Source organism: Epinephelus fuscoguttatus, linkage group LG17, assembly GCF_011397635.1.
Source record: "Epinephelus fuscoguttatus linkage group LG17, E.fuscoguttatus.final_Chr_v1".
Lineage (NCBI taxonomy): Eukaryota > Metazoa > Chordata > Actinopteri > Perciformes > Serranidae > Epinephelus > Epinephelus fuscoguttatus.
Genome location: NC_064768.1, coordinates 19,563,405 through 19,850,499, shown reverse-complemented (window position 1 = coordinate 19,850,499; position 287,095 = coordinate 19,563,405). Strand labels below are relative to the sequence as shown.

Below are 287,095 nucleotides of genomic sequence, written 5' to 3'. Positions count from 1 at the left end.
GAGCGAAGGTGGATTTCACTTCTATGTTTATATTAGAAATGAACACCATAAAATAAAATGTAAGATTTACACATGGTGGGAAAAAAGTAATAGAAAATCTGTAGGCAAAAACAACTTCAGGTCAAGAAATCACTTTGCAAACACAGCAGATGTTGCTCAACCAGCACTCAAGCAAGGGTGGTGCACCTCAGTGACAGATAAGAGCTCAGGAGGAAAACTCAACAGTTTGAACACATTCGACATTGGACTGAATAACTGGAACAACTTCACAGTGTTATGCAACACCCTTGCAACAAACAGGGTAAAATAATATTTTGAAGCTGGAAATGTTCAGGTTTCATTTATGTGTCAGAGAGTTGCTTAATGGTCAGTTTTTAGGCTGTTTTTCATGGTGTTTTTGGTGTTCATGTGTTTGTTTCTCCTGTAGCAGAGTATTTATATGTTGCATGACCAATTAACATGCTTATTTAACATGCAAGTTAGTAACATTAAAAATATATCATATAAATAAATGATAAGCAATTTCCTGTTTATAACTTACTTGCACATAATAAAGGCAACGACATACTGGTGTTAATATCTACAGCTATTCTCAAAGCATGTTCTGCTAACCTTTGTACAGCAACTACATGACCCTACCCTGGTACACGATTAAAAGTATCCACCTTATTCCTAGCCCCCATGATACCTTGCGTGAATTATGTCTGCCGTTGAACCGAAACTGGCAATTTCCAATAGTGATCCAATAGTAACATTTTGTTTACAGTACTCTATTCTTCTTTCCAAGAGCAATTGGGAAATAAAACGTGGACCACCCCACCTGTTATAGCTCAAACAGGGTTATGTGATCATACCTCTGCCATCTCTGACAGCCATCTCAAAGCATTGTTTTTTTTTCTTTTCAACCTAGCATGCTAGCAATTAGCTTGCCTTGTTCCGTTAAAATATTGTTAACTTCAACATGGCCCGAGCTAGCTTAAGGTAAACATCTGCTCCTTCTAAAGATGATTTCTGATATATGATGAAAGCTTAGACTGGTTGTTGGTCGTTACAGTGCAACAGGTACCAGAGCTTCTCAAAGACATTTTAGAAAATGCTAAGTTAACATTTGTTAAATATTTGCTAGAAAATAAATCAGTATTTGCTAAACTGAAGGCAAATTACTTTCAAAAAGAGCCAGCGTTGGCGGTTAGCCACCAAGAGTAGCCACTGGGACTAACCACAGACAGTCTATGGGACTAACTAGCTTACTGCTACTTCCGCTATCTCACTGGAAATAGCACACATAATCATTTCTACAGTAGTGCCCTGAGGAATAAGGTGGATAGGATAGTGCAGAATGGGACTGGTTGTCACATGGGTCGGGTGTCACTTTCATTAGATCTCGTTCCCACAGGGTGCTGTTAAAACAATGTTGATCATGAAATCAGAATTATCAGAACATCTATCAGAACTGGGGTCAGAGGTCACCTAGAGGGTCAATTCAGGAGCAAGACACTTGACACTGAGGTGAGAGGACTTAAGTGTTTTTCTTGTCAAAATCTAAATGTCCAGCCCTTCTTGTTTCTCCTCCAGGCTTTTACAAAGTGGATTTGTGATGACAGTTATTGCCATTAACTTTTTAATGGCTTTTCAAGACAGGAGCGCTATAGTTTAGATTATTTTTAATAGGCTACAACATGTAGTTGTTAGTTTAGTGGTGCTGTGTTGTTTGTACTGTTATATAAGTATGACAAATGTACCTATAGGAACAATTTCTCCTGTTTATGTTCTCTCAGTGTAGGACATGTGTTTGCTTGATGCATTTAAATGAAACATTTCAGTGACATAGGGACAACCAACCCCTTATAGTGTGTGGACAACCGACCCCGTGACAGGGGTTGACACCAGTGCACAATTTGACAGTGCATGTTTTTCAGAGAGTAAGTTCACTCCATTCCTACCTGACATTTTAGGCTCCCGTCTCACATTGAAAGCGAATTTATTAAGTCTTTGAGTGGTTCAGTTGGAAGTAAAAAGTGTGACGACCAACCCCATTCTCCCCTACTATTTAGAATTGTAGGTGCGTAATAAAATCTGCAACCTAGACATTTTTAATCCATGAAAATCACCACTAAGTGTGATACGTTACACTCAACAACTACCTGTGGATGTGCTCTTGCATGATTCTGATGTAGACATATGTTTAAATGTTTTGTTTAGCCCTGTTAAACATACTGTTCCTGCTGGAGTTGGGATAATGTGTACAACTACAGTGCATAAAACTCGCGTCTCTCGGACAGCCCTCTGATTGGCTCCCATCCGGCACAGAAGGCGGGGCTTGCAGCTGTGGGCGTTTCACAAAACCAGCCACCACGCAGCTCGAGCTTTCATTCACTACGGATTTGTCGAGTAAACCTGACCTCCCTACGGTTTTTATTCCTTCTGTGAATCTGTTTGCTTTTTTTTCCCCTTCACGAGCCACTTCATGCGTGAAGTGTTTTGTTGAGCGAGTGGTCTAACAGGTGCGCGGACGAGCTCTTCTAGGTGAACTTTTTTTTTTTTTTAATTTACTTTGCACAACCTACCTGAGTTGTGTTTCCTCTCTGCATGCCTCCATTCCTCTCCACCATGGATTTGGTTTGGATTGTGGGCTGCGTTGTGAGCGTGTGCGCCTGGTTTGCTTCAGCGGAGCGACACAGCGTCTACTGGAACAGCACCAACCCAAAGTAAATATCTCTCTTTATTTGTGTTTTCCCGTGTTTATCCACTGCTCTTGAACCCAACGCTTTTCTAATTATCAATGCAAAAACAACACTGTGTGGCAGCGTAAATACAAAACAACTTTTAACTTCATTATCAGCGCAGATTGGATCATTATGAGCCATACTCGGGTGCATTAGAATAGTTGCGACTCATGCATATTCAGCGAGCTCGTTGTGATGAATTTAGGATGGGAGCAACTGACTGCTGTTGTCATGATAATGCAGGACAGTTGGGAGTCTCTCTCCCTCCCCCCTCCCTCCCTCTCTGGGCTCCAACCTGTTATTATGGGGCTGTTTACCTGCAATACTTTGTCTAACCTGTTCAGATTTAATCCGTTTCACAATCTGTGTACCTATGCTGTGGGATTAGTTACACCAGGTTGTGTCACCTATTTATCTGTGTGAACCGACAGTGAGCTAACAGCTCAGACTTTTGAGGGCAGAATCTGGGCAGAGAAATGCAATTATATTATTTTGTGGCGCTCAGTTTTTCATTTCAGGACACAGCCCCCCCCCCCCCCCTCAATATTTAGCCATATTAAGAACATGTGTTTTCTCCCCTCCAATAAAAAACACAAAAGCATTTATATTAACAATTAATGCAGAAAAGGCAGAAAAAGATTCACAATAATGAAGCAAATGATGATCAAAATGTTCTGGCAAAGGGCCCCCAGCCACCCACCTCATTTCAAGACATAATTAAAGAAGATCTATGAATACTACAGGAAATAAATCATGTTTCTTTCATTTCTGCATCTTCTGAGTGTATTCATTGTAGGCATGCAGCAATAATTTAGCAGTGTAGCACTCAGTTTAATCCCACTGTTAAAAGTCAGGGCATCTGTGTGCTTTTTGTGTTGCTGTTTATTCAGTGAGCTGAAATCCTATAGGGGAGTTTTTTTCCCTAGCAAGGGTTATATTTTTTGTGTTGGTTTTACAGGTCTGACTCACAGCACAACGTGTTGAAATATCTCTCGCAATATCCTCCCCATCTGACAGAGAGCCCTAACCTCTGCGTGCAGTGGGAGGTTGCTGTGTCTCCTAAATCAAGAGATATCACATGGGGTTTACGTGGCTGTCGGGGAGACATAGGGGTGTTCATATTTCAGGTGGTAAGACGAGTAATAATGGTGTATGACAGAGACAGAGGAGGTAACTTGAGGCCTGCCCAGTAGGTCACGCTGTGGGAGAGAGATGGATTGCTCAGGGAGGAGAAATTGGAGCTCAAATTGTCGGGGTTAGGGGCCGTTCGGAATAAGTGGGGGTCAATTAGAATTATGTTTGATGGCGGCTGGGGTGAAATGGCCCAGGGAACAGGGAGGTTTACACACCACAATCGAACTTCTATGTGCACCCACACACAAACACACACACACACACACACACACACACACACTCAGACGGGCAAGCATAAACAGGGACTCCTGGCAGACAATCACTCAATCACAAACTAGGACACTCAATCACACCAACTGACGCCATCTAAATCAATCAGTGTTGTGCTCACTCTCTCTCATGTGCAAACACAGGCCTTGTCTTGGTTGCAAACACCCAGATATTCTAATATCCCCCCCCTCACAAGCTTACACTCAACCACTGTATCCCCTCCTGCGGTTACAATTACAGCATGTTCTGTTGTCAGAGGTCACAATTATAGGGACAAAGCTCTGAAAAATCAGAGCGAAGTCCCAGATGGTTTTTGTTGTTTCCCCACTGTGGAGTGACTGTGATCACTCCTGTATATATACTGGTAATCCGTCCTCTTGCACTTGCTAGTTTTTTCCGGATGACTGTGCTAAATCTCTCCCTTTGGCTACTCTTAATCCTGTATTCGCGGAAAAAGCACAGAGTCTCTGAGATGTTTTCATTTGGTACTTTTCATCATTCCCAGCAATCTGCTCTCCCCTTTGACCCAAGACTTGATACGGCGTGTTGACGTCCATCTTTTCTCTCGTCATGAGTTTTTCCCTTTTGGTTATTTGGCCTCGGTTTATTGTTCCATCCTGTCGGTCAGAAAGCTGTTGTTAATCAAACTGATCTGGAGATTGATTGCTTAAGTCCGTGTAGTGTGGGCTCATTTCCCTTTTCTTTGTGTGTTTGTTGAGGGATTTGGCAATGCATACACTCAGGCATACACATGCACAGTTATCCTGCTCCACACTTTGGCTAAGTGATATGAAAAAAATAATTAAATATCAGGGTATTCTTGACCAAATACCTTGATGTCGATATTGCAACAATATTGTAGGATTGATTACAATCTGCAGTAATGTGGACATTATAACTAAGTGGGTAAAAGTAAATAATAGAAGAGCTACAATAGTCTGATAAGGTTTTTACCGAACAGGGTTGTCAAGCACAGTCCCAGGGGCAGAAAGTGTAAGGGCCCCTTGGCTCTCACTTGCAAAATGTCACTTAATTTAACATGTACTGACCAAGATTCAAAATAACCCCAAAGAGGAACTGCAAAGAGACACACAATGGCTACAAAAAGGGGTAAAACAACCACCAAAAGACACAAAACTACGTGCCCACAGGGGGCCTTTGCCTGTCTGTGCCCAGGGGCCCATTGTCTGAAAATCTGCCCCTGAAAATTACATCACTTTTCTGTAATGCAGCCTAAAACCATAAAAAGATGACACTTGTGATATGAGCACATCAAAAATCTAAGATTTATCTAGTCTGATGTCATGATATCCATATAATGTTGATATATCACCCAGCCCCACTCTACACTGATGTGTGTGTATATGTGTGAGCGCACTTTTAGCCCTGCTGACTTCCAAGGTCGTATCAACCCGTACTTTCACGACTACTTTGTTTCAGCATGAGTGAATCTATTCCCGACAGTCTGAGCACTTTGTGACCTTTTCCTTGTTGGTATATTTGTAACCTTTTGTGTCTGATTCGCAACAGCTTAATCACCAGCACCGGCTGATTCCCAGAAAGAGGCTCACCAGTATGCCCAGTCAGTTCGAGCCCCTGCATGCCAGTGTGCGTGCGTGTCCTTTGTGAAGGGAGTGTCTGGGCAGAAGCGCGTGTATGCGTGTGTTAGTGCTCACAACATCACCAGATCACAGTGACTCACACACTCTCATACACATTAACCCCAGTCACACACACACACACACACACACACACACACATGTGCCATGATTGATGTTAACATCGTCCCAGGAGCCCTCTGGACTCTACAGCCTCCAATGTGAGGCAATAATCTGCTCATTCAATGCTTCTTCCTCCCTTTCCCCCTTTCCCCTGCTGACAGAGCATGAGTAGACCACCACCACCTCCTCCTCCTCCTCCTCCACCTCCTTCTCCTCTGCTTTGTACCTGTCTCTCCCTCTCTCCGGCACCTCCCTCCCCCTCTTCTTGGCCAGGTTCCCTTTTCAACTTGGTTCTGTGGTCTCCACTTCTGCAAGTCTGTTAACTGTTTCATGCCTCTCATGCGCACATGGTTGATCCACTGTTTATTTTAACATCATCACCTTTTCTGCTGCTCTGCCTCTGAAGTCTTGGTCTTACCATGCATTTCTAATGAGCTTTTTGATTTTGTTAAAACCGCAAATTCCAGATTGTTTTTGCTTACATTGCTGGCGCAGTGGTTTAATCCATTTAATTGAATATGCCTTTGTGCTGTGTTGGCTCAAACGAGGGAGTTATTTAAGGTATGTTTCACCCACATGAAGGATTTTTTTGGTATTTATCACAGTCAATATGGGTGTTTTTGTGATGCTTCCCATACAAATTGGGGGAATGGTCTTCACGGTGAGCCACAGAAAGAGAAAAGTAACTGGTGTGACCGATTGGGGGGTCAGAGTTCGCTATGTGATGAAGTGGCACAGCCTCTATCAATCTGTCAGTCATTCTGTCACGGCGGTGGTCCCTGAATACTGGCTGCCACTCAGGCCAGCCCCTCTTCACACGACCGTGGCTCTGCCTCTGGGAAACTCTCATTCTTCCCCCTCCTGTCTTTTCGGTCCCCTTCGCTCCTTCACCAGCTTTTATCTCAACTTTACAAGCTGTCCCTTTTCAGTCTATTATTTCCTCACCTCCAACTCTGGCTCTCAGAGAAGGGGGGAAGGAGGGAAGCATGCTAAGAGGTGTGGAATTTTTTTATCGTTCTTGGCACCCATGGCGATCCGTCACAAGGCACTTTGCCCTTTCCTTCACGCTTTTTTCCCCCCTCTCTTTCTTAAAGCTTCCTTCTTCTACGTCCCTATGAAAAGCTGCTCTAGTCTTCCCAGCAAACCTTTTTTCTTTTTTTTCTCCTATTTCTTCACTTGTCTGACCATGTATGTGTGCTTCTCCCCTCTTGAGTGTCTTGCTGAAGTTGTGCCAGTCTGAGAGCTCAAACTATGAAAGGACTGGATTTTAATGGAGAAAAAACAAAGGTATAGGCGTAGCAGTTGGTTAAACGTGTCTGTTTGCCTACTGTGCATGTGAGCGTGTACACATTTAACAGATGAAAGACAAGACTGAGTTGTCAGCAGCTGTGATTAGGTGGACGTAATAGATGTGGGATTTCTGTGACTTCCAAGTAATCTGAACCGAAGCTACTTTCCTCGAAAAACATCCAGGTTTCCCACTTCACTTCCTAATCCGGCCTTCGCTCTAAACCCTCCACCACCTCCCCTTCTCCTCAGTAAATTCCTAAGTCTCTCTCCATCTTTTTCTCGCATTGTCTGTCCCCTCCCACCACCCTTAATCTGGGTTAGTAATCTGTCTGGTGAATTCAATCTGGGGAAAATGCTCGAAGAGATTGTCAAACTGATGGTAATCACCTCTTATAGGCTCAAGTGTGTTGATGCTGCCTATCTTTACAGTCCGTAATCATCTGTAAGAAGACTTTAGCTCGGTGACCATATTGACAAGAATTTTTCTTTTTTTTCCAAAAGTTGATTTTCTTCCTGTTCGATATTCCCACTTGTTGTTGCCAGTGTCAGTGGCAGGAGGGCTTGTTTTATTGACTGTACTAGATAGAGAATCAGGCCAAAGGTTTTAACTTCCCGCAGGCGTGTTGTGTCGGTGTTACCAAAGTCTGCACACTGTCTGCTGTGTGTTTCCCTATGAAGTGCTGCACTTCCTGGCTATGTCTTTTCCCGGGAAAACAGCGTATCCTGTCTGCACAATAAACAATACAGTTCTCACACTAACACACGCAACTGACTTTAAAAGTCTGGACTCGGGAGTTGATTGAATTTCCCAGGCTTGTTTGAGGAGTGAATGTTTTAACTCCAAGAATAAGTAGATTAGCAGTGATTTGTAGTGATTCATTGTTTTTATGAGGGATGTGTTCAACTGTCATGCCTTCAGGATGATTTGGGATCCGCCTCCCCGCCTGCGCTGCTGTCAAATCTCTGTGTGTCTCTATTTGGGATTCTCCTCTGATCAGTGTCACCCAAGCCAAACCTGTCAGCGTCCTGCTGCCCCCTGCACATCCTCATGCCTCTTCCTTATCTCCTCAGCAGACTTCCCCTGCTCCTTCCCACTCTGCTCCTCCTCTCTGTGCTACTTTATCACACTCCAACCCCACACAAAAATCACGGAGGAAGAAACACTTCATTAGTACACAGATTTATGATTTCTTTCTTTCTCATGGTGTGTGTGTGTGTGTGAGGCAGAGATAGAGACTGTGTGTCCTCCAGACTTGTTTGTCAAGTCTTCAACAGTGAATATGTGTTTGGATGAGAAAGAATTAGCCAGCAAGAGTCAGATATTATCTCTGAAAATGAACCATTGTGTTTGTTTTGTTGTGTAAATAAGGTTCATTGTGTAACTTTTGTTTTTCTCTAGCCTTTTTTCTCCTGTTTGTTAGATGTCTGGGTTCAGTGTGTAAACATGCCCACACAGCAAATACTGCCACCCCCTAGAGGTCAGTTGCATTATTACCATCATTACTACTAGGAATCTGTAAGCAAGAACTACTACAACTACATTTTTAAAAATCCATTCAGTAACTATGGCCTGCTCTCACATATTGTTTCCCCATGGAATTCATTAAGCCACAAGCTTAGATTGTGTTTGCAGAGAAAAAAAGACATGAGCATGGAAGTTTTTGCCGTGTGAAAATCAATCCAGCAAAATCGATTTTCTTGTACAGATATTTGCCTCCTGAGAAATGTGATGTCAGTCCTGACCTTTGTGTTCTGGCCCTTATAAGATACAAATGGCTCAGGGGACAGCGTGAGACAGTTGGAAAGAGCATATGTATTCATCTAAGCCTCCTTAGTGCGGTGGAATCAGCCAATTATTCCTCTGCTGGACTTAAAGCTTTGTCGCTTTGCTGGGTGGCAAAAGGAGCTCGGCGAGTTCAGCCAGGAACGCCGGCAGAATGACCAATGACTTGCACAGACAAAAGTTGAATGACGGACGGGAGAAAGCTGATTGAGACAGATGACAAAAAGTCAAACGGTGCAAAGAATGAAGGCTGGAATATTATGTTAAAGGGGAGGGGCCAAAATGAGTTGGACCATATTTGTTTCTATGACGACCCCGGCATACCCACGCTGCATTGTACTCTGCAAACGGCGGGTCAGAAAGTTGCATATTTGGAATACCACCAGGAACAGTTTTGTGATTGGTTCAGCAAGACTGTTGTGGGGGGAGGGACAGAGTTGACATGAGGATCTGGTTTGCTTATTGAGTGATGAAAGACGGACAGAGAGTGGGAGGGGACGGCCGACATTGATGGATGAATAGATAAGACAGATTAAACAAAAAGAATTTGAGCAATAACGTTAAACAGTCCCGCTTAACTAAACTCCTGATGCATCTCTTAGGGGCTTCACCTCCGTCCGATGTGCCACCTCCCTCGTGGAGCGTTTACCAGATACATCTTGAAAAGAAATAGCTCCCCTGCGTCCAGTGTCTTTCATTAAACACTTCTCGCTTTCCCCTCCACATCCATGGACACACTTACACCACACACATGCATAGCCAGTGTGTCTCTTTTTGAACTCCAAAACTCCAGTGTAAAGGAGTAATACCCCTTTACTGTGTGAGAACAATAGAGGTGGAAAAAAAAGCTCCACCCTGCCTATCTCACCCCTTACTCTGTCCCCAGCCCCTCAGCCCCTGCTCTGGGCCTCGCTGTCCACTCTAAGCCCCTGTATTAAGCAGGGTCTGGTGCTGATGAATGGACCAGAGCTCAGCCTCTGCCCCACCCAATAATCCAGGCTTGGACGAGCCGATTAGGTGGTCCCCACATTCCGGTTCACTCATCTGTGACGCATGCCAGTCACCTTTTGGGTCACATAAATGGTGTGTTTAAAACCCGGGAGGGAAATAATCATGTTTGTGATTAGGGTGACTGTGCGGGCCTCTGATACCCCTTTTTCACCAAAATGAAATTGGTTCCACTTAGGTTCCTGCACCTAATTGTGAACCATCTGGAACATTTAAATCAAAATAAATTAGGTGGAACCAAGAAATAGCTGTTTCTTCTTTACCTGAAGTGGTAACTGTGGCGACATCAGTGAGGGTGTCATATTCTACAGGTTGGAAAGAAAGGATGGAGAAGGCATTAACAGAGACATTAAATGAGAAATCATTGGAGAAAAAGAACAGTGTGCAGTGGTCTCGTTAATCACTGGTGCATGCTTTTTTTGGATAAAAAGAGATATCTGTAGTAACAGAATAAAGTTTGCAGGTAGGCTAATAAATGCCATCAATCACCATCTTGCTACTACTGTGTACTTCCATTGTGCGTTGTGCAGTGCCCTCAATTGATGACACATCCTTGATTATAATGGTTCTAATCAAAACTGGTGGAAACATGGGCTTATTTGTTAAAGGTTTCAGAAGATCCTGAACAGACCCGCTTCAAGAACCAGAGCTACTTTGGTTGGAAAAGGGTATAAGAGACAGCACAGGTTGAGTAGACTAAAGTTTCTGTTTTTAGATTAAGTGGTCAGATACTTTGTCCTCCGGTGGCCTTTATGGACCTGAAAATAGATCTGAATCAATTTTTAAAGCGAGCAATTCCTGTCTATAGGATTTAAAATGCACAGGGCCCCTTCTCGCTGACTGTTCATGTAAAGAAATTCTCCGGTGCTGACTTGGCGATTGTCCGACCTTTGATCCACATTGCGGCCCCTTTGCCTCAGAGGTCCAGCATTCCACAGGGCGATAGAGTGAAGAGATGAGAGGGTGATGGATGGATGAAAGGAGGGGGTAGAGGTGGAGAAGAAAGCAAAATGCTGGCCAGCGAGATTAAAGAGGAGAGATTAGACTTCTGCTCCTGAAGAGGCTCCAATAAATCAGGAATTCCTTCTCAGGATAGGAGCAAGAGTGGTCGGGAACAGCCTGTAGTTTATTTTTCACCAGATTATGTGCACACACACACATTTGATCACTTGACATTCCCTCACTGCTATCATCTGTGTTCATTATTGACATTTAATATCCACCTTATCATGACCGAAACACACTCCCAGATTCCTCAGAGCTCTACAGACGCAACACACACGAAAACTCCGACACAAACAACCACAGATTTAAAAGTCTGAGACACACATGCACACAGTCCTCTCTGCATATTTGCCATAGCTCCACAAATCATCCTTAAGTAGACAATACAACTCCTCCACGCCGTTACTTCTGCTGAAGCTCCGAGCGTCACTGTCATTAAAAGAGAGCATCCTGGAATAAACAATGGGAATAAATCAAGACAGCCTATTGAGAAAGAAAGGGAAACAGTCTGGAGGAGGAAAATGACAAGGGACACACACCGGGGGAGACAGAGAGGAGGATTTCGTCTACTAAAGTGAAGGTGGCATGATTTGACTTTGTTAGCTAAACCTTTTCACACAGAGGCCCAAGCTCTTTTTGAAGTGCGTTACTCCAATCAGTTAATTAACCAGATGATGTGGAACGTTTCAATGCCAAGGCGTTAGAGGGGAACAAAAGGCAGCAGGATAATTAAAACTATTTGCCGTTAATAAAAGGGGCTAGCCAGCCTCCCTGGGTGTGTATTCAGCCACTGTTCTCTCTGCTAAGTGAGGTATTTCATCAGCGCGGGCACGTTGTGAATAGAGACACTGTATGAAACAGTGGCATTGATAAAGCAACTGTAGCACACGCATAGATACTCTCACTGAGAGAAACTTCAAAAGCCATTTCCAACTCCAGCCCTTTGACCCCCCCTGCCCACGCCTATTCATGCCCTCTGCCTCCCCCACAAACTCTCAGCCTGAAGGGGCTGGGAAGTGGGGAGCAGGAGGGCATAATTACCCCCCTCCAGGGCAACTTTAATACCCTTTTTTGTGTTTTAATTGCACCCCCCTTCGACCCCCTTTTGATGAACACATTGAGAGCATACCACAACCAGTTTGTAATCCGGACTCAGAGTGAGGGAGGGATTGGGTACGGGGAGTTTGTTTGTGTGTGTTTTCAGTGTTTGCAGGGGGATGATAACTCTGTCAGGCAAAAGCAGACAACAGTGTTTGTTCAATAGTGTTATCGATTCGACTGGAATTGAAAGTGGCAGGGGGAAAAAACACTTTAGCGCCAATCTGGTAAACAGAGCGTGGCAGGCAAACTGCAGATAAGCACTAAGCTGTCTGGACCATGGCAAAATGATAATTATTGCTCTCCCCCCACCGAAAGTTGGCTGGGGCACACGATTATCAGCACAGTTAGATGGAAGTTTCATCAGTATACTAAAAAGGTGCTTGTTTTCTAACGGGCCTGTGTTGCTGTTATAATGGTGTTGCCGGCTAATCTGGTCATCAGTATTGAGGGAATGCAGTCAGGCGGAGAGGGGGAAAGGGGTGGAGGGGAGCCAGAGGGGGAGCAGGAGTCAGGGCCCGATGTTTGGAGCCACAGCGTCTGTCCTTTTTACCACGGGGTACCAGGGAGACCCCCCTGGCCAAAAACAACAACAGCAGCTAACGAGCAATGGGGGCCTGTGCCTGCACACTTTGATCGTCAGTCACACATATGGACCTTGTCACACAAACACAAACTTCCCAAATGCTGCTTGTTACATTCAGGGGCTTTTATGAGAAAACGACAGAATTCTCAGAAAAAATCTACTCCACGGGTGAGTTTTTTCCTGTGCCAAAGGTGTCCGATTAGCACCCTATAGGCTTTTGGGAACTCATTTCTCTTTGAGATCTGCAGATCTGATAAAATAGCAGTCAGTAACTTAACTCACACTGGCTGCCTGCCTCGTTTTTTTGGTTTTTGGAGGCCTGATAAACCAACCATGTATTCATTGCAAAAGCAACAAAACCTCATATTAGACACACATTCTCCTTGTGTGTTGTGAAAATATTAAAGTCTGTCAAATTTCATCCATTCTCAGAGAACCCCTGGTGAGTCAGAACAGTAGGAGACGGTAAACTGATAGGCATCGCTGTGGAGCTCAGGGCCCGGGGAGGAGGTGTGTGTGTGGGTTCGGTGGGTGCAAATAGTAGGTAGCTACTGCTTTAGGTTGTTGATAGATGAGAATTACTGGGGAAGTGTGTGCGAGTTTGTGTGTGTGTGTGTCTTACTAGCGGCCAGCTACCGCTCCGGGCCGCTGATAGATGGCTTTGGCTGAGAAGAGAGCATTAGCTGTGAGCCGCCCCTGGAGCAGTCACTCAGTCAGGGGGAAGGGGACAAAGCTGAAATACCTTTAGTGGCAATTCCTTGGAGATAAACTCATAATATCTCTGAAAGCAAATCCAGGAGGGGCAAGGAGTCATGGACAGTTGAGATAAGGCCAATTTAAACTGCCTCACGGTATGCTAAATTGTATTTAAAAGTCTTTCTGTAATAATTAAATTATGTTTGTGGACATTTGAAGGAAGCTAAAAGGTTTTCTGCGAGGGCTCTTTGACTAACGTCCAAGGGGAGAGGGAGGAAGTTTACTTGAAGACCATCGTAAAGAGGGTGGAGGAGCGAAGGGAGGGATGCAGGGAGGAATGGAGGGGAGGCAGACAGTCTGACTGTCTCTCTGTATTTGTAATGAGAGGGAGTGTGGTGGGAGACGGTTACAGGCCGTCACCAGACTCATTTTCTATGTGTCCGCCTGTCTCCCTGACCCTAATGAAGGGTTTAAAATATGGGACCTTTTATTTTTATCCTTTTCCCCACTCTTAAGTAAACTCAGGTGCATGTGTCTGCTTCTGTTAAAGTGAATTTGCCATCATGCATTCTGCCTCTTTATCTGTGTGGGTGTTTGTGTGCATAGCCCTGCAGATGTCGATACTCATCTCCTGTCTTGACGGGCTAACTGACTGCTAATGTTTCTCTGTAAACATCATTCAACTCCTGGAGGACGTGGGATCAATGTGCATTCAGTGCTAACTCTCAACACAGCAGCAAGCAGCTACACTGGCCTCACGTTCATCCATATTTATGCACATGTTCTCTGCAGATCATTCTTCCCCTTATTGCGTTTCTCCCTCTTCATTCCACTCCAACACACAAATATATCGTCACTCACAAACACACTCTCGTTCTCCTGCTCTATCTCTCACTCCCAGGCCTCTCAGTCTTTCCTCTGATTTCCCTGTTGTACACTGGCGTGCAGCCGATCAATATATAATCACAGGTTTTGAGGCTTATATTTATTACCGCTCCGATGCTATAAGCACGGTTATCAGTCTCCTGCCACTTGCATAACTGTCCCCCTCTGCCTCCTCCTCGCAGGTTTCTATGGGACGACTACACCGTGGAGGTGAAGCTCAATGACTACCTGGACATCGTCTGCCCCCATTACCCTCAAGGTGAGGTACCGCTGCTGGATGCCGAGCGATACGTGCTCTACATGGTGGAGCGCGAAGACTACGAATCCTGCAAGCCCCAGTCATACGACCAGATGCGTTGGGAGTGTGGCCATCCATTTGCTCCTCACGCCCCGGAGAAGTTCTCGGAAAAGTTTCAGCGCTTTACTCCGTTTACTCTGGGAAAAGAGTTCCGCCAAGGAGAAAGCTACTATTATATCTGTAAGTGTCACTGTAGCTGTTTTCCAGATTTGTGTTTGCTGGTTAGACTTATTTTATAATATATTGATAAGTCTGATTAGTAACATTTGCTAAAGTATGACTGAGGCTGAGGGAATGTCATTAGTTTTGCAGGTATTCGGTCAAAAATCAAAGCATTGCACAAATTCTAATTTGATCTGATGACGAGATGAAAAGTTCTTTAAGCACCAAAATTATTATAATTCATCCTCAGGGGTAGACCTGTTTGTGTACCAAATTCAGAAAGACCTCCAACCCATATGACCACAAAGGGTATACTTCTGTTTCCTAAATAAGCGCACCTACCAGTGGACAACAGAATAGCTCATATATGACGGTTGACGGTTGCAGTTTTAAACGCAGGGTTAACATCTTGAATGAGGTTTGGTTTAGGCAGCAAAAGTCCTTGGTCAGGTTCAGTAAAAAGACTGTGGTTTAGCTTAAAATAATTACATTTATCACCAAGGGTATTGTAATGTAACATATCTCACATGACATACTAGACATACTGTCTGAAGTCAGGTGCTTGTTTGACCCTAACCCCGAGGAACGCCGATTAGCTTTGCTTCCATTTTTTCCCAGTGGCCACCCGTGGTATTGCACCAAAAAATTGTTATTTATTTTTGTAAAAGTGTCCTCAAGCTGAGAAAAGCGATTTAAAAATCTGTGGCATCATCACAATATAAAGTCTATGAGCTGAGCGGGAACTAGTGGGCAGGGCCAGCTAGCGAAACACTACTGCACACATTCAGTAGGCCGCATACCTCAAAAGTAAAACCTAGAAGCTAGAAACATTTTTTGGCATATGCTCCAGGCCTGCAACTACAATGGGGTAAATCTGCGCCACCCTGGGGTCCAGCATCTACTTATTATTACACATCTATGATTTGACCTATCCAAGTGGATGTTGGTTGTTGCTCTTATACTACATTGCCTGACTTCCTCCTTTGCTCCCCTAATAATTACTCGGCCACTAGAGGTTGCTGCTTGTAAAAACAACCTATGTGGTCATATTTTGGAGGAGGATTGTTTCCAACAAATTTCATGGCAACCCATTAAATAGTTTGGATTAACCATGTGGAAAACATATGGGAAAATTTCATAGCAATCAGCCCAAGAATTGTTGAGATATTTCATTCTGGTGTTAGACTGATCAACTGCAGGGAAATTTTGCTTTGTATTTCTACTAACAGGGATATGCTGGAGCTTGGTGGCCAGCTCTGTTAACATGGACATTAACTGGGGTGTCGGCTCAGTTTGCCAAGTTTATACAATACTTACCCTGCTAGAATGTCACCACAGAGAGCAAGCAGTGTTGTCACCCTGACCATGGCTGTAATTAGATAAACTGCAGGACAAGACACACTGCGCCTGGTCACAGATGGCTTCCTAAGCTTTGTCCCTGTGTCTGTCTGTTGCCAAGAGTTTGTGTGTGTGGGCACATGCATGAAGGTGAATTAAGGGGCCAGTGGAGGATAAGTGCATTAGTTAGGATGTTAACGCCTGTGTTGTTTCTCCCCGACAGCCAAACCTTTGCACCACCACGGACAGGAGTGCCTCAGGCTCAGGGTGGACGTTGTAGCTGCTGATGGTGAGTTTAAACGCCCTCCTGGCCATATGGACACTAGTCCAGTGGCTTTTGATAGTTGTGTGCAAGACCACAGCTGAGTAATTGATAGCGTTTTTCTTTCAGGCTCTCAAGAGGCCAGAGTGGCTAAAGGAGGCACAGGTGGGACTGGAGTTGGAGCTGGGGGTGGGGTTCACAACCCGTCCAACAGACTGCCTGCAGGTATGTTGACCAACCCTGTGTCCTTTGTAATTATCCCTGACCTTAAAACAATCCAGGTGCATTCAGGATTACATTAGGTCGTAAATATGTGTTGCTAATGTGTCTTCTTTATCTCCCATCTTCAAGCAGATGACCCAGTGGTAATCCTGCCAGAAGTCCAGAAGAGCGTACGGTCGAGCTCTGCAGTGACAGCTACATCCCTCTCAATCCTTTCATTGCTAGTCCCATTTTCATTACTGCTATTGTTGCACTGAGAGTACATGAAAGGACTGCTGTTGGCAGACATTTTTTCTTTCAGGGACTACAGTGAAGACAGTCCGTGGGGATGAAACCACTGACTCAAAAAGACAGTTTTCCATGCCCAGTGCTGGCCACAGGGAGAGACTTTGAAGCTTGTAAAGTACAGATGGACTTGCTTGCACTATACGTGCTGAGTAACTCCTGAGCATTTAAGACAAAGCATGTGTGCTGCGTCTTATTTTTCAAAAGGTGACAGTATTTTTTCTTGGAAAGACCAAGCTCTCCTTGATTTGTATTTTTAGGGCTCTCTCTAAAAAAACCTCTGAGGATGATAACGCTAGCGGAGTTGAAGAGGAAGTGGCCGAAGAACAATCAAGAGCAAAGACAACAACTCTGTTTGAATTATATAAATGTAGATGGGATGAATCCACATTCAATGGAAAAGTAATCTCTTACCTTTTGAGCCAAAGATCAGTCATCTCTCCAACTTGTACACTATTCCACCCTTGAGTATTGTGTACTATTTGTTGTATTGTTATCGTAATGGTATTGAGTGGCATTGATGTCCCAAGTGATTACTTTCTCTAAATGTAGCATTGACAGACACGGGGGCCGTTCTCATGACTACCATTCCTTTGCGACCATGTGCTTATATACTGTAGCACTAATACTGCACAGTACAGACACACCAACATACACTCCACAACAGTGTTATACACACACACACACACACACACACACACACACAGACGTCACATGACATTAGACATGAAAACACACTACATTGAACTGTGTTACGTGTACATTCTGTGAAGATAATTTATGACATTTGCAGCTGAGAAGTTTTACTGTACATACCATGTGCTCACGAAAAGAAATGTTTACTGTTGGCATCGGGCGGGTTTTTTTCCTCGCTCTCCTGGTAGAGTTAGTATTTGTGTGAAAGAGAAAATGTGTGAGTTGAAGTGAGAGTCAGAAAAGGGAGGGATTGATTTGGAAGAGTGATGATACAAAATGTTTTTTTCTGCCAAAAGCAAACACTGAGATGTTGTGTGTATCACAGAGAGGCTGGACTTCTCTGTTTGTTGGATCTTGCCACTGTATCAGTTAAACTGTCTGACATGAAGTGCTGGTATCAAATGTTTCATTACTACAGGACCTGACCCTGTGTATCATGGTGCTTTCCTTCATGTTTTCAACACAAGCATATATTTCTTAACGCATAGTGCAGTTATCTAGACTTTCAGAATGGTTATCACAGTTTTGGATGATTAGAAAATGTTTTAGTCACCAGTACACAGACAACAGAAAAGACACGGCATCACACCGAGTTGCCAAGCACATCTTTACCTGACAGGCTGGCTTGATGAACAAAGCACAACAGTGTATGACTACCATTGAAGTCAGTCTTTTTTTTATCTGAATTCTTGTTACCTAATTTTGTACATGTGTAAGTATGAAAAGTGTATGATATGTACATATATACATATATATATATATATAGAAGATTATATAAAAAGACCCGTTTGATAAATATGCTAAATGTGAAAATTTCATGTGAAATAAAAAAGATATTTTTTGAAAACCAGAACCATTTTCTTGGGGTTATTTTTAGCTGTGCTTGCATGGCTAGGCATGCTATGGCCTGTATGGCTGCGGCAGCATTGGTCTGACTGTTTTGTGGTTTTGAGTGACTGCCACAAATTTAATGGATTGCCATTAAATTAAGTACAGGTGTTCATATTGCCCTCAGGATAAATTGTAATAACTGTTGATCTCTTAACTTTTTTTCATCTAGCACCATCATCAGGGTGACATGTCAACTTGTCTAATACTTTGGTTTATGAGCAAACACCTGTAAAACTGATGTTTTTCCCATCAGCTTCTGCTAACATGTGCATTAACTAGCACATGTTAGCATGCTAAAGTGCTAAACAAAATGTTGGTGATTAAAAAAAGGGTTCCCAGATGAAAGGAAAATTCAAAATAACATCTCTCCTTTGCCCAGCCTGTGTCTCTTAGACATAACTGACTTCAATATACCATTGTTGTGAAATTATTGAGACCATATTCTCATACTTTTTAAACTCCAAAGAAATAGCCTTCTTGTCTCAGCCCGATCCTAATTTAGGATCTTAAAATGCTCTCTCTCCTTTCTGACTGCAGTAATCTTTATTGGTCTGATATAATCAGCTCTTGAGATAACAGTAAAATCAATTAGAAAACTTGAATGGCTCATAAATGAGCCTGCACAATTTCAGAAATGTGACTCTGTGATTAAATTCAAGTCTCAACTCTGTGAATTTTATCTGTTCTCAGAGTTGAGAAACCTTTGAGAAGCCTATGAGCACAGCAAAAACCTGATGATTTTTTCTTTTACTCATTTCTCTTAAGAAGGACTTTAGGAGAAACAGATTATGATTTAGTAATCTCCAAATAAGAAGCTGTTTTATTTCTGATGAGACAAAGAAAGACTGATGTGTGCCGTAAAATCCAATCCAATTTTTTGTTTTTGCCGAAAAGCTAGGCCTATATGTAGAATATAACATTCATTCTATTGCTGTGCATCGTTTCATCATGCTGGATCCCTTCTTTCGGCATGTTTATGGACAACACGTCAGTCAAGCCACTGGGAAGCTGTCTTTACGTCCAGACAGGCTTCAGTAATTCTGACCATTGCTTTTGAGTGGATCTCTTGTTTCAGTTTGCACTGTCTCTTGTCTGCCAATCCAATAAATGCATATTGCTCTAAGCAACCTGCATCTGCCACCGCCTGGCTGCGACCAGCCAGCCACACCAAGGCGGGTAGTCATGTTGTCAGACAAGAACGCCTTCAGTGCTAGAAATTCAACAAAGTTTTCCTTCTGAAATCAGAAAGGGTTCCTAATATTACTGTACAGTGTAAAGCTTGTTTAGCAGCAGATAAAATGATATCAGCATTGAGATGCTTCATGTCAAATCTGATGAAACATCCATAGGTTAGTTGTTCAACCACAATCAGTCACGTAAGAAAAGTAATCAAAACGTAATCCCATGTAATAATCCACATTATTTTAATAAAGTAACTAAAATAGTTACATTAGGTTTTACAGTTTAACAGGGTAGCCTAACTTCTAATCGTAACCTATTACATTTCAAACATCAAGTTACAGTATTTGTCCTTGGTATACACACAAAAAATTAACTACTGACACAAGTCTGAAAACTTAGTGCCCATGTATCAACATCAAAACTCCAGACTGTTAATCTTCTCACACAGTTCCATAGTTTTCACTTAAATCGAAATTCTTAATCACATTTTCACACAAACTGCATCATTTAGCACACTGGCCTTCAAAATGCCACACCCTAATTACCAATTGATTTCACTCATACCTCACCAGTTTTAACTCAATCAGCAAAACACTCCAATCAGAGAGGCCTCGGGAGACGTCTATTGTGTTGGGGAAATAAATGGAGCAGCATGGAGAACAAAGAGAAAGAGGAGGAAGAGGAAAGCGGAGACAGGCCAATATTTCTAATGAAATCTGCGCAACTTTGGTTGACCATGTGTTCAATCATGGCCCAACAATGACTGAAGCTGGGCAGTGAGTCCAGCTGAATCTCAGCCACTTCACAGCAGCCTCAGTTATCCAGGCATTTATAGATGAGAATAGGGGAATGCCTCAGTAGTCCTTTATACTGTACTCTCTAAACGAATAACAGTTTATGGTTTCTATAGATATCTACAGTACTTGGAGGAATGTATAATGTGTTGTTTTGTCTTAGATTTATAAAATATGTGTAGCCCATACTGTATATACTTTTCACAGAATTAAAAGGAGGTGGCAAATTCCCAGCATTTACTGATGAGCAAGAGGCAACCATTGTATGCCAATACAGTGATTGTGTCAATGCAATATTTACTGTATGTGATACTGTATGTGATATATTCACATATGTTGTATGACAATATGGCAACAGACTTTATACTGTATATACCATAAATTGCAGCCAAGTTTAGGGCCAAAAAACACCCCTTAACTCATGTAACAATTTTACACAGTTTTACACATTTAAATGTGTAACATGGCCCTGGATAAACCAAACTATATATAAACAATATTTTGTTGGATGTGTTTTCAGTAATCACACCAGTGTTAAAATGACCCTCTGTAAGATATGTTTATAATAGCTTTTGTTCGAGATGTCTGGAGTTTGGACAAGATGGTTAACACTTTTAAGTTTTGTGTTCGGATATTTGAGAAACTCAGCTCTAGTTTCAGGAAACGCATATTGGGGAAAAACTGTAACGTTGCCATTTTGAGTATGTTGCCATGCTAGCTTTAGCATTAAGAGGATAGTTTGGATTTTCTGAAGCAGGGTTGTGAGCTGTTCTTATCTATAATCAGTGTATTAGATATGGTAGATGACAAGTTCCCAGTTTGGAGAAGCAGGCGGGAGTACCGCCACGGAAGATAAGCAATGCACTGCTGTGGACGGGAGCTGCAGCAGAACATATTTTCAGGCTGAGAACACACCATTTTTTAGAATATTTTAGATTTTTTCACCTTGAGACAGGGAATTGACGTCGATATCTATGCTCTCATCACTGACAAAAACACTAATTTACCCAGCTGTATGGTAGCTGTTGGTCTACCGCTGCCTTGGTTGGTTAGTTAGTTTGTGTTATTGTGTGACTTTGGTGAAATCAAAATAAGGGCCTGTTTATACGGTTCTATATATTCCTGAAAATGGGTATTTATCTTTGTATTTGCACCTATCATTTACACGTAACCACGTTTTTCTTGACGAAAACGGAGATTTTCAAAAACGGCTTCCAAAGTGAAAGTTTTTTAAAAAATATCTGTTTCTATGGAGATGTGTAAACAGGATAGACAGAGATTTTGGAAAACGATGACGTTGCAACCAGTTTGTGCATGCCCATTAGGCGCCCGGGAACCACCACAGCAGTGACGGATATATGCCGGGTTGTTTAGGTTTTGTTAGCACTTTTGGGACTACTTATGAGCTAACAAATGAACTTAGCAGTGCTGCATCAACATCACCACTACACTGGCGCACAAAGACGTATGCTGTGCCCAATATTAGTAAGTGCATAGCAGCTAGCTATGCTACATAAGGTTAAAATGTAGTTTATCATTGTTTTTTATCACTAGCGGCAAAAGGAAAACAAATCACTGTGCATGCACAGAACTTTCTTCTGTGGTGTGTGACATAAGGCGTATCGCCACCTACTGGCCTGGCATGCTAATTGCAGTATAACTAATGCGTTTTCGTGTAGACAGGGATATCGTTTTCACAACTGGTCGTGTAAACCCGGAATTTTTTTTATACGGAATAAATAAAAATCATTTTTTATTTGTATCGGTATCCATGTAAACAAGGCCTAACACCAAAGTGGCACAATAACACAAACAAACTGGCTGAGGCACTAATAGACCAGCAACTGCGTGTTCTGGGAGGTAAAATACTTGTATTTGTCAGTGCAGTCTGGCTTTGAAGAGAACATACATAAGTTTCACTTCCAGTTTTTTTTTTTTTTTTATGTTGTCCTTTTTTAGGTGGCTAAAATAATGTTATGCTGCCGCTCCTGTCCACAAGTGGACACAGTGCATTGCTTACCTTCTGTGGCAATATTCCTGCCTGCCTCTCTGAACTGGGACGTGGACCACTGTTTACTGCAGGTTAAACACTGACAACCCCATATTAAAAAAATCCAAACTATCCCTTTAAGTGCAGCCTCTCACAGCTGCTAACAGGACTTAGAGTCTTGTTTACACATGGCTTAGGGTAAAGGTTTAATAACTATCCTTGGAAAGAACCAACAATTCAGCTTCCCAGCATCTTCTTAAATGAAATATCACTTTTCCCCTTGGAACTAAGGTGATTTCAGTGCTGAAAAAGCTTTCAGGAAATTCAGCCCATTGTACTTTCGATTACAACAGGAAGGATCTCCACAGAACGAGCCAACAGCACAGATAATGACCCACAGACACTAATGTGACAGGAGTTGAAGGCCAAGGTGGCCAGAGACCAGCTACAATAGAGTGTTTATCATTACCATTAAGGTTGTCTTTTGGCATGAAGACTAAACAGGCAGGTGTGATCCCACTACTGTTTTTATCTCAACCTTCTGGCAAGCATCCACCCTGAGCTACAACACCCTCTTCCCATACACACACACACACCTTCTTTTTTCTCCATCCATGATTCTTTGCTCGTCTGCACGTTGCATGACAAGCCATTGTTCTCGTTGCTTCTTCTCTTGTCTCTCCCTTCCCAGGGGAGCTTTACGGCCGTGACAGTTAAAACAGCTGTAGCACCAAAAACTGGTGCCACTGCCTCACAACTCTCCAATGTTTTAAAAGGGGTGGTCATAAATTAGGGGTGGCGGACAGGCCCCTTAACCGCCTGACCTCGAGAAGAGGCTCCACTGAGTAGTGGCTCGTCGGGGGGAGACAATTCTTTTTATTTACTCGCTCGTTCAGCGTACCAGCTTGAGTAAATGTGAACAGCAAGTGTGAAACTTTAAATGCTGTAGTAAATGTTAAGGGCATTTAAGAGATAACTGGAACAAACGCGGAGCACAGAAAACAAGAACATCCTGAGGGCAATGTTTTTACAAGCCTGAGAGAAGAAAGGGCGATTTAATGTTTGCATAAGATTTTAAAGGCTAGATTCAAGGATCAGATGGAGTACAAGCAGTAGCAAAGACAACATGAATCAAAATGTCTGAATACTGAGAATATGAACAAAGAAGATAGAAACGACTGAGGCAATAAACTGTATGAAGTGTATTTTAATACCAGTACTGTTAACATTTCGACCTCCAAAACAATTCTATTTGAATGTGTGATGTATCTGTGTATACATGTGTCAGGTGATTCATTGGTCTTCATATAGACAAGTTGTGTTTTCCCCCAAAAAGACAAATAAACAGCTTTGATTTTAAGGAGTAAATTGAGGGAATAAGCCTTTTCAAGTTCAGAGGAAACTTATGGGTACCCTGGGAACCCATTTTAATTGGGATATCTTGAGGTGAGAGTTCATGGGATCCCTTTGAAAATGGCTATGCCAAGTTTTCCCTCAGCATAATTTAACCTAACTTTGGAGTGTTATTTATCCCCCTTCCCAACATAGTATGCCTACATGGTGGGTACCTATGGATGCCTTTGGTTGTCTAGTTCACAAGGTACCTCTACATTTGTGCTAACTTCTTTTTTTTTACCAGTAGGGGGCCAGCAATTATATGAGGAAGGTCTAATGTTGCACCATCAACAGGTCAAAATGCTCACTTAGCCTGTGTGATATCTCAACATCTAGTGGATAGATTGTCACTGAATGTGGTACCAACATTATTTCTCCCTGAAGGGTGATTTGTAATAACTGTGATAATCTCCTAACATTTCATCCAGTGTGAAATGGCAAGTCAGATTTTTCATTTGTCCAACAATTTGGTTTATGACTTCCACAACAAATGGCATTTCTTAAAGGGGAACTAATGTTTTTTTCAACCTGGGCCCTATTTTCCTATTTATATCTATTTTTTTCTAAATGAGTGATAGGATGTTCAATATTTGACATTTCTCCAGTACGAAGCTAGGGCTGACCTGCCTGCAGCCTGTGAGCGCGCGCTATATTAAATAATAGGGCACTCAGCCAGCGTCAAACAACATCAAAATACATCCACCAAAAGTGCGTTTTTTTCACACAGATAGGCTCGGATTGTTAGTATAATTACCCGACAACATAACAGAAAGGAGAAATGAACTTCTGTGTTTACCTTTAGCTGGATTCAGACATGTTCCTCTGCCTGTGCTACTCCCTCTCTCACCTCGTCCCTCTTCAGTTTCAATGAGCTCTGCGTCCGTGTACTCCGTGTTCAACAGGCGGTCATCAAATTCAAATGGCTCATCCAGATCCAGTCGGTCAAAATCAGGTAAAAATTCAGCCATGACTACTCCAAAGAGTAACTCCTCGTGTTTGTAAGGTCACTCCAGCGGTAATTTCCTGCAACAACTCAAATCTCACAACACGTGAGATTTCAGAGCCAGACTTTCCCTCTCTGAGTGAGTGTTTTGACTTGCCACATCAAACAACGATGTCAAATATTGAACATCCTATCACTCATTTAGACAAAAGTAGATCAGAAAATAGGGCCCAGGTTGAAAAAAACATTAGTTCCCCTTTAAGATGGAGACCATGGAAAACAAACGCGCTTAACACTGGCATGTTAGCATTGTCAGGGTGAGGATGTAAGCTTGCCGATGTTAGCATTTAGCTCAAAGCACCACTCTACCTAAATACAGCCTCACACAGCTGCTACCAAGGCTGTAGACTTTTAGTCTTGCGGAACCTTTCCCACCAGACAAAAAAAATTGTTGCCTGCTAAAAGTTATTTTGTATTTAATGGGAAAGGTTACAATTGGCATTCACTCCTGGAACAAATGACTCTGATTGTCTTTGATTGGCAGTGATTGAAATACAACATCCGGGTGGACACGCTAAGTTTAGCCCTTTTACTGGAGCAATACAGTGACAGGCAGCCACAAAATACCATCTATCTCAATCCGAGCAGCGCTTGAACGTCGTTCAAAATTTTTTGGCACTGAGTTTGAAAGAGAGACTGAATAAGTAAGAGACCAATGTTACATTTCAACTGGCCTCCATGCTGCTTTCTTCTGTTTACTAACCTGTTTGACGGCTCATCTGTGACATTGAATGTGACACTACAGAAAAACATACAAACAAAAACAGAAAGGCATGCTCATCTGCTGCAGAGCCAGGTAAGCAGATTTGGTCTCCTTGCAATGGGAAAGCAGTCTAGCGTCTATTTTTACCTTGCAAAGATTTTAGTATCAATATGTCTAAAAATGAATGTTTAGCTCTGTGATTTAAAATGTACTGGCAACGCACAAGAGGCACAAACTGGGGCTACACTGAATAAAACACTTCCCAAGAAGCAGACAAGCAAAACAAGGCATTTATCAATTTATCGGTCGTCAGCGTTTAACCGAGCGAGAGCCGCGCCAACATTGTGTGTTACTAAAAACTGGGAGGAGGCCATGAGACGCAGCAAGAAAAATCCACAATTCAGAGCAGGCTTGGCATGGCCAGCTGGTCTATCGCTGCATCTCTGGACTGAGTCATGCCTCACTATCAGCAGGACACATGACGACTGGTCCCTGTCTGCCTACTAGCATGTGTTACTACTCGGAAGAGCCAGAAGTATCTGCCTTACAGGGCCTCTGGGAGGTTACCTAATGTTATTGTAGCTATTTGTAGCATTTATAAGCTTCCATGCTGCCCTAGAATGGGAACCCGGTGTCCTCTAAGTATCGAAGCAGCTGTTTATGAGCAGTGAAAGAACAATAGGCTAATCCATGAGTGACTTTTTGACCTCAGATCATTTTTTATTCAGTGATGATGCACTACGAGTTCAGATTAAATGGCATTTTATTGTTGCGGCATGTCAGAAGCTCCTTTATTCCATCTTCTGCTTGAGTCCTGCTTTAGTGCCTGTAAAAGCTTTAGATGACAGCAGGGTCAGACAGGGCTGATGGGAAGGAAACACCTTGGTTATACAGAGTAAGTTAGAGCCTCTGGGCCAATCAGGGCACATCTTGGTCCCCTGCCATTGCCGGCGGTCGGGGTGTGGTCTCTTCCCGAAAAAGTCCTGTCACACACACTCTGCCAGGGTCGTCTGTCTTGTTCCAGCTCATGCTTTGGTTTCCTGTCCGTGTCACTTAGTCACTTTCCTTTTTTATTCATTCCCACTTCCACACTGTTTTTCCCTGCCCCTTAAACCAGTCTCTCTCTCTCTCTGTATCTATCTCCTGTTTTGATCCCCCCTCTTCTCACTTCTCTCATCTTATCATTACTGTTGTTCACAGTTGTCTGTATCTGTAGCAAATCTCCATCTCTTTCAGCTCTGGGCCTCGATTACTAACTCCATCTCTCTTTCTGTGCATCTCTAGATGGGTTTGAGGTTTTACTGTGAAATGTGTGGGTGGGAAAAAAAAGTCTTTTCTGTGCAGAAAAATGATAACCTATCATTTTTCAGTCTTGGTTCTCAGCCTGTCGAGATGGATTTGCTCCCAGCAGTGTCACTGAGTGTCTCTAGAAATGTTTTTTTATAGTGTCTTAAGGTCTCAGTGGGGCCATGCTGCGGGCACAACCCTGTGGCCTGCCCCTCTGCCTGTCTCTATCCCCATTAAGTTTTCTGTCTGTTTTTCAGCTCCTCTCCCAATTTTCTGACACCTCTCACCTTGCCACTTTAGAGCAGAAGGTGAAGAACATTCTGTGCACGTTTGTCATCTTTCTCAGCCTCCTCCACTGTCAAAATCCTCCCGGCGAAGACAGACAGAGCAATTATGAAAACAAAAAAAGCTTGTTAAGTGGCTCTCATACACTAAACCCAAAAAACTGAAGCAAGAGGATTTTGAAGTCACCACTTAGACTTGTTACATCACTGAGAGATTTTAGACGAGTCTGACACGAGTCAAGTGTACAGAAGTCACCTCTTTGTGATACAACAACAGATAAATAATTTAGGTCATTCATAACAAACCAGTTACATGCCTTTAATGTGAAAAACAGCAGAATCTCAACGTTGGTTTGTATTATTTTAGGTCAGATTTTAGCTCAAAGTGATCTAAATGATATATGATATCATGACTGAAGGACTGAAGGACTGTATGACGGTTTGATTCTCACAGCGATATATAAAAGCTCATTATTGGCACGAATAAAAGTTAGGGCATGATAAAAAAAAAATCCTCAAGGTAAGCCAAAATCTTGACTTACAAAGGTTGTGTTGAGGTTGAGACTGACAGGCAGAGAAACAGAAGTGCTATGCAATTGTTATTACGGATTTTGCTCAGTGCACCCTCTCTTGTTAATACCACCACTCACTCACCAAACAACAGCAGTGGTGATGCTAGTCATGTCACGTTTTTATGTCGTCATCAATTCCATCCATTTTCAGCAGCTTATCCAGGGGCAGCAGGCTGAACAAAGATTTTCAGACGTCCCTCTACCCAGCAACACTTTCCAGCTCTTCCTGGAGGACCCTGAGGTGTTCCCAGGCCAGACAAGATATGTCATCCCTACAGCAAGTTCTGGGTCTGCCCCAGGGCCTGCTACCAGTTAGATGTGCCAGGAACACCACTAACAGGAGGCGCCCAGGAGGCATCCTGATCAGATGCCCGAACCACCCCAACTGACCCCTTTTGACGCGAAGGAGCTGCGGCTCTACTTTGAGCTCCCTCCAGATGTCCGAACTCCTTACCCTATCTCGAAGGCTGAGCCCAGCCACCTCACAGAGGAAACTCATTTCAGCTGCTTGTATCCGAGATCTCATTCTTTTGGTCATTACCCATAGCTCATGACCATAGGTGAAGCGGTAAATCAAAAGCTTTGCCTTGCGTCTCAGCTCCGTCTTCACCACAACGGTCTGGCACAGCACCCACATCACTGCAGAGGCCGCGCCACGTGTTGTTCACGAGTGTAGTTTATGATGTAGAACAAAATGCGAACGTCTCTCAAGCTTGTGTTGACCATGGACCTCATTTCAGGCGTCTAACCAAAAACCTATTTAAAAAAACAGACTTTGAGACGAGAGAATTGGAGGTGCTAGAACACTATCTCATTTCCGGGTTTTGGGACTTACTCCTGCACTACTCTATTTAATGTCATCAGAAGCAGAGGGGGACATACTTGGTCAGATACTGAATTTGTGACACTAATCTTGGGTGTTCACATTGACACTGTGCTGACTGTATAGATCTTCTGTGCTGTCAGGTTGAGGATGTGTTTAAAGCATCCATGTTTTGAATATGAATCTTCTTTGCAGCTACATCCATGTTTTAAGCCTTGTCAGCTGTCATGGCTGTGTATGAGTCTGGACGGACATGGATGTAAACTGTACCTACAACTTGACTGGTGTGCAGAGGCATACAACCACGAGGCTGTAATTCTAGTTTGCAAATAAAATGCGTGGAGATTTTAAAAAAGGAGGAAAAAAAGGGTTGAGTGAGGTTGTTTCTGATGGGACAGCTTTTGATACATCTCTGTCCGAGTGTCAGATTACACTTAATTACACTTGGTATCACGTGAAGAGCTAAGTCTGGGATGAGGGTTATGTACTGTGTGTATGAAAAAAAAAGGATTACAAGGAAAAGGTCTAAAAATACTCGTGCTGTACATACACACACACTCTGCATATGTCCTGAAAATATTTGGCTTAATCTGATTTGTACTTTTGTCTGAGAGTCTACAGAATAAAAAAACGAACAGATGGATTTCTTCAAAGTAAGATTTGGGGAGAATGATGACAAAGAAAAGCGATTAACTATTTCACATGTGGTTACGAGTAAGAACATAACTGCCTACCAAGGGAAGCCTTTGGTGTAATTGCCAAAGTAGAAGATTTGCTGGTAAATAACAGGTTGCCTTTCATCCAGTCTGCTCTTGCAACAGCTTGCAGACATTCATGGGGGGTGACGTTGCAAGGCATGATGGGGCTGCAGCCAAACGGCACAACAGGCAGAGCTTGCACACAGAGAAATTGCCAACTCTTTTGTATTTGTTCTGAAGTTATGGGAGCTTTTTGAAACCCTATAATGATGCCTTTGGCCAGGCTATGCTTTGTTTATGCCCAGTGGGATCTCACTGAAAATGAGCATAGGCAGCCTTTTAAGGCTCAAACAAAAGAACTATACTTGCCAACATCAGATTAGTTCAGAACGCCATACTTAGCTTACATTCTGTGATTGGAGCAAACCTCTGTGAGGGAAGAAAAGGAAACGCTGTATAATGTATATTTCATGTTGTTAACTGCTAAATGGGACAAAAGAGATCTGTCTCTGGCACAGAGGGAGGCATTGAGAAGTCGATATAAAACCCTTGGGCCATGTGGGTTATGCTTGGCAAAGGAATGCATCGTATATGCAAGCACTCATGCACACACTCGCATACCTCCTAGGCCTTTCCGAACCCCCAACCCACAAACACACACACACATTTGTAGGCAGAAAAACTCAAGAAAAATAGACTCCAATTTAATTAAGTTCCAGCAATAGCCACAGGGGCACAAGTCTGAACTTGGACAATGGAATGTACACTTCTTTACAGATAAAATCTAGTCCATCTATACAGACAAGCAACAATCTTCAGACACACACAAGGTCCACACTGTGTAGTACTATTTCGGAGCTCACACAGAATTGAAAGCATGTGGTAACAGTCTTCAGTGGGATTGTGCCAGTGTGACCTTTCAGTTTGTTGGCATTTCAGTGAATTGGCAACTTGTTACAGATGATAATTAAGCAGAACAGTGATTCTCAGAGGGTGGTTTAACTGTGTGTAGTTCACAACCAAAGACAGCAGCTTCTTCTAGCTGGATGAAGGCGTGCTGGTCAGTAAAACCACCTGCAACAAACTAATTCCAACAGAAACTGGTGTGGCTGAATATTATGCAGTTGCTTCATTAAAGAGGTCTTTTAGTTCAGAGCATGGTAAACATTTTCACGCTTATGAGAAAAGCAGAAATCACCCATCAGATGGTTCATTCCTAATTTCCTGGAGCACATATCTGATCTGAAAGCAATGACACTGTGTAAGACCATGTGAAAACACTGCTGCATTATCACTGATGTTGGGATCATGTCAGCTGGAAACAAAAAATAAGAGGGCGCCAGTTCACACATTTCAAACATCCTAAACAAGAACAATTTAGTGACTCCGGCATCACAAGTGCAGACACTAAGCTGTGTGTGAAGTTAGTCCGTGCATCTTCTCCAGTCTCTCAAAAGTTTCTACATAGTCTCTCTCCAAATTCTACATCTTTAAACCCTTTTTCCGCAGATCCTCTTTGGCTTCTTTTATCTGCTCCTGCAACTCTTTAGCCGCCTCCTCACAGTCATTGAAGGTGGCCACCCTGTATCCCACCGTAGCCAGCGAGTAGCAGCCAAATGACACCAGCAGGTACAGAGGCATCGGCCAGGCAACCTCTCTGTAAGTCTGCGGCAGGCTCAGATCCAACAGGTCGAAAGAGACCAAAGCCCAGACTGCGCCCACCACCGACACACCGAACAGCCACTCCAGAAGTTTTGTCATGATGGGAGCTGCCGCAAGGACTTCAGGTGAGCAGCCGGAAAACAACCTGAGGGAGAAACGAACGGTTAAAACGCTGTTTATTCAGTTAGCTTAGCTTTAGCACACTAAAGTAGCACCGTGTTAGCTATATAGCTACACATGCGAGTAAGACAAACAAGCGGTTGGATAATAGAAATAAAACAGTCGGACGAAAGATATGGACTCGTTTAAATTATTAATTCATTTAAATAGCGTTAAATTCATTTAAAAGATTAACAAGAAATAATCCGCTGTGTTTACCTCCTCTCTAACGCCAACTCAGCTCTGCGCGGAATGATGACGTAAACCGCAACGCTTTATGGGAAATGTAGTCATTCAGATATTCCATCAAATCCACTGAATGATTGATTTATTTTGTTGTTAAATCTTATAAATTTAACACACAATTAATTATTCACAAGCATAAAAGGATATTGAAATATATTGAAATATTTATTAGTATTGATATTTACACCCCAAATCTTAAAATGCTACTTGAAATATTACTTTACAGTATAATTTGCACACTTCTTGCACTATATCCACCTCACACATGTATATATGTACATGATGTGTGTGAAGTCTCCACTTTTTTTAGATATCTATCTGTCTATCTATCTATCTATCTATCATTTCTTTATACTTTTTTTGCATGTAAACCCTGAACTGCCTATCTCCATATTAAGTAATTGATGTTATCATTGTTGTACCGATACTATACTTACACTATAGTCTATATGTCCTGTTGTGTTGTAGTTATTGACCACTATTAAGGAGGAGTGGGAAGACAGCGGTCAGAAAGATTAATTACTACATTCCCTCATTAAACTTCTCAATAAATCTCAATGTTGTCGCTGTCTATGTTTTCATTAAAACATTGCCCTAGACTGTTGCCTGATGTATTAACAACAGCAGCACCCTGTCAGCTGAAAGACAGAAAACAATTTGTTTCAACTGACTCTATAATGAGCCCCCCAGTCAGGCTTTTACCACACATTAGGCCTTTAACTGTTTCCCTGTTCCATCCTCTTAATTTAGAAAAGCCATTTTGAAAATTAGTTTACCATTAGCACTAGCTGAAAGCTATCCATAAATACTAATGTTATTCCAAAGCGAGGTATTCAGCAACAATTTCATTAGGTGGCCTCCGGGAGCACGCTGCTGTTTGATTCCAGTGTCTCTTTAGGTGCTGTGGGACACATCCGTTCATTTAGGGTGGTGAACTGTCCAGGTGCAGAGGGCACAGACCTCTCCAGGGTGAAATCAGGAGGAGTGGGAGATGTAAACATTATGCAGTTAGCTGGGGAGAGGGACACACCGAAGAGCCAGTGAGAAATAAACATCATTCTTTGGGGAAAAATGGAGAGTTATTCTTAGGTAGGGTAGTGTTTATGTTTGTCTGCACCAGTGTTAATGGCGAAAGTGACGATCTGCACGTCTGCCAGAGGGGTAAAGCCTGTTTCTTCTGTTTATGGAGACTGTTATGTGCAAGACTGGAAGATAGTCAGGGTTTATGTCTGTTTGCAGAGACATAAATCTTAAAATTCTGAAATCAACAATTATCTTTCCAAGTCTGCTGTGTAGTTCTAGGATGCTTTATCTTCTTAATGGCTTTGTGGCTAAGTAAAACAGCAATGATGCATATGCTATGACCTAAATGTCTGCTCATGTTTATTGTGTTTGATTTTCCTAAAAGGAGCTATAGCACAACGAGCTGCAACTGATGTTTACATCCATTATTGATTAATATATTGACTATGTTTTATTAAGCTTTTGATAGTTTATTAATTTGATTAGTAAAATCTCAGAAAATGTATTTTTCACTGCCCCAAGGTAAAATCTTCACATTCACATAAATCCAATTCAAAGATATTCTATTTACATTGTAACCTGTAAATGTAAGGCATACTTTTGCTTAAGGGGATTGAGTGGCTAGAGGTGAGGATTGCACATTGCAACCAGCTGAAACTTCTCAGAATTCTTTTAGTGTACATTGCTCAGGAGTTTTTTACTATGTGCCCAATTATCCGCAGATGTCTCTTCCTCTCCAAAGCAAACAGGCTAGGTGATTAAATTGCAGCAGAAACAGTGAGTAAAACAGTTTTATGTTACAAATCAGTGTTTCTCCAATGCTGTTTGACACATCGCAGCACCTGCTAACGTATGCTCACCTTTTTTTCCCTGATAGCGTAATGTGTGCTCACCTAATTTCTGATCCAGACATTCAAGAGGTTTTTACCAGGAGCCACATTATCTGCAGAGCTTTCCTCCTCTCTTTAACAAATGTACTGGGCGACTTAAACTGGTAAAAGCACTGAATTTTCATGTCAAAAAATGTGTGTTTTTCAATTTTTCTCATCACTGAGGGGCTGTGAACTACAGTGGCTGACTTGAATGTGAATGGCCCCAGAGCCAGTGTTTGCTTTGTCTGTTCTGGACCACATGGCAGTGCAACATGGTAATCTCCACAGATGAGGACCTGCTCCCTAAACAATTCATTAAGGTAACAAAAACACAGTTCTTATTTTCAGGTGATTATACACTAAAGAAAACATACTTATTATATTACACCATTTCTGCCAATATGTCCCCCTAAATCCTACACACGAGACCATTAAATTAATTAATTATCCAAATTTTGCCCCCTAATTTCATATCAGTCCTATAATTTTATGCCTTTATGCAACCTTGTTCATGTAAGAAATAAATGGTAAATCAAATACTACTACTTTTGAATCAGACCCTGTGTTGATGCAACTCAAAACAGCCTGGAACTACCTGCTACACTTAATAAGATGTGATATGACACATATCAGACTGTGAAGGTCAGGTTACTCCATCGCATCAATAGATTAAACTGAATCCAGGTGGGATTACCTCTGACATGCTGCATCATTACATACATCATAGCGTGTGCTGTATCCTGCCTGTGTTGCATCGTTATGAGCAGCAGTGTGAGCGCGTGTGACGCTCAGTGGGAACAGTCAAGCTGGCTTTTCTCAGTGAGTCTCCCTGCCAGCTCCTGTTCCGTTCCAGTACTCAGGAAACCTGTGCTCCAGCCGAGAAGGCCTGGCAGACACAACACAACAGCCTGTGAGCGGGAGGGGCTTTGAAACAGAGAGAATGGGAGAGAGACACAGAGATAGAGAAAGAAAGAGAGAGAGGGGGGGTGATACAGAATGAGACAGAAAAGGAGACAGGGATGTAGGGAACCAGAGTGAGAGAGAGGGGTGAAGCAGTGGCAGCAGTTACTTTCGATAAAGGAGCAGAAAAGGGGGGAGGTGGATTTCATAGCTGACAGGGCAAGAGCGAGAAAGCTGAGAGGGCCAGGACTGAAAAGAAAGGGTGACTGAGTATGTGGAGGAAAGAGGAGAGGGCAACAGAGAGAAGAGGAGAGGAGGGAGCAGACAGGGGAGAGAGGTTTAGACAGGGGGGTGAAATCAGGGGATTTGCAGGTGCAGCTTGAACAACCAATGACCTTAATGGTGCATTAAATCCAGCTGTTGCTTATCCAGACTTTTCTTCAATCCCCCTAACACCTTCATAGACTGCATGCAGCACCTCGGTTCCCACAATGGGGAGTGAATAAAGCAGCATAGGATGAAGGAATGAGGAAAAAAGCATGAAGCGAGTGTGTGCGACGGATCGGCAGAGACAGAGCGATGGCAGAGGAGGCACTTGATCCTCAAGTGCAGAAATAGGAGTGACTGTGTGACTCCATCCAGGGAGCAAAGATAAGAGGCATAGATAAAACAGGAAAAGTGGTAATGGAGAGTTGTGTTGACTCTATCTCTCTGGCTTTGTCAATATTAGTAGAGTGAAAGGTCCAGATAAGAATGTGTGCAATCAAAGAGCTATATAGGGAGCAAGATTTGGCTAGATAATAATTGTGTAATATCTCAAGTGTGTGAAGCAAGAGCTGGAGAGGCAGAGAAAACCAGCGAGGAGAGGGAGAGAGCATGTACTGTCAAAATGCTGGTTAAGATAACAATAGAGCTTGGACTCAAAAACAGGAACCCTCTGTTTCCTGAGCTGGAGACCGTGGCTGTGTGTTGTGTTGTCATAAGATGTGTGTGTGTGTAGGTGTGTTTGGGAAAAGGAAAGAGTGACTAAAAGTGCGTCACAATGTCCACGTACCAGGGATAATGCTGGTGGAAGAGCAAGAACCAAAGCTGTGCTCAAGACCAACTTAATCGAATCCAAGACCAAGTCCAGAGCAAATCATGTCCTGTTCAAGACAAAAACAGGCAATAGTGTCTTCCCAATGCTGATATAGTGATTAAGGAATTAGGATGGACAGAGGAAAATATATAATCTCTATAATATCTCACTGGAAATAAATCTAAAATGTCAATAAAACAAATAATTTTCCTGACATCACGATACTGAGTGAAGTTTAGAAAGAATGAGGAACACAGACATCAGTCAATATCAGTCATTCATCCTGTCCTCTGTCCTCCTCTCTCTGCTCCTAATGCGATTCACTGCCTGCAGATACTGCTGGTACAGGCAGGAGGGAATAGTTTGTCTCAGCCAGCAGCTAAGTTTACAAGAATTCACTTAATTGTAAGATATGTGGCCAACTAAGCTAAACAGTTAAAGCATAGACATATACCTAGATGCTGCATTGAGTGCATCAGAACACTGCTGCAATACGTGTTTGTTACAGATCTCTATTTACCAAAATATAAAACACAGCAGTCATCCTGGTCTCACTCACAGAGCATTAAAATATGCTGCTTGGACAGTGTTGGCACCATTTGACATCTGTGTAAGATGCAAAATTCATTCCACCATGTTGCTCCACGTCGTTATGAGACGCTCAGAGAAACGGATGCATCTTAAAGAGCGTGAAAGTCTGGTCAGGGCGGGAGGGATTAGAGGTGAATGGTCTCAACAAACACTGGACTTTGACCCAGTAGAGCAGTTCTCAAGACCAACAATCAACAACAATGGTTGCGGCGTTTGTGCCACTCAAAGCTGGGTGTTTTCTTGTTAGCCTTACCAGCTACATTTGGGATATTCAAAACCGGTGTTCTGCCTTTCCAGCTGCGTTTGTATCATTCAGTAACAGTGTTTTGTAGCAACACGCCACTGCCTTTCAAGCTGCGTTTGTATCATTCAATAACAGTGTTTTGTAGCTACACGGCACTGCCTTTCTGGCTGTGTTTGTGCCATTCAGTAAGTATTTTGTAGCTACAGGCCACTGCCTTTCGAGCTGCATTTGTATCATTCAATAACAGTGTTTTGTAGCTACAGGCCACTGCCTTTCGAACTGCGTTTTTTTCATTCAGTAACAATGTTTTGTAGCTACATACCACTGCCTTTCCAACTGCGTTTTTTTCATTCAATAACAGTGTTTTGTAGCTACACGGCACTGCCTTTCCGGCTGCGTTTGTATCATTCAATAATGGTGTTTTGTAGCGACACACCACTGCCTTTCCAGCCGTGTTTGTGTCATTCAGTAACATTGTTTGTGCCACTCAAATCTGGATGTTTGTTAGCGAAACACTGCTGCCTTTCTGGCCACATTTGTGACATTCGAAACTGGTGTTTTGTAGTGACACACCACTGCCTTTCCAGCCGTGCATGTGTCACTCAAAGCTGGGTGTTTTTTAGCCACATCTGCAATATTTTGTTAATTATAATCAAGTAGTTTTGTTGCCTAAACCTTATCACAGACCCCTTCTTTCAGCGGACCCCTTCAGCTTCAAGATACAACGCAAAGGGCTTCCCACAGCACTGGGGCATCTGCCCAGGTGGCAAAATATGACAATCTCAAATGAGAGGCTACGGACAGAGCCAACTTAAAAAGCCTGAGACAAACCCAACAAGGCATGAGACCAAGACAAGTGCAAAACTTCAAGTGTTCTCCAGACTGGACTTGGGTACCACAGCCCTGGTGAGAACTGATACTTGTACAGTAACCAAAGCACGGAGAGAAGAGATGAGCCTGGCAAAACCAGCCAAAATCTTTAAAGCTCAGGTTTAGCTATGAAATTTTGGCCTGAAAAGAAATTAAATCGATTGAGCCTGGCAGATCAAATGCCAGACCAATCAGCGAACTATAAGGGGGGATTTAAGTGAAGCAGCAACCTGTCAAAACTCCTAGATCTTGGCAAAATTTCTTTAAACTAGATGTTGTTGGAGAAAAGTCAAAAAGAAATCCCATGATTTTCTAGTTTGGAAATCTGAAGACTCTAGGTGATGGTTTTGAATCTATAAATGCTCAGATTATCTACCCTAGCTCTGGTTTTGTGATTATGAGCTTCTTCTAACTAAAATAACTGTCAAGGTAACTAGGGGCTCTGCTTTTTAGGATCATGTGGATCATATTAAGTCAGATATGACACGCTCTATCTTCAACTGGGAACCACTGAAGCTGAAAGACATGAAACTTGCCCACATAACTTCTGTGATCCAGCCCTAGGACTACTCTCACCAATATGTTTTGTGATAGTTGATGTCTGTGCTTTGTGACTGAAGTCTGACAGTCTCAAGTCCAATCTTTGACCAGTGACAGCCCAGCAAGTTGTTTGTTCCCCCACTCAAGGGTTAGCTTTGTGTTGTCTCCTTGAGCACAAATACTTCTCAATATTCTTTTGTACTTCCAACATGAAATGTCACCTGCCCCTTGCACATCCATTTTGTGCCTGGATAGATCATAATGAGTAAAGCACACTTTGTGGTATGACTTTGCAAGTTTAAGACAAGGCTCCTCGGACAGGTGAGGTGACCACGAATCAAAGTAGATGCATCAGGGTGGAGAGCCCCCGTGATGCAGCTCATCAGGGGTCCCAATTTCCAAGCAGGGCTGCTGAAAGTTTTGACGTTGACAAGCACACTGCTCATAAATATCCTTGAGCCAAGATCATTTCTGGACAGGGAGAGTCTGTATTAAATTGCCGAGATAATAGTTGTGAGACCCATGTGCTACTTAGGGCCTACTTAATGAAGTCTTGGGCTACTCAAGTGGGTGTTAAGGTCAGTGCGTGGTCAAGTGTGACCAGTCTGAACCATGTGAGAATAGCACTTGTCTTGCCCTCCGTGCCCCGAGTAAAGACACGCACCTGTTTCAGCTGCTGCTGTGACGGCCACAGTGAAACAGCGGAGGAATACCTCCCCACCACCCATCCCCTCTTTCTCTCTCCACGCTCTCAATGCTGTCCTAATGAATCTCATCACACGGCCTGTGTTTGTCCCACTAGTGCTTTGTTTGTTGACCTTTATAAGACGTCATTACTTATTATCTTCATGGGTTGTGTAATTCTGCCCCATAACACAACCCCCTCAACCACGTCCAAGGCCCAAAATATGTGTGTGTGTGTCTGATCAAATGCTTCTTGTCAGTGTAACAGCCATTAACAATGAACAACGGGCATAAGCTTGATGATGTCCCCCCTCCTCCCTCTATCTATCCTCTCCTCTCACCCTGGAACACAATGTCCTTTAGCATTACCATTATTGACAGTGGAACTAATTGGCACATGGTTATGAAAGTTCCCCCTGGGCCATTTTAAATTGGACTGCACAGTTTCCTTCAACATCTGATAGGCGAGTCTGTGCACGAGACCTGGGGAGGTATTGATTATAAATGTATTAATGTGGGTCAGTGCTGTGTACTCAGCAAGGGGTGGATGATGTAGGGCTACATGTCTAGACTGGAACAAACTGACTTCATCTTGTGTTTACATAATGGATGGTAATGGGAGGAAGAGGGGAATTCTGTCCAGGAGCTTTATCTGCTCACTACATCGTTTTCCTTTGATAGATGTGCTGCACACAGGTGTAAGTGAGAAGTAGCTACTGTGTTGGTGAATTAAATCTGATTGCTCGCTGTATACAGCTGTAACCCATCAGGAAGACAATGCATCTCTTGCCAATACCACATTGATTTCAGGGCAGACATTGCAGACTTTATCGCCTCATTTCACTGATGCAATGAAGGGGCTCTGGAGAAACTGGGGCATGCGTTAGATCACCAAATAGGCAAACTGAACATGAAGCCACATATGAAAACTCATTAAGTCCAGTCCATTGATGCAAGCATCACTGCCTGCATACTATATATTGCTTCTGGTCTCTCATTACACAGAAAAAATCCTTTCTTTCCCCACCAGATTAGGGACTGTACTTTATTTATCAGAGGAGAGGGTGGTTGGGATGTGACTGCATTTTTTTTTTAATCTTACAGCAACAAATATTTCTCCTTGAGCCTCCCTGAATGACTCTGAGAAAATCAGCCCAGTCTCACACCCAGCTTGTCAGATACTGCCGATGTAACAGTGGATCAACTAAACCATTACATATACAACAGTGGCAACACCAGCAGCCAGAGTATCAGGAACTTGACATGGTCGCTGTCATTAGATTAAAAAAAAAAGTACCCTTTTTATAACTGAAAGTTAAAAGTTAAAAAAGGAAATAAAGACCTTTGCCATGCACGCACAAGCAAAGCTTAGATTTGATTACATTTCTAGAAGCAATCGGAAGCATTCGTTGCATATGATGTGTTTTAGGACCATCTGGAATTTAAAAATCTTACGATATTTTTGCTTTTCACAGTTTCTGGCTATGATCATTGATTTTTTTTTTTTTTAAGCAAACATGCATTTTAAACTAACTTGTGGGATTGGAGGATCTGATGTTATTTAAAATAAATACAAAACACCATTTAGAGGTGAATGTCCCCCCAGTAAGCCCAATACAAAACATAACTCCTCTCCCCACCCGTTTTGCATCCCCTCCCCTCTCTGATAAATAACAGACAGTCCCTTAGGTCCAGCGACCATGGCTCCATTCCAATCCAATCCATTTTATTTATAAAGCACAATTTAAATAAACACAAAGGTTTCCAAAATGCTGTACAGTAAAATAAACACAATAAAACATAATAAAAAGACAAAATACTACATAAAATCAACAACCTATGTGGTGTTAAAAGCCAAAGAAAAGAGGTGCGTTTTAAGAAGAGTTTTTAAATTAGACAGTGAGGAGGCCTGTCTAATGTGCAGCGGCAGTTCATTCCACAATTTTGGAGCTGCAACCGAAAACGCTTGGTCCCCTCTGAGCTTCAGCCTAGTTTTGGGAACCCTCAGGAGCCACTGGTCAGCTGACCTGAGAGATCAGCTGGGTGTGTAGGGGTGCAGAAGCTCAGAGAGGTACGCTGGGGCAAGACCATTTAGAGATTTAAAAGCAAATAAAAGAATTTTAAAATAAATTCTAAAATGGACAGGTAGCCAGTGGAGTGAAGCTAAAATCGGTGAAATATGCTCAAACTTTCTTGTGCCAGTTAAAAGACGTGCAGCTGCATTCTGTACCAGTTGAAGACGTGCGATGGAGGACCCACTGACCCCCATATAAAGTGCATTACAGTAATCTAGCCGAGTGGTCACAAAGGCATGAATTACTGTTTCAAAGTGCTGTCTCTGGAGAAAAGGTTTTACTTTTGTCAGCTGCCTTAACTGGAAGAAGCTTGTTTTCACCACAGCTTTAATTTGGCTGAGGTCATGTTGCTTCGCATACTCAGAAAAACGCGTGGGCATACATCAATATGCTGTCGATTGATCCTGCAGACTAATTACAGTGCAGTTTGCAATTAAACACGTACAGAGTTTAATTATCGTGCAGTATGTCACCTGTAATCAATAACTGCCACTTGAAAGGTGCATGCACTTATTTATTTCACAATTACAGTTCAGTTTTGGAGTTGGAATCACACAAATGCACTGCTCATTTGTCGACGCCATCATGGCTGTCATTGACTTTATGTTGGAAATGCAAAAGGTCAAGGATTCAAGGATTATGGATTTGTGGTGGGCAGTGGGTAATACCCTGAAAGCTGATTGTGGCCGCCTCAGGCGGGCGTGGCTGTCTGTCAATGCCCGTAAATGAAGTTGATTAGGTGAGACTGCTGCTCTGTGGTCCCATCTACCTCCTGCTCTGGACACTAGCCATATTGTCCCCCCCACCCAGCTCGTTCAACCCAAACACTGTGACTGCTTGACCTCTCAGAAATCTGACCCCGAGGCTCCTTGCTGCTCCCCCAGGCACCTGCCAACCTTTCACCCCTTCACTGGGTGAGCATCTGGAAGGTGAGGAGGGACAGACGAGGAGGCCAGGGTGGGCTGTTGTGAAGTATTGACATGGTAACAGATAGGACTGTGGCGCTGTCAGACTTCACAGAGATGGTCAGACTGTTTTTCTCTTTTCACAGATCAAATACCAACTCCCTCTCCACCACCTCATATTCTGTGTATGTCTGTTAGTATCTGGTCTGTCTTTTATTTCTTTCTTTAACTGTACACGCACATCATGCAGGCTATGATGTATGCACAGCTGGTCTTGACAGAGCCGTCCAGGAAACGTGTGGTTTACGGATCCCCTGTTGACATACTGATTTGACTTGCCTTTCACTTTTCAGAGACCTGGAATTTTAACTGCGCAGGGGCTATTGAGGTCCGACTCAGCATGTTTGACCACGGTGGAAAACCACTCAAAATATGCTGCCTCTTGACTGACTGACATACTGAGTGGATATGTCACATAATACATAAAGCTCAATCAAAAATCATGGTCTCTAACCACACATGCAATGGTCCCACACCTGCTCACACCATTTGTTACAAAGAATTTTGTGTCATTAGTCTCGCTAAAATGCTATTCCACACCTCGGTTTTATGGAAACAATAATATCCTAGTTACAGACAAAGTGTACAGACATATATCTGAAGTTACGCCAGCCTTAAAGTTACACTTTAGGGCCAAAAGCTGTGTAATATACTTTGGTCCATTTCACACTCGTGATCCAAAAGACAGATTTTAGTGGTTCAAACCAGTGAACCATTACTTTAGGCATGGGTGGTTTATGAGACAGTGGGCCCCTGGGCACAGACATGCTGTAGGCCCCACCACCTCTCCTACATAAGAGCAAGAAACACAAACTTTAAAGTTGTTTAGCTGTTGTTTTTTTGGTTTTGCATCTCTATGTAGTTGTGTATTTCCCCTTTTGGTAGTCTTAATGAGTCTCTTTGCAGCAGTTTTGCATCTATTTGTGGCTGTTTTGTGCCTCTTTGTGGACAATTAAAATCTCTCCCAGGTAGGTACATGTCTCTTGGAGTGGCATTTTGTAGATGAAAGTGTGGGGGCCCCTGGCACTTTGAGCCTTTCAGTAATCCATCCATAACTTTAGGTGCGGAATGAAATAGCTTCTAAAGGATATGGATCCTAGTGGTGAAATGTAACTAAGTACATTTACTTACTGGAAAATTCTCCTACTTCTTCAGCTAGATAAACTCTTTAAAATCCCTCTTCGGTCAGCTGTAAAATGCATCATCACCAAGCTGAAAACAGCGCTGTATTTCTGACATCATGAAAAGCTGACTTATTTAGAGATACATGGTTCTCGCAGGACAGCGATGCTACAAATATATGATGATCATAAACATGATGCATTGCTGTAGATTAAACCACCCAGCTATATATAAAGAAGTTAAAATGGGCACAACCTCAAACAGCAGTAAAATCTACATCAGTAAAATGCAGCATACACATGAATGCAGCAGAAATATTCATCCAAAAACATTTTTACTGCACAATGACTACTCTTACTTTTTAAACTTGAAGTACATCTTGCTGATAATATTTTCATACTTGTGGAGTATTTTGAACATATACTTCTTCCATGTTTCAGACTGAGGTTAAGTCTGCAATAACAATTTTATCAGCCATTTGGGAGCAGTAGAATCACACTGTGAACACAACAGGGACATTAAGGTTGATATGGCAAACCTGTTAGCAATCAGTTGCTTATGTAGCTACACATCTCTTTTAAGTCTGTTTTCGATCTCTACCAACTCCTGAGGGAAATATCTGAAATATCTTGATGCCACTCTCATATCTGTTTGGTAAATGAAACTGCAGTCAGCAGATGGTTAGCTTACCGTGCAGAGGGGGGAAACAACCAGGAGCGAGTGAAATAGTTCGGCACATAACCTAAGATAAAACCACAACTTGTAATTTTTACACCTTAGCTTTTGTGCAGATGAAACAAACAAAATGAAATATGTTCATGACTGAGCTTTAAGGCCCAGATGCACTACACCAGCATCAAAGAACTAGTGGCATCAAAGGCCGATACTTGCGTCCTCTCATGTCACCTGTTTCTCAGCCAAAATGTTGCACTTGAACACACTATAAAGACTGCTTGAGAGGGAATAACTCATACCAGTAGGCCCTAGAGATGCTGTTAGGCTGGCTGTGTCCCCCTGTTTCCAGTCTTGATGCGAAGCTAAGCTTCCCAGCTGCAGGCTGTAGCCTCATCTTTCAGGGCCTTGACACACTAAGCTGACTGGCAGATAGTGGTTAATGTTGGGCTGTTGGTGGGCATCTGTCACTGCAGTTTTTTGCATTGTGTCACATACCTTTGGCACTAGTTGGCCCTTTTTGGCTCTTGTTGGTTTTTATTGGCCAATGCAGCATGTGGAATTGGCATCAGACCTGGCAGAGCCTGTGGGTGAAAGAAATCCCTCCAATTGGCAGTTCAGCTCAGTGCATAAGAAGAGAAACCAAAATGAGGAAAGTAAACAAATGGCTAAAGTCAAGAGGGTGTGAGGTCGAAACAAACTTGTAATATTTAGTAAGAATATATTATTAGCTTTTGAGCTCTTCTGCAGAAACAGTATGTAATTGTGTTATTGTTTGCTACGTAACAGTAAACTGGCTAACAAGTTTCTTGAATCAGTCCTGTTGGTCTTCTGGTTTCCTTTTATTAATGATGCTGCTATGGAAAGTTATTTCCTCTCATGCAGGTGGAGAACGTAGTTGGCAGTTGGCTGTAGTCTTTGCGGTGTGTTCAAGTGCAACTTTTTGGCTGAGACACAGATGACGCGAGGGGACCCAACAGTCAGCCTTATAGTGACTAGTTCTTTACTGTTGGTTTGGTGTGTTTTGACCTGAACAGACAAACACGAGCGTGATATCAATCTTCTCATCAAACGGTTGGCAAGACAGCAAATAAACCTATTTCCCAAAATGTCAAACTACTCCTATAATGTAGCCTTTGATGTCACATGGTGCTCTAATAGTCCTCTTGTGCACTGATGCAGTTTGATTTATACAATAAACTGCACAAGCAGCATTGCATAATACTCACTGCATCATTAAACAGAGAAAACAAAGTGCAGTACACAAATCCAATCCAGGAGGATATGCCACTGGAGTGTAAATGTTAAACTAAATTAGCCCCGTGTCGTCTCTTACAATTGCAGTGCACTAGGTTACAGTATGTGGCCATATGGGCTCTGTCTAGCATTACTGTCACCCCTCATTTATTATAGTGAGGGAAGATGGCCCCACTATGCCCCTCAAATCCTCTTAGCCAACATTTAGCTGATTGATTTTTTTCTTCCACCTCTATTCAGATTATCAATGTGATAAAAGCAGGAAGTTGTATATTATTAATGCTGTTCAGCCTCATGGGTGGATGGATGGACGAGAAAGAGAAACATAAATGTTTCAGCAGTGGCCACGTCTGAAAGAATAATGTCAAGGCAACATTATTGAATTTAAAGGCAAAGCAAACTGAGTAAAAGAAATAAATGACACACGTGTGATTCAGTCCCCTCGGCAAATAACCTGTTACATATGGAGAGGAAGAAATTACGAGTCATCACCTCTTGTGGTGGTAATGTACAGGTTTGTGCTCATGAAGATTAACAATTAATATACTTTCTACAGCTATAAAGTGTAGCTGTCGTAAAATGAGCTTACAGCAGAAACACATTGCATTCATTTATTTATTTATTTTTTTAATTCCCCCGCCTACTGAATTCCTACTGCAGACCTCCATTGCAGAGATCCACGATAATAGCTTTCACTCAGCAGAATAGTTTTAAGCAGGTCCCCCATAAACAATGTATTCCACTTCAGGCTATAGAAACCACATAGCGGGGTTCAACAAACAAATCAGGTCTTTTGAACATGTGGTTTGGCTCCATGTTGTTTAAGACAGTTGGGTTAGCGGATTCCAACAGACTCTGTCCTATGTGTTCTCCAGATGGCACCGCACACTGTCTCTCACAGATTGTATATAGCTCTTAGATCCTTCATAAGTTCAGATGATTCCCTGCCCCCATCCTCTCCCACTGAACTATACTAAATGATGATCATGGAGATTATGTATTGGTAATTCCTGCCAGGTCTTTAAAAGAATGCCCATGCTGTGTGCTTAATACTCAGTGGAGGGATTACGCAGACCCCTACATGTGGTGTTGTGGCTGCATACCTCCAGTCAGACTAAACCCAATCTGTTACAGATTTGGACTAAAGAAGAGAGGTGCAGCAAGCACAAGGGGGCTGGGTGGAGGTCTGTGCTGTATTCAGGCTTTACTGTACATTCCACTTCTTCTATATCATGGAGGATCAGAGCTAAACCTCCCTTTGGAGGCAGTATTTTTATCTGTGTGTATTAGGACGTTAAAAAAAAAGAGCCTTGGCTTGTGTCGAGGCTGTGTGTTTCATAATTTTTTTTCTTGATTCTCCTTTTTTTCTACATTTTCATTTTCCCTTTGTGGTCGAGGCAAATCCAAATCCCCCTTCAGTTTCCCCTTGAATGTTGGTCCAATTAAACACACATGTGGATTTTCATATTGAAGCTCATAAAAGGTAAACGCCGGCGATTTACATTACATTTACATAAGGAATGCTAAGTACCTACACATGTGAGGTGTTAATATCTCTATCAAAAGCAGATGGTCATCACTATTCATTGTTCTTATTCAAGGTGTTTCTTTGAGAAACATTCTCCTGGGCACGGGTCTGTTTTCTATTTAGGATTGTAATTAGCCAATAGGTGGCATCCTTTGCACTTTTTCAAACTAAACTCAGCAAATGTTATATAGAGTGCATCAGAGGTCATGTAGGACAAGTATCTGCTATTATGTGAACTTTTTATTGCATATGTGTAAACAATAAAGTTTGATTCATGGTCACTCCTACACAGCCCCTCATACACAGAAATGTATACACATATATAAGAGACCATTTGGCAGGAAATGCTTTTTTGTAGAGTTCAAAACTTGGCATGAATTTGTCTAGTTTAACTTTATGATGGTCGTCGAGTTCGGCCAACATGTGTAAAGTTCTGTGTGCTGTTATACGAATAATTTATTATCCTGGCTATCAGTGATAAATATATATATATGGTTGTAGTTAAAGTGGAACTACACATATTTTTTGCTTTAAATTATCAATATAAAGTAAACTTTGACTGCACAGTGTAATGGCTATAGAATAATCACATGGGGTCAACATGCAAATTCCACACAGAAGGGTTCCTACACCTGAGATCAAACCAGTAACCCTCTTGCTGTGAGGCGACAGTGCTAACCACCACTAATATAGTTTAATTTAAGTTTAATACAGTTTAATTATATTTATTTTATCAATGATTCTAAATTTGTATTATTGTTGCATAGCATATTTTATAACCATTGCCGGACACATTTGGTGCCCTAGGAAAGCCTGGATTTGGGTGTCCCCCTCTGAGTCGTGTAGGGTGTGGTGTGGGTTTGCATGTAGACAGTAGGGACATGTCAATACCAATATCCTGGGAGGATCGCTTTGTCCCCAGTTTAGCAGATCTGAGCTCGTATTGATTCCATTATGCACTTTAAATACCAGATGCCTCTTAGACCAGGGCTCTGCTGGAACTGTCCTTACATTCTACATGTGCTTTTATTTATCTGTATATGTATATATGTACGTATGTATGGATTTATGCATATATATGTATATATGTGTGATGTGTATATATAAATATATATTTTCTAACTTTTTATCTTTATATTTTTATATTTGTAAGTGTATGATGGCAAGTTGGGGCTGGGAGAAAGCACAGTTTCGTTCCCATGTACTCTGTATGTGGAAATGACAATAAAGGTGAACTTGACTTGATTCAGTACGGGACAGCGCATTTTATTTTCAGCACATATTATGCCTTATCGAAAGTTTTCAGCTAGTGCCAGTATTTCACCTCCAATGAAGAGCAGCATAAACTTTCATCCAGAGAGACTCCCAAACAGGGCTCTGTGTCTGTCAGACGACCTGAGGGGGACACTACCATATGAGCAGAGCATTACCGTAATGTACAGCAGACTATAGGACAGGAAGATTTTTTTCTTGAAACATTATGAATTTACTCATTAAGTAACAAGTTTATTTTCATAATATTACAACTTGTTCTTGACTTTTCAGTGAGCACAGATATTTAGATTTTGTTTTGAATGTGCATGTTTCAAACATGAACAGAAATCTTGCTAAAACACATATGAACTAAAGTTTAGGGGTTTATGAATTAAATAAAATGATGTGAACAGGTTCCACTTACACATTTAAGGAGGTCACTACAACAAACAAAAGACACAAAGGAGGATGGAAGAGTAAATCATACGTGTGTGTTAACTCAGCAGACATAACATTAAATGAGAAAAGTTGATCTGCAGAGGAATAAATATTTGAAAGCAATACATTATGCCCTAGAGCCTTACTGCATTATATGACGTTATATTTTTATATTTTGAATTGTTACTTGCAACCTGAATTTTGTGGGGGGTTTTTTTTGCACAAATAAAGACATTTACACCATGAATTGGTGCATGAAATTTCACCAGGACATATGAAACGAAGTGTTTGTCACTCAAAACCCTCTGGGGGATGACACTCAAACTCCCATCTATGTATGGCAAATAAAACTTGTGCACTTGGGATGGTGTCCTGCCTATGTCACCCATAGGAAGAACCACCACTTTTTATATTATACAGAGTAACTTTCAAAAGTGTAATGAAATAAATCACAGTAAGCAAAGCCAGAAACTGTACAGTTAACAGGGAATGTAATAACAAAAAAAGGGCAGGTGGTATATACTTTAAAGACCCATAAAAGTAAGAAATCCATAAAAGCAAATCTGTAAGAGTTTTAGGAAGAGATTTGGGAAAGGATGCCAATTTTTAACAGCACATTTCAAAATTTATGTTTGCCAATATCTTATAAAGGAGAACTTTTTTGTATGAAAAATGGGTCTTTTCCAAATAAAACTACTACAAAAGCTGCAATGTGTTGAGACGAGGTTGGGGATATCACTGGTGTTCTGCTATGTTCTGCTGCACCCTAGTGGTGAAATAATGGTGAAGCTCCATCCTCTCAGAGAAGTAGGTGATTATGTACGGTTGATAGATTCGAATTAAACAGAAACAACAACAAAAGGAAACAGGAGGTGATTTTGTAATTTAAACAATTTGCATTTATTCAGTGTTTATTTCCTTAATCCATTTTTCTTTTGCAAATATTCTGCCAGCAGGTGAAGTTTACATGGATTTAGCCTGCTAATCATTTCATAAGAAGCACTGCTCATTAACTTACAATCAAGCAAGGTTAAAAAAAAAAAACAATCTAAAGTATTGTTTGCTAGAAAACAACTTTTAACCGTCAGCCAATGAATCAATGCTGTTATCAGTCAAACCACACACGCACCCATGCGCAAAGGGAAGCAAACACACACATGCTCGCACACACACATCTGAGTCATGTATTTGAAATACAAAACAGCAATGCACAAACAGAACCGCGGAAACTAGTGATTAGCTGTGCAGTGGAGGTATAATTGGAGCTTCTAATTACAGTATTGCCTCATTGTTCCTCTCTATCTCTAATTTACCACATTTACATCCCAGAAAAACAATAACTTTGGTTGGGATCATAATGGGTGAATGACTGGAAAGTGTTCAGCGACAGAAAAGAAATCTGTGTGGTTAAACACAAGTTATAGATGCAATAAAATAGACGAGGCCTTTGTCTTTACTCTCATAGTGTTCATATCTCTTAAACATAAGCTCTTAACATTGAGCGCATGAATTAACAGTAAAAGCTTCTACAGCAAGGACGACATTGTATGGTGCTGCATCTACATAAGCTTTATAAATGTATGCAATTTAGCTTGGCTATAAGTGCAAGCATCAAAGATATAATTACATATTAAGTGCTGGATACACCAGACACTACTTAAGCAATAACTCTTGCAAAACTGCATATAACAAAAATGTAAGAAACTTAATTACATTGCATATTTGTTGCTATAGAAACGTTTTCTTATACAAAGAAACTCAAATACAAAACAAAATCGCTGAGATGTCTAACTTTTCGCTCTAGCTGAGTAAATACTTCACAATTACCAATTACATTCCAAATTACCATATGACCTCGGATCAGCTGTCAGTTGTTATTTAAATTAGAGACACGGGGTTGGATGGTTACCCTTCTGACTGGGGTCTGATCCGCATTGCGATTGGCTACCAGCTCCTGCAGCTGCAGCGCCCCACCACCAATGAAACAGAAAGCCGGGCACACAGGGCCGGAGCAATCCACATGACCCTCCCACAGGGGCCGCAGAGAGTGGGCATCGTAGAAGGTGGCGCGACCCTTCTCAAAGTCAAGGCACACACCGAGCCGGGGCGGCAGCGGGTAGGTGAGGCCTGCGGGTGAGGAGGGGCCGTTGCCATTGGTGATGGGGTCTCGGTTACCGTTTCCATGGTTACTGTGGTGGTGCTGGTTGTTGTGCTGGGGCAGGTAGATCTTACCCATCCCCATAGTCAGGAAGCAGAATGGTGGAGCAGAGTCCAGAGCATCCTCCGCTCCGCTGTCATGACCGCTGTCTGGGTCGTAGCTGGAGGGAGAGAGCAGTTTGAAAAATGAGAATGTGAACAGTTATTATTGTTGATTCATCTCCTTATTTATAACTTTTATTACATACTGTGGCAGATGAAATATTCAGATCCTTTCGTAAAGTAACAGTGCTAATACAACTGCATTCAAAATCCTATTTAAAGGTCCAGTGTGTAGGATTTAGGGGAATGCTGTAGTTCATAACCTGGAGGTCAGGCCCCCTTTAAAGGGCTCAGAGGATAATTCTTAGGGGCTGTGAGATGGTTATTAAGGCAGGAAAAAAAATACAGATATTTGTGTTCTGTTTTTTTTTTCCACTTCAGACTGAATCTTTGGGCCTATACTGGCTGTTTACATGAAACCATCAGAAAAGTTTAGAGATGACATGTATTTCTGACGGAGCTGCTAACAACACGGTTGGTTGGTCCACACAAATTTCTCTACCTTTTGGCAGCCACACTTTTTACCCTTGGAAGCTGAAATTTGATTGGGAGTTCAAGTGTATGTGTATGAAAGTTTGTGTTAGTGTTCATGCCTGTTGACTAAAATATTAGTTATCAGCCAAAGGACAGCTGATTAAGTATTGATTCCAACTGACAAACATACAGACACAGACATACATATACATACACCGTATTAACTTGTAGTCGAAGGGAGGCATCATGGGACTACTGACAAGTGTTGATGAAGTTGTGTGTGATTGCATGAACACATGGAATGTATGCACATACATGATCACTGCTATTGTGAATTTTCAGTTTCAGTTTCATGTTCAAAAACGAGCTGTGTCACATTCTGTGCCTCTGTCTCTACCTTCAGCCACATTCCCACTTCCTTAAACCCATCCATTGCCATTTTCTCCCCATCCACCAGATGCCCTCTGACCTTCTCTCCTGTCCCATGGACTGACCTTCACGCCCACTCACTCACCTGCTTCGTATTTCCCCTTATAAGCCAAGTAGTACACTGCCAGCTTGCTAAGTTGCCTCATGGGTTTGCTTGCCAGCCTCTGTCATGTGAAATCTGTTACCTGAGACATGTAATCTTCCTGTTTTTGAACCTTGCCTGATCTATTTGGATTTAAGATTTTTTTGGATTGCTTGCCCAGTTTTGACCATTGGCTGGCTCGTCTATCTTCAACTCCTTGCACCTTCATCTGGTCAATAAATTTCTGAATTGCCTGCATTGTCTGCATTTGGGTACAATCCCTTTTGCCTCACACTCACCAACTGTGACAAAATTGCATTTCATCCAATCTTTTTTATGTAAAAACTTAACCTGAAAAGCAACAAGCAGCTATTACCTAAACGTTGTAGAGTAAAAACTGGATTTTTGGAGAAATAGACATACCCAAGAAAAATACCTCAAAACTGTAAACCGTATAGAGTAAATGTACATAGTTACTCTCCATCTCAGATTACAAACTATCATTTTGTATTCTAGCTACTCACCGGGGACTGGCCATGTCCTGTGGAAGGTGAAACCACTCCTGTAGTTTAGATTCCAGTCCAACTCCCACCTGGTCAAAAAAGAAAAAGCAATCAATTTGTAATGACATTAAAAAAAAAAAAATTCTCGTAGCAAATTTTAACATCACTGATTGATCTAGTTTTCTCTTTCCTCATTTGATTAGTGTGTGTGAACCAGAAATACAAGCATCTTTACCAGATGGTAGCACTTTCTCTGCTTCTTATTTTCAATACAATCTCAGTAACAAGTAGTAGTGATCATCAGCCTCACATCTGTAATCACACCTGGGGATTTCTTAATTTTTAACAGGGGGGACTGACACTATCCCCATCCCGGCCAATGTCTCACCCTATGATTCAGTGATTCTGGGCCATATAAAATATTTAACTTTATGTGCCCTCAGTTTGCATTTACATGGGTATGTTCAGAAGATGCTCTGACATTGCCACTTTTAATAATCGTCGAGGTATCGTAACATATGATGAGACATACTGGTTTTCAACCGCCCGTGGGGTGAACACCTAAGAGTCTGTCCATTCTTGGTTAAAAGCTCTGTTTTCAATATCAACTTTTTTCTCTTCAGAAAACACCATGTCAAATTACTTTTCTCTGACTCATTTGTGTGTGTGGGTGTGTTCTGAATTGAATACTTTTTCTTTTTACTTTTAGTATGTACTGCATCGGCCCTTATAGGGTATGTACTGGTGCATGCAGTATGCACACAATCGGCATCTACTACTTTCTCATAACGCTGTGCCCTTAACTTTGACCAGGTTTCTCATATATCCTGTACCTTGTATATAAAACAAAATGCTGTTCACTGAGTTCACCAGAGGCAGAGGTCAAGTTTTAACTTTTAAGTTTTCACTGCAAACAGTGTAGATTCTGATATATATATTATATTATATTATATTATATTATATATTATATATATATATATATCAAAGATATTTTTTGGCCGTTTTTGCCTTTAATTGATAGGACAGCTTAAGCGTGAAGGGGAGAGAGAGAGAGAGAGAGAGAGAGAGAGAGAGAGAGAGGGAAGGACATGCAGCAAAGGGCCACAGGCTTGAGTTGAACCCAGGCCGCTGCGGCAACAACCTTGTACATGGGGCGCCTGCTCTACCACCACCGACACCCCTGATTCTGATATATTTACAACAGTTAAATTACATATGTGTTTGTCTGTCATTTTTATTTTTCATAGTTATGTCCTTTTGTTGTTGGTGATCTTCATTATTATTCTGCTCGCTTAAACTATTAATATTCCTGTTATTACCATTCGACTGGTCATCAGTCACTTGAATGTGCTGTCAGCCATCATTGCAACTTCTGCCAACTGTCAATCAGCTGTCAATCAGTTGTCACTTAGCTGTCAACGAGTTGTCTCAAATAGCTGTCAAGCCGTAATCAATGTGACGTATCTTTTGCTATGCAGAGGTCTGTAGATCAGAATAGCCAGAAAAGCATGCTGGCTTGCACACTGCAAAATGCAGTAGAACATCCTGGTAGTTTTGGCTGCATTTGACATACTAGTACTGGGACATACCAGATCTTTTTCTGGTATTCTATATAGTATAGTAGTATGGATATTGGAACGCACAGTGTGTCGCACTCACTCGGTTTGCAATGCTTATCAGAATGCAAAGATTTGATTGGCTATCATCATGTGAGATGATTTGACGTGTGCCTTTGGTTGGTGAGTTTCCTGGCTGCCAAACCAGTATTACAGATGCTGTGCCTGTTATATAAATTGTTGCTTGTAGGTTTGGGTCTGGACAGGACAGTGTCTGGGTGGAGAGGGATTGCAGTTTAACAACCAACCACATAACAACCACATTTATACATACTTCTCACATTGCAAAGCTGTTGACAATCAGCAAAGTATCTCTTTAAATGTGAATATTATCGGGTTTATTTAATCCATCATGAAAGTAAACTGAATATCCTCAAGTTGTGGACAAAACAGGACATTTGCGGACGTCATCTCAGGCTTTGAAACACTGATTGACATTTTTCACCATTTTATGACATTTTACCGACCAAACAACTAATCGATTAATTGACAATAAAAATAATTATTAGTTGCAGCCTGAGCACGGTGCACTAATAGTATGCAGTATTCATGAAATAAAATATGTAATATGTACTACTAGAATTCACTCACTTTCACTAGGTAAGACCCAGGCTCCACTGAGCATGCCCAGTAATGCCGTCCCTGTGTAATAGCCACATCCCCCACCAGAAGGTCCGAGGTCAGGTGACAGGAAGTGAGGGCATGGTCAGCAGCCTGCAGCAGAGAGAGTCCAGGGACACTGCGAGCACAGCGTTGCTCTTTACTGACCACCAACCGGTCAGCATGGAGACCCCAGCGAGAGTCCAGGTAGAAGTTGAGCACTAGGAGGAGACGGGAAGAGAGGAAACAGCAGAGAAGAGGCAAGGGAGAGGAAAATAAGTACATGTGAGGTTATAGGAAGGACAAAGGGAGAGGTGCATTCAAAACTGACATAGAGGAGTTTTAGTAGCAGCAAGAGAAGCTTAGGAGGCGACAGAGGGAAAGTGGTACAGATTTACAGTCAGAAAGCAGCACTGAGAAGAGAAATGAGGAGAATACGAAGCAACTGAGAGGAGAGACGAGAGGGAGAGGAACAGAGAGCAGGCATGCACCTCCTCCCAGCAGCACTGGAAAAGAAAAGGACACTCATCTATAAATTGATGACTCAGGGAGTAAAATACAGAAGGTATCACAAAGAAGCTCTGGCTGTGGGGAGTGCAGATTTTTTCAAATGAAGTACAATTTACAGAGGGAACATGTGCAATAGCAGGGAGGAAAAAACACCCTACAGGGACACAAGGAATTCACCAATCACTCAACTCAACCACTAAAAAGCCCCGGATCAGGATCCGATCCATGTTGTTAAGCCTCACGTCTTAACAAACTGCAAACCTCATCAGCGCTCGGACATATCCCGTTATAGGAGGTAGAGTGGGAGGCAGAGGGGTGAGTGGGTGTCTAGATGGGGGTGGAAGAACAGAGGATGCATGGGATGACCACAAAGAGAAAGAGGAGAAGAGTATGGGGGCTGAGAGGGGTGGTCAAGAGATATGAATGCACTTCTTACGTTTGGTAGGAGGCATGTAGGTTGGCAGCGTGGAAGTAGCACAGGAGAGCATGACAAGTACAGAGCTGTGAAATGGAAATAATACATGAGAGAAAGATGAAGTAATAAAGTGAAGATGTGATGAAAGTGGAGAAAGTGGTGAAGAAAAAATTGGGAATAAAAGAAGATGGGAATGGGCAGAAAAGAAAGAGAATGAATTATTAACCGCTCATCATGGTAACCATCCCGTATGCTTTTAAATAATACCATGTGTGAAGAGATGAATGGCTCCTGGGTGACAGCAACTACAGCCTGCTGTGTGGATATAATGAGATTTTTTTTTGTAGCTGTCACACATGTGTCACTGATTTAAATGGCTCTGAGACACTAACCAAAAATAGTAGAAAGGCATAGTTGGGTGGAGGATACAAAAGAAATGTATAAAAGACACATTCTGGACACTTAATGCAGGTGGGGATGATGCTTCTGACATCCTCTTCTTTAGTACAGAACAAGCTAAAGGAATACTTCACCCACAAAGTGACCATTGTTATAGGAGTTACTCATCCCATGTTGACTTTATGGCATACTTTCTTGGTAAAGTTATCCACATTCAAAAGAAAGAAATTACTTCACAACATTACTGTCTGTACTGAGTAATGCAGTACTGATTACAAGACAGTTGTGTTTGTGTCAGAGGGCCATGAGCACAGAGAGCTCCACTTCAATGCAGTTCATTACAAATCCAGTGGTGGGCAGTATTGTACAGGATCTACTCCAGAGAGCAGCTCTGGCCCATTGATGCTTTCACATGCAGTGGTTAACAACATGTATTGTAATATCACCTGCTTCTGTTAATAATAGTGTGATGATATAGAGCAGTTAAATGGTTTCTAAGAAATGGGATGAGCAGCCAGATAAAAGATCAAAGTCTGATAAACAATGAGACAGGAATCAGTATTTCTACTTGTAAGCTTATTATATGAAACACAGTAGACAAATACTGAGTTAAGCACAACAAGTAGATTGGCGTGCGAGTCAGTCGAGTGCAAATGAAGACCCATCTTCATGTTCCCAATGTGCCCATCAGCTACAACAACTGACCAGAGTGGGAGTTGTGTATAAGAAGGGGACGGTGTGTTGGCCTTGCTCTGCAGTTGTATGGCCGGTAAATGGAAACACATCCAACATGCTAACAGACATTCAACAGCATCATGCTTTTCAGCAGCCTTTAGATGCCAAAGCAAAGCGGGATACATTAAAGACACTGGAGGCATTATCCAGATGTGCCAATAACCGGCATCCTTGTATGATGTATCTAAAACCCTTGGGGGATATTTTTGCTGGTGGCACACACTGGCAGAAGTGGCACAGTGATGATGAATAAAACATTAAATAAAGAAATAGCCCTACTTTATTTTGGGTGGTAACACATAATGGGTAGATGTAATAATTTTACCTAAAATCATATTTGTAACACGCTATATGACTTTGTTACTGCTAAACTGTAATATATTGCTGAAACATGTTTCTTTTGTAAGCAGAAGTGTTTTAAATACTAAGGTTTTAGCAAAAACTGTAAGAATGTCAGCCTTTTTCTTAGATTCTTCTTTGGAGGCATGCAAAAAAAAAGCTTTCTTCATCCATTCAGCGTAACATGGGGTGAGTAATGCTTTGCAGATAAAGTATTCCTTTAAAGGATAATCCCAGTTTAATGCTAGTTAAGTCTTATTTTCATAGATTTGGCCATCTTTCCTCACAGATAAGATTGTAATCACAAAGTTCATTGTTGAGATCTGGGGAAAAAATGTCCAATGAGGCATGTTTCTGATGAGGTCATTTCTGCGAGGGTACGATGACGTACATTTTTGTGATCACCACCTTCGTAAACCTCAAAAACTGCTATCTACTATCTTGATAATGCTCAAACACACCTTATAATCTGTTTGTTCCTAAAGATCTACTCTCTAACTTTGTTATATCGCCCTTAAATTCCACAGTATTACCAAACCAGGGCAGAGTTTGACACCTTTTTACACTTTTGAGTGCAGTCTCCCTGTAGCAAAGTCAAAGTGTCTCTGTTAACTTGTTATTGGGGACAGCCAAAAAGCTCTGTGTGTGCTCTTACCTGGTGCGGGCGGGGTGTGCAGGTACACCTCCTCACTGTACTCCCCGTAGCCCGCCTTGTTGCAGCCTCTCACCCGCAGCACGTACACGCTATCCATCTCCAACCTGTCAATCACAGCGCTGGTCCCACTCACTTCATCCAATCGCTGCCAGCCCCAACGAGCGGCAGCCAATCCTCCTCTGATCCCGCCTCTAGAGGCTCCTCCTGGCACCACACCCCGACGGCGATACTCAACAGAGAAATGCCAAGCGGGTGCAGACTCTTGGGGCAGTCGCCAGCACAGGAAGAGTTGGTCGTAGGCCAGGGTGCGCTGGGTATCGATCACTGGAGCCAGGGGAGCTGAGACAAACATGGTTTTAATGTACATGAATAAGCAAAATTCAGGAGTTCACCATGTTATAATTGTACTAACACCTTCACCTCCATTACTGGCTAACATTCACTTATGAATATTTTATGGTATATCTGCTTCATTCAGGCCCGCATGAAGTGCGCCAGGCTTTGAAGCCAGTTTTCATAGTGGCCAAACAGTGGAATTACTACTTCGAACTCATCACATGATGCCACAGGGCCCAGAAAGATTTTTTAAGTGCAGACTTCCCTCTGCTCAGCCAAGGGAAGTCTTTAATGCGCTTGCTCCATGGGCCCAATGACATGATGTGGAAGCGGTGCTGATCATGGTAATGTGGTGATTTTAGATATGGCAGATAAACAACTTTGGCTTCATGCGCCACTGAGCAACCTTCATAGAAATAAACAGTGTCCCTCCGCCCTTATCGCGTTCCCCTCCACTATCTCAATTCCAACCCTTTCCCTTCCTCCTATAACTCCCCTTCTCACCCTGGATGAAGTTCAACTCTGTCAGGAGTTTGAGTTCTTTGGAGACGTCCAGCTGGAAGTGTCTGAAGGATGGATCAGCAGCCAGAGTGAAATGCTGCAGATTCTCAATTGCTGTGCTGAACCTGGTGCAGTAAAAAGACAAGGGAAAGAAACGTTAGGGGAATAAAGGGGGAGCAGCGTTTACAGGATGCCTCCATCTAGATGGTTGGGAGGGTTAGGCAGACTGATAAGGAAAGACAGGGGGGTGCATGATAATTCTGTCCAGTTCAGACCACAGATTTGCGACGAGACGAGCTTACACTTGCAATAACTTGCAATGCGCCGGTCTGCGGCTTCTGAAAACCTGCCATTTTACACCAGTGTGACGAGATGAGACGGTGTATTGTTTCCATAGCAACATCTGTACGTCTGCCCTGATTTCCAGTTTTTAGCAGGTTTATTTTGAAGCTGAATACAATTTGTAGCTCATTAAATATGAATAAGGACAGAAACAGTTTGCTAAAGTTGGCAAAAACATAATAAAACAACCTAAACTTCAGATGGATTGTATACATAATTAATATGCCACAATAATTATAAATAACCAGCACAGATTATCAGTCAATAAATATATGTACATATATATATACAGTGTGACTGTTGTCAGAGAATGCCGCAGCAAGCAAACACGCCATCTGTGGACAGTTTGTAACTTACTTGGCCTGCTGTCTTAGATGTAAGTCAATTTTCAGTTGAAACAGGTGACGTGCCTTAAATTCTGAAAGCAGCCATTGGCAACTTGACAAGCTTAGTTACAGGTGACACCATCAGCCAGCTTGAGTCAAGCTGCTGCAACTTTCCTCTGCGTTGTTCTAAAACGGTTTCGTCTTGTCACAAACATTTGGTCTGAAATGGGCTTTATACAACAAATCTGCAATCAAATGTGCGATCTGTCAGTAGTTTCAGACTGAAATACTGTGTTTCTGTCACTCAGCCCCGAGCCCATTCAAATCTACTGATGCTGGGATGAAAAAATGTTGGTTTATCTGTAGAAAAAATAGTGAAGTAATTTCCTGAAACAACTGGGCACTGTAGTTTTTAGCAAATGTTACTTAAACAGAAGTGTGCATTTCTTGGGGGCTATATTCAGATGCGGATTAATACACATTTGGTGAAACCTGTTCTCATGACAAAAAGTCCCACAAGCAAACTAAGCAAGACAGGCAGAACAACGATAAGATCAATCAGGTCTCTGATAGAGCACGATGCCAAAGATAAACAATAGGCAAACCTGTTATGAGTCTGGCGAGCAGCCTGCACAAAGCAGGGTTGGTCGGTTTCTTTCAACAGCTCTTGGGTAAATGCCATGAGCCCTGCATGTTCCATCAAACCCCGTCTCTCCGCCACTTGAGCAGCCAACGCCTCGCCTCGTTTTTTTCGTGCCGCCTCCAGAGCCTGGGTGAGCGAAGCGTGACGCTCGGCGAGAGCAGCCGTCAGATCCCTGATGCTCTGAGCCAGCTGCTCTCTGGCCGACACACTATTTACCTGGTGATAAAATACACAGACAGACAACTTCAAACATTTGGAAACATCCAGCTGATGCTAGCCTGTAAGTAAGTTGAATCACAAGATCTTTCATCCAAACAGTTTTGCCACAACATTCAAAGTACAACAATGAAAATGAGCCTGTGTCTTTGCATGTCGCAGATTCCAATAAGAGTAACATAATGGACAGATTACTGCTGTGCACTCCACAACATTAGGATATATTACAGTTTGTTAGCTGGTTTGTACTAATTTCTTCATCTGCATAAAATAAATCTTAAAAAAATGCGGCTTTAACCTTACAAACACATTTAAACCTCTGCAAACATCTTCGATACTCAACAAGACTTGTTCTGCATGGCTGCACCTTGTTACAGTACGAACAGACAGTACTGTGTAAAAGTTGGATGCTGAGGTAGACTGCTGTAGCTCTTTATGGAATGAGTCAGATCGCTTTAATCAGACGTTAAAAAAAAATTTGTTTTTTAAGCCACACAGACATGATACATCACACGCACTTCCCCACCCATTCACACCATGATTACATTTTGCGACCATGGAGCACCACTACTTGCAAATACTGTTAATATATGAACTGAAGAGTGGTTAGTTTGTTTGCCACCCTCCGTGTATAACAGTGTCCCTGAAATGGTTTAACTGTGTCTAACTGCTGACAGGAAGCTTCAAATTCAAAGCAGAATCATCAACACTGCCGGTCCAAGATAAGCTGGGTGTTTCAGAATAAAAGCACCAGTGGTTCCACTTTGATTTATTTCATTGTTAGCGTACTTTACTAACTTTTGTCTAACAGTACTTCATTGAACTTTGTTGGAACCATACTTGATTTGACTTTACTATAACAATACTTTAATGTTATCATAACAGTACTTTAGTCAACTTTATTATAACAGTGCTTTATTTAACTTAATTATATCAGTAGTCAGTTTCATTTTAAGTACATAACGTGATCAATGCAATAATAAAGATTTAAAATTCCCTATATATAATTACAGCTAGATATGTGTTATAAACAATATTAATTGTATTTATACTGCGTACGAATGCTAAATATGGGAATGTTTTCAGCAAATTTCTAACAGCAATCTTTTAAGTCAACTTTCCACAGTTGTGAGTTTACAAAGTAAAGTGTGAGCAAACACGAGTTGGCTGTCTGTCAAGGAAGCTGCTAAAAAATGATAATGAAAAGAAAATCAACCGACAGAAACCTCAACAGTTTTATGGTTTTTAGTTGCTGACTGATGTTAATTCCATGTTCAGCAACATTTTGTCAGCCCAAAGTATTAATCACCTCAGTCTGAGTGATGGAACTCTCCAGCTGGGTAATCTGAGCCAGAACTGTGTCCTGGTTGGACAGAATGTAGTTCATCTCCTTCGTAATCTTCTCCTGTCAAACAAACAGCAGAAACACAACATACACACAACAAGCGCCAGACGGCTTAATTGTTACACACAGCCTCTACATTACTACACCACTCTATGCTGCTTGTCTCTGATACACTGAAAGCTGCTTTTTAACATTTTGAAATAAGGCATGTTTCCAATGTCACTGCATCAGTTCACTATATAAAATATCAAAATGTAGCACAGCAATTAAACTTTAAGTGCTACAGAAGCAAATATCAAACATGCATACTGCTGAATAAACACAATCTAATTAAAAAATTGAGATATTGTCTTTTACTAACATAAAACTATAATTGTAAATAATGTAAACCCACTAATGTATGTAGCTTTGAATGATAAGCATGAAACAAAGATTTTGGTTTAAAAAATGATCATTTGTATGTTGGGATTTAAAGGCCCAGTGTTTAGGATTTAGGGGGATGCACTGGCAGAAATATCTACATAGGGAGCTGGTTCTTGTCCATTGAGATCGGTATTGTCCTACAGTAGCTCAGAATGGACAAACCAAACGGTGGCCACTGTAGTTTGCAGCCCCTCTGTGACAAGCAGCATAAAAATTAAAAAAAACACAGATTATTTTTAAAATGTGAAACTGCTTTATTCCGTGTTTTTGCCACTTTAAATCACTGGGTCTGTGTGTTTTGGAGAGGAGGAGACCTCTGTGGATAATTCAGCTCCCTCTTAAAAAAACCCCTGAATGATGAGCACTGAAGGAATTCTGACCTGGAGAAGTTTCAGCTGTGATCTGCAATCCTCACCACCAGATGACACTAAACCCCCCGAAATCTTACACACTATTCCTTTAAATTTTAAGTGTGCCTTGGAGAGCTATTCTGTGTATTGAACCTTTCATTCTGAAGAACATTTAGAGAAACCCAGTCAGATTCAGAGTCGTACCTTCAGGGCTTGGTATGCGTGGGCCACTGGCAGGATTTTGTGTCCGGTGTGGATGCGACGCAGTTTGCAGAGAGGGCAGAGCAGCCGCTGACAGGACCTACAATAAAACTGTAGCTTTTCCTGGTCATGTTCTGGGCAGGTCAGAACCTGAGGACAAGAGCCAAATGAAATAGATATAGATCTTGAATAATGTGGCCCAGGTCTGATCTAAGAATATCAGAATCGCAATCGTTAGTTTTGCATACAAGGACCACTGTCTAATGATGAACCCTTTAAAGGGCTTTACAGGTTGAAACAAATGGGTTTTTTATGTTAAATGCATATTTTCCAAAGCTTTACTGATCAGTTTTAAGCCATTAGCTGGGAAGAAAATGGACCAAATACATCTCTTAACAGCTTCATACATTAAACACTTAAAAGTTAATTCACATCTATAAGTACACTTTCTTAATAGCTTACTGTTTTTTACAGCTGCATTAGAGAGTGAGATATTCATGAATACTTATTAAAACATTACTAACATTTATAAGTGCATTATTAACTCATAGAAAGGATCACAACACAATCAAGGAAATGTTTTCACAACCTAGCAACCTCAAAGTTGTTTTATAATTAACTAACTAAAACAATACTTGCATTCGATCCTTTTTTACCCAGATATACAGGACAGGCCAAAAGTTTGGACACACCTTCTCATTCAATGCGTTTTCTTTATTTTCATGACTATTTACATTGTAGATTCTCACTGAAGGCATCAAAACTATGAATGAACACATGTGGAGTTATGTACTTAACAAAAAAAGGTGAAATAACTGAAAACATGTTTTATATTCTAGTTTCTTCAAAATAGCCACCCTTTGCTCTGATTACTGCTTTGCACACTCTTGGCATTCTCTCCATGAGCTTCAAGAGGTAGTCACCTGAAATGGTTTTCCAACAGTCTTGAAGGAGTTCCCAGAGGTGTTTAGCACTTGTTGGCCCCTTTGCCTTCACTCTGCGGTCCAGCTCACCCCAAACCATCTCGATTGGGTTCAGGTCCGGTGACTGTGGAGGCCAGGTCATCTGCCGCAGCACTCCATCACTCTCCTTCTTGGTCAAATAGCCCTTACACAGCCTGGAGGTGTGTTTGGGGTCATTGTCCTGTTGAAAAATAAATGATCGTCCAACTAAACGCAAACCGGATGGGATGGCATGTCGCTGCAGGATGCTGTGGTAGCCATGCTGGTTCAGTGTGCCTTCAATTTTGAATAAATCCCCAACAGTGTCACCAGCAAAACACCCCCACACCATCACACCTCCTCCTCCATGCTTCACAGTGGGAACCAGGCATGTGGAATCCATCCGTTCACCTTTTCTGCGTCTCACAAAGACACGGCGGTTGGAACCAAAGATCTCAAATTTGGACTCATCAGACCAAAGCACAGATTTCCACTGGTCTAATGTCCATTCCTTGTGTTTCTTGGCCCAAACAAATCTCTTCTGCTTGTTGCCTCTCCTTAGCAGTGGTTTCCTAGCAGCTATTTGACCATGAAGGCCTGATTCGCGCAGTCTCCTCTTAACAGTTGTTCTAGAGATGGGTCTGCTGCTAGAACTCTGTGTGGCATTCATCTGGTCTCTAATCTGAGCTGCTGTTAACTTGCGATTTCTGAGGCTGGTGACTCGGATGAACTTATTCTCAGAAGCAGAGGTGACTCTTGGTCTTCCTTTCCTGGGTCGCTCCTCATGTGTGCCAGTTTCGTTGTAGCGTTTGATGGTTTTTGCGACTCCACTTGGGGGCACATTTAAAGTTTTTGCAATTTTCCAGACTGACTGACCTTCATTTCTTAAAGTAATGATGGCCACTCGTTTTTCTTTAGTTAGCTGATTGGTTCTTGCCATAATATGAATTTTAACAGTTGTCCAATAGGGCTGTCGGCTGTGTATTAACCTGACTTCTGCACAATACAACTGATGGTCCCAACCCCATTGATAAAGCAAGAAATTCCACTAATTAACCCTGATAAGGCACACCTGTGAAGTGGAAACCATTTCAGGTGACTACCTCTTGAAGCTCATGGAGAGAATGCCAAGAGTGTGCAAAGCAGTAATCAGAGCAAAGGGTGGCTATTTTGAAGAAACTAGAATATAAAACATGTTTTCAGTTATTTCACCTTTTTTTGTTAAGTACATAACTCCACATGTGTTCATTCATAGTTTTGATGCCTTCAGTGAGAATCTACAATGTAAATAGTCATGAAAATAAAGAAAACGCATTGAATGAGAAGGTGTGTCCAAACTTTTGGCCTGTACTGTAGAAAAAAAGACTATTTGCATGGAAAATCCTAAATCCTAAAGATGCCACCAAAATATTCAAAGGTAGGCTATACTACACAACACACCTGTGTCGTCTGATAAAAGTAAATGCACAAAATGTGGAAGGATTATTTCAGACAAGGTATACTGTTGGTAACTGCATCATGTTAAGGGTACTGATGTACGGTTACAGGTATTGTACCTTTTTAAAAATTCAAAGTAATAAGGCATGACTGCTTAATTTACAAATGGTCATATACTGTGTGAGGTATTCCTTTAATCTTTGTCAATGTAATATGGTGAAGTTTGCAATATCTTATTATTACATTTGTAAATAGATAGAAAGTTTCCCAATGTCTCACCTTTGGTCTGAAGTTGAGTGTAGGCTGGATATGTTCGTGTTGTGCCCGTGGCGTCCCCCACGGGTGATACAGCTTGAAACACTCGTTACAAAAATTGGCCCTGCAGTCAGCGCAGCCCTTGGTGGCCTCCAGAGCTTGAGGAGGCTTACAAAACTGACACATGACAGCCACACTGCCCAGACTCACTGTGTGTCTGTACCTGGAGGGGGTGGGGAGGGAATCATGGACAAGAGCAAAATTCTAATCAGATACAAATGACTTCTGTGAAAACTTCTAAAATGAGAGGGTAAAAGGCCAATTGTGAGAGAGTGAGACAAACAGTATTGAATAAGTGATAAATTGAGCACAAAGCCTCTGGACTATGGAGGCACACAGTCAGCTGTAGTAGCTACAGTGTGTTGCAGTGCACACTCTGCAGGATTCTTCAACAGCTTAGTTGCTGCTGCAATCAAAATTGGACATGTTCCCACACCTTCTGTTCCTTGTGTGTGTGTGTGTGTGTGTGTGTGTGTGTGTGAGTGTGGTTCCTACCTCTCCACTATACGCTCCAGGGTGAGGTTGCGCAGACATTCAGTGAGGCCCTTCTCTCCTAGCTCCACATCTCGGCCACAGGGGACACAAGGGAACATCATTACCAGAGGCGGGCCCTCCTTGCGGCGTCGCCCTGGATACGTCCCATATCCTGGAGACCGGGGCATAGATGGCGATGGTGGGTGGGGACCTAAAACCAAGAAGAAAAGCCAGTTACGAACAGAGGGAGACAGAAAACAGAAGGATCTCTTCTCCGAACATAAATACTGCATGATGAAATCAATGGGAGGTTTAGGAGTAATCACAAGATTTACATGTCAAAATGAAATCCAAAACACTCACATCAAAAAGCCTCCAAGCGATCTTTAAAGAAGAATCTTTTATCCACACAAAACATAGATATCCCCCTTGACAGATTAAATTGATAGCATCCATTGAATTAAAGAAGTATTCCAAACCTGCCCGCAGCACGCGGTCAATAGGTCGCTGCTCTGCTTTGGGTGTGGGCCTTCGGGCCTGACGAGGTGAGCGGGTGTTGGGTGTGGAGGCTGGGGAGTTCGGCTCCGGGGGAAGATCTGGAGGCGGGTAGCCATTTGCCACTAAGACCTCTGATGCGCACATGAGGCAGACACTGTGCTGGCATGGCAGGACCACGGGCTGTTTGACTATGTCCTTACACACAGGGCAATGCAGCTCTTGCTCCAGGCTCTTCATGTTAGACTGTCAGAAGCAGAGAAGTGAGGGGTTATGATCTGCACATGAAAGAGTATCTAATACACAGAGAGGAATAACTGGAAAAGCTCAGTGTTTGTGAACATGAGTTACTCTTCCTCAAACAATAAAGTATGTCATATCATACCATATCGGATCGGATCATATCATATCATATCGTATCGTAAGCCTGAAACCAGAGAAGTCTCAAACTTGTGATGCCATCAAGTGTAAAGTCTGGAGCTGCTTAACAGAAAATGACTAGAAGCCTGATTTTGTGGACTCATAGAATGTTTGTTTTCTTTTTTATTCCCAGACGAGCTATATTCTAATGTAATTTTTGCAGTTCTGAAACAGAAAATATACCCACATACTCAGAGCATCCCCCTGGCTGCTCTCAGTGCCAACTAGAACCTCTTTCTCAATTCATTGTCTACAGAGCAGCTTCAGGCTTTGTATCCTATCTCATGACCAATTTGAGTTTTAGCACTCCAGTTTTTGGAGTAGTTCATTTTTGCTAATATTTTTGGACTGTCTTAGACCATAGGAATGACTTGTGAATTTTGAAAGTGGGCATAGTTCCCCTTTAAGGTGATTAAAGAAAAGTAAAACAGGTAGGCAGATAGGCAATAGGCTTCCAAGACCTTACTTTTTTTATTTTATTTTATTTTTTTTTTTTTTTGGAAAACCTTTTTTCATTTCAAAAATTGCCAAAGCTTTGCTTTCAAATGTCACATTTTGTCTGAGTACAAGTAGTCGTACAAAACCAGATCTAAAATTTGAAGCATTTTAATTGCTAATTGACACTATATTCACGTGGTGTCGAATGATCAAAAATTTTGGGACATGATTTTCCAAGTTGACATTATGTTAGACAGAAACATTGCAGATTAAAATAAATGTTTGGCTGGTATAAAAAAAAAACCATTTTGATTAATTAATTTACGTATTGTATATCAATTTTTGCACACATGTATTACAATATCGCATTAGGTTGTAACCGTTAGTTGTTGTCCATGTAGAGTGACCTACATTACACAGAAAAGTTATTCATTTACATTAACCCTAATAACAAGTCAGATAAAGCAATATTGTTGTGGTTTAAGGGGATGTATTGGTGCAGCAACAGGTCTGGCATAAAATGACTTTGTAGGCTAATATAAAGCTTCACCATACTTGGATAGTGACATGAATCTTAACCTTATATACTCTGAGCATTAAAATAGGGAGCATGTGAATGCAGCATAAATCAGAAAATATCTGATAAAAGCATAAGTGAGAAAGATTATGAATCTGTCTGAAGCCAGTTTTCTGTACTTTAAAGTTTTTGATACCAGTGTTATGGACACATTTCAGTCTGTACCACAGAGGAGGTACAGCATCATAGAAGATAAGGAGACTGAACTGAAAGAGAGAGAGACGTGTGACATAAGGCATCATTCTTGTTAAATATATATAAAGACCAGACATTAATTATTCAACCACTGCACAGAGTGCATCCCTTATATTGCTGCCCTGCATATGAACATGGGCTCTTTAGCCAGAAGTCTCATTATGCTTTTGTAATACCAGGAGACGGCACTGTCTCCTAGATATTATATTTACATACAACCAATATGAAACAGCAAATATAGTTTGAGGGAACTGTGATGCTGAGCAAATTATGTTTTCTGTTAAAATATCATGTTGCTAATTAACAAATCTGGCAAGTCGCAAAATGTTGATTCTGAACATCAAGCAAAGTGTTCACTGACAATGTATTTCACAACCTTTCAATACAGTATCCACTTGACTGCATTATTATTCTTTTTATTAAAATGTAACCAAACTTTATGATCTTTCCCCAACCTTACCCAAAGTGCTTTTGATGCCCAAACCTAAGACAGTGAAAACCCAAAGTTCTGGTATTAAGGTCAAACATGTTCTCATCCATACTCATCAGCTACTGCCACTTTGAGGTCCACTGACAAAACGGCTGTATTCGAGGACAGCCGACACCCAGCAGCACGCATCATACCGCTGCAAAGGGTGTCTCTGTGCGTCAGGCTGCAAGGTCCTGCAATTTGTACTTCCATCATCTTCCACAACCACCTCCTTCCAAAGCACATACTGAACATGTATGTAGTGATTCTGATTATGTTGCCGAATTAAGCAATCAAGAAAGCAGTTTAGTAACATAGAAACATAATTTCTAGGAGAGGGTAGCATGAGGTAGTCCAGCATTTTTCTATCTTCATGTCATGTTTTATACCCAGCACTTTAGGGGTACATAGTACAGAGTGGAACAGGACATAAAATACAGTGCATCATTTGCACATTTAAAGTGTTCAGCAAACATTTTACTTTTCAGGTCATTTAATCCATGTCACCACACCATCTATAGTTTATTGGATTTGTTTCTTTGTATTTTGAGGAGTGCTACACTAGAATACTTCTGTGCTGAACCAGCACCTTCAGTGTAACTACCATGGTCAGTGCTGGGGATGGTGGGGGTGTGTGAGAAAGCTGCACCTCTGGGGCCGTTAGTGTGTCATAGTCCTGCTCAAGGACATGGATTCGACAGAAAAGGACACACTGGGAACCCGCACAGACTTCACAGCTACAGTCAGTCTGACCTCATAAATAATGACACAGCTGAAGGGACCTGTTTCTTTATCCATTTTCCTGTGTGTGATAATTACTCTCTACACTCTATATTATTTTACTAGTCAGTATGGCCTGCTTTCTCTTGCTTTACAGATGCCCTTGACACACAACCTCAACCTACACCCCAAACTGTTGCGGGGCTAGCGGCAGTACATCTCCATCACTGACACTGTGGTTTAACTTCAAAACCAGGACAAGACCAACTGACTGATTGTGCTGCATAGGGGGTTTGGGGATTTTGTCACTGTGATGTGATGAGATGCAGCATTGCCATGGCTCGTCACAGCACACCAGAAACCACTGTTCAAATCACAGATTATGGGGATGTGGATGCAGCATCAATAGGGATAATGTACAGTGGATCACATACAGCAAATCCCTGCATGCCCACTTCGTTTTAAGAAGGCTAGAGACATTAAAGGGATAGTTTAGATTTTTTGAAGTGGGCTTATATGGGGCACTTATCCATAGTATTACAGTAGTATTAAACAGTAGATGTCAGTTGACCCGCCTCCAGTTTGGAGAAGCAGGCAGGAGTCTGATGTGGAAGCTAAGCAATGTACTGCTGTGGAGGGGTCAGCAACATTTTAACCATCTAAAGAAAGTCCCACCCAAAAAAATCAGTATCAGTTCTAGTGTACACTATATTCATATATATTTAATGCTTTACCTTAATGTCAGACAGTGATTTCTAACGGGATAATGATGCTGTTGCATCGCTCTCTTCAAAGCCAGACTACACTGAGGAAAAACAGTAATTTAACATTGCTGAACACGTAGCTGCTGGTCTACTGCTGCCTTGATCAGTGAGTTAGTAAGTTTTATTGTGGGACTTTGGCGTTTAAAAATGGTTAGATCGGATTCACCAAAGTCACACAATAACGCAAACTATCTAACTGCTTGAAGCGGCGGTGGACCAGCAGCTCCCGTGTTCAATGAACGGGCTGTCTGGTGGACAAGTTAAGTGGTGAAAATACTCAATAATACTAAATATAGTATACACTTAAACTGATATTGACTTTTTTTGTGTGTCTTTCAGCGTCTAAAATACATTTCGTTCTGACTCCCATCCACAGCAGTGCATTGCCTCGCTTTAGTGTCGCACTCCAGCAGCCTTCTCCAAACTGGGGGCGCACCGACTGACTGTATGTAATATACTGGCTATGGATAAGTACCCCATACACCCACACTTCAAACCATGTAAACTATCCCTTTAACATTAGAATACACCCAGTGAGCTGTCTTCTGCTGTGGCACAGCCATACCACTTGGACAAAACATACAGCACTGCAGTAACACCAGAACCAGTAGAAATAAAAATGTGTTATTTATGGTTATGATATATTTGCTAATGATTGTTTCAGACAGCAGTGCATGGTTGCCTGTCATGCTGTAGTTTGTTTATACAGAATTTCTTTATCAGTACATTAGGGGACATTTTTAGCATTTCTGAATACTGTAGGGGATGTGTCGTCGCCCCCCTTACAATACATCATAATTACTGCCTTGGATGAAAGGAAGATGATCCCAGCTACCAGCTAGGCTGCAGCGAGGGAAAAAAGACTACCAGCTCCATGCTGAAGCGTTACATTGGTTTAAATGGATGAATCAAAATAACCTACTTTCTCTCTCAGTCCACTTCAGTGTCTCTGTGTCATTCTCCAATGTCAACTCCGGCCTGCCTTTCTCTCCTCGTCTAGCAATTCAGCCAATCGCAATTACAAGCTATTGCAATCTCAGCAGGCGACACACTGTGGGCCTGTTGGATTCATCTCCAATTGATAGTGTGCGCTGCTAATGCTGAGCCCGGCGCGGTGAAGGCGTAAAACAGTCGATGCGACAGCGCATCCTTACCTTCACCTGGAACCTAGGCGCCATGGCAGTAGACTACGTGTATATTTCCAGCATCAGGACAGCGATGCCTCTTGAAAAGAGGGGAGGGGTTTGATGCATCACATCGCGAGCAATGAGCCCTCCGCACCGGTGAGATGGAGTCAATGGCGGCCGGCTCAACAGCACCAAAGGACGCTGCGCGTTATTTCCTGACCTGACTTAATGTGGTATATGCTCTCGAACACGTGCACGATTCCACCATGGTCTGTTGTAACCATCTTTGCAAACGTGTTCAACCTTATGACGGCCGATGCTACAAGCAGCATCCACACACACTTCTTTTTTCCCCTTGCCTCAGCAGCAGCCGGAGCTCCTGCATCCCGTCTCCATGGAAACGACCATCCAGTGAGCCCCCCCAAAAAGAAACGTGTCCTTTCAGTCTGCACCCATACCGTTTTGTCACTCGATAATGTTTGAAACATCCTCGTATCTAATTATAGACAGAGCAGATTTTCTTCCAGTTGTGAGGAGAGTCTGGTGCACCGAGGACCTCCATTAACGTCGCTTGCAGCATCAAGGAAACATAACGAACGATACAGCTGAGACTCTGGAGTATTTTAGCCTATTTTAACAATTAATTTAGTTTATTTCAACAACAGTAGTCCTGGGTGCAGAAAACATATGAGGGCCTTTTTCACAGAAACGGTGAAACATGGAGGCGAGACGTCCAAGGCGTCAATTCGATACTCCATTTAAACATACAGGCTGTTCTCGAATAAGATTTTTTTTTAATGACCCTAGTTCGACAAAAAAAAAACAAACAAACAAAAAAAACATCCAGACATACACACATACACAAATATATACTCACACTGATACGAACCAATGCTTCCATCGTTGATGTGGCTGTTTTTAGATCCATCTCTGCCATTTTAAGAAAAAAGCTACCTCCTGGTTTCATCATCTGGATATAAACCGTGATGTATCTAGGCCATACACCCGATGGTACATATCCAAAACTCTACTGGAAATTAAAATCTTTGCCGGTTTACCGTGTGGTATGCTGAATTCTTCCTCTTTTATGGTTTTTCAAAAGACACTCGATCTGGACATTTTTACGCACGTGAAACAAAAGCCAAGGCTGAAGAGCATCACCGTCTGAATATATACATTTAAAAAAATGAAGACACCGATTTCTAAATTTGTTGTTAACGTTAGTGTATATCCCCACTAACAGATGCCTGTGGCTTTATTCCTCACCCAGACATCCCGCCCCCCACCCTTCCCATCCCGCACCGGATGCCTTCAAATGATGGCACACAGTAGGGTGGAAGGCTTGATGTCATAGGAGGGGAAAGAACGGTCTGAATCTAAGCTGCAGTTATAATATATAAATATTTTGTCAGGAATATATCTCCCTAATATTCAGATATGCTCAAAATTTACCATACAGGTTGACAGGTTTTTATTGATCAGGATACTTTATTATGTGTTTCTTTTTTCTATCCAGTCCAACTGATGAAGAATTATGATGCAGATATTACCTAATGGAAAAAATGACAATACATTTTTTTAACTTATTTAACAAAAAGCATGAGATTATTTCTTTTTCATGAATGGTTAACTAACATCAATGAATAGAGTGACGTTTTAATTGTGCTAACTGTAAACACAGAGTGTCACTGGGATTACCTGTGATGGTCTGTCGGCCGTCGAAGAAGTATTCAGTTCCTTTACTTATTTAGTGCAGGCCTTCACATGCAGAATGGCTCCTTTTAAAGTTTTATGTTATATTACATTATTTGAATATTACTAATGATCATAGAAAGATTATGAGACAATGGGCCCCGTAGTACTGATATGCAAAAGGTCCCACCACCTCTCCTGCACAGGAGCAAGACAAAGACACCATGTAGTGATTTCGCCTTTTTTTCTTGTTGTGGTTATGTATCTCTTTGAGGTGTGTGTGTGTGTGTGTGTGTGTGTGTGTGTGTGTGTGTGTGTGTGTGTGTGTCATTTTGTAGTTAATTTGTGTCTTGCAGTTCCTTTGCATCTGTTTGTGATGTTTTTGTGTCTTTTTGTTGTAATCTCGTGTCTCTTTCTGGTTTTTGTGACATATTGTAAATGAAGTCCAGGGGGCCCCCTGACTCTTTGGGCCCCTGTAGTCCATCTGTGCTAATGATGCAATAACGATGATAGATGTGGGGCTAATTTTCACAAAGTTTTAAAGTGGTATGTAGTTTAAAGCTACTCTTACCTTTACTGCATTTCACACAACACTTAGAAAAAATTTGAACATCCACATCTCCCGCCTCCCTCCAAAGTCCCATCCCCCTCCTCCTGCAACTCCACCTTCTTCCAAAGGCCTACTCCCCCTCCTCCATTACGTCCTCATTACGTCTATTGATGGCAAGGTAACGTTAGATACACGGAAGAGGAGAGCGAGCGTAACGTTACAACCAAGACAGTCAAACACAACCCCAGAGTTTTAAAACTCAACCGGAGTCAGTGATGACTGATGAGTTTTAGAATAGCGCAAGCGGTTACGTCAGTCGGAGTCCTCCACGTGGGGAAGACAGACAGGACGCTCAGCCAATCAGTGCATTTGGTCCGAATGCAATGATTGGCCGGAGTTTTCTTAGAACCATATGAGAATGGTACAATTATGAGTTTGTATCTGATGGAATTCACTTACATTTTAGTGTGCAATCAGCTTATTAACAGCATTTTAACTTAAACAAAGATAAGCGTAAAATTTCCAGAAAGGTAAGTGTCGCTTTAATCTACAACAATTCATCACACTCTATAAAATGACGACATGGTTTGTAAAATCTTAATCTGCAAATTAACTAAAGCTGTTAAAAAGTGGAGTAAAAAGTAAAATTTTTCCAAGACAGTTAAAGTAATGTTAAACTGTTCTTAACTAAATAAGAAAATGTGGTTCTGGCATCATAATGAGACCTAAACTCATCTCCTGATGAAACCTGTGAAGTGTCAGACTCCCCCCCAAAACAAGCATCATTTATTGAACTAAAATGAACTTAAATAACCAAGGGACTGTGTATGTCAGCAAAGTCAGTAATGAAAGCCATGTATGGGTGTGTGTTAGGTGTGCTGTGGAGGTGTTGTAGGTGCAAACCAAAAACAATGATGCCAGGTGGATGTCTGCTGCAGGAAGGGAGAGAGTGAATGAAAACATGAGGCAGCTTTTATAACTAAAACTAACAGTTTGTACTGGTAACATTAGTGTAGAAATGTGCTGCCATAATCATCTTCATTCATTCATCCTCTCGCGGGGGGGCTGGAGCCTATCCCAGCTGACATCGGGCGAGAGGCAGGGTACACCCTGGACAGGTTGCCAGACTATCGCAGGGCTGACACATAGAGACAGACAACCATTCACACTCACATTCACACCTACAGACAATTTAGAGTTATCAATTAACCTAGTCCCCAATGTGCATGTCTTTGGACTGTGGGAGGAAGCCGGAGTGCCCGGAGAGAACCTACGCTGACACGGGGAGAACATGCAAACTCCACACAGAAGGGCTCCCACGCCCGGGATCGAACCGGCAACCCTCTTGCTGTGAGGCGAGAGTGCTAACCACCACACCACCGTGCCGCCCCATAATCATCTTTACTTTAAAATATATTTTTTTGTGAAAGTGTTGCCTCTTTAAAGATAATGTCCCAGGTTTTTGTCAGCTCTGTTAGATTTCATTTAATCAGGAATAAAAGGCGTTAGCAATATCACAAGGACTCCTGTCTCACTTCCTGGTTTCCAAAAAGGTGAGAATGCTGCTCAAATACATGTAAACTTTCTATTTTTTGATAAATGTATTCAGTGATATAGCTGTCGGGTGTGTCTCAGCCATAACAGGTCAACTCTGTAGACCTTTTAAATCAAAATCAAATTATAATTATGGTTTAGAAATGATTATTTTGATTAGCATTACGAGAACTGATGTCAACTGCATCAGATCTTTCCTATCTTTCCTCTGGCATCCATCATGTAGGCCCTACATGTAGGTTCATTCTAAGGCTGAGAATGAGCTGTTTATGTCTACACTGGGAGCAGGTACGGTCCTCATCCACAAAGTCTGCCATGTTACACTGCAATTTTCCTACAGTGGACCAGACTAGACAAACCAAACACTGGCTCTGAATAGGGTCTTTCACATTATCACATCAGCCACACTAGTTAGCAGTGGAAAAAACACTTCTTTTTTTAACATGCAACTGCTTTATTCAGTGTTTTCACAGGTTTTAATCACCTGGTCCATTTGTTATGGAGAGGAGAAGACCTCTGCAGATAATTCAACTGCTTGTGAGTTCAGCTGCTTCTTTGACAGTTACAGTCTTACACAAGCAAAACACACCTCAGGGCATAACATGCTAAGGTTGTTATCCTAAAATGACTTTTGGATGTGGAGCATAGTAGTATCGGAGGGCCGGTCAGACAGGAAACACTTACTGGGTTGTCAGTAAACACTTGAGAGGAATGATTTGACTCCTGACAGCAGTCTGAGTTTACTGAATAGTACTTAGACTTTACTGGAGTAAAAGTGGATATATTGTGGTATAAAAATATGTCATTACAAGTAAAAGTCTTACACTTATATATCCTGTTGGGTTGCTCAGTCTGACACAATGCATCATGTTACATAAACTGATAATATGTTTTGTGTGTAATTTTAAATCTACAAAGTATCTGTAGCTGTCAGACAAATGTGGTGCAGTAAGAACAAAGTACATATTCTGCTGAATTGTAGTGGAGCAGAAGTGTAAAGTAAAAGGAAATACTCAAAGTACAGGTGCCTTCAAATTGTTCTTTTGAGTAAATGTTCTTCAATACTTTCCCTCCCTGGAGTTAACAAAGCAAAGAACGTCAGCAGCTCTGGATGTTTGTGTTTTCCATATGCAAACAAATAATTTTTTTATATACACTTTTAAATTTACTCTTATCATGTGCAGGCCTTCAGGTGCATTACCACTTAAATCCACAAGATGGCATGCATACAGCTCTATCCGGGCACATGCTGCTTTGTCTGCTGCTTTACATATCTGACAGCTTTAGTTAATTTTAATATCAGGATTTTACATAAACAACCAATTATTAGTTCACAAATATGTCGTGCACTGTTATAAATCTATGAAACAGTTAAAATTAGCTCCACTTTGACCAGCTATGACATTGAAATGATGCTTATAGACTAATATTAATCCGACATTATAATTTATCATAACACTGACAGGGCCCATTATTCATCATATGAAGTTTTACTTTTGATGTTTTAAGTGCATTTTTATTGATAATAGGTGACTTTTGGAGGTTTTGAATGGTTTTATTTGTATTCTTATATTGCAGTATTGCTACTTCTGCATACGTAAAGAATCTGGGTATACTTCTTCCTCCACAGCGGAGATCCACATTTAACATTTTTTAAATCATCCAACCCTTATTCAGTTCATGAGAGAGAGAGGAGAATATGACTCACCCAACAAGAAGACCACAAGTAGCATTCGGCCTCAGTGTCATTTTGTAATACCACGTTTCAACCACAAGAGGGCCCACAATTCATTTATTAAAGCACACTTATCAAAACACCACAAAGAGTTTTGTACAGTGGTGGAAGAAATACTCAGACCTTGTACTTCAGTAGCAATAACACAGTGCAGAAATGCTTATGCCCTTGGAAATCAATAAAGTCTTATTGATATAGTAGTATCATAATTTATTTGTTGATTACATTTTGGAGCATCAGTTTAAAACTGCAAAGTAACTTGTAACTAAAGTAATCAAATAAATCTAGTGGAGTCAAAAGTATAATGTGGTACTTGTGTAAATGTACTTACACTGAACAAAAATTTAAACACAACATTTTAATTTTTGCTAATGCTATTTTCACAGGGTTAGGTTAAAAAATGTTTTTTTAGGCACACAAAAGGGTTATTTCTCTCAAATTTCGGTTTCGGTTCTTAAATTATGTTAGTATGAACTGTAGCTATATTAAGCCAAATCATGATGTTTTTTTTCTAAACTTAACCACCTGCTTTTGTTGCCTAATCTTTAGGAAATAAACCTAGAAACAAAGTGTAATACCTGTGTAATAAGTATGTTTATTTTGAAAAAGACTGTGTGCTTGTACCGAGCAGAAACTGTACATTTCCTGTGAAAAAGGAAATGTATTCTGAAAAGACATAACAAGCATGTAATAAGTGTCAATTGAGACGCCGTCTATAAACGTCTAAAAAGATGCAGGAGCCTACCTAGTGCATCATGTTTTAACATTCAGGTCCACTCACAACGCTACAGTGTATATGACGAGTTAGGATGAGAACTGGTTGGCCACAGATATCGTAGCTTTTTAAGGAGTGTCCCATTGGCATGCTGATGGCAGGGATGTCTACCAGAGCTGCTGCTCATGAACTGAATGTTAATTTCAGTACCATAAGCCGTTTTCGTCATTAATACAAATTAGGCGATTCATCCAACCAGCCTCACAACCGTAGACCACCTGAAACCACACCAGCTCAGGATCTTCTCATACAGCTTCTTTATCCGCGAGATCGTCTGAGATCAGCCACCCAAACACTTAATGCAACAACTGGTTTGCACAGCTGAGTTTCTGCCCAAACCATCAGAAATCATGTCAGGGAAGCTAATTGGCATGCTGGGTATCCGCACCATGGTCTTGATCTCAGAGCAGTTTGTCATCGTAACCACTTGAGTGGGCAACTGCTCATCTTAATGGCGTCTGGCAATTTGGAGAGGTTTTATCTGCAGATTAATTTATTACAGACTAATCACTGCTTATACTTTACCAGGCAAATGGCAGATAAGGTCTATGAGCTGTTTGCTACTGCCAATGTTGAGAACAGAATGCCCCATGGTGAAGGCAGGGTTATGGTATGGGCTGACATAAGCTACAGACAATGAGCACAGGCGCATTTATTGATGCCAGTTTGAATGCATGGAGATACAGTAAAGAGACGCTAAGACCCATTGTCCTGCCATTTAACCGCCGCCATGACCTCATGTTACAGCATCATAATGCTCAGTCCCATGTTGTTAGGATGTGCACACAATTCCTAGAATGTGGAAACATCCCAGGTCTTGCACACTGCATGAGGCAAATGGTGTCACACAAGATACTGATCCTAATAATGCCATTTTTTCAAGATAAAATAAATCAGCATTCATAGGAGTGAAACACTGTACTCCAAAGATGAGGGTATGATTTAAAAAATATAAGACACAAGTAGTCTCTATAGAGCAACATTATGGAAGACAGCAGTATTGGCTTTTGCACGAACGTTTCTCATAGGAACATTAATAAAATTTTGTTTTGTTTTGTTTTTAGCATAAATCCAGTCACATGATTGCCTGTGTTGTCAGTCACTGAGGGACTTTAAATGGTGTGTGGTAAAATGCTACTGATTGACTTATCTCCTGATTAAATTAGGTCACAATCATCAACTCCATCATGTGAAACAATAAATCAATCAACAGTCATTCTTTGTCACACATAATTATACGTTATCATTGTGATCCCATCAGCGCCTTTAACTTGTGCACTGTAATTCAGTCCTTTTTGTGTCTTCTTACAATATTGATTGCTGCTTTATAGTCATCCTTCTTTCCAGATGCTTCTGGTAATCCATGCTTTCTGGTTGTGAAGTAATGTAGCTGTCCACACATCCCGCCCCCAACAAGACGGCCACATGGTCATTCCTCCCAAACACGGGCAGCGCTGCTCTGCAGTTGGCTCCACATGGCAATATAGCAGTGATCCACAGCAGGAATGGGACAGCACCTCACATACACCATCACAGCAGTCCTTAGCCTTGAATTTGCGCTTAATTTAGCTTTTATGTGTATTTTGCAAGTCGAGAAGAACGGGCATCAGCTGAACTAGTGTCCTTGCTGGACATTGTACAGGTGTTGGAAATAAACTGGACCACCTCTGTGCTGCATCAGTTCCCAACAGGATATCGGGAACTGTAATGTCACTGAAACTTGGCTAAATCCTGGACAGCACCATTCAGCCAGGTGACTCTTTTTTTCTATATTACAGCCCGACAGAGCAGAGGACTCTGGTGAGACTAGGAGAGGAGAAGTGTGCTTAACCGTGCGTCAGTGGGAATAGGAGGTGTTCGTGGTCCTGCGGCGTTCAGGAAGAACGACCATGTGGCCGTCTTATTGAGGTCAGGATGTGTTGAAAGTTAAATCAATCCACAACCAGAGAAAATGCATTACCAGAACCATCTGGAAACATGGACGATTATGGAGCAGCAGCCAACACTGAGAAAAGATGCAAAAAAAAAAAAAAAAAAAAGGACTAAATTACAGTGCACAAGTTAAAGGAGCTAATGGGAAACATTTTACTGGAGTTTTACCTTGTATCATTTCCATGTGATGAATAAATGATTGATTGATTGATTGATTGATTGATTGATTGATTGATTGATTGATTGATTGATTGATTGATTGATTGATTGATTTGAAGCCACACGCCATCACTGTACAGAGCCAACCACAAAAAGCACCACTGACACACAAAATATTCATGAGCAAATTAGCGGAGCTGACAGAGAGGTGACTGGAAATGTCCACACCTATGTCATGGGTTGTTGACATTAGAGCAGCAGGCTCTTTGCCTGTAAGAAATCCGCTGCTTGTTTGCTCATTATGCTATTTATTTTCTGCAATGATTCAGCATTTGTAGGTACACAGACTTAACAAACAGCTGAAAGAAGTGCTCTTGTATAGCAGCAGACCAGCAGATGCAAAAGTAGTGGAAACTGACTAAGAGCATGCAAGAACGTTCCATTTGTATGATGATTAGTCAATTATTAATCATGTTTTAGTTACATTTCCTCCCCCACAACCTATATTAGCCTACTAATGAAGGTTAGTGCAGCTTCTATGTATAGGATAGTGATATATTCATGTGTTTGCTGACCTGTTTCACAACTTAATGGTAGTTTTGTTGTGAAGACGAATTGAAACGGTCCAACTCCCAAACCTAATAGTGGAGAAGGGGGTTGGTTGTCACATTTATTAGATCTCACTCTCTAAAGGGTGAGAAAAAAGTTGGTTCCATTTTTTTTAAATTGGGGTCAGAGGTCACCTACAGGAGTAAGACACTTGAGATTGAGTGAGATGACATTTTTCTGTAGGCCGCTGCCAAAGTTAGCATCGCCCTGGTTCCCTCATCCAAAAACCAATGGGATTTTTTGATTTGAATTTGGATTGCCGCTTGTGTTAACCTCAGACCTTATTTCAGGCAACTAACCAAAAACCCATTAAAAAAAACACTGACTCTGAGCCAAGGGAACTGTAAGTGGTACAATGCTAATTCATGCTATCTACTGTAGGTTCCTGGGGCATCCTATTGAGGTGACTTTAAGTGTTTTTCATGTCAAAATGTAAATATCCAGCTCCTCTGTGTTTCTCTTTGAGGCTGTTAGACAATGGGTTCATAATAAAACAGTAATTCCCATTAAAAAGTATGAGAGCAGAACTACAGTTAAGATGGGTTGTTTTATGTGATTGTTAGCATAGTCACTCCCAAAACAAAATCCAAGATGGGGATGCTTGTCACATTCTTTTCAGGGTTGGATGTCACATACTTTGTTCTTTATATTATTCCATAAGGATAAAAAAAATGTACTTATTGGCATGATCATTCTTGTTTAAGTCCTCTTGGTGCATGAGATGTGTTTCAGTGAAATTAAATTTTTAAAAAGATTTTCAAGATTACATTAATATTTTAAATTTTCCACATGAAAGTAACACTTAGCCAACCAACCCCCATAGTGTGACTACCAATCCTACAATGGGGATGGTTGTTCTCGGTGCAAAAGACATATTTGACAGTCCATATCTTTTGAACAGAAAGGGAAATAAGGTTTTGAATACACTCAGTTCAGACAAAAGATTCACAACAACACAGAGCCAAAAGAACATAAGGCACCTCATCTGTCTCAACAGCCCATCAACTCATAACAAAATCCACTGTCCAAGTCCATTGGACAACTTGCTGAGGTATTCTCTGACAACAGCGTTTTTTGTAGAAGGTGCTTAAAAGTAAAAAGTAAAAAACAGACAGTCCAGCTGCCTACAGACAGGTGAGCAGGTAAATATTCAGTCATTTCAGTCCGTTCCAACCTGCCGTACCTGGGAGGAGTTGAATAGCCTTACGGCCTGGGGGACAAAAGTCTTCCTCGGTCTGTCTGTTGAGCAGGACTGGGAGAGAAGTCTGCCACTGAACATATTCCTCTGCTTGGTGAATGTACTGTGCAGAGGGTGGCGGACATTGCCTGACCAGTCGAGTAGCATCCTTCCTCTTAATGCTGCCACCCCAGCACACCACAGTATGTATTATAATAAAGATTTTTGTCTTGTCATTTTATTATTATTGTATATTACTGACTTGTTTGATTTAACAATATATGGATACATTGCTACTTGTATTTTACTGTGTCTTGTAAGGTGTCCTTGAGTGCTCTGAAAGGTGCCTATAAATAAAAAGCATTATTATTGTTATCATTATCATTATTATTATTATTATTATTATCACTATCAATAAGTTCCATAGTGTTTGGAATTTATCTCTTCTCACATCTCTCCTTTTACACATGCATTCTGGAGGATCAAAGCACAGAGTCAACCATAGTACTGTGCCCCTGGAGCAGTTTGGGTGTTCTCTGTCTTGCTCAGGAGGCAGACTGGCACTTCTCCAGCTGCCAGTTTCCAAACCAAGTTCCTACAGACTGAGCTACTGTCGTACCGTCGCTATCCTCCTTCATAGAAATTATATTCAGCTACAAATTGAGCGTGAAAAGCTGGAAATCAGATCAAAGCACAGAGCTGTTTGTTGAGGAATAAATATGCTAGTCTAGTCACCATGGTGTAAACGGACACGTTTTCAGATAGTTGCAGATGGGTACCTTGCAAATAAGCCCCGTTTCCACCCAACACTTTCGGTATGGTACCTTCGGAACCAAAAGTAACCCTTCATACATGGTACCTAGACCGTAGTGTGTGAAATGCAAACAGTACCCTTAAATGTGGGCGGGGCTGTTGTCACTCACTGCTCCGTAACACAGATGGAAGTCTGCACCTTGTTTATCGTAAAAATAATGGGCTTATGCATTGAGTCCTTCTGAGAGCTCAGGGGTTTAGTGTTGCCATAGCTTGAAGCTACGCAACACTTTTTTTTCTGCAAGTGAGGATTAGAATATATGCAGTTCACATAACCCGGCTGAAATTAATATATATAAATGCTTGAAGATCCACTCATCACTAAAAGTGTATGTCATATAAAAACTTAAGTGATGGTCAAAGTTGTAATATGGAATATTTAAGGTGTGTTGATTGAGTCACGTCATCAGCTCGTGCATTGACTAACATAAGTTAATGTTCCACCTTTACAATCGTGGCAATCAGCCCGGTGAATGATTTTCTCTGACTCCAGCTGCTGCAAGAGGCAGCTAAACATCCCTTCATTTTATAGTTTCAGTCTACTAACTAAACTCTCCACAGTATGAACAGTAGTTACATGAGCCTTAAAACCAGCCACAACTCAGCCCTGAGCAGAGTGACCGTCCTCTACTGACCAATCTGCAGACTGCAGTGTCCACGGCTCCACCTTTTAGTATCAGATCTGTGTGCTAGGTACAGAGGGGGCACCAAAAATAGGGACGGTTTGGAACGGTTCTATTGGTACCATCCACAACTTTTCACAGTGAGAACGGGGAAAAAAAGGTACCATCTGAACCATACTGTACCGTACTGCTCGGTGGAAACGGGGCTCTAGTGACAAGTTTCAACTCCACTTGTCACCAGTCAGTGTTCTGAATGGGCCGAGTATCCATTCAGGATACAGTTTTTGAAGTATTCAAATTAAAGTACAAAGTGTGACAACCAGCCCTGTTCTCCCCTATCAACCTCTGCCCAGCCTCAGATACAGTCGGCACAGTCCACTGTCCACACCACACCACAGGTTGACTCACAGTGCACAGCAGCCGGGGCGGCGCCTGTCTATAAAGTCTGCGCTCCCTCCCAGCCCCTGAACATTCCCATCTCTTCTCCTGCGGCCACGTCTCAGCCCTGCACGGTAAGAACTAACGGTAACTTGTCTCTTCTGCAACTTGTGTGGCTTTGTCGGGAATTAACTAATGATGCCTTCAGGTACAACCGGGTGAGTAGGGAAGGGATTGTTTGGGATAATTTACTTTTATCTGCCACTCAAAGCTTTCCTGAAGGGAAGCATGTCGGTGGTTGATGTCTGCTTTTCTTTTTTTTATACATACAATTTACATAACATATATATTTATATGTTGCATGTTTTAAAAAGTTATGCAGTGTAGGCTATTGTATTCAAATGGTCTTTTTTTAAGTTTGAATTGTTTCTCACTTCCACAGTATTTACCAATAAGGTCTTTCCTGACTAAATAAGTCTACACATTTGGCTAATACAGTAAGCACTCATTAAAAAAACTAACTTCAATTCTTATTTTCTCCAGTTCATCACATTTTATTGGACACTCTCTTGTACTGTTAACTCAGCTGAGTCTGTATAGCCTAAAGGGTGTGGTTGGACTGTGGGCATGTACACACATGTGCTGTGTGGCTACAGTGTCCCCTCTCATTTGCTGCACCACCAGAGTATCAACACATTTTTTCCCCTCATCCAGCTAAAGTTTTCCATTCCCTCTTACATACAACCCATTTTCCCTCCCACTTCTCCTTTTAACTGTTGCAACTCTGTGGCAACAGCCTTTAGAGATTTGTGTGTGTGCTATTTTGGCCATCTTTTTCTAACAGACAAATAGCAGACCTTCTCTCACTTCTCATGAGTATTGCTTGGTAGTGGGAAGGGCGTTGGAGCAAACAAAAGTGTTGCTTTCCCATCACTGGGCTACACAGCGTCCTCCTAAATTTCAGTGGAACTACAGAGTCTGACCTTTATTTCACCCAAGACATGAAATACTTACTCAGCACGATCCTCTGATGGAGGTCAGACTGGAGGAGGTGATAGAGTGATGATATGTAGATCGACCAGGGGTGTAATTTAAGAGGGGTGAGGGGGCACACTGCACTTATGGAGCCCTCAACTTTTTGCAGTTCAAAAACTAATGTCATATTTCCACTTTTTACAATCTGAAAACTACGGTTTTATTTATTTAAAAAAAAGGTTCGGAAGATGGAATGGTGTTTGTTGTATCTTATACGTTGTAGGAAATTAGATGAGGAATGGAAAATACAGAAATAAGAATAACTAAAAAAAGAAGGTAGAAAATCGGTATACAAACTTTAAAAGTGGTAACAGCATCTCTCATAGACCAAATCACAATGTGTATTTACAGAAACTTATGGGTAGAAAATCCCTGCGTCGCATAGACAAAATCAAATGGCACTGAGCAAACGCTGCAGCAGTTGGTGAATTTTTAGCCACTGAAAAAAAGCCCACTAAAAAAAATCAATATCAGTTTAAGTGTATGCTATATTTTGAACATTTTCATGACTTAACCTCGCCATATGACAGCCTTTCTCCGTCAGGGATTTAAGGAATTTTATCAAAGTGAAAGGCATTACACCAACGGCTGAAAATGACTAGTTTACCAGTTTTACATATCTCTGTCATTGTAATCAATTGCCAGTTGGCTACATTATGAATGCTGTTAGCATGACGTTATGGTGATTTGGTACATAGTGGAGCTTTGCGTGTCTTGTTTAAACAGTTTAGTTAGTTTACGGTCTGTCTAGTTTAATGGGGTTCATTTTCTTAAGTATTAAAGAGATAAAACAGACTTTTTTGCATACTCTGTGACACATTAACATGAAAAAATGCATTTTCCTTCACTGCACCACCTTTATTGTTTATGTGCAAAGTTTCCAAATCAATGTGATGGCCTGAATTGTGCCAACACACCATCATATTTTACCTGACATAAATGTAACGTTATTTTTAAAAGGTGTCTGTGAAATTTCTGCCAGTGACAGCTTTGTATTTAAAAGCCTCTGAGCTCTAGTTTTATAATAAACACATATTTTGATGATCATTTTGCTTGAGGTGTAGGGCAGATACCATGGCACATATTAGTGCAAATTTGAACCAAGTAATAGGGGGAAAATTACATTAGCTTAAGTTTAGTTTAGTTGGCACCAGAATGGTTTTAAGGTACAGTCACGCAGGAGCGGGTTAGGGTTAGGGTGTGACTGTCGCCTGCCGAGGCTATTGCATATTCGTGCTGAATGTGGGAAGTGCCTGACGTGACAGCCACTGAAACCTAGCTTGCTAGGTAATGTTAGCTAGCATTCTAATAGACACAGCGAAATATAATGTTTTTGGTAAATTTCCATGCCTGTCTCCCAACTCACTGCCTGCCAGGCAGCATTTCTCATGTGGGGCAGTTTGTATTTTTTGGTCAGTATCATACAATATTGGCTGGTAAAACACGGCAACAAGCACTGTGTCTTCTCCTCCACACATACTCTGCACTTTTTGTTGAAGCTTTGACTTCGCTGGTCAAAGTTCAGCAAAGTTGAACACGCAGTGTGAAAATGCTTTGCCACCAGAAGTGAATGTTTTATTCATTGAAAAAGCATTTGTGTTTTGCTCTGCCTTGGAAAGGGGTATTCAAGAAACTAAAGCCCTTCTGAAAATTGACTACTGTACTGTACTGTACCCCCAACCTTTGAAATCAAACTCATCCCCTTAATCTACATTTGTTTCATGCAAAGAGAGGCTACTCTTTGCAATGAGAGGATCAGCACCTTGGCTTTTGTACTCCCCCATGCTCCTTCAAATCCTTAGATAAGCTCATCAGTACAACACAAAACTGTTGATAAGTTTATCTTCAGGTATCACAAAACAAAGCATTTTTTTCATTCAGTCTTTTTTCAAGTTCTCCAAGGTCTTGTTTTAAAATTGAAGCTAAACTCCATGCTGTCATATTTAACAATGTCTTCTCCATTTGTTTTTTAGTCAAAACACATCTCAGCCACCATGCCTTCAGAACTGGAGACAGCCATGGAGTCACTCATCAAGGTGTTCCACCGTTACGCCTCTAAGGAAGGCCGGAGTGGCACACTCAGCCGGCGGGAGCTCAGAGAGTTGATGGAGAACGAGCTCTCTACCTTCCTCATGGTGAGAAGCGACCAACGTGTTAAGTGCATAATCACAGTGTCCAGAATTTGAACATGTTCATTATTTTATCACCCATCACATAATGCAATCTAACCCAAAGGTTTGTTGTTGAGGCCCCTCTAACGCTCCCTTCTTTCACCCAGTCTCAGAAGGACCCTGCTGCTGTTGACAAAATCATGAAGGGCCTGGACACCAATGGCGATGGCCAGGTGGACTTTGAGGAGTTTGTTTCTCTGGTTGTTGGACTTTCCATTGCCTGTGAGCAGTGCTATCAGATGCATATCAAGAAGACATCTAAGAAATAAACGACAACAGTGGAAGAGAGGAGAAAAACCAAAAAGCCTTTTAAGTATTGTAAAGATAATTTTGTTCAATAAATACAGTGAAGAATTTCAAAGCTTTTGTGTCTGGTGGTTTTTGGTTGTGTGTGTGTAAGCTGCTATATATGTATGCATGCTCTATCATGGTTTTTATAGTGCTTTGTACTTGTAAAAATAGTTTTGTAACAAAGACACAAAACCCAAATCATTGTTATTTTATCATTGCTTTGTGCTGATTTCATGCCCTGGTGAAGCTCATTTTAGAGAAATCACAGTGCACTGACTCCCCTTGTAATTGTTCCAGCGACACTAGGTGTGATGATGTAATTCTCACCTGTAATTGTTGCTTCCCTGGGTGTGAAAGTGCAGATGGACCACTCCCTCTTTGCTTGATAAAGTCCTGCTTATCGCTGCTCTGAGGAATCTGCAGAATGTTCCAGTATGAACACACCTCTGTGTGAAACTGATGTTGCAACTATCTTAATGACGATGCATGCATGAACAAGATAAAGATTTAGAGCGCTTTGTAACTGAATGAAGTTTGTTGCATTCTTGCCAATGTGATTTGATTGAGTAAGACAGCTCTGGGCACTGCCAAGAAATATGGCAGGCCTGAGTCACATGGCACAGCGGGTCAGTACACCACTGTTTTTCCACCAAATTCTTTTCATAGTGTCTCATGTCTGGTGAAACTTGGTTGACACCATAGAGATGAACAGGATAACCCCACCCTGTGAGTCTTCCTGAACTGAGAAGAGATTTTCTTTTTATTTTTGCTCTCCCAGGCAGCACTTCTTCTCAGGCTGTGTGCTGGTACTGACCAGCTCTGCCAATGTTTGAGCCATAAATGGTTAACATGTGACTTCAGTAGTTTAGAATTTGGCCCACAGTTGTGGTCAGGGTCTGCCAATCCCAGTTAGGTAAGCATAACTTTACCGCCTGAGCAGGGCCTGCCTGGAAGACAAAACTCAGGGCAAAAAAGTCTTAAAGGCCCTGCACACACCTCCTTGGGCGAGGCCTTGCCCTGTGGCCTACCAATGTTGATGGTTACAGAGCAAACACTCAAGCTGCTAGGTTACAACTGTGTGTGTGTGTGTGTGTGTGTGTGTGTGTGTGTGTGTGTGTGTGTGTGTGTGTGTGTGTGTTTTCAGCCCTCAGTTTACACAATCACCACACCCATGTGACCCACAGCTGAGTTTACAGCCGGGATTTCCACTTTGATGACCGTTTTCTCAATATCCCCTTTGTGCAGTTGTGTATGACAAGCACTGAATGCATACCAATGTACATGCTGTACGTTTATCATATGGCCTTACGCAATATAATTAGTATCGTTCAGATGAATGTCTGTGGTCCATGGAGAGGCCCGAGCTTGTTCCTGTAGTGAGAAGACTTCCTAAACACTTCGTCCCGACCTTTGTTGAAGTAAAACTGCATACTCTCACAGCTAAAAGGTTTTTTAAACTGACACACTGACGGTGTATATTGGTTTGAGTTCAGAGATAAGCAAACATTCACTAATGCATACCGCACCTTCCTTGGACAAACACAGGCAGAACAGCCCCTCTCTGTGGACAATTCAATTTGTTAAACAATAACAGCAAAGTTATGAGCCTGCTGAACCCTACCAACATCCGGTGCTTAGCTGTTGTTGTGGGAAATGACATCAAACTATTGTGATCTTGTTCTAGCTGATGCTATAAAGATGTCAAAGTACTTCAAGTCTGTTAGTCTCCTTTGTGCTGCTACTTCTATGTGAGCATGGGTGTCCAAAGTGTCAGGGAGCCCCCTTGCCTTCACCTTCATAATGTCACTCAAATTAACATGTACTGACCAGGAACCAAAATTACCACAAAGAGACAAAAAGACAGAACGACTTTGTGGTGGTTTGGTGTCTCTTTGTAGTTGTTATGCATCTTTTTGTGGTTTTGTGTCTCTTTTTGAGTTGTTTCCTTGAGGTAATTTTGTATCTTATTTGATCTTTTTGTGGTAATTTTGAGTCCCTTCTTGGTCAGTGCATGTTAACTTGAGCCAGTGGGCCCCTAACACAGCAAACACAAAATAGCAACAAAGGTGGGTAAACAACCACAAGGAGACCCAAAATGACTACAAGGGGACACATCACGTTACAAAAACACACTAAACAACCACAAGGTGGCACAAAACCATAAAAAATGCATAATAAAAAGAGATGTAAAACCACCACAAAGTCTATGTCTTGTTCCTATTTAGGAAAGGTGGTGAGGCCTGGGATCTATGGTCTCATAATCTGCCCATGCAGATATTCACTTATATTCACAGCCATTATGTAGCATACCCCATCTTTTTCTCCCCTCATTTCCTGTCATCTCTCCACTGTGTTTTTTGTAATAAACACATAAAATGCCACCGGTTTCTGGTGAAACTTTTCTGGGGCTGGTGCCAGGTGTTTTGTGGAGTCGTGACTGCAGTATTTCTAAAATTCTGGCTGCACAGCCTGGTGTGGAGGTTAAACTAAAGCTGTTGTTGGTGGTGGTATGGGGCGTTTGGGGTTCACTTAGGACATCAAGTTGTTTTAAATAAGACACGTGTCTCAAAATGGTGTTCTTCTACTTGACCATTAGATGGCATAAGAGTGTAACTGCAATCATAATGTTGGCCATGAGTATTTGATAATTTCTTAAAACCACTCCAGCTCCACTGCAAATAGTTTCATATGAATCACAGTTGGATGTAATACAGAATGTGGTTTCCATGGAAACGCCCTCCATATTTGGTAGATCTAAGTGAGTAAGATGGGGGGGGGGAGAAGACAGGAAAAAAGGTTTGACTAAAGTTTTCCACACAGTAAAAAAAAAGCACAGTTTAATGTGAAAATCTCCGATTGCATTATAAACGTAGTTGCAAATTACATGAAAGTTGGTGGCAGTGACTTGACGTCCAACGTATGATCTGTACTTAACTAGACTTTGATTGAAGTTGTTAATTAGAGGCCAAATTAACTGTACCCTGACCAAAGAGGAGAGCTGGGAAGAAAAACCATTGATATCTCTAACTGAAAGTCATGCAACAAACCACACACACACGTTGAAGCAAACACACACACAAAGTTGCCACAGTGCGAATTTTTATGTCTCGGATGTCTGTTCTCTGCAGCATGACTCATGTGCTTCAGGGACATGACTGAGAGTCACACTACTCACCACAAAATTGCAAGTAAGAGAGGACCAATCAGCACCATGACAATAAACCCTCAGTGAGTCATTGTGCCCAAATGTTGAAATCATGTGCATCTCAAACATTAAATATAAATAGAAGAAAGGCAACACAAACAAACACAAGAAATTATTCAGGACTGTGTACAAGGCATTCTCTGATTCATATCCACATTTGACTTAAAACTGTTCACTGCTTTGGTTTCTTGGTTTTGGTATTCAAGAAACTCAACCAAGTCCAGTTGCCTACGATATAGCACTTAGAATGCTTTGGTTTATGATTTTCAAGATTTTCAAGAGGGACAGTGCAGCAAAAGTCAAGTCACACTTGGTCTTCATCTCTAGAAAAGAAGCGAAAATGATCAAAATGTATTTGTGGTTTGTTGCACAGAGGCAAGCACATCGTGACAAACCTGTTAAGTCAAACAAAGAGCGTAAAGTGGAATTTGGATTCAAACTGAATGTGCAAAAAAAAACAAGTTCTTTGGGGGGAGTAAAAAAAAAAAAAGACTTAAAACTTCTCAAAACAGCTCCAGAATGTGTCTCTTGACTCCAAAAGTCTTGAGAGATTTGTGTTTGCAAGCAAAAGTTTTTGCACAAACTGATTTCCTTTTAAAGGATTAGTAAAAGAGACCTCTAAATGGAGCAGCTTCATGTGACTGCATCATTAAAAAGTGATTCACATTGTCATTGCTGTATCCCTCTATTCGTCTGCTTGTAAAAGTGAAGAAGGCAAAGAAAATCCATTTTTAAACAATCTATTTAAAAGTGAATGAGTTAAGAGTTATTTGTATCTTAAATTATTATTAGTTTTATCTGCAAAACTCCTTTGTTACATTGTATCAAAGAGCAAAAAAGCATGGCTAAGTGGGTTTGAATTATACTGTAGCTGAAACAAACAAGAAGTACAAAACATCCATCCCCTTTCTCCTTGGAAACAGACAGCCTTAAAGATACAGCACACTGCTACACTTCTTCTGCATGTAACATGCTGTCTACAGTCTTTGTTGTGTTAGGTTTGAATGCAAACTTTAGATCATAAGATTAGAAACATTTTTGTGATGAATGATGCAGAGCGCTAACATTTTGAAAATCCTCTCTGAACGCAAACATGCAAGTGTGAGTGTGAAATTGCTTAAAGCAGTCTCCCTAACAACCAGCATGGATAATCATCAGAAGTGTGATGATGACTTAGCACTTTGTTGATTCTAAGAAACGATAATAGCCTACATCTAGTGTTTCTTGAAGCATAACTTGAAAAACTAAGAAGACATGAGGGGAGAAGTAGGAGTGGTTGGAGATGAAAGGAGCATTATGGAGGGAGGGATCATCTTTTTTTCAACACTTTGCAGTGTAGGAGTGTCTCCTCTCAGCACACTCACACGTACGTACACTGTACCAGACTCTGGGCCAAATGCATAAGCAGTCTCTGTGGACCCCCTGTCCCTCCTTCCTTGATCCATGTCTCTCATTCACCTTTTGATTTGTTTTTTACAAAGTCAGTTTGCTCTCTTTCCCTTTGCTTTCTTTCTTTTCTTTTTTGGAAACCCGATTTCCCTGTCTTGGGGAAAGACGTGACAGTGCAGGTTGGTGCCTCAGCAACATAAGCAGACATTCACTCAGGTCTAGCTGTGATGAATCCAAGTGCAGACAAGGACTAAACCATGTTATGCCTTTAAGGGGTTAGAGGGGCCTCAGAGCGCTTCCACTATTTTATTTTAAAGTTCAGGGTTTCAACTGGTTTTTCAGCCAAGTTAATTTAGGTATCCCACTAATAAAAAACTGCAAAAGGACCTCCCCTCCCATTGGGGCCCTGGGTAGTCAGTCCCACTTTTCCCCCCACTATGACGCCCCTGCACTGTCCTAAAGTCTGTAGCTTTTATACACTGAATGTGCACGGAGTTCATGTGATCAGACAGTGCCAAGGTTTCATCCACCTACTGCACCAATCACACACTTCTGTTTGTGTGTCTATAAAACTCAGTGGCATAAAAAAAAAGCATCTGACCCAAACTAAAGAGGACTTGTGTTACTGCTGTATTTTCCCGGTGTCTCACATTCGTTTATTCACCTGGTTTATTATCCTGTGTTTTCATGAGAATTAACCACATCACATAGGGATATTCGTAACAATCAAAAATAAATGTCAGTTAGTGGGTGTGTGAACCAGATGCATTACTCATCATCATCTTTCCTGTTCTTCCTGAACAACCTGTGGAGATGGAGCCAACACCTAAGAGTTTATCCTTTCAGAATCACTAAGATGACATTTGATATTCAGTGAACACCTTTGTTACATAAAGGGTGTGGTGATGTATAAAACATACTGGCATACTTTTCTTCATCAGTAGCCCACAGCTTTTCACCAGTCTTCCTCCGGTCTCCTCAGATCTCTACAAATCAGCTTTGGTGAGTAGAAAATCTAAACAATGTTTTTTCGTTTGTTTTTTAATGTCATCATCTGACTTTTAAAAAAATGCACCACAACTTTTTCCAACAGGAAATTCTTTTTGAATGCAACACCTTCAATGTGATTTCAGTAAAAAAAAAAAAAAATGTGTAAAATATAACTGCAGTTACCAACTCTGTGGGCATTTGGTGTGTTTTTTAAACTAACCATGACTTCTCTTCATTGCTTGTGACACACATGTTGCAACAGACATTGCTCAGTGCTCATTTCTCTCTAATTTACCTCTGGCAATTCTCACGCATGACTATAGACATTCTGCAGCTGAGTAGTGCACTCACACTGGCAGGGTAGCTACTCCATCCTGTTAACACGGGCAGCGAAAAAGACACAAAGACTGCAAAGCACACACACTGCTCACACAGGCAGTGTGCTCCGGGCGAGAGAGAGAGGGACTGTAAGGTGACTGGGCTGGCAGTGTATGCCTCTGGCTCCCCAGCAGTGGGAGAGATGTGCAGAACATGCAGCACAGAGCGGTGATAATCTGCATCAGGCCTGATTTTTTTAGACCCAAAAGGAGCTTGAATCAAAACAGTAATATGGTATTCATTTTGTGCTCTCCTCCTCCACAACTCACATCTGCTGCCTCAGTTTCCTCAGCTCACCAGACTTCATGAGGGAGGAGCACCATGTGAGAAGGAATGCAACCATACCTTTTAAGATGTTAGGAAAACACACCTCGCTGGGACTTGAATCAAGTCTTGACCTGCATCTTTACCTAGTCTGACTGAGTTCCCTGGAGAGATTAAGCTGTTGCTATAACAATGTGTCACTCGGCCACGCCCGTAAAGTATGCACCCGCACTCATCGCAAGGAGCACATTGTGATCCTTTTGTCTGTGTGCCCAGAGCATAGGCCCAGAGTAGATATTGGGCCTCACTCGGGTTAGCTGCGGGGAGTCCTCACGTGTTTCCGTTACAGCACTGCACCCGGCAGACACTGTGCGTTAGAGGCTGGTGACAGGGGGACATAGGAGCAGCCCTGGAGGAAACCTGGAGTTTATTTTTATCAAGCTCCACGGAAAAGCCAGAGAAAAACACTGGCAGTGACAAAAGCAATGATGTCAGCCACCGTTTGCTGCTCACAAGCTCTTAATGAATAAAACTAGTATGCAGTCCTTTGTGTGAATATTTTACCTCTATAATTACTATAAATTAGTTACTTAAACTGTAGAAGGAAGAAAAAAACAGTTGGCCAACTTCGGCACAGTAATGATCAGACTTGATGGTCAGATATTAAAAAACAATACTTAGTTTAGATAAAACAATAATGGAGTAAATCTGTTTAATCCCAGTTTTTTCAAACAGAGCCATGAACTCAGACACCCTCTCCCTTTCCTTCCCCTTCAACCACTCCCTCAAGATTTAGATATAAATGCTGTCCTTTGTTAACATTCCAAATGTAACCACAGTGCCACATGATCCATTATAGAGTGCAGCAGAGGAAGACCTCGACTTTGCCACTAGATGGAGTCGTAGCAGCATCAAATGAGAGCTTCACCTTTCAGCACCTTCTGCACTTAGTCATATAAAAGGAAAATACTAGGCCAGTCTGAACCTTTGCGTGTTAATGTACAAACACTCTGATTGACAACCTTCATATGGCACTATCTCACTCCTTGTTCTTTTTGTCCTTTTAAACCAGCTATCATCATGTCGATGACGAACCTCCAGGGGGCTTTAGGCATCCTCGTTTGCACCTTCAATACATACGCTAGCAAGGATGGAGACAACAAAAGCCTGACTAAGGCAGAGGCGAAAGAGCTGCTCCAGAGTGAATTGGGAGAGCTGCTGGGGGTGAGTGACCTCTGACCTGTCTCTATCTCAGTCCTGAACAATACACACTGTCTTACCGTACATGCATGGTGCATTGTGTGGAGAGAATGGTGAATACTCTTGGTAGAATTTATGCATCATCACAGCCTGTAGGATTTTACGATCGTGCACACACCCATTGATCTTCAACACTTTTCTTACCTGCAGAAAGCCGATGACCAGGCAGCAGTGGACTGCATCTTCAAGGCAATGGACGAAAACCAGGACAAAACTGTGAACTTTGAAGAGTTCATCATCATGTTTGCACACCTTGCTATGGTCTTACACGACTTAGTCACCAGTTCATAGGGATCCAAGTGTCACCTTGGGGCCAGCATCGAGAGGCACCTACCTGTGAAAGAGATCTCATGATAGCTGTTTTGAAGAAGAAATAAATATTTACTACTATTCACTAACATTAAGACACGAAACATGATCTCGCACAATGAAATAAACTTTCTTCAAAACATTTGACTTTTGCACTTTGTATGTTACTGCATGGTCTGTGGAACAATATCTGTGACAATATGTGATGGCTGCACAGACATGTCAGTGACCATAGTCTCAGTAAGCTTACAATGCTATTGAGGCTGGCCCAAAATGCTGGGAGTGCTTTGGTTTTGTTGACGCTAAGCTTTCATGCCTTAAATCTTGGAGCTGAATTAACTTCAGGAGAGGAAATAAACTGCAGGTTACAATAAGAGGGATGTCACTGATGTTGCTTGTATCCTATGGAGGTAGAGCACATTTATTAAAAACCCTTCATTGATCTAAGGCAAAACTAAGCAACTTTGTGGGGGTCAGGTTTAGGATTAGGCAGGGTCTTCATTTAGGATCCTTGTGTCCTGAGGATAGGATCTCTTCCTGAGCCTCGCACTGCTGGCCTGGTGTATTTGGTACCTTCTTCCTGACCTCAACAGGGAGAAAAGGCAGTTATCTGGTTGGTTGGGATCTTTAATGAATCTCCTGACCTTATATTTGCAGCAACCATTGTAGACATCCTTTAGTCAAGGTAGAACAGTGCCTAGAGTATGCTCAGCTGACCGAACCACTCTTTGCAGTGTGTCTTGGCGACTTGTGATGTTCAAGTTATACGGTCTTGCTCTAACTAAGGTTTTAAAAGTCTAGTGTGTAGGATTTAGTGGCATCTAGTGGTGAGGTTGCAGAAATAAAACCTGACTGAAACGTCTCCTGTGTGCCAAGCATGTAGGATAACCATAGTGGCTGATGTAAACACATAAATGGCCCTTTCAAGGACAAGTGTTTGGTTTGTTCATTCTGGGCTACTGTAGAATAACATGGTGGACTCTGCTGAAGAGGACCTATTTCACATGTAGATATAAACATCTCAGTCTAAAGCAATGAAAACACAACTATTCTTATTTTCAGGTAATCCTAAATTCATGAAAACTTAGGTATTAATATTATATTTAATTTCTGCTGATAGACGTCCCTAAAGCTCACACACGGGGCCTTTAAGATAGTCTACTGTAACTTTACCTTAATATTCCTGTTTTGTTATAGACTCCACTACATTTATGTAATGGCTTTTTGTGCAAAAAACAGATGATAGGTAATCAAAATAAATCAAATACAGTGTGTAGGTCCTGCACAGCAGCTCAAAGGTTGGTCTTAGAAAATGGGTTCAAACCTGACCTGGCAGCCTGGGGCTATTCTTTATGGAAGTGTGCATGATTTCCTGCGTGTGGCTTTCCTGTGAGTGCACCAGCTCCCTTGCACAGTCTAAAGACCTGCAGGTAAGATGACGTGTAAATTCCAAATTGTCTTAAGTGTGAGAGGTTATAGAAAGTGGGTGGACAGATGGATAGCATGTACAGTTAAACACCCCAGTTACATTTTTACTGTACACTTTTGTCTTGCAGCTTCAGTGATCAACATAAATATTTTAGACTCCAGTCCAGCATCTATATCGGTGACGTGTGTAGCTGAAGTCGTGAAAAGCTTTAACACAAATATTCTTTTAATGCCGTGCATTTTGGTGATAATGACAAGATGTGTGCCTCAAGGTCTGACAACCAGCAGTTGACTTCACAGATTAAGCACTTGATTTTGTTTTGATATATAACTGCCAAAACAGGCGTGAAGTAACTCCTCAACCCAGCTCCAGCCTTGGTCTCTTGACTCAACATTTTGTAAGGGTCTTAAACAATTTATTTAAAAGTGAAAGTGAACTTACACTGAACATAAAATCTCCAAAATCCCCCAACCTCCTTTGTTACATTGTATCAAAGAGCAAAAAAACTGGCTAAGTGGGTTTGAATTATACTGTAGCTGAAACAAACAAGAAGTACAAAACATCCCCTTTCTCCTTGGAAACAGACAGTCTTAAAGATACAGCACACTGCTACACTTCTTCTACATGTAACATGCTGTCTACAGTCTTTGTTGTGTTAGGTTTGAATGCAAACTTTAGATCATAAGATTAGAAACATCTTTGTAATGAATGATGCAGATTCTTAGCATTTTGAAAATCCTCTCTGAATGCACACATGCACTATGGGCTATCTAAGCAACAATAAAACACTATGAAGTGTGAAGTGACGCAGAGTAGACTCCCTAACAACCAGCATGAATAACCACCAGATGTTGGATGATGATTTAGTAGTTTGTTGATTCCAACAACAATGCGTCCAGTGTTTCTTAAAACATAACTTGAAAAAAAAGCAACAAGACACGAGGGGAGAAGTAGGAGTGGTTGGAGATGAAAGGAGCATTATGGAGGGAGGGATAAAGGGTGTGGTGGTGTATAAAGCATCCATTGCATCTCTTTCTCCGTCACTACAGCTCCTCTAAGACTGTCACTCTCCGGTCGTCCTGAGTCTCTGCAAATCAGCTTTGGTGAGTAGAAAATCTAAGCAGTGATGTTGGTCGTATTTTAGTGTCTTTAACTGACTTTAAAAGAAATGCACAACAACTTATTCCGATATGTGATCATTTTGAAAGCATCACCTTTGATGTAATTTGAGTTTTATTTGTGTAAAATATAACTGCAGTTACCAGCTCTGTGGGCATATGGTGTTTTTGAGCTCACTTTGACTTCTCCTCTGTATTTCATTACTTGTAAAACAAATGCTGCAACAGACATTGCTTAGTTTTACTCTGAATTAAGTTGAGTTCAGTTATTTGGGTTACTTTAGCGTGTAATGTCATTACACTGATGCATTGTGCATTCAGAGGTTAGCATCAAGCTTCCAATCTTTCTTCTAATTAAAACCAAACAACAGAAGAGTAATATGGTGTTCATTTTGTGTTCTCCTCCTCCGCAATTCCCATCTGTTTACAAACCCTCTGCTGCCTCAGTTTCCTCCGCTCACCACACCCCAGAGAGGGAGCAGCATCACGTGAGTCAGGATGCAACCAGAACTGACTCCCTTGGGTTTATTGAGTCAGTGGAAAAAAGAATACACTTTTTAGACGTTAAGAAAACACACCACTGCTGGGACTTGAATCAAGTCTTGACCTGCATCTTTATCTAGTCTGACTGAGTTACTTGGAGAGTTTAAGCTGTTGCCATAACAATGTGTCACCCGGCAGACACTGTGCGTTAGAGGCTGGTGACAGGGGGACATAGGAGCAGCCCTGGAGAAAACCTGAAGTTTATTTTTATCAAGCCCCACGGAAAAGCCAGAGAAAAACACTGGCAGTGACAAAAGCAATGATGTCAGCCACTGTTCACAAGCTCTTAATGAATAAAACTAGTATGCAGTCCTTTGTGTGAATATTTTACCTCTATAATTACTATAAATTAGCTACTTAAATTGTAGAAGGAAGAAAAAAACAATTGGTCAACTTCGGCACAGTAATGATCAGACTTGATGGTCAGATATTAAAAAACAATACTTAGTTAAAAAAAAATAAAACAATAATGGAGTAAATCTGTTTAATCCCAGTTTTTTCAAACAGAGCCATGAACTCAGACACCCTCTCCCTTTCCTTCCCCTTCAACCACTCCCTCAAGATTTAGATATAAATGCTGTCCTTTGTTAACATTCCAAATGTAACCACAGTGCCACATGATCCATTATAGAGCGCAGCAGAGGAAGACCTCGACTTTGCCACTAGATGGAGTCATAGCAGCATCAAATGAGAGCTTCACCTTTCAGCACCTTCTGCACTTAGTCATATAAAAGGAAAATACTAGGCCAGTCTGAACCTTTGCGTGTTAATGTACAAACACTCTGATTGACAAACTTCATATGTCACTATCTCACTTCTTGTTTTTTCTGTCCTTTTAAACCAGCTATCATCATGTCGAACACCCAGAAAGCTATAATCCTCCTCGTTGACAGCTTCAGTAAATACGCTAGCAAGGATGGGGACAGCAAAAGCCTGACTAAGGCAGAGATGAAAGAGCTGCTCCAGAGTGAATTGGCAGAGCTGCTGGGGGTGAGTGACCTCTGACCTGTCTCTATCTCAGTCCTGAACAATACACACTGTCTTACCGTACATGCATGGTGCATTGTGTGGAGAGAACGGTGAATACGCTTGGTAGAATTTACACATCATCACAGCCTGTAGGATTTTACGATCGTGCACACACCCAATGATCTTCAACACTTTTCTTACCTGCAGAAAGCCACTGACCAGGCAGCAGTGGACTGCATCTTCAATAAACTGGACCTAAACCAGGATAACAGTGTGGACTTTCCAGAGTTCCTCAACTTGGTTGGCTGCCTCTCAGTACTCTGCCACGAGCACTTCACCAAATCATAGGGATCCAAGCGTCACCTTGGGGCCAGCATCGAGAGGCACCTCCCTGTGAAAGAGATCTCATGATAGCTGTTTTGAAGAAGAAATAAATATTTACTACTCTTCACTAAATTACCATTAAGACACGAAACATGATCTTGCACAATGAAATAAACTTTCTTCAAAATGAATGAATGAATGAATGAATTTATTTATTTCAAACAAAATAAAACTTAAAAACAGAAAACTGTGTCAATACGGGATGGCTACACAGACATGTCAGTGCCATAGTCTAAGTAAGCTTACAATGCTATTGAGGCTGGCCCAAAACACTGGGAGTGCTTTGGTTTTGTTGACACTAGAAGAAATTAACTGCAGGTTACAACAAGAAGGATGTCACCAATGTTGCATGAATCCTACATCAGAGGTGTGAAACATGCGTAGAAACGGCTGGCCCAAGGGTCAAATCTGGCCCACTGGATTACTTTGCACACCTAATACAGATGCACTTGTTAAGGCAACAGTGAGTAGCCTACTTCATGTGAAATGCTGCTTATGAAGTATTTAGTTTTGTATGTTTAGTAATGCAACAGAAACTCTTCCACCCTGACCAGAATACAGCTCTCTGAATTCAAATAAACACAAGAAGTTTGTACTCTAGAGAAAGGATCAGCACTCATAAACAATTAGTACTTACTGTGGTCATTTCTAAAGATATTAAACATCAATTGGCATGTTCAGTACAAAAGAATCTGTGTCAGATTTTTTATCCCTAAAGCAGTATTTGTGGAACCCTGTTTTTTAGGCACTGGCAAAACATTTGATTTGTAAATTGATGGTAAAGCAGGAGATAGCTTGACCTGCTTCCTTAGTAGCTCGAGATCATATTGGGGCTGTATGTGGCCCATGAACTAAAAGAAGTTTGCTGTCTTAAAGATGTAGAGCACATTGATCAAAGCCTACTATTTAAAGCGAGACTATGTAACTATCGGAAGAAGAAAAAAATGGACTCTTCCTCTTACACATACAAAAATAAAACTTAAAAACTCAATTCACTTTGCCATTTTTCTGTTACAACCTTACTTAGTCTGGTATGACCAGTAGCTTGCTGTGGCTTATGACAGCTAATGTTAGCAAACCTTAGATCAGTGGCTCCTAGCTGGGGGTCCCAACCTCCACTAGGGGACGCCAAAGCTTTACAGGGCGGTGTGAGGCCTTCTTCATTGTAAGGGGTCTAAGAAAACATCTTTATAAATGTATACAGTGGGCCTGTGTCTCAGGCTTTCATGCACTTGTGTAAGGAAAACTAAATGAAATTGTTATTTTCAAAGCGTAGATTATTATTCAAAATATAACCTTTAAAAAAAAAATCACAGGATAAGGGCAGGGTAAAGACCTCAGCACAAGCTACATTCACAGAGCCTTCACTCTCTCCTAAACAGCCTTGTCCAACATTATGAAATGACACAGCTAAAACAACCAAGGCGCTAATAAAACAATGGCAAAGCAGCAAGGAGAAGAAGACACTTAATTTAGCCAAAAAGAAGCCTATTAGGTGTGTATGATTTAAAAAAAAAAAAAAAAAAGAAGTAATACAGATAATTGATTGAAAAGTTGCTAAAAAAATCTCAGATGATCTCCTCAAAATTCATCCAAATCTCTTGTCTTTACACAAACTTCCTGCAACTGTTACATTTACTATGCGGGTTAATTGTACAGTTTAATAGCTGTTCTGTGCCGTTATTGTTATGCACGGAATATAATATGAAATATCCATACAATATGTCACTTAGTCAGGGGTCGTCACTTTACTTAATGATAGAAAAGGTGTTCCTTAAGGAAAAAGTTTGAGAACAACTGCTTAAGATGTTACATGTTATTATATAAGTTAACGTTATGACTACTTCTCTACTATCTCTGCTGTTATTATGTTACATTTCTGCATTCTACCATTATTTTGTAGTTGTAGCTTGTGGCCACAGTGAGTGATGTTCAAGTTACACAGTCTTGCTTTACCTTGGTCTCACTTTAACTAAGATTTTTGGATGGCTTATTATTATTGTTTTGTTATTTAAGGGCTCTTCTGTGCAAAATTAGGGTTATACATGTAGAACAGACAATAAGTGATCAAAATAAATATGTGTCGGGACAGCACAGCAGCTCAGTGGTTGGTCCTTTCACCATACTGGATGTGGGTTCAAACCTGACCTGGCAGCCCGGGGCTTTTCTTCATGGAGGTTTGCATCATTTCCTGTGTGTGGCTTTCCTGTGAGTGCACCAGTTCCCTTGCACAGTCTGAAGACCTGCAGTTAAGGGGAAATGTAAATTCTAAATTGTCTTAGGTGTGAGATAATATAAAAAGCGGAAACTCTCCAGCTATATATGGATTACCACATGCGATAATGCTTGTAAGCAGCATGTCAGGTGAAAAAACCCCAATGACCTCAGACAAGTGTTAAAGAGAATCAAAGCATGCTCTAGTACACACTTGCTGTAAAGGGGATGGGCCTGTTTCTGTATGGTTTCCAAATAGACTAAGCCACAATAGAGATAGATCATCAGATTACCAACCACAAAGACACTCTACATTACCACAGAGACACAAGACCACAAACAGATGCAAAGGAACTGCTAAGAGACACAAAACAATTACAAAAACCAGCAGAATAACCTCAAAATGATGACAAAGAGACAAAACAACCAAAAAACAAAAACAAAAAATACCTTAAAAACAACACAGAACCACAAACAGATGCATAATGACTTACGAAAGGCAAAACAGCCACAAAGTCTGTGTCTTGCTTCTGTATACGATAAGTGGTGGGGCCTTTTGCATTTCTGCACCCAACAGGGGCCCTTGTCTCATAATCTGCACATGAAGATAGGGTATAGTAAAATTATAATTATAATATATTGAAATATATGTAAATACAATTAAATCAATACATATTTTTAACCACAGTGTTACAGCAACAAATATTTAAGGAACTGTTTGTTACTAATTGGGGGTAGTGGGTGGTGCAAAAAGGGGCAGGTATGTCAAATATTTTTTAAGCACTGGGGAAGGCTTAGGGGTGGGGCACACAAATTTAAATGGTTGTATTTTGTAGAAACTGTAAAAACCAAAATCATTTTTGGATTTTCAAATCGGTGATGGTCTTTGGATACATCATGTGCAACAAACAACAAACAAACAATTTAATCAAAACTCTTAAAAACCAAAGGGTACAAAATCCAGCAATTAATTTATGTTGGAGGGAGGATGATACTTTTTCCCAAGTCACTTGGTGAGGCTCAAGGAAGGGTCAACACACACACACAAAAATAAAAAATAAATAAAAAATAAAAGGAAATCACACCCAGCCACCCTCCTCCCCTGATAAGTCCCCTGATAAGTAAATAACAGTCCCTAATGTAACGCCAAAGTGATGACTAACTTTGTTTTTAAAATATGAGATAGTAAATTAGCCCAGACTTTCGGTGACGCCTCCGGCAAGTCACGTTGTGTGGCCGTGTCTCGTGACGCTACCGAGGGGCGGGTTATCAACAACAGAGTCGGTCTGTGGGGCTAGCGTTACTGTGGGGCAGAGCTCGAGTGTTGTTTTGAATTTACGATAAGACCCCGACTGGAAGGGGGGCCAAGGCCTGTGGATAAGATGGCGAATGTAGGAGACGATGAAACTCGCTCCGCGCTCCCTTCGGCATCCCGTAACGGTCCGGTTGTCGGTTCGTCTGCGGGCACCGCGGGCCAGAACGCGGCTAGCGTTATGGTAACGTCAGGTCCGCGGATGGTGAGGATCGTCAAGTCGGAGTCCGGCTATGGTTTCAATGTTCGCGGTCAAGTTAGCGAAGGAGGACAGCTTCGGAGCATCAACGGGGAACTGTACGCTCCTCTTCAGCATGTCAGCGCTGTTTTGCCGGGAGGTGCGGCAGACCGAGCCGGGATAGCAAAGGGTGACAGGATCCTGGAGGTGTAAGTCAGCTTCTGTCCGTACAGTGTAGCCCGTTAGTTAGCAATAAGGCTAGCTACCCAGTTTAGCCCGTGTTGATCCAATTTGAAGCATGTGTTAACATTAGCTGTCTTAAAGGCATAATGCTACGTCACCTGTCTGTTTTGACAACAAAAGTAGTTAGCTCTCTACCTAGCCAACTAGTTATTTGTACACTTTGAGGGTTTACGTATACAACTAAACATTTGGCGATGTAGCTTCACCAAGCTAACGCTAGTGAGTTAACTAGAAAGCTAACCAGCTTACATAAGTTGGACTACAGGCTGTGCATGTTGATTAGCTTTAGCTCACGAGCGAGCCAGGTAGCTAACGTCTTGTTTAGCTAACTTAGCCCTTTGCGACGTGACTGCTTTAACGTGGCTGTAAAGACGTAAATTAAATGACAGTCTCGTTGACATTTATTGTCATACGCATAAAAGCAGAATTGTGTATTTTGACCCTGCTCGAAGACAGTGGACGGAAGTGTTGTCGCTAAAATTCTGCATCACACCGTGTGAGTGTGTGCACGTCTTGTTTAGTAGGCTGCTTGACAGTTTGTCCTCCACACCAGGCATGTTGTTTACATGGGACGGTTGTAGGTGCTGTCAATTGTGTCTGTTCATGTATGTAGCTTACTTGATTCGCTTTGATATACAGCACATGGGTGACGTTTGTCTTCAGGGCCTCTGTTTGTTTTATTCAGGAACACAATTTTCCCCCTAACATTAACCAAGAAATCCCTTTCTCACAGGCAGCCCTGGAGGCAAACTTCTCTTAGCAGCTGACAGTATACATGACTTGAGCCTGGGCTCTTTGAAGAAGTTGATTTTGTTTTGTCAAACACTTTCTGTTGTGCCAGGAAAAGTCAGGGGCATATTAGCTTTCTCTAGAGGCATATGTGTACAGTTTAAGAGTCATCTCCAGTTCATATTCGCAGACAGGTAGATTTGTAATAAAGCAAGTCTCAATAAGTATACTCCCATGGTTGTAAGCCTTGGCCTTAATACAGGGTAAATACTGGAAACTGTAAAATGATTCACATGTTCATAGCAAATAATTATGTACAGTCACTATAGTTATATATGTTTCTTAGAAATCCCTGTGTATGTGTGGCCAAGCATATGCTTCAACTTCAGGATACGAGCAGTGATAACAAGTTTGGTATTATTGTGACTTGACTATAGCTAAACTTAGAAAAAGGGAGAAGAGAAACTGTAAACAAGGAACACTGGTTTACTTCTGCTTGCTGAGGCATCAGAAAGGTTACACCCAACCTGTGTTTTCTCCATTTTAACTGCTAAGTCTCTCTCCAGTCATGTGACAGTACCAGCATGCATCATGTGACTTATTAACCAGCTTGACCATTTTGCAAAAACTCATAGGAATCATCTGGGTCAAGTATGTCATATGTCAGCATTTTACTTCATAGGTTTATGAACAAGGAAAGGGAACAATGCTGCTTCACTGGTGATAACCAGTTGACCTGTGGTATTTCTTGATTGACTGTTGACTGCTGTCTGAGCATAGTTTGTGCAGAACATCAGAGTTTTCCAAGAAAAAATTAACTTGCTGTGCTCTTGCATATGTTTTAGGGCAGCAATTGCGAGATGGGTGACCATTTTAGTGGGAATGGACATTTTTGCATTTCATTTTCACTGAAAATAATAGAAAATGATAATGATGTGTTTTTTGCTGGGGCTTGTACCAAACAAGAATATGATTTGTAAGCTGGGATGTCTCGGTAGCACCACAGTACTTCATTTATAATAGTATGTTTTGACACATCAGAAAATTGCAGTTCCTGAGGTTTGGATGTTGCACTTGACCATATTGTGACCATATAGAGACATGGCGTATATTGAACAGACCTATGCTTGCACTCTTGCTTGCTCCCTCCTTTCCTGTGTCTGTCCCGCTGTTTCTCATAGGAAGATTAGCAGAGACACCTGATGCTTGTGCCATCTGGCCTCAGCAAAGCCAAGAGGGGAGGTGTCTCACGGCACCAAAGGAAAGGGAGACATTAGAGCTGACCTGGTTACTCAGCACCAACATTGTGTTCATCAACGGAGGACAAAATGCGCTGGCCTTACCACACACCATAATAGGAAAAAGAACAGGATGCTTATTTGCAGCATTAGTAAAACATTATATAATTATGATGTGCAGATCTGAGACGAGTGTGGCATTATTGTTATATTTAGGGATGCAATACTGACCTTATTAAGTGGATCGATTAATGTTTGTAACAACAAATAGTGTCTTTATGAGAGTCATTATAAAAATGCATTGTTACACTATTCGTTGCATTCATTCAGTTAGAGCTGGCAGACAACTTTTAGTGGATGAGAGGAGGATGGTTGAATTAGATAAAGCCGTCAAAGAATACAGACGACAGTAACAGTAGACCACGTTGCCATCCATAGTTAAAATATTTTAATTTTGTTTGCCGTCCTCTGTGACTAAATTTTCAACAGGATGTTACGCGGCTCCCTCACACAAGAAGAAAACATGGCCGATCTGGACAATTACTGGTTATTACGAGATTTATTTTATTTAATATATTCTTCTATCTGCTTTGTAAACAATACGACATCCCCACTGCTACATACTGTCATGCATGTTTTACTTAAGCGTCCTGCCATTCATTCAGACTGTTTGCTTTTCCCATGCTGTCCAAAAGCTGTTTTCCATCTGCTGTAAACCGTCTGCATGATTCCATTTGACCGCAGCATCAGCCTTTAGTGCCGCAGCTATTTGTGGCCTCATGTTGACTACCTCACATAAAAGTAATTCCTTTACAGATTTTAACTGTGGGAGAGGTATTGAGATCAGTATCAGGAGAGAAATAATTGGATAGGTACATTCCTAATTATTAGTTTCACCAGAGATGCATTTTGAAATAATTTAATGACAGTCACAGTTTGTCTGTTGTATTTAGAGAGTTGAATCATCTGCATTTAAAACTCTTGGCTGACTTCCTTTCTCTCTTTCCCCCCCCATCTTCCTCCACCTTTCTCTGGCTTTCCCTCCAGTAATGGGGTGAGCGTGGAAGGTGCCACCCATAAGCAGGTGGTGGACCTGATCCGTGCAGGGGAGAAGGAGCTGGTTCTGGCTGTGCTGTCTGTTCCAGCTCAGGAGGCTGATGGATTGGAGGGAGGGGAAGATGTCCAACCCAACTATGACTACAGTGACAAGCAGGCAGTGCCCATTTCCATTCCAACATACAAACATGTAGAGCAGCACTCGGAGAGGTTTGTGGTGAGTACTAATCTGACACATCACCTCACTCTTTCCTTTCTTGTAGCTGCGCCTCAAAATGTCTTTTTTTTTTTTTTTTCCTATGGCGGTATTTTAAAACCTGTAATTCTTGATTGTACACTTTAAGTACATTAAAGTAATTGATACCAACCTGATGTATATGCTTGACAATTGAGAAACTCTGCAGTGCATTAAAAAATCCCTGCATCCAAGCTTTTCCTTTATGTTTATTTTTATTATTGTTATTTTTTCTGTCTTTATTTTATTTTTTTCCCTACTCTAATGCACTACGGTCTGTCCTGTCATCATCTCAATGACCATAGGTGTACAACGTGTACATGTCAGGTAGACAGCTGTGCTCAAAGCGCTACCGGGAGTTTGCCATCCTTCACCAGAACCTAAAGAGGGAGTTTTCCAACTTCAACTTCCCAAAGCTTCCCGGTAAATGGCCCTTCTCCCTGTCTGAACAGCAGCTGGATGCTCGGCGTAGAGGCCTGGAGGAGTATCTCGAGCGAGGTAGGCTGATATGGAAAGGTCACTGCTGTATAAAGCCAATTGTGTGTTGGTTTTCAATATGGGCAAAAACAAAAGGTTTTCCTGTTACCAGTCTGCATGTTGTTTTAAAGAATTACAGCTCCATTTTTAAAGGCCGACATTCAAGTATGACGAGCTATTTAGACCCATCAAAATCCGTAATAGCCATACAAATGAGAAAAAGAAATAATTTAATATGTACATGCCAAAAATTAAAAATCGTTGGGATAGAAAATAGTCCAAGCACTGGCTGTGATCAATTCTCCACCATGCACAGAAATATTGTAAATCCGAACACAGGTTGCAGACAAAGTGACATTTAGCTGTCCTTTGTTTATTTGATTAACTTTGACCTTCCCCTCTTTCTCTCTCTGCTTCTATTTGTCTCTAGTTTGCTCTGTGCGGGTGATTGGAGAGAGTGACATCATGCAGGAGTTTCTGTCTGAATCAGATGAGGTATGGATTTTGTTTATTATCTTTCTGATATGGACTGCACTGGATTTTGGATGTAGCCATTTCTGTGTAAATGTTTTGATTTTGAACTTGTTGTAGTTGTAGGTTTGGGTTTTTGGTTGCACAAGATGTACAACTTTTGTCTTGTAAGCCAGGGAATCTGCACAGCATCACAGTACTTTGTTTATTATACCATGCTTTCTAAAATTCAGTGTTTCATTTTTACTTTTCTAAAAGATTGTGTGGTTAGAGATTTGTGTATCTGATATCCCGTATCTGATTTTGAGCCTATCTAGAGGATTTCTAAACTGATAATGAAATTATGAATATAGCTATTCAACATCCTTTAGTTTTGGATGTAAAAAAAAGTAGGCTTTTTGCCATTAATATGCATCAGCAGATATGGCATTTGGGTTTAATTGCTTCAAAGTAGCTGTCTGTCCATGATGTACGCCAGCATGGAGTTTGGGAGAACCAAAACAATTAAACCATTAATTGAATTGCTTTTCTAGTGTTTTGAGGAATGACAGCATCAGGGGACAAACACAGTAACACTGACTTCATCCAGCTCGTAAAGAAACACAAAAAGGAGTATTACTGTCAGCCTTCTAACACACAGAAAGATATGTTTTAGTAATATCTTGTTTGTTTCTGTTATTTATAACCCAGAAGTAATTAGAAATAATTCAAAACACACATATGCACGCACAGTGAAACAACCAGGCACATACCTGTTTGTTAATCCACACGAGTTAATGCAGCTCCACAGCTGTTCTCATCATGTGTTGCTCCGCTGTGCAGAACTACAATGGAGTGACAGATGTAGAACTGCGGATAGCTCTGCCAGACAAGACCACCATCTCTGTCAGAGTCCGCAAGAACAGCACCACAGACCAGGTGTACCAGGTAAGAACACAAGGCATCCACAATTTCCCCCCGGGATCAATAAAGTGTGTCTGATTCTGATCTGCTGCAATGATGCCATCATACTCTTATGATGTAAATTTTATTGGACTATTGTTTTGACATCTCAGTCAGGCTTTGCATTCAGTTCTAAGTCAGAATTAGGACACTGAGGAATGCAAAATCAAATCATGTCTCCAGGCAAAAACTCCATAGGTGTGGAACGTATGAAGGGGAAGACACATTTTATGAAAGATACACTTATGTGGTGCAATAGAAATTCTCAAACAGTGTTTTTCTTACATAACTGACTCTGTATTGCTCTTCCTGTAGGCATTAGTGATGAAGGTTGGAATGGACAGTATTATGGCGAGCTACTTTGCCCTTTTTGAAGTCATCAACCACTCGTTTGGTGAGTACTGATGGTCATTAGTGTTTCACAGGGAAATCATGGAGCAGTTTCCCATGTTCCCATGTGTTTAATTTAAAAGCGCTCTGAATTATGTCTTCATCACGTGGCCACTCCTTTTTCTAAATAAAGCCCCGTATCATCGTCCCACTGGTGAGTATAGTTCATAGGGCCTAGGGATGTGCAGTCCTGGACAGCAAGGACAGGTAATTTAGCACAGACTAGAATTAATTATTTTCTAATGACTAAACAGACCCCCTTGTCTTCTCATCCCCCTCCACATCCCTGTCCTTCTCTCTGTTGTTTGTTGCAGTGCGGAAGCTGGCGCCTAATGAGTTTCCCCACAAGCTTTATGTGCAGAATTACACGTCGGCAGTGCCGGGGACTTGCTTGGCGCTCCGCAAATGGTTGTTCAGCTTCCAGGAGGAGGAGTTGCTGAGAGACAACCCGCTGGCACTGCACTATTGCTTTCACCAGGTAATAACAATAATTGAATCCCACTTGCCATGGGTTTAAGTGAACTCAGCACAAAATGTGGTCCTCTGGGTTTTTTTTTTTTTCTAACTTCAAGAGTTTATATACTCCTCCCTGAGCTGAAACTGTTGAAACATGTTGGAAGCTTCAGCATTTTTGGTCATGGATAATTTCTGCCATAATGGAAGAAATTGACTTAATTACTCTACTCTGTTACTCATAAGTACTGATACTAGTCTCAGAATCGTTCAGTTCCCCGTCTGGTTAATTATTCCTACAGTTAAAAAAAATCCCCTTTACACGGACAGTCAATGCATCTCTGTTATTTTATCCTTTTCAGGACATTAAACACAACATGATTATATAGTATCTCAAGACTGCCAAACTAAACACTAAACATGCTTTTACATTGAAACAAGCAAAATCTGGCTTAGTGGTTCCCAAGGCTCATACAGAAGTAGAGGTGTTTTCTTACTTTCCTCTTATTTTCTTGTGTTTGAAACGTTTGTGTGCGTGTACCCCCACAGCGCCCAGGTGAGTTGGGGACTTATCAAGCAGAGACACAGCACCAAAAAAATGCTGCACCTGTTATTTTGCCTCATTTACCCTCTATGTTCTACATTGAACAATGAATAAGTATTATCTTTTTTTTTTTTTTCAGTTTTCTAAAACTGTCATCTTTGTATTTAAGAAGCAACATTTTACCTAATAATAGCCTAACAGTGAAGCATATTTATAGACCAAATCTCAATGTTTGTTTTCAGTAACTTGCACGGAGAAAACTCCCGCGTCACATACATGAAATGGAACAGTGCTGAACAAACACTGCCTTAATTGGTCATTTTTTAGCCACCTATAAAAAGCACACCTAAAAAAAATCTGTCAGTTTAAGTGTAAACTATATTTTTAGAGTATTTTCACAGCTTTACCTTTCCACTAGACAGCTCCTGATAAATTAGAAGGATGCATTATGTAATTTGCAAAAATATAAACAAACAAAAAGTGTTGCTAATACTGCGTATTGCATCGTGAGCCAACTTAATCACTGCAGGAGGAATTCCCTCCACTGTGACAGCCCCACAGAGAACCATGATAATCTACAAGCTAGCAAAACTTTAACCACAATTTTGAAGTTTGAAGTGTGAACTGGAAAAATAATCCTCTAATGCAAATGCACTAAAAATAACCATAGCAGCAGCAGCAGCAGCAGCAGCAGCCTACAGGCTGTCCGCTGACCAATAAAGGTCACTCCCTGAAGCATTTTAGGCATGTTAGGTTCAGCAGTGACCCGTTACAACATTTTCCACCACTAAAGTCATCAAAACAATGAGCTGCATCTCGCTCTAAAGGTCTGTAAAGCTGAAGGGAGCTTCAGATTCCAATGATAATTCCATGCAGGTTCATCACAATGAGTAACCTGTCTCACAATGTCATTTGATACGTTGTTATCACAGTGATATGGATTGTAGCCACTTTAAAATGCGCACAAGAGGTTATTGTTGCCATTGGTTACTTGAGGCAGGTTATCTTCTTGCTAAATGTTTTTAATGGATAATCATTTTTGTGCAGTGACCTCAAATAATAAATGGTGTTGTATCTCTTCCTACCATCCCAACCCTCCATCCACCCCACCCCCTGTCTGTCCAGGCATTGGAAGATGTGAAGAAGGGATTCATAAAAACAGAGGACAAATCCTACCAGCTGCAGAAGCTGGCAGAGCAGCGCAAGATGGCCACGGTCAGTCCCACAGACCACTCTTTGTTCAGGGAGGGGATTGGGATGACTACACTTTTTGCTTGCTGACCAGAGCCATCACCAAAATGTTACCAAATAGAAATGGACAGAAAAGTCAGAAACCCTTTCACACCTCAGAAGGCAGCCCTCTGTGGCGTAAACAGAGATAAAGCCACCGAGTTAATATTGATGCTTGTTGAACATTAAATGGAAGTGGCATGTGTGAGTGAGAGGGCTTCTCTGTGTAAATTTAGACTACATTGACAGCTATGCAGCCACCCAGCACAACATTTCTAAGTGTAAGGCTGTGTCTGATATAAAAAATGTTTATGCAAACAAGAACATGTGCTTCATCGGGATCAAGGACTAAAAAGAACCAGGCGGAGTACCACAAGTATTTAGTTACCATGCACCCTTATTTGTATCTCAAAAAAGCCTTTATTTGTATGAAAGAGATGTAGGGATATTGCAATGTAGTGGAATATAAGTAGCGATTATTACTGATAGATATGCATCTTGCAACCAAAACAATTTTGTCCAGATTCTCAGTCAAAGTGAACATAACTGCAAACCTTATTCTGTTATAAGATGAAAAGTTACACTTGTAAGTTAACAGATTTATTTAGATTTCCATAATCTGGTTACTCACAGTGTTGGTGACTGATATGTGTGTTCTGTAATACTGTGTTAGTACCTGAGTTTGTTGCGAACATGCGAAGGCTACAATGAGGTGGTGTTCCCCCACTGCTCCTGTGACTCGAGGAGGAAGGGACATGTCATCACAGCTATCAGCATCCATCACTTCAAGCTGCACGCTTGTACCGAGGACGGCACACTGGAGGTGAGTGTTTGTCTTTCCTAGTTTTCAGTGGTTGCCAGTAAGCCACAGAATTGAATTTAAGGTTCGTTTTTTATTTATAAAGCTCTATATGGAGTTGGCCATAAATACATAAGTGCTTTTAAAACCCAGTGTCTTATTATCATTACATTATTATTACAATTTTAAATCTTGTAAGTTATTTTTGCTATTTTTTTTTACGCATGTGTCTTATTTTTTTATTCAGATTGTATCATTTTAACTAGACTTGCACCGATTAATCGGCAGTGTTCTCACACTGCATTGCCGCTTGAAACTGATGAGGCACGTGTCCGCGTGCCGAAGAATGTGCACCTTTTTTCTAGTTGTTGAAACGAGAATGTCCATAACACTGCACTTTGTAGATGTGAAGACCTGTGTGAATTTTTCATTATATTTGAGCAAAAAGGAATGGAAAATGTTTTTTAACCCGTGTCACTGTTTTTGTTTGTTTGTTTGAGATGATTATTGAAAAGTTGGTTGTATCTTGGTTAAAATGTTCTAATAAAGGAAAGATAGAAAATATTGCAATATCATGTGTGCTGCAAAGTGGTTGAAAAAAAATGAAATCGGAATTGGCCAAAATCGGAATCGGCCGTCCAAACACTCTGCAAATCTGAAATCGGGATCGGCCCAAAAAATTGTAATCGGTGCAAGTCTAATTTTACCTTCAAATTGTGTTGTTTTAACTTTGAATTCTTCTTTTGTACTGTGTTTTAACTTGTTTGTCCGGTACCTTGAACCTACCTTTGTGTACGAAGTGTGCTTTATAAAAGAATTGCCTTGTCTTGCCTACTTTGATTTTTAAAAAAGTGTAAAAATAAATAATTGTTAAGCTAAGCACTTTTATGCCTATGTATACACGGGGCTTACCTACTGTAAACTCTCTCCCTCAGAACCAGGTGATAGCTTTTGAGTGGGGGGAAATGCAGCGTTGGGACACTGATGAGGAGGGGATGGCTTTCTGCTTTGAATACGCCAGAGGAGAAAAGAAACCTCGCTGGGTCAAGATCTTCACTCCATATGTGAGTGTGCACACAACCACACGTCTGTTTGACTGCACTGTGCAGGTTCTCTATTGTGTTAATGTATTTATTCACTAATGTCTGTGGAATTAGCAGCTTTGGGGTGACAAATGTTGTGATATTTTTACTGGATAGATAAGATAGATAGATAGATATGATTTAAAGCTCGGGCAGGCAGTTTAATCTTGCCGTCACTTGGCAAAAAAGTTCATCATAAACTTCAAGCATGTTGTAATTCAAGTGGTCTGATAGAGCAGTAGCCTTCCGTACCTCCTCTTGGCTCTGTTTTCAGGCTTTAGAAAATCTAGTCCATGATGGGAGACTTGGCAATCACAGGTCATTTCAGAGAAAGCACCTGTCAGTCTTGTTATGCTGCTCATGAACTGCACTCAAACTGTCAAACTAGGCAGCACTGATCAAATATCAACCAAGATTCTGCTGCTGCATTGCCTATTTCTCACCTCAAGTGTTTTTAGAAACATATATTAGTGTACTGTTAAGCTGTGAAATGAGAAAGTGAATAAAGCACCATCCATGGGCCGGACCAACTTTGTCATCTTACAGCTAAACAGTACACTAAAATGTGTTTCTAAAAGCATTTGAGGTAAGAAATAGGCATTGCAGTATCTTGATTCATATTTGATCAGTGCTGCCTAGTCTGACAGTTAACGAGCAGTGATTGACATGATTGACAGCTGCGTTACAGAGATTCCTCAGCTCTGATTGGCTGGGATTCTTGCAAATGCCACCAGGAGCACAATGAGAAGACAGAGGAGGATTTCTGTTTTTTCCACAGAAGATCTGCCACATGTACAACTGTTAAGATAAAGTGACATCTATAAAAGGCTTTGTCATTTTTGCTAAAAAGAAGTTATGTACTGTAGCTTTGATAGTCATCCCAGTTTCCTTCACATGTAATAATATGAAGCAGTGGTAAAAAGCAAAAAGTTTGCACTGTAACTTGTGCTGTATTGGAGGGCTGAATATCAATTCTGTTTGCTTTTCTCCCAGTTTAACTACATGCATGAGTGCTTTGAGCGGGTCTTTTGTGAGCTGAAGTGGAGGAAACAGGTAAGGACAACTCCTTTCCTCTTTCATTGTGGGAAGTACACGACTCTGTGCCAAGTTCTAAATTCTAACCGTGGTTTATTTGTACATTTTTCTTTACAAATACAATAAGACCCCGTTTTCCTCAGGCTGTTGCTTACAATTATTGATCTCTTGTGTGTTGATTTCTGTGCTGTCAGGTGGAGGAAGAAACATCTGACAAAGACAACAAAAACTGCAGTAACAATGGTAAGCAGCGAGCTTTTTTAATTGTTTTTATCCTAACTACAAAGTGATAACATTGTCACAGCTGATTTAACAAAGCACCAACACTGAAGGGTAAGAGGTTAGATTTTATCTAGGGCACATTATGAAGAAATGTGTATTCAGATGAGGTCCTGAGTGGTGCTTTGAATGACAGCACCCATCAAGCACCATGAATTATGCAAAAAAATCTGACAAAAACTAAAAGGGCAAGGGCAGGGAGAGGATTTCAAGTATGCTGTCTTTTATTACAGGCAAAAATACACACTATGTGAACATTTCACTAGTTCATAAGTAACTTCAGTTCAGTGACATTAAATTACAACCGGCCCTAAAAGGGTGCTTTCAGATACGCTTGTGTTGTTTTATTATCTCTCTTGTGCAGCTTCTATTGCATTATAAGGAACTGAACAAAGTCGAGGGGAAAGTACAAAGCAGAGTAAAGGCTGCATTTTAAAGACAGTTTGCCAGAGCTTCACAGTGTATTTAAGTAAGAAGAGAGTAAATTCTCCTCTGGCGAGCACCGTAAGAAGACAAATACTTGTGTATGTGTGACACATTGACAAAGGTATTCAGAACAGACAAATGTATAGACATGTGACTCGCTATCGGGGCTATCTCCAAGAGAACCACACGTGAGAGGGAAGTCGAAACTATTTGTCCCATGTGAGGCAGCACAAGACAAGCTATACAAGTATTTGGACAAGCAGCTGCAAGGCATGAAGATAAGTGAGCAAGTTACAAGAACAGAGACAGATACTTTGTAGCTAAGGACTGAGAAGGCTGAGGACATCCAGATATTGAGCGAGGGCTTCAACATTTAGCACACACAGACTTATAATCACTCAGCACAGTGAAAGTTCAGCAAGGTTGGTGACGCTGTTGCTCAGACGCTGACTGACTGATCTGTGTTGTGTTGTGGCAGCATTTTCCTAAGTCACATGGCATGCAGGAAAGAAAAAGCCTGTCATTCAGAGTTGTTCCCTGAACCGTCTCTCTGTGTTCCAGAGTATCTGCCTCCTTTGGAGACACAGCAGAAGGGATGGCGCCACCTAGGGGGAGAGATTGCAACTTCCTAAAATCATATTTCATCCCTCGAACTAGAACTGGTCCACTCGCATCATCACAGCCACCCCAGAGAGCGCCCATCGACAAACACAGAACTGAGTGACAGACTGAGGCGATCCATGTCCCTGAAAACAAACGGGAAGTGACCGAATTGGGAAACTGGAATAGCCACACTTAACCGACCCCAGGGATGCACACAGCGAGAAGAGCAATGAAGGAAGATAAACAAAAGCCAACTCTCATGTCATTTACTAGATCTCCATAGCGTGTCTGTTGTTTTCCTCCATACATCTGCCCTGTGATGTGAGGCTGGACACAAGCAAATTCTCGCCACTGGTTGAGATGTGACACATACATTCAGTGTGTGACCGGTCAGGGTCAATGCAGCGCTGCCGCAAAGGGGGCTTCTCAATGAATCGCCACTTGATGAGGAGGCTGCAAAAGGGATAGGATTGTCCAACACTATCTGCTCGACCCCAACCCTTCAGCGTGGCCCTCGTCTGCTGAGCTGAGCTGAGCTGATAGAGATGAAATGGAAAGATATATAATAATGGGGTTTTCACTTCTTAACAGAAAGCAAAACCACACTTTATACTGATGATAGACATTAACACAAAATGCTGTTTTCTATCTGTAAGGTCAGAGGTATTCTGTCTTTGTCAGAAAACGTAGGCGACACAAATGTAACAACTGAAGATGGATATGTTCATAATTGTGTATGTTTAACAATCTTCTGATAAAATATAGATTAATATAAGAGCTGTAATAATTTGTTTCTTGATCTAACATGACAAAACACCAACTGAATTGCATTCGAGCTGCTCTAACCAAACTCAATTTTTCACCTTGTCCTCTGGTGTAACCCACACGACTTCAAAACGGCGTCTGTTGGCAGTGTGCCTATAATGTGTCTGTGTATTTATCCCCCTCACAAGTGTGTATTGTGGTGATTTAGGAAGGTGCATTCTCACCTTCAGCTCTGTGTGAGGATGATCTCTTGATCAAAAGGCTGATGGGCCAAATGTTTTCAAAATGGCATGTGCTCTGTGACAGATAGTGACTATAAAGACAGGACAAGTGTCGTCTGTCAAGCTGCAGCTTTTCGAACGGGCAGCAGAGGGCAGCAGAGTGTAAGACAGGTTTATTTGCAGGCTTTGAGCAGGAATAGAAATCTTCTCAGAGCTTCTTAAAGAGTGATCCCTCGGGCTCTGTAACTCACCCAAAAGTATCACTCCTCTGCAGTTTGTCCATTAACCACATCAGGAGGACAGATGGTGTGTGTATGTGTGTGTGTTGCACAGAGAGTAGATGGTGCGTAAAGTTGTGTGACTGCAACTGCAGCCGTCAGCATACATGGCAATGCAGGCAGCTGTCTGCCTCTTGCTCCGTCTAAACTGGTACAGTATTAGTTATGTGTGTACGCACATGACATATGATCACGTGACAGTTTTACATTTTACACAGGTTTTTTGTGTTTAGAGCACACAGATAATTGTTTTTTCTGTTTTCTCTTTGTTGATGCAAACAGTTTTGTCTCACTCTAAGTGTTTAGAAAGGTTTCCATGCTGACAGAAAATATTTCTGAATGGAGACAGTGTGCGTAAATGTATTGATTCCACCTGAATGCGACAGAGTGTTGCTTATCCCACTAATGGATAGTAATTTATCTCGGCTGATTCACGACTGACTCATTCTTGAGCTTCACTCGCTGTCTGGCAGTGACCAAAAACCTGAAACTGTGAGTGATGTTGGTGGGGTTTTTTGTTCACACTGACTTTCAGAGCACAAATTCAAGTCCCACTTGAGTTAAAAGATTTTTTTTTTTTACAGTACAAAATAGCTTTGGGGTCAATTAAATGTTTAATTCATGCCTAGGTTTAGTCATAATTTGCTTTCAGTCAGTTACCTTGGAGCATGCTCGTGTGTGTGTGTGTGTGTGTGTGTGTGTGTGTGTGTGTGTGTGTGTGTGTGTCCTCTATGTTTATCATTGACATTGCTGATAAGCTTTTAGGCTCTGATTGGATGTGTCTGATGAGCTGTCGGTGTGAGAGCCAGCAAATGAAGATGGGGCTTTGTATCGGTACGACAGCAGAGACGCCAGACAGATGGAGACAAATGGTAGGCGTCTCCTATTGTCTAACACTCACAGCCGCTCGAATGCTTTTTCAGTATCTCATACACACACACACACACGCACACATCCCTGTCTCCCTGCTACTCTGTCTCAGTTTAACAAAACTGTGTAACATTACAAAATATTTCATTTGTCATGCAGTTGTTATACAACAGCCTATAGCAATACATACCTGTGTTTTGCACACACATCAAAGGTAGCTGAATTGTGAGAGAAACTGCAATGTGCAGATTGCTGGATGGTCATTTTGACAGCCAGAGTAATAGCCAATTTAGAGATGGATGACATAAGAATTGGAGCTGTTCAACCATGATGATGTTTTTCTCTCTTTATAAGATGTAGAGGGAGAGGCAGATAGAGGTGGTGTGACTGTGTGTGTTGGCCTCTTCTGTCCTCCGCTCTTACTCTCTCCAGGTTGGTCTCCCATCATCACAGGGGGATGTGGTTGCCGTGGCAGCACCACGTTGGCTCAACACGCTCAGTGCAGCCTCTGTTCCTTTTATTCCTGTCAGCCAACTGACTCACTCCTCCCAATAATGTATTCAAAGCAGTGTTTTGGGGGTTTTTTTGTGTGTTTGATGTTTGTTCTCTGTCCCCGTGGCTCATGCTGCTGTGAATAGGCTTTTAGAAAGCTGCTGTTTTTCTATATCTGTGTTTTGGTTTGTCTCGTCTGTGCCAGGTGCCATCTTCCACTCGGTCACAGGCAGGTGCGCATACTGTCAGTTGTCGTCCGTTTCTGCCATCAGTTGAGATAAATGTCATTGTAACAGTGTTTAGGTGAAAGCAGAGGGATGACAGGAATGTTGAGAAGCACGTCTATCTATGGTCGGCCTGTGTTTGTTCGTCAGTGTACGCTGTGCTGTGGGGCACCTGTGTTTGTGTGTGTGATGCTGGCGACTTTGGCTTGTAAGTGAATGATTATTTACAGAAAGAGGATTAAATTTCACGGCGGACTGAACAGATAACAGAATGTTGGCTGGTGCCACAAACACGGTGGCAGTAGAATAAAACATGAACTTGTCCGTGTTTGGACTGCGCGTGAGGCTCAGAAAGTTTGTGTTCATCACAATCGCCCCTGAAGTGCTCATCTGAATGATGCTGTTGCTATAGTAACACATCAGTGTTTGGAAGCTAAATCAGCGCTGATTCAGGTCATTCAGTGGCAGGGGCAAGATCTTTTCTGGTCGTTCCAATTCTACAGCATTTCAGGCTCAGAGTCCAGTATTCAAAGTGGCATTTACGACACTGTTGGTTCATACAGAGCTGCTACGTTTGTCTCATCGTCAGCGTTTTTGTGTAGACTTGATGTTCGTCAGCCTCTGGAACACACACCCAGCACAGAGGGCACTAGCTGCTGGCTTTCCCATTTCAGCTGATGGTTCGTTCCTACCTTAACTAACATGAGGGGTGGATTTAAGTGCAGTTTTAAAAAAGTGTTAGCCTTTGTGTAATTAATTTCTGCTTTTCCATAGGCAGTGACATGAATTAACAGCCTAAGCCTTGTTTGTCTGTCTACAGCATAACCTGTAAATAGTTGTTTTAAAAAGAAAAGAGAATATCTCTTGGACAAAATGCACTCTTGTTTCTCCAACTCAAAACTTTTATTTATTTAAGCAGATATTATAAAGATTGGGGGAATGAAAGTGTACAATGCTAGAGACAGCGGTGATCATTGATTTTGTGCGTGGGGAACGGCTGTACGGAGGATTAGCTAACTACACAATTAAACAAGCTGTTAAAAAGAGAAGCAGTGTCTAAAAACATTAACACTTGATGCAGAACTAGGCTACAAAATGGAGCGTTTTATATCTTAAAAAAAAAAACAAAAACATGAAGGTTTACTAACCAATATAAGAAAAAGAAAAAAGGTTTGAAAATGTTGTGTAGAGTAATAAATTGTAACAATATTTTAAATAAAGTTATATATTGGGAACAAAAGCTGTCGGTCTGAGCTTATTTACTCTCTCCAGGACATAAAATGAAGAACATGGTTGCAGTAATGTGAATGAGCTTCCAGGAGTCTTTTACCAGCTGTTAAATGATAAAGCACTCAGGTTGTGGTTATCAATGTATGGATTCTCTTCCTCTTCCTATAAAGACATGAAGCGATAAAGCAACAGCAGTGCTCATCTGGGACCAGTTAACTCCCTGAAGGGAAAAAGACGAGAGCACTTGATAAGCCTTTAATGTCTTTAAATTTGGATTGGTCAAAAATGTGACAGCCACGCTGAACAAATTGCTTTTAATGAGTGTTTCCTTTGTGAGCTGCCAAGCAAGGTGAAGGCAGAGTCTCATTCATGCGTTTCATTCAGTCTTAACGTTTACTTTAGCTGCCTCGCGCTTCAAGAGATAAGCAATTTGTGCATGTGTGGGAAGCATTTATGCAAATGTGATTCATATTGAGTCGCTGGTGGTTAATGTTAAGTTCGGAGCTAAATTGTTTGTCACATAATGACTGAGTTAAGAGGCTGAAGCTGATTTGACAGCGATTTTTGTTTTTCCCCAACACTCATAACTGCAGTTTACAGCCTGCTGGAAGGGAAGTGACAAGGAGCAGATGTGACAGTTTGCGGGCAGGACGCAGTTCCTTTATTCCCATTTCTGTAGCTTAAAGGGACAGTTTACGACAAAATCGAAAATACACATTTTTCCCTCTTATCTGCAGTGTTATTTATCAGTCTAGACTATTTTGGTGTGAGTTGCCGAGTGTTGGAGATATTGGCCTTAGAGATGTCTGCCTTCTCTTGAATATCATAGAACCAGATGGTACTCGGCTTGTGGTGCTTACATTGCCAAAAAAACACTTGGAAAAACTCAGAAGCAATGTCTCTGTCCAGAAATCATGACCTGGTTACTCAAGATAATCCACAGACCTTGTTGTGAGCAGTTTCATGTAGGAACTATTTTCTTTCTAATGGACTGCATCTAATGCTAGCTCACCGAGTGCCACTGAGCTAGCTAACATTACAGCTCACATTACCATATTTTCAACATCTAATGACATTAGAATTTCACATTGTGTGGACGTCAACATTACAACCCACACATTTATTCATTTGTGGTGGCCAGCCTCAATTAAAACATCTGCCGCCAGGTTTTGATTTTCTGTTTGGAGCTGGACTGTTCATTAGGTGCACAGTTGAGCGTACTCGGGGCACCAATGGAGCAGCAAAACAGCAGCCACAGAGAAAGTAAAGCTTAAATGTTAATTGCACTGGGTCTTAAAGTTTGCTTTCACTCACAAACAGCTGCTCCTCTTATCCATCAGTCTGATCTGATCAGCTCTGATTGGACGGACTGATCAATTATCCACCCCACGACTTAAAATTCCACAAACTGTTGCTGAGGGGGAAAAGCAAAGTGGTGCCTGTGCTGCGTTCAAAGACCCACAAAACTTTTGAATTTAGAGTGGAGACACAGACTGATAGACAAGGGCACACAGGCAAGAAAAAAAGACAATGTACAGATTCTAATTTGGTGGGAAACAGTGATGATGTTTTACAGACGTAGGGTTTTGTTCTCAATTCCTTATGACTAAATGTTGTTATTCCACTTCTTGACATTGGAATGAGACATTTGAAAGACATTGGATTTTGGTTACTTAAAACAGCTTAAGATAAAAAGAAATATCAACATCTGTCTTCAGTCTTCTGTGTCAAATGGATGTCTGCATTAAATGTTGTTCTGACATTGAATTTTTGTCACCCGACATCCCAGCCTAAATTCAACCAAGTATCAACATATAACGACATTGATATCCAGCTGAGAAGCTGAGTGCCATCTACTTCCATTATATTGGAGAGAAGGCAGACATCTCTGTAGTTGATAACTCCAACCCTCTGCCACTCACTCCAAAATCATTTAGATTTATAAATACCACAGTTAAGAGGAAAAATATGTATCTTTGTTTTCAGGGTGAACTGTCCCTTTGAAGGAGTTGAGGATGAATTGAAAAGCTCAATGCTGCTACTTTTTTGGAGCTAAACAAATGACGGTGTGCTTTATCAGAAAATATCTTTTTCATAAACAGCCATGCTGTGCTGCAGTGCTTGTCCTCATTGTATACTGTCCACTCTTCTATTTAAAAATGCACATTTCCTGCCTGAAAACACCCCCAGGTCCTCAGGAAAGGGAGAAGTGCTTCACAGTACATAACAGGTCCCATAGCAGGGAGCATGGCCGCTAATAAAAGGTCCACAGGCACATTATTCTGGCAGAGCGACAGGAAAAGTGACATTTTGATGGTAACATGCGGCACAGATCTTTATGTCGGTTACTGTGCTCAACAGGAGCTGTTACAGTCTGCGAGGAGGTATAGTAGGAAACTGAGGTGAGGCATTATTCAGACCAAAAATACAGAGCTTCTTAATGCACCCAGTGGAACCAAGCCCATAAAATGTTGTGCGCATTGGCACTGCTGAGGTGAAAATACTCATCTCATTAGAGCTGTCTCACGTGGGCACTATATGCTGACTGCAGGCTGCCACCCTGACTTCACCACCTTTCCATTTTTCTTATCTTAACTCAGAGACAAGGTAGAACTTAAACTCTCCAGTGTTCATTATCTATCAGGTGAGACTATTGATATATTGTTAATCCTTCCTAATCCATATTAAGACTATAAACTCTTACTTAGTAGCATATAGAGTTTTAATACTTAAGAAGCGACTGCCTGTGGCCAACATTAGCAGCTGTGCAAATCATTTACCAACCATAACAAGGGCATCCCTACCTGTAACCCGAGAACTAACACTGTCTCTATAGAGTGTGCCAGGGCTGACGTCAAAACCCGGAAGTTTAGCATCGCGCTGGTTCCCGGAAGAGAAAGTGAATGTGATTTTTGCATTGTGTTTTGGATTATGTCAGAAAATAAGCTCTGTGGCTAACACAAGTTTATGATACTTACAGGTTTTGTTCAGCGAGATAATCTTCACATATGAACACCTTTCATACCGCATTTGAAGCTTAAATGCGATCGTCAGACGTAAAAAGCTAACGTTAGGCTTTAACGGACTACATGACTACTCCACGGTCGCATGACTCTTGATGTCACCGCCACTAAGCTTTCAACTGATTTCGGCCGCTTCATTTTAAAAACATTGTATAATGGAAAAATCGGTCTGTTTAAGCTAAACAAGAAGCTGTAATGGCGGACTGCCAGCACTCTCGTCTGTTCGGGGGTGATGACGTTTAATGCCCCTGACAGGGTTTGTAGGCGTATTGAGCAACTTGTTAGCAACCGCCTTTTTTACGACATGTAAAAGCTTCAAAATTCACAAGTAGGCTATTTACTGACGTGTTTTATGTCGTAGAACAAAACCTGAAACTCGCTTAAGCTTTTGTTAAAGCCGCTACAAGGAACTTTTAACTGGATATGCAAAAAGTCTCTCGTTTCTGCTGATGTCTGTGCGTGACCTACAACAGCAAATGAGACCATCGGTGTGAAGATAAGCTATTTCTATGTAGTGTATATCCATACCTTTAGGAAACTGTGTCCGGGTCCTCCCAGGTCGCTTCCAGGATGAAGCGATTTACGGCTCTCAGACGGCACGCGTCATCTTACCTAGCTGCTTACATTTAGTGACTCTTACAAATATTCGCTATTCCTCCTCCTCGACCCGATGTCCACGGGGAGTTAAAATAGCAGCAATCATCGGGTAAAAGTTCTGTGAAAACACTGGACTCACCAACAGTCAGCCACGTCTCAGTCACATAGAGAAAATCCAATCCTCGTCAGGAAATCCTTCAGGATAAATGTTTTGTTCGCTAGCGATCTAGCATTTACCAGCCCAATCCTGGCAGGAGCCAGCGGGTCCATGGCGTAAGCTGTCCGGGGAGCCACACACAGAGGCCGCAGGTTGCGCAGATTCACCCTGCGCCAGCGGGGACGAGGAGAGGAGGGGCTGCAGGGCTGGAACACCTCATCCGAACCGACGACAGGTACCAGCCAGGCATCGACAGGGTCCAGCGAGTGCCGAGAAATAAAGAGGCGAGGCACTGCTCCATACTCAGTCCAAGAAGCCGTGGAAGTGCTCGTCAAACAGGCCTTCAGCCTTACCAGCCGACCGCTGCGTTTACCCCGGTGGCAGTGGCGCTTACGCCAGAGAGGTGGAGCTGGGGCGCGGCATAGGTGAGCTGGGATACCCGATAGGAGCAGGGGCAAAGTTTTCCCGTCTTGTTGTTTCATTCATCCCCAAAACAAACACATGCGCGAGCCAGGTAAGCGTCTTTACGACAATACACGCTAGAGCTCATGGGAAATGTAGGCTTCATTTAAAAACACTACCGCTTTTGTCCACAGGGTCGCCAAAATCAACTCAAAATGAAAGATCCTTGTAGGGGCTTTAACCACAGACCTTATTTGAGGCATTTTACCAAAATCCCATTCAACAACGTATTGACTTTTAGACGAGAGAACCGGAAGTGCTAAAAGCGCTAACAGAGTTCTGGGTTTACTGGCACACTCTATTGTAAAACTCAATAGATAGTTAGCTGATATCAAGTTAAGATTCCAGGAAATGAAAACTAAATTGCTGATTTGCAGGTCACAATATGTCCAGACAGCTACTGTAGGTTAAAACTGGAAAAGAGTAAAGGAAAGTAACTGAGTACATTTACACAATTACTGTATGTGAGAACAAATTTGAAGTGCTTGACCTATACCTGAGTTTTTTTTACTTCATGCTGCCACACTGTTTCACAGAATAACACTGCATAATTACATAATTACTTTTGATACTAAAAACACATGCTAACAGTACTGTCGTACTTTTATTTAAAAGGATACTTTGCCTATTTTCAACCAGCTTTGTGTCATTACAATGTGGTAGTCTTTGAAAATGGACTGTGGTGAACTTCCCTCCATCTTGCCTGTGCCCAGATCTCCCCGCTCATCCCTCAGCTCAAAAAATGTGTCTTTATACATCCATGTTCTGGGGCTGTTGCTCGAACTTTGTATTGTATTTCCACATTTTCGTATGCCCACCACCACAGACACAGAGTATAGAAGTGGATCCAGAGAGAAAGTTGTCTCTCGTTGTTCTCAAACTCAGGCCAAACTCTAATCAAATGTAAAACTAGGCAGTGCTGATCAAGATTCTGTCACTGTAATGCCTAGTTCTCACCTATGGTGTTTCCAGAAACATGTTTTAGTGCACAGTTTGGCTATAATATGAGAATGTGTGAACAAGGAGAAAACAAATCATTTCCTGTTTTCAGAGGCTGGAAAAAAAACTGAGATCAAATGGTAAAACAAGCAGTGCTGATCAAATTTGATGCAAGATTCTGTTACTGTGTCACTTATTTCTTACCTACAATGTTGCCAGAAACGTATTTTTTCGATCATTCGTTACCAGCCGACTGCCATATTGTTTCCTGTGTCAAAACAGCAAAGCTCACATTACATCACCCTCCAGTGGCAGTATTAATGAGTCCAGTGCAGCGCAGTGCATTCTGGTATTTTTAGGTTTTCTACCTCTGAGAAAAAGCAAATGCCATAGTCCTTTTTGTGTTTTCTCTGGTCACATAGCACCAATTACAAAAATACTTGCATTTTTCTCAAGCAGCAACCTCTGAGGCTGAAAAATGAAGCCACTCGAGGCTGGCTCCGGGAGCCAGTCTCAACTTTACAGCAGAAAAAAAACATGTTTACAGGCTGTTAAAAAAAACGTTTGGGCCTCTATAGACAACTCATAAGGGTGGCGCTTTGAATGACAGCCTGTCTGATGATAGTGTCCTTGGCTTCTCAGTCAGATCTACCCCTCACTCCTCCACAGCGCCAGCCTCTCGCCAATAAACCAAGATGGTGACAACTGTAATTCTGAATTCAGGGTTTCAAAACAGGAGTCCACAAACCAATGGGTCCATTATAGTTTATATTTATATTTAAAATCATTTATATTTTATATTGTCGTTTATGGTCTTTCTGCTGTATAGACAGCCTTGTTTTATGAAAAGACCATCTTTCCAACAGTGAAATACTTCCTTAAGGGGTATATTTACCCCAGGGAATTGCTACAGAAGACGCCTTCTTCCATTACTGAAGAGCTACGTTGAAAGAAAGAGGGGAGAGTGTCTGCAAAAAAAACGAGGCATAAAAATGTTTCATATAATTGTTGCTTAAAACAGAATTTTATATTAGCTTGTCTTGTAATATGCACATTTAGACATCAAACCAAGTCAGTCCTTGTTGGCATAACCTAAGTTAATGAACAGAGGAATGAAATGAGAACAGAGGATTTAGACCTAAGACGGATCAACAGCCGATGGTTGAATACTCTGACATGACAGGAGAAAGTGAGCCCTTTTGTTCAATAAGATCACCTGTCCTGAACATTCGGCTGATTTTAACTGTCGGGCTGGCATAATGTCCTCAGACCCACAGAGTGGCTGCTTAACCAGTGGTCATACCTGAGGGGAAATGTGCTCAGTCCACTTCACGTCCACTTGTATCGAGGCTTCAGTGAAAGCAGTGTGGGAGTCTCTCCAGCATGCCATTCTGGGTTTTACACAGAGGCAGCTGTGGTGGTCTTAAGCCGATGGATTTATTCTTTGTCTGTCTTTTCTTGTGTGTTTATCCACCGTGCCAAGCAAATTGCTTTTTTGTGTCTGTTCCTTTTCTGCCTCTCAGAATAGAAGGATGGATCTGAAATCTCAAATAACGTTACATAACAAAAAAAACTTGTAGAATTATGTAATGTGTAATTAATAGGCATAACAGCTCCTAACACTCTTCATGCATAGAAGTCCTGTATTATCTCTGTTTGTTTTTCCTCATTTTAGTAAACCCATCTGAGTTGCACTGAATTGCAACATTCCCCAGAGAGGGGCAACTGAGGACGTGTTAGTTGTGTAAGATAGAAATATGTCCCACAAACTTCAGTTGTGTACAGTAGGATTAAAATGCAATTTTAAGCTTATTATTACTTTAAACAAAGGAGTTTTAATTTATGGAGTTGCTTAAAATTACAGCACAGGTATTACAGGTTTTTGATATGGTTTACCATAACTCTGTAATAATGAGGAAAATAACCAGCGTTTATGCAAGGGTGTCAAACTAATTTCAGTTCATGAGCTACACGCAGCCCAGTTTGATCTCCAGGCGGACCAGTAAAACCATTGCGTAATAACCTATAAATAACAGCATCTCCTATTTTTATTTTGTAAAAAAAAATACATTCTGAAAACATTAATCCATTCACAAAACCAAAAATAAGTGGAATTTCAATGATATGACTCAGTTTTTCCACATTCAGTCAGTCTCACGGGTACATTTTCACTCCTGTGTGGTAATGCTGGCATCAACACACCAAACTGAAGTGGATCTATAGAGGAAACAGGTGAAGTTACCCCCTGCCTCACAAACCATTTAGGCTACATATCAAATGTTTAAACAATATTGTATTATGAAGATTCTTTTGTATCGTGGTCAGGGTGGAAAAGCCTTTAAAGCAGCATTTTACATGAAGTCGTGACGATCGTGTCCACACTTGGCAAATTGGTCAAGTTGTGGGTAAAATTATTTTTCACGTCTAACATACCTGCTGCCTGCAGGCTCACCCAATGCTTTTATGTTGTCCCATTCCTCTATTTGAAATTCACACAGTATAGGGATTCATCACATCCTGCCCTCTGTCTGAATTTCACGCGTCACAATAGTCAGGTGACTGCATACAAGCTAAGGATGTACAGTCATCCAGTGGGCCGGATTGGACCCACAAGCCGTATGTTTAACATCAGTGCATGATGATTCCAACCTTGTTGCATTTGATCTGGCAGATTCATCACATGGTTTTTGAAATCATAAGCAGCCATTCAGCCATGATGTTAATTTTTGCACTTTTTCTTTTTCCATATCTTATATCCGTTTAAAGGGGCACTCCACCTGTTAGTGTTTTATTCTGTCTTTTATGAGTCCTTCAATTTTCTGAGAGTGACATTAGATTACTTTAAAGAAGTTCATGAATGGATATTAATTATTCAGTGCACGTGACATAGATAAAACGTCATTGATTTCCTTGGGCCGGAAAGTGAGTAAAATTCCTCAATAACTGAACTTATGCCTTTGCCAACGCTTGCACGTCCCTGAGTAGAAATTTGTTGAAAGGAACCTCATGAGTGAAGTTGTTCGTAGCTCTCCTTGGTGAGTTGGGTGCATTTCCTCCACCAGTGAAGTAAGAGATCAGATAATAACAGTTGTACTGTGAGTGAACAGAGCAACCAGCCACCGCTGACTTATTGTTTAAGAGGTCTGTGCTCCTCAGGTCGGACACCTCGTGTCCACTTAACCTTGTGACCGCGGCGGCCTAGGCGGGTTGTACGGCGGTCTGTAAAGTGAGTGAATGTGGCTTGGCAGGATTAATCAAGCCTAACGACACATCTGTAGGTAGGCTCGCTGGGAGAAGTGAGCATCAATCACCGTCTGGAGCATCTCTCTCCCTCCCTTTCTCTCTTTCTCTCTCTGCTTCTCGTCAGCTGTATCGACCAGCGCTTTGGGCCCTTGGTAATTAAAAGGCATTGATCGGCCTCAGCCGCAAGATGCTGGGGAGCTTTCATGCAGCAGAGCTCACTTGGACCCTTAGAGAGAACAGGTGTGCGAATGTGTTTCACCATGTGTGAAATGCGTGTATTGTGCACATTGTTAATGTAGATTATGAATGAATGTGTTTTAATGTGGGAATGCCTCTTTGGCTGTTCAGTCTTTTCTAGGGTTAACTTGTAGGCTTCTTTCTTGTTCATCTGTATGCTTTGCAGTGATTGCGTCCTTTTAGCTTACATATGGCCACTCCATTTACACAGTTATAGAGCTCTGTGAGGCCTAATGTGCCTCCAGTGAGGTTCAGTTGAATTACCCATCTGGTAAAATATCTGAGGGCTGGGACAAAGCTCTAGGTCAGTGCGCTCTTATTAAATGAGAATTGTTGGGAGGAAAAAAACAACAACAACTGATTGATTCTACGCATACGCAAACCCCAAGACTCATCTTCCCCACGGACACACACATACACACACAAACTTCACACACGTTCTCTCTCTTCTTTTATTCCATCTGAGTGAACACAGTAAATCTAAGTGCTGCTAGATTGCAAGCGCTGCACATTTTTCGACCTCAGAGAGAAAGAGTCGAGCCGTCAAACAGGGGGCCTTGGCTGGGCTGAATAAGGACCAACACACTACTGTAAATACACCCCTGAGTCTTTACTCAGTCTGGCACACTGACTGAATGACACAGTGAGGGACACACACACACATTCCCCATGCTTGATTGACATGTAGTTGCATGAAAATATGTCTCTAATTTCTGTTTATTTCTGTAGTATATATTTTCCCTTGTGGTGTGATATACTGCAGTGGCCTTTCATTTGATGTCTGTGACTGAGTTATGCTTGTCTGAGCACCCATCTCCCCCTGCCTCTGTCCCTCATAAATCCGATGAATTACCCAGTATGCCCCCCCTCTTTCCTCCATTAACCCTCCCCTCCTCTCCCTCCCATCTCATCCCCTCCCCTTCTCTCCTTCCTGAACGAGTGATCAATTAAGACCCTGTCCCGCTCTCACTGCACGTCAGCACTTTCTCCCCCCCCCCACCGTATCTCCTTTCTCTGTCATCTTTCTCTTCTTTTTGGGTGTCGGGCCAGCCACTGTCAACACACAGAGAGATAGGGAGCAGACCAAAGGTGGTAGAAAAAAGAGAGACTCCTTTATTTTCAGGATGAGAAATTCTCTGTACAGATGTGAGTGTTGAGGTGTCAGTATGTGCTGGAAGGAAAACATCCTTCAACAAACCCCCCTGGCAGGAAGTTTACTTTCTGCCTGCTAGGAGATTTGACTTTAGAGAGGAAGAGAGAGGAGACAGAAGATGAAGAGAGGTGTAGAGATAAAGTATTTGTACAACTGTCTCTGCAGTCTATGCAGCAATTCATAGTGAAATAATGCATGTGTATAACCACTAGAGACAGTGTAGGTCAGGAATGTAGTAAACCTTTTTTGTCTTATTGGATCTTTGCGTTGAGTAAACTTCAATGGATTTCTTAAAGGATAAAGCTGTTGATATAATATATACAGTATATTTCGTATTGTCATCAAATCCCATGAAAACACCCTCGACTGTATATAAATAACAGTGACATCACCAGTTGGTTTTTGAACTCCCATTTTGAAGCCTCCAATTCAGCATTTTGGCCGTTGTTGGCCATCATGGATTTTTGGAGCCAGAAGTGACCATATTTGGGCGAAAGAATGGGGGTGTAGAGGAGCGAGCGGTTGATTTGACTAATAGACTGTGGCGACGCCTTGTAGGCAGCCTGACACTCAAAGCCATCACACCCTTAATTATGCAAATTTTAGGTCTTAAAATTTAAACAGGCTAGTTATATGAACATTTTACCTCGCCTGCAGTTGTCATGAATGGGACATATAGAGAGCAAAACGTTTTGTTGTACTAAATGTCTTTATTTCTAATGTAAATTTAGGCATTTTTAAAAGGATGTCTGTGGAGATTTACTTTTTACAAGTGGCCATTCAAGGAACTGTAGTTTTGGCACTTTAGCGTTGGCTTTATTTTCCAGCCCTGGAGGTTGCCACTTGGTAAACAGAGTGCTGCAGTGATGACTTTTTTTTTGTAGGCCAACCTGGAGGTAGGGTGCATTCACACCAGGATAGTCCAGGGGATTCAGTTTGATTGGGCAGGGAATGACGAAAAATTTCACACCTTCATTTGGTTTGGTTCACTTTCACACTGCACTTTTTAAAGTGGACCAAACCGCCTGGACAACATCACACAGTTACAACAGCTGCTCGTTTGGGGGCGGTATTGCCCAAAATGACCACTGACCAGGAAGAAAATAAGCATGAGGAAGAAGAAAACCCGGCTCATCGATTGGCCAGGACCAAAAACAGAAATCCATCCCCCTGAGCCGACAGCCAGCCATAGTCCTATGACTATACATCATTGAGCACCTGCACCTCCTCACTGTTCCACGTCTGCCCACGAGACATTTTCCAACTTTTTCTTTTTTTGCCTCTGCCTCTCCCAGTTCATGCTGTTGGCTTTGTTTTTTTCTACCCAAAATGCACTGCACTCTACATCACTTCCTTTCTTTGGTTCACTTCCTCTCTTTGGTTCGCTGAATAGTCCGTTTGCATTTCCCACTGTAAGCAACCCGCACCAGGGTTCACTTGCAAGTGAACAGAGACCCCCAGTTTTCTAGCGGACCAGGGTTCGCTCGTTTGGTCTGCACCAGAGTTCGAATGAGCGTTCACACCACTCCAAACAAACTGAACTATCCGTGGATGCGGACCAGGGTGCGTTTAAAGCGAACCACATAGCGCCAGTGTGAATGCGTCCTTAGTGTCACCCTGGTTCCCTTGACAAAAAGCCAGTGGGATTTTTTTCCACTGGATTTTAGATTATTGCAGAGAGTAAGCTTTTTGGTAAGCAAATGTTTATCATACTGAAAAGTTTTGTTCAGCAACATAATCTTCACAAATAAACACTTTGATGATTTTTGAAGCGTTAACGAATCATAGTAAAAAGTAAAAAGCTAACAGACTATAAATTAACTCAGGCTGTTCTCATGCACTGTTCCTATGTTTTCCTACAAAAATGAATGCACCAAAATTCTTACATGTCCCTCATATTCATTAGCCAGTAATTTGTGTATAACCCACATTTAGGAGGGCTGCAATCACATGACCAATGCGCTGATGGAAGTAAAGAAGGAAGCGGTCCTGTGAGGAGGCAGGTTGAGGTTGTCGATGGGTCACAAAACAAAAATTTCCCAGGACTTTAGCTTGTGAACTTTGAGTCATTTAAAGGTATGTCATCACCATGTTTCTTTTCCTAAACATAACCACAGTAAATTTACTGGCTTAAACCTAACTTGAGTAATTTAACATTAAATATGTAACCTCATTCGTTGGACTCTAATTCATCACACAAACTATTGTATGAAGATACATTGATTTACTGATGTATTTTATGCCACAGAACAAAATGTCAATGTCTCGCTTGTGTTAAAATCCTTGTTGTTAAAACCTTTTCAAAAAACCCGTTGACTTCAAGACAAGGGAACACGCAGTGCAAACCCATTTCCACGTTTTTGGACTCATTTCTGCAGCACTCCGTGGCAAATCCAACAACACCTGAATATTCCTTAATTACAATTTTTAAAAATGCTCGTTTATGTAGAGTCAGTCCTACATACACAGTCCTGCTGTTGTAAATACTCCCTAGAGCACCAAATGTGTGTTAATCCGCAGCTGAAAATAGTCCCCACAAAATGCACTACTTACTCCTGTTTGACCATTTTTTGCTAAAAACTCGCATGCCCAGCGCTTTCTGGTGAACAAGTTAAATTTTGTTTAAAATCTAATGAAAATACATGCTTGTGACCTGTTTTAAAGACTTTTTCTTTCTGGGATTTGTTAACAATACAAAAATTATACAGTCACTCCAGCCTTATCATTTTAGGGTGGTTTGGTTTTTGAGGAGGGATAATGTGTCTGCTTACAGTTTGAATGTATGGTCGAGTAGTGAGCTTAGCTTGCTTTGCTCATTTCATAGGTATCTGCCACCCAAATACAGGGAAATACACTTTATCCAGGGTTTAGTGCTTTGTTTGTTTTCACCAGTTATGTTATGTGTGTGGGCTGGGCACCTACAGTATATGTGCATGATGCAGTAAACTACTATTTATACTACTGTTTTCACAAATACAGAAAGATCCAATAGTTAGATTTATTTCCTGAAATTATATATTTCCAATGGCTATATCCACTTGAAAACTCATATTAAAGAGAATGTGACATTATCTTGAAATCAGTGATGCATTGGGAGGACTCAGCAATTACCTTTGCTGAATTATACAGAGAGGCATTGCTGAAGGTACTTCCAGGTTGATTTCAGTTGCTTCTAGGTATTTTGAACGATTTATCCTTATCTTATTCCCTTGGGCTGTGACCAAAATAACACCCTTACTAATGCTTCACTATTCCCAGTGGAGTAGTGGGATGTTTACAGAGATGTTGCATGCCACAGACACCCCACTGTAGGTTAGGGTTAAGAAACTCTATAGTAAAACAGAAATGATGTTGGACACAGCCGGGGTAGGTAAACAAAAAACAGACTGGAGGTTTGGCATAATGTAATTTCTGTGTTAATCCAGCCAGTTCTCTTTCCCAGGTTGTCAAACACCGAGGCACCCTTTGGCATCTCCATGAAATGCACTGGGCTTCAACTAATTCCAATATTTGCAATATATTGTAGTATCTGACGCTCAGAGCAACTGCAGTAGTATAAAGAGCGAGAAAGTCTGTGTAGGGCTGGAGGGAGGGGATGTGGACGAGTCAAACGAACACAGATTTTCATCCAGGAGAGTGTGAAACCAAAAGTCAGGGCTGTTTTAACGCAACATTAAGTAAATTCGGTCCATCCATGACGTATTAATGTCATTCACGTGGTGTATTTTGGACACCTTAGGTACTTATTTGAAACAAAAACATACACAGACGTCATGAGGTGTATCTCAGCATCGCTATTACCCACAGGGGATGTAACAAAGTGTCGGTATTTGATGACCTGGGATAAGAATGCGTTGGTTTATTATGAATTGTGTAATACATTCTGTCCTTGTCAGGTCAGACAGACATCTTTGGAAAATTTTAACATTTAAACCCATAGAGATGCATGAATTAAACCAGCCTACCCTTGCATTCAGCGTACATTCAAACTGCTCGCAGACACAAGAAAATCAAATTCCCTCAAACCCAAAGTAACTAAAGACATGTGTTGTTTATTAGGGACCAATTTCTGCAGATGCCCTGTGGCTGAAAGCTCTACTTTGAATTAAGACCCTTTAAATCAACACTTTATCAACTGAACTCAATTTCATGAAGATACAGCTCCATTAAAAACTCATATTTCATTTTAGATCCATGAGAAATCACTGATGAAGCTTTAAACCCCCTGAAGGGATCTGACAAAAATGTGATGGGATGTTGCCTCTCCATTTAAATTTGGGGATTTTGACTGATCTTATCCCATTTTGGTACCTTGCATGTTCTTTTAAAGACCAGACCTCTCATTTCAGTTATTAAACCTTTAATATGAAATCCAGTGAGATCTGTTGGTCTATTAGGACCTGCCAGACACAGTTAGGTAAGTGCTTCATGAGATATTATTGGCTCAAGTTTCCACTGTGGTGCAGTTACTGGCCATTGCGTTGTTGATGACCGGTTAATTCAGTTTCCCGGTCGTGATAAGCACTGCACTGTGCCCGCTGCTGAGGAGCTTTTGATCTCTGCTGATTGTTGCAGATTGGCAATCGTCTCAGAGAGATAAGGCCCTGGAAATTTAAAGTGGTTTGCGAGCGGAGAGGGGACTTCATCTTTTAAAAGCTTATTAGTCTTAAAGATTATCCAAGGTCTTTCAATTTGACGGTCATTAGACGGTTGTGATTGAATAATAGATGAGATCCTGTTCTGTTCCTCTCTGCTTCCTGATCTCCAGTCCACTATTGTGTATCCGAGCATCAAGCTGCTTACTCCACCTAACTCTGCCAGTGTCACGAGGGATGATGTCTCAGTCCTTCACGACTGGTCTTTGTTGTCTGTCCTTGTAAAAGTCTTTTTCTCCTCTCCCCGCCCTCTGCACCTCACATCACTTTAAATGATGCAGTCTGTTCTCAACATGTGGGAGTGAAGGACTGTCTTTCCTCCTCAGGAAAATAAAACAGCCAAATGTCTGTCTTATTTATCTGACTCTATCTGTCTGCCTGTCTCTTTCCCCCTCTTACTCTCTCAATCTCTCCCTCGCTTTAAGAGCTTTCTTACTTGAGGTTGCATTGGACTGATAATCTCTTTCTTTTTCTCTCTCTGACTCATTCTTCCCCCTAATTTTGGGGGGAAAGTCTTTGAATTAACCACAACAATCCATTTCACCTTGTCAAGAATCTGATAAAGCACCCTGCTCACCCTTATCTCATTTTAACTTCACTCTGTGCCCCCTTCCTCATCTGTTTTCTTCCTATATTTCAGTTACAAAACAGAATGTATTGCAAAGAAAACCATTTGTTGTTTTTTTTTCTATGTCCAAGTTCCTCACAATCACAAATCACAGAGCCTACAGTCCGCTGGAAATTGGGTTTCCTTGGATCCGGGCCCGCTCCATCCTTCATCCTATATTTAATTCCCCTCATCCTTTCCTTCACGCTTCCCCTCCTCTTTTTTCCCCCTTGCTTTCAAACAAAGTCCTTTGAAATAGCTTCCACAAAGTTGGGAGCAGACATGAGGATGGAGATGGTGCATATGATGTTGAAAACACTGAATGCCACCAGACACAGACGATCGATTACAGCGCCTGCAAATTTCCACTGGTCGGCCATGCTCTCTGCCTCATCCTGCTCCCGGAAACGGTCTGCCATGTAACGCACCTCCTCCAAGATGGCCTGTAGCTGGGGGTCTCCTATCCCCGCAGTCGAGCACCCTCCAAGACCTCCGGGGCCACCTCCAAAGCCCCCACCACTGGAAACAGTGCTGGGGCAGCCTACAGTATCCATGTTAGGGGTAGGAGGTGGTGGGGAGCTGCAGAACTGAGAAGGAAGGTGTGGAGGCGGGCTTCCTGCTACCCGCGGAGGCCCTGCAGAGATGTTATTCCTCTGGAGAGGCTCTGAGAGCATTGAAGGGTCCTCCATGCTCTGGTAGCCCATGTAAAGAAGGTTCCCGTTGTTGTTAGCGCTGGACTGGGCGTGGAGGTGAGGATGCCCCGCGTGGAGGGGCCCTGTTTGGAGAGGGGCCAGGTTCTGCGGGTGCAGCGGGTGGAGGGTGGGATCCGGAGGGTTTGGGATGCTCCCGCTCTGGGATCCAGAGGAGCACCGTCGTAAGTGGGGGGCACATGGGGGCCGCTCTGGGTCGTCATTCTCTCCTGGTCGCTTCATACGCAAGAACCATGCAACCCACTGCAGCAAGACGAGCTGCACCTGTGGAGAGAAAATGACAGAGGTGGGACCATGTTATTGTTTGCAAGTCATAAGTAAATCTCAAGTCTTTGCACTTAAGTCCCAAGTCAAATCGCAAGTCCTGTACTTTGAATTTCAGGTCCTAAACACTCATAATTTACATCAAATCATAATGTTTTCCCCATCTGTAGTTTTTGACGCGCACGTTTCGGATACTGCAATTTGATTTTTTTGTAGACCACCAAGTAGTTTTTGGATGCAAACAAAATTATCATTAGTATCATTTTTTTCCAATCAGTAAGTAACGTTTGATTTGAGACACACTTTTTAAATAACATAATTGGTAAACTATAGGCTTGAGGGAGGGTATCACTTATTGTCAGGTCAAAAGGCTTAAGTCCAAGTAAAGTCACTAGTCATTCAAAGGTAACGGAAACACAATGATTTTTCCCTCTTAATCCTACACACTGAACCTTTTAAGTCCAAGTCGAGGTGTAAGTCTTTTGAATTTGTCAAGTTGAGTCTAAAGTCATTAAATTTGAGTCTGACTTGAGTTCAAGTCATGTGACTTGAGTCTACACCTCTGGAAGCTGAAATGTGTAATAATGAAAGTGGATGACAGGAAGTAGCAGGGTGAAAAGAACAAAAACACACTCAAGGAAGCAAAAGAAAATAATAAAAATGCTGTTTAGCATTGAGACCTGCCAGGCATCAAAAGCCGCCTACACATCTTGACCTTCATATAACACCAGTTAAACCAGGCAAATAGCTTCATTTGTCGCAGATTGATGTCGGTGCTGTTTCCAACCTTGCATCCTGTTTTCAAAATGCAGCTGCACTTGTATAAGTAGAGTATGAGATCCTCGCCAGGGACGCCCAGTTAAAGTGCCTGAGGCAAAGAAGATTTTTAGCTTAAACTGTATTTCCAGCAGAGAGGATACTTCCAAAGACAGCATTAAATTTAAACTGTGGAATTATGAAGATTGACTGTCAGATTCCGTTGTAATGATCTTGCAATAACGTCTCAGTAAACTGCAGCATTAAGATAAAAAGAAGATTAGCTGCTGTCAAGTTGGTACAAATTTAAAGCTTGTTCTATTCTACTCTTGCTTCCTCTTTTCTCCTTTGGAACAAGACTACACGTCCCCTGAAAGGGCATATTGGCCCAACAGCATCCAGATGGGTGTTTGGCATCTAATGAGAAGCTAATGTCCAGATGACTGCTCAATTAGTGTGCACAGAGTGTGTTTACTGGCCAGGTAACAGTCCCTGTTGCTGCTGCTGTTGATGTTGTTTTTGTCCTGGCTGCAATTATGAACTGTGCTGGTTGGATGCACTCATCTGAACCACATCAATTAGCTTGTTAATTGGCCGTCGGACTGTCTGAACGAGCCATTCATCAACAGAACGTCCTTCACCGTGTATATATATGCGGCATGTGCACTCTCATGTAACCAAACGATTTGTTCATATATTGATAAATGTAGACCTCTTAACCAGCTGCATATCATTGTGTGTTGGTGTGTCATGTTTCTATTCCAGAACTTTCTTCTCCACATTTCACATTTTTGTTATGTTCACATTAGAATATTTTTTTTGTAAAGAGGCTTCATGCATTTTTTAGCATTGAACAGAAGCAAAGAAAAATAAGGAGAGGGAATGAGTCAAATCGAATCCGCCTACATATCCAGAGTACTTTGAAACGCACTCCTGTTGAAGTCTGTGGCGAGGCATTTGATGAACACGCTCAGGCAGACTGACACTGCCGGATGAGTCACAGCCGAGGAAGTCGGGGAATGAAAAGAGAAAGGAAACTGGCAGAGGAGCACAGGTATCACTGACAGATGGATGAAATGCTACTGAAAATGGCAGCGCATGAGACTAATGATGATGTAAGGCAGACATTAATAATAGGAATGGATCGTATCTGAGATAGGGTGACCAACCATTAACAGGACTTAACAATGATGCGCTCGAGGTTATGATGAAGAGCTCAGTCTCACCCATTTCGGCATGTTTCCTCCATTTGGATCGTGGTGATGGTACTGCAGAACCACCACTGTGGCGATGACTGACATCCCAACGATAATCATTATACTGGCAAAGTACTGACCTGGGCGGAGTAGAGTATGGAGCAGTGTCATATTTCATTTTGAAGTCATTTTACACACTCTGTCATTTTCTGCTGGCCTATTGACAGCCACAGCAAGTTCTGATTTGGCACACAGACCAAGACAAAAGCTACAAGGCCATCATAAAAACACACTTTCATGTTCATGTTCCTGTTTTATTCAAAACGAACACATCCTTTGTTAAATATCCCCGTGCCAACCTGGGACCTGCTACTGACACTACATGCCCGCTTAGCAACATAGTGTTTGTAAAATCAACAAACAGATTAAGACTGCATCAGGGTAGTTATTTTAATTAAGAAGAATTATGCTGAAAGCAGCACTCTGGTGATTATGACTCTACATTTTTTTTCCTGAAGTTTTTAATGACCAGGATTTGTGTCTTTAGGCAAAGATGGCCTTGCATCTGTCTCTGGCTGCAATCTTACTGTAGCTCACTAAATATAATTTCCAGCAGTGTGCCCGCAATCAATTTAGCCAATTAAAGTTTAAGGCGAGCAGATGGCTAAAATTAATTTTGTTGTTCTGTCTTTTTGTGGTAGAGCATCTATCACTGTGTATTAGCATGTTGTAACTGTGTATTTTATTCTTCATTATGTGTAGTTTTTATCCATCTAAAAATGAGAGTCATAGAGGGTGTGATATCCTGGACAGACTGTAAAGACGTCTGTCGCTGCTTGTGAATTGCAGTCAAACTGTCAAACCAGGTAGCGATACTGAATATGAATCAAGATTCTGTTACCGCATTGCCTATTTATCACCTCAAATGTTCTCAGAAACATATTTTAGTGAACCCATTATCTGTAGATTGAGGAAGTTTGTGACATGGCTGCCATGTTGGAAACCGTCAAGCCTAAACAAAGCACCCCTGACGGGCCAGAGAGAACGCTCTCTTTGTACAGCTAAACAGTACACTATAATATGTTTCTGAAAACATTTGAGGTGAGAAATAGGCAATGCGGTAACAGAATCTTGATTCATATTTGATCAGCGCTGCCTAGTTTGACAGTTTGACAACAGCTAATGAGCAGTGATTGACACGACTGACAGCTGCGTTAGAGACTCCTCGGCTGTGATTGGTTGTTCTCCTGATTCTTGTAAATGCCAGTAGGAGCACTATGAGGAGACAGAGGAGCATTTTAAGATTATCTGCCTCATGTACTGCTGTCAGGATATAGTGACATTTATTTAGAAATTTACCTTTTGGTTATTTTTGATTAGAAAAAAGTTACCTGCTGTAGCTTTAATGCCCCCCTCAGGATACACTGAAATGACTTTGGATCTTTTCATAAAGAACCATCATCAGGTCTCAAGCTATCCAGTATTTTGCTTTATTAATATCTGCAAAACTAATGTCAATCAGCATAAGCTGTGCTTTGGGTCATCAGAGATCAACTAGAGGCAAGTTCCTACTGTACACTAATTACTAGTGAAATATGTAACACTCAAGACCAAGATTGTCACCATCAGATGGAAACTTATTTAAATATTTAAACGGTATCCAGATTATGGGTGAAACAGTTACCAGTTTCACGATAAAATTCCAGATGGTTAATATTCCCTTTTCACATTTTAATTTTTAAAACCTTGTTTGATTGCTGCTCTTTGAAAAACTCATGTAAATATTGTCTAGCGTCAACCAAAGTACGCGACGTGCTCCTAGATGACATGGGTTTGTTTTGTCATCTCTATTAACAGATATCTGCATATGCAGAATTTGCAGGCAGTCGGACAAGACTTTGGTTTTCAGGCATTTTGGTTTCTGTTTGTAGTCTGAGTGGTATTAACCAATAATGTCTGAGTGGCAGGCGCAATGCCTGGGCTGAAATGTAATCTTGGAACCCACTGGCACCCATCGGCTATCCTCTAATGACAAGTTAGCTTTATATTAGCTTTTTAAAATTTAGCCATATTCATATACAGATATCTGTTTTTGTAGAGATTAGCTGAAATGTCCGATGCACAGAAAAAGGATGTTTTGGCCCATGCATCTGTTGGCTACACCGGATCATCCCTAGAGGCTTATCGTCGTTAGTCCGATAGCCGATGGGTTCAGAAACTGCTTTTGTGTCAATGAAAACATTGACGGAAGTGGAAGGCAGGGACAGCACTCTAGCTTTTTCAGCCTTAATGAACTGGCATGCAGCAGGCAAACCCAGTGATGCTATGATCCTTTATCCTCATCTACAGTGACGTAGACACTCAAGCAAGCATTTCAAAGACAGGCTGCTTATGCTCCAAAATAAATTAAAACGTGGTGAAATGAACATTTAATTTTGGTCACTAAAATCATGATATGAAATCAAACCATTGCATCTCTAATCTCTAGCAAGTAAGCCATCTTGATCTTAAATTGACTGTCATTAAATGTTGTAGCAGTGGGTTTTAATTGGATGTCATTAGACAGGTAAACAACTTGCTCACCATGTGACCTGCTCATGAAAACAAAAACACAGTCTCTCCTTACCTATAAGAGGGACAGAGTCTGATGTGGCTGGCATGATCTCTGCGACCAGCAACATGAACACAGTAAGAGACAGCAGGACGGTGATTCCTGCAGAGAGAGACAGACAGATGTGAAAACTACATTTTGTTGAGCAATCAATATTGTGGTTTTGTCTCCTCCTCTGAGTAGTGGCACTGCCTTGTGAGACACTACATTAGTGTGTGTTTGGTGTTTTGATTAATGGTCACAACCGGGATGAGTTCGCGTTCGATTTATTTAAATGACCAGCTAATGCTCATACAGTGAATTACTTTTTGGCATTCTGTACCCCTACAGCAAAAAGCACTTCCATGCAGCACATAGCCATTTTTTTAAGATGTCCAAACTCCGCATGCGTGCACCTTACACACTCTGCACTGAAACTCATCTCCATCTTCATTTATCCTCCTCCACACTATCTGTCTCACTTCATCCAACAGACAGAATTTAAGGAGTGCTTTGTTGGCATAACAGTGGCCATACAGGTGCATTCAATTAAATGTAAAGCCCGAGAGATAAAATATGAATGCCCTTTAAGGATATTAGGAAAATTAAAAATGCTTCTTTTATGCTGCTATTCTTTCTCAGAAATGACACTTATTCTTTTTAAAAGCACACTCCTCTCACCCTAAAGGCAAAGCCACTTGGTCACTGTGTGTCCTCCATCAAGCATAGTGACAGAGTATTTTCCTGGAAGGCAGTGTGTAAGCTCTCTCCGCCTAATCAATTCACTAGCCTTAATTACATCAATAGGTTAATTGGCCGTGTGTGTAAGGCCTGGCATTATTTTCTGTAAAGAAATGCTGCGTAATGCATCCTGTATTGGGGTTAAGGATATGCTCTGACAGTGCTGTCGCGGCTTCTCCCTCAGATCCCATCTGTCATACATGGGTCAAATGACATTTACAGAAGACAGAAGCATTTATCTGTTTATTATTAGTAGTTTGTTGTATGTGGTGAATGATTGGACTAATACAAAGACACTGGATTAATATGAAAAAAAGTGCAGTTTCTTTTAAAATACACTTCCGTTTTCACAGGAAATTTGCAGTTTACATATCATCTCTTTCAAAATAAACACACTATGTCAATACAACGCCGCAAATTGACTTTTTTTTCCTTCAACATCAAACCCATATGGTTGGGTTTAGGCAACAAAATAAAGTGATTAGGTTTAGGAAAAAGGAACAAGGTTTGTTGGACCCAACCACCACCCCTCCTGCCTGCCCCACTTGGACTTTTGCTGCCTAAATTTTCGTCCTTGCCCCGCCACGTTTCCCCCTGACGCTGCTGGGCACCGTTAAACTAAGCGGCAATCGACTGCGTATCATGCTGACGTTAAAGGACGCCTTTTTTCGTTGGTTTCTACAGTAACCCAGAACGGATATGCCAGACACTGGCTCTAGATAGGGGCATCTGCAATTTGCGTTTTTGCCTTGGCCACCACAGTTAGCAACCCCTCGGCAAAGTGGCAAACAGTGTTGGAAAAACACTGATATTTAATGTTTAACTGCTTTTTTTTAGGGTTTTTACTGATTTAAATCACCTGGTCTGTTTGTTTTGTAAAGAAGGAGACCTCTGTGGATAATTCAGCTCCTGGTAAAAACCTCTTGAATCTTGGATCTTAAGTAATCAAAGAAAAAAAGGTGGACACACATGAGCAGGTGCTGGGCTAGCGGCCTGTCTGCGTCAAGCCAGACAGCACATTTGTAATGTGAAGCTGCTTTATTCAGTGTTTTCAATGGTTTTAATCACCTGGTCAATCATCACATGATTCACAAGCACGACACAGCTGCTGCTCACCGCTCCCTCAGAGGATGGGTCAAATGTGGAGAACAAATTTCACACACTCAGGTGTGTGGCAATCAGTGGTACTTTAATCTTTAATCTTAATCTGTTCTAGAGAGGAGGAGACCTCTGCGTATAATTAGGTTACAGGGAAAAAAAACTCTAACCAGGAGTTTACGCTTGGCACACAGGAAGAGTTTCAGCTAATTACAATCTGCAATCCTCACCGCTAGATGCTGCTGAATCCAACACACTGCTCCTTTAAATAACTGATTTTTTTTTAAATCTATAAGGCCTCAGATAATAGTGAAATTTTGATTTTACAGAGCCCAATAGCTTTTTTTTGTCTGACCACAGTCTAAAACCCAAAGGTATTTTATTTACAATCACTTAAATCAAAAAAAAGAGCATCAAATTGTCACATTTGAGAAGATAAAACTAGAGACTTTGTTATTTTACTTTAAAATAGACTGAAACAAATAATCGGTCATCAGAGGTTGCCATTTATATTTCTGTCAATCAGGTATTTGATTAATCGACTTTTCCTTTCAGCCCTCCCCGGAAAGGTCACATTATCTAGAGTCTGCGTTGTCTGGAGTCTGATGAGGTGAACGTCATCCATCTTGTGCTCCAAACAGGTTGAAACAGATATTAAAATGTATTTGCAGCTGCTCCTGGATGGCGCCACTGCTTCCCCTCTCTGTCTCTCTCCTCCAGCCTATTATGGTGCGATTTAGAAGTCTCCCACCTTTCCTTCCTCATCAGTCCTCCCTCTCTCTTTTGTGCTGTCCTGTCTCATCCTTTTCGAATTCTCCTCCTGTCTGCATTTCCCTTTTCTCTACCTTCCCACACCCATCTGTCTCTGTTCCTCCTCCTCCTCGCATTTCTCATCTTTCTATTTCATCCTGTAATCCCTCTCCTCTCTCAGCTCCACACCCTCGCTCCCTTTGCCTCTTTCATCCCGCCCCATACTCTTCAACTGCCACTGCTTCATTTTTTCCACCTTTATTCTAGGAAGGTTTGCTTGTTGTCAGTGCTCAGTTTTAGGAAGTCATGCTACTTGTACGTTCACACCTTGGAGCATTAGAGCCGCCAAGCTGGAGATTTGTTTTGGTCATGCACACGTCATGGGTAGGTGGTATATAGATTTTACAGCTGATGTAAATGAAAACATGTCGCACAACTATTAGTTCTATTCATCTCACCAAACATCCAGGGGTGATGTCTGAGGTTGTTTCCTTTTTTTCAGTCCATTAGTCAGTCATGTGACTTATACAGTCACCATAGACATGAAGCACAGGAGCCATATTATCTTCATCCTTTGTTAAAGTACGTTTTACAAAATCCCATATTTACTCTCAGTGGTTACAGAAATTTGTGTTGTGTGCGTCATGGATGTATTACTGAACGGACCTACCGGGCACAGGCCCAGGGGCCCAAAGTGTCAGGGGCCCCACCTGCAAAATGTCATTCAAATTAACACATACCCACCAGTGAGAGGCTCAAAACTACCACAAAAACACACAAAACAACTACAAAGATACGCAAAACAGCAACAAAAAAATTACTCAATGATCACTGAAATTATCAACTAGGAGGAGACTCAAAATAACCACAAACAGTCCACAAAGAGATTCAAAGGAACTGCAACGAGACACAAAATAACTACAGAAACAGGATAACAACCACAGACACAAAATGATAACAAAGAGACAAAAACCAACCAACCTTTGTCTCATAATCCGCCCATGGTGTGAGTGCGTTTTCTTCCTCACAAACCATTTGCAAAGCTGTTTTTTGAAGTTAAAGACCTGCATTTTTTACTTTCATGTTCACTGGCTATAAGTCTTTTTTTCTGAATGTGTCTAAAATGTGTATTGCATCGCTCATATGTTGTTTGTGTGTCTGCATCCTTGTGCACGTGCATAAGAGCAAACAAAACGGATGCCCACTCATGAAATCATTATGCTACTAGCTGGATTACCGATCAGGCCCAAAGTGTCAGGGCCCCCCCCAACTATAACTATAAAAAGAGGAAAACAACCACAAAGACACACAAAATGACTACAAAGAGACACAAAACCACAGAGAGATACGTAACAACCACAGAGAGTTGCCTAACAACCAGAGAGATACGTGACAACCACAGAGAGATACGTAACAACCAGAGAGATACGTAACAACCCCAGAGAGATACGTAACAATCCCAGAGAGATACGTAACAACCACAGAGAGAGATACGTAACAATCACAGAGAGATACGTAACAACCCCAGAGAGATACGTAACAACCCCAGAGAGATACGTAACAATCACAGAGAGATACGTAACAACCACAGAGAGAGATACGTAACAATCCCAGAGAGATACGTAACAACCACAGAGAGATACGTAACAACCCCAGAGAGATACGTAACAACCAGAGAGATACGTGACAACCACAGAGAGATACGTAACAACCCCAGAGAGATACGTAACAACCCCCGAGAGATACGTAACAATCACAGAGAGATACGTAACAATCCCAGAGAGATACATAACAACCCCAGAGAGATACGTAACAACCAGAGAGATACGTGACAACCACAGAGAGATACGTAACAACCCCAGAGAGATACGTAACAATCCCAGAGAGATACGTAACAACCAGAGAGATACGTGACAACCACAGAGAGATACGTAACAACCACAGAGAGATACGTAACAATCCCAGAGAGATACGTAACAACCCCCGAGAGATACGTAACAATCCCAGAGAGATACGTAACAATCCCAGAGAGATACGTAACAACTGTGTTTCTTTATCCTATGCAGTTAAGATCATGGGGCCTTTTGCGTGTCTGTGCCCAGGGGACCACTGACACAGAATCTGCTTTTGGCTGCTCGTGGTCAGAAACATTGTGTCTTTTGATTTTGATATCCTTGCATCTGCACCTCGCTGTGTGCACAATCCAGTTAAAAATTGATACCTAAAATATTCCTACTTCTGGTGTCCTTTTGCTCCACTACAACGGCCTTGTCCATCTATTTCCTCCATCACTGCTCTTTTCAATCCACTCACCCAGTGAGATCTTCTCCCCAGAGTCAGCTGGCAGCACAAAGATGAGCAGGGTCATTGAAGACAGCAGCACACAGGGGATGAGCAGGTTCAGGGCGTAGTATAGCGTCCGTCGCCGTATTGTCACGACAAACGTCACATCCGGATAAGGCTCCTTACAACAATCATAGAAGACCTCGTTTTTGGTGCCGGGAACCCCTGAGGAGCAGGGACAGAGAGAAATCAACTCAGCTGCCCTGCAGCTGGATGTTTTTGATGAGCATACCATGCAGGGGGTCACTCACCTATTAAGTCCCACTCTCCATTGGGCATGTACCCTGAGATGTCGGCATCATTCATCTGAAGGTCCAGCAGCCAGCCATCGTACGTCCAAGATCCAAACTTCAGCTCACACTTCTGGATGTCAAAAGGGAACCAGCGAACGTCCACGTTGCATGTGCTCATAAAGATTCCTGAAAGAGACAAAAGAAGACAAAGACCCGGCCGCAGAGGGTTAAAGCTTCACCGTCCATTGATTAAATGACAACATTGGCCCCTGAAGTTTTCTGGACAGAGGTGACAAGGGATAGATTACCCAGAGGGCCACTTGTATTGTGCGGAGAACCTGTCCTGAATATCAAGTTGCTTGTCAGAAGGAATCATTCATTCATTTCATATCCACCCAGCGCCAAGGACTGAGTTCTGAACTCAAACACCTGACATTTTTATATAGAAACGCTGTGAAATGTGCTGCAACACGTCCAAGAGTGCGCACTGCAATAGGATTTTTATTAACATTGTGCAGAGAGTTTACTATTTTGAAATTGAGTTTGGGGGCTGGAGAAGTGAAATCAAAGTCTAGATTGGAAACAACCTCCCATCAAAGAAATGTGTGTAAAAAGAAAAAAAACTTGGCAGCAGCGTTGTCACCCGCAGGTTTCAGATATTCTCTCCTGCAAACAAATGCTGTTTCTGCGCTCTGCCTGCACACACAGCTGTTAGCGAAGCCTCGGCAATAGAAGGGAACAACAGTGACACTGAAAAATGAGATTGTGCACCGTGCCTTAATCTGATTACCACTTTTATTATGCTGAATAAATGCACTCACATGCATATGCCTAGGCCAGCGTGAGCACATAATCATAAAGACACACACTCGCAGACTGGTGTCCAGCCCCCAAACGAAGAATCACAATGATCCTCACAGTGGGTAGCTGACAAACTCCAGCTCCTAAAGTAATTACTGAAATAAACGAATTAAGCCTCGTTGAGACGTGGAGATGCACGCAGAACCAACATGCCAGTGAAGCCTCACAGACCTGAAAGCCGTTCATTATGAGGCTGCCGGCATGCAAATCAGCCCTCAGAGTGGAATGAAAGCAAAGAAAGGAGGTTAGCAGGTTGAAGGCTGCTTTCAAAGCAGAGGTTGATCACGAAAATGACATCAAATTAAGTAGCAGCTATAAATTTTCCTACGTGTTCTCCTACATCCAGGCTCTGACACCAGCTTCTTGCCCTGACGATGTCTTTATAATGACTCCTGTTGTGAACTTCTGAGGCACTTAACCTGAAATTACACTGATCAGGTTAAAGTGGTTCTGTCTGCATTTGCCGCCCACTGATCTGCACAGTATATTTCTGTACCCTGCCTCTCACAGATATCCAGTAACCTTGAAGCAACGCTCACAAACACGACACCTGGATTTTTCTGCAGCTTGGAATAATCTTTCTCTCTCGCTCTCTCTCTCTCTCTAATGCAGCACGGCTTCCAAAATAAAACTCCATCATTTCTGAAAATCGCTTCCCAGGTAGGCATTACAAGGCCCAGAGACAAGATTCCCCATTTGCAAATGTCACCCAATGAAGATATGAGCTAAAACCTGTTAGGCCTTATCTCCCATTACACCGTTAAACCCAAACATAACACCTTTACCTCTGCAGCTACGAGAGGTTTTCCTGCAAATGATAGTGTGCAGCAGACACCTGAGATCCTCCGCCTTTGAATTATTTACCGTGTGTCAAGCTCCTGCTCCATGCCTGCCACCCACAGACCTGTTGCCTTTTATTTACTGGCAGTAACAGCCCAAAAAGACCTCAGAAATTGCAACCAAGCTCGTGTGAGGGAGTCAGAAAAAGCTGGTTTGCTGCTTTTTCTCATCTTCATTTTTACATTTACTCCATCTCTCCCTGCTCTCTTTCTCATCCTGTTTTGTCGTAAAAACCTCTCCTCCTCATTCTCCCAGAGCAGAGCTCAATCTTTTTATTCTTTCCCTAATTGGCTCTGATCCAAATCGCAGCATTAAGGAGCTGTATTTACATTCAGCAGCAGCCTATTAATAAACATGGCTGCTGAATAGAATTGATAGAGTGGCTTTCTGAGCTCACAGCCCTCGACTTTTACTTCAGAGGGTCATTTCAACTCAGCCCCCTCTTACACTAAGGATTCAATCTCAGCCGGCTGTAATCTGGTGTATAAAGAAACCACTGAGAAAATACAAGGTAAAGACCCGTGGAAACCCAGGGGAGCCACTACTTTCACACTTGCTTGGGTCTTGCGTTCGGGCTAAAACAGCAAACTGAGGAAGCAAGCATCTCCTATTTATAGGTGTTACTCACAGCGCTGGGTATCTGTAACCAGCCAGTAACCAGGGATGCTGTTTTATACCAATAAAATATTAATATTAAATGTACAAACGGTAGAGGCATGCAGAGATTGCATAATGAGATTCTGCCGCTGCACCATAGGGAGATGAGGAAGTGATAGGAAAGGGAGAACGGGATAGACAATAGTGAGACAATGAATGAATGAATAAAGGAAAAGGCGAGACTCACCTGGAGGCAGATACTCGGCATAGCCGCTGGAGTTCACCAGGACATTGGTCTTAAAGGTGGAGTCAAAGTCGTCATCTGCACTGAGGAAGGACAGGGGAGGCAGTGACACTACTTGTTGGAATCAAATATTTATGGATGAGGTGTGTGTGTGTGTGTGTGTGTGTGTGTGTGTGTGTGTCTGTGTGTCTGTGTGTCTGTGTGTGTGTGTGTGTGTGTGTGTGTGCGCGCGCGTTGAGGTGTTTATGCGTGTTTTACCTGTTGTAGAGCAGAATGTCTGGTGTCCAGACCTGGTCGGTGGTGAAGCGGAGGTTTTTCACTCCAGGATGTTCACTCTGGTTCCACTGGAGATAGTGGTCGAACCAACTCTTAAACACACACACAGATACAGTCTGCACAGGCAAGCTACTTTATCTCTAAATATCATTTCAGCAAACTATTACTCTTTTACAAAATATTTCTTTACTGTTTAAAAAGATGAGCTGTTTCTGGAGAACAGCTTCACTTTCCTCTAAATACATTTTAAAGATATCATTAGATTAACAGATTGGGAGTCAGGACTTTAATTCACATGTTGAAGGTTGTGTAAACTAGTTTAGATAAATGATTTTAACCCATAACAGCAGCAAATTCATTATCATGAATTGAATTGAATATCTCAGGGGTCCTTACCATCCGTAGCCACATGTTAGAGGTGAGCACCTGGTTCTTCTCATCCTGCAAAACATTTAAAATATTCTTATTTCTCTGTAAATCACAAAGAGTAGAATATGACTTTGCATCCATATTCAAGATTACAGAAAAGACACAATTTCTCCTCCAAAGCCACAAGTATTACAAAAGCCTCTCATTATCACTGCTATTATCATTGTTAATTATAATAATCTCACTGCTGCAGGCATAAATATATATATAATGCCTATCTTGGCACCAACACGATGATTTTAATCCTCTTTTTTCAGGCTGCTTTTCATATTGATTAACAAAACAAAACTAGAGACTGCGAATGCTTATTGTTCTCCAACAAAAAAAGCTTCATCACCTGGACTAAAAACATGATTTTATATTTTAAAATCTGACAGCCGACTGGTGATGATGAACATCAGGTTGAAAACAACTGCGCCTGTAGACACCTACCACGTCCATGATCTGTATCATGCTAAGGGAGAAGACAACGGTGAGAGGGTGGGAGTCGTTGCCCACCGGCCGCTCCATCCGGTTGTAGTCCTTCAGGAGGTTCTTCAGCAGGTTCCTCTGGTGAGGACCCTGCAGTGACACTGGAGAGGCAGAAACATATTAAAATCTGTGAAAACAAGACACACTCCACACCATGAAAAACCTCTGTATGTTGAAGTTAAGGTCATCTATAAAGCCCTTAAAGACAGATCAAGTGTGTGTTCCCTGTGAAGTCGATAAAAATAACATCAACTTTTAAGGAAAACCTTCGACAAAAACCTCACTATGGAATCAAATGATACGTCTGGGTGGGAGTACAGGCAGGCAGGAACTGATGCTGAAAATAGAAAAAAAAATGTTGCTGATCAAATCAGAAGATTCAGCCCTCAGGAACTGAACTTCCTTATCTATAAATACCCGAGGAACAAGACTAAAAAGAGGAGCGATGGAGAAAAGCGAGAGAAGCAGGATTTAATGATGAAATTAGCAGAAATGATAAAATGATTTTCTTTTATCACCATTCGTCACACTTAACTTGACTTTTATAGTTTCACAAATGAAATATGGAAGAGACGGTCCCGCTCCTTAGTTACATTAAAATATTTAACATTAAAGGAATACTTCTCTCACAAAATGATGAACTTGTGTATTAATTACTCATCCTGTGTTGTGTTGAGTTCGGGCAGAAACTTTGTTGCTTTTGCATGCCTCCATGCGGAATGAAGAATTCAAACAACTGAGACCATTTTTGACGAATTGAAGCAAATGTTACTCTTAAACAACTTGTGCAGTATAATCCAAGTCTCATTTATCCAGTCATATGCTCAGTACTTCCCAAACACATGCATTTTCTCCAAAACCATACAATTCAACACACCTCAGCATGAGAGAAGTAAACCTGGGCAAACGCATTCGTTTGAACTCCGCTCATGCATTCCACTGAGTTGCCGTGGCGCACCACTTGTCCATGTGTGAGACTGTTTATGTGAAAGTGTTTTAAATAGTAAATGGACCTGGACTTGCTTTTACACTACATGTCAGATTCACCCATTCACACATATTTACACACTGTTGGCCGAGGCTACCATACAAAATGGCAACTGCTACTCAAATAGCCATTCATGCAAACTCACACACCACCATCGGGAGCAATTTGGGGTTCAGTATCTTGCCCGAGGACACTACGACATGTGGACTGAAGGAGCCTGAGTTCGAACCGCTGATCTTTTAATTGGTGAATAATTTGCTTAACCTCATGAGGCACAGCCGCCTCAAAGCTTAAATAGTAAAGGTTTAGCAAAAACACATGTATCTTGGAAGCGCTGAGTGTACGGGAGACTTGGATCATAGTGCACGAGTTGTGTGAGAGTTCGTAAACGGATGGTTTGAGATGGTATTGCCATTGTTAAATGCGGACCTCTTTTACTACGTCTTTGGGTTCTTTGTTCATCGTGGAGCCATGTGAGAAAAACAAAGTCTTCTTCATGAACTCTGCGTAATACAGGGTATGTAACTGATATACTAATAATCATTTTGTAGGTTGAAGTCTTCCTTTAATATGAAAAAATACAGAAAGAAAGCAGGAGAAAGGTTCAAGAAGAGCGCGCACAACAGTCAGCAAACAAAATGTAATCTAATTAGAAATAGTGGAAAACCTAATCAGGGGATAATTGGCACTAATGAATGAATAATTAGGTTAGTTTGAAATGCTCACAGAAGAGATATTGATGGACTAATTGAATGGGCATGGAGGGAGTGTAAGCAGACTCTAATGTGACCCACAAATGTGCAGACCAATTTAAAATGTAAAGGATGTTGTGTTACTGTATCGTCCTCTTTGTTTCCCATCAGTGGGTCCATCATAACACAGCCAAGCTTATTTCAAACTCCTGTATTTTATTCAGTATTCTATTTGAGATTCTGCTGTTTCTAAACCTATCATGTATACCATGCTGGAGCACAGGGAATCATTATGAAGTGATGTTTCTCCAGTTGGTGCAATAGTGAAGCAATTAAAAAATGGGGTCTTGTATTCGAAAATTTCGCTCAGTCTGGTGTTATATAACCCCAATAAAGTGCTGGAAAAGCAGATGCAGGACATACTTTATGTGAGAGATTGCCAAACAGTGTGGAAGATTTGTTTTGTTTCTCACGTTGGAGCGTATTTAAAGAGTTTAAGAACATAACAGGTTTGAGCCCCAGTGGAGCAGTTGCAGAAATGTCCATGTATGTATTAGAAGATGGGTTCTTTCCAGGCAGAGTGATGAAAAAGCCCTGGATGTTTCCTCCACTACAGCGTATGCAGGAGCATAGTCTGAAACTTTTGCCTTTATGTCCTCTTGTCTTTTCTTTGCTGGACTTTCTGGCAGAAAAATCTCACTCTCGAAAAACACAAACAGAAAAACATTTCACTTCTGGCACTTCTGCCTGTAGGGAAAGTTCACCCACTCTCCTCTCGGCTCTGTCATCAACTGTCAGCCTTTATACTCACTTCTGCTGCTTGGAGCCCAGTCAGCTCGGCTGCAGTGACGCGTCCACAACACAACAGGGAGGCAAGATGGAAGAGACGATCTATACGTGCAATTCAATTGATCTGTGACCTGTTTTCTGCGGGGGGCAAGATCCCCTGTCATTCACACAGATTTGGACAGAGAGAGGCTTGCGAGGAATGAGGGAGGAAAAGCGATGAAATGTTATGATTGCCCAGATTCTTCTATACACTGTTTCTGTCATCTGCCTCGCTGCACATAATCAGTCTGCCTGTTTAAACATCTCATGTACAGGCATCCAAACCCCTGGGTCAACTCAGCATGTATATCCAGAAAAATAAAAACTCAGGGATGTAAACAAGAGAGCAAACAGGTGAGCCAAATTCTCACTTTTCTTCTCCCAGTCTTTTCTCCTCTATTTTAAAATCTTATTCCAGCATATTTTCACAGATTAACCATCAACAAAATCAACTCCCAGCTCCTGAATCCCTATCAAATCACACTTTGAGACTAAAGTGCAGCTGCTGCAATTCTGATCCCCGAAAACAGAATGAAAGACAGAGAGAGAGGTGTTCAGGCTCACCGTGGATCAACGCAGAGAATCCAGAGAGGAGCAGAGCCACCGAGTGCCACATCCTGGTGGTGAGGAGCAGGAGAAAAGAGGAGGCAGAAGAGGAGACGCTCCGGATGTTGAAGAAGGAGGAGGAGGAGGAGGAGGAGGAGGAGGAGGGGAAGGAGGAGAGGGAGGACAGACTCAGGAAGCTGCTGGAAATCCCCCGGTCTGCATCCAGTCGGCATCGGAGAGAAGGAGTGTGAGTGTGTGCTGGAAGAGAGGGGAGCTGAGAGAGGGAGGAAGAGGAGGAGGAGGAGGAGGAGATGGTGGCTGTGCTCTCTCTCTCTCTCTCTCTCTCTCTCTCTCTCTCTCTCTCTCTCTCTCTGTGTCTCCTTGTCTCTCTGGGAGGTGGGACTAAAATGGGGAGAGAAAAATGTCAGTGATGGGGGTGAAAGGGGTTGAGGATAGAGCAGGAGGTGGAGGAGGGAGAGGTTTTAATTGGTCTGTCGCCATGAGTTGACCTTTCTAAAGACAACAGGAACAGATGATGCGGACAATTTTAAACACTAATGGAGAATTGACTGACTAAGTGTGATAATGAAAAAAGGAAAATGGGGAAATAAAAAAGTGGAAAAGTAGCTAAAGGGAAAGGGTTTTAGATGTGCTTTTGTTTGTGCACAAACTGAACACAAAAACAGGCATGTCATCAAAAATATTGCGAAAAATAAATCTCTATTTTCAACCATTTCTCTATTTTAATGCAAAAAGGGAAACTATAAAATATTGATCACTGTTTAAAACCCTCACACTGTGTGTTTTATGGCTGGTTGATATGTGCAGCACGACATGTATCAAAAATATATGGCAGCTGGTTGCACATATGATGACACACCACAGTGGTTCCAGTCACGCACTGCTGGACTCTGTGCGTGTGTGTGTGTGTGTGGTGCCCCCTCTCAGCAGGGGGTGAGCTTTGAATCATAGGGGCAGATGGACTCCAGTTTAATTGCAAAAGTGCTGGGCTCTGCAGGAGGGCATCGGGAATGTGCATAGTTAAACTCTACTTCTCATTTGTCCTCACGAAATGCTGATGCAAGGGCAGAGGCAGCGAGAAACCTAAAGACTGGGAGAGAGGGAGAGTGAGGAGGGAGGAGGGGAGCAAGGGAGGAGGAAGAAAGAGTTGGACTGTATAATAGATTACCCTATTACTTCTACTGCCCTTCGGAATTACCCCTCTCCTAGGCAGCCTGTCACACATCCAGAGCGCTCCCCAGCTACAGATTCATGCTCGGCTGCACACAGAGGATGGAGAGTGGCCCTCGGAGGCGAAAAGAAGGATGGCTAAGTCACCGCTTAAAGCTGAGAAAACTGCATCAAGCGTGGAGCGAGGACATACAATGTGCATCAGCAGTGTATCATCAGAGAAGCATCCTGTTGCTGCGTCCAATATTGCTGCTTAAATGTGTGCAAAATTGACTTTGAGTTCATCTCGTGAAGGAAAGAAAGAAAAAAAGAGCCTTGTGCTGTTATGCGCCAAGCACCAATGTGACACAGTGCCAAAAACAAAATTCATTAGGCTTCATAAAAATACAGATTGGAGGCAGTGAGGCGTGGGTGACATCTGGTGGTTTGTTTCCCAACTGCATGCTGGCTGGAGCTCAGAGACACTGGCAGGAGGAGTGAGGTGAGGGTGTTAATTAACGAGGAGGAAACTGAGCTAAATGAAACGAGAAGATGATGAGAGCCAATGCCATAAAGAGGCTAATTAGAAAACAATACATTCGGATGAATGAAAACACTGAGCAGTGTGTGGGTTAAAGGCATAGCAGTGATGATGAGAGCTGGAGGAGGACGAGTGAGGGCTGTGGACAATAATGTGCTGCAGATCACTCTCTGCACTCTTGCTGTTTTTATTCTGATGTTGCTGATGCTGATTGTGATGGCCATCGCTCTGACCTGGCATGACCACAGCTTAGCCCTCTCTGTGCTAAATGCTGAATGCCATCCCTGACAATGCAGCCATCAGCCATCAGGGCTGCTGTGCTGTGTGTTTTTAATTACTCTGCTGATTGGATTAGGCCTTCTCCTACGCTGACACGTCCCCTCCACTTAATAGGCTGTTATCGACAGAACCGCCACATACATCCACTCGCCTGTGACGTCTGGTTTGTCAGACTGGACCTTTTTTGTCTTGAATGGAGTTGAGTAGATGAAGTTCTCTTCTAGTAGACAATTATATCCGCCCCAGAAAGCCCTGGAGCAGCTGCACCAAAGTAGACTATTATCCAGTAAAATCTGATGCTGTGAAATCTAAAAGGGACAGTTCACCCCCAAATCAAAAATACATATTTTCCTCTTACCTGTGTAGCGCTATTTATTACTCTGGATTGTTCTGGGGTGAGTCGACGATTGTTGGAGATATCAGCCATAGAGATGTCTGCTGTCTCTTGAATACAGTGGATATAATGCAATGTCTCTTTCCAGAAATCATGAACCGGTTACTCAAAATAATCCACACCTTGTTGTGAGCAGTTTCATGTAGGAACTATTTTCTTTCGACCAAACTAAACCCGCCAACTGTCTCGTTGCCTTGAAGGAAGTGTTTTCTGCTAGTTAGCTAATGCTACAGATCTGCCAAAGACATTGTTTACATCTCACGTTGTCAGTATGAGTATGAGTCTCTTGTTCCAACACCTTCTTACTCCCAACTCATCACATATCGCCACTTGGTCAGTGGATTTTCACATCTATGTACTATGTGTTTGGTATCCTGGGTGCATCTCTTGTAGATGTTCTGGGACACTGTGTCAATTTACACTTTTTACGTGCATTGTGTCTTTTCAAAATACACTTCCTATTTTACAGGAAATGTACAGTTTCTGTTAGATGCATTCTCTTCAAAATAAAACACCTCGTATTTCCGTTTATGTCCTTGTGCAATAAAAGCTTCATGGTTTGGCTCTACATTCATACATGAAGGGAACACTGGGCTTCTGGGTGAAAGTCCGGTGTTGTTGGACTCTCTGCCACCCCTCTCACCCCTCCTATATGGACTTTTCCAGTTTCTTAAATGGCGTTATCATCTGGTGGCGTTTCAAACTGATGCTGATGCTGTCCCGTGGCGTTATTGACTGACACAATCATACCACCACAAAATAATGTCTGTTTTTTGTCAATGTCCAACAGGGAAATCTATAACCAAGTGGCAGAATATGAAAACTTCAGGACTGAAAATGTGTTTCTCGTGAATGAGCTGATGTACGCTTGTGTCTGTGCAGTGATGGTTGTCGGGCAGGGTTGGGGAGTGAGAGTAGGTGTTTCTGTGGTGATCGGGAGAATTCAAGGATGAGGCCGATCACGGAGTTCTTTCTTAATGCACGTTTAATTACGAGCTCGGATCAACATGGCTACATGCAGAAGCTATGTGATGACTGTGAACAGAGAGAGACACAGCTTATATAGGATGGTGGCACGTATACTATTACCTAAAATGGTGCCTAGACACATTTAACTTAACCTTGGGCCAACTAAAATTAGTCTAATTTGTCCATTCATCAGTAAGCCTAGCACTTCTGACGCCATGACGTCTGTCATAAAGGAACATGATCCCCAGGGGTCTTGACCAACTATCCACTGGTCAGTGGAGATGTAAAAATACATACTAACAGGGAGTAATGGTTATACAAGTAACGTAAAGTAAGTATAGCAGTGAATGAATGAGGCTGAATCGAGGAATTATCTACACATTTAAACTCATTTAAAAGATGTGTGGGCACCTTCTATGTTTCAATGTTTGTACTATTTTAAACAGACAGTGTGTTGTTATATTTACTGGAAGTGGCATACAATACAGCAAATGGCAAGCAGGTTGTTATTAGTGATGGTCATTTACCAGAAACCTTTCAGCTCCCGTACAACCTCCTTCCAGCCAGCTGCCAACTTATTTAGGTTTCTGCAGTTAAGTCTCCACGCAAGCACAAAGCTGATAAGTAGCCGACGTGGTTTGTTTATGTTATATAATAGAAGTGCATATTTAAAAGATTCAGCGTGGACAGAGAGCGATGCTTGCTTGCTGTAAGGACTTGGTGTATGTATCCACTAATCTGTAGTGGAAAACATTTTAGAAATTACCCTCCCAGCACTGTTGGTAGGTGTAGTTCAGTATACAGAAAGTAGTTCCTGCATGAAACTGCTCACAACAAGGTCTGTGGATTATCTTGAGTAACCAGGTCATTATTTCTGGAAAGAGACATTGCTGTTGAGTTGTTTAGATGTATATTTCACTTTGATCAGCACAAGTCGAGCGATCTTATTCCATTATATCCAAGAGAAGGCAGACATCTCTAAGAACGATATCTCCAGCATTTGGCAACTCACCCCAAAACAATCTAGACTGATAAATAGCACTACAGGTAAGAGGAAACATGTATCTTTGATTTTGGGGTGAACTGTCCCTTTAAGAGTACCCTACCCCATTTAACATTAGAACTCTGTAACATTTTGGATAGGCAGAACCACATATGTTAGGTTTTTTTTTACTCCAGATCAGTGTTCTGTTACCCACAGTGCAACTTGATTCAGCATCCAGATGTGTTGTGCTAGTGGCAGCTAATGTAACCTTGAGCCTCTCATGTCTGTTCATTACCTAAATATGAAGCTACGGTCATAAGACAAGCTTAGCATAAAGACAAAAAGAGGGGGACACAGCTGGCCTGGTTCTGTTCAGAGGTAATAAACCCACCGACCAGCACCTATAAAACTCACTGATTAATTTGGTATGTCTTCTGTACAAAAAAAAAAAAAATGTATAAGTGTAAAGATGACAAGTTGTTTTATAGCGGGTTATGTGCCAGACTTTTTCTTGGCTGGCACAGTGACTTCCTGGAGTCTCTGCTGGTTGCCTGGCAAACCCACGGTAACAGTTTCCTGGTCGTAGCCTCAAATGACAAATTAGACTTGAATCCATTTCTGTGACTGTGCTGAATTATATTTGTTCTCTCATAACAAGATTTTTCTGGGAACTATTGGAAGTATTCCTCATGGATGGATTTCTTAAATTCAAAGAATGATCGACTTTAAAAATGAGTCAGGGTTGTTTGTTAATGCTAAGTGATGGAAATGATTTGAATACACAGTGTTTTGGAACAGTGGTCTGAATAATGCAGTTGAAAGAAATATTCACACAGCACTAAATGAGACAATCTGTGGGAGAGAAAAAAAAATCATATTCCTCTGCCTACTCTGTTTTATGTAGCACTTCTAATGGCCTTACTGGATGTTCACAAAAATAGCCAATCAGAGCCAAGGATTCTCAAATACAGCTGTCACCATGTCAATCAGTACTCGTAAACTGTGGTCAAACTGTCAAACTAGGCAGCACTGATCAATGAATAAACCAATAAATCAAGATTCTGTCACTGCATTGCCTATTTCTCGCCTCATTTTTTTCAGAACACATTTTAGTGCACTGTTTAGCTGTAAAATGAGAAAGTTGGTCCGGCTGATGGGTGGTGCTTGGTACTTTGGTCACAAACTCTCTTTGCTAGCTAGCTAACCATTTTCAGAGTTTGATTTTGGTTTTGGAACAGGAGAGGAAGTTAATTTCCTCCCAATCTCTTTAGGTAATGAACATCATTATTACACGTTCCTCAGGCACAACCTTTAGCTTGAAATCCACAAAACCAGACTGAAAATGAAAGAAATCGGAACGTTTTTATGAGGGTCTATGGACAGCCGTTAAGTTGTCAGACCCTGTCGGAGCTGGCTGATGCAACACTATGATTGTCCAGTCTGTTTTTTAGGGGCGGGACTTAGCAAAAGGTCAATCGGCATGATTGACAGCTGAGTCAGAGACCCCTTGGCTCTGATTGGTTGTTGCTGCTGCACCGCAGTCTAGTCTGATTCTCGCAAATCCCATGAGAAGCAGTGGGAAGAAAAGGTGGAACATGATTTTTTTCACAGACTGTCTATCTCACGCAATAATTTCAAACTATAGCGATGGTTAAAGCAAATATGACACAAAGTTATTTTTAATAGAAATTACCAACTGAAGCTTTAAAAAGATTTTTAACCATTATCCAAAATTGCGACTCTGTCTCCTAATTCAGACAAAGATGGAAGCCAAAAATGACATGTCTTAATTTGAGCCAAAATTGAACACATTTATTATCAGTTATATTTCATTTCTGTATCAATTTTACTTCCAATTAATTTGTATTTTCACACAAAATAAAGCTGATCTCTGTGACTCCAATATAATGGTAAGGGGCACCAACTGGGCAGACAGACACAAGAGCGGTACCAATTTTCTTATCTCGCTCTTGGCAAATAAGTACATCCCCCAAAATGTCAAACTGTTCCTTGAACTCTAACCGTGACTCTTGACCTTTAAAACACAAACAGTTCTTGCTGCTGTTAGCATCCTAATGGGACTTCTTTAACTTTTAACCGATATATCCCAACAGGCCGAAGCAATTAATGTCCTGACCAGAGGATGAAACTGGCACGCACGAAAGATTCAGGGCATGAAGCAGATTTGCCATTTACCAGCCACAGCAATTAGAGGACTCAAAATATCCCAGTTTAATTCCACTCTCTCAGTAGCCAAAGGATGATTTGCAATGGAAGAGACTAATTGCAAACGTGCTGGCTACCGTCCACAGAGGCAAGAAGAATTGACATACTTAGCTACCAGCTACAGCGGCCAGGATTTACAAGCACTTGGCTGAAGGCTTGAATTAATTTGAGGCCTTGCAGATGTGCATATATCCTTTCAGCATCTTGTTATTAAAAAGGACCACTTAATTTAAGAACATTCACCACAGCAGAGCAAGTCTTGCTTCGACAGACTAAATAGTCATATTTTAAGATCTAGTTGTGAGATGCAGTCTGTATTCATCCCATCTGCAAGGGTTCGTAGTGTTGACAGTCATGCACTGAAGCACAGACAGTTGGGAGCTTCCAGCCTGCAGAATATCAAAACAAAGAATCCAGACAGCAGCATCTGGCTAAATCTCAGAGTGGAACATAGTAGTTTTAGCATAATTAATCTATTTTACATCTGGAGGGATGTCAGACTGTCTGATCAGACTACCACCATGTTTTTGCTCTTCCACCTGTGCATGGTCACATCCCCCCACCGCCCTCCGTCACTCTCCATCTATCTTTAAATACATGTTATCTTCAGATTAGATAATACTTTTCTTTATCCTGCTACTATCCGGATGTGCTCCTCCCACCCCTTTGCTCCTTAGGTCCTTCCATTTGGAGGGAGCTCTATTATCTGTAGACCCATCTGTCACAAGGATTTAGATAAATAAATGATGCTGAATGTCATTGTTATGACTTTAATGCGTAATACTCCACCCCGCTCTGTGCATATTGTTTGCTTAAGGACTGACATATTTGATATTTCATAAGCTCATAAGTATCGCATCTCTGTCTCACTTGATTAATCTGCAATACTAATCTGCCGAATTGATTTTGAGGACTGTTATTCTATTTTTGAGATTAGATTTATTTTAAACAAAAAAAAAAGTTTGTATCACCCAATTGCAATTCAACTATGACAGCAATTGGTGAAATTACAAATGAAAAGTGATATAATAGCATTTCTTTTTAGGCTGTGAGAATGATCTCAGGCTGATTTTTGACACCAGGGCACCCATGTATAAGCAGATGTCGCCTCCACACACACACACACACACACACATATAGGGAGGAGGAAATCTGCCAATCCCGGCTAAAAAACAAACAGATGACTCACTCTTTGCCTTTGCTCCATGCAACATCTGCAACTTAGAGACTTTGCGGTCATTAAGCCTTTCCAGCTTTAAGGAAGATGCCCTGATGGTGGACAATCCAACACGGCCAAACAAGGGAGTAAATGCCTGAATATGTAATGGATATCCACGAGTATTTACCTCCTATGTCGTCATATGCAGGAGAGAAGTTCATAACCTTTGCTTGAATCCATGGGAGGGGCTCCGTGATGCTGAGGCTGCTAATGGATTGCTGGAAAGTTTATACATGCAGAGCAGGGACGTTTGGAATAATTTGATCTGGTCACGCCGGAGCTCTTTGGTGTTGCTGCTTGATTAGTTTTTTTGGGTTTAACTAATTTAATAACTAATTTTGAAACGTCTTTCTAATGAGAGTAGTGTGTTTGAGACTAAGTTTCAAAGGGATTTTATTTGGAGGATCTCTCTGATGCAGGCAGATGTGACCTTCAGGATTATAAGACCACTGAATACTGAAATCCTTGACCAATAGGAAAACCCCGGGTGGAAAACCTGACTGAAAAGGTAAGAATTGATTAAGAGCAGTGTGTAAATAGAAAAGATTTTGACATTTTGAGCTAACATTCAAGTAAAGTGTACAAGTAAATCTTCATTTATATTTACTCAAATAAAAATATGTGATTAGACAGATTATTTTGTTGCTATTAGATTTTCCATCATGGACAGGAAATACAAAATAAAACAAAATAAAGTGTAGTGTTCTGTCTTTTTTTGGATGATGAAGCTACTAATGAGTAAATTTTTCTTCCTTCACAATGCTGTTCTCATCTGTCAAACCTCACTTGTCCTCCATCTCTCTCCCGCTCTCTCCGTGCAAACCTCTTAAAAAGACTTGGTGAATCATTACCTGTAAACTCTCTCACCATGGAGCACTCACCCTCTATGAACTTGTCAGTGGTGGATGGAGACGACGTGGAGGACCAGCGTCCCCTCCTCCCACCGAGGATGGTTCCTCCACCTCAGGCCTGCTCTCCGCAGTGCGGGATACATCACACGGTCCAAACAGCCGATCACACCGTGTGGCTGGACAGGACCCAGGCCATGGCCACCACACCTTTATACAACGGCCACCTCTATGTCACACCTTCACCTCGTTCCAACAGGAGGGCAGACAAAGGCAAAGAGAAGAAATGTGAGAAAAGGTCAGGGGGGCATCGACAAAACCAGGCACACAAGGAGTGTAATCACCAGTGCAAAGCCAAAAACGCAGGAGCTCACAGACTCCAGGAGAAAGTCACCTCTTTCACTGACGTCCCCATTTCTCCCTGCGGGTCGCCCTTTAAGGGCCCCTGCAGGTCACACTTAGAGGTCACGGATGTTGAAGGCAGAGGGCGCCGCAAGTCAGGCAACGTTTCTTTAGAGATGCACGACCGCCAGAGTCTCCCAGAGATCATCATCACCAGCAAAGATGATGACTTCCAGCCACCCTGTGAGACATTCCCGTATCGCCAAGATATGACTGAGGGCAAAGGTCGTCTGCCAGGAGCTGAGTGCCCAGGTCCAAACCCAAATCCCAATTCTCAGATCAGCCCGAAACACAAGGAGGGCACTAAGGACGACCCGTACTGGAAGACTCACAACATCGGCTGGCGGCTGGTCCGCAGGAGGGCTCTGTTTTTGAGGAGGCAGCGGCTGAATGACTGCGCCCTGGCAGTGGGGATATTCGGGATGGTGATGATGGTGATGGAGACAGAGCTTTCCTGGAGCGTCTACAGCAAGGTCAGAGAGAGAAAAAATAGACACTACGAAATCTTTTGAGAAATGTGACAAAGTTTTAAAAGAGATCACACCTCACATGTTTAGTTATCTTTTCTGAAATTAACCCATCACTGTTATTTACAAAGTGTTACTACCTGAGAAATCACATTTTGAGTAATAGCGTAGCACACCTGTCACTTTATTCATATTTTTCTTTCACTATATTCAGTTAAACCTCTTAATTCTTCTTTATTGTTTTACTTCTGAGTCATACTGATAAAACTGTTGAGACACAATGACAAATGATCTCCCAGCATCTGTAGGAAAATGCACAGTATACCCATAGGATCATTGCATCATTCAAATGGATTATCTAAATGTATGTAAGATTATAAGGTTACCGAGGATGATGCCATTTCATAGATTGAGCTTTGTAATGACAAACAGCCATCAGCTTGTTAATGATGTCATGTTCGTGTGTGTCTCACAGAGCTCCGTGTATTCCCTCGCACTCAAGTCCATCATCAGTTTTTCTACCATCATCCTGCTGGGCCTCATCATAGCGTACCACTGCTGTGAGGTTCAGGTAACTGATCTGTTCAGGATTATGCAATCAGGTCCAAGTCCTCCTCCAGGGGATATTCTCTTTAAATTTAAAGATTTCTCTGAAAATTTGCAGCCAAGGAATCTCTTTCTGGGGGATAGTCGTTCATGGGGAACTGGAAGTTGTCCCATTGAAAGGAAATGAAGTTTCTACAATGCTGGTTCACAATCTTTTAGTCTGGTGGCCTTTTAAAATTGAGCAAAGTCTACTTCTGCCTGCTCATCACAGGATATGGCACTATGAGCAAACCTAAAAATTGAAAGGAAAGTGAAAGAATCATTATGTTAGACAAACTTTTTTCTTTCTTTCTTTAGTCTTAGAGAATAAACATCATCTGTGTCATGATGGGCAGTTTTTGTGACATCACTTGAAGCAGTTTCTAAAACTTTGCACAGCTCCCTCTGGAGCCACAAAAGGCCTTATGCAGTTTTTGCCACATATGCAGCTGCACTGTCCAAGACTAGTAAACAGAACAATGTGTTAAAGGAGTTAGTTGATCATCTTCACCCTGCAGATTTATCTTGGATCCCTAAATTAGAAGCCCATTTTCACTATCATGCACTCTTCCCACCTCTCCGGTAGCTTTACGTTCATGACATTGGTGCAGAGGATTGGCGGATTGCCATGACAAGCGACCGTTTGGCTCTGGTAGCCCTGGAGCTGGCTGCGGTGGCCATCCACCCCTATCCAGTTGGCCTGATGGAGTACTTTGAGATGACCTTCCAGCACACCACGCCTCACCTGCCGCTGTCGGAAACCGAGCTGGAGATTGTCCTGGCTCTGCCCATGTTCCTGAGGCTCTACCTGCTGGGCCGGGCCATGATGCTGCACAGCCGCCTCTTCACTGACACCGCATCTCGCAGCATCGGAGCGCTCAACAAGGTGGGAGGTCAACCTGACACAATCTGGCTTTGGGCTTTACTGGCTTGGATAGTACAGTGATGACATCATGACACTTTCTGATTTATTTAGTCTGTTTTGATGTGATTTTAAAAGCTGGGCAGAAACCTGCTAAGGGACATGATTCATGGGATATTAAAGTTCATATTTTGGACATTTGGGCTGGGCTTGAACATTTCATGCACATGTGTTTATGTCTTATGTCTAGGTGGGCCGAGGGGTCTGTAGAGGTGTGACAATTGAGGTGTGACTATCACGGTTTCACCCCCATGAATCCCAGTGGTTTCACATGCTGATTATGTCCCTCGCTAGCTCTCCTTGCTTGTCTGCTTTCTTTTCCAAAGTTGATAATATCCACCCGGCTAATCCCTTCCCTTATAAATGCTATTTAAGAGTGATGAAAATGACCTTTGTCTCCTCACCGCAATGCCAAACCTACTATCCATGTATCGAGCCAGATTGAGAACAGTTTTCTTATCCCTCATCTCCTCTGTATTATATAATCATAATCTGACAGGTACTATCCTAAATAGTCTGGCTAAGTAGGCCCTACTGTCAAAATCATGACGCAGATGCTTCCCTTTTGTGATCTTTAGATACACTTCAACACCAGGTTTGTGGGGAAAACACTAATGACCACCTACCCTGGGACTGTGCTGATGATTTTCAGCGTCTCTCTATGGATTGTGGCCGCATGGGGCTTACATGTTTGTGAGAGGTATGTAATGATATATCAGCCTACTACTGTATCTGTAGTGGTGTCTATAGTGCCCAAGACCTATCCATTTAATATTTAATGATCATTCAAACACACAGCATTACTTTAATGTCCTACAGCCGCAGCACTTCTGTGCTATATCTGTGCTATATAGGATTGATTATGAAGTTCTTTTACTTCTTTATGAGGCTGTTAATGGTTTGGGACCGGCCCACATTACTAATTCTTAGTAACTTCATTATCCTTAGATCTTCTGCTGCCAGTTTTTTTATACATACCATCACACAAATAAAAAAAAATGGCAGCTCAGCTTTTTATAACTATGCACCAAAATTATGGCATTCTCTACCCAAGGCCACAAGAGATGCAGACGTTTGATCTTTACATGCCATCCTTGTTTTTATCGCCTACATATTCTGTTATTCTACGTAGCTGTTGTTGCTATGTGCTGCCTCCTTTGTCTGCTATTCATGTGACTGCTTGGTTTTATCGCACAGTATTTGCCCTTGTTTTAATTTGCCTGTTTTATTCTCTTGTTTCTTCTTCACATTGTAGAGCACTTTGAGCTACACTCCTGTATGAGAGGCACTGCATAAATAAACCTTATTGGATAACACTGACAAGATCAAAAATCATCTAATCTTGACCTTTTTTAATATTGATATGTGGTTTCTAATACTAAATGCACTGTAAGCTAAGAGAGAGAAAGGAAAAAACATCATCAGTAATGTGAAAGTAGAGCAGAAATGTATTATTCCGCTACAGCAGTCAGAGCAGTTCAGTAAAGCAGCGTTTAAAACCAGAAAAAGGCAAAATATAATATATATGATAATGACATACGTTTTATTCCTGCAGACACCACAACTACAGGGACCTGAGCAGCAACTACATGGAGGCCCTGTGGATGATCTCTGTCACCTTCTTGTCCATTGGTTACGGAGACGTGGTGCCTCACACTTACTGTGGTCGCAGCATCTGCCTCCTCACTGGGATAATGGTGAGACAGAGGGTTGATAGTTTCACCTATAACAAGTGGAAGTCACAAATGTCTAATGTCTAATTCTGATACACAGGGAGCTGGCTGCACAGTCCTGGTGGTGGCGGTGGTTGCTAGGAAGCTGGAGTTGACCCGGGCAGAGAAACACGTCCATAACTTTATGATGGATTCTCACATCTCCAAGAGGGTAAACACCAATATCTTCCTTACTGTGGCTTTATTTACATATTGAAGTCGTTTGAATAGGTCCTACAGTGAAAGAGATGCTGCACAGACTGTGGCTAAGTCTTTTTGTTGCATTGCAACAGCTTAGTGTGCAATTTAATCTAAGCACACTTCAGATATGTTGTTTATTAAATAGCGATGATGTGGAGGTGATGAAGGAGACTCCGCTGACACCGTCTTGCTTGTATATAGAAAGGTTTATTACAAGTACAAGTACAGCATCAAATCAAGCACCTAGAATTGCCTGAGAGAGAGTTTGAAGCCAATATGAACTGCTCTGAATAACAGCTCCAACTACCCTGCCTATATAGGTTGGTTGTTTTTGTGAACTTTGAGACAAAATGAGACAGGTGACAGAGAGACAATCTAGATGAAGTCCAACCTTTCAACCTAGCTTATCAATCCTTGACCTGGGCCATAATAAAGTCTTGACCTGGGCCCCTAACTGATCATAACAGACCCAGGACATCAAACAATATGGCACATCAGATACTACAGATACTACATATGAGCTAATTTTACTCAGCAACATACAGATATTTGTGTGCACTGTAAGAGAATCTCTTTATTTGCCTTTTGCTGTCACCAGAATATCACCAGAACAAGTAAAAACCTGTGAGTGAAATGAAATAAGTTTACCTTGCTTCAATACGAATCAATACAAACTGTTTACAGAGTGCTCCAGTTGCATATACATTTTTAGAAAAAGACCCAAAATTTAAAACTCACGTTTGAAAGTTGAATAAAGACAAAAAGACTGTAGTATACACAGGGTAAATATAGTCTGTTGGTGTTGTTCTGCATGTGCAATAAATAACAGCGATTTCAAGTCATGTACATAAATATAAAATAACTCTGGAGTGATTTTCTGCATCCTTTCACTAGATAAAAATTGCTGCAGCAAATGTGCTGAGAGAGACTTGGCTTATCTACAAACACACTAAGCTGTCAAGAGAAAGAGACCACACCAGAGTCCGCATGCACCAGCGGAAGTTGCTTCTGGCCATCCACCAGTAAGACACTTAACCCTCATATACTGTAAAACTGTTTCTGTGCTGTCACAGCATAAGAAAGACCTTCACTTTATTTGCTAAATGTGCCATATGTATAACAATACAATGCCCTAGAAATGAGCATTTTATCACTCATGGTTCCTTCGTCTCAAAGTCAGTGGGTTTTTGGTTAGATGCCTGAAATCAGGTCTGTGGTTAACAGAACATTTTCATGACATGAAAAAAAGTCATCTAGAAGTCATAGTATAGTATGTCATAATAAATGTCTTAAAAAGTAATAGTAAAGTATGTAATAAAAAAGTCGTTAAAAAAGTCATAGTATAGTATGTCATTAAAAAAGTAATTTAAGAGTCATAGTATAGTATGCCATAAAAAAGTCATTAAAAAAGTCATTGTATAGTATGTCATGAAAAAGTAGTTAAAAAAGTCATAGATTAGTATGTCATAAAAAGGTCATTAAAAATGTCATTGTATAGTGTGTCATAATAATGTCCCTAAAACATTGTGCTATGTCATAAAAATATTAAAAAATGTCAGAAAAGAGTAATAGAAGCCTATAGTATAGTATGTCATGGTTAACAGAACATTTTCATGACATGAAAAAAAGTCATAAAAAAAAAGTCATAGTATGTAATTGAAAAAGTAGTTAAAAAAGTCATGGACAGTATGTCATAAAAAGGTCATTAAAAATGTCATTGTATAGTGTGTCATAATAATGTCCCTAAAACATTGTGCTATAATATGTCATAAAAATATAAGCCTTAAAAACAACCACACTATGTCATAAAAATATCACGGTATGTAAAATAAGCATTAGCTATTATTATTATTTAATTAAAAAGTTGTTAAAAAAGTCATAGTATAGAATGTCATTAAAAAAGTCTTAGTATAGTATGTCATAAAAAAGTCATTTAAAAAGTCATGTCATAAAAAAGTCGTTAAAAAAGTCATAGTATAGTATTTAACAAAAAAGTTGTTAAAAAAGTCATAGTATTTAATAATAAAGTCGTTAAAAAAGTCAAAGTATAGTATGTCATAAAAGGTTATTAAAAACGCCATACGATAGTGTGTCATAAAAAATCATTAAAAAAGTGGTCGTGTAGTATCTCATGAAAAAGTTGTTAAAAAGTCAGTATAGTATGTCATATAGTCATTAAAAAGTTATATTATAGTATGCTATTAAAATTTTACACAGAAATGTCACTAATACACTGAATAGTGTGAGTAGTCTTTCTTTTGTCACTCTCTTAGTGTGAATACTAAAACAGCTGATTTGAATCATTTTATCTGATCTACCTTCACCTTAACAAAGTCACTATTAAAACTGTTGACAATGTGCTGTGCTTATAGGTTGGTTCTTGTGATGAGGGTGAACTGGCCCTTTTATTTCAGTAGTTATGTCATGTAAACTTCCTGTGGCACCTGTATCTCAATAATTGTTTCCAGGTTGCGGCGGGTGAAGATAGAGAAGAGGATACTTGCAGACCAGGGTAACACTCTGGTTGATCTCTGCAAGGTGAGAGAGGCAAGTGATCGCATCATTTTCTATCCCCTCCTAGCAAAACCTCAACAAAGTAGCATCTAATATTCCCTGATGCCTTCTCTTTTCCTCCACATGGACGTTTTTGCACCACTGCGGACATCAACCCCAATGCAGATGCAAACCCTGATGTATGACGTGCTGTCAGAGGTGCAGGGCTGCAGGGGGGAGCTGGACTCACACATCCACAGCCTGGAGAAGCACGTGGAGGAGCTGAGGGAGGGTTTCAGGAGCCTGATGCCGCTCCTGTCCAGCACCCTGTCCACACAGAACTCCTCCATCCGCCACCTGCTCAGAGAGAGGGAGGTGAAGTCAGAGACTGCTGGTGCGAGTGTGGACAGGTAGAGGGAGGCTGATGAAGAGGGTTCTCAGGTACTTCAGGAAGAGTTATCTACCCATAGTGCAGCTAAAATGATCATGTTGGGACATTTTTTCTTTCAGGATGTGAACTGATAGGTCATAATAACAAGGTGAGGCTGTACAGAATTATGTAAATTGTAGGTAGCATCATTTTCTGTAGCAGAAATACCATTAAACCAAATGTAGAAATTAGTCACAATTCTGTTTTTTCCCCATTTTTCCAGGAGTAACTTAGTAGAAAACACCTGCCACCAAACTGTGGGCATTTATTAATATAAGAAATGCAATGATTTTGACCAATTAGTGAAGGATTTCAAAGCAAAAATTTTGTCATTGCTGTTTTTGTAGGTCTTTCGTTATGGCAAACTGAAGAATTTTAGAATATGGACATGATAAACTGTGCTTTAAGACATTGCTGAGGTCATGTTTCACTGTTTCCAGATATCTTGTAGACCAACTGGTAACTGATAAACAGAAAATGATCAGCACATTGAGAGTCACACCCCTTTATCAATGCAAAAACAAGTCTGGAAAGTTCTGGAGAACTGTTATCATTCCCATGTCAGTGAGTAGTGTTACCTGTAAACACTGCACTTTTCTGATTATGTAATAAAAATTGCACAGATTCAAATGCAGTTTGTTACTGTATTAAAATGCCATCTTGCAGAATTAGGACCATAACCTGTACTACTTTCTAATAAAAATGATGACAGCCTGAAACATCCCGACAAAGTAAAGAAAATCCGTCTCTTCAAACAAAACAACACACAAACCACTCCTTTAGCCAAAACAACATTTTATTAAGAGAGACAGGGTTGGAGGGTGGAGTTACAGCAACAACTGATCTGTCAGCATGAACAGTGGTAATCCATCGGCTGTCTAGTCCATCTTCAGGTCTCATTTCAGATCAGACCACTGGGTCTGCCGCCATCTCGGGAGGCAGAAGGCGCTGATATCAACCGGTCCATCCCCTCCTCTCCCCTTCAGCTCCGGGGAGAACAGCTAGTGCTGCTTCCTCCTGAATGAGCACCCTGCCAGAGGAGACAATGACAGTCAGACAAAAGAGAAGCCTTACAGTACAGAAATACTGCAGGCAATGCACACTGCTATTGTCCTGCACTGTGCTGATACGAGACTCATCGTTTCCCATCATGTGACCGATGAGGTCAACATCTCTTCCCACTGAACTGTGCATTTATTGTGTAAGCAAAGATGTAACAGTAGTCTCAAAAGTTGAAGCTTCAGCAGCAAAAGTGACTAAATGGAGATAAAAAAACTACACAACACTATCTGACTTTGTAACTGTATCAGAGCTTGACTCTAAAGCATTTGTTCTCAGCCTTCGAAAGGGGGGAGCCAGTGGTCTAGCTCAACCCTTCTGCAAACTGAGGTCGATCTGGCACTGGAATGAGATTGGAAGACCACGACAGAGGAAGTCCAGTCACTTGGCAGTGCAGCCAGTAAACTTTAAACTGTCACATTATGAACACAAATAATCACTTCTTTCAGGGCGTGAAGTACCAGCCAAATGCCAAAAACCCATCAAGCTTATATGAGAAAATGTGACCTTTCACACGGGCTAGGATGATGATAAATCAATGGTTCAGTGAGTTATATTCTCTATTCTCAACTTGGCCTCTGGTATAAGTTCTGATCCTGAGCACAAAGCCTTAAAACGGCTTGAAACAGGGTCCTGACTGGCTGTCTTACATTAAGATGTAGCATCTGGGTCGGATATTGGTTGAAGTTAAAGCCTGTTGAGTGTTAAGCTACTGAACAAGAGGACCAAATGCTTGCAATAATAAATGAGTATTCCAAATGGGTGAACATACATTTTGGATTCCTACAAGATATATACCATATTTCAGCAACTTAAACGGGTCGAGGAAAAGTACTGTCTAATCTACATGCAGCAACAACCCACTTAGACACTGTACGTTATGTCGGGCTGCAGGAATAATCTACAACTCAACCCTATGTGTTAGTGAAAGACCTTCACTGTGTAACCAGCAGTTTAGCGGGTTACATGTATATGGTAGGTAATACTGACCCTCTGTGAGACGTGCTTTGCCTCCGGTAGGCTGACAAAGGACTGTTGAACAGCCAACACACAGCACGACCGTCTGAGCATGACTGAACACCGTCGTGATCTTGTAGCATCCTGGAAGAAGACAGACAAGACACCAGTTACAACTATGTCGAATGACAGTGTCTGATGAGGTACATCTGCATGGTGAAAACCTTTACCTGGACATTTAACAAAAGTGAAAGCCTTGAGAACAACTAAACAAGCTACACAGCATAATGGTTTATCAGGGCTGAACTGTACAGTGGCTAGAGGAGAGATATATGTTCTCAGCCTTCGAAAGGGGGAAGCCAGTGGTCTAGCTCAACCCTTCTGCAAACTGAGGTCGATCTGGCACTGGAATGAGATTGGAAACCCACAGTAGAGGAAGTCCAGTCACTTTTCAGTGCGGCCAACAACTTCTAAATGCATCACATATGAACACAATTCACATATAAATAATCCCTTTTCCAAGGTCTGAAGCACCAGTCAAATCCTAAAAACCTGCACCAAGGTGCACCAGCTGTGTGTCAGTTCCCTCCCAAGTTAGGGCAGTAAGTCGACACTAGAGGCTAACTAATATTGTGTACCTGAATCAGCTACTAAAATTGGTTGCACCCAGACCACTTGGGACATAACCCAACTAGTTTCAATGTAAAGTCATGACTAAGGCAAGTGGTCAAAGACAAGAGATCTCTTACTGTGTCCATTTGCTTTTTGGCTGGCATGAGCCAACTGACACTGTAGCATACAGTAGTAAGCTAAGCCCCTTTCGCACATGCACTGCAAACCTGGAATTACCTAGATATCACCAAGAGGAGCTGCAGGTGAGAACGCAAATGTTTGAATGAGCTGGACGGGACATTAAACAGACTTTACCCTATGTGTGAATAGAGCAGGTAATTGTCTGGAGAATTCACACTAAGTGAGTGGGCATGCTAACAAAGTTTCTATCACGTAGAACCAGGAGAGAACATACATCTGAGGGTGAAGACAGAGTCATTTACACGAAGATGGCAACGTAGATATCTGGAGAGATGGACTTCTGTCTCTAACAAACTCATTTCAGTTTTATGACCAAATTACAAGCTGGCTAAGTTATTGCGGTGTAATTTGTGTCATGTCCTGCCTCCTACACAGTCTGCCCAGGCGTCATCCCTCAGCTAAACCAAGTATAGTACTTCCCATAGGTGAGAAACTGCTACAAGTGTAAAAGCTTAACTCCAGAACTAATGTCCCTAGACACTGTCCAGAGTTCATATGAAAAGACAGCTTTAAAATAATATATATACATAAAGTAGGGCTCCACTGGATAACTGTGTTGCAAAATGGCGTGCACTTCTTAAAAAAAAACAACCCAAAAATTATGCTGCGAGGCAGAACTGCTGTTTTTAGTGAGTACAATTTTGTGATATTTCATGATTCAGGCTACACCTTCACCAGGGGCTTATGTAACTATTTAGTTGTTACTGAGAGTTAAGTTTTAACTCTTTTTTCGTGGTGCCACCACTTTAATTTTAGTAATGCATGAATTCCTACTCCCCGACTCTCGCCTAATGTCAGCTGGGATCGGCTCACCTGTAAAGAATAAGCAGTTACAGATAATGGATTGACGAATAAATCACAACATAGCAATAATTTTTACAGCACTGGTGCAATATGCTGCAGATGAACTGAAGCACTGATAGATGAATATATTAGTTACCTATCACACTGGCTGATATAAGGGTTCACTAAGATATGTTATGTTCTGATTAATGAGCACTAAACAGTAAAATGGCTCTTAGCAGTGTCTTGATTAGCTGTCATACACAAATCTGGCAACTGGATTTACTTCAGTTTGTAGAGAACCCGTACCTGGACATTTCACATCCATGAAGTAAGAGTTGGGACTCTGAACAAGACGCTTCTTCTTGTGCCTCCTCTTCTCCTCCTCAGGGGATGGGTGCAACAAGTCTTTTGCGAGCTTTATAGAATAAAAGGAGGAAATGGCGAAAGGTCAGTGAACCATGTCAGAAAAATGTAATTCCTGTGATTGACCTACTAAACCTGTACTTTAAAACAACGCACGGGTTATCATAATGAATAGTAAATAAACGCTGGTCATATAAAATTGTGTATCTTGAGGTAACACTAGTTGACGTTAGCTGTTGTGTTAGCATTGTTTTGTCCTGCTAAATGTTCCGTGAAGGCTCCTCGGCTGGCCTACATGTCTGGGATTAGGTAACGCAGGCTACGCATTTACATATATCACGGGCGATTCTCTTACTATGCGTGACAGTAGTAAATTTACTCAATCGTCAAGCGAACAACGTAAATCAGAGGAAAATATGCGACTATTAGTGTTAAGTTTTCCGCCCGTTCAGATGCTCCGTTGAGCTGGCTCCATGTTTGCGGTGTGTGCGCGGCCATCTTGTGTCACAATGCGCTCGCAATGCGCTCATCTGTGCACAATTATCTGAAAAAAACTAAGACTAAAACTCAACAAAAGCGTCTGAAACGGGCACCAGTCGAACCGCTAATTTCTTACGTACACATAGAGCCTACGGCGGCTCTCCAACACGCCATTAAACAGTGAAAATGAGAATTTACAACGGCCTGTAGATACTCACTGGCATGTTGGCGAGGAAATAGCCGCTGCCGAAAAGGAGGCATTACCGGAAGCGACGGGTTGATATGGATGGTTCCTTTGAGCACGGACCGGACGTGACGAAGATGACAGGACGTGGCGGCCATTTTTCAGTGAGGTCGCAGCAGCAGGGTTGGACGACAGAGAGAAGAGCTAGAGAGTGTTATGAGAAAGAGCGCGAAACTTTGTTTGTTTGGGAGAAATTAGTAGAGAATATCGGCCGACGACCTGTATAGGTCCGGTAAAACGATATCCTCGAACATTTCTTGCTGACTGCTGACTTTTTTGATAATTGTACACACGGAAACGATAGACCAGAGTCCCAGGAGGAGAAACGTCAGGGATGGCTCGTGACTGCAGGTGGAGAATACCTGGCAGGGTAATGGAGAGAGGTGGAAGTACTGAAAAATTCTACTCAAGTAAAAGTTACTTTGATGAAATTCTACTTAAGTACAAGTAAAGCTACCCATCTAAAAATCTACTCAAGTAAATGTAAGAAGTAGTTCGTTTAAAATGTACTTAAAGTAGAAGTTAGCTACTTACTTCCAACAACTTGATGGGGGTCACTCCTATGCAGTGCAAAAATGGTCCAGGGGTCATCAATCCAATCCAAAAACTGTCTATTTTTCTATGATGAACCATAGAATTCAATTCAGTTTAGGGCTGCACAATATCATTATTGCATCACCATCACAATGCGTTCGTGTGCAATAGTCACATTGTGAGACTCGCAGTATAAGTTCATCATATCAGTATAATATTAGTCAAAAGCAATATGGCATACTTATTTTGCTGGTTAATACTTTAGGTTGTGAAGTTCTCAATTTCCATGACAGTTTGATTGTAAAATGTATATTTCATGCAAATACAGCCTTTCCAAAGCCCAAATGATGACTTCTTTACAAATAGAGCTATTCAAGTCATTGCAATACACTGTATATTGCAATACATATGGCAGTATACAAAATCGTGGCATTGTCAGCTGCGCAGCCCTCATTCATTATGACTCACTAACACAACTGTTAAGACTGATGATACACAGAGCAACTTTTTGAGCAGTGTTGTTGGGCATTATTCTCAGGGATGCAAACAGGTGTATGGTCAAAAAGAGAGAGCTTGTCGAAGCGAAATTCTGAATATTAAAATACAAACACTAATTTGGAAGAATACTGTGTATTCCAAAACAGAACAAATCCATTGAGCAACAATGTTTCTCCTAGGCTATATGCAACTAGCAGCAGTGGTGCTCCGCTGCTGAAATATGACCGCTGCTGCTGATTTAGGCCTGTTTTTCTTTTTTTTGTCTTAGCTCTTCATAAACTAAAGTTATATTATTTTGAGCGACAGACGCAGCCTAATAACATAACGATATACTATTTATCGTGTTATACGGTAAAAGGTTTCACCTTCTAACGTGATGACTTATAGCCTAGCCTCTTGTTCACATGACGGCATGCCATTTCTGTCACCACATGGTCGCACCTTTACAATCCTCCTCTGCTCTCTGTATTGCGCACAGCGGAGTTCGATCCCGATGGCGCACACACACACACACACACACACACAGGTGAGCACACAAGAGCTCGGCTCGGGCCGCATTTTTCTGACCAACGCCCACCCTCCTCCATCTCTCAGGTAACTCGCTTGTTCTGGGTCAATTCCACGTGAGATTTCGATTTTATTTTTATTTTTATTTTTATTTTTATTTTTTTTAGCGGATGTGATCTATACTTAAGTAAAAGTAAAATTACAGATTTAAAAAACTACTGAAAAAAATATAAATTACACAAAAAACTACTCAATTACAATAACGTGAGTAAATGTAATTAGTTACTTTCCACCTCTGGTAATGGAGGCTGGGGAGGTGGAAGAGTGGGAGACCATAAGGAAAAGGAAAGCGAGGGAGAAGGTGAGAGGATATAATTCGCAGGACAGTGACATGGATAACCAACAGGTGAAGGCAAGAAAAGTGGAGGGGAAGGATGATAGAACATACAAGGTGTTTTGTAAACTGAAAGGGGGGTTAGTAGCTTTGGAGGAGTTAGCCCCTTTAAGTTATCTAAAGCATTAAAAAAAGAGATAGGGGATGTTCTTCATGCCAGCATGTTGAATAATGGAGCACTAATGATAGTTTGTAAATCCTCAGAGCTGCAAGCAAAAGCTTTGAAAATAAATAAGCTAATGGGAAAAGCGGTTGAAGGGTATGCTCCAAAAAGCAGGGCTGGATGTAAGGGAGTCATTTACAATGTGTCAGTGGAGATCTCAGAGCAAGAGTTGTTAAACAACTTAAAATGGGGAAATATCATTAGTGTGACAAGATTGAGAGGATCTCAGAATGGGAGAAGTAGTACTGCAGTACTTGTGGAGTTTAAAGAGGAAGAACTGCCTAACAGGGTGACACTAGGATACATGATGTATTCAGTAAGGACATATGCAAGGGCCCCCTTGAGATGTTTCAAATGCCAGAAATATGGCCATGTCGCTGCAGTTTGTAGAGGCCAACGTAGCTGTAGACAATGTGGGGAGGTGGGTGGAAGAAGTACTCTGATTTAGTTTGTTTTATTGTTTATTTGTTGTTTTTTACACAAATAATAAGGCAGTGTACAAATACTCTGTCGCATGTAAATGTCCTGTATTCAAATTTTACTTAAGTACAGGTACATAAGCATCAAAATATATCTAAAGTATCAAAAATAAAAGTACTCATTATGTAAAATGGCCCTTTCACATTAATATATTTTACAATCTAATGTTGCAGTTGGTAAAGGTGGAGCTTATTTTAACTAATTTGGGTGCTTGAATTCCCCACAGGATTAATGAAGCCCTATTTTAACCGGTAATAATATATCATAACTTATTTGTTAATTTTCTTTGTATATCAATCTGAATCTGGATAGTAACCAAAGTTACCATAAAAATGTAGTTGAGTAAAAAGTACATTTGTATCTGAAATGTAGCTTAGTGCAGTAGGAGTAACAAGGATGAGAAAATGGAAAAACTCAAACAAGGTATTTCCTCACAGTTGTCATCATACAGTACCTGAGTAAATGTGCTTAGTGCAAATAAGAAATAATACAGAATATTAAGGCTTTAAGATACACACACCAAGTTTATTATGGCAATTCCAAATAACAAAATGTATTATCACACTCCCGCTTATGAGACTATACACTCTTTAGGAGTATATGTTTATACACTTAAATAAAACCAAGAGTGGAACTTTAAGAACCTAAAAATATGAACATATTTGTATCTAAAAAAGAATCCTTGTATTTTATGAACAATTAACATCAGTAGTAAAGCATGGAAAACCCCCTAACCCCAAACATCCTTTATAATTTACCTTGCTCAGCTTTGTACATACGTACAGACATACATACAGATGGGGACAACAGACAAATAAAAAGTATAATTCATGGTCTTTTTTTGTATGAACTTCCGTCTTTGTGCTACGACCCCCTCACTGCAGCAAAGCAAGGAAACCCCGTGGAAACACAAAGAGGGAAAAGACTAACTTTGACACACATGTTTAAAACAAGACTGGTGATGTCTGTGGCAGATAAATCAATGACTCTTACCTGTCACACCGGCCGACAGCTGCGAGATATGATAGCAATGGTTCATCTTTATTAAGCAGTGTTGGTATTTGGCTGTTACTCTTTGTCCTTGAGCTAAATTGGACTGTGAGCAAAACAAAGCAGTAAAACGAGTGTGTAAACAGGGTTGTGATTAGCTGTCCTGGGTGAAGCATCTGGATTTTCATGAGCCACAGTGTCCTCCTGTTCAGGCGCTGGATTTTTATGTACCACAAGACTGCTGCCGTTGGTACTTCAATTTGTTCATCTCATGTGGTACATAAAACCGCAGAGGACCAATCTGGACAGTTTCTTAAAAGGACTCAGCCTTCTGAGAGTCAGTTCAGCTGAAAGGGCTGCCCTTGATGCCCCTGACATATAGTCTGAGATTGAGACTGCAATCCTGAAGATGGCCTCAGGAAAAACTCCAGGGGGTGATGGCCTGGGGATGTTTTAAGTGCTTTAAAGAGCAGCTCTCCCCATTTTTATTATTGTTGTATAATGAAATACTGAAAGCTGGTGCCATGCCTCCCTCCATGTGCAGAGCCATCATTGCTTTATTACCAAAACCTGGCAAGGATCCAATTTTGATGAGTAGCCACCGTCTTTTATGTTTGTTAAATTGTGATTACAAGCTCCTGTCTAAGGCATTGGCACTCTGTTTGGAGAAGGTAGTCCAATCTATAGTTTATCTTGACCAAGTAGGTTTCATCCCAGGTTGTCTCTCCTCCAATAATATGCGGAGGGTTTTCCAGATTATACTAGAAGCCAGTTCCAGCAAGTCTCAAGCCACTGCAGCATCATTAGATGCTCAGAAAGCCGTTGACTAGATACAATGGCCCTATTTATTTTTGAAAAATTTGGTTTTGGTCCTAATTTCATAAGCTGGGTAAAAGCCCTCTATAGTTCCCCACTTTCCTCTGTCAGAACTAATGGGTTCATCTCACAACCCTTCCTTTTACATCTGGGCATAAGGCAGGGTTGCCCAGTCAGCCCCTTGCTTTTCATCATCGCTCTTGAACCATCAGAACGTGCTGCGAACATTTATGGTCATAATTTTAAATTTAATATGTATGCTGATGATATTTTGCTCACTGCCAAGCCAGTGTCCTCGGTCCCTGCCGTTCTGAATTTGATTGATTTATTTGGCAGTGTTTCAGGGTATAAGATAAATTGGAAAGAGGGTGAGGCAATTCCACTTAACCTTAACACAGTTAAATCTGACTTAAAGGACACCCCCATCTAGAAAACATATGGGATGAAATATCTGGGAGTCAATATCATATCTTTCATTACAAAAATGTTTGGCCGTCCTCCAATCCGTTAAAGATGACATCGATAGATGGGCAGCCTCACCATTGTCTCTACGGAGCAGAGCAGAAATACTTAAAATGAATGTATTAGCAAGACTTACTCATGTTATTGCATCTGTCCTTTTAAAATTTCCTCAAAACTGGTTCAGGGACATTAAATCCCTCTTCATTCAATTCCTTTGGAATGACAAAAAGCCCTCTTACAAGAAATTAATCATACGCAGATCCAGGGGCGGGCATTACTATAGTTGGACAGATATTAAGTGGGAAATGTTATCATTTCAACAACTTAATAATCAGTTTGGCCTCCTGGACTCTCACTTTTTACATATGCACAATTATCTTCTATTTCTAAATAAGAAATGTGAAGAGGGAGCGGCTCCTGCCTGTTGTTCCTGATGTTCAGAGTGGAATCAGCTTTTAAAGAAGGAAATCCTGGCAAGAGGTGTGGTTTCAGATATCTATACCATAATGTCCATAGCTGCCCCTAATGCATATTTTTCTGTCCAGCTGGCTTGGGAGCGTGACCTTAATACATCTTTGACTGCCTCCCAGTGGACGTAATTTGGAGGTTGGCTCTGAGATTTAGGATTAAACAATATAAGAAAAATAGGGTGATATCAGCTAAATTGGGCCACTTTTTGGTTAATCACTTGGGAAACTAAGAAAAAACAATGTATTACATTTGATTTTGTTCCTATGAGTAATAACGACTGTTTTCAGTATTTTTGTGTTGAATTTATGTAATAAAATATAACTGTTAAGACCCTACAGCTGTCCCCCATTTTTGAGATGCGCAGTGTTCAGGTAAAATGGGCCACTCAAACTGCAAAGTGAAAGTCATTTTTCACAGGCTTATAAAAACTGAACAACTGTAAAAACTACTCTTTTAGACTGACACTTTCAAAGGCAGGTTTTCAAAGGCAGTCCTGGCAGATGAAGCCGTCATCATCGCAAATTCCGTTCTCCTCACCACAGCTCTCATGGAACCAGGCACTGCAGTGCCCACAGTGCAGCCAGTCCTCCTTGGCCTTTGCGTCACTGGGGTCACCGTAGAGGGCCTGGCATATCTTGCATGGTTCTTCGTCTTTCTGCTTCCTCCTACCTTGCCTCTTCTCCTTTGCTTCTCCTTTCCTCTCTCTTCCTTTCTCCTCCTCTCCGTTCCTCTCTGTTCCTTCTTGTTTGCCATACTGTAATTATAGTTTCATATTACTTTACTTAACCATCTTCCACTATCACTTCTAGGCTACAGTACATCAGCCTCTTTCACCTTTCCCTTTCTCGTGTGTGTGTGTGTGTGTGTGTGTGTGTGTGTGTGTGTGTGTGTGTGTGTGTGAGAGACTGAGCGCTAGCTAGTGAGAGCTAGCTCACGATGCGCCCTGGACCAGAGCTAACACACACATACATAATTACAAAGGAAAATGTGAAGAGGCCTGTAATATACAATAATATATTTATATATTAATACTTTTTAATAAGAAGAACCATCAAAATATTTGCTAAAACTCAACTCAGAACGTGGCTCATTTTAGCTGAAATGTGTGGCCCAATTTACCTGAACACATTAAGGTAAATTGGGCTACTAACAAAAAATTCTTTTTCATCAAAAATAATTTTATTGAGCAAAACATTAGCATTATATCTGATGGAGGCCATCAGGACATGTATTATACATCATTATTTATATATGTACATTTGTTTTTTATTGAATTATCAACCTTATCATTGACAGTTAAGATTTGGTATGTCAGGGCACTCACCATGCAGTTCTCTGGAGCAGTCTCAATATGAGGCTTTGCCCCACCCACCATAGCATCCATAGACCAATCAAATCAATTGTTACATGTCAAATACTGTTGCGGCAGCAGTTTGAAATCATTTGCATTCATTGGCTGTCAACTTTTAAAGAGCTGAGACACTCAAACCTTAAATGGCCTATTTTACCTGATGGCCCATTTTAGCTGATGTTATTGCAAAAAAATTAAATTATTAATTATCTTTTTTCATATCAATAAATTGCCAAACATCAGTTCATTGCCAAAATTGATATCTATTTAATGATTATTATCAAATAAACCTTTACAGTACACAGTAAAGAGTTTACGCCCTGTACCTACTCTCTGCTCAGAGTTTTTTTCTGAGTGGATGTCTGGGTGCCATCACTTCTGTTATCTTTACGTAACACTCACACTCTGGAGGGAAGCGGTTTCTCTGAAAGACAGACAAGAAATCTTCACACAAATCATCTTCATATTCATCTGCAACTGTTAATCAACAGCATAATGAGTAAGTGGGTAAAGGCAAATAACAGAACAGCTAGAACAGTCTGGGAAGTTCAGAAATTACATGACTTTACTGTAATTCAGCTTTTATCCAGGAAAAGACCAAACTTACAATGTAACTATATGTAAAATCTTCTTTTATTACAGTAGTAATATAATACCAATATACTGCCCAGCCCTTCAGCAGAAGTTCCATTAAACAAAGCACTTAGTATGCTACTATAGAGACAGTTTACTTAAGCTGCATTAAAAATATTCTGGTTTTAAAAAATCTGCTTTAATAAATAAGTGACCGTTAAAAGTAGCTGATTTAAAATGTACCCGAAGCAATGTTGCCACATTCCCAGACATCGGTGACAGCAATGTTTTTATTACCAGTAGGAATGTTGGCCAAAGCTATTTAAAGCTGATGTTGTAATAAACCAGATTTATCATTTACAGTAAAAACACTGACTTCCAAAAATGTGAAACTAACTGAAGGTACACAAATGTTTGAACAGTCCTCTGAACTACTTAAACACAAGTTTAATTTATGAACTACAGTGAATTGTGCATGGATGCCCACACACACCCTTGACTCCACTGTAAGTGACACACACACACACACACACACACACCTGCAGACAGAGATGCAGCAAGGTTCCACCCTGCGCCTGTATTGTCGTCAGGAGAAGAGGCAGTGACTTCTCGGTAATCCTGTTTCCTACACACACACACACACACACACACACCATAACGATTTCAATTAAATATTTATTATTATTTTCTTTTTTTTTTTTTGAGCAGAGCCCCGCAGGAGTAGCTGCTAATTAGCAGCCTGCTCATACAAAACAAAATTAATTTATTTCATTAAAGTAATGAGTAAAGTAATAAAATTTTAAACTCTTCTTTTTTTCTAAACAAATTAAAATAGGTAAAATTATTACAGATAATTTAAAAATGTGATATAAAGTGACTTAAAACAACAGCATATAACAGTGCATAATTTGAGCCAGAACGTACTGGAACGCATACCAGGATCTTTCAGAAAAGGCCCTGGTGTGTTCCGAAACTAATTTGCATGGGTCTAGAATTTCTCACATCTATAAACTACATACAGTATTGGCTGATGTCACTAGCGTTGCAGGGTGGAGTACCGTAGTACTACGGTGCCTCACGTACTACTACTGTGGGATAAGTTCAAAATCCAATTGCAAGAGGGTGAGTGTCCATGCGCCGTCCAATAACGGCACGTGCTGGCCACCTGGCACTCAATATGCAGCTATAGGGGTTTGTTTTCCAGACGTGAGTATCTTTGAGCAGTGAAAGTTATTATTTATTTCTTTTTACTTGTCAGCAGTGATTTGTTTTCCACAGAGCTCAACCTGCGAGCATTTGCGACTAAAAATAGTTTTGTGCCAGCAAAATAAATCATTCAGTACGCTGTGTGAGTACAGATTTCAACCAGCAGCAGAAACGAAAGGCAAATTTTGCCGGTTGTGGGTTGAACGGGGGTCACAGACAGGAATACGGTGGTCAAATAGCCTACGGCGGCTCTGTGGCGCAAGATAACGGCTTACCAGCGACAGAGAAGTCAGACTCCAGGTCCAGTAGCCTAATTTCCTCTTTCGTTGGCGTCATGACTGCCCAGTAGTACCTGGACAACCGAGCCGTGGTGGCACACAGGTATGTGGCGTGTCAGTGGAGAAACGAGCCGTTCACATTTCTCTCTTTGTGGCAGTTAACAGTCCACAAACCTCACCGCACTTTAGGGACTGTTCTTTACTTATGAAGGGACTGTGGCAGGTAACAGTCCACAAACTGTTTTTGAAGTATGAAGCCAATAAGTAATTTATTCCATTGAAATATCATTGATGTATTATAGAAAAGTGATTTATCTTTTTATAAATGACAAAAGGCACATCTGCCTCATTTTTGCTGTGGTATCATGATACTACTCAGAACCGTGATACTTTCACTGGTATTGTACAGTGGGTCCCAATTTTGGTACCGTGACAACACTAGATGTCACAACCATTCCGTTCGGAGTTGCGCAGTGAGGTGGCTCGAGTGCCGCTTAAAAAAGTGTTCCCCCACTTTTAGGAGTAGGGGAACACTGCTCTCTCAGAGGCCCAAAGTGTTCCCCTACTTATAATTTTACAAATTAAGCACTGTACGTATATATATATATATATATATATATATGTATACAGTACAGGCCAAAAGTTTGGACACACCTTCTCATTCAATGCGTTTTCTTTATTTTCATGACTATTTACATTGTAGATTCTCACTGAAGGCATCAAAACTATGAATGAACACATGTGGAGTTATGTACTTAACAAAAAAAGGTGAAATAACTGAAAACATGTTTTATATTCTAGTTTCTTCAAAATAGCCACCCTTTGCTCTGATTACTGCTTTGCACACTCTTGGCATTCTCTCCATGAGCTTCAAGAGGTAGTCACCTGAAATGGTTTTCCAACAGTCTTGAAGGAGTTCCCAGAGGTGTTTAGCACTTGTTGGCCCCTTTGCCTTCACTCTGCGGTCCAGCTCACCCCAAACCATCTCGATTGGGTTCAGGTCCGGTGACTGTGGAGGCCAGGTCATCTGCCGCAGCACTCCATCACTCTCCTTCTTGGTCAAATAGCCCTTACACAGCCTGGAGGTGTGTTTGGGGTCATTGTCCTGTTGAAAAATAAATGATCGTCCAACTAAACGCAAACCGGATGGGATGGCATGTCGCTGCAGGATGCTGTGGTAGCCATGCTGGTTCAGTGTGCCTTCAATTTTGAATAAATCCCCAACAGTGTCACCAGCAAAACACCCCACACCATCACACCTCCTCCTCCATGCTTCACAGTGGGAACCAGGCATGTGGAATCCATCCGTTCACCTTTTCTGCGCCTCACAAAGACACGGCGGTTGGAACCAAAGATCTCAAATTTGGACTCATCAGACCAAAGCACAGATTTCCACTGGTCTAATGTCCATTCCTTGTGTTTCTTGGCCCAAACAAATCTCTTCTGCTTGTTGCCTCTCCTTAGCAGTGGTTTCCTAGCAGCTATTTGACCATGAAGGCCTGATTCGCGCAGTCTCCTCTTAACAGATGTTCTAGAGATGGGTCTGCTGCTAGAACTCTGTGTGGCATTCATCTGGTCTCTGATCTGAGCTGCTGTTAACTTGCGATTTCTGAGGCTGCTGACTCGGATGAACTTATCCTCAGAAGCAGAGGTGACTCTTGGTCTTCCTTTCCTGGGTCGGTCCTCATGTGTGCCAGTTTCGTTGTAGCGCTTGATGGTTTTTGCGACTCCACTTGGGGACACATTTAAAGTTTTTGCAATTTTCCGGACTGACTGACCTTCATTTCTTAAAGTAATGATGGCCACTCGTTTTCTTTAGTTAGCTGATTGGTTCTTGCCATAATATGAATTTTAACAGTTGTCCAATAGGGCTGTCGGCTGTGTATTAACCTGACTTCTGCACAACACAACTGATGGTCCCAACCCCATTGATAAAGCAAGAAATTCCACTAATTAACCCTGATAAGGCACACCTGTGAAGTGGAAACCATTTCAGGTGACTACCTCTTGAAGCTCATGGAGAGAATGCCAAGAGTGTGCAAAGCAGTAATCAGAGCAAAGGGTGGCTATTTTGAAGAAACTAGAATATAAAACATGTTTTCAGTTATTTCACCTTTTTTTGTTAAGTACATAACTCCACATGTGTTCATTCATAGTTTTGATGCCTTCAGTGAGAATCTACAATGTAAATAGTCATGAAAATAAAGAAAACGCATTGAATGAGAAGGTGTGTCCAAACTTTTGGCCTGTACTGTATATATATACTGTTTACACATATTTTATATTTTTTCATCTTTAATTTTACTCAAGTAACATTGTCACCCTCCTTTTTCTGTCTGTGCTTTGAGCTGCTGTGACGTGAATTTAAATATTCCTGTTTTCAATCTTAACTGTGGCAGTACTGGAAACACCTTTATGTGTCAGGTTTCCAGATCGGATGTTTAATTTCAAGATGAGATAAACACACCACCAACATTACTGACCTGCTAGGTTGAGGGAGGCGAGAGTCGTGTTTCCAGGCAGAAAAAGCTCCCCGTCCCTGTACTGCACCGGCTCATCCAGCAGGGGGTTCACTATCTTCACCAACTGTCCTTGCTGGGAAAGAGAGACAGACGTGAGCAAGTGCCTGACAGATGATCAAATCATCGTCATCATTGAGAAGATTTCTGCTCGACAGACAACTGCATCAAACAAACCTCATTCAAGGAGGTACTTGGTTTATCCTGCAGAAAAAACAAAGTGACACAACTGATTTATTTAAAGTACTGTACTATGCATGTTTATATCCATATGGTTCTTAGTTTAGCATGTTTCTGGTACCTCTTGTGCAGATAGTTGCTTCTCTTTTCCCCCCTGCTGGCCGTCTTCACTGTTGAATTTCTTGTTAGACTCTGGGTTATCTTTGTCCTTTTTGGGTGCTTTCTGTAAGTGTAAAGATCTCAAGATGACTTGTCACGATTTACAAACCAAATATAAAATTAGTTAAACCATATTTTCTCATTTCCTGTCTATTTTACACTCTTTTTTTTGGCACGTTACCTGTTTTTTGTCTTTGATCTCCCCTTTGCTGATGCCCAGTGAACTGCTGCTGGCTACTGAGGGAAGTTGATCAGCACGCTGGTCAGCATCAGCCTTGAAAGAATCACCAGTTAGTGATGACCGTGAAAACAGAGCAAGAGCAGTATGTTGAAATGTGATTATTAGAATGTCTCATAACATGTCCTTGCACTTATATGCTTGTGAAAACCTGTTCAAACCTTTAAATGAGGGCATTGTTGCAGAGTAATGTCAGTAAATCTTTACTTTTTGAACAGGACACCTTGATATTTGGGATTATTTTTAAGGTAGAGTGGGTACTAATGGTAGCATGGATGATTACTGATTGGGCCTGCAAGGCAAAGGCCCAGAGGCTCAAAGTGTCAGGGGCTCTCCTGGTCATCTCCTGCAAAAGGTCACTCAAATTTTCACGTACCGACCAGGAGGAGACACAAAATGACCACAAAGAGTTCCAAAAAACACAGATGCAAAGGAACTGCAAAGAGACGCGAAATAACTACAGAACAGGCAAAACAATCACACAGAGACAAAATAATGACTAAGAGACAAACAACAACCACAAGGAAACACAAAATGACTACAAAGAAACAAAAAAACAACCAAAAAAGATGCAAAATTACCTCAGAGACAAAATCACCTCAATAAGACACAAAATTACTTCAAAGAGTCACAACATTAACTTAAAGGGACACATGATTACTTGAAAGAGACACAAAATGACGTCAAAAGAACACAAAACAACTTCAAAAAACAAAAACATCTGACAAAATGACTACAAAGAGACACAAAAAACACAAAGCGATGTAAAGGAACTGCAAAGAGACAAAATAACTACAAAACCGACAAAACAACCACAGAGACACAAAATAATCACAAGGAGATACAAAATGACTACAAAACAACAAAAGACACAACCAAAAAGACACAAAACTACCTCAAATAAACAAAATGTTTACAAAGAGACACAAAACCACCCATAGACCACATCTGTGTGTCTTTTTTCTGTGTGGCAGAGGTGGCGGGGCCTTTTGCATACCTGTGCCCCGTGGCCCACTGTCTCATTATCCGCCATGAATGTTACAAATTGCTACACTTACGGAGAGCGTTCTTTTCAGAAGCAGCTTCCTCCTCTCCACAACTTCTTCATGAGTGAGAGCAAACTCACCAAGTATCTAAAAACAACAGGGGTTAAGGTGTGGAGCCTTATTAAGTTACATAATATAATGCAATAAGCAGAATATAATTTAAAACAACTTCACCACTGATTTAAATGCATTATGTCCCAGGTTAAAATCTTTAATGTAAACGGATACCGCAGCCAGATGAGCAGCCCCCGCGTCTCCAATCTGATTGTTGCACAGTGAGAGAAAGCGCAAAGAACGATTGAACCGCAGGCCCTGAGAGACAAAACAGGAGGAAGAAAACACCTCAGTGACCAAGAGGGGAACATACAGGAAAAAGTATGGAGTCAGTTCTGGGTTATACCTGTGCAATATGTGCAGCACCTGCATTGCCAATAGAATTAAAGGCTAGATTGAGTGCCAACAGGTTTTTATTAGCAGATCTGGTTGTAGAGAGAGCTAACCCAATTAGGCGAGCGCCCTCGTCTCCTATCCGGTTATTATTCAGGTACAAGTGAGTGAGGCTTGACAAAAAAAAAAACAAAAAACATGACATGATTCAGGCATGTTTGTGTTTCTATTTGTGAGTGTGAATGCAAATTAAGGTTTATTTCTGTACTACTATGCCATACATGTGGCTGCGTGGTGACTCACACACTGGCTTCAGAGAGAAGAAGGTGGTAGCTCTGCTCTGGAAGAGGGTTGCCCTGCAGTGTCACAGTCCTAACAAACAAAGAGGAGGGGAAGCAGTAATAATTCTCAGTGTCTGACCGATAATGTTCAACATACTGTGGTGTTGTTTTCTCTCCAGATCTACAACATTTTGTCTCTAAAACAAAGTCTCACAGTGGGACTGGCAGCAGAATCACCTCACCTGAGGTTTGAGCACAGTGATATTGTGTTCATGAGGGAGATTACCATTCGATCTGACAGACCCGCCTGCCAAAACCTGCAACAAGACAGGATTACACAAACAAACAAGAACAAAACAGTGACAGCTGTAACCCTGTTCCCTATAACAGGGGTACATCAACTCATTACTCACTGAAGGTGCTGTAGCTTGTTCAATGAGGGAAGCATCTTGTGTAGCACTCTGGCAATCTGTTCATCTACCTTCCATCCTGTGAGTATTTAAAATAGATTATGTTTTCTCCAACATCCACTACAAATACTGGATGACATCAAATACGAGGGTTGCAGACTGCTCAGACACTCAAATGACACTTTAAAAGGAGAAAAAACTGTAAATACAGAGACAAATATTGCTGTAAATATTTCTTTACGGTGTTTCTTTCTTACCGAAAATCTTCAGGTGCTTGGCGCTGAGGGGGTCTTCATTCTCCAGCTCTACTTGGAGGCATCGCTTAGACCACCAGGAAGGTGCAGCATTTGTCTGTGACTGGCCATGACCTGAAGGTGTAATTATGACAATTATAATTGAACTGAGAGTGAAAAATTGACTATTACATTTAGACTTGTTATATAATGATCCATACTGTACAGTAAAGTATATTTCCAGTGAACTAAATGTCCCAAGGTCCCAATGTAATTCACCTAATGTCCGCTTACATCATTTTAGGTGCATTGAACAAACCTATACTGGAAATTATACAAGTCTTCTATACAGGGTAAAAAGATATCAGTAGGTGTGTTAAGATCAGGAGCAGCTCTCTTTACCTGTATGCTCTCCTGCAGTTTCAGAAGTGGGGGAGGCTGGTTGCTTGGTGATAACAGCGGGGATATCCTTTATGTCCAGAAGAGCACAAAGTCCAGCAAAGTCAATCTCCACATTGCCCGAGCACTGATATTCACCTGTGGGATAAAGGGTTTGAAGCACTGACCTCAAAACTCTCATCTGGACAAAAAAGAAAGGAAAACATCAAATAATGTCACTTACCAAAGATCTCAACAGGCAATTTTTCATTTGGAGTTGGTCCTAAAATAACAGAAAGGTTAGAGTTTACACCCACTGAGCATTTCTTCTTTTTATTAACCACTTTTGGTCCACTAGATCATTAGTTGTTATGGCAACGTCAGACTGAGAGTGATATTTCACCCCTGACCTCTACCAAGATTCAGAACATGCTGGGTTACAGTACAGTCCAGCTGTGACAATGATTTGAGTAAAGCTATTTAATGTGTTAACACTGCAGCCCAAAGGCATTAAAACTGTTTTTACTCTGAAGACATCTTTGTAAAATGTACTCAACAACATCTCATCAAGAATAGACGAGTAGGCCTGATACAAGACATCGTTTTGTTTTGTACATATGGAAATTATGAATGGTGGACTCATTTTAAATTAAGTATTTTTTAAGTGTGGTATTAACTACTCATAATACCGCCATTTTAATAGCTGTGTATTTAACTAAACCTGTCAATTTAAATCCCACACCTTAGGTTCAAAATAGCAGGCAAGTTAATGTTATAGACACTAAAAAGTTATGCAAACAATTGCAGCATCCCCCTTTGTATTGCTATGTTATCATTAAAAGCCTGTGTCTCATAATTACAGTTGAATAACAGTTTAAAAGTGATCTCAACAATGTCAGTTAGCATTAACGGTCTGTCCGAAGAGGGCTGTCAAGCTAACTACCCGACCTGCTGTTGAAAGACTCATCTAACCTGTATTTTTCGAGGTCTCTTCCTTAGTATTTGCTTTCCCCTTTTTCTCCTTTTCTGCCCTTTTAGACATTGTTGGCGAAATATGGTTAAATCATCGGATAAATGAGCTAACTTAACGTCGCTGTACTGCTTCCTACCTAAACGAACCCCTGGGCGATACTGGCGTTACCACGGTAACCAACTCGCAGTCCAACCTGTGGGATTCATCGCGAGACTTCTGGAAAGGTACTCGGTGCTTTTCCTTTCGCCCATGGTATTTGGAAATTATTTTTGTAAAGCATTGCTTGTTGGGAGATATTAACGTAGTTTGTGTAACCTTAATGTTAGTAGTGGTATTCAGAACAGTAAAATGTTATGGCAGTCTGTCGTGTAACTCATTGTCTTTTTATTGTCGTAATATCGCGAGAGTTTCCATTTGACTGTTTGGTGCCGTAACAGTGGATTTCACTGTGAAGCTTTTCCTGTCAGGAGACTATGAATATGAGGACGAAGCTAATTTATATCAATATTTCAAATTCACGTTGATTATTGACTGTGGACTGGATGAGAATATGATCAATGAAGCATTTCTCTTGTATGTCCTGCACATTGTCTTTGGTCAACGTGGAGTTTGATGTTGATACATGCATGTTATTCACTATGACACTTTAATTTTAAGATATGAAAGATATGAACATGGTTTAACTTTTCTCAGATTACTCCAAACCACATTAGTGATAAACTAGGCAGAGCACCAGCACACATGTTCAACATGTAGCTGCATCTTTTTCTTTGTGAACTGTCTAAAGAACATTAAAAACATGACAACATAAAGTGTATTCACAATAATGTAGTGCTTTTTATTAAAAAAACAAACAAACAAAAAAAACAAAAACAAATATAAAACAAAAAGTAAAAACCAACAGCATTTTTCATGACTTAAGAATCATAATTACAAACTTTTAACGAGTGGAAGAGGTTTTTTTGACAAACTGTACACATCACAAAATGTCCGCCAGTCTGCCATTTACAATGCTTGCATCTTATTTTGTGATTGTCTAAAAATAACTAAACGAATCACACAAAAACACACAAATACAAGTACAAGCATCATACAATGACTGCTATCACAAAACGGAACCATTTCCTATTTGAAAGAAAAAACAAAAAATAATAACATGATATTGGGCTGACAGCTTTACTTTTGTGTCTGTCACCATTTTTAAAAATATCATAACATTTTTATGTTGGTTTGTTTTTTTAGTGTTCAACACTTTGCAGCAAAAAACAAGGAGTACATTTCTCCTTTAAAAGTAATATTATTAACAATATTCAGTGACAAAGGTGTCATTGCTGAGTCACTGTCTTGTCCCAATGCCTTCTGTGTCCGTTTGACATTCTTCTCGCTCATCTCACTCATGCAGTACATAGATGAATTTCATTTATAGGCAACGAAAACTCAGCTTAAGTTTTTATGTCGTCAGGACAATTACGGTGAGATTTTCTGGACATTAAAAAAATCATTTTCCTCCAAGCTTAAGTGTCTTCATTATAGTAATACAAACGGAAGAAATGATAATATTATCATTATTATAATAATCATAATACATTTAGGGCTGAGTCCTGTACAGTACAATAATAAACAAAATCCATTTTTCAAGATATTGCTTTTGGAGACACTCCTCAATGTAAAGTGTGTATATTTACATAACTTGGCACTGTACAGCTTCCCGTTCCCTCTCTTCTCTCCCTCCGTCAGTGTCTCATTCTCGCCACCTCTCTGTCAGTTAACCGCACTGGGACATTGCAGGCTGTCCCTTTTTAGCAGAGGCAATTGGGGGGGAAAAGAAAACGAAATCTCATCAAATATCACAATTTCTTTTTAAAACATTCTCCATGGCAACCAGGAACATAGTCTAAAGACAACAAAACATCTCAAGTCCCTTCCCCCTCCCAATATACAGTATACACCACCCCACCCGTCTCACAGAATATAAGAAAATATGACCATCACGATACATTTTATGTTAAGTATTGTTTTCCATAGTTTTCTTAAAACTGTTAATTGCCATCGAGCCCTTAATTTTTTTTTTTCAATTTTTTTTTTAAAAAGGTATATCTTCAAGAAATCTGGCAGAGTACAGACACACGATAAGTGCGTACGCACGCACACACTCGCACACAAGGCAGTCAGAGAGCACGGCTGTGTAAGGCGTTACAGTTGAAGCCAGTGTCCCCCCGACACGCCTGATTTTAGTTAAGCTGGTGAATCATGTTACTTCAAAAAAGAGGGCGCGAAGCTGACTGCCTCGCAAGGAAATCAAAGATTAAAATCAAAACCTCAACAAGACACTTTGACTGACACAAGCGCACACTCAGTCCTCCCTCCCCACCCCTTACTCTGAAAACAAACACACCCCCCCCCACCCCCTGGCCTCTTCTGTTCCTAAATGACGTACTACAGTATAACAAGAAAAAGATAATAGACTTTTTTAACTCGTTTTTTTTTTCAGACTGCATCATCCAATACTGTGAGTGTTAGTGTGTTTTCGTTATAGATACATTACACAGAGCTTCACAATATCCATGGTACCAAAAGTGCAGTTCACTACCCTCGCTCTCTGTCTCTCTCATGAGCAGCATCTGAGCACACTGCTCAACTTACATTTCTCCTATGCCATCCTCCCCCCTCCCCTCGGTCCCGGCGCTTATCCTCTCTCATCTGTTATATTTTGTCATTGCAGCTAGGTCCCACTAGGGGGAACAGTTCTCCAGCATTCACATCTTCTCTGACTGAAACCATCCCTCCCTCCATCTGTCCATCCCTATTCAGTACCACTTGTTTCATTTCTGATGCTTGGTAAGGGAATTCATTCACCCATGTCTGTAATATTCAATGCATTTAAGTGCATGGGTTATTTCTCCTATGTTCATTTAAAAAAAAAAAAAAAAAAAAAAAACAGGTTTTGCATCATACTACTTAAATAAGCAAGAAGTCCTGGTCAGCTCTCTTTTCGTGCTCCTTGAGAACTCTTGAAAAGCTGAAATTGCCATGGAGTCAGCGCTTCCAAACCCCCTCCACCCTCTCAGGATTACAGTCTTGGAAGAGGTAAACTGGAAGAGGCCCCCAGGGATGCATTGTGGTCCTTTAATGGTCGGACAACCAACAATGCTGCATTTCCCCTTCTTGCTGTCTCTCCATGTTCTGCCCCTTGCTCGCGTAAGTAAAAGGCAGTGTGCTTGACAGGCACGCAGCGACGTTATTTCCTGCCCACGAAATCACCGAATCCAAGCGTCCGTCGCCGTAGCCGCCGCCCTGCACCCTCCTCCAGGAGATAAGAGACGTCTATGGCTGTTGGAAGGACACAAAAAGAGGGAGAAATAAGAGGTTAGACGGAAACAGCTGACACACAGTGTATCATGTAAGAGAAACAACAAAGGTAGGCAAATGTGACTCTTCTGTTACTGATGCATCAAGCTTCAAGTGCTCAAAAACTCAGAGACTTGATGTCCAAAACAGTTTGTAGCCCCATGAACACACCTCTCAGACCTCTGACAGGTGTGTTCAGGTGTCAGCAAATTTTGTTCCATCCTTTCCACGAGTCATTCCAAGTTTTGCTATACTCCTTTATTGTTGGTCTTACAATTAATCTACAAATAAAAAGTCAAACTTGACTCATTCCTTTGCTGTGCTCTATCAACAAATGCTTTAAGCTCAGAGGTGCCTTTGGAAGGATTTTGCCGTGAAGCTGAGGCAGGCTGGCAATATTCTGCATTTTATTGTCAAGAAATCCAATGAAAGACCAAAACCAATAATGTGTTATACTGTATCTCAACTCTCTCTGACTTCCCTTCCCTGTCTGCGGCACTCGGCCCCTAGCCTATTTGTTTATACCAAAAGTGTAAGCCTTAAAAAAAGAAAAGCAAAGAAAAACTTGGCTTCCTTAAACTATGTTTTTTAGTGAACAGTATTCAAACAGGAATAAAAAGTCAATTTGCTGGAGACTAGTTATTCGGAGCAGAAAGGTATATCGATACAGTCGGTGTCTAGTCATAGTTTGGGGGCGTGGTGAAGGCGGTGTAGGCGAGGAGGAAGACAGTCCTTTTCCCCAGCCTGTAAATGCCGGGAAGGTGTGGTTTTAAAATCACATAAGAGACACTGTTACATTTACTATAGATATGATTATCAAATTTACTATATCAGTACCCTATGGCCATTAATGCTATGATGTAATAGACTAGTATGTTTTAGTGACTTGCATGTTTTGAGATAGTATAGCAGCGCTAATGTTACTCAGTGCCATTAGCCTGTTTTGATCATGTGATATAATGTTACCACACAGGGATATGTAACCAGAACTATGGGTTTCTGGTGGCTGGCAACGATGAACCAAGCTGGTTGTTGACTTTGATTTAAGTGTGTTTTAAGATGATAAAATTACTGATTATTTAAATGGAGTCTGATGGGCTTTGGGGATAGCGATTCTGGGTCTAATTCTGGTTAAATAAAAAGGATCTTACTCTTAAAGAAAAAGGTCTATCTCTGTAGGAATCCTTTCAATAATCATGTCATACACTTATAGTAAGGCTCTGAGCCTGTCAGTGCTCAAAACAAGCACTTTTAGTGGCTGTAAACTGACGGTGTAAACATGCTGTGTTTACATTGCAGCCAGGCTGTTGCTCTCGCTCAGTACTGAAAGAACTTTAAAACAAGGTGTTCCCATTAGTCACTTAGACATAAAAACATGGGAAAAAAAGCTTTCACGTGTAGAAAGCTACACAGCAACTCTTCAGCATGTTTTCCCCCTCAGCGTAAAAGGATGTGACACTTTGTGGGCATTCCATAAAAACAGACTATCTTTGTGGGATTGACTCAAAATAAATGGTGCCTATGTTTATCATATTCTGGACAACATATAGCTCAGAGGAATAAGCTGTATCAGTCTTTGGCTACACCTGCAACACGTGTAGGATGAACTCATTGTTGGTTTTGGTTTGTAAGAAAAACACAGCACATCACCAGACTAATCCTTTACACACTGAGAATAGCTCCTGAATGTTTGTTGAAAGTTGGTGCAGTTTTCATAATACAGTCAGCAGCAGATTGAAGCAGTAACACAACAGACTGAAACACTGCATGAGAAGAAGGGACTGAGACAAAGCAGCAGATTTGAAAACGGAGGTTCCCATCTGTTACATGAATGCTTGAAAGACAACTGAATCTGAGCTGCAGATTTTACTTTGTCTTGATCCCCCTCTCCTTTTAATGGAGAGGGTTTTTTTGCCCCAACTTTGAACTTAACCATTCAGGAATACTGTAAAAATGTGTGATCCAACATGTTTTAAGGATGCAAGTGAAACTTTAACCCTAATTTATCTGTTGACCTACCCCCCTGCTTTGTTCCCGGTCCCTCACCATTCTTGTTGGGAGTTCTGTGCAGCAGATCCAGCAGAATTTTGTTGAGTCGTTCCCTCTGGGCCTCCCGCCTGCCCAGCACTGGGTGGTGCAGCGGCGAGGAGGCCGAGGACGACGGCAGTTCAAGCATCTCCCCTATCCTCTCTGCAGAACTTTCCTCCAGCTCCTTGCGCTCTTCAGACCTCTGCCCTTCCTCTTCCTCCTCCTCATCTTCGTCGTCGTCTCCCTCCACTTCCCGTTCTGCTCTCCTGGGCTTGGCTGAAAGAAGTTCAGAATCCTCTGGATTCATGTCCATGTCGTCGTCCTCTCCTCTCCCATCCTCAGCTTCAGGTGGGAAGTCGTCGCCCCGCTCGCAGGAGGAGCCGTCGTCCTCGCAGCCTCCAGCTCCTTTTGGTCTTTCACTCTTCCACGCAGAACGGCCCCCGTTCCTCTTGTAGTTGTCAGGGACGTAATGAGGCTGCAAAAATGTCACAATTAGATCCAGGTTGAAAAGCATTTGCAGAGACTTAACGTGACTTGATTTAGCTGACTTGGGTTTCAAATGATCACGGTTTGCAAATTGCAAATACGTTCCTGTGAGTTGACCTGACACAGATGTGAACTAGTTCAATGCAGTGGAGTCTGACTCACAGGATGAAGACTGTGTGTATAAGCCTGCTATCAACCAGTTATTTCAAAAAGAATTCTCCTCCCCTTCCACTTCCTGCCTGTTATTGTTTTTAAAATGTAAATGGTAATGATTTTAAAGGTGCCGACCGAGTACCGAATCATGTTAGAACCATCTGTGTCAAATGTCGGAACCTGAGAGCAAATCTGGGTGAGAATGCCAGATTAAGACAAGAGACAAAGTGCAGCGGAGCACCCTGAAGCCTGGAAGCCAGCCACAGAGCTCCAAGGCTGGCGAAAGCGGTCCGCTGAGCTGCCAGGTTTGATTTCAGACCTGCAGTTAAAGTTAAGTCACTGATTGTCACACACCTGAGTGCATGAAATTTGTTCTCCACATTTGACCCATCCCGAGGGAGCGGTGAGTAGCAGCAGTGCTGCGCTTGGGAATCATGTGGTGATCTAACCCCCCAATTCCAACCGCTGATGCTGAGTGGAAGGCAAGTGGGTCCCATTTTTATAGTCTTTGGTATGACCCGGCCGGGGATCGAACCCACGACCTCCCAGTCTCAGGGAGGACACTCTACCGCTAGGTCACTGAGCTGAGCAGAGGTGCCTTAAAGCTGTGAAGCCAGCCACGGCTCTGTGGCCACTCCGTCGGGATCCCGGCGAGCTAAGATTATAGCTGCGGCGCATCTGCTACGATAGTTTCAGCATCTAGTCAATTCTGTTTGTACAGTTTTTTGGTAAAAACTTAGTATCAATACTGGACAAGTAGACATACATTCATATCGGTTCAAATGTGAAAGTTACCCAACCCTAGTCTCTCATAGTCAGGCCTAACTCTTCACTTAGTTTTAGTGCTGTGTATGAAACAGCAACAAACTCTGAGCTCACAATCTACACACTAAAACATCCTTTAATGTCATTTGTGGCGTTCTCTTTTCCGGGGTTTTAGCTGTTTTAATGCAAGCACTCACCTCCCTTAGTGCAGAATTACCATGGCTTGAGGCAGACCTTTCTCAAGCGCTGGCACAGCGCTAAAACAAAGTTTGGAGATAAGTCTGGCTATGCGAGACTAAATGCAGTAAAACTCCTTCACAGAAGTAAAAACAAAGAAAAATAAACAGAACTTAACAACATTAAACTAAAAACTGAGAAGTGATCAGGAAATCACTCTCCAGTTTGCTTAAAGTTTTGCGGTGTAGAATAACTGCTGTACGTATTTAATTAAAGTTGAATGGGAGGCTGTCATCTGCCCTCAAGTCAGTTGGCATTACAATTAACAGTGGGTATAAAACATGAAAACAATCCCACAACATTCCACATATATTTGGATGTGGTTCAATGCAAACAAAAAGCTAATTTGTGTCACGTCAACCCCACCTTCACCTGTGACTGTGCTGCAGGCTGCCTTCACACTGAGCACAAGGAGGTGCCGAGGCAGAATGTGCCCTGGGCTGTAATATTACCTCCACTCTTAAAATATCTTTTGGTGTTTATAAATCAGTAACAGATCCCAGGGGAGCAGCCCCACCCTGTCAAGACCCGCCATCACTCTCACCGAGAAGTCTCTTTTGGGTGTGAGCCGCTTGGGGAAGTGGTTGAAGGCGTATGGCTTGGTGCAGACTGGGTAGCGGTTGCGATGGATCTTGTAGAACAGGTGAGCCGACTTGTCCAAGCGGTAATCGCAGATGTACACATCCTGCTCTTTTACATTCTTTGGCCGTCCTGTCGGAAGGAACATGTTTTGTGTTAGCCTGGAACTTCTGTAATTTATGTCTAGTAAAATATTTGTAAATTTGTTCTGGTATGTTTTTCTGAGGTCAGAGCTGAGCTGTGATGAGATCATTAACTTTCATTTATCAGCACTGTCCTGCTTTATTTATATTTACACACATTAACACCTGAGACATGCACATCTTCATTTTTCACAGTTCACTGAGCTTCACTCAAGCAACAAAGAAACCTCAGCAGTAGTTGTTAAAGGAATTACTAATAACTTCATTTAAACTAGCATGTGTGAGTTTGCACGTGTGTTCACCCCTCACCCTTGCAATAAGTGTAGAGATCGAGGACACAGCAGGTTCCCACCACTGCCTCCAGGGGGATGATCTCATAGAGCGGCATGCGGAACAACTCGTTCTGATAGAACCGCCGCGATGGAGAATGATGCGTCTCATGAGGACGGAAGTAGTGGTGGCCAAAGGCAAACCTCTCACCCCTTTAGAGTTTGAGTGGATAAAAAAGGTCAGCAAATGAAATAATGTAATATAACTTAATAAGCACAACAATAATCCACAAGCACATACCTGTTCTCACTGGCAGGTATCTATAGTACATGATGCTAGCTGCTCAATAATATGACATCTGACTGACTTACTTTTCGTTCTTCCAGAGTTTCTCAATCCGGAAGATGTCGAGTTTTTCTCGGTTGACGTGAGACAGGAGCCGGTAAGACTGCCTGACAGGCTGGCCCTCAGGTGTGCGTCTGCTGTCTCTCATCAGATACACACAGTCACCTGCACACAAGACACAGACAATGACAGGTTACTTGTCTACAACGGTGAGATTTTACAGGAAATCGACTGCTTGACACAAAAGTCAGCTGACAGGTAGAGTATAACATCTCAGTGCAGTAACAGTTCTTTGCCCCAACTGTGGAGAGGATCATATTTTAGCAAGTCAAAATGTTTAGAGGCAAAAAAAAAAAATCACAAAGCAAATACAAGATTCAGTTTAACCTTGTGATACAACACGTAGCTTCTTATTGTTCCACAAAACCTTTGCAATAATAAAACTCACTTGAATTGTTTTGACTAAATTGTAATAATCATAGCTTAAAGAGAGGCTAAAAGGTACTCTGAGAATTTTTTGACCTCTAGTATCACTGTGGAGCAGTGGGTCCCTGTTTTGTTTGACACATACACACTGTGTATTGCTTCACACGGGTATGCGATGCACAGTCCTGCAAGCTGTTTCAGACTATTCCACTAATCTATAACTGGCTCAACTTGCCAAGAAATGCAGCAATGTACAAGAAAACAGAAGACAGCAAACTAGTTCATTTTGGATGTAAACATTGCAGGATTTAAAATACTTCAAAACAAAAGTATAGCATATGTTTCATGAGGAAAGAAAGAAAAGTTTTGGCTGGTGTGTCATGTTCGAGGTCACAAACGCACCGGAAAACAGGGTTAGTAAACAGCAGGAAGCAGCATGGTGTCCAGTGAAAATGTCACGGTAGATTCTTCTTTTTTTAAACATCTCTTACTTATTCGATCTTTCTTTCGAACTCTGTGCCAACTAATTTGGAGCAATGTTTGAACACTGCTTAGACAGCGATGGATAGAATCTGTGGCTAAGCAGACAAAGAGTTGCAGAAGTTACAGATGGCCACACTTGAAAAGGGGCAAAAATCATGGCTAATTAGAGCATCCATCCATGACTGCAGAGTCATTTTTCCTGGGAATGAATGCCAATAATCTTTCGAGTTCGGAGGAAAAGGGGAATTCTATGTAAACATAACCTTTGTTTATTTACAAGAAAATGCCACAAGTTGTATTCAACACCAGGCTGAAAATCAGTGTCTTTCTGTCCTCTCTGACTGAAAGTTCCAGTCCTGTTTCACCTCATGTGATGTCAGGTTGTCCTGGAGTACACTTACACATCACTGCAGCTAAGAGAGAAGTTAACCACTGGAGGTCTGCAAAAACAAGATTTTCAGGGGACTACAGGGACTGGACCTTTCCAAGCATTTATGAGCTCATGGCTGCTCATTTTTATTGTTTCTATACCTTGATGTAGTAGCAGGTCGTCTCTGAGGAGGCAGATGTAGTAGACAGAGCCAGCCTGGGCGTAGCTAGGCTGGGGTATCATGGGAACTTCCTGTAACAACAATGACACATCATGGGTGAGATCAGATGGAGGAGGTTTGTGATAATTTATGTGCAGACAGGGACTTAGGTGATATAAATGTTACTGTCTTAAGAAGAAAAACTGTTTTAAACATTGAGCATTCAGAGGTGTTTCAGGAGGGACAGTCTCACCCTGTCTACAGGCCGAGGCTCACACTGCTCACACAGGTAGTGCTCCACCTCGGTCTCCAGCCGCATGCAGTCGAAGTGCTGCCACACCTAGTGACAGAAACAATTGGTGAATCACAAGACAGCAAAAAATGGATAGCTGAATCAATTACTCCCCAGGTGGTTTCCACAGTCACTGTGGTAGTTTCAATCAATATCTGTAACCCTCCTTGCTTTCTAAAAATAATAGAAAATACACACAGGAGGACTGAATGCACAATCTCCTTGACAAAGTACTCTCCAGTTAGCTGGAGCCTCAAGAGAGAGAGCACTCACTAAAACAGGTGTAACATATCAACCAATCAAATTAAAAAAAGAAATCTCTCTATGCCAGCCTAAATATAGATTTTTCATCCCCTTTTTTTCAGTTACATGTGTTTGACACCTTGCTCCTTACCATGCACTTGTCACACTGGATCATCAGGCCTTCATCCTTGTACATTCCACAGATGCAACGGATGACGTCGTCGTCCTTGTCATGGGACCCTGGCCCTCCTCCTCCGTGGTGGTGGCCGTGGTCACGCTCCAGCGAATCCGAGCTGTCTGCCTCGCTGGCGGTCTCGCCCACGATCTCATCAATCTGGACAGCGGCTTCATGACGAGCGCTGTAGTAGGCTTTCCGCAGCCGACACACGTCCCTGCCGACCGATGACTTCCTGCCGTAATATTTCTGGTGGGAAAACAAGGCAAGTTGTAAATCCAGCTACTTTTTTTATGCCTAAAACAACACAACAGGAAAGCATCTCCATGTGTCTGTGTATTCTGACGCACAGAACAAGCACAAACGCACAAACAGACGATACAGCACGTCACAGCTCTGAATCCAACAACAAACCCCATTCCTCTCACACTTCTTTTTCTGTCTAGCAAACAGGGTGTTGGGACCAAAGGGTGAATCTAATTTAGACGTCCACTTCAGATGTCTCTGACTGGAAGAGTAAGCTCCTCTGAGAGGTTTCAAGTGGCACTTGTTTAAACTGCTAAGCCATACAGATGTAAATCAAAAGGGCCTGCAACGTGTGCGCAGTGGATCAGCAGTCATGAAGTTACATCCCATTTGGGAGGTGTTTGTGTGCGAGACGGGAAGAAAGAAATTAACTGAGTGAGTGGGCGGAGGAATGTATTAGAGCTGCAGAGTAACAGCTTGAATGATTATTTTGATGAAGCTTTTTGATATTGATTGGGCTCTAAGAATCTGGGATCAAACTGGAGAGACTCACAAGTGTTCTTGTGATAAGTGTTATTAAATGATGAACACTGGATGCTGCACGAGCCTATGCCTTCATCCATTCATCATACTGACTGTTGTAATGACTGTTGACATAAATCTGACAGGTAGAGAACATCGATTAAGCATTTTGTTTGATAGATAGATCATTTTCAAATGATTACTCTCTTGGCAGTTTCTCCTGCAGCACCAGCTAAAAGGGTGTAAGAACTTCCCCAGGGGACCAAGATTCTTTTAAAGAACTCAGTATCTAAACCTGAGATTTGACCTATGGAACCAGAGATGAAATTTGGTTCCTAAAAGATAGTTCCAGGTGTACAAGAAGTCCCTGCTCTGGAGAAGTACTTTTTGGTGGTGCAGGAACTATTAAAGGTGATGCTTGCAAGGCTTAATGTTCCTGACTGGTCAAACACAGATGCCATAGCACTTAATACAAAAGGAGCACTGAGTGTAAGTTTGGTTTTCGTTGATCCTTTCAAATACTCAGCTATTCTCCCAACATGTGCAGCTCAGATGACTCAACTATAAAATTATGGATGTAAACAGACAAAAATAGCAGGGGATCATAAATGTTACTAACTGATGGAAAAACATGCCTACCTCAGCATTGCGGAACACTTTGAGCATGTCTGTGTCGAACGCTTCAACGGTCTTGTAGTAGCCTGTGAGGATTTGCTTCTCGATGGTGCTGAGGTCCAGAGGGTCAGACACCTTCTCATAGTACTGGCTGTTCCTGATGACACACAGAAACAGCAGGATTAGTTTCTGCAAATTCTTTAAGGCAATGTTTACACTTGGTATTAACATGCGTCCTCCTTGGTGATCAGATTACAAGAGGACAGCTCTAATCTACCCTGAGATCTGATTGCTCAGACTAGGGATGGGCAAAGGATCAAAATTCATTATTCCATCATCAAAAAATTAACCATCAATTATCGATTAATTGATAAGTGAGTATTTCAAAAGAGAGAAAACAAAAGAGTGCAGTGCAGACTGTCGCCGCAAGAGAGCGCAGCTGTCCCAGTTTTGAGCTTCAACGCTCCAGGCCAAAGAGGAAGAATGGCGCGCATGCGCAGTTCACCCCTGGGTGTTTACAACCGTTGCCAGCTAGGGGTTACAGGCTTCAGTTTTCAGCGAAACCTCCATCTTTCAATGGCATAGTGTTTTCAGAGGCCTCAAGGGAAGCCGCCAAGGCTTTGGAGAGTGATGAGAGCCTCCGTCTGTTTACCATTTTTTGCCTGGCATAGGTCCGGCGGGAGGTCTTGTAGGCACAGCGGCTCGCCAGGCCTGTAGAATTGTAGGGGATACACTGCGACTATCGAGCAAAATTATTTGTGATCAATCAAAATCCTTAACAATCAATTATCGATATTCGAAAATTGATGCCCATCCCCAACTCAGACCGCATTCTGATTTGGCCACATATGGTCACATTTTTTCAGCAGTGTGTATGCTTATGTATCCTGGCCACACTGAAGGACCGCATTCTCAGCTGACGTCCTTGCTTATGCAACTCCCTGCCCAAAAGCCAAACTTTCTGTTGCTGCTGTTACACAGGTTAGACGCAGCACTTAAGGACTGTCTCCATAGCCGCTCTCCACCCTGCCGACGGCAATTCAACACAGTGCATGAAAAGACATATTTTGATGCCAGGTGTGAACAAAAAGACAAAGTACTCCCTCTTGTATCACCCAATACACATTACAATACCAGCTGTAAACTGACTCCATAACTAGGTAAGTCTCAGCATCCACAAAAACAACAACATTTCAAAAACCTTGGTGCTTATAAACCTTTGAGTCTACAGAGACTTTAAGGGCGGCTCAGTGGCGGTCAACCATGACAGTGTTAGTGCCATCTCGCCAAAGAAAACTAATGAGCTGTTATTGTTTTGACACAAAGTGATTACTATCAATACTGGACAAGAATCAAAGCACAGGCTGTCATGGCTGAAATGTGTGGCGCAAGATAAAACTGTTACAGTATGTGGGTGCTGTACACTGACAGAGCAGATAACACTGCTGTCTGACAAACAGTAAAACATTATGAATGAACCATGGATGAAATGCGGGTTTGCACTTTTACACACTCTTACCTCTTCCTGGACGGGAGGTTCACCAGCGGAGCAGCAAGTGTCTGGCCAGCTGAATCTGAGGGAGGACAGAAGAAAAACATTCCTATCATCATTTGCCAATCACAGAGCCTTATCACTCAGTAAATATTGGATATTAGAGGTGCGGACAGATGAGTTTCAAAGGCCTGATAAGACCTCAGCTCAGGCTAGAAGTCACACTAATGAGAATATTTAATAGATAAATACATCAGACACAGACACTAACCCTTGTAGCTGGTGATCATGTCACAAATCTCCTTGAAGATGTGTGCAAGGCGAGCAGTGCGTGTGACTTCTGTGTTTTCCTCAGCGGCAGCGAGTCTTCGTGTGCGTACCGACCGCGACGTCTGCAGGGCCGAGAACTGCGTCAGGAACACGTCTAGAAACAGGGCACGAGCATTTTACACAACTTCACTTAATTTCAGATCACTAACATTTATATTCAATGGTACATTTCAGTGTTGCCCTATCACTGCACACATTAACTGTTGATATCACTTCCGCTTCACACCTCTGAGGCTGTGCACTCACCTGACTTAATGTTGCCATCATCTCGGATGACTCCTCCCCAGCGCGTATACAAAGACAGGCTGCTGGTGTCCCTCTCCCTCTCACCCTCTCTCTTCAGCATCTCCTGTTTCTCCCTCATCTTCTCCCAGTTCCGCAGGAGAAACACCCGGTGCCTCAGCACAAAGTTCCTGATGATTGAGAGGAAGAGGACAGGAGTGTGAACACAGCAAGTGTCTGTATGTGCTAAAGAGCTAGAGTTCTGCTTCCCCTATATTGTGCTTATGTGTCAGTTTGCCAGTATGTACCTCTCTCTGTTGGACATGGGCTTCATGAGATGAGGGTAAAACTTGTTGCTGTCACTCGACTCTTCCTCCTGAAGATAAAGAAAGTTGTATTACAGCATCTTAATAGCAAGCACCTCTTAGCTTAAGAGGTCACATGTTACTCTTGTCAGTCAATATTTGACAACTTCTTCATAAGATTCATCCTTAAAACCACAATGTACATCGCTGAAAGCATATCTTTAAAAATACCATTATATACTATAAATTTTAGGTCAAACCATTCAGCCTTTAAGGTATTCTGAGTTACTTTTTTTAAGACACCTTATGGCCCACTAAGAGTACCTCTGAGACAAAGACACACTCATGCCCTACATAGACATTGCACCTGATATTTAGTAAGACATCTGCCACACTTTAATAGCTTCAGCTATATAACAAAAGGCTATTGTTTTCAATTAGTGAAAGTCTTAAGCAAAACATTATGGTATGCAGTGGTAGTACAAGTCTTCAGATCTTTTACTTAAGTAAAAGAGATGCAGTGGAATAGAAGTGTAATGTAGCAAAAAATAGGAAACTCGGATAATGTACAAGTACCTCAAAGTTGGCGTCTCGTCTTACGAGTGAATTGATACCACCACAAGTTCTCAGTATTTTTAAGTACACTGATGACTCACCCGTTTCTTGAGCTGGTGTTTGGACTTCCTCTTCTCCTTGAGTCGGCCCAGCCGCCGCGTCCCTCCCGTCTTCCCGGGCAGGCCGTTAATACGCTGGCTCTTCCCTCCGATGATGCCCCGGCAGCTCTCTGAGCCACACTTGCACACTTGCTGTAGAGTGAGAGAAATGAGTCGTAATAAGTGAGAAAAGGGTCGTGCCAAAAATAAAAGCAACTTGTTATTTCACTAGGAGGTCAAAGACAGTCGCTGGTGCTTCACCTGCTCTTCTGTGTTGAAAGAATGGAAGTTGTAGTCATAGGTGAGCTCAGTGCCGCTGGTGATGTCCTTAAGAGCAAAGAGGCCTATTCTGTACACCCCATTCACCGACCTAAGACAAGAGAAGTCACAGGGAGGCTCAGTGAGTGGCAGCGTGTACATGATGAATTTTAATGTTAATTACAAAGCATGAGGAACTTTGTTACATAAACAACATAAAAATAAACTACTTAGAATATGACGAATTAAAGTTAAAAAGACAGGAGAGGTAAAGGATATGAGGAAAGATAATTTAGTGCACAAGACATCAGGAGTGTTGTGAGCTGACAGGAGGTTACTGGATCTTTCAGTCAGTGTTTAAGGTGGTATTTTACTGATAAATGTTTAGAATTACATCATATTGTGGTAAATATATTGATGGAGAATAAATATTCAGCTGCTTCCAAACTCATCCTCTGGTGTTAATATGTGACAGGCACCAGAACGCTTAAAAGAACATTAAAAATTAACCAAACTTTGTGGAACATGGTATCATTTTCAGGTCAAGCTTTCCTGTCTAATGACAATGAAACAATGTATGAAAGAAGATGCAGAGCATTGTCTAAGATGGGTTTAAATAAATGATACAGTTCCCTTTCAGTCAAGTTTAAAGTCAAGTTTCTGTCTTGACTTCAAACAATGTTAAACTAGCCCTGTTAAAATGGCAATTCATTTAAGGCTTTTTAAACTCAGGACTAAAAGTGAAAAGGACCGGCCCAGTTTTCATTTGCTCCATTTGGCAACCGCTCAACATGTCCTCCCTATTTTCCCCTTCTCCAAACGAAGCAGCGCTCCAGCTTTTCGCCATTCTTCTAAGAATAAAGCGCACTATTCTGTTTGCCAGCCACTTGATAATTTATTCCTTCTATAGGGGTAAAAAGCTGGTTCAGCGCATTGTCTTCAGGCACTACAGCTGTATCTAAGGCCTGGCTCCATGTAATCTCTCTTCTGTGACAAGATGGATGACTCGTCAGGCTTTGTGCTGAAAATCCTCCATCCTTGCAGTCTTTTATTTCAGCCCAGCCACTCTACATTACACACACAAGCAGTTCACATACACACATACACCGACCAGTGTCCTAGATTATGAGCTGGTCTGTGCTGGAGGGCAGAGGGTACAGTTTGATTTGACACTTTTGACTCTGTGGAGGTCGTTAGCTGTCCACAGTGGAAACGTTTACATGTACAAAATATCCCGGGTTTTGCCCTTACTCTAAAAAACACAATATTCTTACTCAGCTGTTTACATGGCTAATAACAATGACTGCTATTCCCGTTTACATGCAGGTGTGCATACTCCGATTAACGTAAAATGCATGTCAAAACATGTAGAGGGAGAACGGCTGGAGCCGCTTGTGCTTGTGCCGCTGTATTTTACTTCTTTGCTCCAAAATAGGATTTTTCCAGTTTTCCACCAGCAGCTCACTTGTATAACTGTCAAATACAGCCTCCCGTTTTCATTCCTTCAATCACCTTCTTGAAAAGGTCGACGCTGGGATACTGCGCATAACCTGTTGTTGTCAAAAACCTGTTGAAATCTAAGTCTTTCCTAATGTTTAAAGGTGGGTGAGTTTCTACTTCCAGCCAGATATGCAGGCTTGTCTTTGGGGCATGCATCTTTATTCCAGCCCTGCAAATGGTTTGTGTACAAGGCACAGAGCTGACTGTAAACAAGAAGCAAGAAGCCATGTGTCGCAAACAAAAACCCAACTGAGATGCATACTCCAAATTTGTTGTTAACATGTCGAAAGAATGCTCCTAAAACCCGAATATTTAATCAGAAAACGCTACAGTTGGAATAAGGCTGAGCGATGTCTATCGAATTGGCATATGACAATGACAATATCATTATGGACAATATCGTTGTTGGAGGGGGGTGAGGGTTAATTAACCCACCGACCCTCTGCCCTCATACTTCCATGTGTCCTTTATGACAGCATGGATACAGCCAACAGTTGGCAGTAGAGGGCAGAGTCAAAAGTTAAACACAACATCAAACAAGGCAACAGTGGAGGAGGTCGTAATACTGTACCTTTAAACGGAGGCACCATTGTAGAAGCGCGGCCATTGATTTTTGTATGATTGCTAATATGTTAATAAAGCATTAAAAACTAAAAAAAAAAAAAAAAAAAGCACAGCCATTGAATACAGCCCAACATGTGGATGGAGAATTCTTTTAACTATTTTTACTATTTATTGTTATATATTACCAATTCGTTCCATTACATGTTTTTTTTTTTTTTAAAAAGTCTTTGTCCACTCCTACGGTAGTATCTCTATGATCTCCAGTGCTACTGCGCCATCAAATCCATATCTGTTAGCTTCCAGAAAACGTGCACAAATACGATCAAAAAGAACGCAGGCTATGAACAGAAAGCTCCATCCATTTCCGTATCTAACGCTGAGCCCACAGAAACCCATATTAATGTTCCAGTGAATAGAAGATAAATGACAGTTGGCTGAGCAGATACTGATCAGTGAGGGTGGTAAATCTTCACGATGGCAGCGACAAACTTGATCACTAACAATGGTACCATTTTGCCCATACAACAGCCTACAGCTCATCTGGTAGATAAATCAGAAATGTTTCTTTTTAAGCATGCAATGAATGCCATTAGCACCACAACAAACCCACGCCCCGGTGTTGGCGTTAACGGGGGCGGGATTTTTAGGTCACAATGTTAAGCTCAGGGGTCGATGACTAACACCGATCAGCAATGGACGATGGCATCATCCATTAGCCCAGCTCTTATTTGTAATAAGGCCTCAGAATATGCTGTTTACATGATTAGTTATATTCAGAATAATACTTGCATATTAGTGTGCATGTAAACAATCACTCAAATGCTCTAAACTGGTGACACATGTTGCCCATTCACCATATACAGGCAAACCACATCTAAGACAAAATCCCGATCGGTCTCACTTAAAAAAGTCAGGCACAGGGAGGCCTCCTCAGCCAGGTCTCCAACTGCAACGGATTTAGCCATGCTGTGAGAACAATCCCTCAGGAAACCAGTGAATTGTTTTGGCGTGGTGCAGGGCCTTTAAGCCATTTAGGTCTCTGAACACTGGCAGAGACTGACTGAGGTGATCTCATCAGATTACCACCGCACAACCACATTAATAAGGTTGGGGTTTCAAGGCAGAGCTTTCTCATTTACAATGAAGTGCACCTGCTACACGTGTCCCTTTTAGAGCGCGTGTAAGATAACCCAAACAAGAGCAACCCAATATTGGCGAACATACAACACTGTGGCTACTTAGGTTTAAGTGGTTTGTATCTGTAATAAAACTTTTAAATATGACTAAAACTTTCTGCCATCATAAGAAAACCTAAAACCACTACAAACAAGCTTGTATTTAAGAGCATTAAACTGCACACACACAGTGATTTATGCTACAAGCTTCATAATACTGTGTGGTTACTTACACTGAAACCCTTGATATCTGATAACAAAATGATTATTTCTATGCTGAATATCTTCCTCTCCTTTCTGGTAATTTCACTACAATCAGTTTGCCTCTTACAGAGTGAGTAAGAAATTACCCAACCCACGAGAGCCATCAGGCACACAAGCAGATAGCAATTAACTGAAACTATTTAGGTAATAGGCTGGTATTTTCCAGTTCGTTAACCATAAGGGACGGAAGCATTTAGAAAACAAAATACTGAATTATCAAGCTGGAACATTTTCCAATCAGCCTCTCCCACTCTCCTCTCACAGCCATCCAGCAAGACTCTCAGCTTCACTTGTTTAACATTGCCTCTTTAATCCACTCTGTTGATATACCTAACAGTCCTTAAAGGTTCCCTGTGGAGTTTTAGACCTCCAGTAGAACTATGGGGCTGGTTTTACATGAGCGGGTCTGCGTTTTGTTTGGCTTGTGCACACATGCACGGAATACATAGTGATACCAATACTATTCTACTTATCTACAGGTGTCCCGTGTTCTCCTTTGAGAAAATATCATAAACCAAAATGGAGAAAGTCATATTTTATATTTTTTTAGTTTCCTGCAGTATGCTTCTTTGCCATCACAGTCAAACTAAAGCAGTTTATGCCAGGTCTGGCTCAATTATCCGTCCTTAACGGCTCGTGGCAACTGCTCATGTTCGTGCCCGAAAAGGCTTAGCCAAATCTGTGCTTTGGTGAGAACCCAAAAGCACCACAAGGACATCAGGAGGGAACTGGTTTAAAGCTGCCATGACACCCACCACTTCTGCATCTCACAGTTGGGTTCACAGCTGTGGTTTATGAAGCGTGCCTCATTGCCCATTCTGTAGCTGTCGATCACCATGCCGCTATCCAGGTTCAGACAGTAGTGGCCACTGTGGGAGAAGTACTGCTCCATCATACGGCTCCTGGAATTCGGTAAAAGAGCAAGAGTGGAAGATTAAAAGAGAGGTTTCATTAATTTAATTAGGTCAAGATAAATTCCTGAAATGAGGAAGTGAAACGGGCAGAAACACAGATGCAGAATATTCTAAATCATCTCCTATTCACACACTTTCTGGGGCACGTCTGCCAACCAACAAGGATTTCTTGCATAATTAGTGACGCAATGGTCTCACCTAAACTCCTGTTCGCTGACCACCTCTCCCAGGTACTCGATGATAAACTGTCCAGAGCGGAGTGATTCCTTGGTGCGGATTCCCCAGCCTTTGCCCTCAGCACGGAATCGCTCCAGACACTGAACCCACTCATGTCTCTGGATGTGCTGGTTGTCACACTTGTCACCAGATGGACAGGTGCTGGGAGAGCATTCAGCAAAACTCATCCTAGGGAAATTAAAAAAATATTAAATGAGGCAGGCTTTTAACAACATGATGCTTTGCTTAATTACTAAATAAACTACGAAAAGGCACTCAGTAGAGTGCAGGACTCTGTCAGGCAGCCACGTTCTGGCTGCCTGAGCTGACTGCGGCCACTCTAGACAATTCTTGTAATTATACAGCAGACGTAAAGCAGCACATTTCAGATGATACGATATAATGATGAGGATGAATGTAATTTTAACGACTAAAAACACAGCCACAAATCTTTGATCCATACCATTTTTGGACTTTTAACAGAATTAATGTTGGCTGCATGCAACAGCACAACACAATAGGAAATAACAATAAACACCATTAAAAGAGACAAAAAAAAAGAAATCATGTAACTAAGATAAAAGCACACGTCAAGGAAAAACGACCAAATCAACAAAATCTGTAAGTCTACAAAATCTGGCAGGCAAATCGCTCCAGTTCTGAAAACGCTCACTGTGGTATGAAGTTGTGCAAAAGAAAACCAGATTGCAGCTGTACTGCAGAGAGCTGCGCACAGTGAAATTGTCCCTACCGGCTCCCTTACAGTCAAGATGGCCGCAAGGAAAATAAAAATAAGGATTTGTTCATCTCATATTGTGCCTTAGATTAGTGGATCAACATATATTGGGTATTGAATTAATCTGCAGATGCTTCAGTTCCAAATGAGACTAAACTTTTCTATGGATGTGAGTTTTTAAGCCACAATGAAGGCCAAAATGTGGCCTGCAACAGATGGTAAGGCTTGTTGTTTTTAGCCAAGCTGATTTTTGAAAAGACTTGGGGCTCCTACCAGCTGGTTAAGAGGAGAGAGGAGTCAGCTTTCAAAAGCCCTTTTTACACAGAGATTGTATTACAGGCCTGCTACATAGTTCCTTCCTGATGCCGCCTTTGCATTTTTACACAGAACTAAACAACAATGGCATCATGCCGCTCCAGTGTGTGATAACAGACACCATGCCAGCATCACAGAATCAAAAGAGGTGTGGCAGGCGTGACGTAATACAACAGCTTCAGCCTTAACATGACATAAAACATACATAATAGTAGCCCTTTATCAACAATAACAGTGGTATAACATGGAAATAACAATCATTCACCATCTCTGTTACATGCCAGCTGATCTCATCCTCTGCTTGGAGTAAAAGGACTCCCGGACCTTATTGTTTTCCCAATTTGCGGACATTTACGGCAGCTGTCAGTCTTCTACAAGTTAGCCGTTAACTGCTAACAACTACTTTTTAAATCTCCCGGATCCTGTCCTGTGGGTTGTTGTGTTTATACAGACGCTGTTAGTACCACCCATGGCGGCTTAAAGGCGAGACGCTCTGCCCCCCATTCCACAGATGTACTTCATATACAGCACGGCGAGGGGGCATAAGGGTGTGATATTTCCACCTTGAACAGGCAGTGTGGAAGGGGCTAATGATGGTATAAAACAGTCACCAACACAGGTTTTTCGACAATTGTAAATCACTGCAACCACAAGAGCTCCTTGAGCATACAGTCATCTATGTGCACACAAGATATTAGGCTGATTGGTCCAGTAGTATGTGAGATTAGCCAGACAGATACAGTCACTCATGCATGCACACACACAGCCAAATGCATGATCCCCTCCAGGCTTATGCCTCGCAGGGTTAACAAATATATGCAACATTCCTAAGCAAACATTTGACTAAACCTGAGTGTTGACTTTTGACATATAATCAGATTTCCAATGGAAAACCTGCTTAAAGCCGCCACTATGTGCTGCGAATTGTCTTTACCTGTTCAGGCAGTCATCCATGCATCCCTTTTCATTCGAGTCTTCACGAGGTTTACAGTTGCATGTAGTTGTTTCATAACCAGAGAGAGGCTTCACATCCACATAGACATCTGTGACACAAATGGGGGATTACCGTTTTACATTTACAGTTATTAACACTGTCATAAATTGTGACCAGCAGTGGGAGCATTGAGCATTTTTAATTTCTGTTTTACAAACAATGCATGTAATTGATGAAAAGGACTACAACAGTCAAAGCAACCAACATACTGAAACAAATATATGCAAGCACACAAACTGATCAGGCTACAAATTACACTATGGTTTAATCACTGGAACAAAGCCGGACACTCACTTGATCTGATCTTTTTATAAAGGGGGACATCCGGCCTCTTGTAAAGCTGAAACACAAAAACAGAACAGTTAACACAAAGAGGTAAAAAACAGAAACAAATAATTATGTGGGACACTAAGGGGACTGTATCTTTTGAAACTATCTGTTAGTAGTTTAGTGTAAGCACAGGAAAACCCTACTAACACTTATTGATGATTGATTACCTGATCGTGTTTCCACAGCCATAGGATGTCATAAGGCAACTGGAAATCAATGCGCTTCTGTCTCAGGTACTTCCCTGAATAAACAAAGCAGGGGAAATTTGGGAGGAGAAAATGTAACTGAAACCTAAAAGAAGATGGAAGCAACTTTTACACGTACACAGTCATATATATAAATCACATTTATATTCACAGACGCTATTAAAATGAGAAGTTCGACGTCTTGATGAAACATTTTGTGTGTTTCATCTCATCATAGCTGAAAATACAGGCCTGTAGTGACTGAAAAGGGAAGAGTCATGTTCCTAGAAACAGGTTTACTGAGTAATCTGGATAGTTTTGATAAGTGACCCCAGAGGCCCTGGGGAACTGAAGTACAAAGAGCCGTTGTGGATTTTAGACTGAAAAACTGACTACAGGGTTACTTAAAGCAAATAAATAGTAAGAACTTCTAAGACTTTTATAATGTCTCTCAGAATGACATTTGAGTCCATTTTTACACTAAAAATTGTAGGAAAAAAACATGAACTGACATCAATTACTTTACTTTTGCCCAAATGTTTATTTTAACAGAAAAATGACTTTTTTTATCTCATGGTGGAGATGAGGGTACAACAGAAATAGGAAGTACCTGCCATTTGTTGGCAGGTTTTCTTGGTGATTCTGTGTTTCTCACTCTGCATGTGGGATTTCACTGCCATGATTCCCATCGTGCCGAGTTTGAAATTTTTCTTTGCATAATATACATTGAGCCTCATATGCATTGCCTTGTACCGGTTTCAGACATGCCACAGGATCTTGATGAAACAGCCAATTTTTCATTGAATTTGCACTCCCTGGGTCATCCAGGGTACAGTGACAGCAAGCTATCAAAGCATGGATAATATGATTGTGGTTTGATCCACTGTCCTGATCTGCGTGGCGTTAATGCGAGAGGAATTGGTAGATTATTTTTAAAAAGTAGATGTTGCCAGTTATTTGACAGTTTACAATACAACATTTGAAAAACACCAAGCTTTTCCATGACATTTCAAGGACCCAAAATAAAGATTTTTTCCCCCCCTACCTGCCAAGCGTTATTCCAACATATTGGATTCAAACTCTAATCAAACATAATTTCAGCTAGCTGGCTTACAGACAAATGACCAAATATACATGATTGTAAAAAAAAACGCTGTCGCACATCTACACTAATTAGTTACATTACGTTGACAGCTACAGATAATTAATTTGGCATTATGTTACATTACAAGGAAGGTCATCCACAGGAGATTATTGTAACAATTTCATTATACACAACAAAATTTTACTGCTTTTCAAAAACTTTCAATGATTCTGACTCTATGACTTTTCCAGGCCTGAAAAATGTGGTTGTCAATTGTTATGATTTTTCCAGGTTTTCCATGACCGTGGGAACCCTGACATTCGTGAAATCCTACTTCCCATGTCTGGGCTTTTAAAGGATTTTTGAAAGATGGATTTAAGACATTTTCAGACCTGCCAACCTTGAAGAAAGGTTATGAGTACCACCTTACCAGACATTTGTGCGTGGTCATGAACATATGCGGACACGGCGGCACTTTTTTGTTTTTTTGTTTGTTTTTTTTTTACCATAAAAGTCAATATGCACATGTGGCAAACAGAAGAAACGAGCGTACGTTTACATATTCATATCTATATGCCTAAGCCCCACATACGTCCATAGACGCCCAATATTTGTTTTATGGCACAGATCAAGGTCAATTTCATCAATCTGATGGTAGCATTGATCATCTGCTTAAAAAATACAGTATTATGTCCTGTTGTAACAAAAAGAAAGATTTCAAGTGGGATTCGGGGGGTTCTCCCCCGAGAAAATTTTGAAACATCAAATGGCGAAATCCTATTTTCATGCAATTTCATACAGAAATAGATAATAGATCATAGACAAGTGCATTACATTAGCATTCCTCATCATGTTCTTGTGTAGTACGACACCTATTAGAACTACTCTCTTCTTATTGCCTTGTTTTTTTCTTATAGAAATTCAGCAGACTCATCAAACAAAGAGTCTTTTTATCATAAGTGTGTTATAGTTATTCAGGCAGGGCACATGGTTTCATAACACAGTTGAATGTAAATTTGTCTGCAATTTGCTTACCTTGGTACAATTCTCACCAGCAATGTATCAACGACAGGCGACTTTGAAACTATTTACTTCAGTGTTTGCCCTACCATTTTATTAGGGGGGCACCTCGCCCTGCCCCCCCTTGAAGGTCAAGTTAATTTTATTTAATTTTATTTTCTATATAGTGCCAGAACACAGAGAAGTCACTTAAGGTAACCTTTCCTATAGAACAGGTCTATACCTTGTCCTTTTATTAAACAAACTAAATAGCCTTATGTTATTTATCTTATTTACAGACCGCGTGTCATTTCTGTCTCTACATGGTCGCGCGTTTACAATCCTCCCCTGCTCTCTGTATCGCGCACGGCGGAGTTTGGCCCCGTTGGGCGCGCACACACACGTGCCCGCACACACACACACACACACACACACACACACACACACACACACACACACACACACACACACGAGTGAACACACTAGAGGGCGTAAAAAAATAAATAAAAAAGGACTCGGTGGTGGAGTGAGATTTCTTAAACGAGCGTGAGAAGGTGCTACCGTCTACCGGACTGAACACACGGTAACTCCGGTCTGAGCTGACAGTGAGGAGCTAATAAGAGCTAACTGCTAACAGACAGAAGCTAACCGCTATGAGACTGTAGTTAACTGTTTACAGACAGAAGCTAACTGCTAAGATAGAAGCTAGCTCTAATAGACACAAGCTAAAGTTAACTGTTTACAGACAGAAGCTAACTGCTTACAGACAGAAGCTCTCAAAGCTCTCAATTTTTGCATTTCTTACGTCATTTTACCTGTCAGCGTTGTTTGAATTGATAGAGTCATCACTGAGGACTACCCAGAGGTGTGGGCGAAGAGGGTTCATCTATCTTGACGGTGAGGGCGACAGTGTACTGTCTAACTGGATGGAACTGAATCAAGCGCATCTTTCTTAGTCAGCCGTGAATGGGAGGGTGTGCATAGCGAAATGCGCGATCGAGTGATATGCGTACTTTTAGAGCATCAAATCGTACCAGCGTACTTTGATGTCAAAATGTGTGCCTGGTACGCAAAATGCGTACAGGTTGGCAGGTCTGCATTTTTATACCAATAGAGACCTTATTTTTAGATTAATGGATTCAATGCCTTGTAAGACTTTTTAAGGATGCACAGGGAGCCTGGACTAATCCAACCTCATGAGACAGGCCAATGTATTACCTCTGCATATAGAAACATGACTGGTGTCTTTAAACCTTTTACAAAACCAGAAAACATAAATATCTTAAATTGGTAGTGTTTTAAAAGACTGTTCAGTTCATTTGGTAGTAACTGCCTGTTTAAATAAAAAAGTACAGGGTGCAGTGCAAAAAAAGTGATTTCAATTTGAGACTTACCAACATGTATAGGAGCTGGGAACAATCCATATTCATGTTCCCCAGGTATGTATTCAAGCTTCTCTTTCTTTAGCTGCAGGAGCTGACTTCGGGGGCTACAGGGATTGGTACAGAAATGATATGATATAAGAGGCAGATCACAAGCACTCCAGAGAAGCTGTATATGGGGCACTGACTTCTAAAGTAAACATCAATATCAGAAGATTTAGTTTAAGATTTCTTTGCAACTCACTCTTCAGTCTTGTACACATCAGAGTAAAGTCCCGCCTTCTGAAACTTCTTCTTTGGAGGTCTGGCTGCTCTCTTCTCCCGTTGGCTGGTTATGGGTATGGGCGGAGCTTGTTCCCTGGAGACAGTGCTGGGGCGTTCTGGGGAGCTGTGGCCATCTGGTTTGCTTTCCATTGAGCTAAAAATAGAATGACTTGATTTCTAGTGGCGACTGTATTTAATAAATGTTCCTTTATATGAATCCTAACATTAGTACTCACTGTAAATGTTTGTCAGTGTGCCATAGCTGAGATTTTCAGGTATGAAGGTTAATGTGCAACAGTGTGGTGAAAGACTGCTTACCCACGAAAGTGCTGGAGTTCGTCCTGGGTAAGCCAGCTTCTTCCAGTCCCAGCTCTGGACCTTGCTACCAGGTTGCCCAGGTTCTCCTCTCTGTCTGGCAATCGCTCCTCAGTCTCTTCTACCTCCCCATCCTCTTCTTCCTCCTCTTCTTCCTCATCCCCATCTCCGTCCCAGTGCTTTCTCTTCTGGCCTTTTCTGCGCTGGCCCTGGACTACCGACTCTATAGCATCTGTCACAGTGTCCCCCTCCCACCCTCGGCCCCCTGCTGGCCGTTCTGTCCCTCTGTCCCTGTGCCGGGTCTGATTCAACTCAACCACTGGCGGAGGGGATGGCGGTGGGGAGGGTAGCGGGTGTTTCCTGGGACGTCCAGGGCCCCTCTTCTTCACTACGTTGTTCCCTGTACGAGCCTGTCTCTGCAGCTTCTTGGCACGCAGGATTTTGTTGACATGGTGCAGGCTGTGTTTGGATGGCTGTGCCCGATGGGAGTGGTGGGGCAGAGAGGCATCCAGGCAACAGTCCTGAGAGGGGGAGAGGCAGGAGGAAGAAGCGGAGCCGTGGGAGTGAAACAGTGAAGGTTGGTGATGGTGCTGCTGCCGGTTGTGTACAGATCCCTCAGGCCCTTCAGGGGGCGAGAGGGCAACACCTCTTGTCTGGACACCTGATGAGCCTAGTCAAAGGAGACGAAAAAATTGATACTACATATGTTGCACTAAGTATTAAAGCACAGAACACACATTTTAAGCAATTCCTAGCATTTGTAAGTGGCTTTAGAAAAGATGAGACAGTCAACAAACTGGGTGATACTGTGGCTATGCATGAGCTGAATGACAAAGCAGTCTCTGGCTGATGTTTATTAATTTCAACTTTTTAGGGTTTTTCCTGGCTCAAAATCAGGCAGAGGTGATACCATCCTGAGCATGTGTACACACGTGCATATCTACTGTGGCATCAACTGGCTCAAGCAAACACTTATTTACAAGCAACATATTTTGGGAGTCCTGTCTGGTGTTCCCAACAAGACCCTGGACAGGCTCCTGTATGTGCAGAACTCAGCTGCCAGGGTGGCACACCAACCCCACCCTCATCTAACATCACTGGCTTCCGGTCAAATCCTGCATCCACCTACAAATCCCTCCATAGTCTTGCCCCCCAGTTCCTGTCTGACCTCCTCCACTCCTATACCCTGTCCTGGAACTTTTTCCAGTGCTTTCAAATTCATGCATTCATCAATGCAGTTAACTTCTTAAAATAAAAAAGATGCGGGCCACATATTATTGAACAGAACATGAATTGCATACTGTTTCAAGGGAAATATTACAGTAGGCTATGCAAACACTGGACGCTATGCAGACGTGTGTATATCCCATATATATGTATATCCCACAATGGGCAAGCATGAGCATCCGCAGATGGTTGCAATCCGACTGGCACCCCCTGGTTCAAAATTGAGGGTATGGAGGTAGGTTGAAGGGGAAAGGAACCTGGACAAGAGCCACACTGTATACAAGTAAAATAATCTGTTTATTCAATTATAGATCACCAATAATTTCGTATGCTATATTTTTTTTTTTAAAAAAGAGAAAAATAACGTGTTGAAATCAAACATTTTGATGCACTGTGATGCATCAATTATCGTTTTATGATCAAATCGTTACCCTCTGAATCATAATCAAATCGAATTGTGAGGTGTCTGGAGATTCCCACCCCGACACCTGACAATATAAATCTGTTCGTCTGAGACGAATAATGACCTCATCAGCTGTTTTTCACATTTATAGGGCCAGGACCAGTCCAGGAAAAATCAGATGGCTCTTTTCTTCCTTTCACTGTTTTGGCAACACCTTTCCCAGTGCTTTGTGCTGATTACAACACAGTGCCACCACACTGGTGTAACACAGCTGTTCCAGTTATGAATAAGAGCCTTTTGTCGAAAGCTGGAGGGGGGGCGAAATCTGACGTAGGTGGCCGCCTTGTGATACATTATACAGGAAGAGCCCTGCTTTTGTGACAATGTGGAAGCCACCAAGACACCTGGAGTCAACAGAAAGATTTGTTTGACACTGCTTTACTCCTCTAGCAACAAGTACTTGGCTTACACAGCATAAATGTTGACGTTATCCCTACCAAGGTGATATTTGTAACAAGAATTCAATGGTAAAAGTGGCCGTAGAGTGATAGTACATAGAGTAGTTTCTTCATTTATTCACCGTCCCTCAACTGCTCCATATTTTCTCTGACTCTCCTCCTGACACTTTATATCATTTTCCAATTGTGCGTCTTCCTTCAAATCTCTTTCCTCTTTTACATTATCCTTAAACTCATATTTCACCCTCATCTTTCACACTTTCCCTTTCCTATTTCTCATCTTTTGACGTTACAAGACTCTGCTTCACTTCCCACACATCTTCCTCTCCTCTTCTTGTCTTTTCTCCTCATTAAGATTGTTCTCCTGTGCCTCGTCATCCTGACTTCCTCACCCTCTCCCTCCTTCCTCTCCTTGACTGACCTTAGAAAACCCTCTTCTACATCTTTTCATTTGTCTCACACTCACCCATGTCTTCCAAGAACCTTGAATACCCCCCCCCCCCCACTTATATGACTTAATTTCACTTATCCTCCATTAATTTACCTTTGACTTCTTCATACTCTTTCTGTTGGAGAATAAAGACGTGTTGTTCCTAAATCCTGCTCCTCATTCTTTCACACTTTTCGACATGTATTAAAAAGTTTACAAAAAGTATGTTTAATTTTTTAATGGAATTTGATTTTAAACAGAAATTCTATCATTTATTCATATTGCAAATCTGTCTTAACATTGACCTACAGTGGAAAAGTTACAGAAAGGCTATTCATTATTCAGTTATTCATTAAAAATGATAATTATTTAAATTAATACATCTTTACTACACTAGGAACTAGTTACTGCACTACCAACATACGTCTATCAGAAGCATCATTATGTTTCAACCATGGGGCAAGGATCAATGAAAGAGGGTTACCCCATGACCCATAAAGACTAGACACAGCGAGATCAGTGAGCCCACACGTGACCCAAGTCAGAGGGTAAGAGAGGGTCAAAGGGGATTGACTGATTAACTAACTTATCAGAGTGGACAACAGTTTTAACCATTGCATGACCACTGCCCCACCACCTGTGTTGTATGAACAGCTTGGCATGTGGTCATGATGGGTTACCTTGCATGGTCTGGTGCAGGTTGTCATGCAGGCATAATATGGCTTATGTGAAGCTGAAGATGGTAACTTTTATGAAAAAATAACTTTTTTGTATTCTCTGAAACTATCACTATCATACTCCTCTGCCTACTCTATTGTCTTGTAGCATTTATCATAGCCTAAGTTCATGTGAACAAAAACAAAAAATCAGAGCCGAAGAGTCTCTAAATCAGCTGTCAATCATGTCAATCGTTGCTTGTAAACTTCGGTCAAACTGTCAAACTAGGCAGCACTGATCAAATATGAACCACGATCCCGTTACTGCATGGTCTATTTCCCACCTCAAATGTTTTTAGAAACATATTTTAATGTACTGTATAAGTGTAAAAGGAGCAAGTTTGTGAGCAAGCACTGCCCACCAGCCCAACTTTCTCACTGTCACTATATTCTGAAAGAAGTACACAAGACAGTCTGTGAAATCTTGTCACTCCTCCCCTCCTACGCCACGGTCAGCAGCAACCAATCGGAGCCAAGGAGTCTCTAACCTGACTGTCAGTCGCTCTGTGAACTGCAGTCAAAACAGGCAGCGCTGATCAAATATGAATCACGATTCTGTTACAGCATTGCCTATTTCTTGCCTTAAATGTTTTCAGAAACATATTTTAGTGTACTGTTTGGCTGTAAAGTGAGAAAGTTGGTCCAGCTGGTGGGCACTTTAGTCGACTGTATCCAACATGACAGCCAGGTCACAAACGTTCTCATTGATTCATATCAGTGAGAATTGATTCATATTTCTTGATCTGTTTCAAAACCAGCCATATATGATCAGCAGTGCCTTGTTTGACAGCAGTTGACGGAGCGACTGACAGCAGCTAGAGACCCTGGGCTTTGATTGGTTGCTGCTGACAGCGGTGCATTCTGATTCTAGTGAATGCCATTTGAGGCTGTAGGAGGGGAGGAGTGACATGATTTTACAGACTGTCTCATGTATTTCTTTCAGAATATTGGGACAGTTTCAGTGAATATGATACAAAATTATTTTCATTTCAACTATCTTTAACAGTGGGTGATGGAAACAAATATTTATTTGCATTTTCTTTTGTGACTTGGAAAGTCATTTAAAGTCCTAACATACATACCTTTTCACACCCGCACTTTCATGCTACACTTTATCTTTTGTCTCCCTTGCAGTCCTTCTGTCAGTATGCATCCATCTACTTCCATCAGTTCCCACTTGTCATGTGTGCCAGCCCGGTCCCCACCCTTGGCCTCCTCTACCTTCACAGTCTGCGACCGCTGGTTGACCCTGAGTCCTGAGCTCTAATCCAGGATTACCCTGGCATGGTTTGAACTGCATCATGCTACCTCAATGGGGACCTTACAGCTTCCCACCTCTCTTACTTACATGCACACAAACAAAAACACCTAGCCCAGCAGTGCTCACACACAGACACACAGGCACAGTAGTCTCAGTCAGGGGGCATGCGGAGTCACACTGATGGAGACCATCACTAAGGCGATGTGTCTTACATCAGCAGCATTAGCTCAGTACAGGTGCTGGGTGTACTGAAGAACAGGACTAGGCCTCACACTGTGGGCTTTTGAGGGAAATGTCTACTAAATATAGCATGTTAACAAAACACTCCACCCCTTTTGCTCTGGCAGGAATGCTATATCAACTGTGGCCAACTGCGGCCATCCACACTCACAGAGGAGCCAGTTTAAGTCATTACATATGCTTTTTTTGCCAAGCCCGTAACCACTAGTAAGAGCTACCAAATGTCAGAAAGTGTACACACAGGGGATGTCACCATCTTTCAAGGGGACTTTTTTTCACTAAAATAAGTGGCCCGTTCCACTCAGTATTTTCTTTGTACAGATGGGAGACAGCTGAGAGAACTGCAAAGACAGAACACATAATTTTGTTGTTTGATCTAACCATGACTGAGGTATGGATGGTTCCAGCTGTAACCACTACACTACTCCTCAGCACTATGAAGGATTTTCAGGAGATATGCAGGCTTCACTGAGCACAGATCAAGCAAGATTTGAGAGCCTACTTGCTGTGCCATATGGCAATGTCTGAAATGGTTATTGCCCAAATACATAGTCCTGGAATCAGTGCGGGATCTAATTGATTGCACACTGTGCCAGTTTCACCGTGACTGTGCCAAGCCATAAAGCTCATCAGACATCAGCCAATCATATTCAGCCACAGGATTCTTGATACAACTGCATGCACAGAACTATTTTTGGAACAAGAATTTGGTGCACAATTGACTCCAATAACCTTTAACAATGTCAAATTTAATTTGGGTCAAAAGATTTTCTGCACTGAATATCTCATCACACTCAAGCGTATAAAGGCTAAATGAATTATAAGGGATTCAATGCAATTAATAGGCACATAAAATGCATATAGCTCCCAGCTGCCATTGTTATTGGTTACTATAGCCTTTTTTATTCTGAATGAACTAAGCAGATGCTGTTGTAACCTACAGTATCAGTGCATGCTCTGCTGTAGGCAGCCCACTCATATAGATCCCTTTACAATTTGACTCAACAAAATTAGACTTACCTATCTCTCTCCTTTCTGCTGATGTTGAGCGGTCCTTCCTTAACGGCCGGTCCATGCGGGAGAAGCTGGAGCTCTCTGTGACTACCTCAGGCTTTCTGTTCCTGCCACTCTTCAGCGTCGTACGGGTGAGAGCAGAGGCAAACAGATTTGTAAGGTTTGGAGAATCATGGGCTCCAGGCTCTACATCCTCCGTGGGGGTGAGAGGCTCCTCATCCTCGCTGTCCGAGCAGCCAGCTGGATCTTCAGCCCGTCCATCAGAAAACGGACCCTGGCCAGGTGCCACATGACCCCGTGAAAGTTTAGAGTAGTCTGCCTTGGAGCTGCCCATCCTGAACCAGGACTCCACTGGGTGGTGACCTTTTGAGTTGCTACCTAGTGAAAGCCTGGAGGGGCCTAGACAGGACATGGAGGTCTCTTTGCGCTTGTACCTTTCTGCAGATGAGGATGAGGATGAAGAAGGGGAGTTGGCAGAAGTGGAGGCGGCTTGCTTGCTGGCGCCGGCGCTGGAGGTGTCTCGTCCAAAGCGGCATCGTTGTAAAGACTCTGCCATTCCTAAACTGCCAGCTCGCTCCCCTTTCCCTGATGCTGCACTGTCAGAAATCCCTGTACTAGCCCGGCTACCCGATCCTCCTCTTGGTGCTTCCTCTCTGTCCTCCTCAGCACAGCGCTCTCTGTGTTTGTGTCTGTGTTTGTGTTTGTGATGCCAATTAAAGGAAAGCTCAGAGGACATAGGTGGATACAGGACAGGGGACCTTCCTCCTCCCAGGTACTCCTGCCTAAGCAGCTTATGTTTTTTCTTGTGAAATTTAGAGGGGTTCAGCAGGAGATGTGAAGGGTGGTGGTGATGCATGTAAGATGTGGGGGGAGGAGGGGGAAAAGATGGTGAATGGTGAGAGTGGTGGGATGGGGCTGTGTGGGGCGACTGGTGGTGTGGGTGGGGATACAGAGCGCTAGCTGGAGGATAGCCTCTGTAATAGCCCAAGCCCAGGGGCCCAGAGGAGTAGGGAACGCTGTAGGAGGGGTGGTAGAAGCCTCCACTGGAGAGTGGGAATCCAAGCCCAGGTACAAAGGGAACCTCAGACATGGACTCCCTCAGTTTGGGAGGGCGCCCCCGCTTCTTCTTCATGTCTGGTTTACGAACATAGTGCAATGGATCACAGGAGTATGCAGGATGGGAGTAGAAGCTGCCAAAGTTAACCCTGAAGATTGTAGGCAGGAGGTCTCTGTGGACATAGTGATGTGGAGGAGGGCCACCTGTGCCTCCTATGCCACCAGTGGCCCTGCTCCCCACTCCTGGCACTCTACTTGTTCCTGCTGCTATGCCTATTCCACTGCCGAGCCTGAGCCCTGTGGTACGGTGTGCTATCCGTATTTCACTCAGTCTCATAACTATCTCATCCAGCTCAGCAAGAAAGTCAGGGTCATGCCGTCGGGAGCGCAGCTGCAAGTACTTCTTCTTGCGTTTCCTTTTCTGTCTCTTTAGCTTGTCATAGCCGGGGCACCCATGGCTGCGGCGTTTGCACTTGTGCTTATGTTTCTCTTTGTGTCCTATTAAGGAGGAGGCGGGAGCTGCTGGGTGAGGTCTCCTGGGATCAGGTGATGACCGTGCCCCGTGAGGTGATGGAGAGGGTGAGGGATGCTCCATAAGCACAGCAGAGTGACGCCGCCTGCCTCTGGAATTAAGCCCCACCCCTGGACCCATAGCTGAACCAATGACCCCGGGCATTAATAATCCACTGCCCATCCCCGGTGGAATACCAATTGCACCCAAGCCTCCCGCACCTCCGGCTTTCTCACCCCGGTCAGAGGTGCTGTTATTGTCCGTTCCTATACCACTGTCACTGGGCACTGTCTCCTCACTATGTGACTCACTAACTGGTGACGGAGTGGCCTCTTTTAGCTCACTCAGGGGGGCAGGGGAGGTGGGATGGAGCGGCCTAGGAGGGGAAAGCTTATGATAATGGTAGTGCTGCCTGTAATGATGGTGGTGGTGATGATATCCACGGCAAGATGACTTTTTCTGGGAAGCTGCTGTGGCCGTAGATGATGACATTGAGCCCAACCCTGGGTTGCGAGGATTAGGAGCTGAAAAAGTTGGGGGAGGGAAGGAGAACGTGTTGTGGCCATGATGGGAGTTAGAATAGTGAGAGTGACCTGCAAAGTGCACTGAGCCTGGCTCCACAAAGCTGGCATCGCTGATGGGACTGTGGCCTCCACTAGACTGTGACAGGGAGGGGGAGGGAAAGACCTCTGAAGAGGAGAGCTGGTGCTGTTGCTGGGACTGTGATTGATGATGATGAAGAGGGGAAGTGGTGTTTGGAGATAGAAAGGGTTCTGGTGGTGGTGTTGAAGCTGTGGCATTAGCCGATTTTGGTTTCCGGCCTCTTCTCTTACCCATGTATATTGTGCCCTTTTTACTTACATTAATTTGTGGCCCTAGTTTTCCTCCAAATGAAGCAGCCAAGGAGGACAATGATTGGGTCGCAGCTTCAACAGAGCCAACCATCCCACTGGTGGTACATTTAGGGGTGTCTTCTGGTCTTGGGCCTAACAAGATTTGACTGAGAATACGCTTTCGTTTCATACTTTTCATCTTATTGATCTTGCCTATAATAGTTTTCATGATAAGCTGCCCATTTCCTTTGCTGCGGAACCGCTTGTCTCCCATGTCCCCTGACTCTGGTGCCAACGTGGGAGGCTGACCCTCCTGGGGTAAGGTAGGAGGAAGGCGCTTGGGGCGTCCACGTTTTCTAGGCATAGGTTTAGGGGGGTTCAGGTCCACCTCTGGGTGAAGAACAGGGGGGTCCTGCTCTTCTTTGGACTTCAGTAAAGATGAAAAGACCTTGGAGGGAGCCAGCTTATTAGGAAGGCACCCACGGGCCGGAGCGTCAAGCCTTGGCATTTTGGACTTTGGCCTCCCCCTCTTCTTAGGCTGGGATGGGAAGAGCTGTGACGCTGGACTTTGTGGCACAGGATTTGGTTTGACCTTATTTGGGTTGGGAGGCCTGCCCACAGGTCTTTTAACCAGCGGTGACGGTGTGTCCAAACTTGAAGATAAAGGCATGGTGGTTTTGCTCTGCTCAAAGGGACTGTCCTGACCTGCTCTTTGACCCTGTACCTTGTTCATAACACGGGTCCAGCGAGGTTTCCTGCCCCTGCGTTTTTTAAGGGGTTTGCTGTCCTGCTCTGCTGGAGAGTCTATGGATGAATCAGGAGAATCATCTCTTAGAGGCGTTGGTGGGCTTTCATCCCCATCTGGCTCTGGTGAAGAAGGTGCCCTTTGTCTTACAGGCTCAGGGGGACTGCTAGTCCGAGCAGGTCGACTACTATCCCGATTTGGACTGCGCTTACTTGGACTAGAGCTCTTCCCTCTTTCAACTCGCAGTGACTGATTAGTAGCCCCCTTGTCTTTCCCTTCTGGTTTTCCTGATCCTGTTGGAGGAGGGCACTTGGTTAAGTCTCTGGGGCCGTCACTGTCCTGCTCCCTCTCACTTGCACTGCTTTCCTCTGCCAACGCAGGACTCTCTCGTGCATGGTGTCCTTGTGAGGGAGCAGGGGAGCCCAGGTGACTCACTGCACTCACTGTCCTCTGCTCAGCTGAAGCGCTGGAGGATGAAGAAATGGGACAAGATGGTGAAGATGTGGTGTGGGGTAGGCAGTGAGCTGGACGTGACTGTGGTTTAGAAATGCTACTGTTGCTGTTGTCGCTGTTGCTGTCCTTTGACATGGCTGACAGGCGGTTATTGCCACAGGTGAGTCCTGGGCTGCTGCTGCGATTACTGCTGTTGCTGATGCTGTTACCGCTGCTGCTACTAGCTTTCTCAGGCCCCTCTACATCCTCCTTCCTCAGTGGTGTCAGGGGAGGTGAATTTTCCATAAAACTGTCCTTGTTCCTGGATCCATAGGGCCGACCAGGTGGTCGTGACACAGGAGGTGGTGGAGAAAGGTGTACCATTCTTGAATATGTGTTCCTATTGGCCATAGCCCTGTCTCGTTGCTTGGCTGTTGGGGCCATGAAGCCTGAGCTTGGGAGAGGAGGAGCGGGGTCAGTCTTTGCAGGTTTGGCTGGCTTAGGGGTCTTTGATGGAGGGCAAGTCGCTATGAGTTGAGCTAATTTCTCGGTGACTGTGGGTGCTCCCCAATTTTGACCACCCTTGTCCTTCTCTCTCTGACTTTCAGTGCTGTAGGTGTATTGAGGAGGTTTAACAGCTTCAAAGCTGGGTTCTTTTGATGTGGGGAGTGGTGGGGAAGGTGAAGATGTCCGGGCGTTGGGTTGTGGAGTTGGTGTTTTTTTCCCAGGGGGATGTGTTTTGCTGTCTGGTGGAGGGCGGTGAAGGTTAAGGGGTCTCTCAGATGTGGCGGTAGCTGCTTTCATGTCTGGCTTTGTATCAGACTTGCAATCCATCTTTGGTGATCCCTGCTAAAAAAAAAAAAAAAAAAAAAAAAAAAAATAGAAAAAGAGATGGGAAGTTAATCATAGGTGGTAACTTAAGAAATACATTGTCCAATCTCTTAATGACATTGATGCATATATTGTTTTTTTTCTAAACAACTATACACATTTTCAAGTACTGTACTAAAGTCATATGCTGATATCTAATGACAAATTTGAAAGAAAAGTGGCAAAATGGAGAGCTGCTATGGCACCAGCGCCCCTGAACCCAACACATCTATGACCCCAGTGAAAAGTACAAACTATCAATCAGAAACAGGTTTCAATACCCCTTTACACACTGCAATCCATTGATAAGATTTTCTGTCTGCTGCTCCCCAGCCATGCCCAGGGGGGAAGTTACACTCAACTCAATAACACTTATCAGGGTCAGATTGGGGACAGAGAGGGAGAGCTAGAGAGGGGGTCATGTAGGGGAGGGGGGTGGAGAGGACATGGCCGTGCAGAGACAGAGGATAGACAACACAGACGGAGGGAGATTGGAGGGGGCGGTGCATGATGAATAGAGACAGGCCAACAGAGAAAACAAAGAAAACTAAAGAAGAATTTATGCTCTGCTCTTTATCTGTGCAATAACATGGTAATTACTACGGAAACCTTTTCGTGGACCGCTGCCTTACTGACCACTGACCAATAACATTTTAAGGAAGTAAACACAAGTATGTACACAAAATTAATATAGTGGACATGCTGGATGTCAACACTGAATGTTTACTTTTGGCAGAGTGTGAATCAATTGCTGAATCAAAATACATAAATCGAGTGTTATCCCTTCTTACCCTTTTTGCCGGAGCGCTCCCATTCACTTGGGAGGGTGACAGGGTGGTAGTGCTGGCAGGAGGAGGAGCAGGAGGAGGTGGCGTCGGTGCTTTAGCAGAGGGGGTTGATGAAGATGATGAGGCAGGTCTGTTGACACTGGGACTCTTCTCCTTATCCTTTTCCCTGCCATGTGAAGGACTCTGGCTCTGAATGCCTGCCCCATCACCTGTAGCCGCTGCACGGTTTCCACGAGTGCCGCCACCTCCACGCCCCGTATGCCTCACAGTGGCCCTGAAGGCTGGTCGGCACACGTAATTTTCCAAGATCTTAGGAGGCTTCTTCATGCGCTTTGCTTGAAGGCCAATCTTAAGTTTGACATTGCCCTCAGACAAGCTGCTCTCTTTAATGGAGAAATGGGACTGGTCACCGCCAGCGCCTCCTGGCCCATTTGCTCCTGCCCCTCCTGCACCTGCAGAGGCAGTGGCGGTTCCTTCCTTCTCTCTGTCTCTCTTCTTCTCCTCCTCTTCTTCTTTCTTTCCACCCCCTCCCTCCTTCTCTCGCTCCCCTGAAGGTGCACCTGAGAGGAGAGGGGGTGGAGTTGCAGTTCCTCCTTGATTTTTTTGATCCATCAGAACTTCAAGGGGTGTACAGGTCCACTAGGGAGGGGATGTTGTGGATACCAGGTAGAGTTTTTGCTGGGGGATGGGATAGGGGTTAAGGGGGAAAAGGGGGAGGGGGATAACGGTGAGGGTGAAGCTCTCCTTGTTTTGAGGTGGCTTCTCTCCCTTCCTCGGCTGTCCAGCCCTCTCTCTCCGTCCTTCAACTGTTGAAGTAAAGACAGGTGTAGCAAGGAGAAAGAAGGAAAGGGAGGGTGGAGGGGGGAAATTTCACATTAGTCACCACAACACAGAACATCAACCAAACATTGACAGTTTTAAATAGCGCCCTGCAACAGAGAAGTATAAAATGTCCTATGAATGATGGTGGAAAGCAGACGAGGGCAACCATTTTTATCATCTATTTGGTTAGAGGCCGTCCTTCATCCTGTCTGGGTGACTTTTTATGGTGTGTTCGTCCTCACAGCCTATAACAATCTGTGACCTATTTACACAACCAAGGATCTCCTACCTGTGAAATGTAACCTTAAGCTCAAGGACTCTGAATTGTCCACCTGAGAACTACAAAGCCCATAAGATCTAGAGTCAATACTTAATCCCACACTGCTGCCACATCTTTCCGAGGTGTTACAGGATAAGATGCCAAGTGAGCAATCCCTTAAGTCTCCTCATTAGCTGCCATGAAAACAGGTGCCTGTGATGGTGGCAAAGTGCTTATACCCTATGTTAGCACAGCAGCAGCAGAGAGCAGCATGTTTCTTAATTGTGCTCCTTAGAGGGCAGCCCAATTCAATGAAGTTGTCTACAGCTCCCCATGGCCACTGAGTGATTTAATGCGGATTCGCCCCCAAGCAGGTGCTTTCTCTGGGTGAAGTCATTTGGAGGCAATTCAGAACTGTGACCTCAGCACATTGGGCCCTCTGGGAGTAGACAGAGGATCCGGCCGCCTTTCCCAGCCTTCGCCAGCAGCAACTGAGAGTGAGTGATAGAGCGTCAACGTGCCGGCGGTTTCTCTGCGCCCTACATTAGTGGAGAGCACTAAAGGAGCCACTTAATGGAGCCTGAGGAAAGTCATACAAGTCGACACATCACTAAAGTGTCACAGCAAGAGAAAAAAAAAGAAATCTACCCTACATGGAGTCTTAGACCATGTTTGTTTTGGATTACGACTGTGGAAAACAGTAGTAGAGATTTCTTTTTTTTTGTCGAACCACACAGTAAACGCAGCACGATTTTTTGGAGTCTGGCCTGTAGTTTCCCCACGCCCTCTTTTCTGTGTTTACTTCAATTACTCACTCCATTTCGCCTCAACTGCAGACTCCCCCTTGCTACACATACCACACTCAAATCACACCTCCCTCTTTTCTTTAACACTCCATCAATCTCTGTGTTCTTTCACCGTTTTCTTTAAGCTTTTCCATCCTCTTCCTCCTCTATTTCGCAAACTTGGAAAGCAGTAGTAACAGCACACAAACTAAAGTCACTGTGTTCCTACTTTAATCAGAAACACATTTCACCCACCGCTACCCCCCCAACTCTGTTCCCTGTGTCCTTCTCTCACAGAGTGACAAATGTTCTCCTCATTCTTTTATACTAAGCACTCACACTGATACTAGCTGCTTCCGCTGCCTGACAGCAGCTATGCCAAAAATAAGCTGCTGTAGTACCTAACTCTTTGAGAGACTACTGACACAACTCTAAAGAAAAGCTCGGCTCCCCGCGAGTCAAAACATTCCCCTTACCTCACACAAGCTAAGCCAGGTCATTTACTGGCACTTGTCCTCCTGTAAATGATCTGACACTGGGCCGAAGCGCTTTCTATTTTGTGATTAATAAGCCTCCACCATAAAGCATATCACTTTAATGTTTAACACCGGGGTACTTTTGTATTTACAAAGCAGTGCACTGCAGTCATATTGTGTTGTACCTTCATTCTGCGAAATAAGAGAATGACAACACTGCTTGGTTTTAAAGACAGATATCAGTCATGCCTGTATGTTGACTGCTAATACTTCTAGAGGAATAGCCAGGTGTTCAAGTAAAAAGATGGGCACATAAAACATGAATAAATGTCACAAACTGACTGAAAAAAACGAGGGAATCAATAATCAATGTCAGGCCAACAACCTAAGAAATAGCAGAGCAGGCAAGAACGTAGTAAACAACTTCCCGCGCCCCCTCCCACTTCTTTCCTCCCCTTACTCCCTCCCTCCTTTCACTCCCTCCTCACTTTTGCACACGTTGTTCATAACTGCTGATTTCCCTTTACCCATAGCAATAGTATCCAACCCACCCACCCCCCCACATCACTCACATGAGGGCTGGCGACTGCCCTCAGAGCTCCCGTGTCATTTCCAGGGCTTTTACTCCATCGGTGTTAGCACAGAGCCCTTCTCAGGGAGGGGGGGGCAGCCAAATTCTTTTACTACTACTATTAGTTTGTATCATCTAACAGCGGAAGTGCTCAAACATAACTGGCCTTACACTAAAGAGGCTGCTGCAGTGTTTAAACTTCGGGGATAACCTGAACTGCAGTAAAGGCTGCAATAAATCGGACCGGAATGACAGGTGTCAGTCGGAGCTGCACCCTGCAAACATGCTCCCTCGGTAGTTCCTTCCGTATTATCTGCTTTAAATACACCGCATAGAAAGTGTGTATAACATTTTACTTAATTACACTTTCCCTTGTGTTATGCAAAAAAAACATGGTCGGGCTGAGCAAACCAAATAACGTTATCTGCTTTCGGTTTCCTGTACAGTCAACACTGCCCCTCAAGGGACTAACTCGTGTCTATGAACGCATCACCCTTAATTTTCTCATATCAACTCCGCAAATTCATCCGTGTTTAGTAATCATAATAACTGTGTGTATAAAAGGAAATCCGGCCTCAGAGACATGCTCTTGCAGTTTTAAGGTGACACTGCAATGCATGCAGCCGAGAAATAATTTAGCAAACACTGACATGCGTGTAAACATTCAATAAAAATCGGCTGAAGGGACTTATAACACCAACTTCTATGCTAGTATGGCAACAACAACAATCAGTCTTAAAACCTATTAAAATGCATCATATCATAATAGTCACTCACCTCTGTAATTGTCCAGAAACGGTGTTCACATTATTTGGCTGTGTCCTCCCTTCGTGTGTATCAACGTGGTGGCCACATATTTTATCTTCCAAGTGCTGAATTGCCAAAAACCAAAACATGAAAACTGTCAGTTTTGAGCTTTATATCGATGTTGCTTTGAAAGACATAAATCCAAGGCATGACCAAAAGCGACAATCTGATATTTTGTCCCAAGTGTCTAAGCTACAATTGCATAACAAACGTTTCTGCTGTTTTCAGATGTGACAAACAGGTTATAATAGGGTGATAATCTTGAATGCAGCCCCAAATCCCAATCAGAAATCAATGCACACAGCTCCTGACCATCTACGAAAAAACTGATTAACCTTGCCAGCTCCAAAACACAAAGTTGTGATGGTGGAGTGCCAGCATGTAAAGCAACCCCCACCCCCCTACCCCCAAAATATGCATTTCCATAATGTGTGAGATAATAACAGACAAGGCGGTAAAGTAAAGGCAATTGCGTGGCCACTTGGCGCTCAATAAAACCCACGCATTGTGAAAGGTTTGTGTTTATTTTGTAACAAGCCAGTAGCTACCATCCGTCCAATAATAGACAGCCTGTGCTACATTTTGTATCAATGGCACTGGCAGCGGCTAACTAGCCATCTATCAGCAGCCTGTTTGAGAGCGATTTAGGCAAATTTCGCCCGGCACAGCTTTAATTTACACTGTATGTAGGCTGCAAATGAGTCGCAAACGCCTACAGCTTCCAAACAATCTGTGTAAACCGAGTGAATATGACACAACCCCGGACAAGTGATGCACATAATCTTACATCTCCGTCACATTCTCGTAGGCACTCGTGTTACTACATCTCAGCTACGACGGCTAACGATGCACTAGCATGTCAGCTAAACCAGAATAATCCCCCGACGTTAGTTTAAGGACAAACGCACAGTTAAATCGACAGAAATACACACGCATAAAAAATAATGGCGAGTTAAATTCCAGCGGTGTAAAATAACAGATGCAGCGCCGTGTAGGTTATTAAAAAAACACTAACTGTCAACAAAATGGCGGCTGCGTTGAATCAACAGAGACCCGAAATGGATCTCCTTCTATTTCTTCCTCCTCGGTGTTAAAATCCTTTTTTCCTTACAGCAACTGGTATCCGTAATATCTCCCGAGATGCTCCGAAATCCACTCCGACACGCCGTTAGCTAGGCCTGGATGTGTCAGCACGGGCCTCTCTCGTTAATCGGGCCTCCATGTCTACTCAGCCCGTATCGCTACTGTGTCAGTACAACACGGGCATTCTCAGTCCCAGAGAGGAGGGAGGGAGGGAGGGGAGGACGGACCGAGGAGGGCGGAGGGGAGAGGGGAGGTAGGAGAGGAGAGCAAATGTCGGTCGTACGCGGTTCTTGCGGTCCCTGGTCATTGACAAAAATGTCTGTGTTTCATTATTTCACTATTTTCGGTTGCCCGGGGAGCTGTGTTTTTGGGCCGGTCGAGGGTGTGTTTGCTGGTATGCAACAGTCAACTGTCAAATTGGCGGTGCCTAGTGTCAACATAACGTTACAGTATATAAACAGTAGCCTACAGACAGGAGGAGGCAACGGGAGCACTTTAGCCTATAAATAAATCATTCTGCTCCATAAGGATGTGAGGTCTCCTCTTCTGCTGGAGCTGAAACGATTAGTCGATGAATCGATCAGTGCGTTGACGTTAAATCAGATGGCAACATTTTTTAAATAATTAATCAGTGATTTTTTATTTTATTTATTTATTATTTTTTTGCTTTTCTCCATTGTTCCATCATTGTAAATTAAATAGGTTATCATTGGGTTTTTGAGTGTGGCTCACAAAAATAATAATCTGAAGGTGTCAATTTGAGGATTCTATGGAAGCAGATTGCTGCCACACCAGGAAAAAATAATGGGTCAGTATTATGTTATAATGTGAGAAGATTATTGTTCTAACAAGACGTTTTTCACATTATAACAATATATTTTCACATTAAAATGTGATAACTTATATTGTAAGAATGTGAAAAGTTTTAGGTTATAATGTGATAATTGATATCGTAAGAACGTTTTCACGTTACAACGTGATCATTTAAATTGTTCAGGTGGTGCACATATAGTCCGGTTGTGATTTGACACTTGGCTATTTGCAATGAACAGGCATCAACATGGCCCAAAACACGGATAACATGAAACTATATTGTTATAACGTGAAACTTTTCACGTTTTTACAATATATATTATCACGTTATAACATGAAACATTTCACATTTTTACAATGTAAATTATCACGTTATAACATGAAACTTTTCACATTTTTACAATATAAATTATCATGTTATAATGTGAAACTTTTCACACTTTTACAAAATAAATTATCACGTTATAACGTGAAACTATATTGTTATAATGTGAAAAACTTCTTGTTAGAACAATAAACTTTTCACATTATAACGTAATACTGATCCATTTTTTTTGCCTGATATGGCAGCAATACGCTTCCGTAGATTAGGATATAGTGATGGCCATTTTTCACTTTTTTGCCAATTAAGTAACTAAAAAAAAAAAAAAACTATAATCAGTAGTTGTGGTGCTATATTGTCCTCTACTTTTTTTATTTGTTGCTGCATTCGGCTTTTGTCAGATGTGAAATATATTCTATCGTAGGTTTTGCTCTATTTCAGTAGAGCAGTGGTTTTCAACCTTTTTGTGTCAATGACCCCTAAATTCAGGGGTGTTTAGACTTTTTTTTTTTTAATGGGGGCCTAATTGGATAATGTGAAAATACCTGGAGGCAGCTGCTTCTCGCATAAAATGGGTTACTAAAAAAAATCACAAACATATGACAAACACTGTTTCATCTTTCAGTGAAAATGCATTCAACTTTCCACCACTCCTGAAAGCAGCAGTCCACACTGTCAACTTCACACTTCTTCGCTGTTTACTGTCTGTTAATAAAACATGTTACTTCCGCCTGCAGAGTTCCTGCTTGATGTATGTCTGCACACTATATGATAGTCCTGCCATTGTGAGGTGAAGGGAAAAATGCAAAGTGATCTTGCTTGATTAACCAATATTGTGCAGTGGGCCACATATGGGATACTTGAAAAGTCAAGCCAAGGGCCATGACTGGCCCCCAAGCCAGACTTTGGACACACCTGCCTAAATTGATAGGCCTATAGCAGGAGTGTCCAAACTTTTGCCAGTAAGATAATATGAAAATACCTGGGGGTAGTAAAAACGTAACACAAAACACAAATGAGAGAAATGCAACTATTTCATCTTTCTGTAAAAAAGTATTAAACTTGTCACTGCTCCTGAAAGCAGAGGCCCTTGCTGTCAACTTTACACATTTGCTGTGGCCATGTCTGCTACTTGGCTGGAAATGTCTGCTGCTAGGTAAGCATTTGTTTGCTTGTTTACCGTATGTTTATGAAAGCACATTAGTTCCACATGTGTAGCCTTTACTTATTGCATGTTGACAAACTATGATATCCTGCCATTGTGAGGTTGACAGAAAAAATTCCAAAATAAACCCGCTTGATTAACCAGTTGTGTGGTAAGCCACATACAGTATACTTTGAAAGACAAGCTGTTTAAAATCAGTCCATGAGCCACAACTGGCCCCCAGCCTGGACTTTGGACATGTCTGGCCTATAGCCTACATGAGGTCACGGACCCCCATGTGATAAGATTTCGCTTCAGGGACCTCCATCTGAAAAGATTTTGGTTGTTAAACATGATGAGTCTTATAGCTTTTAACTACAGCTGAGGAAAAAACGGTGGAGGAATCACCAGAATACTTACTTTTATGACTCATACTCACATTAGGCTTACCTCTATATTGACTTAAATAGGGAAATAAACTACTCCCCATTTTTCTCGGGACCCCCGGTACTCCCTAAAGGCCCCCTTGGTTAGACTAATTAATCAGTCCATAAAATATCAGAAATTTGTTTTTTTTAAAAAAGGCCATCATAAGTTAGGTTGCAAGGTGACATCATTTCTGCAACTTGCTTTTTTTGGCTGACCTTAAAAAATGTTTAGTTTACAATGATATAAATCAAAGAAAAGTACATGCTGTACACTTCTGATATAGGCTGTATTCTATTTTTATTAGATTAAATTGAATTGGAGTAGACTATACGTATACTGCAATATTCAAGTTAACTTTTCCGTTGTACTCTATTCTATTGAGGTCTAAGGTCTGAAAAAACTGCATTCAACTGATGATTAGGGAGATGAAAGAAGGTGCAGAGGTTGGGGATCACAGGGTTAGCCTTTAATATAGAGAGGAGATCAATGCTGAATCAGATTGGGTGAAAAAACAGAGTACTCTGCATGAAGAAATCGTCTTACCGAGAGCCTTAATGCAAAAGTGTTACTTCATAACTCTTTGAATTCCCATCATTTTGACAACCACTGGCAGCTCAGCGGTGATTAGTTCATGACATCAAAGTCAGTCATTCAGAAAAGCACTTAAGAGGGCAATGTAGCGAGAAGGACACATCACCTCCACATCTCGTCTGCAAACCACACGGTCCTTTTGTGTGTGGCTTAGAAACGGTGGAGGTGCTGGAGAAGAAAACTAAAAGCTCCTTAGCAGAGCCGAATAAAGCAAGAGCTGAAGCTGCGAGTTATGACTGTGATGCATGTAATGTATTTTATTTTGAAGGAGTCGATGCGGAGGGAAAAGTCTGAGGTGAGAAGCGTGTCTCCTGAAGACAGTGAAGGAGGTAGAGTTGCTTGGCCTGTTTCTCAGATGGCCTGCCTCTCCTGTTGCTCTGTCCTCATGGAGCGAGCTTCTGGGAGTTCTGATGTTGGCGGGAGGCTGTTGTCAACACCGTCTAGGCTTTTTCGGCACACTGGACATGTATCATGCTCGAGAGAGACAAAAAAATACAGTTTTTCTTGATTGTTAGGATACTCGTAATGAGACTGAAAACCATTTGATCTTCATCATCACCTTCTTAGCACAGCAGAAGTCTTCTCTTACAAATGTGTTGTTTTTATTGGTTTCACACATTTTTCATACCCTTTTTCAAAACAGTTAACACAGATCTCACGGAAAGACCAAAAAAATATGCAAAGTAAAAACATCTATTCATAGCTGACAAAAAAATTCTTGCTATTTATGAATCTCTAATACACCTGTGTGAAACTCCTTTGCACAACTCTTCAGTCAGTCCTTATCCATCTATAAAAGATGCCACTTCTCTGTGTTGCTATTGGCAAGCAAAGAGACAGAAGGTATGTAAATATATATATAATAATATATGCATGCAGTATTTCAACAGGGCATCTAAAAAAATGAGAAAAGTGCAGGTGCAGAGTGCAGCTGGGTTTGTTATCTCTACTGAAATTATCTCTGGAGAAAAGAACAGTTCATGCTGTGATATGCTTGCTTGTGTTTTTTGGCACACACTACAGCCAGTGGCGCACCCAAGAGGAGGCCACGGCCCCCCTGAAACAGTTGCTGGCCCCCCTCGAAACAAAAGTAATTGGAGGCCAACATTACTGTCTTCAAGAGGCTCTGTTTAAATGAGACAGAAGGTAGTGGTAGCTTGTGAAATTAGACAACCCAAGGCATACAGTGATACTAACCATGCCGGCGTAGCTTGTCATGAAGGGAACTAAATAACGCTCCAAATTTAGCATTTAGCGTTTAGCATGGCCATTTCCAAAAAGGTCCCTTGAACTTTCACCTCAAGATATCTGAATGAAAATGGGCTCTATGGGTACCCACAAGTCTCCCCTAAACTTGAAAAGGCTTGTTTCCATTAAATGTTTTGTTCCTTACAATCAGTGTACTCCTTAAAAATAAAGCTCTATATTATTGTCTTTTATAGGAAAAAGACAATCAGCTTATTTGAAGGACAATGAATCGCCAAACACATGTATAGATACATAATGAATTAAAGCAGAATCGTTGTGGAAATCAAAAGGTTAACTGTACTGGTATAAGTCTATTCACGTCAGATAGTTAGTTTGACATAGTTTTCAACTAGCCTATTTACTAAAACAGCATAATAGAATGAGTGAAATTCAGTACGACTTTTGGTTTTGGTGTGCCACCCAAAGATTTTCAGGGGCCCCATCTGGACACCCCTATGAAGAATTTCTGGGGGCACCACTGACTATAACTATGTAAAGTATCAACAAAGAAGCACAAATTAAGTTATTTATAGCTGTATTTTGTATTCTGTTGTACAATGGGCAATGATTGTTGGAAGAATATATTAATTCAATCACAAGTTGTGTTGTTTGATGGAAATATTTGCTTTGTCACATGCTTTAATGTTTTGTGAGTGCTCATTTTGGCCAGTGGCTTTCAGTTTAATCCTGTGTGTGAACTGTTTTGAAAATGAAACTTCTGAATGGAAAAATGTGTTAAAGAAAATAATAAAAACTGTAAGCTGCAGGCAAAAAGTCAGCGGCACAACAGCATCTAAAGTACAACCCAAGAAAACCTCAGGTAACAAAAACATTTTCTGTGTTGTCGTCACAGCCCTCAAGTCAGGATGTGTGACACACTCTTAAAACCTTCATGACAAATCTAACAGACTCTCAAACCCGTCAACCCACTGACCACATCCACTCCTCGATCCTTACCAGCTCCAGCCAAGGCACTATACATTCACTGTGGAAGTAATGGAGGCAGGGTAGCTTCCTGACGGATTCCCCTGATGAATACTCCTCCCTACAAACGGGACACTCCAGTCTGCAGTCTGCGAGAGACAAACAAGAAAAGTAGAAACAGAAAGTATGAGTGTGTGTGCATGAGAAACAGACACAGAGAAAACTAGATACAGAGAGCCCAGTCACAACATTTTTTTGATGATTCATAACTCCTCAGATGGGTCTACAGGCCATTACGGTGTAACATAGCGATACTTTTGTAATGTTGTCCTTGGTAATGTCATGCAGCTAACCCAATCTAAGGATGTGTAAATAAAGATTTAGCAGCTTTCATACCACTTTACAATGAGTCATATTTCTGTAACCTCAGATTTTATAAATGCTCAATAAGCCATGTTTCTTTTTAAACAGTAATAAGTCATTATTCGGCATAAATAAAACCATGTGGGGATTGCCAGGCTGTAAATGATACCTTTCACCACTTCTAAGAAGTAATCTAATTACTCACTACTAAAAAAATACTAGGAAAGAGAGGAGGAGGGAAGGTATGATGGGAGGAGGAAAGGAAGGTAGTGAAGAGGTAAAGAAAAATGGATAGAGGACACAAAAGATGGAGAAGGAAAGGAAAAAAAGGAAAGTAGGAGGAGGAAAGAAAGAATGAGAGGAGGAACAGAAAAGGAAAGATAGGAGGAGATAGGGAAGAGGGGAGTAAGGAAGGATGACAGGAGGAAAAGAAATATAAGAGGAGGTAAGGAGCAGCCAGCAGCAGCGAGATGGGAAAGGAAAGGAAACACAGGAGGAGAGAGCAAAGATAGGAGAAAGGGAAAGAATGGGGTGCAGGGAAAGTTAGGAGGAGGAAAGTTAAAGTAAGAGGAGGAGAGGAATGAGAGGAGAAGAAAGGGAAAGATAAAAGGAAGGAAAGAGAGTGAGGAAAGATAGGAGAAAGGAAGGAATGATAGAAGGAGACAAAGAAAGAAATAGGGATACAAGGAAAGCCAAAAGGAGGAAAGGAAAGAGACGAGGAGAAAGGGTAGGATTTAAAGAAGTAAAAAAAGATAGGTAGAGGAATAGAAAGATATGAGAGAGAACATATGTGAGGGGGGAGGAAAAGTAGGAGGAAGGAGGGAATGATAGAAGAAGAAAATGAAAGAAAGAGAGATGCAAGGAAAGCCAGGAGGAGGGAGGAAAAGTAGGCTAAGAGGAGAAAAGAAGAGAAAGGAGAAGAAAGGGAAAGGTAAAAGGAAGTAGAGAATGAAGAAAGATATGAGAAAGGAAGGAATGATAGGAGACAAAGAAAGAAATAGGGATTCAAGGAAAGCCAAAAGGAGGAAAGAAAAAAGAGGAGGAAAGGAAAGAGATGAGGAGAAAGGGAAGGATAAAAGGAAGTTAAAACGATAGGAAGAGGAATAGAAAGATATGAGAGAGAACAAATGTGAGGGGAGAGGAATGATAGGAGGAAGGAGGGAATGATAGAAGAAGACAATGAAAGAAAGAGAGATGCAAGGGAAGCCAGGAGGAGGGAGGAAAAGTAAGAGGAGGAAATGTAAGAAATGAGGAGAGAAGGAAAGATACAAGGAGGTAAAGAGAGATATAGGAGGAAGGAAAGAACGACAGAAGGAGGAAAGGAAACATGGTGTGCTTTTCATTACGGTAACTTATGCCCCCTCACATCCTCGCTCCTGCCAAGACCATGCTGAAATTGTTACCTCTCTGCTACTACTGAGGATCTCCTAACCCCTTAAATGTGCCTCGAGGAGATGAGGAGTGAGGAGAGAGGAGGTTTCTGTAGTAGCTGGGAGTGAGAAAACACAGGTGTATCATATACGTCGCTTCCTTTCATCTCTCTCTCTCACATCCTCACTGGAGGACATGAGGAAGACACGTGAGTGAGGGTAGAAAGGAGATACGTTTGCATTATGAAAAGCACCCCAGGGATGAAGGAAGTATAGAGATAGGAAAGAAGGAGAGCAAAATAGGAGGGATGGGAAGATGAGAAGAGGAAAGGAGAGACAGGAGGAAGAAAAGAGAGATGAAAGAAGGGGAAGGGGAGAGAAGCTGAGGACAGGATAAACAAAAGGGGTAAGAGAGTGTAAGATGAGAGAAGGAAAGGAAAGATGGAAGGAAGGAGGAAAAGAAGATAGGAAAGGGGAAGGAAAGTGTGCAGTATGGCCTGCTGGGATTGCTACCTGTTTGCTCCTGAGAGATGCAAACTGTTGGCAGGGATGAGATCATCTCCTTTTCTGCAGGGGGCGGACCTGTGCTCTCCAACTGTCCTAACAACTAGGTGAGTGGGAGAAGAAAAATAGAGTATGGATGTATAGGTGGAGACATGACGTGGCAGAGATGGGGAAACAGAGACAGAAGACTTCAGTCGGATGGATAAAAGCATGAGAGAAGATCAGTTTGTATCTTGGTAGTAATAGGAGGAAGGAATCCACGCTAAAACTGACCTCTGTGATGACAACGTCCAGACCTCCCTGACCCCACGCGTAATCCCCAGGGTTTGAGTGCAGCTGTAGCATGCCGGATCTGAGAGACCAACAGTAAGTGAGACAGAGGCAAGGTGAGGTTATCACACAACATCACACGAAATCAAAAGTAAATGACGTGAAACGAGAATTGAGAAGTGTTTACAGCGCAGCTGGGGCAGCACCGGGGTTTCCGTTGTTGGCAAACAGGCCAGCCAGGAACTGCTGCACGATCCTTGAAAAGGCAAAAACAGACAGCAGAGATGTTTGCTTCAGTGTGCTTTCAAAACACACATCTTACTGTGTATTCAGCAGTTTGAATTCATGCCATATGTTAGTAAATCAACTGACGCATCCAGCTGTTTTCTTCAGTGAAAATGACGAGGCATACAACAGATTAGGAGGGTATTACAGCGTACTGTCTGACACTGACTGTACAAGATGAAGAATAATGATTTTACATAAGGATTCTGAAGTATGGAAGCTTACTAAAGTGTTACACATTATACAAAAAGAGCTCCAAACTTATAGAAACTCATAACCCTGCAGAAACTATGAAAGACATTTCTGTTCATAACAAAATTATGAATTAATATCTGTGCAGAAACACAGCTGTTTGTGTGGTGGACCTGCCTTTACCTCTCATTTCCTTGTATTGTTAAACGCAAGCCATTAATTGAAAGAAATATAAACAGCTGGCACACTAGAGGATTTTTACACTGTCAGCACACACTGGTGTTGTTTCTGTGTACCATGTCCACACACCCTTCCACTGCAGGCCTTTGTTCAGGTCTGGATGACCTCTCTTGTTCAGACTGGGAAGAAGACTCTGGTTCTCCAGCCTCGGCAGCACTTGGCAGCACTGGAGAAGGACGGCTCTGACCTGCAGATACCTGCTCGCCGTCATCCGGGTCAGACTCTGAGGAGGGCGGATGCGACAGCAGAGCAGAGCGCTCCATGAACAGCAGCTGCCATAACTTGGAGAGAGAGCAGAGAAGCAATGTGTCAAACAAAAGCCTCAGAAGAAGAGGAGTGTACGTATTAAAATGCCATTTGTACGGACATACGTCTGAGAACAACGAGTTTGATTCTTCACTGGCCGCTGATGTGTTGTTCTGCAGGAGACTAGGCAGCAAAATAGAAATCTGTTTTAATTACAGTGGTGTAAAATAAAAACTAAACTCTTATAATTACAGTGTAAAGAACAGTAAAATTATACATCAGAACCGAGCTGTACCTTGAGTCTTCTGTCACCTCTTCAATGAAGTCGGAGTCACATCTGGGACAGACGAAATCCTTGAAGAGAAAAAATATATGAAGCCGACAACATGGCCAAAAGAATGTGGACATTTAAACCTCTCACTCCAAAACTGGGAGGCGGGGCCACGCTCACCCTGATACGATTGCTGGGCCATCCGCTGGCAACCCGACTAAATCAGCTGGCAGCTGACATTACTGTTTTTAAGATGGCATGGCGCACTTTTTTCTAAGCTCGTGCAAAGGCATCTTGTGAAACTAGATAACTTATAAGGCATCCATTGGTACCAAACATGTCGGCATAGCTTGTCAGGAGATGGGTTAAATAATGCTCCAAATTAAGGCTGAATTTTGCTCAGGAATGACTGACATGGCCATTTTCAAAGGGATCTGATGAATTCTCACCTCAAGATATCTGCATAAAAATGGGTTCTATGGACAGCTACGAGTCTCCCCCAACATTTCAAGTAAATGTTTTATATGTATTTGTCTTTTTAAGGAAAACGACAACCAGCCTATCTGAAGAACAATTAATTGCCAAAAATGTATAGATACATAAGAAGCTCAAGATGTTAACTGAACCAGAATTAGTCAGTATGCAATTCCTTAACTTTCAACCAGCCAATATACTTCAGCAGCATAATCCAATCACTGCAATTCAGCTATGGCTTTTGGTTTTGGTGTGAAACCCCAAAATTTCTGGTGGCCCCATCTGACCACCCCAAGAACTTTCTGGGTGCACCACTGCTTCTAGGAAGGTGTTTGACAAGGTTTTGGGACTTGGCAGCAGGGTGTTTCGGGTCAGAGCCTGGCCCGAAGTCGGTGCTCCAGTTTAGCCCAAATGATTTGGATGGGGCTGAGGCCAGAGGTCTGACCTGACCAGTCAGTTCTCTCATACTATGGATGAGGTGACTGTCATGTTAAGATGTTTTTGGATATATTAGTAGACAGCGACAGTGTGGATACAGACAGAAAAGATGGGGACATTGCAGTTTAATGGTCTGCATCTTAACCACGAGGTCACAGCAGATCACTCTCATGTTGAAAAAGAAAATGACCTTTTTCAAACTGACCAAAAGTACACCAAATTCATTGTGGCTCAGGCACATATTGCCGTGTCCCCGGTTTGATCCCTTTTACCCTCTCCCTGAGTTCCCTGTCTGTCTCTGTTAAAAATAAAGGCAATTTATCTTTAAAAATAGAAAACATATATTTGCAAAGGGGTGTGCACATATTTCTGGCCATATACTGCATATTAATTCACTCTATTTCTCTCACACACAAACACACGTGCGTTCCATCATGACAATACGCGTGCGTAATCGTGCCAAGAAAGGTGTCAGCTGCGCAACAAATGCGCTCTAACAGTGGCTCTCACACACAGCGCGCTCTGATTTGAACCACCCGGAGAAATTAATCTCAAACAAAGACAGTAGAGGTTTAACAGTTATGTCTTTCAGTTGGGCGTAACCAGGACAAAAACAGGGCGTCAGGGGTTAAAAGCACCTATTTGCGGATCTGTGGCATTAACGGTTTAGGAAGCGCTTCTGGTGCATGTGGTGACACCCAGCCGGCCCCTCCTACCTCTCTCACTCGCAGTTGACAGAAGACAACTGGACACAGTCGCCAACAGTGGTGCTTCTAAATATGGCAACGTGAATCACCAGATTTCACTCCCTCTCTCTGTCTAATGTAAGATCTTGCTCTGCGCACATAAACAACCACCAACAGGCGGCCATATATGTGCGTTAGTGATCCAACTCATAATAACTTTAGAGCAAATTGTTTAAAATTAATCAATTAAATAAAAAAACAAAGAAAGAGCTCTGAAAATCTATAACCCTCCGTCCATGTCCGCGTGGATTGTTCCCAGGCCTGCACGCAGGAATAAAAACACTTTCCAAAGTGACTCACCGGGAGTTTGGGGTTTGTTTCACATTTACAGCAGTGACAGAAAAACCGGTGTTGTGGTGTGTCCGCAGCCTCCGCCATCTTCACGGTGACGCGCAGTGCCTGACGTCAGTGTGTCTCAGACTTCTGTCCGACGGGTCAGAGCGGTCCCAGGGTTTAGTGTCTGGGACACAGGCTGCAGATGGCACACTGATATCATGAACAAGCAGGCAACACACTCCTTAGATTTAAATATGCAGCTTCCTGATTTGGTCAGATTTGCAAAGACCAAGTTGCTAAAAGCAGCCAAAAGCTCGAAAAGCAACAAGTTGGATCACGGATGCAGTTTCCTTCAAATATGTTGGGTGTCGCCAGAGAATAAAAATGTTTAAAGGAGATACTCTCTTTTATAAAAACGTTAATATGGTTTACATATTAGCAAATATGCTGGATATTGAACTTGCTTAAAGGTCCAGTGTGTAGGATTTAGGGGGATATATTGGCAGAAATGTAATATAATAAATGATTTCTTTAGTGTATAATCATCTCAAATAAAGAATGACTGTGTTTTTGTTACCTTAGAATGAGCCGTTTATATCTACTTAGGGAGGAGGTCCTTGTCCATGGAGTCTGACATATTGCACCGCCATGTTTCTACAGTAGTCCCCTAACAGACAAACCAAACACTGGCTCATTATAGGGCCATTTGCATTTTTGTGTGGGTCACCCAAGCTAGCAGCCTCTCAGTGACAAGCCAAACAGTGTTGGAAAAACACTGATTTTTAGCGTGAACCTGCTTTATTCAGTGTTTTTACTGGCTTAAATCATCAGGTCCGTTTGTTTTGGAGAGGAGGAGACCTCTGCAGATAATTCGGCTCCTGGTAAAAACTTCCTGAATGCCTGGAGCTCGAGTTAAGAAAGAAAAAAGCTGAGCACACGTTAGCAGGTGAGGCCAAACAGTGTGGGACAAACACTGAGTTGTAATGTACAACTGTTTTATTCTGTGTTTTTACAGGCTTTAATCACCTGGTCCGTTTGTTTTGGGGCGACAGAGACCTCTACCGATATTTCAGCTCCTGGTAATAACCTCCTGAACAATGACCACTGAAGGCATCTTTATCAGGAGTACATGGCAGAGGTTTTAGCTGGTTGCAGTGTGCACTCCTAACCACTAGATGCCACTAAATCCTACACACTGCTCCTTTGAAGCAGGTTTGACTCAATTTCAAACATAAATACAATATCAAAATACAGTATTGATTAATTTGTCAGTTGGTTAAGGCAATAATAACACAGCAGACTGTGTAAGCATGACATTATATTTTATTAAAACCAAGACAGTGACCTGTAATAATCATAAGAACCACAAGCAGCACCAACAGAACAGTGACAGATATAGTGTAACTGAAACAACATGATCATAATCTTTACAGTATGAGAAGTTTTGGCAATAAGGTCAACAGGCATTCTCATTTGGAGTAATAACAAAACAACACGTTAGTTTACACATAAGCAACAAAAAACAAGCGCTTGCCAAAGTTGAGCCACTCAGTTATGGATCAAATGTTAGAATGGCGACATTTCAGAGTTCAGCTGTGACTCATTATTCTCAAACATGGCTCCTTGTAAACATAATGTACATCCAAGTCATTTAAAATTCATCCAGGCTAGAACTGTCCTACTTGGCACACAGTTTGTCTTTCTAATACCCAAACAAAAAGCATTGTCCCTGCATTCACCGACACTTGGTACGACTGGGCTAAATTTCATACAGCTTCAACTTCTTCATACAGCTTCAACTGCTTATCGTTTTCACATTTCATACGTTCTTTCTGTTTCTTGAGTCAACAGGCATGATTAGTTGACTCCTGGTTTGGCAATGTAGCTAACTTGTCCTGTACACCTTTAGAAACTAGACAACCCCACCTCTGTCTCATGCAAGTGCCCTGTAGTTCAGTCGCTCAGGGGTAATTATACAGACTCAGTTTCCCCCCACCAATAAAATTCTAATCACCTGTGGGGAAATAAATACCTAACAGATCCTCTATCAAGCTGAAAGGGCCCTCCTCCTCCTTCACTTCTTACCCTCCCAACCCCTCTCGTCCCTCTCTACCGAGGCGCAGTGAAGGCCCCCTGGGCAGCGTTGGTGGCGGCGCTGGTGGCAGCATTGGCAGCGGCCTGGCGTACAGCCTGATTGGACATGACTCCAGTGGCGAACTCGGCCTGGGCCTTCTGAAAGCTGGCATCGGTCTGCCTGTACAGACTGTGGACCTAAAGAGGAGAAGAGCAGAGCACGCTGACACCCGATACACGTGGCAATTCATCCTCATATCATGTACATTGTGAGGGTGGAAATGATACGCAGAACCTGATATCGTGGCTATTCTTCAGACTGTTTGTTATCTACTGATGGCTTCATGGCAGGTGGACCACCTGGGCACAGCTGCTGTGAGCATTTCCACAGATCAGGTAGAAAGTGGAAAGCCAGCTTGGCAATTCTGATTTCCCTTTCTTCCTTTGACCTATTTCATAAAATTGACCCACTACATCATGCCGCAGTGTCTCCTAATTGTCTACCATAAATTTAACCTGAAAGCATTTATAGGCACAGTGCACATTAATATTTAAACATTATTACACACCTACTTATAATTACATACCGAATTGTCATTTCACTTGTTGACTGGGTTTAAATAAGAATTTTACATCAACTAAAAATTAAGTATTCATTTGCCTTTTGTGTGATTACATTAACAATGAATGTTAACGTGCTCTAGTATCTTAGTTGTTCCTGCATTGTCACTGGTGTCATTTTGTTCTACATCATGTTCCAAATTGTTTCCACTGTTTCATCACTGTTTAACATTCTACCAGTGATGATGGTGCATGGTTGGTTAGGGTCTCACCACAGACTAGCAAAACACTTTTAAATGATAACTGTAACCCTGTTATGAAAATGAAACCTTACTAAAAACAGCTTTAAATGACAAAAACAAATTTCAGCAAAGTGAGTTTTGAAGTCAGTCATTGAATACATTTTAGTGCTCAAATGACACATTCCTTCCTAATGACAAATTAGTGCTATTCATCAGTCTAGATTGTTTTAGTGTAGTTACCGAGTTTTGGAGATATCAGTCATAGAGATGTCTGCCTTCTCTCCAATATATTTCTTTATTTCGTTATTCCAGATTCCGATTAGTTGATACCGCAGTAATGACTATTCTTCCTGGGGTCCACATAAAATGTGGAAGCAAGACAAGACATCAAATTATCACATTCTCTCCAATATAATGGACCTAGATGGTGCTCGGCTTGTGGTGCTCAAAGCAACAAAAATTATGTCTGAAAAACTCAACAAGCCTCTCGTCCATGAGTAGATGCATGCTTCCTTCTGCGCAGTGATACGGTTGGTGGGTGTAAATCCATAGAAAGAAAATAGATCCTACAAGTTTTTTGGGCACCACAAGCTGAGTGCCATCTAGTTCCATAATATTTGAGAGAAGGCAGACATCTCTACGGCCGATATCTCCAACACTTTTGGCAACTCACATGCAATTTTATTGATTATGTTTTAACATGTAAGTATAAATTAGTTTTCATTATAAAAATGTGATTGTGATAATTAGAGATCACTGTGATTTTATAATACCCTGCATGTCACTATCTAAAATCATTATATCAACACTTACATTATAAATCTAAGAAAGCAGACCATCTGAATGTGAAAATGACTTCATGTATGTGCTTCACAGTAAACTGTCTGGGTCATGATCCAGCTAACTGCCAATGAGCCTGCCCCTCTGCAGGTTTGTGCTAAAGGACTTGTTGCTTTGACAACAGCCCCAGATAAAAATAAAGCCAGCTTCGAAGAACCCAAAAATCTAGTATGTACTGTAAATACCTCATCCAGGTATCTGATCATTCTGTCCGTGTGGGAAGGTGCATTATCCACTCTAAGTTACATAGTAGTGGGTAAAATAAAATGACGGTGATTCATTATGAAGAAAATAAATTGGGATAACATAACCCAGGAGAGTCCTGCAGAGCTGTCAATGCAGCAGAGCTAAAACAACCAGAGACTAAAAGTTGCCCTCAGAGACGAGTGGCTGAGGTGTTCAGGGTTTAAGACACACCTGCAGGCAGATGATCAGACACCTGGATACCGTTAAGATCATGTCTGTAGGGACATGAACAACCATGTTTCTCCTGTTCACATCCCGAATTAGACACAGGGGATAGTGTGACTGACACCTTGTGAAAAACACAACCTTAATTTGAGTCACTGGCTGTGTGTTTTACCTGCATGTAAACAAATTTATTCAGTTTTTACCTTCTTCAGCATGACAACCCCCATGGCGGCTTGGGCAGTAAAGAGGACAGCATTCATCATCATGATCGCTCCAACGGCGACACTGGTCTTCAGAGCAGCCAGGCTCACGATCCACCCGCTGAGGAGAGGAGACACAGAGAAATAAACAGAGGAAACAAACTGGGAAGAGTCGTGCATCTGTCTAACACAGAGATGGGTTTGTTTATGAGTTGTACCTGAAACCCCATCCAGGGATACCGATAGTCATGATGACAGAGACGACAACTTGGGCAAAGAAAACGAAGAAGAAGACAAAGAAATTGAAGGAGCTGTCACTCCTAGAGAGAAGAGAGAAATATTATTACAAAGCAAAATAAGCAGCTCAAAGCCATTTATGTTTTATGTTGTTAGCTTGTCATGTACAAAAACTTAAAAACAGCAAGTGATGGATAAAAGTTCCTCATGTTGATGGTGGCACACACACCTGAAGGCTTTGTACACAGGTCGGTACCAACAGACGAAGGAGCAGGGGGTGAAGAGGAGGCCCCAGAGGATGGCGAGGCCCAGGCCAACACCATTCGAGGAGTCCACGCAGAACATGGCCAGGGAGGAGACCAGGTTGAAGAGCAGCGTGCAAGTGCAGACTGCACATTGATGGAATGGCATGAAAAGGAGACAGAGGGATGAATGGGAGTGTTTGAACAAGAGGGAACAGCACTTCAGTCTGAGTGTAGGGATCAACTCTTTGTTGCTTTCTTACAGAGCTGTGGACTAAAACATAAATCCAGCACACTCCTCCGTGCTCTAAAGAAAGAGCCAACTTGTCAGGACTTTGGCTGATGCAATATGACGTCACTTATTACCTTCCTTTGCCTGCTGCAAGGTTTAGAGGCGGCTCTCGTGGTTATTACAAGGCCCAGGTTTTGTTTTAGGATATGCCTGAGCTACAAGAATCATCATCACTGCAATGGCCTTGAAGATTTGTTTTAAATAAATAAATATCTGATAGGTCACAATTTATCACTGAATTAGGTAACACAATGCTGACTGAGCCTGTGGCCTCCCGATGAAAGCCCTTGCATTTGCAGTACTACAAACTGGGTGTCTGTGGCGACGTTCCCGGGAAAATCACAAGAGACAAAAAGCCATTAATAATCCACTTTCACACACTGAAGCATACGTACATGCACACACACACACACACACCAACTATGCTGTGGTAACCCTTTCATCTCACCAGCTGCAGGGCTCATGAAACAAGGTGACATTAATAAATTCGCCAGCCTGGTTTCAAGCTGTAAGGCACAAACGCACTGAAAACATCTGAAGCGTGCGTTATGAAGTACACCTTTTGTTTTAAATGGCCGAACATGCACCATTAGCGTTAAATGAGGACCAAGGAAAGACAGTAGGAGGGCACAACAGTTTTGGGGTGACAGCTGACAGTAGCTCCATTAGCTTAGCTTAAAACTTTATGAGCAATACAGTTGTAATTCTTCAGCACTAAACAAAAATAACCACCGCTGCCAACAGATATACTACTGTAGCTCTTAACTGCTGCGTTATTAAGAAAAATAAAAGCCATGATCATCGGTAGTTATATTAACCTAACAGACCCACTCTGTATCACTATATCATCTAATTTAAAAAACTTAACCTGCTACAAAAACATAGCCACAGCAATTAATTAACATAGTATAAAGTCATGATTAGCTTTGCGTTATGGGACTTTCACCCACCTGCAAGACAAAATAAAAGATGAAATGAGATGGCGGGTCTCCAGTGGCTTCACTACCGACTGACGAAAGCAGCAGCATGCACCCAACAGTTGCCCTCGTGCCTTATGGCTACTCAAATAGACATGTATAGAAAATGAATAAGGGTATCTGTAATATACAAACTTTTTGTCTTAATAGCAACCTTTTCCGAAAATACTGGTGGTTCTGTGATGATCACATTTCAAATATGATTTACGCGTGTCAAATGAGGAGCGTTCAGGCCTTTAGTCTGCCAACAAACACACTGCAATTAACCCTATCACCAAAGAGGCCCCTTATTGTCAAAATGGTAACTTTAAATATCCCTACAGTTATCTTTTTCTTAATCTTATGTTGGTTTTTGTTTTGATTGTTTAAAAAAAAAAAAAAATCAATCAATGCCTTAACATCTACTTGACAAGGACAGCTGTTTCAGAAAAGTATTCTACACAGAAAGATCTTTATTTCAACTTAGGGATGCACCGATCCGATATCTGGATCAAATATCGGCCCCGATATCATCAAAATAGATGGATCGGGTATCCTAATATGCAACCTATACCTGAGGCGATACTTTCCCTTTAAATCTATTGCGACGCGAGCTATGTCATACATCATGGAGCGAAGGAGAGAATCTGCTGTGTGGAGGTATTTCACACTAATTGAACTGCTGTTCATTTTATCTAAAGAAAGAACTGTGTAGTCATCAATGCCTGATGCCTCCAGTCTTTTCTGTTCTACATGTAAAGGTGTGTATATATATATATATATATATATATATACACACACACACACACATATACTTTTTAGGTCAACCATGGTATCGGCTGATACTCAAAGCCACAGCATCGGGGTTGGTATCGAAACTGAAAAAGCTGCATCGGTGCATCTCTATTTCCACTGACACTGCTAACATGATATAAAGTGTTTGATGTTCAAACCTGTAACCATATGACTTTGATAATAGTGAAATTAATTTTGAGCACATAGAGTGTGATTGACCTCTCTACCACTTTTGTTATATGACAGTTTTAGCATTGTGTGCTTATATATTACAATTAAATGATAAATATATTAAATATCAAGATAAAACAACAAGAAACAAACAGTTATAAGGAACAAAACATAAAACATACATATCATTATTTGTATTACATAGTTTTAAAAGCCAGATGATCATAGTCCTGGCACCAGGCCTTGGAACATGTGCTACCATTCACTATGATTCAACAATAAACTTGCAGTGAAGTGTTAAAGTGTTTGTACAAATATTTCAGCTCGTACCCCAGATAGTTCAGTGGAGGTCACACAGACATGAGTCAGCTCTAGGTTAGATTTCTCAGTTTTCAACACTACCACCTTCCACTGATAAGTCTTGAGTGTCTACAGGTGGAGATTGTAAAGTTTCACTCCAATCACACACACAGTGCCTCCTGCCAACACAAAACCCAAACCTCCGGAGAACTTTAAATAATTATGTTACGTAATGACACTGATGTTGCAACACAATGCTAGGATTCACACACCAGCGAGCGCATAGCAAGACAGTTACAGGAACTCACACATCCAGAAGTAGTACATGATGGTGACAGTTCTCTGGAAGCGCTGACTGATCTCCACATTGATGTCCTGGTAGAAGCAGGGACCCACAGGGCAGAATGAAGGCAGCGGGGGCCAATTATTCTGACGGGCTGATGAAGAGAAGATGTGGGGAAAATGTCACCGACAGCAGCTCCTTTTGAAATCATTAAATCAATATACACTGAGGTATTTATTTCCCCTCTTATCCTCCCTCTCTTACAGGCTCCAGGTCCCAGGCTGTGTGACTCCAGCTCCCTCTCTCTTCTCTCCAGCTCCCGCGCTTTCTTCTCCAGCTCCTCCTGCTTCTTTAGAAGCTCTGCTGTGGTGGCGTTCACCGCAGTCTAACACAGGATGACAACACATAAATGACTGTCAAGGTTCAAAGAGAAAGGTTTTGTATAAGGGGCTGTATCCACCAAAGTGCTTTTTCCTGAGACCGGTGTATTTTATTTTTTGTTTAATTCTTTGCAATGTAGCATAGTATTCACGCTATGGTGCAAACATCAGCAGCGTGACGAGGCGCTGAGCATCTTTTCTGAGCAAAGTGCTGCACGTTTTGCATTTTTTTTCTGAGCCGAGAGTTAAAAAATGTTCAGCTTTGGGTGAAATGCTGCACTCGTCACTGTCACTTTACACCCAGCCATCCAATCACAGTGGAGGAGGGATAAATACCACGAAGACCAACCATCATATTTTACAGATAGCCGTGCAGAACAACAACAACAACAACTAAGTCTACTGTATAGATATTAATATATGTTTCCTCTGTCTTCTCTCCCAGTGTGCTTCAGCTTTTTCTTCTTCCAAAGAAAGTACTCTACCTCTCACCGAACTTTTTACCTCCATGAAAATTTCATATGGCAACCAAAACATCAGCTGAAAAAATGCTGCACCTGCAAAGTGTTCTCAAGTGTATCCAGCTGGGCGTTTCTTGAGGAGCGCCTGCTGTTTTCAGCTGGGAAAAAATGCTTGGAACCAATGTGAATCACAGAGGACATGATTTTAAGGTACATGATGTCATGTACTGTATCAGCACTGACATCTAGGGGGGGCACATGGGACATATCCCCTTAATATTTAGAACATGTGCCTTTGTCCACCCCCCAATAAAAACATAAAAGTAGCACAGGACTTTTATTTTGACAAAATTAAAGACATTTACATCACAAATTGATGCAGAAAAGGCACAAATTTGTGCATAAAAATTCACAATAATGCAGGAAATTGAGTGTTCGATGCTCAAATCTTTTGGCAGAGGACCCCTAAACCGCCCATTTCACATGTGTCCACCCTAATGTTGAAACACAACCCACGCCCTTAGCAACAAATGTCTTTACATTGCAGCATGTGTACCTGAGAGTTGTAGGAGCCATAGTTGCGAGGCTCAGTGGGTGTCGTCCTGCTGGGTGGGGTCTGTGCAGGCACAGATGGAGCAGAGGGAGAGGTGGCTTCATATGGAGGTGGAGGCTGGTGAAAAAAACATCACACATCAGTTTGACCCCATCCTGTAAGCATGCCCAGGAAGAACATGCTTTCATCACAATTCACAGGGAAACTGTTTGTTTTTTCTTTCTTTCTTTCTTTCTTTCTTTCTTCTTTTCTTTAATCCACTGTACCTTCATTTAATTTACAGTGCAGCTACAAGATGTGTTAGTGAAAAGGATAATGTCGGGGGGGGGGATTTAGAATGTAACATTAATGAATTAATTGTCAATCAGATTTCAAGAGCCGCAGTTGCAAAACAAGTCTAAGTTTAGTTCCTGTTGCTGCGGTATTTGCCAATATCAGCAGCTGACAGGAAGCACACGTGGACCCAAGCTGTTTCCTAGCAACAAAACTCCAATGACACGGTCGATAACTTGGACCCAAGCTGTGTCCTAGCAACAAACACATGAACGTCTATAACATGCAAGTCCACTGTGTGTCAAATGGCGTTGTGTGTATTTTGGTCTTGTCATTTAAGACGTGAAGACATGAAGCACATCTATGTTCAATCCAGCCCTCACACTTCAGGCTGTAGATGCATCCAAGCAAAGCAGGCACCTCTCCAGCCTTCCTGTGTGTCCACTGGTTTGGACTATTTTAATAAAAAATATATTTCAGTTTTTATCTTTTACTAATGCAGAAGATCAGCTGACAGAACAAGGGTGGGTGCAGCTTTATCACCCGATCTTGAGGTTTTTGAGGGAGCTTTTTTCTAGACAACTAAACTGCAGCCATTATGTGTGATTTGCTTATCGAATCAAATTGAACTAATGAAGGAAGTGAAACAAAATGGCCATGTGGTCCGATTATCAGGCTTCTGCAGGGACTTACAAGGTTCTAAAAAACAAATAAGCAGACCAATCTTTAGTTCATTTCTGTTTCAGTTTTTAAAAAGGACTTTTTCTGCATAATTTATTTCAAATGTTCTAATTTACTTTTAAGGTATAAGTTTATTGTTTTTGTTTTTTTATAACAAGTAACCTCCCTTAGCTTGCAGCCATCTCTGGACGCAGGCTGATAGACACTGTTAAAAAATACACAGCTAAAGAATAGGAAAGAAAACAACTGAACTGAAAACTATTAGATTAAATGTTGAACTAATGAGTGGTTTCTGACCTTTTTCCTTCAGGAACTCCTTTTCTATCATTAAGTAAACCGACAGCCCCTGACTGAGAAACATATCTAATGGATATTTCATATTATATTTGATGCAACCCAGATAATGAACTCAATCACTGCAGGAAGTTTGTGTAAAATGAGCGTTTTGGATGAATCTTGAGCAAATTATTTCCTGTGAACAATACATCAGAGATGAGTTTCCCTGATGCATGCAGGAAGTTATTATACAATTCCCTTTACTGTGTATATTTTTTTAATTATTTCTTTAACAATCATACATACTTAAACTCTAACATTGAAGAAGATGCATGGAAAGACATAGTAACAAATACAGGATGGTCCATCAGGGATGCCCGCGGTAAATTTACACATTATAAGATTATCCACAGGTACTATTACACACTAGTAAGACTTCATAGAATGGGTTTGTTACAGAACAACTTATGTTGGAAGTGTAAGGCAGAGGCAGGTACCTTCTTACACTCACTGTGGGAATGCCCTTTGGTTTTTCCTTTTTGGAAAAAAGTCATTGAGTGAATGACTTCAAAAATCCTTGCCAGAATCCCCTCGACTTTGTCTCCTAGGTCAGAATTACCACCAGGAATATTAAAAGTAGAATTCGGTTTAGCAGTGACAGGCTTCAGTGCAGCTAGAATTATTTTTCGCCACTGGAAGAATCAGACTCAACCAGCACTTACTGACTGGGTTAAGATAATGACCGATAATGCCTCCTACGAACTGATGATAGCTAAGTTAAATAATAACAAAGGAAAATTTTTTCAGGTCTGGGGTGATTTTTTGAATCACATAAAAAATGGGAATAATGACCTATAACAGGTGAGGGGAGAAAGACAAATGTACATTTTATTCAACACCCTTTATGGCTGAGAATTTATGGGATTTAGTATTTTGTATGATGATGGAGGATGGATGATGTGCTGTCTTGTTATATTTATGTGCTGAGATGTATAGTTTTCTTTAATTGTATTTTATTTTACATGACTGTTTTGTTTACGTTTGTTGAAACCAAAATTCAAATAAAAACTTAAATGACAAAAAACAATCACACATACTTACTAGGCTTCTTTTTTTTTTTTTTTTTGCAAATTCAGTGTTTTCTTCTCCATGGCACATTGTTCTGTTGGCTCTTTTAACTGCTCTTCTCTAAGGCTCTGTGTATATAGCTTGTGTTCAGGTCTTCATCATGCCCTTAACCTGTGAGATTTTAGCCACTTTTAAACTGTCTGCTCAGGGCGGGAATGTCCCGCTGTTATGCCACCTTGCAATTCTGTATGGGTCACACTTTTATGTCAGCAATGGAGGTAGTAAAAGTGCCAAATCATCATCTGTGTAAAAGGGACAGCTGGCACGACGGGACCATGGACAGGACAGGTGTTTTTTTTTTACGATGTGTTACTATGTTGTTAGTGGGTAACTCAAAAAAAGAAGAACAGCAGCCAAAAATATCCACAAATTTGAAAAACAGTGAGGTCTGGGAGCTCCTTAACCTCCGGGCTGAGGGCTAGATCAGCCACCATAAAACAGTTATGGTAAATGATGCCGGCATGTATGTTATACATCAAATGAGAGGCCTATGATGGTGTGTTCAACGTCACACCCATCGTGCTTCTGCTGTTTCAGGGATGCCTGCAACTGAAATCAAGCAGTGGAATAGTATGATGCTGCCATTGTTTGGTTCTGTGTAAAAATGCAAAGGCAGAGTAAAGAAGAGACTTCATAGTGGCCCTATAGCGCAATCTCTGTGTAAAAAGGGTTTTTATGAAAGATTTTTATCTTTAACACCAGTTTTAACTTTAAAACTAACATTTTATTCAGTTTTCTTTGGGGGAATGAATGAAATGTTGAGATAACATTTTTATAAAGTTTTCATTACACCCTTTAAATCAAGGCCTTGCAGAACGGTCGGGACCCCCAGGTTGGGAACCAGTGAATTAAATGGCAATTCAGTCTACGTTTCTGCAGCCTCATGCTTAAACCTTATTTAATCTTAAAATAACTTGTATTAATTCAAATTACAACGCAGCAAACCGAAAGCCAGGTACTACTGTGTCTTAGAAAATCTGTAACACATACACAGATAATGAGGGCAATGATTGGTTCATAGGAGCAAAGCAGTACATTTTGCACCACAGACAGAGCCTGTACTGTGAGCCTCACAGAACATGGCAAGGAAGCACATACATGACACTTAAAGGGGTAAAAGGAGCATTTGTGTTTCACATTATCAACAGTTATCCCCTTATCTTACACTTAAGAGAGGAACATGACTCACCCCAGCGCTATTATTATCAAAAGGGTTGTACAGGTCCAGTGTGGCATATCCTGTGTTGCTGCTGTGTTGAGTCACTGCAGGGTCCTGGCAGATAAAAACAAAGGGTTATTTAATTAGCACAATAATAACTTTTAACATTAATCCCCATTTAACAAACCTGTATGGCCTCTATTGATGTATCCATTGTTAACACAAGCTACAAGTGGGCAAAGATTGAGGAGGGCAGGAAGGCCCAGGCATAAAAAACACAAACGTCACATGAGCAACAACACGCCTGCTATTACACAGAGCCCACATCAATGACTTCAACCCATCAAACACAGCCTGACAGACCGCTCTGACACTGGCTAATATTAGATTAATGTCTCGTGTCACCCACTTGGAAAGGGTTGTGGTCGTCCATCGGCTCTGGGAAGCTTGTGTATTTTGACATATCGACGGCGGGCTGTTTGGCAGCGGTTGTGTCTCTTGTAGCAGATAAAACGCAGCGTTTGTTTCGTTTCTGAATCCAGAGGGAGGGCGGTGTAGTCGGTTTAACGGTCAACTAGCTACCCGCCCTTCCGGTGCTCATCTCTCCGCAGGTTAGATAGCAGGTGAACACGGTGTACGGACAGGCCGGTGGTCGTATTCCCCGGTGTTTGCCACCTCCTGCGACGCAGATCCCGTTATTTTCTCCCGCAGGAAAACAGCCGCGATACAGGAAGTAACCAGCCAAGGACTGGATCATGTGACCGCTGCTGCGGCAGACAGAGGAGCACGTGAGGACAGGAGGGGGCGTAGCCGCGCGTGTGCTGTGCCAACAATTAAATTAAATGGAGGACGTTTTAAATTAGATAAAGAAATTATATTTAAAACGGTTATCACAACAAAAGTGTGTCATAATACGTTTTTACAAACTAATATTACGCAAAAAAGTAGTAGACTACATCACAGCAGGGGCGTAGCACTAAATTCTCGGCCCTGTGTCTGTGGGCCCCCCGAACTTCCTTTTTTTTTAAATTCATGTCTTTTAGGATGTTAGGATTTTTTTTTAATTTCTTATATGGTTTACTTTCTTACCCTGTCCTTTCTTTCTTTATTTTCTTCTTTGGAACCCTTATTTCCCTGTCCCAAAGAAAGACATGACAGTCAGTACGTTGGTACCCCAGCAGCAAAAGCAGTCACTCACTCACGCACTATTTTTTTTTTTACAAGTTCAGTCTTTCACGCAATTTATTAAGCCGGTTTCAAATTAGTTAAGGCACTAATTATTTAAAGTCAGATTTAAAACAACAATTTTTCACTCCAGGATTGTCACAGACCCCCCTTCTATTAAGGCCTTGGTCAAGTCTGATTAGTCCCACTTTTCCCCCCACTATGAAGCCCCTGCGGTTAGGGCTAAAGGGTAAATAAAATATGAGGAAATTAAAAAAATTTAAAAAACAGAATTAAATAACAGAAATGTTAATTCAAATAAATAAAATCAGTATTAAAACGGTTATCATAGGAAAACGTATGGTCATAGGTTTTTAAAAATGTATTCCAAAAAATATGCCAGGGGTCAAAGGACAAATAAGATAAGATAACATAAGATAACATACGATAAGATAACATAACATAACATGAGATAAGCTACATCTTTATTGAACAATTCAGTTGTTGCAGCAGTACAAGGACAGACACACATGCAGATAAGTGGGCTATAGAAAATAACAGAGATAAATAATCACAGGTAGTGGAGACCAGATAGGTTGTAACACTTTTTGTCTATGAGCACCTATAACTCCATGACTTTTTATGGAAAAACTTTCAAATTTTGTCACAACATACCTTTATTTGTTTACTGCAAATAGCCATGTTTTCAACCTCTCCAACTATATCACAGAACCTGTTAACTGATGTCAAATATAAGGAGACAATGGTTACTATGCAATAAGTTGTAACAATAAGTAAAAAATAATCACACAATTACAAAAATACACATAAAAACTAATACATACACTGATAATCAATTCCCTCTGAGGTCTAACTCACTGATTTGTACCTATGCAAGTCTGCTGCCACAGTCAAGTAACCTACCAAGAGTTTTTTTTATTTTTGCAGTATCTGCTCAAAGCTACATGGCAGATTAATATTAATAGTAATATTTAGGGACAGAGTAATATTTAAGTAATATTATAACGTTATATTTAAGGACAGACCTTACTATCTGTTCCTGCCTCGCTTCTGACACAGACCTTCTGTGTGCAAACACACCGCTGTCATTTTTTCTCACCAGCTTTCCTGGCCTGCTAAAAATGAGTAAGATAGGTAGATGAAATGTGTTTAGTTATCATGAAGGTTAGTTGTTGCACTTTTTTAAAAGGACGTTACAACCATCCCCACCCGTCAGCCATTGTTTAGCTAGCTGTAGTAATATGGTGGTTTGAAATGAGCAAATATTCTACACATTTGACCAAATAGACTTCTCTCTAATCTAATACAAGTTACATAATTCTAATTTCAGCAGTATCAGTAGTAACCAAAATATAGACATGGTCCAAAATAATGACTTTCATACCTGAAAATCAGTATTGTGGCTGTAAAATCGACACACTTCTTTACACAGCTATGAAATCTCACGTGCAAGGTCAGGACGACAGTGGTCATACACCAAATGTATAACATGATTAATACGTCATTCCCTCTCAGTGAAAGTGGTGCTGTTACAACCATCCCGTTGTTACAACCACTCAGTCGTTAACATATTAATTTATATATATATATTACTACATTAACTAAAATAAGAATAGAATAAAAATAAAAACTATAATAGAGTATTTGGAGACAAAATGACATGGTAAAACGAATAGTGCTGATAAAGTGACAGGGCGTGATTAATAGCAGCAGATTCAATAAGTCTCCTGTAAGGAGACTAATATGATAAAGATTAGGTAATGGTACTCAGTGTTGTGTTAATATAATGTAGTGCAAGAGTCAAGGTAAGATATAACATAACAGTCTATGGTACATCATGATATAGTGAGATATGAGATGTAGTATAAGGTTCAGTAGTGTGGTCATATACAATCATGTAATATAATAGTCTGTAAATATAGAATGTAAAATATAATACAAGGAAAAAAAGGTTCAATAAGTTAGACAATTGTCATATAATTCAAATGATAAAAATTAATAGTTGAGATTAAATATACATTTTGCATTTGATGAATTTACTGCTTAAAGGATCAGCAGATAGATCATTGAGCCTTGAGGAAATTAATTGTTTGTTTTTGGCATACAATGGCAACTATTAACCTCATGATTTTGACAAATACTCAAAGTGTAAATCCTAATTTGGGCATGTCACTCCACTCTTAACATTTAGCTCAACATGTACATCTTTTTGATCTCAGTCTTTGCCTGGTGTTTATGTAACTGTTGGTTAATATTCATGTCTTGAGGTTTCAAAAATATACTTTACTCCTTTTCCAGTAGATGTCAGTCTCGTGTTTTGAAGGACTAATTTTCCCTCTGCTTCTCTGGTCTCAGCTGACTGTGAGTCTCAAGAGGAATGTGGTATTTGAACCTCAGGTAACTGCTCAGGTGCAGCAAAATAAACATGAATTCTTTTTCAGAATATTTTATCACATTTGACGCATGCACTTAAACATGTTTTCAAAATTAACCTTGAATCATTGTTGCTTCCATTTTAATGGAATTTATCAGATGTGTTTTTTTTTGGTCCCGGCTTGTTTGAAGGGCGCAAAACCTTTTAATAGGTTCTTCTGTGTACTTCTTATACATTGTACGAGCCTGCAGTCACAGGCTGAGCAGCAGCAGAAGGGTTTGGCCCTTTAGTTTATACACACTTCATGCCCTAATGCCCTTGTACAATCCAGCCTGGGTCTCTTTTCATTCTCCTCTCCTACAAGTCACATGGGGTCACATGGGTGAGGGCAGTCATATGATTTCATTACATACACACAGGTCAGACTGTCACATACACATACAGTGCTCATACACAGTCAGACATTGTTCATGCACATACTGTACATTCCCTGTTACTGGACCCCCCTGTTGCTCATGAGCAGATCTTCACACATATGATCTTTTAATGCATGAGCAGGCACATTTTCATCACCAAAAATATGATAAATGTAATGTAAAGTAATATATAAAATATTTTATATGTGAAGCTGAACAATGTTGATGACGCTGTGTAAAATACTCACACCCAGGGCTCCTTGTTTTTTATGGCTGCACTATTTTATCATATGAAAATGTTCTATATGTTTTCTGCATCATCCAAAATAAATTTTATAAAATTTGGCCTGACAATTTGGTACTTTTGGAAACTTTAAGTTCTCCACTAGAATTTAATATCATGTACAGTGGATTTGAACTGCACAGAAAACATGTTTATGCCATTTCAGGCCTCTGAAACAATCTAAAAAATGATATTTTATCTCTTATGTGATGGGCATTTTTGCTATTTTCCAACATTTTATGGATAAATTGATTGCAGGTTAAGAGACAGATTGATAAAAAATCATCTTTAGTTACAAATTAGTGCATTTATCTTATCCTCACAGAAACTCTTTTTGTGTCTGTGGCAACTGTTACACAAATACAACCACAACAAAAAGACATTACAAATTATGACAGACATTCAACAACAAAGTGCTCACTGCATCACCAACAATAAAGAATCATGTGTAACAAACTGAGTGTGACACACATGTCATATCATCTAGATTTGTTTAATACTGGAAGATATGATGGGTCTCTGGGCATGGATAGTCCACAAGGGCGGTACCCTGTACCTCCATCCTTATGGTAAGAACTCATTTTCACCATAGAGAGGGTGTGACACATCTCTGAGGATTTCCCGCCCTTTCCTTACAAAGCAGTGTCACACTATTCACAATATTATTAAATTTATTCTTTTTAAACATTGATATTTAGCTGCAGAAAAACAGCTGATGCTTTGTTTCATCTTAAGTGTTCAAACCAAAAATCACGAACAAATTTAGCACTAAAAACAGCCACCGCAAATTTTTATACAACAGGACTAATTGGTAACTGGAGGTCAAACTTCTGTTCTGGAGTTTAAGGGATAGTTCAGTAGGCGGCACAGTGATGCAGTGGTTAGCATTGTTGCCTCACAGCAAGAGGTTTCCTGGTTCAAACCCTAGGGTAGGGGAGCCAGGCATGGGTTTTCTGCAGGTACTCTGGTTTCCTCCCACAGTCCAAAGACATGCAGGTTAATTGGTGACTCTAAATTGCCTGTAGGTGTAAATGTGAGTGTGAATGGTTGTCTGTCTCTGTGTGTCAGCCCTGCGATAGTCTGGCAACCTGTCCAGGGTGTACCCTGCCTCTCGCCCAGTGTCAGCTGAGATAGGCTCCAGCACCCCTGCGACCCCTAAGCAGTTACAGAAAATGAATGAGTCGGGTTTTTTTAAGTGGGGTTGTATGGGGTACTTATAGACAGTACATTACATACAGTAGATGTCAGTCGGCACACCTCCAGTTTGAAGATCAGGCTTGAGTCCAGTATGGAAGTTAAGTAATCTACTGCTGTGGAGAGGGGTCAGCAACAAAACATCTTTTAACCACCTCAAAAAATCAGTATCAGTCTAAGTGTATCATATATTGAGAGTATTTTCAGTGCTTTACTTTTCCATGAGACAGCCTGTTCCGACAGCCATTAACAACTTCAGTTCCCCATCTATGTTCTCGTCAAAGCCACCAGAACAGGAGAGCTATTGGTCTACTGCTGTTTTGATCAGTTAGCTAGTTTGTGTTATTGAGTGACTTTGATGAATTCAAACTTACTCTTTTTAAATGCCAAAGCTACAGAATAACACAAACAAAATAACTGCTTTTGGCAATGGTACATCATTGTTTTCCTCCTTTTAGGTGGCTAAAATACATGTTGTTGCTGATCCCTCCACAGCAGTACAGTGCTTAGCTTGCATGTCAGACTCCAGCCTGCTTCTCCAAACTGGGCGTGTGCTGGCAGACATCTACTGCATCTAATATACTGTCCATACAACCCCACTAAAAAAACTATACCTTTGAGATGAGTTTAATATTAGTGCCACTGAAATAGATCAATGCAACTGCTGAGATTTATTTATTTTTTTGATGGAAAACCATGAAGGTAGAGAGCTCACATAGATGATGGGGTGGTAATGGACGATAGCAAAGTACAAGTGACCATTTTTACAGTTGAATGAGTGATGAAAGCTTCTTTATCTTAACTGTATTGTCTGCCTTCCTCCAGCAGCATCTCTGTCAGCTGACCTGTGACTCCATCCATCTTCTAACCGCTTCATCCTCTTGAGGGTCGTGGGGGGCGTGGAGCCTATCCCAGCTGACATTGGGCGAGAGGCAGGGTACACCTTGGACAGGTCGCCAGACTATCACAGGGCTGACACATAGAAACAAACAACCATTCACACTCACATTCACACCTACGGACAATTTAGAGTTATCAATTAACCTAGTCCCCAATCTGCATGTCTTTGGACTGTGGGAGGAAGCCGGAGTGCCCGGAGAGAACCCACGCTGACACGGGGAGAACATGCAAACTCCGCACAGAGGGGCTCCCACGCCCGGGATCGAACCGGCAACCCTCTTGCTGTGAGGCGAGAGTGCTAACCACCACACCACCATGCCGCCCGACCTATAATTGCTGTGTCATAATTGGTCCAGATGGCCCTGATTCAAACGCTGGACTCAGGCACCTCCCTGTCCTAAAACCACAGCATTCCTCAGCCAATCGAGCAATGCGACGCTCCATGACATCACTGCCTGAGGAATGAGCTGCCCTAACAGTTGTGTGCGGAGAGTGACCCGGTTAACAAGTGGGTGGTTTAGACTGCTCCAGTGAGGCTGTAACAGCCATCAGTCAATGGGGTCATTTACACAGAATCAGGCATCTTGTGCATTTGGATGTGTGTGTGTCTGTGCATGCATGTGTATGTGTGTGTGTGATGCCAATTTTCTTATTGAGCAAATGGCGAGGAACTTTCCATCCCCTCCAGAGTGCAGTTAGAGTGCTGTGGTTTTGATGAGTGCTTACACAATAACATGGGTTTTCACTGAGGCCATTGAAAACATACTTTCTGCCTGGGAGACATAAAAGCACGTACATGATGAGTGAAGTTGTGTAAGCTATGCATACTTTCCTGTTCCCAGACACAAACTGAATACAGATCAGTGGTGGAGAGTAACTAAACACGTTTACTCAAACACAGTTTTGAGATACTTGTACTTTACTTTTACTTACAATTATACATCATGCATCAGTATTAACAGTCGAGTAATAAAATGAACAGTATAATAATTATCACTTAGAACCTATAAGTGCTTTCAAAGTCACTGTATGCAAGATTCAAAGCATTAAAAGCGTAGCAAAGAATTATCTGCTATGTGAAAATTTGGCGGAGTAATGGTGTCCTGAGCTCAGAAAAAAGCCACACTTCCTTTGTGTGTTGCAATTGAAGAATCTTTGTTATGTTGTGGTAGCCAGTCCAGCTGCATGTGCATGTTAGTGCATGTGAGTCCCTGTGTGTGTCCCAGTGGCTAGGTGACTGCCACCGCTCTGCATTGCACCATGGATGTACATAGAGAACTGCATACAGCGTTGGAGGCGGGGCCTCGTTCATTACAATGAAAGTAACTCAGTGGCGCAGGAAGCCAAAAAAGCTTAATAATTGAAACTCGAAATTACACAGATCTTCTGCATCATGGGACCTGTAGAGCAAGTGCACTGGAGACTTAAAGTGGCCAAGAGACTAATGTCCGCCAGTAAAGCGGCTGTCTTTCCGTATAGCCCTCCACCAACTTGAATGGGGATAAGATGAGTTATTCATGTGGCTCTTCTAGACTTTAAAAATGTTATCAGACTGATTGGATCAAATGTTGATGATACAAAAAGTACTTTTGCAGAGGTTGTGATGCTAATAAAAAATACATGCACTGATTTACAAGCATTGCTCTCACAATGTAAGTATATGGGGAAAACTCTCTTTGGGCCCTTCGGCATCACGTTACAGACCCAGAAGCTGTAATTCTACCTTTGGGCACTATGTCAAATTGGCTTCAGAGTCTGGCGCTGTTCCTGGAGGCTTGCATTGCACGTATTTGGTGGTTACTGCTGATAATATCATCACAGAAGTGTGATGCACTTTCCCCTGCACTTTCCCCTAACACTGCTGTTGTTAGTGCTGGTCATGGAGTTAGCACCCTTAGCTGCTAACCGCCAGCTCAGCCACCTCCATGTTGAGAACCGTGTGCAGACAATCGCAGCTTGGGCTCTGAATCATACCGTATACAGGGTTCCCACACATTTTCATGGACAAAATTTCAAAGCCTTGTCACATCTTTTTAAGGCACATTACTGTGCCTGCTGCATTTGCTGGCCTGGTTATGCTTCTTTTCTACACACACACACACACACACACATGCAGGAGAGTCTCGCTTCCCACATCCAATGCTGCCACACTACGTCATATATACATATATCGTATAAAAGTGGACGGCTTAGCGGGTAAAAGTCATGGAAAATGAGAACTGTGCAAGTTTTGCATTCTCCTCAGCCATCAGATAAGTTGTTTGAGTTTATTTGCCTTACTTGATATTGCAAGTCCTTCGATGTGACTATTGCACATCACAGCGTCGATGCTGAAACGATGTACCTTGCAGTTGACACATATTAGAGCTACAACAACATCAACATCATTGATCTCCAGTTATGACGACAACATCAACATCTAACTCACAGAAAATAAATTTGCTATTGGAAGGTCATCTGCGGAAGATCACTGTAACAATTCATTTCATTACAAAGAACAACATTATTGTTAAATTATTATTATTTTGATTTTAATCATTCCATGACTTCTCCAGGCCTGGAAAAATAAGACTGGGAAATTCCATGACTTTTTCAAGTTTTCCATAACCGTGGGAACCCTGTATATATATATATGTTCTGAATGTCACATACAGTTTCTTTAAGGACCTTTTTTTTGCTAAGAAAACTGTTGAACGCAGGACATTTTTATGCAGGAGTATTTTTATATTGTGGTAGTGGTACTTTTACTTGAGTAAGGGATCTGAGTACTTCCTCCAGACACACATTTACCCACAGAGGTTATTGAGAACATTCATCCCAGAGGAGGCCCAGTCCTCCCGCTGCTTGCTCAGCACTGTGTATAAACTGGGAAGCACTTCAGAGGGGTGCTTGTCTGCACACTGTTTGAAAACCTGGAAAAACCATCACAGCCTGTGAACCGTGGCAGCACTCTCCTCAGGAAGTGCCTGAGAGACCCCGAAGGTCCATTTTTCACAGCAAGGTGAAGTCAGCCTGAGGCACACAGTTGGGTTTTAGCTGGGTAAAAGAAAAAGATTTCAGGGACTAAATACAGTCAAATCTATCATTTTCACCTAACGATGCTCTCTTCACATTGCAGCCGTTGGCATCCATTATGTTGAAATGTGGGTTTTGAAAGGGAGCAGCTGGAAATCTCCTTGTGCAGTGTAAGACGAAGCCATTTAACACATTGTACCTGGGTGCAAAGCCAAAGCGAAAGGGGTGGGGGATTTTTTTATTGAGCTCATTCGGTAAGTAGGTACAGCTGGAGAGAGGAACATACAAAGTATAACCTCTCCTGATGTGATGAAATAACTTTCTCATGACCACCCTCTTTCTTTCCCTCTCTCATTTTCCTTTCCACTCCCTGTTTCCCTCTTGTCTTTGCCAAATGTCCCTCAAAGTGGAGTTTATAAAATCGGAATTGTCTTTGGGAGTTTTTTAAACTAATTGAGGACATATTGTAATGGGCTATAATGACTAAAGAGTACACAGAGGACAAATGGAAAGATGGAGGGGGAAAAGGGCGTGGAATAATCAGGAGAATATAAACGGCAGACATTGATGTAAAATGATATGCGGACAGACGACAAGGGAATAGGAGGTGCAGGGAGGAGGCAATATAAAGAATTGAGTGTTTGACAAGGAACCATCAAACAGTAAATTCATATAAAACAGTTTAATAACATGTTGAAAAAGGGATTTAGACACAGCTTTTAGAAGAGGAATGTGTGACATTTCTATATGATACATAAAGAGCAAGTTCAGTTTTGGTGTTATAAAAGCAACTACAGTGCCAACATACATTCATGTGAACTGAAGCCTTTTCTACACAGAGCACTGTTTGAGATGTGACCAACATCTGACTGGCTGGGAGGAAGAAGAAAACAAGGAGAGTAAATGTAAACCATGCACGAGGCACAAACCAGGCGGATTATATGACAGTCTTGAAAATATTTCCTCATTCCCTCTCATAAACTCTGGTGCAGACAACATCCCCTGCAGTCATTGTCTGAAAGAAAACAGAAACAAAAGGATAAAGGTTTGACTTCTGGTAAAACTTTCTATCAGGGCACACATTATAAAGGGTAAGGTTTCTATTATGATAACAACAAACAAGAAAACCTTCCATTAACTCTCTGGAACCCTGCATTATTCCAAGAAGGCTACCCCAACTGCTAGCCTTGTATTAGCATTTAAATAGGTTTTTCACTGCTGGAAAGATGGTCTTTTCATAAAACTAGAAAGATGCAAATACCTTTTATATTGGTGCTACATGACCAGAGAAAACAGAGGAAAAGGACTCAGGAGAGACTAGACCAGAGCACATGGACTAGAGGCAACAAACTTTATAAAAAGACTAACTTATCAATAGAGTGTGCCAGGGCTGATGTCAAAACCCGGAAGTTTAGCACCACACTGGTTCCCGGAAGAGAAAGTGAATGTGATTTTTGCATTGTGTTTTGGATTATGTCAGAAAATAAGCTCTGTGGCTAACACAGGTTTTGTTCAGCGAGATAATCTTCACATATGAACACCTTTCATACCGCATTTGAAGCTTAAATGCGATCGCCAGAAGTAAAAAGCTAACGTTAGGCTTTAATGGACTACATGACTACTCCACGGTCGCATGACTCTTGATGTCACCGCCACTAAGCTTTCAACTGATTTCGGCCGCTTTATTTTAAAAACATTGTATAATGGGGAAATCGGACTGTTTAAGCTAAATAAGAAGCTGTAATGGCGGACTGCCAGCACTCTCGTCTGTTCGGGGGTGATGATGTTTAATGTCCCTGACAGGGTTTGTGGTCGTATTGAGCAACTTGTTAGCAACCGCCTTTTTTACGACACGTAAAAGCTTCAAAATTCACAAGCAGAGTATTTACTGACATGTTTTATGTCGTAGAACAAAACCTGAAACTTGCTTAAGCTTTTGTTAACCACAGACCTTATTTGAGGCATTTAACCAAAATCCCATTCAAAAAACGTATTGACTTTTAGACGAGAGAACCAGAAGTGCTAAAAGTGCTAACGGAGTTCCAGGCTTACTGGCACACTCTATGCCAGATGAATATACTGGCATACTCTGATAAAGAATCTCTGAAGTGCTTCTCAACAGTAAGTTAAAATATGTTTCTGAAAAAACTTAAGGCAAAAAATGGGAAACACAGTTACAGAGTCTTGGTTCATATTTTATTAGCACTGTCTAGCTGCAGTGTTTGATCTCAGAATTTTCAGCCTGTTTTTACAATACAGGAAACAATATGGCACCTGCCTGCTGTTCACAAATTCTCCCACTACAGCCAAACAGTGCACTAAAATACATTTCTAAAGACACTTTAGACAAGAAATCGGCAAAACAGTAACACAATCTTGTCTATATTTGATCAACACAGCTTAGCTTTACAGTTTGGTCTGAGTCTCAGTCTGTACTGTACTGTTTGTGTCCGTGATGGTGGCCATAAAAAAATTCGGAAGTAGGCTACAATCTGTAGTTCCAGCAGCAGCCTGAGAGCCAGTGGAAATTTGAGCTGAGAGATGAGCAGCTACATCTGGGCACTGATAAGATGGGAGGAAGCTTACCATAGTTCATTTACCATTACAGTAGGCAATGCAGTAATGTAAAGGGATACTTTGCCAAAGTCTCCACTGAGAGAGTGAAGCAGGACGAAGGTTCCTGTAAAGTTACCGTGCTCTGTATGTGACGTAATTGTTGTGTGACCATTCTGACCGGGCGACGTAGGGGCGTAGGAATGCCGTTAGCTGTTAGCGGTGTCTGTAATAACTCTGGTCACGGTCTGTGAAAAAAATATTTTTTCCAGCGGATGTCTTAGTTACAATATGATTGAGTTAACTGGAGTAGTTTCATGTTGTATCCAACAACGGGAGGCTTTTAACAGATGACGTCCCGATGTTAGCTTTGCTGCTGCTGTTAGCTGTCCCTGTCAGCTGATGCTTTCTAGACATCGTCATTTCCCAGAACTGAATAAATACCACACATAGCAACACAAAACTGCGTTGCTAGCTCAATCATGTTGTAACTAAGATATCCACTGGAAAAAATATTTTTCTCTGGAGTTATTACAGACACCGCTAACAACTAACGGTTAGCCCAGCTAATCTACGATAACCATGTTGTTATTTACAAGACGTCACATCCCGCCCTGAGTATATCCAGTCAGCACCAAGTAATTCCCAAGCCCCAGCCAGGAGTTTCTCGGGACCGTTCTGAGTACCTACTCCGAGGCAGGGACTTGTTTAGCCCCTGTAAAAGTTCCAGAACTCTGTCCTTCGGGGGTGGTTCCTGCGGTGGAGACACGCACCAACGGCCCCGGCCCCGTAAAATTACCCCGAAGTTCCTGCGGTGGAAACGGGCCTACTGGCTATTTCTTGCCCTATAATGTTTTCAGAAAGATATTTTAGTGCACTGTTTGGCTGTAATATGAGAATTTGTGAGCAAGAAGTAGGCGGCATACTGTTTCCTGTAATGTAAAAACAGAGGCTGAAAAAATGAGATTCAACTATAAAAACGATGCACGATTCTGTTCCTGCGTTTCCTATTTTTCACTTCAAATGCTTTCAGAAACATATTTTAGCTTACTGTTTACCTGTCAATTGAGACCATTTGTTACCAGCCAGCTGCCATATTGTTGTCTGTGGAAAAACAACAAACCTTACATTACATCACCCACCAGTGGGAGCGTTTATTGGTCCAGTGAGTCGCAATGCATTCTGGTAGTTGTAGGTTTTCAGCCTCTTGAGAAAAAGTGAATTCCACAGTCCTTTTCCTTTGTTTTCTCTGGTCATGTTGCACCAATTTGTATGAGTGTCTTTATACTGCATAGACAGCCCAGGTTTATGGAAGACCATCTCTCCAGCAGTGGTAGTTATTTCAGTAGCTTACAGTTCAGTCTCACAAAGCTGCTATGGCTGTAGTCTTATTTTACCTTTTTTACAACCTAAAATGTGTTCTTATTTATGGCTATGACTATGATTTCTCAACCAACAAATAATTCTTTAAGGCTCTCAGATTCAACAGTCATCTTAGTTTAAGTGTCTTTTTAACTCTAATACACCGTATATAAATCTGCGTGTTGGCTCTGCACACATCATAATTACCAGTATCAGTTCTCCATCGTTGGTCAGCTCTCGGGTCCACGCTGTTTTGGGCCCGTCGCCTTTCTGTAAAGTCTGTTCACAGCTGATCTTGCTGTCTGTTTCCCATTTTGGAAAACTCTGCAAGGATTCATAAGAAGAAGAAATATGAATCATCTTTGGACTCTACAAAGTTATAACAAAGTTTAGGCGTCGTCATAACTGGAGCTCAATGTGCCGATTGCTGCATGTCAGAACATTTTTATGACCTGTCCTTCACCACTCACTCAGCATGAAGAGAGTCAGAACACATCCATGAATAATCACCAGGACTGACTCTGAAATTATTTCCATATGTTTCTTCTGCACATTACTCTGGCTAGTTATGCTGTCCTTGGCAAAATGCTGGTATGCATGCATTGACATAATACAGGAATGTTATATGGGATGTGTACCGTGCAGGGACGTCCATCCACTGTGGTCTCATTGAAGGATTGACCCACGGTAAAGGAGACATTGGTGGTGCGGACACTGGTGGAGGTCTTGATGGACAGACTGTCGTCCTGCTGGGTGATTTCCACTGCAGGACTGGAGGCTGCTGCCACTGCAATCTTCCTCAGGAACATATTCACACCTGTTCACACACAAAAAGGATTAATATCAAGCTGGCAGCTGTTCAGGAAGCAATTAGCTGTGTTGGTTTATGAGAGTAGAAAGTATAATCTTATATAAATCCAGAGCATATTATAAATTTTGACTCTGATTTCTGACCTTCCACGCAGCCGTAGTTTGAGTTCATTCAGTACAAGATGAAAAACAATCTTTATGTAATCTGTCAAAGTTAATCTTTCATCACTTTTATTTTTTTGACAATATTACAGTATCACTGTGTGGTAAAGCAGCTGTGAGCAGGGAATGTTTGGAATTTTTTTCCTTGTTTGGCAGTCCTTAAAACTATGTCATCCGATATTTGAGAGTCAAAAGCCGAACAGCAGCTTTTATAACACAAGTAACAAATGAAATTCATATTTGTTATTATTTATCTTCTCACTGTGATTTCCAACCAGGGTTATGAATGCAAAGCTTGTTGGCACCCTAAAGTTTTCAGAACAATCTGTGCTGCTGCATTGCCACACAAGACTAACACCACTTTGATGAGAAGAAAAATGAGGCAATGAAATGTTCACTGTGATTAAAATCTTAGTTTCAAGTCTCTGCATGCTGACTTTTTTTTCTGTACTGAATGAACTAAAACCAAGGTGATGAATCTAAGAATTTACTGTGTGCCTCAGAAAACGGTTACCAGTAATTAAAAGCATACATGATTTGTACTTGATGGGTTACAACATGCAAAACCACTGGTATGGTCTTTTATACCACTAATTACTGTGACATTCTTAAAATTCTGTCATATCCACTCAACTCAAAACTCCACTGAAGCCGGTATGATGCTTATTAACCACCAGAGTTCGAGCCTCATTGTGAACAGATATGCGAATGACAGCAATCATTTCACAGCTTAAATAAAAAGGTTTTGGCTTGACTTTGCAACATAAAAAAAATGGAAATGCAAATTTGTAGCTGTTTTGCATCTATTTGTAGTCAAGTAGCATCTATTGGTTTTGTCTCTGTGGGTTTTTTGTGTCTCTTTATAGTCAAATGCACTTCTTTCATAACTTATGTTTCATAGTAGTAGTTTTTTTTCTCTTTGTGATTGTTTTCATCTTTTTAGGGTCGTTTTGCTTGTCTTTGTCATTACTGTCTGGCAGTCATTGGTCTTTGTACATGTTTTCATCTCAATGTGGTCATTTTGTTTAAAAGTGATGCATTTTGCGGTCATTCTGTGTGTCTTTGTAGTTGTTTTGTAGTGGTTCCATGTCTCATTGTAGCTTTGAGTCTCTCTGTGGTTGTTTTGTGTCACTACACTGTAGCTTTCTGTCTCTCTGTGCTCATTTTGCATCTCTTTGTGGTTGTTTTGCATCCCTTTGTGAGTAATTTTGTGTCTTTTTTTCCTATCTCTTTTTATGGTTGTTTTCTGTCTCTTTGTGCTCATTTTGCACCTCTTGTGATTGTTTTGCACCCCTTTGTGGTTGTTTTGCATCCCTTTGTCGCTAATTTTGTCTCTTTGTTGTCTTTTTGTATCTCTTTGTGGTTATTTTCTGTCTCTTTGTGCCAGTTTTGTATCTATTCTTAGTCATTTTGCATCTCTGTGTGATTGTTTTGCATCCCTTTGTCGCTAATTTTGTCTCTTTGTGGTCTTTTTGTATTTCTTTGTGGTTGTTTTCTGCCTCTTTGTGCCAATTTTGTATCTATTCTTATTAATTTTGCATCTCTGTGTGACTGTTTTGCATCCCTTTGTGGTTGTTTTGCATCCCTTTGTGGCTAGTTTTGTCTCTGTGGTCTTTTTGTATCTCTTTGTGGTTGTTTTCTGTATCTTTGTGCCAATTTTGTATTTCTTCTTAGTCATTTTGCATCACTTTGTGATTGTTTTTGTCATTTTGTGTCTCTTTGTAGTTGTTTTGTGTCTCTTTTTATAGCTGTTGTTTGGGAGCGTTGTTTTATATTTCTTTGCCCTAGCTTTGTATCCCTTTGTATCCCAATCTCTTTGTGGTTGCTTTATGTCTCTTTGAGTAACTTTGTTGTAGCTTTGAGTCTCTTTGTGGTTGCCTTTGTCTCTCGGTAATTGGTTTTTGCCTCTCTGTAGTCATTTTGTGTCTTTTTGTTTTAGCTTTGAGTCAGTTTGTTGTAGTTATGAGTCTCTTTGTAGTTGTTTTGCATTTCTTTGAGGTCATTTGTTTCATTTTGTATCTCATTTGGTTGACTATCCAATAGTCACTTCACTCAGAGGCTCTGGCCCTGGGCCCCCCTGACCCCTTGGGCCCGATAGGCACATACCATAATTCATCGATGCATTTATGCAGTAAGAGAAAATAGGATTAACGAGACCTGTAGGGAAAAAATGGCCTAGTTACTGATGTGCAGAGTACAATAGGTGAAACTCAGAACACGTAGCTTACATAAACATCTATGTGCTGCCTCAGTAGATACGTGAACTGATATTTTATAAATGTAAATAAAATGTAAAGTGCCTGTTAACTGTTAAGTTTTTGACATTATTCATTTGACCTGGAGTGTCTTCGAAAAGGCTACCCCACAAATCCAATTCAGTTCAGACCATATTTGCTCATGGAGCGGTTGGTACTAAAGCAGGCAATACACACACACACACACACACACACACACACACACACACACAGCTCTAGATTGGGTCAGGGAGGCCCAGGGCAGTGAAGGAAAGTCAGTCTCAGATCCGGCTGGCTGCTGGGGCCCATGTCAAGGCTTAGTTCCGTTTACACTGGCTCTAATTACAACCGCATGAGGAGGACCCTGCTTCAGATGAGTCTAATCTAACATTCCTCCACAGGCTATTTGTCTTCAGATTTTTAATGGATGCCACTGGCTGGCCTTCACCTGACCTCTTTCTTTCTCATGCTCTCTTTTATAACTGGAGTCCATACAGTCTCATATAGCTTAACAAGACCAAATATTCCCAGGAACATGGGTTAGCAGGGCTGGAGCAAACCAATGTAACCACAGAGAGCCACTTCAAACCACTTTGGTTCTCCCAGTTGACCTCTAAGACAAGTGGATTTCCAGTAGATGATGCCACTGACAACATGATTGACAGCTCTTTGTGCAGGACATGCATCCCTTTCCCTTTCTTTATCTGATTTTGCATCTTGACAAAGGAGCTCAATGGCTGATGAAAAACTAGATAACAATATGCTGATAAACTGGTATCAAAGTATAAATGGAAAAAGTTGTGCATGCAAGCATTTTGATCTGAAGGTGGAACAAAACGGGATGCGACCCAGATAACAACTTATTATACATGCACATTAAATAGATAATTATTCTATGCGTGTGCATAAAAAAACTCAAATGCATTACTCACCCAGCGCTCTCAAAAGTTCCTCGAAATTTTCCGAAGACTTCATTTTCCATTTTCCAGAGAAGTCTGTGGTTTTCTTTTCCACTTCCATGATTTGTGCAGATTAGAAGCTGATTCCTACTGCAGACTCTCCGGTTCGTTGTCTGTCTGTCTGTCTGTTCCCCTCCGTTAACCGGTCTGTGCAGCCGTCTCCGCTGCCTGCATCTGCGCCTCCATTGATTGGCTGACAGCGCGCCTGTATCTGATGCTGGTCCAGCCAATGCAGAGGCCGGTGACAGGGAGGGACTTTCCCCCCGATTCTGCCTGCACCCTCCACCTCTGTCAGCATGGTGAAAGATTTGGATACGAGCTGGAAAATACACTTCCAGTAAGTCCTTTGATGTTGATGCAGCAGCAGGCTCGGATGTTAAGTGTTAATTGCTTGTTGGTTAGACCAAGAAGTCCAGAAAACAAGTGATAGATGGCTCAAATAAGCCACTGAGCAATGACATGAAAAATGGATGCAACTTTTTATCCTGACCTGAAGCCATGTGTGAAGTTGTCCACAATCTGGAATGTTAGATCAGATATCAGGGTTACAGTGTTCAGCTCCACAGTGGGGGCTGTAAAGCTGGTAATGAAGGAGCAAAAAGATAAGACTTAGAGCTGAAAGCACCCACCCAGGAAAGTGTCATCAGTATTTTTCACTCTACAATTAGAATCTAAGAGAGAGGTGACACATCAGCCCACAGTTTATTCATTATAATCAAACAGCACACAGGCTATCAGTTGTATTTACCTAACACATCTCATCCAGTCTTTATCTGAACTGGACAGGGGTGGGTTACATGTCTTTAGGGCTACATGTTATTTCTGTAAACAAACAGAGACACAAGCCACTGTTTACCTCCTCGCTGAGGTTTACAGTGTCAGTGAGAATACATCCTGCTGCTAATGCTTGAAATCATTCAGTTCTGACACATCTGTCAGCACCAGTAATGTCATTGCAAATTTAGTATTGTGAAGTGAGGTGCTTTATAGGCTAAGAAATGACCGACAACTTGTTTTATACTGTGTTACTGTAAAAAGTCATGCTGAATTAGGCTGAATTTAATCCAAATTGGATCAAAATGATTGACATTGTCTAGTAATTGGCTGATCCAGGACTGACCCTCCCTCTATTTTTCTCAAATTTAATTTACATTCAAGTCCATATTGGCCTGATTGGTATTTCCTGTTAGAGCATGGTGGTGCCAAAGCAGAGAGGACAGTCAGGGCATACGATTTATGATTAAAATGAGAAAATAAAAATAAGAAGAATGAAAAGAAGAAAGGAAAAAGAAAAATTAGACGTTGTAAAAGAAATATTCTTGCCCTGCAGGGAGCTAAACATAAGGGTGATAAAGGCTGAAGATCTGACTGGAAGCAATTATGACAGTGTGAAAGCACACTGGATAAAAGCACAACACACTCAATGGTAGAGGTTACAAAGAAATGAATAAGATAAATATGAGCTAGAAAAAAAGAGCATATATAAACATTAGTATTGTTAAAAATACTGATTTATTGATACTGATTCTGAATATCTGAAATAGTTTCAATACTCAATGCTCTCTCATTTATAATGTTTACTACAGCCATACAGTCCAAGTAAAGTTGCTGTTGTCATGACATCACTTTTTATATTCATCTCTTAATAAAAAAAATAATAACTTGAATGCCCTCAATGTCAGTTAGAAATTTCAGTATCATGAGTGAATATATTTTCTGAAAAGGGAAAGTATTAAGAGTTACATAGTTTCACCATGAACAGAATGTTATGTTAGCCACATATTAGCATCAGGCTTACATGTTAATCTATAAACTGATATATCTCCAAATACAAACAACAGTCACAAAGTAGCTATAAAAGATTTAGTATGTACAGTTAATAGTACAACTACTGTAATCAGAGGGCGGGTAAAGACTGTCAATATTTGCTTGGTCATACTATCTGACAAAATGGTGGATGTAACACTGACTACATGCACAAATATCCAGTTTGCCCCGATTCCAAAAAGGCAATATTCCTGCTGAGCTGTTTACATAATAAAAACTAATTTTTCACCATATTCCTGTTCACATGCAGTCGTGCATACTCTGATCAACGTGCCATAACATGTCATTATAATGCCAAAATATGGGAAAGTGCAATGGCTGGAGTCACTTGTGCCATTTTGCGTCTTCTGGCAGACCTGTTGGACCGTGCAAACACAGCCTTCCTCTTGAAAAGGCCACTCTTGCCAAAACTGTTAATATTCAAGTCTTTCTCAAAATTTAAAAGTAGGTGTGTTTCTTCAGGAAGGCAATCCGGGCACGGGAAGGAAATATTAAAAAGCCTTTATTGTAGTGGCTAAATCATTAAAAGAGCCAACATGTTTTGACCACTGCCTTGCAGGGAGCAGGGAGCTAAAGCCTTGCTCTGCAGAAAGCTGAAGACCTTTGTCAGACGGGCCTGCAGTGGTCTAAACATGTTGGCTCTTTTAATGATTTAGCCATTACAATAAAGGCTTTTTAATATTTCCTTCCTGTTTTTTCTATATATTGGTGTGTGTGTCTTCTTCAGACCAGAAATGTTGGCTTTTTTGGGGGGCATGCATCTCTACCACAGCCTTGCAAACTGTTGCTGAGCTGTTTTGTGTACAATGCATCCATGACAATGCACAGAGCTGACTGTAAACAGGCAAAAGGTCATGTGTTGCAAACTGCAGTAAAAACCCTAAATGAGACGTACATCGTAAATGCTTCATTCAGAAAAAGGCCTAATCTGGAATATCCAAACAGTATATGCCGTTTACATGACCTGTACCAAATTCCAAATATGGTCATATTTGGAATAATAGTGGAATATTAATGTGCATGTAAACTTGGTCAGTGTCAGGTAATCTTCAGATGCTATGGAGCTCTGCCAATAGGTGTTGCTATAGCAGACTCTTTTTTTGCAGTGTTTTAATTGAACACTCGGTTACCCAAAATGCAATGCTGCCTTGATTATAGCACTAATGAAATCATCTCAGTAAATATAATAAAGTACAGTAGGTTAGAATAATTCCCCTCATGCACTGTCTGGGAGATGTATGTGATAATAGCACCAAGCCTCTCGATGCTAAATTTCTTTTCTTTATGTTATTGACTCTCTTTCTGTTTTTTCTTTCTCCCACACACTGCCAAGAATATTTCATCAGGTCTGGATCAGGAGGGATGTCTCTGGAAACATGATGCAGTGCATTCACCCAACAAAAGGAGTCATGATGTTATCAGGGCACGTTGTCTCAAGCATTCCTCCCTGTGGCACCATGCAGCTCCCCTACAGAGTTACACAGCAACATGGGGATTAACCTCATTGGGTGTTTTATACAGAGAAAGGAAATATAAAAGCACTTTCCTTTAGTCACTTTTATTTTTCTCTTTTGAGGAAATGTACTCAAATCAACCTGTCGAAGGGTTAGGGACGGTCACTCTGCAAATTCAAACGACTGAGAGGGCTTGCCAGAAGGGCAGAGTAAGCCGTGCTGCTTTTGTCAGATCCTCTGATATTACACCAGAAAGTCCAAGAAAAGGGCACGGTTCAGTTGTTCAACCCGTGATCCCTGAATAAACTTGAAATATGGACAATTAGAATGTTGTTAGGTTTGAACTAAAATGTGTAATAAAGCTGTCAATAGCTTGCTTGCATCTGTCACAGGTAGGGCTAACCCTGAGAAAAAAAAAATCGAGAGCCTGACCATAGGCATATGAAGTGTACAATGTTAAATTAAATAAAGCCATGCCTCAAACAAATGAATGAAGAGTGAATGTGTCACCACTTTTCAAATCATTTTCCCAGTTTTCCTGCATAATTGAAAGTAGTGAGTCTTCCATATCAAATACAGCCGTATAAAACCTGGACATTGTTCCCTATAAAAACACTTTTGAATGCAAGTTACACGTATCATCCAGGCCGGCATTCACCGCTGAATGACCTCGGGCCGAGAACACACAGAGGACAACAGCAGCGCACAGATGAGAAGACGAAGAGGAGAATGGCCCTGATGAAAGGATAACACTGGACACCGCTGTCCCTGTTGCCATGACAACGTATGTAGTTTCATTAATCTGTGATTCCCCTGAAAGCAACCTCCCTCTATATATGAACTATGATAACTGCTGTTGAGTTCCCTGTGTTGTAGATGTTTGTCTTTCTGTTTACCCACGTGCTCACACATTCATTTAGAAGAATCAGTTTTCTAAAAATGTAAAGTTATGTTTTCTGTCATAAATAAAGGTCTACTGATTTTGCAAAGATGGCTAAAATGCAGTGGTGGAAGAAGCATTCAAATATTTTTCTCAAGTAGAAGTAGTAATGCAACAGTATAGAGATATTTTGTTACAAGTAAAAGCCCTTTATTCAAAATCTTTCTCAAGTAAAAGCATAAAATATTAGCATCAAAAATATACTCAAAGAACAAAAAACAAAAGTACTCATTATGCAGAACGTCCTGTTTCAGAATATTATAGGCTGCTGTATTGCTGAATTATAATTATTGATCAATTTATGTGAACATCACGTTGCAGCTGGTGAAGGTGGAGCTTTGTTTTACTATATATACTACTGGATAACTAATATATTTTTCAAGTTTTATCTTTATCCACATAATACATCATAAAATGTTGATTAAATTTGCATTAATAATCTGAATCTGCAAAGTAACTAGTAACTAATGTTGTTAAATAAATGTAGTGAAGTAAAAGTACATTACTGGCTTCCAAAACATCGTGGGGTAGAAGTATAAGGTAGCAAAAATGGAAACACTTAAAGAAAGTACAAATACAGTAAGTATAGTACTAGTTACATGTTTTGCAGACATCATAAACATCAAACACTGCATCTCAAAGTAGTATTAAAAAAACATTAATATTAAAACAAATATATCTGGCGGAATCTTTCCAGAAATAACAATATAGGGTAAACTCGAACAAATGGCAAAAGCCATTCACGGGAATGGTTAAAGCGTCACCTAGCGTTGATTTATGGCTTTTCTTGTGACCGGAACCAATGTTAGTTACATGTTTCCAGCCGGTTGACAATTCAGCAAGCACCGGTCTCATCATGTCGAGGCACCTTCGCTTCATTGCGCGGACGGTGATGGTCAAAAACGGCGACGTTGACACGGCGTTCAAGAATTTAACCAGGTTAAACTCTCGTTTTTACGATTTAATATATTATATAAGTTGCTGTTATGAAGCGGGTGACAAGCTAACGTTAGCTAAGTTACAGTTAGCCTTCCGCTCAATGTCACAGAGCTGCGGCTGCGCAGTAGCATCACTGGTCATGAAAAGCTAATAGCAAAATGTTAACTGTTATGCTGAGAAGAAGGATTTAGAAATGTCGTTAGATAGAGTCCACTTGTAGCATTTGTTAGATATAAAATAAGTGTCAGCAGTTGGTTGTGTTTTATCGCACAGAGCTCCTTTGAAGACAAATAACGTGTCCCTAAGTTGCGTATTAAAAAATTCACACTATTAATAAATCAAGGGGAACATTTGTCATAACATGGGTCAAACACAGAGGAACTCAATAACAACAGTTTCTTACTGAAACTGGGGTTAGAAGAACACTATTTACCTTGTTGCCTGTGTACGGAACCACAAACTGTTCAGTTACGTCACCATATTTTTCACTAGATATAATTACAGACATTTTATTTTAAATTACTCTTTTTCAGTAGTCTGTATTTAATTCATCTTGGCATTAAAACTCTGAAAAGAAAAAAGATAAAATAACATCAGATACGTCCTTTTTCTTTATTCATTTTATGTTGAACACTGTCAAGCTTTATGAAAGTGACTACCACTGTAGCAGGGTCATTTGTTTCGTGAATTATTTCAGACCTGAAGTCCCTTTTGGATTAAAGGGGAACTACGCCCACTTCAAAATTGATACATTATTCCTATGATCTAAGACAGTCCAAAAATGCATGTACAAAACATGAAAAAATCTAGGAGGGTGGTCTGAGCACATGGGTATATTTTCTGTGTCAGAACTGAGAACACCACAATATAATAAAGCTTTTGTGGGTATAAAAGAGAAAACAAACATTATGTGGGTCCACAAAATCAGGTTACTCACGGTCTATGGAGTAGCTTCGGACTGTGACATCACAAGTTTGAGACTTACTTCTCTGGTTTATGGCTTTGAGAGAGTAGCTCATGTTCACAAATATTGGTGGACTTTGCTAGGCCATGGAAACAACATATTGGAATTCTTAATGTAGGTTGTGTTCCTCTTTAAATTGATATTGTGACTTAATGATAATTATTTTCTCTGCTTAGTTATTTTCTTTTACTTGTCTATTAGTCAGAACACATCTCAAACAAGGTGTTAATAGATTTGAAAAATACATTTTCTGTGCAGAACCAGGAATTTAAAAAATGAATGTGCGAACACTGCAAACTAAGACATTTTTGTGACCCACTGTATTATTATTATTATTATTATGATAATAAGAAACAAATCTCACACACATACTGTATCCAGTCACTGGCTACTGTAATGTGTATTCTGATTTAAGCCCTATTCCCAGGTACAGTATGAAATGTATAATTAAAATAATTTTTGTAAAGCATTTGCTGATGTAAGCAGTGTCAGTGCCTTCTTGGCTTTGATTTGAATGTGTTTTCAATAAAATGTGTAACTAAAAATATCCATAAATCCAGACTAAAAGGGTCTAAACTGTACGATAATCTAATTGTGTGTTTGGTTGTCTTGAGGGTTAACAGTTAGGAAATGCACTTACTATATTAACACCTGTGTTCTGCCAGTTTCACTTCTATTGTGATATCCTATTTCTGTAGTGTCTTGATTGCAACCCCAAGTGTCAGCTTTTCACACATTTTCTCTACATACTCCAGGTATCTGTCTCAGGATGGGATTATTGACACAGTGAAGCGCAAGCGCTACTTCGAGAAGCCCTGCCGAGAGCGACAGCGGAAGAACTTTGAGAACTGCAGGCGGATCTACCACATGGAAATGGCCAGAAAGATTGCTTTCATCTCCAGGACAAACAGAGAGGATCCGTGGCTCGGCTGCTAGTGAAGTGGAGCATGGTGAAAGGGGACGTTATCAATGTTCGCTGAGACGGGGCCAGTGAAGTACAGGAAGCAATCAAGATCAGCACCGTGTCACTGTCACGTCTAAATGGTGTTTGGAAATACCGAGAAAAATGGCTTTCATCATTCAGCAGTAAAAGGATCAAGAGGTTTTAGGTGTGCATTGAGCGTCAAGTCGTCTTTGGACATTTTATTTTCTCCACAACATTAGGCATGAAAAGTGCAGTGCTTGCAGGTTAATGAATACTTGTTTGATGACATTTTGTGTTTTGAACCTTGCCACACTATCTTGCCAATGAAAAAGCAAATAAATGTGTGACTATTTCTGAAAATCTTAAGTTGCTGGACAAGTTTTTATCATACTTAAACATCTGTTTAAAAGTCCAGTGTGTAAGATTTAGGGGGATATATTGGCAGAAATGGAATATTATAGATATGTTTTCTTTAGTGTATAACCAACCGTTGTGTTATTGTTACCTTGGAATGAGCTGCTTTATTCACTGTTGTTACTGGTTTAAATTAGCGGGTCTGTTTGTTTTGGAGAGGAGACGTCTGGGGATGATTCAGCTCCTGGTAAAAAAAAAAACCCTTATCAATGAAAACTGTAGGAATTCTATTTGTGGGAAGTTGCAGCAGGTTGCAATCTGCAATCCTCACGGCTAGATGCCACTAAATCCCTTAAATCTTGCACACTGTACCTTTTTAAACAACAAAGACAAACTGCTCTCTAGCGTATCATATGGCATAAAGTGATATTTTGCACATAAAAGCTTTGGAAGTAGTTCAAAGTGACCTTATTTGCTTGAGAAAACTCAAACAACACAGGGGCTGTTTTGTGAGAATGGGCTCTCAGCTCAATAGCATCCAGTTGTTAATCAGTTCAAGGTCACTACTGCACAGTGTGGCGTTAATGTCCACCGATGATGTCGGCCACCTCCCGCAAACTCCGCGAGACACACTGGCCAGGCGTGTCTGTCAGGCCTCGATCTTTCACCACAGGGGACTTTAATGTTTGCACTGCTCTTGCTCCCCTCACGCAGGCAGAGTTAAACATTTGCAGCAGGCTCACTTGTCTTAGAGGTTACTAGGTCATGTTGATATCCTGTCCTGTGGCTTTAGTCAATGGGTGGCACTGTAAGGAACAGAGAGCAGTATGATAGATGACCTATATATTTACACTGAAAGAAACTGACTGTATTACAGGGTCATTTTATCTGCTTTTAAAAGCTTATCTTATCTTAAGTGGTTAAAAACTTAAATGCATGTTTCCAGAAAAAGCGTTCTTGTTACTGTGGATTTTCCTTTCACCTTTGCTGTATTGTGGTGGCACAAACAAGTATCTCTCAATGGCTACGTATGTGAAAACGTTTCTTGGCACTGTGGTTCATGCCCTCTGCACGATCTATGCAGCATACTTGGGTTGTGTAGTCAGTGTCAGTGTTAAGAAATATGATTGCAAAATGTGGTAATGTTTTTGTTGGCTCCTTCCCAACATGGACATGCAAACACAACGCCACTTCCTTTATCACAGACAAATAAAAACCATATGTCAATGCTTTACATATCCATTTATTGGGCCACCTGTCATCCCAAAAACCTGCACACACCTGGTTAGAACCATGGACAGCAGTTCTCTGTCCTCGAACAAAGTCCTTATACATATCCAACAGCTTTTACTCATGCAGTGGTATAACATATTGGCTGCTGCTCATGCTTAATTGTAATATAATTTAGATGACACAAACAGCTAATAACTATGAAACTCAGAAAAAAGACTAGCTAAAATAGGGCTGTAAGGAATAGATTACAGCTTGACATTTGAGTTCAAAATCAACATTCAAATATTCAAATATTATACTACTTGTAGAATTACATTCATGTGGTGGTTGCATAGGATTGTTTTTCTCACTCCTGTGATCCAAACACATCCAGTTACACCACAGCGTTGTAAAGTCAAAAAGCATTGAAAAAACATGGACATAATCATTTCCAAATTTCACAACACGTTTTATCTAATGTCATATCCTGCTTCAGTCCATATTCGCTGGTGTTAAGAGTTTCAAAAATGATTTTCACTGAGCTCAATAATCTCTTTGCTCATCTGTTTGCCACAAACAAAGTGTGGCCTGCACCTTTGTAACAGGGCAGTCTAGCAGCAATCAAACAACATAAATAACTTATATAATCTGATGAATTACTTTATTCAAATTCAGGATTTTGTTTGAGATTTTTTTCATTTGTATTTAGGCCTTGAACTCAAATGTTGCCACCACTGAAATAAATAAAATGATATACAGTATATGCCCTGGGTCTACAACAGGGGGTCCTCAGAGTTATGCACTGGGGCCACTAAATTGCCTGATAATTTAAGGGGTTTTTTTAAACACAAAATTTAAAGGCGCTGTATGTAAGAATGTGGCCAAAACGGTTACTGCACTCAAATTCAAAATACTGCTGCGAGTCATGCCCCTAATGCTGCTTGCCATGCTGCTGTAGCTCAGTTGTAACTGTAACTGATGCTGAGACTCTGACTCTACTGACTGCGTGACTGGTAGACGGCGGTGGGTGGCGCAACAGGCCAAAACACAAATTCAAAACATAAACATGATTTGCGGACTGTAAAAATGTTTTTTAAATGCGAATATTTTGGCTGTACTATTGTTGTCGGTGAGATCAGTATGTTATATGGACAGTATTTCTTTGTCTCTGTGACATATTAGGATGATTTTACGACTATTTGCTTTAGATTTCGTACATATAGCTCCTTTAAGTGTGTTGAAAATATACATTAACATGAATCCAACATATAAGCAAAGATAAATTGCCTTGTTCATTGAAAGAAACCCATTTAATTTACAGTACTCAACATTAATGATTGGCTAATTGTTCCTGATTCTTGTGCAACCGTGAGCTAGCTAACGTTAAATCACAGCGCAGCACCTATCTTTAATGGCAAGGTGATATATGTAGTGGGGGTCCCTGCTCCGTCTCTATTTGACCTAAGGGGTCCTTGGCCTGACAAACATTGAAGACCCTTGGTATATGTTATATATTCCAGGGCTTAATTACAATCTGGTTTATTTTCTCATAATCTCTAAATTGCAACATAACCATCAACCAAACTTGCTTATGTTTTTTTGTAGCCCAATTCCCACTGAAAAAGCTGCCTAACAGCAGAGGGCACATGCAGGTTAACCGATATTATCGTTCAATGCTATTTGCATGGTGATAGTATCTCTTTTGCAATCAAAACAAGTGGAAGTAAATTTCCACATGCATACCTCAGGAGCATGCATCAAGCCTGTTTTCATATCAAGAAGCTCTGGACAAGGACGACACACAAGGACATCAATGATCTGCTGGTATGCATGGGCACCCAGTGCAGATTGCTTGGAAACTTGACAGGCTCTTGGGAGCTCTGCCCAACTCATAATCAAGTCATTTTGTGATAATGGCAACGACAAGGGCAATCCATCACTATTGTTTGAACTATAATTATGTTTCACAGCGGTTTGACCGCCTGGCTCATTGACACTCCCTCTTCCTTTCATTCTCCCATGCCTCTAGCACCTGTTACTTGTTCCCTAAACAAGTGACTAATTGTTATCATCATCATTATTATTATGGTGATACTCATAAACATGTTCCTTGTGGTTATTAGCAACTGTGTCAGCTCATCAAGTAGTTGCCACAGCCTCCTGCAGATAACAGCATCCTATTTCTGCATGCAACAAAATATGTGATTCAGTCTTCAGCATAAAGCAATCTTATTATGTAACTATGTAAGACTGTGCATCCCAAGCTTTCTGTCTCCAGCTCTAATAGGCCTATGATGCCACATCTCATAATCTCGTCTGTCTTATCAGCGTTCACTTCAACTTGAACAAAGAAGCTCCTCCAGCACAAACAAACAACACTCCCATTTGGCTCAATTTACTCAAAGTGCACACTATTCCTTAAAAGTGCAGCCACGAATTGATTTAAAAAAAAAAAAAAAGAAGCTTTTTCATGCCTTGAGTATCTGCTGGGCCTAACAGGTGCACTTTATCAAAATTACAGGATGTTTTATGATCATTTGGGATAAAGTGGAGTACGAGGATGGCCACATGTTAATAGGGCTTGCCATTATGATGGATGGATTATTGAACGGGTCCACTGGGTGTGAAAAATTAACACTGCTGGTCCATCTCATCAAAACAAAAAACGAAAACAAAAACAAAAAAACATACTGACCAGGAAGAGACTAGAAATGACCAGAGAGATGCAAAGAAACCAAAAAAAGAGAGATTACCTCAAAAATACACAAAATTACTTCAATAAGACAAAAAAATGACTCAAAGAGACACAAAACAGCCACAAGGAGACACAAAATGACTACAAAGAGACACAAAACAACTACAAAAACACACAAAACAGCCACAATGAGACACAAATAACCACAGGGAGACAAAAAATGACTACAAAGAGACACAAAACAGCCAAAAGGAGACACGAAATGACTACAAAGAAACACAAAACAACTACAAAAAGACACAAAACAGCCACAAGGAGACTCAAAATGACTACAAAAAGACACAAAACAGCCACAATGAGACACAAATAACCACAGGGAGACAAAAAATGACTACAAGGAGACACAAAACAGCCAAAAGGAGACACGAAATGACCACAAAGAGACACAAAACAACTACAAGGAGACACAAAATTACCACAAAGAGACACAAAACAGACACAAGGAGACACAACATTATCACAAAGAGACACAAAACAGCCACAAGGAGACACAAAATGACTACAAAGAGACACAAAACAAACACAAGGAGACACAAAATGACTACAAAGAGACATAAAACAACCACAAGCAGGAAATAAAAATCAACAAAGAGACACAAAACAACTACAAAAAGACACAAAACAGCCACAATAAGACATAAACAGCCAAAGGGAGACAAAAAATGACTACAAAGAGACACAAAACAGCCAAAGGGAGACTCAAAATGACTACAAGGAGACACAAAACAACCAAAAGGAGACAAAATGACCACAAGGAGACATAAAAAATGACTACAAAGAAACACAAAACAGCCTCAAGGAGACACAAAATGACCACCAAGAGACACAAAACAAACGCAATGAGACACAATATTATAATTATATATAATAATATAATAATATATAATACACCCATGGCTAAATCACACATCTAGCCTGTCCCATAATGTAGTAGGTGTATCTTTATGGAGAAATAAAAGACAGCTTTGCACAAAGGTAAACACACACGCACACATCCTGATGTGGAGAGCTTGAACTTCACTTGTCCTTACTTGAATATATACTACATACTACAGGCTAACAGATCTGAAGTCAGAGAAGATTGTGGTGCAGCTTTGCATAGACCCAAATATCCCAATAAATGAATCCCCTCAGCTTTATACACTTTGTCTCACTTACAGAGTCACGTATTACAACAGCACGAGGAGAGGCAAAACAATGTTGTGTAACACTCGATCCGGTCCAGAGTGTTTACCATGGGACTCTGGATCACCTACAAAGTCCTCATCTTATGTTAATTTCGAGACACCCAGCGGCTCCTCACATGAAGCACGTACACCACCTTTGAATGAGGCCTCTGGAAGCACCCCATGACAATGAACATACATTCCTTCATGTCTGGTCATTTTCTCTCTCTAACACACACACACTTACAAAAATACATCAGCACACTGTAAACACCAGCAGCCTGACACGTTACTACGCTGTTATTCCCCCCACAGTATTGTATCTAATAACACATGTGACCTAATTTGCATACCAAAATTTTCAGCACATGCCAACTGCCGCGTGCTGTCCCTGTCTTCCTCCAGCAGCCACACCACCCACACGTGCTGCAGTGAGAGGTGCGGTGGGAACTTCGCGCTCGGCAGCCAATCGGCGCTGCGAATGCCTCTGATTGGCCAAGCCTATGAGCCAATGAGGAACAGATGGAGTACCCCTTCAGCCAATCGCGGCTCTGTACCTTCCCAGCACGTGTAGCGTCAGTTGCGTGGGTACATTTCGAACAGGTTGGAAATCTGACAAAGTAAACGAAACACGGGCCGAGGTAGAAGGAATAGGGCGGGACTGAGCGCGAATACTGTCCGTGATACAGACTGTGCTTACACATCGTTACTTCCAGAGATAGCCGTTAGCTTCTTTGAGGTCACTTCTGTACGACTGAGAATTGTTCAACTACTTTAAGCAGCGAAACGTGCCCGCACGAGCGCCTCCGTTTTGTTTGACCGTTTTTGTGAATCCAGTTCTGCTCCAGCTAGAAGGTAAGAACTCTCCCCTGACATTTTTTTATGTTTAGAGAAAGAAACCTGTTTTCAAACTCGACTTGTACATTTGTTAATACGTTAAATAGAATAACGTGAAGTAGCCATTTTTGGTCATATCTTACAAATTGTCTAACTAGCTTAGCTGACTTCCGGCGGCATCGCCGACCTCATAATTTATATACTGTTTTTATGGATGTTTTTTCCTGTTTTCTCAAAAATATTTAACGTCAAGCAACCTAAGAATCAGAATAAGGTTTACTTCCAAGTTGGTTTCACTGACAAGTGATGTGCCTTGGTGTTTGGTGCATACAATAAACACATTTAGCAGAATTTTTTTAAAAAAAAAGCAAAATACTGTAAAAGTCTATAACATAAATATAAATGAGCAAAAGTACAATGAAAATATGAAAAACATAGGCTACAATAATATATGTACAATATAAGTGAACCGAGAGCTGTGCAGTAATGTGGAGGAAAACTATAATCTTTATAGTTTCATTGGTTTGGTGCATTATGTGCAAAAATATTGATCAGAGTATATGCAGAAGTTCAGATATTAGAGATTGTGTGCAATGTACAAGGATAATGTGCAGGGGGTAAAACCACAAAGTGGTTCAAGGCTTTCTTATTTCTGTAGAGGTTATAGGAGGACTTGTTATTGCTGTTGGGGTTATAGGAGGTAAGCAGAGTAAAAAGTGGGTGTGATGTTTAACATCTGTGCTCAGATGGCCAAGCACTTTCTACTAGAGCACAGAGCAAACCTTTGCGCTGCTATACTTTTGAGGAAACTTCACTGACATAACACACTCCCTAGCCCCTCGCCCTAACCCTTAACCATTACTAATGAAAGCCTAAACTCTAACCTGAACCTTTAAACCAAGTCTGAACCCTCAAACAGGCCTTTGAAGGTCTGACTGAAGGCGAGGAGCAAGAGTGTCCTCACTTGAGGTCTAAAACTCATATTGAGTCTCACAAAGATAGATGTGAACACACACACACACACACACACACACACATACATACACAAACGCACGTGTCTCTTTTTAGAGTGAATACTTGTGAGTCATGGCACTGCTTGCACTGATTTGTGCTCTCTTCCTATGTGATTGTTTATCAGACGTGATCTCTTGCCATGTCCTCGTCTCAATTACGTTGCACTTGCTGAGACTGGGTGAAGATATTACTCACAGTTCTTCCGTACCATTTATAATTTGTACTGCATGATACTGCATGGTTCTTTTGCTGGATGTAGACTACAATATGAACACGTTAAGGTTCATACACACCCTTTACTTGGTATTAAGGGTTGATACAATGTGAATATTAGGATTTTTTATGAGAAAATATATTTTTGCAGTGATATAGCTTGTATTTTTTGTCTTTAAAGCCTCCATTACACAGTTTATAAATTTGCACACATATAACTGAGTACTATGAGTAATATGATGAGGAATATGTGTGTCAATATCTTCTAAAAAGTAGTAATACTGAAATATTTGAGCAAAAGTACAGTGACCTTTTATGTAGCCAGTATCACAGTGCACTAAATGCTTGACAGAATAATCGTTATGGGGATGGGAACATCATAGGTATGCATTGATTTGTGCAACTGGAAGATGTTGATAGTTTTCCTTTAGTATGTAGTATACTGATAATGTAATGGAGTGCTGTAAGGATGATGTTTATTTGTAGACTAGATTTGGCTTTTGGATTATTACAGAAAATAGACTCATTTAGCCAAATGTTAGCAACCATCTTTTTTAGACACATAAATGCTTCAGAATTCATGAGTGGGGTATTTAATGGTGTATTTTATGTTGTAGAACAAAACATGAAAATCTCTTGAGGTTGTTTTAACCTCAGTTTTTATTTCGGGCATCTAACCAAAAACCTTTTTCAAAAACCCCATTGACTTCTTGATGAGAGAACTGTTACTAAAATGCTAACTCATTTCCAAGATTTAGGAGTCATTCCTGCAGCACTCCATACTGCAGCTTGTGCTTAATGAACATTGGATATCATTATGTCCTTGTCTCCACAGATGAACGCACTGGGCAGCTCTTCCAAATGGCCATCGTATGACTCGCTAACCTCCTGCTCGAGCTTCATCGTCAGTGAGAGCGAGCATACTGAGGATGAAGCAGACGTCTTCTCCGAGGGAGAAGGGTACAGTGGAACAAGAAAGTCTCCCTCAGGTGAAAGAATCACGCTCTCTGGGAATTACCTCCGTTTCCCAGCTCATTCAGATCGGCTGCATTCGAGGTCTAAAATCAACCAGCCTGAATGCTGCCCAGACAAAACTAAGCATCTGAACCAAACGTCTTCTCCAGGAGCTGCCAGGTTAGGCTCACCTTCAGCGACGCCTGGGGACCTGGCCTTCGCTCAGAAGGTGAGCACCCTTAAACTCATTCCTATTTCTTTGTTTCAGTATTTCTGTCGACAAAATAGCAGATGAGTTGGAGAAGTAAAACTTCTCCTTCTTCTTATTTTCTCAGTGTGCAGATCTGCAGAAGTTTATCCGCCCTTTGCTTGAGCTTCTACATGGACTAAAGACCGGGCGATTTCACAAAGGTATGTGATTAAGCATTGAACATGAGTACTGTCTCTTCTCAAGTTTTAGTGCCTCTTGATATTTAAGTGCATATTTGCCTTGACATGGATGGATGGTATATTATTTTTATATTTGCAGGTTTATCCACTTTCCAGCAGAGTGTTGCCATGGACAGATTGCAAAGGATTCTTGGAGTTCTACAAAGACCTGAGATGGGGTAAGACCAACAACAAGTAGCAAGCCTCATATTATGACAGTAGTGAAAATGGAGATGTTGTCTTTAATGCCTGTTTCTTATTTTTTTTTCTGCAGTGAGAAATACCTTCAAACCCTTCTGCAAATAGAGATGTTGCTCAAAATATGGTTCCCTCAGGTGGCATTTCAGTCCAAAGATGTACCAAGCCAGACCGCCGTTCCCAGACTCCAACCACACTGGCGCCAAAACCAGCTCCACATGCCAGTTAAGGTGAGCTTCACGTTGGATGTTATGTCTGTTATATGATAACAAGTGCACTGCTAATGTACATGTAGCTACATGCTAACGTCAGGGAACTATGTAAGTTTTGGATCATGTCCCTGCAGAGTGCAGAGATGCCAAGATATGGAAGACCCAGAGACACTTATCAGTCAGAGCGGACTGGGCTTTTTAGGAAGGGGTCTTAAAGAGACAGGCGCTGGAACAGAGTGTCTCAGACAGAGGGTGAATACAGGTGCTCCAGCACAAACAGTATGAGGAAGAGGAAAATGAAGTGGGTTTTTTTTTTTTTAACCATTAAAGGTCCGGTGTGTAGGATTTAGAGGCATCTATTGACAGAAATGGTATGTAATATCATAACATTCGTTTATAATCACCTGAAAATAAGAATGGCTGTGTTTTTATCACCTTAGATTGATCCATTTATATCTACATACAGAGTGGCTCCTCTTCTGCCATGTAGTTCAACAGTAGCCCAGAACAGACAAATCAAACACTGGCTCTAGATAAGGCCATTTGCGTTTTTGTGTCTGCCTTTGTAGTTTCTGTTTTGCAATGTCACAGGTAGAAAACACTGAATCCTACACCCTGGACCTTTAAAGTATGTAAACATGTTCTAGTAGAAACTTTAAATACAAGTACGAACCTGAAAATGAGCAGAAAAGGGTCCTCTATGAAAATATTATTTAGCAGATGACACTGAATTTGCACCTTCAAGAACTCAACTCATCTCAAGTTGTAATGAACTGTAGTTTTCCTTTAAGACCCTGGTTCATTATGGTTATTTTTGGTTTTACTTTCTTGTTCCAGAAGAGAAAACTGAGCTGGTCAGACCCCGACGACTCCTGCAAAGTCCTGACCACGCATGAGCACCATCAACATGGGAGCTGCCAGGCAGCGACTCCACTCGACTCCATTTCCATGTGTCTACCTGGATCACCTAAAAGACAGAGAAGTCCAGAGGAGGAAACAGTTGAAGCAGCTGAAGATGTGTTTACATACAGCACCGGCACTTTAAGCAAGCCGTTATATTCATGTAGCAAGAGAGAAAAGTCTGAGATATCTCTGGCCTCCCCTTGTGAGAGCCCAGCTACACAGGACACCTCAGTGTCCTCAAGTGACATCATAACCACAACTGAGTCACCTTAACTGGCCTCGGCTGACCTTGCAACCACATGGAGGTGCCACTGCATGCTAGCCTGAGTGAAGGCAGAGGGCGGACTTGATTACATAAAGATAAAGTTAGGCGCAGAGCCAGTCTGTGATGCCAGTGAGGCATGTAAAACCAGAAGAGGAGGAGGAGGAGGAGGAGAAATGCCATGAGACATTTATTAACCCCTAACTATCCAGCGTGGTTTCTGATTACACAAGAGTTCTTGCACTATAATACCATGGGTGTATATTGTCTGTTTGTAAGAGTATGACTTTTGTAAACATCGACTTTCACCAAGTTAAAAAGATGTTTGATGTACTTTTCATGTGTAATGCGTTAAAGCAGTTTGTGCTCTGTTTTGTATTTTTTTCATATCATGGAATGCAGCTCTAATAGTAACAGTATAGGATTTCATATTACTGATAAAAAACAGAAATAACAGGAAACACACAGCCTGTTTATATCTGGTTTTGGAGATCTGAACACAAGTGGACAACCAAGACGCATCACAGTTCATACCTGTGCCTATCATGTGTCTCCAGCTGACCACTTGTGTCCAGA

The 287,095-nt window shown here is 41.5% G+C and overlaps 17 protein-coding genes, 1 long non-coding RNA gene and 2 other non-coding genes across 29 annotated transcripts; 8 read left to right on the top strand and 12 right to left on the bottom strand.

Moving 5' to 3' along the window:
* The first annotated feature begins 2,384 nt into the window (after positions 1–2,384).
* Positions 2,385–18,286, top strand: efna1a (ephrin-A1a). Of its 2 annotated transcripts, none has more exons than XM_049602481.1 (5): positions 2,385–2,708; positions 14,385–14,680; positions 16,224–16,289; positions 16,392–16,487; positions 16,617–18,286. In XM_049602481.1, exons 1-5 carry the CDS (start codon positions 2,590–2,592, stop codon positions 16,739–16,741), a joined length of 702 nt encoding a protein of 233 aa, XP_049458438.1. In that variant the 5' UTR covers positions 2,385–2,589; the 3' UTR covers positions 16,742–18,286. The 2 variants fall into 2 exon arrangements, with proteins under 2 accessions (XP_049458438.1, XP_049458437.1); XM_049602480.1 differs by having other exon boundaries at positions 16,614–18,286.
* An 11,484-nt stretch (positions 18,287–29,770) lies between these two features.
* dpm3 (dolichyl-phosphate mannosyltransferase subunit 3, regulatory) lies at positions 29,771–31,180 on the bottom strand. Its single transcript, XM_049602217.1, has 2 exons — positions 31,128–31,180; positions 29,771–30,894 (listed from the first exon to the last, which is right to left on the bottom strand). Exon 2 carries the CDS (start codon positions 30,846–30,848, stop codon positions 30,570–30,572), a length of 279 nt encoding a protein of 92 aa, XP_049458174.1. The 5' UTR covers positions 30,849–30,894; positions 31,128–31,180; the 3' UTR covers positions 29,771–30,569.
* A 17,041-nt stretch (positions 31,181–48,221) lies between these two features.
* trim46b (tripartite motif containing 46b) lies at positions 48,222–70,615 on the bottom strand. 3 transcript variants are annotated; one of them, XM_049603214.1, is made up of 12 exons: positions 70,216–70,615; positions 64,613–64,874; positions 64,155–64,344; positions 63,624–63,822; positions 60,970–61,116; positions 59,957–60,052; positions 58,394–58,647; positions 57,124–57,245; positions 56,284–56,622; positions 53,222–53,451; positions 51,036–51,103; positions 48,222–49,585 (listed from the first exon to the last, which is right to left on the bottom strand). In XM_049603214.1, the coding sequence occupies exons 1-12, from the start codon at positions 70,306–70,308 to the stop codon at positions 49,135–49,137; spliced, it is 2,451 nt and encodes an 816-aa protein (XP_049459171.1). In that variant the 5' UTR covers positions 70,309–70,615; the 3' UTR covers positions 48,222–49,134. The 3 variants fall into 3 exon arrangements, with proteins under 3 accessions (XP_049459171.1, XP_049459172.1, XP_049459173.1); XM_049603215.1 differs by having other exon boundaries at positions 70,228–70,615; XM_049603216.1 differs by lacking the exon at positions 70,216–70,615 and adding an exon at positions 69,366–69,675.
* A 10,721-nt stretch (positions 70,616–81,336) lies between these two features.
* Positions 81,337–84,902, top strand: s100a10a (S100 calcium binding protein A10a). 2 transcript variants are annotated; one of them, XM_049603064.1, is made up of 3 exons: positions 81,337–81,469; positions 84,344–84,505; positions 84,649–84,902. In XM_049603064.1, the coding sequence occupies exons 2-3, from the start codon at positions 84,365–84,367 to the stop codon at positions 84,808–84,810; spliced, it is 303 nt and encodes a 100-aa protein (XP_049459021.1). In that variant the 5' UTR covers positions 81,337–81,469; positions 84,344–84,364; the 3' UTR covers positions 84,811–84,902. The 2 variants fall into 2 exon arrangements, with proteins under 2 accessions (XP_049459021.1, XP_049459022.1); XM_049603065.1 differs by having other exon boundaries at positions 81,444–81,553.
* A 5,392-nt stretch (positions 84,903–90,294) lies between these two features.
* On the top strand, positions 90,295–97,201 carry LOC125905142 (ictacalcin-like). 2 transcript variants are annotated; one of them, XM_049603024.1, is made up of 3 exons: positions 90,295–90,428; positions 96,562–96,707; positions 96,894–97,201. In XM_049603024.1, the coding sequence occupies exons 2-3, from the start codon at positions 96,570–96,572 to the stop codon at positions 97,032–97,034; spliced, it is 279 nt and encodes a 92-aa protein (XP_049458981.1). In that variant the 5' UTR covers positions 90,295–90,428; positions 96,562–96,569; the 3' UTR covers positions 97,035–97,201. The 2 variants fall into 2 exon arrangements, with proteins under 2 accessions (XP_049458981.1, XP_049458980.1); XM_049603023.1 differs by lacking the exon at positions 90,295–90,428 and adding an exon at positions 95,004–95,159.
* On the top strand, positions 92,131–92,769 carry LOC125905141 (ictacalcin-like). The gene is made up of 2 exons (XM_049603022.1): positions 92,131–92,282; positions 92,469–92,769. The coding sequence occupies exons 1-2, from the start codon at positions 92,139–92,141 to the stop codon at positions 92,607–92,609; spliced, it is 285 nt and encodes a 94-aa protein (XP_049458979.1). The 5' UTR covers positions 92,131–92,138; the 3' UTR covers positions 92,610–92,769.
* Positions 97,202–100,545: 3,344 nt separating the features above from the next.
* Positions 100,546–117,096, top strand: snx27a (sorting nexin 27a). Its single transcript, XM_049601939.1, has 13 exons — positions 100,546–100,983; positions 104,032–104,257; positions 104,581–104,773; positions 105,183–105,247; positions 106,046–106,150; positions 106,481–106,559; positions 106,870–107,033; positions 108,678–108,767; positions 109,456–109,605; positions 110,517–110,645; positions 111,657–111,716; positions 111,893–111,941; positions 112,965–117,096. The coding sequence occupies exons 1-13, from the start codon at positions 100,667–100,669 to the stop codon at positions 113,033–113,035; spliced, it is 1,698 nt and encodes a 565-aa protein (XP_049457896.1). The 5' UTR covers positions 100,546–100,666; the 3' UTR covers positions 113,036–117,096.
* Positions 117,097–126,842: 9,746 nt separating this feature from the next.
* chrna11 (cholinergic receptor, nicotinic, alpha 11) lies at positions 126,843–149,873 on the bottom strand. Its single transcript, XM_049603173.1, has 10 exons — positions 149,631–149,873; positions 146,520–146,659; positions 146,055–146,099; positions 145,641–145,750; positions 145,386–145,465; positions 142,859–143,026; positions 142,578–142,772; positions 137,712–137,798; positions 135,116–135,225; positions 126,843–133,133 (listed from the first exon to the last, which is right to left on the bottom strand). Exons 1-10 carry the CDS (start codon positions 149,680–149,682, stop codon positions 132,396–132,398), a joined length of 1,725 nt encoding a protein of 574 aa, XP_049459130.1. The 5' UTR covers positions 149,683–149,873; the 3' UTR covers positions 126,843–132,395.
* A 7,925-nt stretch (positions 149,874–157,798) lies between these two features.
* LOC125904841 (small conductance calcium-activated potassium channel protein 1-like) lies at positions 157,799–166,114 on the top strand. The gene is made up of 10 exons (XM_049602504.1): positions 157,799–157,903; positions 158,230–159,118; positions 159,588–159,683; positions 160,284–160,583; positions 161,198–161,319; positions 162,175–162,316; positions 162,393–162,503; positions 163,427–163,554; positions 165,001–165,070; positions 165,212–166,114. The coding sequence occupies exons 2-10, from the start codon at positions 158,264–158,266 to the stop codon at positions 165,437–165,439; spliced, it is 2,052 nt and encodes a 683-aa protein (XP_049458461.1). The 5' UTR covers positions 157,799–157,903; positions 158,230–158,263; the 3' UTR covers positions 165,440–166,114.
* Positions 166,115–166,233: 119 nt separating this feature from the next.
* On the bottom strand, positions 166,234–170,240 carry rps27.1 (ribosomal protein S27, isoform 1). The gene is made up of 4 exons (XM_049602506.1): positions 170,132–170,240; positions 169,377–169,485; positions 167,505–167,615; positions 166,234–166,485 (listed from the first exon to the last, which is right to left on the bottom strand). Exons 1-4 carry the CDS (start codon positions 170,135–170,137, stop codon positions 166,457–166,459), a joined length of 255 nt encoding a protein of 84 aa, XP_049458463.1. The 5' UTR covers positions 170,138–170,240; the 3' UTR covers positions 166,234–166,456.
* Positions 166,782–166,911, bottom strand: LOC125905438 (small nucleolar RNA SNORA35). Its single transcript, XR_007451656.1, has one exon. It is a non-coding gene; the product is annotated as a small nucleolar RNA SNORA35 (small nucleolar RNA).
* On the bottom strand, positions 167,802–167,931 carry LOC125905440 (small nucleolar RNA SNORA35). Its single transcript, XR_007451657.1, has one exon. It is a non-coding gene; the product is annotated as a small nucleolar RNA SNORA35 (small nucleolar RNA).
* A 6,366-nt stretch (positions 170,241–176,606) lies between the features above and the next one.
* On the bottom strand, positions 176,607–185,842 carry lrrc71 (leucine rich repeat containing 71). The gene is made up of 16 exons (XM_049603192.1): positions 185,684–185,842; positions 184,956–184,994; positions 184,736–184,870; positions 184,358–184,468; positions 184,104–184,179; positions 183,933–184,007; positions 183,713–183,781; positions 183,423–183,582; positions 183,251–183,334; positions 183,035–183,109; positions 181,920–182,012; positions 181,701–181,802; positions 181,577–181,603; positions 181,364–181,475; positions 177,936–178,021; positions 176,607–177,247 (listed from the first exon to the last, which is right to left on the bottom strand). The coding sequence occupies exons 1-16, from the start codon at positions 185,751–185,753 to the stop codon at positions 177,161–177,163; spliced, it is 1,401 nt and encodes a 466-aa protein (XP_049459149.1). The 5' UTR covers positions 185,754–185,842; the 3' UTR covers positions 176,607–177,160.
* A 655-nt stretch (positions 185,843–186,497) lies between these two features.
* Positions 186,498–228,036, bottom strand: ash1l (ash1 (absent, small, or homeotic)-like (Drosophila)). 5 transcript variants are annotated; one of them, XM_049601758.1, is made up of 27 exons: positions 227,883–228,036; positions 226,742–226,836; positions 223,055–223,857; positions 217,823–222,242; positions 212,071–212,737; positions 211,733–211,906; positions 211,501–211,595; positions 208,006–208,079; positions 207,803–207,848; positions 207,449–207,557; positions 205,446–205,652; positions 205,089–205,235; positions 200,834–200,942; positions 200,576–200,725; positions 199,923–199,990; positions 199,639–199,805; positions 199,334–199,486; positions 199,090–199,144; positions 197,595–197,727; positions 196,164–196,436; positions 195,731–195,817; positions 195,479–195,569; positions 194,065–194,203; positions 193,733–193,905; positions 193,246–193,412; positions 191,052–191,535; positions 186,498–189,014 (listed from the first exon to the last, which is right to left on the bottom strand). In XM_049601758.1, the coding sequence occupies exons 3-27, from the start codon at positions 223,661–223,663 to the stop codon at positions 188,923–188,925; spliced, it is 8,889 nt and encodes a 2,962-aa protein (XP_049457715.1). In that variant the 5' UTR covers positions 223,664–223,857; positions 226,742–226,836; positions 227,883–228,036; the 3' UTR covers positions 186,498–188,922. The 5 variants fall into 5 exon arrangements, with proteins under 5 accessions (XP_049457715.1, XP_049457718.1, XP_049457717.1 ...); XM_049601761.1 differs by having other exon boundaries at positions 191,079–191,535; XM_049601760.1 differs by having other exon boundaries at positions 217,823–222,239.
* A 2,970-nt stretch (positions 228,037–231,006) lies between these two features.
* On the bottom strand, positions 231,007–239,195 carry rnf115b (ring finger protein 115b). Its single transcript, XM_049603177.1, has 9 exons — positions 239,025–239,195; positions 237,091–237,149; positions 236,921–236,978; positions 236,619–236,830; positions 236,020–236,088; positions 235,836–235,914; positions 235,572–235,665; positions 233,359–233,474; positions 231,007–231,627 (listed from the first exon to the last, which is right to left on the bottom strand). Exons 1-9 carry the CDS (start codon positions 239,100–239,102, stop codon positions 231,505–231,507), a joined length of 888 nt encoding a protein of 295 aa, XP_049459134.1. The 5' UTR covers positions 239,103–239,195; the 3' UTR covers positions 231,007–231,504.
* A 1,110-nt stretch (positions 239,196–240,305) lies between these two features.
* On the bottom strand, positions 240,306–252,266 carry scamp3 (secretory carrier membrane protein 3). The gene is made up of 9 exons (XM_049602671.1): positions 251,924–252,266; positions 251,545–251,628; positions 248,001–248,114; positions 246,868–246,988; positions 246,629–246,757; positions 243,794–243,953; positions 243,546–243,647; positions 243,331–243,448; positions 240,306–241,271 (listed from the first exon to the last, which is right to left on the bottom strand). Exons 1-9 carry the CDS (start codon positions 251,975–251,977, stop codon positions 241,110–241,112), a joined length of 1,044 nt encoding a protein of 347 aa, XP_049458628.1. The 5' UTR covers positions 251,978–252,266; the 3' UTR covers positions 240,306–241,109.
* Positions 252,267–261,548: 9,282 nt separating this feature from the next.
* crabp2b (cellular retinoic acid binding protein 2, b) lies at positions 261,549–269,134 on the bottom strand. The gene is made up of 4 exons (XM_049602344.1): positions 268,935–269,134; positions 265,435–265,613; positions 265,004–265,120; positions 261,549–261,896 (listed from the first exon to the last, which is right to left on the bottom strand). Exons 1-4 carry the CDS (start codon positions 269,020–269,022, stop codon positions 261,846–261,848), a joined length of 435 nt encoding a protein of 144 aa, XP_049458301.1. The 5' UTR covers positions 269,023–269,134; the 3' UTR covers positions 261,549–261,845.
* A 4,850-nt stretch (positions 269,135–273,984) lies between these two features.
* On the top strand, positions 273,985–276,370 carry mrps21 (mitochondrial ribosomal protein S21). The gene is made up of 2 exons (XM_049602697.1): positions 273,985–274,121; positions 275,841–276,370. The coding sequence occupies exons 1-2, from the start codon at positions 273,985–273,987 to the stop codon at positions 276,019–276,021; spliced, it is 318 nt and encodes a 105-aa protein (XP_049458654.1). The 3' UTR covers positions 276,022–276,370.
* Positions 276,371–276,389: 19 nt separating this feature from the next.
* Positions 276,390–281,941, bottom strand: LOC125904977 (uncharacterized). Its single transcript, XR_007451608.1, has 2 exons — positions 281,851–281,941; positions 276,390–277,170 (listed from the first exon to the last, which is right to left on the bottom strand). It is a non-coding gene; the product is annotated as an uncharacterized LOC125904977 (long non-coding RNA).
* Positions 281,942–282,095: 154 nt separating this feature from the next.
* On the top strand, positions 282,096–286,852 carry ciarta (circadian associated repressor of transcription a). Its single transcript, XM_049602696.1, has 6 exons — positions 282,096–282,352; positions 284,397–284,744; positions 284,851–284,926; positions 285,045–285,123; positions 285,219–285,372; positions 286,192–286,852. The coding sequence occupies exons 2-6, from the start codon at positions 284,397–284,399 to the stop codon at positions 286,528–286,530; spliced, it is 996 nt and encodes a 331-aa protein (XP_049458653.1). The 5' UTR covers positions 282,096–282,352; the 3' UTR covers positions 286,531–286,852.
* The last annotated feature ends 243 nt before the right edge of the window (positions 286,853–287,095 follow it).

Coding starts and splice junctions, on each gene's coding strand:
- efna1a (XM_049602480.1), top strand. CDS start 2,590: ATGCCTCCATTCCTCTCCACCATGGATTTGGTTTGGATTGTGGGCTGC. Junction 14,681..16,223: donor AGAAAGCTACTATTATATCT/GTAAGTGTCACT, acceptor TCTCCCCGACAG/CCAAACCTTTGCACCACCAC. Junction 16,290..16,391: donor GGACGTTGTAGCTGCTGATG/GTGAGTTTAAAC, acceptor TTTTTCTTTCAG/GCTCTCAAGAGGCCAGAGTG.
- dpm3 (XM_049602217.1), bottom strand. CDS start 30,848: ATGACAAAACTTCTGGAGTGGCTGTTCGGTGTGTCGGTGGTGGGCGCA.
- trim46b (XM_049603214.1), bottom strand. CDS start 70,308: ATGATGAAACCAGGAGGTAGCTTTTTTCTTAAAATGGCAGAGATGGAT. Junction 64,875..70,215: donor AAGCATTGGTTCGTATCAGT/GTGAGTATATAT, acceptor TGCTTCTGACAG/TCTAACATGAAGAGCCTGGA. Junction 51,104..53,221: donor CTGGGTCTTACCTAGTGAAA/GTGAGTGAATTC, acceptor TTTTTTGACCAG/GTGGGAGTTGGACTGGAATC.
- s100a10a (XM_049603064.1), top strand. CDS start 84,365: ATGCCTTCAGAACTGGAGACAGCCATGGAGTCACTCATCAAGGTGTTC. Junction 84,506..84,648: donor AGCTCTCTACCTTCCTCATG/GTGAGAAGCGAC, acceptor TCTTTCACCCAG/TCTCAGAAGGACCCTGCTGC.
- LOC125905141 (XM_049603022.1), top strand. CDS start 92,139: ATGTCGATGACGAACCTCCAGGGGGCTTTAGGCATCCTCGTTTGCACC. Junction 92,283..92,468: donor AATTGGGAGAGCTGCTGGGG/GTGAGTGACCTC, acceptor TCTTACCTGCAG/AAAGCCGATGACCAGGCAGC.
- LOC125905142 (XM_049603024.1), top strand. CDS start 96,570: ATGTCGAACACCCAGAAAGCTATAATCCTCCTCGTTGACAGCTTCAGT. Junction 96,708..96,893: donor AATTGGCAGAGCTGCTGGGG/GTGAGTGACCTC, acceptor TCTTACCTGCAG/AAAGCCACTGACCAGGCAGC.
- snx27a (XM_049601939.1), top strand. CDS start 100,667: ATGGCGAATGTAGGAGACGATGAAACTCGCTCCGCGCTCCCTTCGGCA. Junction 107,034..108,677: donor TGCACTATTGCTTTCACCAG/GTAATAACAATA, acceptor CTGTCTGTCCAG/GCATTGGAAGATGTGAAGAA. Junction 111,942..112,964: donor CAAAAACTGCAGTAACAATG/GTAAGCAGCGAG, acceptor TCTGTGTTCCAG/AGTATCTGCCTCCTTTGGAG.
- chrna11 (XM_049603173.1), bottom strand. CDS start 149,682: ATGTGGCACTCGGTGGCTCTGCTCCTCTCTGGATTCTCTGCGTTGATC. Junction 145,751..146,054: donor CTAACATGTGGCTACGGATG/GTAAGGACCCCT, acceptor TGTGTGTTTAAG/AGTTGGTTCGACCACTATCT. Junction 133,134..135,115: donor GAGGAAACATGCCGAAATGG/GTGAGACTGAGC, acceptor TTCTCTCCACAG/GTGCAGCTCGTCTTGCTGCA.
- LOC125904841 (XM_049602504.1), top strand. CDS start 158,264: ATGGAGCACTCACCCTCTATGAACTTGTCAGTGGTGGATGGAGACGAC. Junction 161,320..162,174: donor GGCTTACATGTTTGTGAGAG/GTATGTAATGAT, acceptor TTATTCCTGCAG/ACACCACAACTACAGGGACC. Junction 162,504..163,426: donor ATTCTCACATCTCCAAGAGG/GTAAACACCAAT, acceptor TCCTTTCACTAG/ATAAAAATTGCTGCAGCAAA.
- rps27.1 (XM_049602506.1), bottom strand. Junction 167,616..169,376: donor CATGGATGTGAAATGTCCAG/GTACGGGTTCTC, acceptor GTCTTCTTCCAG/GATGCTACAAGATCACGACG. Junction 166,486..167,504: donor CAAAGCACGTCTCACAGAGG/GTCAGTATTACC, acceptor CTCCTCTGGCAG/GGTGCTCATTCAGGAGGAAG.
- lrrc71 (XM_049603192.1), bottom strand. CDS start 185,753: ATGTCTAAAAGGGCAGAAAAGGAGAAAAAGGGGAAAGCAAATACTAAG. Junction 184,995..185,683: donor AGAGACCTCGAAAAATACAG/GTTAGATGAGTC, acceptor CTGTTATTTTAG/GACCAACTCCAAATGAAAAA. Junction 183,782..183,932: donor TCACTGTGCTCAAACCTCAG/GTGAGGTGATTC, acceptor TTTGTTTGTTAG/GACTGTGACACTGCAGGGCA.
- ash1l (XM_049601758.1), bottom strand. CDS start 223,663: ATGGATCAAAAAAATCAAGGAGGAACTGCAACTCCACCCCCTCTCCTC. Junction 212,738..217,822: donor AGCAGAAAGGAGAGAGATAG/GTAAGTCTAATT, acceptor TCCTTTGACTAG/GCTCATCAGGTGTCCAGACA. Junction 193,906..194,064: donor AAACTCTGGAAGAACGAAAA/GTAAGTCAGTCA, acceptor CAAACTCTAAAG/GGGTGAGAGGTTTGCCTTTG.
- rnf115b (XM_049603177.1), bottom strand. CDS start 239,102: ATGGCGGAGGCTGCGGACACACCACAACACCGGTTTTTCTGTCACTGC. Junction 235,915..236,019: donor GGTGCTGCCCCAGCTGCGCT/GTAAACACTTCT, acceptor TTGGTCTCTCAG/ATCCGGCATGCTACAGCTGC. Junction 233,475..235,571: donor CATCTCTCAGGAGCAAACAG/GTAGCAATCCCA, acceptor TGTCTCTCGCAG/ACTGCAGACTGGAGTGTCCC.
- scamp3 (XM_049602671.1), bottom strand. CDS start 251,977: ATGTCAAAATACACAAGCTTCCCAGAGCCGATGGACGACCACAACCCT. Junction 248,115..251,544: donor TTGATAATAATAGCGCTGGG/GTGAGTCATGTT, acceptor TTTTTTCACCAG/CCTCCACCTCCATATGAAGC. Junction 246,989..248,000: donor ATGGCTCCTACAACTCTCAG/GTACACATGCTG, acceptor ATCCTGTGTTAG/ACTGCGGTGAACGCCACCAC.
- crabp2b (XM_049602344.1), bottom strand. CDS start 269,022: ATGGAAGTGGAAAAGAAAACCACAGACTTCTCTGGAAAATGGAAAATG. Junction 265,121..265,434: donor TGGATGGACGTCCCTGCACG/GTACACATCCCA, acceptor GAATCCTTGCAG/AGTTTTCCAAAATGGGAAAC. Junction 261,897..265,003: donor ACGATGGAGAACTGATACTG/GTAATTATGATG, acceptor GTTTTCTTTCAG/ACAATGACTGCAGGGGATGT.
- mrps21 (XM_049602697.1), top strand. CDS start 273,985: ATGTTAGTTACATGTTTCCAGCCGGTTGACAATTCAGCAAGCACCGGT. Junction 274,122..275,840: donor GCGTTCAAGAATTTAACCAG/GTTAAACTCTCG, acceptor TACATACTCCAG/GTATCTGTCTCAGGATGGGA.
- ciarta (XM_049602696.1), top strand. CDS start 284,397: ATGAACGCACTGGGCAGCTCTTCCAAATGGCCATCGTATGACTCGCTA. Junction 284,745..284,850: donor ACCTGGCCTTCGCTCAGAAG/GTGAGCACCCTT, acceptor TTATTTTCTCAG/TGTGCAGATCTGCAGAAGTT. Junction 284,927..285,044: donor GACCGGGCGATTTCACAAAG/GTATGTGATTAA, acceptor TTATATTTGCAG/GTTTATCCACTTTCCAGCAG.